General features: G+C 44.0%; 6 protein-coding genes across 13 annotated transcripts; 3 read left to right on the top strand and 3 right to left on the bottom strand.

Annotated features, from left to right (window-relative positions):
* Nucleotides 1–670: 670 nt before the first annotated feature.
* CSTPP1 (centriolar satellite-associated tubulin polyglutamylase complex regulator 1) lies at nt 671–81,823 on the top strand (the record flags this gene model as incomplete). Its single annotated transcript, XM_082485269.1, has 9 exons — nt 671–716; nt 10,306–10,408; nt 27,195–27,325; nt 67,231–67,315; nt 73,251–73,336; nt 75,866–76,061; nt 77,635–77,744; nt 80,994–81,057; nt 81,596–81,823. The coding sequence occupies 9 exons, from the start codon at nt 671–673 to the stop codon at nt 81,774–81,776; spliced, it is 1,002 nt and encodes a 333-aa protein (XP_082341395.1). The 3' UTR covers nt 81,777–81,823.
* A 2,019-nt stretch (nt 81,824–83,842) lies between these two features.
* Nucleotides 83,843–94,568, bottom strand: ARFGAP2 (ARF GTPase activating protein 2). 2 transcript variants are annotated; one of them, XM_082485423.1, is made up of 17 exons: nt 94,476–94,568; nt 94,101–94,219; nt 93,119–93,191; nt 91,431–91,562; nt 91,256–91,336; nt 90,337–90,439; nt 89,668–89,724; nt 89,049–89,093; nt 87,888–87,940; nt 87,307–87,443; nt 86,644–86,775; nt 86,026–86,154; nt 85,817–85,945; nt 85,310–85,436; nt 85,113–85,203; nt 84,906–85,024; nt 83,843–84,488 (listed from the first exon to the last, which is right to left on the bottom strand). In XM_082485423.1, exons 1-17 carry the CDS (start codon nt 94,545–94,547, stop codon nt 84,468–84,470), a joined length of 1,620 nt encoding a protein of 539 aa, XP_082341549.1. In that variant the 5' UTR covers nt 94,548–94,568; the 3' UTR covers nt 83,843–84,467. The 2 variants fall into 2 exon arrangements, with proteins under 2 accessions (XP_082341549.1, XP_082341550.1); XM_082485424.1 differs by lacking the exon at nt 89,049–89,093.
* Nucleotides 94,569–104,726: 10,158 nt separating this feature from the next.
* On the bottom strand, nt 104,727–130,405 carry PACSIN3 (protein kinase C and casein kinase substrate in neurons 3). 4 transcript variants are annotated; one of them, XM_082485265.1, is made up of 11 exons: nt 130,368–130,405; nt 114,487–114,572; nt 112,871–112,971; nt 112,279–112,435; nt 110,997–111,232; nt 110,432–110,587; nt 109,707–109,882; nt 108,778–108,898; nt 108,183–108,319; nt 106,775–106,935; nt 104,727–105,153 (listed from the first exon to the last, which is right to left on the bottom strand). In XM_082485265.1, the coding sequence occupies exons 3-11, from the start codon at nt 112,922–112,924 to the stop codon at nt 105,038–105,040; spliced, it is 1,314 nt and encodes a 437-aa protein (XP_082341391.1). In that variant the 5' UTR covers nt 112,925–112,971; nt 114,487–114,572; nt 130,368–130,405; the 3' UTR covers nt 104,727–105,037. The 4 variants fall into 4 exon arrangements, with proteins under 4 accessions (XP_082341391.1, XP_082341393.1, XP_082341392.1 ...); XM_082485267.1 differs by having other exon boundaries at nt 112,279–112,357; XM_082485266.1 differs by lacking the exon at nt 130,368–130,405 and adding an exon at nt 118,950–119,101.
* A 5,764-nt stretch (nt 130,406–136,169) lies between these two features.
* DDB2 (damage specific DNA binding protein 2) lies at nt 136,170–149,706 on the top strand. Of its 2 annotated transcripts, none has more exons than XM_082485259.1 (10): nt 136,170–136,350; nt 139,207–139,337; nt 140,435–140,626; nt 143,331–143,497; nt 144,573–144,672; nt 146,059–146,236; nt 146,915–147,060; nt 147,303–147,467; nt 147,785–147,830; nt 148,528–149,706. In XM_082485259.1, the coding sequence occupies exons 1-10, from the start codon at nt 136,179–136,181 to the stop codon at nt 148,770–148,772; spliced, it is 1,542 nt and encodes a 513-aa protein (XP_082341385.1). In that variant the 5' UTR covers nt 136,170–136,178; the 3' UTR covers nt 148,773–149,706. The 2 variants fall into 2 exon arrangements, with proteins under 2 accessions (XP_082341385.1, XP_082341386.1); XM_082485260.1 differs by lacking the exon at nt 143,331–143,497 and adding an exon at nt 141,480–141,625 and having other exon boundaries at nt 136,171–136,350.
* Nucleotides 149,707–150,114: 408 nt separating this feature from the next.
* On the bottom strand, nt 150,115–159,601 carry ACP2 (acid phosphatase 2, lysosomal; the record flags this gene model as incomplete). Its single annotated transcript, XM_082484973.1, has 11 exons — nt 150,115–152,041; nt 152,122–152,297; nt 152,526–152,632; nt 153,249–153,337; nt 153,413–153,545; nt 155,784–155,873; nt 156,039–156,137; nt 156,495–156,647; nt 159,149–159,235; nt 159,309–159,404; nt 159,491–159,601. The coding sequence occupies 11 exons, from the start codon at nt 159,599–159,601 to the stop codon at nt 151,905–151,907; spliced, it is 1,278 nt and encodes a 425-aa protein (XP_082341099.1). The 3' UTR covers nt 150,115–151,904.
* Nucleotides 159,602–159,835: 234 nt separating this feature from the next.
* Nucleotides 159,836–192,428, top strand: NR1H3 (nuclear receptor subfamily 1 group H member 3). Of its 3 annotated transcripts, none has more exons than XM_082485463.1 (10): nt 159,836–159,982; nt 164,464–164,536; nt 176,755–176,993; nt 179,805–180,071; nt 186,443–186,651; nt 186,896–187,075; nt 187,477–187,576; nt 189,101–189,214; nt 189,986–190,080; nt 190,485–192,428. In XM_082485463.1, exons 3-10 carry the CDS (start codon nt 176,876–176,878, stop codon nt 190,629–190,631), a joined length of 1,230 nt encoding a protein of 409 aa, XP_082341589.1. In that variant the 5' UTR covers nt 159,836–159,982; nt 164,464–164,536; nt 176,755–176,875; the 3' UTR covers nt 190,632–192,428. The 3 variants fall into 3 exon arrangements, with proteins under 3 accessions (XP_082341589.1, XP_082341590.1, XP_082341591.1); XM_082485465.1 differs by lacking the exon at nt 159,836–159,982 and adding an exon at nt 162,824–162,879; XM_082485464.1 differs by lacking the exon at nt 164,464–164,536 and having other exon boundaries at nt 159,837–159,982.
* The last annotated feature ends 15,726 nt before the right edge of the window (nt 192,429–208,154 follow it).

Below are 208,154 nucleotides of genomic sequence, written 5' to 3'. Positions count from 1 at the left end.
CCCTGTTGCGTCCCTGCTCCCTAGGACAAGGGCATTACACAGTGCCCTTCATTAACTTATTACCATTCGCTTTCAAATTAGGGTCTTTTCCACCACATTGGTAGTCCCAACAGCCCCTGGCGTTAGGCACCTTCTGACTTCCAACATAACTCTAACCAGAATGGCTTTACGGCATCTCCTTGTGCCATTTTGGCTCTTCAGCTTCACCAGCTCTTCTCCCTCTGAGGTGTCCCTCGGCCCCGGTGCAGGCTGCCCAGGGCATGGCCCACCGCCCTTTCCTCACAGCCAGGCCGCCATGTTGCCCACTGCCCCTTCCTCCAGGCCAGGCTGCCGTGTCACCAAGCTCCTCCAAAGACCCTTCCCACGAGGTCATTGCCGACCTCCCTGCTTCGCTCGCATCCCCGGACCTGTGCAGACGGCCGGGCTGCCCGGGGAGGCCGCCGTGAGCCCCGCTCAGGGGTGGCGGGGCGGGGCGGGGAGCTGAGGCCGGGCGAGGCGCGCCCGCCCTCCCGGCCGGTTTGGGCGCGGAACCCTGGCGGCGCGGCGGCGTGTTCCCAGCCGGGGCGAGCGGCCGAGTAGCGCCGGGCCCTGAGCGCTGGGAGCGTCGGGCGCCTTGGAAACGGACGGAAGCCGGGAGGGCACCGACGGTGGCGGTGTCGTCGGCGGGAGGATGCTGAGTCCCGAGCGGCTCTCGCTGCCGGGGCCCGAGTACCTGGGTGAGGAGCGGAGCGGGGCGGCGCGGCGCGCCGGGGCAGCGCCCCGAGGGCCCGGTCCCCTGGTTGTGCTGTGGCCCGGGGGGGAGGGGGGCTCGGCGGGGCTGGGGGTGGCTGCGGCCCGGCCCGGCCTTCCCGGAGACAGCGGTGAGCGGCCTCAGGCCCGTGGCGTGTCCCCCGGCTGGATCGGGTCGGGCCGGGCTGGGCCGAGGCGGGTCGGAGTGACTTCGTGTCCGCCTTTTGGGGTGGGGAGGGGACAGCACCGGGGGGGGTTCACAGGCTGGTGGTGTGGGGTGCTGCTTCTCCAGGTGCTCCCCTGAGGCGGGAGGGCTGCGGGGCCCTCTTGGGCGTAGGGGGCTCCCCTTCGGCGCCCTTAGGTGCGGGCTCCGTGAAGGCGGCTGCGGCCTGAGGGAGGTGGGCTGCGGCCTCCTCCCGTCTCGTTGGCACTGCCAGACACCTCCAGCTGCTCAATGGCAGACTGTAACCTCATTTAGCCCGTGACCAACCTGTTTTGCTCACAGATCTATGTGAGCAATCTTATTTTATGCTCATTTCCCAACATCGGAAGAGGTATTGTTCTTAAGTTGTGAGGTGGTTTGAATGTCAGCTTTATCTTTTGAAATAAGGTAATATTGGTAATGTTTCCTGCATAGAATCGATTTTTTTTTTTTCCACTTATAAAGCAGTCGCTCCCTCACAGACTACATCCTTTTAACCTGGCTCTAACAGTTTGTGTTACTGCTTGGTGTTCCAGGAAACTAAGGAGCAAAGTGATTCGATGTTAATGTGTCAAATAAAAATAATTAGGGTGGAATAAATTCAATATGACTTCATTTAATTGCTAAAGAGGAGATGAATTACAAGTAATAAGCATTTAGAATATGTTCAGGACAGTATTTTTAAAGTGAAAATCTTCAGCTATTACCTTCTAGGCCAAGAGGCTGTTTGGTAATAACTCTTACAAAGGTATACATAATTAACTGTGGCTTTTTTATACAAGGAAAGGTCAGAAATGACATGGATTGGTTTGTGCTATTTGTTCCACCATGATTTTGCCATCTCTGGTAAGTCAAAATGGAACAAGACTAGAGAAACATTGCTAGCTTCCAGCAAATGGAAAACCTGTCTTGGAGGGGGAGACTAAAAGTGCTTAGTTTGTTTAGCCTAGCAGTAGTGTCAATAAGGAGGGATCTGGCTGCATGTTATTTCACAGCACATCACAGCAAAAAGAGAGATTAAGTATTTAAGTAAAGGAATGATCTGATTCCTCTTAGACTAGAATCTCTTTGTGCTTTTGCTACTAGACTGCTGGCAGAATAATTTGTGCATACCTATGTAACTGCAATGCTATTCTGTGTTAAAGAAACTCAAGGCAGAAATAAGAGTTTGTTCAGTACTCTGTTCAGAGTGATTTTCAGAAGACTCACTTTGCTGAAGTTCTCATTGCTGATTTCAATTCTGGAGCTAGTTCAGGTATTTGAGAACAGTATCACAGTGTGCCATGTAGATACACCCTTTGGTTTTGTGCTACTCTATCAATCACCCTATGTCAGCATTTTCAACCTACGCTTTAATAGAGAGACTCATAACCTGTCCAGAGAGTTGCTCTAGGCTGAAGCTTGAAAAAATTATTATTTTTTTTTTTAATGAGCCAACTTGGTTTTAGGTTCACTTAATTGTTTTCAGTGAAACAGGCACTTAACTTTTACTTGTGTGAAACTTGTCAGCAAGGATTTAATCACTCAGAACAATCTAGGAAGCAGACTAAAAATTTTTAAAGTGTAAGAATAAACCATTTTTCTGTTTCACATCGGAAGTTGAGAAATGAGAATTCTAAGAGATGTGCAAGGTTGTTAGGTGTGAGCAGCTTTATTAACCTACTTAAAGTGAGCCTCCTTTTATCTCTGTTCCATATGCTGATCTACCATTCCCTTTTTCATTTTTTAAAACCTTTTAAATTATTCTGACATTGGGGTCAGAAAAAGACACACGTGAGCATGTCAGGTTGAGCAATAACTTGTATAAGAGCCTGTTCTGTTGATCACTTAGGATGTCCTTCTGTTTAGGTTGCAGTATCTGTTGTCTGTTAAGAGGGGAAAAAGTGTCTGCTACATAATGATATTGTTATAAACTGTAAAGTTACCAATAACGATGTTTTTGTCTTTGTGAGACTTTGTAACTTACCAAACTGCTCACAGATACTACTGAATGAATTGTGTGTTAGCAGTAGGAAATTGGTTAAAACAAACAAACCAAACCCCAACTCTCTCCCCCAAAATAAACACACCTCCCCACATGTTTTCATAAGATGCTTTTATGTTTTATACATTGACCTGGAATTCTGAAATCACCATGCCTTGGATTTGTTCTATTTTGTGCCTCAAATTATTGTTAATATAGTTGTCTGATGTGGGATTGTAAGCAATTGTGATAAGTTTCACTATCTGTAATTTCATTCTGAAGTTGTGTTGCCCCTGGCTGCCACGTAAGATATTCTGTGAGTCTCCCAGATCAGGTGGCACTGTCTTAGGTGACCTAGAATGGGCAAGCTTCACCTAACCTCTTTTTCTGCTTTTCCTTTTTCAGTATCAAAACCAGGCCAACAAATAAAAAAGTGACCAAAAGAACATTATGTGCTACTTGCTGCATTACCTTTTTTTTCTTCTTCTTCTATTTGAGATGATTATTCCATATCCAATTTGACTGCTAAGAGGGAAATAAAAACAGTTGTGAGTTAAAACAGAAGTGAACAGGGAGAGAATTAAGCATTCATTTAAGATGAAAAATAATTGTGAAGCTTTGGTACAGCAGAGTTCCCGGAAAATAAAAATCAGGGCAACATGTCTCATGGTACAATGATTGTGAGACAGTAGGTAGAAGAACAGATGACTGATACTCAGTGAATAGGAAAGGGGATGAAGCCTGCAGAGTTGGCAGAAAGGCTACAGTGAAGATGTTATTGTAGCAAGCGGGACATTTTAAATAGCATTTTCACTGAATAAACAACACTTAGTGTTTGGGGATAGTGATGAAAATATGTTTCTCATTTGATGGATGAGACTGGAACTACAGTAGGCAAAATGAAGCCTATTTGAGACACTTTTCCATGCCTTCCTCATTATGGTTTAATAACTGGTGATTGCTCAGTTATTTATAGCAGGCAATGGAGCATTTAGTGTATTGTTCTGCTCATGCAGCTGTCTTCTGAAGCCTCAAATTGTACTCCCTCCCCTTTCCTGTTATGGAGAAAAAGCAGTAGGTTATTGCAAATTTCTGAACTATTATTTTTCTCTGGATTCTCCTCCCCTCTACTCGCCAGCTCCAGGATGTGCTTTCTTTTCTTCCTTTGCCAATGTAAGACATGTAAGAACACAAATACTCTGTCAGGGAAGTGCCTTATCAGTAAAGCATGGGGCTATTAAGTGCCAGAAACAAGGTCATGTTTCCTCATCCCTCAGAAGTCTCAGGCTTCGTGATTAGAAAGAACGTTCATGGTATTGGTGGTTTTACAAAACCGAGTTGCTCCCAGCAGAAGACTTCAGTTGTATAGAGACTCTGCAGATGCCTAAGGTTTACTCTTCTGAACAGTCTTAAAAAATATTGAGTTGGAAAGTCCAAGTGCAGTCGTTTTCTTTAACAGCATAATCGAAGTATAGGTTATGTTGTTATCCAGACATCTCAGCTGACACTGAGTATCCTCTTAGTCTAGATATTTGATGAGCTTCTGTGAGGTACACTAGCTCAAAGAGCTTATAGTCTAAAAAGAGAAGAGAATGTTTGGTTTTGTTTTTTTAAAATTTTATTTCTTTCTCTGCTGTACAGATAGGAGAACTATAATGTGGAAGATGAATGACTCCCCCACTGATGTGTAAAGAGTTTGCTTCTAAAAATGTTAGATAAGTTTGAATCTTCTACACAGACCTTCTGCATTTCAGTAGGAATAGGTAGGGAACCCTTAGGTTACTTAACGCCATTATAACAAGCTAGAATGACAGTAGCTTCCACAATGTTAATAATACACTGCATAAATTCAGATTTAAAAAAAAAAAAGCTCAACAATTTTGCATTGGCGAGGTGGTGATTTCTAGCAGCTGTATGACATCTTGCAGGAAGTGGTCTGCTGGAGGGACTTGGACAATAAAGTCAGTCTGTGTGCAGCCTCAGGAGTGCAAACTGAAAGAGTACAATATCATGGTTTGTGATTACTATGTTGATTAATTGTTTGAAACAAATTTTCAGTTATGGTCAAGGTTAAATTATAAACTGAAACATTTCATAAATTTTTTGTTGAAAGTGGTTTTGAAACCGTGAACATACGAAATACGATATAATTGTACTGTGTGGCCACTTAGCATGTGTTCCTGAGTAACACTGCGTGTCTCACATCATAGTGGTATCCTTGGTATGACAAGGTCTACTTATACTTCATTACATGTTCTGTCCTTCAAAAAAAACCAGAACAAACCAACCTTTTTTTTGAGGGTTAATAGGAAATTACACTATGAAGCTGCACAAAGCTGGAAAGAACTACAGCTGTACCGTGCCTTAGCTTTTAGGTTGACTGCTTTGTTTACATAATTCTCTTGCTCAGGCCATTCTTAGCGATATCTGAAGAGATTAAATCCCTCATGATACCTGAAAAGCTTAAAAACAGCATCCTGAAAGACGATCAATGCTGGAAAAACTTCGAGAGTTGACATGATTTTGTTCTTGCAGTTTGGATCCTTACTAATTCCCTCTGGCATCGTTATTCTTTAGGTAATATTTGCATGAAATTGATTTTGTGTTACTATAGATGTGTCTTTCCAATGTGCGTAATACAGTAGTGTCCTTAGTTCAGCTCCAATTTAGAATAAATTCTGAAAGTGTTATAAATTCTGAAAGCTGTTACTTTATATGCTTTTAGAAATTAAAAAATGCCAGAAATATCTCAAGTACATTAAATCTTATAATGGTCTTGAACTTCTCATAACTGAAATTAATCATAATGTTAATTGCATCAAATGCAAAGTGTGTATTTTCGGCACTTCACTTGAGGAGGAGGCAGATAATAAGAGCTGGTCTTATTATCCAGGAATTCCCACTCCTGTTTTTTCAACATACTCAGTTATGCCAGGAGTGAAACAGCCATTTAAAAAAAAAAAAAAAAGCCTTCATGTGTGCATACAGTACAAATTGTTTTGGTAGGCAGCTCATGTTCCAGAAGTCATCTCTCATGAAGAGTAGAGCAATAATGTAGCTAGCTGATCTGATAATAATTTGATAAATAAAGGCTTACCTCTGCTGTAGGGCTCTGTTCTGCTGCTTCTTTAAACAAGGTATGTGATATGTGTTTTACTATCCTGTACCAAGTTTATTCCAATCATACTCTTTCTTCAGGTTGTTTGGCACACTTTATTTTTCTTTTGCAGCATCTGCTGCTATTTTTATTGCATCTTCTGGCCATCCTATGTTTGCTATTCCTTTCAAGTATGACAGGCAGCGTCACTTCTTGGTAAGTGTGCTGGTATACTGACCTTCAGTTTTTATTTCTCTGCCTTTAGAAAGGCAAACTTGTTGGAAAGAGAAGCTTCTTATCAATGTAGCATTAGGAAGATGCATCTAAGTTATGAAACTGGGAAACTAGTATGCAAAACCAGTATGGTTAACGTGATTGTGTTGCCAATATGTGCTGAAATAGGTGTCACATAACTGACACCACAGTACTGTGGCACTTCCAGGATCTTAAGCTTCTCCATTCCTGAGCACTGTTGATAATAAAAATATTACACATATACAATATCATTACTTAAAGGTGACATATATTTTGTTCCTTCCTCCTGAATTTCTGGCTTTGAGAATTTCGATGCATATATCCTGTTTCATGCAGGGATATGATTTGCATTACATTTTCCTTTTCCTTCAAGATCTTTTGAGTATCAAAGCTTGTTCTTACAATATTTGTAATCAAAGCTATGAATTAGCTGATTTTTTGTTCTCTTAAGAAGATTGAAACAAGACATTATAAAAGGCTTATAAAAGGACTATTTTTACTATTTTAAATACACATGCAAAATGTTTTGGTGCAGTTATGGCTAAATTGAATTAGTTGTGATTGTCTAATCTGTTCTAATGAATTCCACAGAGATTGTGGATTGACTGTGGATGTAATCCTCCTTTTGCCTTTTACTTGTAAGCTGGAGGAGATTTATATGACTTGGTCTGGCTGTGCTTGAATCGAACAGCCACTGTTCAGCCCTGAATTTGGTTCTGAGCCAAAAGTGCATTAATTCCAAAATTCACTTTAAAGATTAGGTGTGTGAGCGATGGTTGGGTGTGAGCATGTGAATGTGGTGGTAATACCATCAAGAGGCCATTCTCCCAAGTGCTGCAGTAGTCAGCTTTGGAGAAGCTGTATTGTACGTACTGCTACTGATCAGACAGAGGCTCTAAGTGTAACATCACCACTAGTGGTTTAGTGATGAGAATTTAGATATTCTGTGCAAAGGCATCTACTTAACATCAGGTCACGGGCTGCCTGAAGACTCATCTGTGAACTTATTCTGTCAGATTCTTCTGTGAAAATTGCCTGGTAGTTCTTAAATCTGACAGCAAAGAGTAGCACCTACCAAGTGAGTGTGGCAGGCACAGTTACTTACTGTTTGGGGTAGTTGCATGGGTTTTCAGGAAATAGTTTATTTAGCAAATATGGGTTGCGTTGGAAAGGTTTGTATGAGTAGGGAGGAGAGTCTTTGTTGTAATAAGCCATAAACAAACGCTGAGGATGGTAACCTGCTGTAATACCTCCTGAGTGGAAGCTGCAGTACACTAGAATTCTATCAGGATGAAAATGAGTAGAGACAGCAAGCTGCAATAGCTCAGTAATGTGGGTGTTTGGGCTTTACATTCTGATTGGGACTTGCTGCCTTACTATTGCAAAGTGAGCCTCAAAAATATGAGCAACATGTATGCCAATACACCATTATCTCTCTGAATTTTCACAAACTATTAAAATGTATGAATCATCTCATTTATTTTGCACAGGACCCCACGGATTTTTAACTCTGCTTGCATAAATAGTTAATGTTCCAGTATGGTTCCAGTGTTTGTTATGGAAAGTACCATTTGTATAAATTATGGAACTACTATTTTGCTATAACCAGACTCCTGGCCTGCTAGAACCTGCCTGCAAATTAAATTTTATTCTATGGCTTTTCTGTGTAGGGTAGAGTTGGTTGGGTTATAAAACATACGACTTGTGCCGTTCCATGGAACTGGGCAGCCAGCAAACAGGAAGCCAGAGCTGGAATTTAGTTTGGCAGTGTGAACTGTGCTACCTGGAAAACAGCACAGCAGCCAAAGAGCTAAGGAAAGAGACTTCTCTAGGAGATTCAAGTGCTATTTTCTTTCAGCTTCTCTGCTCACCAATTTCTTCCTTCCCTCACGCCTCTACCTACCTTTGGGGAAATAGGGTTTTTGCCAGGTTCCTTAGGCCATGCAACAAAAAGCTTAATAGAAATAACCTTTTACCGGTGACTGTATTCAACAGTGACCCGTACATATTTGTGTGCATTTTTAAGTGTGACAGAAATATCTGAAATTCTGTGTTGAAAGTTAATTTATTCTCCAGGAGCAGACTCAAAGGTATTTGTTATAGAGGTCAGCTGCATTGTGCTGTGTATCACTGTGGGACCATGCCTATCTATTCCCGTAGGCTTTTAGGGGAGACGTTAATGACACTAAAGAAGCAAAATAACAAAAATGTGTTTCATTGATAGGGGCTGTTTTATGAAAGGAGTGTATACTTCCCCACAAAGTTTTGAAAATGGATTTGTAGTGGAGCAGAAGTTTATTGCAGGCTGAGATGAGTGGAAGCCTGTCTGCTAGTACTGTTCCCTAACTTAATCTGGTACTGCTGACAGCTCAAGAGGGGCCTGGGAAGACAGTTTCTGAGTGCAGGATGGGCTGCATAATGAAGAAGGAGGAAGGATAGGATGAAATAAAGTTACCCAGTTGCTGTTATCTTGAGCCTGCGACTGAGCTGCACAACTCATTCTTCCCTCAGGGGACACAGGTGCGCAGAGCTATTTTTCTTTAATCACTCACATAAATTAAATTTATTCCTTTGCATTAAAATAATTAAATAAAGCTACGCCCTCTATCTTTTAGTGCCAGATAATATCTTTGAACTTTTGGCTCACCATTTTGCTATCAGCTGCAAGGTATTTTCCAGGGTGTGCTTAACCAATTTTACCATTGTCCTGAAAAGTGTTCTAGGCAGAGAAATCCCCTGATAGCAATCAATGTTCCTACATACTTTTAATGACTGTATCCACTGGGAATAATAATTTCCGGACCTCTCTTGAAGTCCACCTGCCCCACACTAAGATGAAAGGGACTTCCATGCTGTGTATCAAGTGGCACAGGCTTGATGCTTACCAGGGTATTAAGCACAAATTAAAATGGTTTGAAGAATATTGATGTGGGTCTGAGGTTGGCCAGTTGCTGGTGAGGGGATGATGCTGCCAAGTCTGGAGCAGATTGGCAAGGAGCAAGAACAGCCTTTTGCCTTTCCTATATCCCCTAAGGGTTTTCTGCTGCTCTTTTTAGGACACGACACTACTTGCAAAGGTGCAGTAGCATACGTGTTTAGAATGGAGGTGTGTGCTTTGGGAACAGGGTTTGTGTGCTTTCCAGGTTAGGAATGATTTTCCTGGGTTCGTTGTGACTTGTCTTCTGATTGTTGAACTTGTAGATTTGGAAATTCTACTGCTTGGTAGCTGGCGCATCACCCCAGACTCGGCGCTTTGTTGCTTCAACTTGGTTTCTAGCCAAAAACATCAAAGGGGCTCAGTGGCAAATCTGTGCTGCTTCCTCCCCGGCACATGCTTAATTTGTACAGAGTCTGCCCCCTGTAGAAGCAGCAAAATTATTTGTGTTGTACCAAACTATCTTTATGCAGGAGTCTTATAAGTGAGTGGCATTCTGTGGTTGGGTACTGGCAGATCCTTATGTTTGGTTTAGGCAGTTATTTGAGACTGACTGTTGAGCAATATAAATCTCTCTTGGCATTGAGACCTGTTCCCCACCTGCCATTCCAAGAACATTCACTGATGCTTGTATAGAAACAGATGTACTTTTATTTGCACCTTTAGGAAAAAGACTTTACAGAACAGCCTTAGAGTTACGTGGCTTTGGTAAGGAGGGAAGGGCAGGGAACCTCTAAAGCTCTGCAACAGCCCCATCGATATGGCATTGACAGTCTGTATAGGAAAGATGGCTATGACTCAGAACAGAGATCAGGATCTCCTCTTGAGTAAGCATTTTCCAGTGAGGCAGTCTCACAACTCCTCTTCCTCCTTCACTTCCAGAAGTTCAGAGGATTTCAAAAAAAGGGTCAGCACTGTTAATGACTAACTCTGTGTAGCCAGGAAAGAAAGTGGGGTTTAGCTCAGGAATTTTACTGTCCATATCTGGGAGAATGAAACCTCTACACTCTAGCTGAGGGAGCAAATGCTTGTTGTGTAAGGCACACAACTAGGCTGGTCTGGCTCTGGGGCTTAGCAGGCTCCTTGTATTCTAATTTCTGTCTCTTACTGTCTTTTATTTGCAGCTCAAAGACATGTCCTCACGTACATGGAGGATGCAGTGAGCCAGCTGCTGGAGAACAGAGAAGATATTAGTCAGTATGGCATTGCCAGGTTCTTCACTGAATAGTAAGTACATCAGGATGCTGCCAATAGGGCCAGCCTGAGGGGGGCTTTTGGAAACAGGCAGGGTACATGGAGAATGGAGCTGAACACATGCTGATTATGTTGTGAATGCTGGATTTCACTGGGTTAGCCAAGGGCTGCTTGAGCATGTTTCGGAAACGTGCATGGGTTTCGTACAGTTCAGTACCTCTTCTATTACAAACACTCATGTGAAGTAGTCACTTTGGGGAATAGAGCTTTTAAAAACATATAGAAAACCAAATTCTGCTTGTCTTAATCAGGACTGTTAGTATGAAAAGCAGAGACTGCTTCTGATTTCAGTAGCACTCATTCTTCCTTTTTCTGAGTATGAATTTGAACTGTTTTGTGTCCTTGTGTGTTTGTTGTCCTGTGGAATGCTTTAATAGAATGCCTCTTTCTCCCTCGTAACCTGCATAAGTCTTTAAATAATGAACGTAATAATTAGCACAGATAATCTCTTCCTACTAATTTGGAAAGATTTTTTTGGGGGGAAGAGCTGTGTGTTGGTCTTCAGTGTTGTTGATATTGACTCAGCCGATTGCTGTATGTTTTGCCAACTTGATGTCTTGCACAATGTCTAAAACTCTTTCAGGCAGCTTCATTAAAGATCTCTTGGTAATGTGTGTGCTTGCTGTGGTTATATATTTCTGTCTTTTGATGCCCATTTGAAAATCTTTCCTTGCTTGCTTCATTTTCTGTTATCTTTTTCTGAGGTAAATCAATGTGCAGAGTATTTCACAACAATCTCAGCACTATAGCAGTGGAAGAGGATCTCAAAGCATAGGAGTAGCTTGCTTTCTCAGTTGGCCAAAGTTTCAGACTTTTTTGAGGGGTTTCTTTTGGTTTTGTTTTTTCTGCACATTAATCTCCATCTCATCTCCAAATAAGGTCTAACTTGCTAGTTTGATTGATTGGACAACGTGCATTATATTTTCTTGTTTCATGCACATTTTCAATTTTTAAAGAACCAAGATTCTCACAGGTAAATGAGTAACTAAGATAAATACTGCAGCAAGTCTGAGAGGAAATTCTTAAAGCTTTTTTTTTTTCCCCCAATAGGGTAACAAGCAGTTAAAGATTAGTGTGGTTTCGGCCATCTTGGCAGACCTTTCTCTGTAGCTTAGTGTAACTAGAATGAATACTGACTTTAAAAGACCTCAGAAATCTATTTTAGAAGCAAATAATACTTAGTATGACATGGATTTTTATAAGGAGTTTCTTTTTGTTGTTGTTATTTTTTAGAAAGTAGCTTAAACTCTCAAAATGCATTCCCTCTTTGTAGAGTGCCGAAGTTAAAAAAATGCATAGTATCAGGAATGAAACTCTTACTATACAAACCAGTCAACAGTATACTTCGATGTTCTGAGCAAGTTGCAGTGGTCACTGTTAAGTAGGGTTGCGGAGAATTAATCACAGAGAGTAGGTATTGAGAAAAAATGGAAGTACAACCTGTGCACCTGACAGGATTGGGAATCATGATACTCCATCTGATATAGGTGAGTTTCCACAGAAAGTAATACTGAGATTAATCAGCTGAACAAATAGTCAGTAAACAAGAGCTTAAGTAAGATAAAGAGCATGACTACAATGACCTCCACCCATCAACAGTATTTCTTTACCAGAACTGAAGACAAGGTGGCTCTGAAATATTCAGTGGAAATCACCATTCAACCATCTCTCCAGATTTGGTTTGCGCCTGCTTTCAAGCTGACGCCTCAGGGCCTTTTCTAAATTTCTGATCACAAATCCTTAAAAAATTAAATGGTGAGCAAGAGGTCTTCCACGCTTTTTGAATTTGCTTGCATTGCTTCTCTGTAGTGTTCCTTCATCATGACATGATTATCATCTTCTTTTCACTTCCTGTTCCACTTCTACCTTTGAAAGAATAAAAAGTCATTCAAGATCATTATAACAAACAAAACTGTCACCATAGAGCTGGAGATCATGTTTTTCCCGTTTCCTCTCAAAGAAAGATGTGAATTTCTACAATGGCTTTTTGTTCACACTGAGCATTCTGTAGAGCTTCTGGTTTCTTGAAAGACAGGAAAAGGCTGTGCGTTCATTTTTTTTCTGTGAGTAATATGGAACTAGTCATTATCTTTTTTTTTCTTTTATAGTATGTCTGGAGTTTAGCAGATCAAACTGTGTCCCTGTACCAAAGCACAAACAGGCTTAGTAATTTTGAGAGCTGTGGAACTCTTAAGATTTGAAATGTGGGATTCTTTATTTGAAGGGGAGAATAAATGATCGGCAAAATGGGTGTAGGTAGACTTAGAATACAAAGTTTCCTATTATGAAATTCCTATTATGGCATGTGCATATTTTGAAGTGTGCTGCAATTATTTGAGATGAAGGGACTTGGTGTTAGGGTGTCTAATTTTTCACATTATGCTTTCCCTATTTATGCTTGCTTAAAATTAGAGACCAAGCCCAGGGTTTAGAAAGCTAGCAGGTAGACCGAAAGAAGTGACCTTTTTTTTTTTTTTTTTTTTTTTTCCCCAAGTGTGTATGGGACAAAATAATGACTTCTGTAACTTTTCAGAAATAATGAAGTTAGTGTGTCAAGGACGGGTGTTAGATATTCTCCAAACTCTTCTCAGAGGGCACACTTTTCAGTAGAGTGGTGTTCCACGGACTTCTCTTGCTGGGTTCACCATTGAATAGCAATCATGGCCTTTCCATCATACATTGCAATGCCCCACCTCACCATGAGTCTCTTCAAATCTTTGTGCCAGTTACAACAACTATTTCTATGGGTAGTTAAGAAAATTTTGTTAAGGTTTAGCTTACCTGAGTGAAATTTCAGAGCTGAAGACCATGTTGTCATGTAGCTCTGTATGGATCAAGCAGTAAGTGTTTTGCAGGCAATGAGTGTTTCTAGCTGTTTCTAGGAAATGAAATTGGGTATGTATTTGTATTCCACTACTATCCACAGCCTAGCACTGACACTGCTGATTGCAGAGGGCTGACCTTCATCTCTACAGTTCTCCTTCCAGAATATTTTTAGTCTTCAAGGGTGTGTTTTCTCCCATTTTATTCCATTGTTCATTTGTCCCAATCATGTGGACATCTGCTTTCAATATTGGGAGTACCTTGAGGCTACCCTCATCTGTCTCACTCCTGACTGTTACAGGAATAGGGATCAATCGCCCTTCTGCCAATTAATTCACATCTTTTATCTAAATGAGTAAAATTATGCCTCTCTTAGGACCAGTCTTTATTTAGTAGATATGCTGAAATGCTACTGGTATTTGTTCACTACAAACCCAAGAAATCTTTGCTCTGCTTTTGAATCTCCATGAAATGCACTCTTGAAAGCCCTCTGTGTAATTACGCGCTAATGCTGCTTTACTTCTTCCAGCCTAACTTCTGTGCCAACATATCTTAAAGGGACATGTTCCTCCTATACATTATTTATCATCCTGTTTTCTTGATCCTCCTGTACTGAAGAAAAACAGGGGCCCCATGCTAATGCATTTGATCACGCAGAGGGAATGTGCATAGCATCCCACTTTATATTTTCTGGGATCTTAAAGGCAGTCTGTGTGGGGTTGGTTTGGTTTTTTTTCACTTCAGTTGGAAGAAGCAGCAAAAGCCATTTTTGACCAAGAAACTTCCTACTAATAATTTTTGCTTTTCTTCTGGGCTAACTCTTTGCTTGAAACTTTCTTTTCCAGCTTGCCAGTAGATGTGCTACTCCATTCAAGACTCTTTGGAAAGCTCAGAAATATTAACCAGTGATAACTTACCTCAGACAGGAAACTCTTCTTCCTATCACTTTTATAGTTTGCTTGATAAACCAAATACAAGTGAACTGGAGGCACAGGAGAAGGCATTTTTTTGTGTATGTTCTTCTCCCAAAACACTTCTCATTTTCTTTTGTTTCTGGTGAAATGTCCCCCTGATCACCTGCCAGCTGGAGCATGATTGAGAAAGACATCTTGCTTTTAGCTTGCAGATGCATCGCTACTTCCATTGGGCTCTGCAGATTGATGTCTGACATACCCTCTTTCTGTAAAGGATGTTTCCGCTGGCTCTAACTTGAAGTGCTCCTGCTGGATCTGGTGTGACAGTTTGATAATATTTATCTAAAAGAGGTCTGTGATGTGTGTGTTTGGGGGGGGTCATGGGTCAGACTGCTTTTAGGTCTGTTGTGTGCCTAGCAATTCAAAATACCAGGTCTGCGTTGTGTAGAGCCCTGTTTTACACAAAGGAACATTTGCTTTGTTCAGAATAACAGGACTGCCAGTGCTGTATAGTTTGAGATCCTTGGATAGGAAGATGTTATCATGGTGAGAAGTATCAACTTCTAGCAATGAAAGTACCTCATTTTCTCTCGCTGTCTGGATTGGCTAGAACAATTTGTTCGAGTCATTCCTTAGGGACAAATATGATACTGCTTTTTTGGCTTTCTCTGGCAATAGCAGTGGCACAGGCTTTGGTATCGGAAAAAACTTCTGGCTTGTTCAGTCCTGTACTGCTATGCAACATTACCTAAATAAGTCTGTAGAGTAAACAATGTCCTCTTTAAAATTATCTCAGTATCCTTGAGGGGGGCAGGGGAGAAGGGCCAGGAATGGGACAGATGGGATTCCCATGAGGTATAAGACTCTCACTGAAGACAACCTTAATTGGCAACTGGAAATAAGCTGAATTATCTGCTTATAGAGAGGAGAGATTCTTAGAGCTATCTTAGATCCATCAATTATTATTATTATTTAATCTCTGTATGTAGGCCTTATCATCATCATCTTGCTGTCATCTGCTCTGCATCTTTCCCCTTTTCACAGTAACTTGTTCTGTCTTGTTCGCAAGGACAGTGTAAGCTCTTCAAGACAGAAATGACATCGTACTGCATGTACTTTACAGCATCTAGCATTGTAGAACGTTGTCTCTGTGCTTTGTACAATTGTAGTATAAACAGCAAAAATAGTCGTGAGAAGGTCCTTAGGGCTTTGCCAGGTTGTGCCAGTTTCCCTTTCTGAGAGACAGAGCTGTTCGTCAGAATTTCTCAGTAAGGCTGTTTGGGGGAGGGGCGTTGGTTGTTGGGTTTTTTAGTGTTAGTTCTGTGTGTGTTGATTTTGAGCACCTTACTTTGGGAGGTAACAATACTTTCAGGTTCTTGCAGAAAATGTTGATATTCTCTCTGATATAATCTTATAAACAATTACAAAAATTATATTTCATGTATTCCTCAAGTACTGTCAGGATTCCTACATGTCTTCTGCTCTGCAGAGAAAAAGGCAAAATTATCACGCATGGTGCAAGACTGCACTGAGCCGTGCAATTGGTATGAAGCTGCTGCTGTCAGTGACCTAGCTGTGAAGCAGCCCTTTGGGCTGAAAATCTCAGCTGGGATAATGTGCTTGATGGTTCCTGACAGGCTCTTACTTGGGATTCCTTGATCCCTAGGGCACTGCATGAGTGGTGTCTGCCTCTCCTTCGCTCTTCAGTTATCAGTGGAAAGAGAATGAATATATGTACTCAGACTCAGCACTTGTGCCAGAAGCTCTGAGGAGTAGATTTTTCAGCTAATGTGAATAAGTTGCAGTGAGAGAGACTTTTTCAGAGTATCTCTCCACAGAGTAGATGGATTTGCAGGACTGAATTTGTTGATAAATCTTTCCAGGGAACCTATAATAATTGCATATTTCTCCACTTAGAGTGTTGCTAAAGGACACAAAGCCTGTCTCTTAAAGTCCATTTGTTGCCTTCCAGTCCTACCTCTACAGAGAAGAGTTACCAGGATGTCAGTTTGTTCTTTGTAACCTAAGTTTCTCCAACCCATATTAGAAATCAGATTTCAATACCCCCTGTCTATTGTGCATGGGGTATGCTTTTTGTGTGAGACCTATGGAAGATTTGAGAGGTGTGGATAACTTGGTTTAAAGTCATGTGAGTTTTTGTCCAGAACCGGTAGATCTGCCACCTGAAGCGTGATGTTTTTATTACAGAATTGCTTGACAGCAGAACCGTCATTGGTATCTTCATCTGACAGGCAGGATCTATGAATTCCTGATTTTCCCAGAGTTGTTTCTTTGTAACAAACATTGCAACAAGTCCTAGCCTGACAAATATGCTCATTGGGATGGCTGCTGTTGAGTAAACAGCTGGAAAAAATGCATATATTAATGGAAATAACACACTGATTCCCATTGTAGTTTGAACATGTTGCCAATATGTTCGAAAATGTAGTGTTTTCTTCCCACGTACTTGAGAATCTTACAGATGAGTGGATACTCAGATGAATCCAAACCTTTGCAAAGAAATACGGGGCAGGAGGTAGTGGTGGGAAGGTAAAGAAGCTTTTTGGTAAGCAGAACAAACTTGGAGGGCTGGTAGCGAAAGGAGCAACACAGAATTGAACAAAAAAGACAATGTTTTCTATTGACACTGCGTGCGATAATGTACTCCACTTACAAAATTTATAATACTCTTTTGGTGACAGAAAAATCTAGAGAACTTGCCATAGCATATGAATGTTAGCACTTGATATCAGCACCTTGTCAGCACAGGGCAGTTGTCCATAGATAACCCTTCACTTATATATACACTGACTTGAGCTGCACTGTGCTCTTGCTATTTGAATAGTGGCAATCACAACTTTTATATGCAGCTTGGTCAGATTATAATGCTTCTAGAATGTGTTCACTGGTGTAGCAGTGCAGTCTTTGCCCACTTCTTTCCTTTTCCTTTACGTCATGGAAATTACATATTTGTTTGTGGTCTTTGTCAGAATAGTTGCAGCAGACGTGGACAGACTACCTTATGGAGACCTTATGTAGTTGGGTGTATTTGTATTCCTTCTTACAGCCTTGAATGTTGAAATGCAACACGTTTGCCATGAAATTGAACTTCCTTTAATGATGGTTAAAGCCAATTGTGTATATGCAGTGTTGATAGCTAATAAAACTGAAAAACAGACGTTTGAAATTTTCCGAAAGCCAAGATCCAGAAACCTGGCAAATGGTAGAAGCATTAGGACTTACATGTATCTGAGTTAATTGTATTTGTGCTGTCTCTGGGCTAGAGTTGAATGTACTATCCTCTGTCTAGTTTTAGTTCATACCTCTAGCATAATACTGTTTGTGCTTCCAATTTCTTTATTGCTTTTCATCATAGTTGTTAAAGTTACTAGTACAAATTTGGAGATGTATACGTGATCCCAGCTGGGAGTTAGAGTCAGGCTTTTGTGACCTGATTCAAATGTGTAAATTTATTCTTGAAACAAGTCTGGATAATTTAGGGAGAGAGAGAAAAGGGCAAAATCCTAGGGTTTGCTGAAAATTGATCTCTCTTATCTAGATTAGAAGGTAATAGAGAAGTAATTTTTCTTGGTTATGTGCATTTGTGATAGTTTTCCTACCCCCCAGTCCATCCCATGGTCTGCATTTGGCAGTACCACAAAATAGGTATGATATGGAATCCATAGCTGTTCCTAAGAAAATCTTTAAGGAGTCTCCTGTATGCGTGCTCTTTGTGGTTATTTTGCCATAACTCATTTCATCACTTGGGTATTTATTTCATAGTGCTCATCATATCATTTTTAGGATGCCACAGGATCTTTTGTTTAATTTTGTTTTCTCCAACAGTCTACTTGGGTTTTATATCTGTGGTATTGGGTAGTTACCTTCTTATCCCTGTTTTTGCATTTCTGATCACAAATCTGTTTCAGTTTGTATCCTTGTGGAACTGAAAGGGCCTTCAAGTCAGAATTGGTGAACTGTGGCAATCTTATATTGCCTGTCTTCCACTGAGGAAGGGTCTGTAGTGCAAAACAGATATTAAATTCTGAGATCACTGTTTGACAACGATCTTTCTCCATCATTCTGGAAAACTGCTCAGCTGTGCTTGCTGAGTCACTGTGTTGGAATATATAGGAAAAAATGAGAAAGATAAATAGCGACATATCCACAACAGATGTAGTGGGACTATTTACAGTCTTTTGCATGCAATCCGCAATGTGTATATAAAGCAGTAATCTCTTTTCATGCTTGGTCACATGCTGTAAGGATTGTATTTCCTGCAGCTTCTGTAAATGTTTTGAAGAAAACTGTTTTAGTAATATGAAATTGGCGCCTGGAATTCAGTAGAAATGCGCTAGAGAATAGCAACTTTGGAAAAGCATAATAACATAGGAAGTTTGGTACCCATTGGTATTTTTTCCCCTTGTATGTTTTGGTTTTTTATTATTTTTAAGAATTACAAGGCATAGTTTTATCCTTTTCTGTTAGGAATTTCTTTTGGAATATACTGTTTCCTCCAATAAAGTTTTTGATGCCTCGAGCTTTAAGAGAACCACTGTTGAATACATGATAGCTTCATCAATAACTATACTTTTCTCTGTATTACTAACTCATATGGTTTAGTTCTGGTTTTAATGAAGCATTTTGGCATGAGTCCAGACTACTCTATGCATATAGGAGATCAATTTCAGAGGAGTTCTTGGCTTCCATCTATCTAAGCTTATAAGACTTCATATTAAATTGGAGTAAAGTAGTGTAAGTTTGAGAAATGCTTTATTTTTCCCAGAAAGATCTTTAAGAAAAGGTGGATCAGAATTGAAGTTGCGGTTTTTTTTGGTCTTGTGGTGTTGGAAGGAGTTTGTATTCATTCGTACGTTGTAAAATGTTGTGGTGTCACAGAAAATCTTGAGGAGCGTTTCTAATTGCCTTGCTAAGAATATGTGTATTCCAATGTGGACAAGGCCAATGAATGTAAAATTTATCTGAAATTGGCTATGCCAAGCTGTGAAAATCACCAAATGCCTGCAGCATAAGACCCTATAATAGGATTCCTTATCCTTTAGAGGATAAAATCCTGTAACTGTTGCTGTATCCCCATGAATACCAAACTGCTAAAAGTCTTGTAGCTTGCCTGAAAAATGCATTTTTAAAACTTGGGTTATCTTCCTTTTCTTACAAAAAAAAACCAAACAAACCCAAAACCAAAAATTAAAAAGTCTGGTTTCTAGAAGTCTGAATCTTCAGAGAACCTGAGACTTTCTGTGCTGTGTAGTGTTGAAACCATACAGATTCCAGAATACATTAGCATTAGAGACTTGCAGTAACCTCATGTCCTGCAAAATTAATCCTACTACATATCTTCAAATAAATTAGACAAACTAGCTGGTCGGCACTGTAGCCAAGCAGTTGTAGTGAGGAGCACAAAGTGTTTTAGCTAGGCAATCTCTAAATGCAGAGTTAGCATTAATGTCAAATGATGAAGCTTCATCTATATTAAGGAATTTTGGCAAGGTTCAGTTGTTGCCATGATGGAAATATTGGAAGCTGCTCAGTCTCTGATGTGCTATAGTTCTTGCCAAGGCAACTGAATAGGTGAGACAGTATTAATTGTAATTTTTTTTTCTTCTTCTGAAATTCTCTAGTTTAACCAAGACTGAAAAGAGCCAATATGAGAACTGCGTGCATGGCACCAGTATTGAATCTCTTTGGAACAGTCATTAAGTTATATTTCAGTAGTTCCTGGATCATCACAGTCACAATGTGATTGTGCTGCTACCTTTTAAAATAATGAAAAGTTTAATTTATAAAACATGGAACTGTCTTACAATAAGAGATAAAGGCGACTGTGCAGAACGGAGCAAGCAGGCCCTTACTTCTGCTTATGCTTTGGCCTCAACTTTCTGAGGAGTAAAATTGCATTCACTCAGCATCACACTTTGATCTCAGCAGAACAAGAAAATTATTGAATAACTGCACCCATCAAATTCATACTCCTCCTTCAGTGGACATTGACGTTTTGGTGCCAAAATCCATCTCCAGCTGATTTCAATTCCGTAACAACTCTGGAAGTAGCTAGACACTGAACACTACCTTGTGTTGCTTGTATTTTTAATAGTTTCTCTTCCTTGTGCCATCTTCTCACCCTTGCCACAGGTTCACTACGTGGTTTCTGTAGCGTCTTGCAGCTGGTGAGTGAACTCCACAGCGTGGCAGGGAGGGCAAAAATACATCTGTTTGGTTAACAAAGGAAGCCAAAGAATGGAGATCATGGCTGCATGATAAAACTTACTGAGGACTTCAATATCCCATACTGTCTGTGTATAGAAGATTATAGAGCAGTTCATTACGGAATTTTCTGCTTCCCCCAAAATCTCTAGTTGGACCAGTTTGAACGAGTACTAAATACATGAGCTGGAGAGTTAGCAGCTTTCTTTGTGTAGATATAATTCTGATTTTTTTTTTTTAATTTTAGTATGTATTTATTATTATTTTTTTTAGGTTTGGGGGAAAAGGGCAAGGGCTTTTGAGGGAAGCTGGGTAGCAACTTGCAATGATCACCATAAAACTAGTTATAATGGTATTCATGCAGCTGTCTCTGTGGTGCATGAACACTCACTGTGTTTTCTACTGTAAAAACTAAATCTCTGTTTATACCAGTAAGACCTTTCCAGACACACTCAAACACCATGTGGTCTGAAATAGCACCTGATCAGACTGAAAGAGTTAGTCCTGGATGATTGATGCTTATCTCTGAAGGCTTCTTTGCTTTTTCTTTAAGCACCTTGGAGGGCTTCTGCAGGGCTATTTACCATCTTCCATTGTACGTTCTTTTCCATCTTCCTGAATACTAGATTTCCCAGCTCATAACTCTAAGAAGCAGCTTTATTTCAGAGTAGAAAGGGCCCCCAATATGTGGCCTATTATATCCATATCAGCTTGCTTACCCTTTTCAAACAGCTATTGTGTTTTAATAGGGCCCTGCCTGGCAGGGGGAGTCCTTAATTCCTACTATATAAGAATGGCCAGCTTGAGTTACAGCAAACTGCAGGATGCTGCTCTGATCAAAAGGCCTCTGTTTTTAGAGATTTTGCCCCCTCCTCCTGTTTGCTGGTTGTTTTTTTTTATTATTTTTTAATTTTTTTTTTTAAATCCTGGGCTAATAATTCAACATAGTAAAGTCATTTTTAGCTTTTGATTTGAAAGCTTCAAGGTGTTAAATTACTGACCTAGCATGGGAAGAATCAAGGGAGGGGGACTTTAAAAAAGATAAAGGGATTCCGGGTAATAAAGAGCAAACACAGGAACTCCTTTAATCCTTTCCTTCTCCAGAATCTGTAGACTGGTATCAGAGGGTTTGATTTGTTACAAAGCAACATTAGAAAGCTTGTTCGTTGCCCACTCTGAGCTGTCACAGGTGCTGTGGTTCATTTCCTTTCAAACAGTACTTGGGATAATCTCTGTACCACCTGTATTAACTCTGCCATGAATACAGAAATTCCTGAGCCTATACCAAGAAGCCTGAAAACAAATCGTTAAAATTTGTGTCACTCCTTTCCCTCTTTCCACACCCTTCAGCTGAAATAAACTTGAGTGGGTGAGACAGAAAGGATCTCAAAAAATCCAGTCTCTGTGTTTGCGGTGTTACATCACCCAGTCTCTCCAAAATGTTAAGAGTGTTAATGATTTCCTATCTGCCTGGTTGTTAAAAAAGGATTTTTCCTTAAAGCCAGTCATCAGGAATAACTTTCAGCATCTGTTTTGTCTTAACAGTGCTAACACATTTCAGAGGAAGTGCCTAAAAAGCAGCACTAATTTCATTAGAGGAAGACGGTGGTTTCCTTGAGGCTGACTTCATTGTCCCAGATGTTAATATCTATGGAATTTTAAAAAGCACTTGATACAACGGCTTTGAATTGAGGAATGCTAGTGCTCTTATGCTGCTTTCCAAGAGGGATAGGTAAAGAAACAGTCCAATGATTGGTCTGAATATTGCATGTAGTGTAGTACACTTAAAGCAATAGATGAAGAATAAAATGATCTTAAACTCTGCTGATGCGGCAGTAATTTATTCATCACAGCAGTGAAACTCGGAATTTTTTTTCCCAGTGGTGCCCACAATTTTAAATGTTCCCTCTCAGGGCTCCTTCCAGGCAAGGTAAACCTCACTTTGCTGTTTCAGAGCATAGCCTTGGGGTAAGTGTGATTGGTCGCTTGAGGATGCTTTGTGTGCGGATGAGTTATTTAACAACAGAAATTGCCTGGGTATTAAAGCCTTTTGAATTTCAGTATTTTCTATTGCTCGAGCTTGTTCTTTGTTACCCATTGTACCATAGTCTCTAATCCTAATACTCCTGATTATGCCTACTTACTGTGCTTTGGTTCACACCATGAAGCAGTCTTGGAGCTCGTGACCTGAGTTCCTTTCATATGAAACTAAACTGGAAGATGTGTTCCAACTGCAAATGAGCATTCAGCCCATGGGACCAGACTAGAGCTAATCCAGAGTGCGTTTTAAGAAAAAAAAACGAACCCTGAGATACCCATAATGTTGACATCAGATCCTCTGCACAGTTTCTCCCTACAGTGTTTCAGTCAGTAAAGACATAGCCACCAAGGGCAACTTTGCATTTGAGACTACCATATTTTTGGTTGAGACACTCAATTCTATTTTAACAATTTAGGCACCTGTGTAACTGGAAAGAAAAGTAGTGTGTGTGAGGAAATTGCTCATGCTGGAGAATCAGCATAAGCCTTCGAAGTGAGTTTTTCTTCCTTCATCGTGCTCTCAATGGAAAATGCAAGCAGTAATGCTGTAAGTTAGGGAGTAACAGTCCTTGTTCCTTGTTTTCCATTTAGTAGAGGAGGGGTCTTGTGAACTCATTCAGCTCTTTGCGTGGTAACCAAAGGTGGCACCTGCTAGGGGGACAGCAGGGTCCTGGCAAGCTCTTCTGTCCTTCTCGGGGAGTTGGGGCTCTTTCTGCATTGTGCATATTTGGCTTTGCCCGAGTTGAGCAGGCAGAGGCTAACTAGTGTAGTGGGTTTCAATTGGGATGTTACCATAGCATCCTGGGACTTTTGCAATCTATTTGGAAGTCCAAAGGTTTGAAAAGAGTGCTTGAAAGTTTCTGAACTCTGGCAAGTTGCCAAAATGTAATTACACAAAAGACAAAGCCTTACTGAAAGCGGCTCTGTTCAGAGTAGCAGCACCTGAGTGCTAGAGTTCCCAGCACAGCCATTTCTGAGAGCTGGGGCTGTTTTATCACAGTATCCTCCCAAAACTTTTTTTTCTTCCTCTCGCATGCACGTGCCATCCCACAAGCATAGGCTGGGTTTGCTGCAAGACGCAGCTTTCTCAGCAGTGGCGTTGGAAGAGACTCTGTTCTGTAATTTGGCTACTCTGGGACATGTAAAGTAAAGGAGTGAAAAAGTAAGCATCTTGAAGTCCCTACTGTAAAAGTTTCTTTAGATCTTCCCATCGAGTGAGAACCTTACATTATTTTTCTCTCATCTTTCTCCAGAATATTCTCACAAGTGAATGGGAAAAGCCAGTTTGTTAACGGAGCACCCAGTTGTGTAACAATTCTTGTGTGAAACATGAGTGTTTGCAGTGAACTGGTGTTAACTAATGAACATTCAGTTCAATTCTTAATCTCAGTTTCAGCAAGACAAATAAAATCACATCATTAACAAAAGCTACTAATGTTCCAATTTGCCTCTTCTATTTACTGGTAATTTAGAGGGCCGGGACAACCATTAGGTCTGCAACAGGAGGTTTGGAGACTTGCAGAGTTGGTTAAAGCTTTCTTCTTGAAGGATCTCTTGCAGGTGGCTGCATTAAACGCCTAAAAGGGGGAAAGGAAAAGTTAATCAGAGAAGTGCAAAATTATTTTCCCTACTTCTGCTTCACAAACCCATTACTAAATGATTGAGGACAAACGAATACCTTCTTGAGATACCCTAGTTTGTTTGTAAGTCTTTCTCCTGCAAATGAGCTGATAAGCTCTGTCCACCTAACTTTGCTAAGGGTATGAGTTGTTCGGTGAGAGGAGGACAGATGGAGGGAAGACTAAGCAACCCTAAGGGAAGAATCTCAGCAGCTGTTAAACTTGCTGAGAATATTTGAGCTAAGTTTGTTGCTTTGCTGTTGATATCTTGCTTACTTTAGCCATTCCTCTGAATCCGCAGGTTGTTTTATTTTTGTGTTCAAAAGAAACTGGGAAAGTGATCTGTTCACATGTATATAAAAATCATAGGTAAGGTGTTGGTGATACTCTTTACATGCTGTTGGAATACTCGCAACAGCTTTGGGTCGTCACTGTTTCTTTTTCTTCCAGAAGGTTTTACTGGCAAGCCATTACTACTTGCCACATTAACTTTACCTCTGGGCAATTGTTAAGGAAAACGTGGCCAAATTATTTTTGTACTGGCCACCTACCCATGATAAAAGAATTTCAATATATATAGTTTGTTCAAAATGTATAGTGTTCCTGTCTCTTTTAATGATCTTGACCCTGCCTGAGAAGAGATCTGTTGAGTTCTCATTGAGCTCCTTGCTGGATAGCTGCATCATGGGCTGGGTCCTTTGAGCTGAACTTTTACAATCTATAAAAAGGTATTTATAAAGTAGTGTCTCTGAAATGCAACATCTTAACTAGGCTAAAATTCTGACTGCCATGCTTGCAGACTTGAGGTTTTTGGGAAAAATCCTTCCGTTGTATAGTTAAACAAAATCTTATTGCAAGAAATGAGGAATGAAAGAAATATTGTACTTCTTTTACTCAACTAGCTGGCGGCACTTGGCTGTCAGCACACCCAGGTGTGCTGATGTTCCAACATATCCACCCACTCTTTTAACTGAATAAGCAACAACAAATTATATCATACCCTTCTGCCTGCTAGGTTTAGAGCCATCCCATGCTGAAAATGCAAGTGACTTGAGTTTTCGCTTATTAGAACTAAGGAGTAATATAGTAGGGCTATCTGCTGTGAATTAATAATATGTTAACTTCATGTCTGGTCCTTTCTTTTACAGTTGTGCCAGGATCCACTTCCAGATGTTGCACGTGCTGTAGTCATTCTTAGCAACATAATTTGGTGCATTTAGTTGTATCATTGTGCCTTCATCTTCTTTCTCTTCCTAAACTCCTCCCTTACACGTATCATCTTTCTGAAAGCTGCCTTCTCCTATTACAGCAAGTTTCTTCTTTTTCATTCACATCCCTCTTTTCTTCATCAGCTTGTCAAATCATCAGCAAAACAATTGACATAGGAAATGAAGAGAGTCTTATAGGCTGCGGTTTGGGATGAGAAGATCTGAAATCCCATTTCCAGCTTTGTCATAGACATCTTGTGGGTTTTTATGCAAGTTACTTTCCCTTACTCTGAGCTCGTTCACTCTAAAGCAGTGAGCTACAGCGCTTTATAATGAATACTCTTTAATACAACAACAGTCATGGGAGCCCTTTCCTGTAATTTTGGCATATTTTGATCAGGCATATGATTTATTTATTTACTTTAATCTCTTGGGACGGTGGCTGTGCTTTCCTCTCGTTTGTACAGCACTGGTGCATGAATAAAGTTTCCTAAATACAAAATAATATATTTATCCATATTTATATAAAGAGTATTCCTAATTCCAGGAGTCAAGAGTCATGAGTGTTTCTTAACCATCAGGTGATTGTACTTATTTTATTTCAGTTGCGTTTCTTTCTGGGTAGGAGGGCTAGCAACGGTGTTCTGCACCTAGCTTTGACAACAAAAAATCCATTTACTTGCATGTATTTGAGAACCAGGGCATTAAAAAACAGAAATTGTGATTCTTTTCTGAAAAATTGAATTGGCTTCTCTCCACACACCCCCAAGTTGTTACACGACTTTTTAATTTTGCTAAACTCTGTCTGGTATGATTCTTTCAGATGTGAGACCCTTTTCTATACTATGAAGGATAAAGTGATTTAAACTCTGTATATTTAAAGAGGTTATTTAAAATTGCAAACTGAGAGGGTTCACACTGACCACTGGATTTTGTCTGTTGTGGAGATGCTACCTATGGAGAGGTTCTGCTGTGATGAAAGTAAACTTTATCTTTTCATTAATTCTCTCCTGTGTGGGAGAGTTAAGCTGCTGTCCCAAGTGAATGTTTTTAATGATCTCTCTGGAGTGTTTGAAAGCTTTGTCCCATTTGCACGATGCAGAGCGAAATGCACAAAATCTATCTTTGAGGCAGCCCTGTCATTATACCTTTTGGTGTATAATGTTTGTATTTGCATTTCTATTGTTCTTGCTTGCATGTTGAGCTTTACCATGCCCAAAGGAGAGCTTCTTACACTTCAGAGAAATCTTTTTAAGGCAAACATTTACTATAATGTTAGCCTAAAGTGCTTACAACTCAAATATGAGAAATTTGTACTAAAATACAAGAATGCAAATACCAAATTCATGATCCATCATAACGACTGGCTACTCTTTTCAAAACACACTAGTGCACAGTGTCATGTTGCAAAGTGTCAATCTGCTTTTCATGACAACTGAAGTAGATTTTATACATCCAATACAGTCAAGTTTCAGTAACCTAGAAATGAAATCTTGAGGCTTCTGTTAAAGAGGATATGGGTTTTTTTTTTCTTTGTCTTGTGGCTTCACAGAAAACTGTAATGAGAATAGCAGTGAAGTTCAAATGGTGCTAAAAGAAAGGGCATCTTCTGGTCAGATAAACAACAGTTACTCTTGGCCAGCCATTTTCCTATGGATTGGTTTCAAATAAGTGGCTCTTGGACACCCTGTGCTGGGATTCTTTAGAATGAATTTTACTTTCACAAACCTCTAATTCCTATAATTAAGTTCCAATGTGTGGTTTTTGCAAATAGTCTTCTCTCTAGAGAACAGATGGGTATAAGCTTTGGAGATTTGGTTTCACAAAATGTAACTGCCAGTGGTTTGCTTGCTACTGTTCCAGCTGGCCCCAGAACATTCACATTGGTTCAGCTTTCTAATGTTCTCTTGTTTTGACTTTATCTCCACAGTTTTAACAGTGTGCGTCAAGGAACACACATCTTGTTCCGTGAGTTCAGCTTTGTTCAAGCTACCCCTCATAACAGGGCGTCTTTTCTTCGGACCTTCTGGAGGTGTTTCCGAACAGTGGGGAAAAATGGAGGCAAGTATTCCAGCATCTGCTGCTGTCCTGTTACCCTGACATTAAAATCACTATCTAGGCTATTAATGCAGTACGAAAACTGACACTTCATACTGTGTTCTAATGTTCTAACATTGTTAACAGGGAGACGACATCACGGTTGCCTGTGGGATAGTTTAAAATGCTCGCAGCATAAAGTAATGTAGGAGCACCTTGTTGCTACTTCTATTACCTAACAGCATGTCAAGCAACAGTAGATGAGAGGAAGGATGTTTGTTGGGCCTGTGTGTGGAGATGGATAGGAAAAAAACCAACGTGCTGGAGGTTGGTGGATGGGAGCAGGGTAGCAGACCTAGAGATGGTTAGAATATAGAGTATGGAGCATGAGGGAAGTAGGCACTGAGATTATTAAGCAATTGGGGTAACAAGTGCTTTAAGTAGGAGCCCTGCAGGAGGTAGAGAGTATATAGTGGTGTTGGGCTGCAGGGTGGTGAAATGCTGCCACCTGAGTGAGCTAGTCCTGGCACATCTCCTAGATGACTCCTGGAGGCACATCTCCTCCAGGATCCTGACGGCTGTGGAAGGAGAACCACTGACAACTGTGTGACCTCTTCCCCAGCTCTACCCACAAGGAAAAAGTTCCAATGCCAAAATAACTATTCAGCACTGTACTAGCTATTCTTATACTGCACTTGGTATATTAGGTATTACAGAACTGGCGAGAGTTCAAAATAAACTCATGTAACTACATGCAACTAAAATTATGGTTTTAGTTTTTAATGTAGTATTTTAATAAAATACACTGAATGTTGCTGTACAAATATGAATTTTGGTGGTGTTTGGGTTTGTTTTTTTTTTTTTACTATAAGCTTCTCTTGTTTCAGGCTAATCGGCCTCACTTCTTGTTACAGGGAGGACTAGAATCATTCTATTGAATATAGATAAAACCTCACCTTCTGGCTAAGCTTTGCTCATGATGAACAGAGTTTGCAAGACTAGGAATAACAACTTGACTTTCTTGACATATGCCATTTTAGATTATTGGGTAATTAGCTACTGAAGTGACTCACTATGCTGTCTGTAATACCTTCTTCCCAGTGATAGGTACTTTGTTAAGTTCTAAATCCTTTATATTGGTTCAGGGATAATATTTTTAAGATTTCAGGTAAATTGTATGGTACTAATCTAACCAGTGTGCAATGAGGACATATTTGATTTGAGGTCATATCATAGTCAGAAAAGATAAAGCGTAGACTCCTAGAACATATTTCTGTGGGAGAATTAGAGATAATAGTGAAGAAGTCATCCACCAGAACTGTAGTTGTCAGTGGTGAACCTTGTTGACAAATTGAGAAGAAGCTATCTGATGAAAAAGTACTCACTGCTGCACTTTCAATGCAAGTTTTCGTCAAGCTTCATCTATCTAGCGTCTGACTCAGCCAGATGATGGGCACCTGGATTTGCTGGAAAGAATCAAAAGTTTTAGTTATGTGATATCTCCCTTCTCTTTTACTTTTAGCAATTTTATGTGAATATGGAAAAGGTTATGGAAGAAAATGTAATCACCAAGGTACCTTGAAGGGAAAGGGGAAGCATAGGAACAAAAGCTCAGGTGGATGTTACTATGCTCCGGTTATGGCTGTAAGAGTGTTCAGCATATATTTTTCTGAATTTAAAGTCCAGTGGCTGCACTTTTCAGTCTGAGAAAATATGGCATGTTTACCTGCATATTTATGTATTTCATTTTTACATTAGCTAGAGACAGAAATGCATTGCTTTAGAGAGCTTGCTGTCAATATTTTCATCCACTGTATCCAGTTTCTCTGATTCTCTGCTATGGGTTTCTTCCTGCTATGCTTGTGCATAGGGGAATTCAGAACATTCATGGCCATCTTAAGAACTAAACTAATTTACTTAGAAGAAGGTGAACCTTTGCAACATGATGGGTGAAATATGGTCATTACCACACTCAGGCATAGACTAGACCTGGATTTCTTTCCTTGAAATACACTGCTTTTAGATGAATGCAGGAAGGAATCATGTTATACAACAAATAGCATCAACCAGAAGTGATATCATTGGTGATCTGAACTACAGAATGAGTTTTTTGACAATAGAAAAAGTCAGACTAGGTGATTCTCAAAGTGAGTAAGACTTTCAATTTAGAGCTTTCTTTAGAAGCGTGCCTGGTGGTACATCTTCTAATTGGATCAATCCAGAAATTAGTTTTAAGTTGTTTCTTTATGACCACTGCACTAGAACACGAACTGTATGTACAGATCAAATTAAAACCAGTCATACAAGTTTGTGTGGAATCGTGACTCTATCTGCAGATAGTTTGTTGTCAAAGCATCTCATTTTATGATAATAGAATTTTGACAATTTAAATGTTGTATTATGTGCAGGAATGTATGCAGTTTGTGTGGCAAGGTTTTGGTAGTGGGGGCGGATTATAGAGGTGGATTCTGTGAGAACCTGCTAGAAGTTTGTTTCCCCTATGTTTGATAGAACCAATGGCAGCTGGCTTCAAGATGGACCCGCTGCTGGCCAAGGCTGAGCCAGTCAGCGATGGTGGTAGTGCCTCTATGATAACATATTTAAGAAGTGGGGGGAAAAAACTGCTATGCAACAGCAGCTGGAAGAGAAGAGTGAGGATATGTGAGAGCAACAACTCTGCAGACACCATGGTCAATGAAGAAGGAGGGGCATGAGGTTATCCAGGCACTGGGGCAGGGATTCCCCTGCAGCCCGAGGTGAAGCAGACTATCTCCTTGCAGCCCATGGAGGTCCATGGTGGAGCAGATATCCACCTGCAGCCTGTGGAGGACCCCACGCCAGAGCAGGTGGATGCCCAAAGGAGGCTGTGACCCTGTGGGGATCCTGTGCTGGAGCAGGCTCCTGGCAGGACCTCTGGCCCCGTGCAGAGAGGGCCACACGCTAGAGCCCATTTGCTGGCAGAACTTGTGACCCTGTGGGGGACCCACATTAGAGCAGTCTGTTCCTGAAGAACCGTACCCTGTGGAAAGAACTGACACTGGAACAGTTCGTGAGGAACTGCAGCCTGTGGGAAGAACTCATGTTGGAGACATTTGTGGAGGACTATCCCCTGTTGGAGGGACTCCGTGCTGGAGCAGGGGAAGAGAGTGACATGGAAGGAGTGGCAGAGACAATGTGTGATGAAATGACCACAACCCCCATTCCCCGTCCCCCTGTGCCACTCAGGGGTAGGAGGTGGAGAGATCAGGAATGAGGTTGAGCCTGGAAAGAAGGAGGGGTGGGGGGAAGGTGCTTCAAGATTTGGTTTTGTTGCTCATTATTCCACTCTGATTTGATTGGCAATAAATTAAATTAATTTCCCCGAGTCAAATCTGTTTTGCCCATGCTGGTAATTGCCAAGTGATGTCCCTGTCCTTGTTTCAACCCATGTGCCTCCCACTATGTTTTCTTTCCCCCTGTCCAGTTGAGAGGGAATGATAGAGCAGCTTGGTGGGCACCTGGCATTCAGCCAGGGACAACCCACCACAAGGAGCTGGGTGAGTTATAGAGTCCTGGCAAAAAATTCTGTTTATGGTTATCCTATACTATGCAACAGAGCGTAGGACAAACAACCTGCTGGTTTTGCAGTTGGAAGCAATATAGGTTGCATTGATGTTGGTCTATTGCTTTTGAGAACTGAACTACTATCTTTGTGCATTTGGTGTCCTATGTCAGCTATAAGGAGAGTTAGTCATCAAATATGCATTTTATTTCAATAGAATTTCTGTGTGCAGAGAGGGGTGAAAATATGCCCTCTGCCTTCTACAGCAAGATTCTGTTCTGTCCCATTTTTCTGTCCTGGGTTTGTTTCTGGGCAGGGATTGCTCCATGCTTCAGTATTGTCATTGATTTATGTCTACGAAGAGCTATGAAGGCATCTTTTGTCTTCCTTTGTCAATAATATTACATTCACTAACATCCATGTCTCCTAGGATGTTCTTGTCTTTATTTATTCCTTTACCATAAAAGTGTTTATTTAAGTTTTCCCCTCTCATTTACTTTAAGTTTCACTCTGGATTTGAATTTCTGTTTTCGGAGTGAGTGGTGAGGTTTTTTATGTTTGTCCATCTGAGGAGGTAATCCTTGATAAACTGCATAAAAGCCAGCTCTGTGAGGATATAGTTCAACATAATAAATGAGAACTTGCATCAAAACTTGCACCCTGGCTGGAGGAAGCAAGGGAGAATAGAACTAAAGATGTAAGGCAATGCAATTTCCAAGCTTATACAAACTCAAAGAACCCCAAAGAAAAAAACCCACCACCTTTCCACTTCTGAGTGTTTAATTGGGATTTTAGAAAAATAGACAATATCTCACAAATGAGTGAACTGATTGCTTAATCTGGCTGCTAGCTGCTCCTCCTTTGTCCAGGGTAATGTACTGCTTCGTCTGTCAGTCTTGAAATAAGTCTTGGAATATGCACCTTGTTCACCCAAGCAGATGCATCTAACCATGAGTTCTCAAAGGGCCAGTAAGAGAGAAATCTATCTGAACAGAAGCAATACTTAAATGTAAGAATCCATATATGTGTAGAACCATGTTTACACTAATTGAAGTGCACTAACATTACTGTTTCTTTTGGGAAATTACTGTAGATATTACTTTTCTACTTAATTCCTTATCATTTTGAATTACTGGAAAGTAGTTCTTCATGGAAAAATGCAGCAGCTTTTATGTTACATTTTTCTGTCTTAGCCCCGCTACTTGATGGGTTCTAGTTACACTGCCCTTCATAACTCCTTTTGTTTGTAGACTAGATTTATTTTTCCTTTTGTCTCCAAATAGCAAGGAAAAATTACTAGCTTCACTAAATGTGATAGTAACATAACACACTTCAAAAAGTAAAAAAAAGTTTTGGTGGTTTCTGTTTGTTTTTTTTTTTTTCTTTTTAAAAGAGGGTTTTTGCTTGGTGATATGCTGGATCTGGTTCCTTTTACAGGATTTCCCACTCTTTTTAGAAGCTTAGCAAGATGTAAAGTTCTATTTTCAAGTATGCATAAGCATATCTGGGCTTTCATGCATCGGGGGGAAAAAAAAAAATCAGATTTAATTTAGAATGTGATCCAGTGTCAAGAAACTGGAGTAGACTTCTTCCCTCCCTCAAACACTTACCAATGATACGCAACACCCATAGAGGTGGCTAGAGGACAGCTAGCTTGTGTGTTGAGAAGCACAGAGCATAATGCTCAGTTAGCAACAGATTTCTCCCAGGGGAAGGCAAAATGACCAGAAGTCTTGTTTTCCCTCTGCTTATGCTTAAATTGACCTCTTGGAATCTAGCTGACCTGCTCTTTTGAATTGTCTGTTCCTCAGGACTCTTTAATTAAAACTGTGCTTTCTCAGTTTAAACAGCCCCTGCAGAGTTCTGCTGTGAAGCTTCATAAGGTCAACATATGCCTCTCCCAACCCCCATGGCTTTCATGTCTTGTTGGTTCTCTGTTTTTAATTAAAAAGATTTTTCCTTAAATGCTTTCCAGCCAATTAGAGAAATTTTGCACTGAGAAACTTGTTCCAGGCCTGATGTATTGAGAAGTGAACAGAAAGCTCAGTCAGGACCATTGGCACTTTTTTCTAGAGCCCCAAAGCTTTCTTTGGTGCTTTTCAACAGCTTTTATCTTTTTTCTTTTTTTTTCTTTTTTTTTTTCCCCCTCAATTTAAAATTGCTTCCAGCAGAAATAGCTGCTGTTTGATACCTTAGATATAGCTGTGGAATTGTTCAATACCAGGTACAGGATCTTTCCCTTCCACTCGGGGTGATTGTTGCTTTATTTAGTTGCAAACACCACTGAAGCATAAAACTGCCGCAGAAAGTATGTTGGACTATATTGGTTGAGGATCCTTTTTGCAGACTCTTACTGCCCCTCCAGACAAAAAGTACCATTACTGCTCATATTAAGATAAGTTTACAGGAAGACTTTATTTCGTTTCTTTCATCACGTGGTGTGGTGGCTGCTTCTTTGCTTCTGTATACTTGAATTAGGAAACTGGAAGCCAAACTGCCTTTGCAGCATGTGGAAGGAAGGCTTACCCCAACCAAGCACACAATCTCTGTCATGGAATGAGAAGAGTGGTATGTCTCTGACTAGTTCTTCTTGAGTTCACCAGGAAGGCTAAATTCCATACAAAAATTGAATAAATGCCCTGTCTATATGATTCATGTAACCTGGAGATTGAAAAGAGCTAGAAGGACCACTGTTCTCCTAGCTCTTTTTTGAATTATGCTATTTTAATGCATTTTGCTGACAAGATTACTTTCTTGATGTCTCAATACCCCTTCCTTCACTAGTGTGATTCTAATGCTTCCGCATGTAATTCCTTATATTAAATTCCTCCCTCTTTTTTTTTTTACTCCCTCCCTTGTAAGCTGTTACATTATCTCCATTTATAGCTTAGCCAATCTCTGTCTAGTGAGATGAACAGAACAATACAGTGATGATTGCAGCAAATATCAGAAACTTCTGCCCTTTCCCTTTTGTTATTAAAACCAGATCAGATCTTTATACCATGTTATTATAGGAAAGTTTTTATGAATCAGTAAGGTCTTGTAGTATGTACTAAAGATAATTAAGCTGTGGATTTTAATACAGTGTTCTCTGGAAGTTCATTTTGCAGTGAAATATCCTTGGCTGAAATGATTGATCTCCAGCCTTTATTCACTTTGCAGTTACTTTGCCATACAATTATAGCTGTTGCTATTTATCATCTATCAATGTAGCTCTGCCTGGAACCACTGATGACTCTGGAATATCAGGACAAAGGATTTCTGAAGCTGAGGAGAAATAAGTAGAGGATTGCATTTTAGAGATGGTGAGGTATATCTACAAGCATTGTAAGTTGCATGACATAGATCTAAAATGCATTGCAGTAATCGTTTGTTGAAGTAGGAACACATGGATCACCGATGGAGTCTTTACCTAGCCTGTCTGTGAATTCAGTTCATACCATTTTGTCAATGAAGTTTGTGAAATTAAATGCAGTACAGTGGAAGTCCTTATCTAATCCCATTTGGGGATTTTTCCCCCCCCAAATATTACATTTCCTTTTCAACTATATCTCTGAGCATGCACCAGCTCATCTTAATTTCCAAATGTTTTTTCAGCTTTACATTCTAGATATCTATCTCTCTAAATGCACTTTTTTTTTTTTGAAAAACAATAAGCTTTTCTGTTTGTTTTCTGACATTTTCTGGCTATTTTGTGTCTCTTGACAGTTCTCTGTCATTGGCAAATTAAATTAATGTGTTCTTTACTTTTTGTCCCGGTTGAGTGAAACATTTAAATGAGCTTATGTACAGTGATCATTGTTGCATTCTGCAAAGCAATTATCCAAAATTCAACTGGTAATTATTATTACCATTTGCTTTGCAGTCTTTTGGCAATTTTCCCATCCCTATGACAGCATTCTTATTCAAACCAACTGAAATGGATTTTTTCAATTAAGACTTTTTTAGGTTCTAGTATGAGTTAGTATTCCAAATTGTGGGGAATTCCCTGGAATAAAATTAGTTCTAAGTTGTGTGATCTGGGCTAGGATTCTGAATGCTCCATGTTTCTTATGTTAAATGAACTTGGTCTATCTCTTCTCTCACTTGTGACAAATCTTGAGAGATGATCTGCATGCTACATGTGCATAGGTGATCATTCAGTAGAAGGTCCATGAAGCATTGGCTTCATTAACTGTTATGTCTTATGATGTTTCTGGTCTACTCTTCGGCAGCAGACATGCTGAAAGAGAGGGAGGTAGAGAAAAGGAGAGAAAAGTCTTGTTTTCTCTTGATTGCTTATACCGTGACTTTCTGTGAAGCGGCTGTAAGAAAAGAAGAGCCTCTGTGAAGCCCATGTCTGCTTTCAGCCCACTGTTGGCTCTTAACCTGCCCCGAGATTTGAAAGTGCCTGAACTGAGGAAAGAATTATCTTCATTCCTTCTCAGTGAACCATAAAACATGTTTCTCTACATGCTGTTGGCATCAGGTGTATGCCTGTGCTGTGTCATGCAATGTTTATATAGGCAGTCTAAGCTTGGGGTTGGTATTTCCATATGGTACAATTCAGTACTATCTCAAGATATTATCGTGGGACCTGGAAGTTGCAGAGCTATATTTCTTTGACAGCAGCCTAGTTGATCTATCTCAAAAGGTCAGTTAAGGCAGTTGTTACGGTGGGTCTCTGTAGCTCGTTGCTGTGGAATAAACTGTCATCTCTGTGTTGAGCTACTGTGAGCATTGTAGATGCAAACTGAGGAAGAGCAGTATGAAGAGAGAATGTGTATTCCGGTTCACTGTGAACAGAAGAGCAAGGACCCTCCTCAACACACATGCAATTAATTCTTCAAAGTAGCCTTGGTGCTAGGAGATGTCATGATAAGTGAAGAGAGAGCTACTTTTTTAATATCTGTCTTCTTTTAAGTACTGCACAGAAAATCTCTAAAGAGTTGTCTTTGTATCTTTATCATCCCAGCTGCTTCTTTCGCTCTGGCCATTTTGTTATTCATAGTTTCCATCACCGCAAATTCAATTCCTAGCTTTCCAAAGTTAACCTGATTGATTCACATAATGAATGTGGCTCTAGAGTCTATGTCTCCCATTGGGTCAAGCAGGCCTGACCTATATCTAGAAGTTTTTTGCCTGTTTGTCGATTGTGAATATGGACAACTGCAATCTCTCACTCCCTGTTGTTCCACTCCATCTATTAGTTATACTCGCAAAAACTTTACATTCAGTTATTCTGGTAATGGAGTGCCATTTATTTCTTTTGAGGAACTGATTTTTTCCCTATGCCGTTAGAAGGACTGACATGAGCTGAATGTCTGTTTCTGTAACTGTGTTACCGAACTCTTCCAGCAAACCTTTTCTTGTTAGACAAGATAATTGGTGCGTAAAAACTCATAATCTCTCAGGAAGTCCCTACTCTGCACTGTTTTGAGGCCTTGGTGCCATTCAGTATGTCCATGTTTGACTAAAGGTGTGATGTTAAATTAGTTCAGCTAAACAGTACAGCTGTGCTTAGGTGTAGAACTTCTTATATCACTTTAAAGTCGCCTTACCTCAATAAACGTCTGTAAGTCTGGTTTAAATCAGTATGATCATGAATAAAGGTGTTGTATATGATTAAAGTGATTGTTGGTTTGTGCTCTGTTTTGCACTTTTCAAGAAACCTAGATGAATATCTGTAGAAGTGATCTGCATGCATGATTAGTACTTTGATATGCTACTACTGCTTTGTGAAATGGGGATAAGGTAGTACTGTGGAAAACCTGTAATCTGCAAATGAGTTATGAAATGTAGTCAGTAATATTTATAAGTTAAGCTTGATCCATTTTGAATTTGTCGCAAGGATGTGATTCTGATAATGTACAGTGATACTTCCTTCATAAGCTGATCTGAGAGTGATTTGCATTCCATGCTCTTACTGAGCATGAATCTCATCACCTCCGTTGGCACAATGGACCTTTCTTGAGCTCGGAGTAGGAAATACTTGAATATCAATGAGCTCTTCTAGACCCATTTTTCTCTCTAGAGCCATATCTCATGGGATCTTGGAAGAGACTGAATTTTGATCCCCTGAAATCCAGGGTTGCGATCCTGCATTTTGCCAGGTAGATAAATTCCTGAAAGATTCATGAAATGGTTTTTCAGGCATAAAGACAAAGACCTTAGAAATGCTTCAGGCACAGGAAAAACTTCCATAGAAGTTCACACCTTCCTAGACTTCAATGTCAGTTAGCCAAAAACCACAAAACTGTAGGATAAAAGCTTTGCTAGTTCTAGTGCTCACAGAGATACTTGTCAAATCTTGTCTTCTCTGAGGTTTTCCTGCATTAAGGTCTGGTCCCAGAAGCAGTCAAAATTTACATCAGCTGATTTAATAAACTGCTATAGATTTCCCAGTAGAACTTGTATATTATTTGTAGTGGAGAAAATAACCTGGTGTTGCCTAAGAGAAGAAGTAATAGTATCAAGGGGGCTGGAGAATACACAGAGCACATAATAAACCAAAAGCAAACCGAACATTAGAAAAAACATGGATTTTTTTTTTATTTTTTTTTTTTTTCAGTTGGAGCCTGCAAGTATGTCAGGTTCCACAGTGTTATTAGTGTTCATTTTCATGGAGGAGAGATGTCAGGAAAGGCAATATCATGCTGAATGGAATTCCAACCCTTCCCTTTTTGTTCCATTGCACTGTATGACAAACTTTCATTCTGAACTATATTCACCCCCTCCTCTAGTCAACTCTTTACCTGCCCATTTTTTTATTGTTTTGCATCATTATACTATCCTCCTCTTCAGTTTGTCTGTTTTGATTGTCTGTTTCTCAAATATTTGTTTCCTTCTAGCCCTGGTATCTGGTTATCATTACTACTTTTATCCCTACTCTTTCTGCTGGAATTAAGTTGTTGCATATTCAAAGTTCTCATCTACCTTCCAGTCAAATTTCACTTATATAATTCCCAGAATAACTTATACAATATCTGAAAGGAAGTCAAGCTCTTGGTGCTTTTGGTGTGAATCTGTCTCTGCGTCACTGTCTAATGTCAGAAGCAAAGCTTTTTCTTTATTTCCTTTTTCTCATCCCCACTCTCCATGCTGCTAATAGATATTCTTAATTTCTGCCAGCAGTAGCAGAGGGATTGCTGTGCTATGCAAAGTTACAATGCAAAGCAAATACTAATCAACATAATTAGGATACCAAACAGTTAATATTGAAGCTTCTTCCTGAAAGTTATTTTTCTGTCTGCTTTGGAAACTTCTTTTATCAACCCCTTGAGATGACTGACCAAGTGTAATTGTCCTTAAGGCACTGAAAAGTGTTTCATGGCTTTCTTCTGTGATGGACAGAACCTCAAATGTGATGTCTTAATTTCAAAATGGTAATTAATGATGCCGCTTTTCTGTACCTGCTGTCTGAGGATCTCCAGGTATTTTACAGATATTAAGGAATGAAGCTTCCCAAAAGTCTTGACAATGCTATTTTCACTTTACAGTTGCAGAAAGTGAGACAGGGAAATGAAGTGACTAGCTGAAGTTCACGTAGTTGGAGGTAAAATCAAGATGTCTGCCCTTTTGATATTATGAATTCAATTTTATATGCTAAAATGGTATTTTTTCTTACAGAGATAGGCTTCTTTTACCGTGAAACAAGTAGCAAACCAGTCACGTTAATATAAAGCAGTATCATTTAGATAAATTGTTTGTAAGAACCTGTTGTGTTTTTTTTCTTTTTAAAAGTTTTGAGAGTAATCATTGCCTTACTCAGAATAGTAGATCACTGTGTGTGACCTACATGGGGTGATGTAGGATGTATTTTTAATTCTTTTCAAGTTTGACGTTATAACCCCCTTCAATACTTGCTTTTCTAGAGAAAGTCTTTCGAGCAAGATAGAAGTCAGATTAGTTAATGTATGTCATCATGTTTATCACTTCTATTGTAGAATCACGTGCTTAGTACCACTTTCACCGCAATCCTTCCCTCTTTAGGGAGGGACGGGGGGCAGATAGTTTCATGTGTGTGCCTTAGTAATGTATACCCTCTCTGAAAGTACTTTGGCTCATAAGCATCCTGGTATTTAGCTGGTAACTGTATCACTTAAAAAGCCAATCTCCATGTATAGAATCTTCTGGCTTCTAACATAAAATTGGCAAGAGATTTTCTCTTTTGAAGGAGCTCGAAATAGAAACTACTTTATATGCTGGAGTATCTTCTTTATTCATCTTCCCTCATTGTAAATTCAGAATATTTCTCTATTATATAGAGGTTGCAGTCTTTTGTTTTTCCACAGCTTCAGAGTACTAAGTAGTAGTCTTGTTCAAGCATGTTGTTCTTCAAGGGACCACCTTATAAAATAGCATACTGTTCTTTCCCCTAGGTGAGTTGCGCGTAATGTCTAGTGAAAGATTTCCTAAACACATCTGTTCTGTGAAGGGCCATCTTCTGAGTTCTTTTATTTCAGTAATGAAATGCAGAAGCCTAGAACCTGATCTGGCTACGTTACACCTTGCTATTTATCTGGAAATACAGGCTTAAAAGCTGAGCTTTGGATCTCAAACCCAGCAAAGTGGAATCTTGGCATTTGCTCTGAAGAGACTGCTGCATGGGAAAGTTGAGTATGTGCACTAGTGTAGCTAAAGCCAAAGCTAAAGAATACCTGCTGGAGCTTGTCCCTTCTTGCAGCTTGTGTCCATCGTGTCTTGTCCTATGAGTATACAAGTTTGATGCTGAAACTAGAAATCTAGTTTTCATGGGCTTCTTTGATAGTCAACAGAGTTCCTGATCTGTAGGGCAGTTTTGAACAGTTCAGATGGGATCCTGGCCATGAATCACTATCTGGTAATCTTTCTCTATATTGATTATATTAGGAATTTAGGTACAGCAGCCTTTTCATTGGGGACCTAAACTTGGTCCCTGAAGTTAAGCAGCATAGAAATTACCCTTCCGCTCTTCATTTCAAACGTGCTGTTTTCCAGAGAACTATGTTAACCCTTTGGCAACATGTGTCTTTCTAATGATGCCGTGTTATTTCAATTTGTAATGCTCATGAATAAACCTTTTAGGAAAGTGTTTAATTCCATGATGCTTTTCTTCCCTTATAAATCTTCCACAGCTTTTTTATCCAAAGTATCCCTTAAGCAAAGCAAAGTGCATACCATATTAAATCTTACTAGACTAGAGGAGTTAGGAAACAAGTCAATAGTCACTGAAATCAAATTTGTAATCTCTTGAAGTATTTCCTTTGAATCCTAGATAAGACATCTTGCAGCACTAATATTAAAGGAAAAAAAAATCTAGTGAAATGTTATTTCTGAGAAAGTAAACACTGCCAGCATTAGCAGATGTAGCAATTAAAGATGGTTACTAAGGGAAGCAGGTTTTTAAAGAAGTAATACAGCTACTGAAAACTTTGTTACTTCTTTTGGCTTTCTTGGTTAGAAGAATGTATCTGCAACATCCCTCTACACACCCTCGCCTGCACACACAGAGCCTGAAGCTTTGTTTTATAAGGTCTTACCTGATTTCAAATAAAATAGATTAGTTTATGTGCAATCAAAATACTATTTCTGAGAACAGGCATGCTTTAGGTGTATGTATAGTGAATCTGTAGGCAAATAGCCAATACTAAATAGGGTTTTAGCACTTTTTTTCTGATGCCAAGTGAAAGATGTAAGCGTTTTCCTCCCTTCTCTGCTCTCCTTATTGTACTTAGTCTGCTGGAGCAAATGTGGGACAAGCAAAGAAATTCATACTGTCAACTTCTCAATCCTAATCCCGTTAATGTGTCTTGGGCAAATCACTTAGTCTCAATGTACCTTCCTTTCCCTATTTATAACCTGGAGTTCTACTTGTTGGATTAAATTAAGTGGTCTTTAGACATACAAGTTTTGTCTGGGTAGGTAAAACTGGGACTACTTGGATATCTGTATAGGTCAAACTCGATGGAATCAAGGCCTTAATGAACTCTCACTTTTTTGTTAGTGGTAAGCAGTTAATTTTAGACAGATGCATGTAAACTTCCTTGCAGCTTCTTTCCATCAAAATAATTTAAGTTGTCTTTAAATATGTTAAAGAGTGAGTAAAATAGTATAAGCATATGAAATTTAAAAACTTTAATATAAAAAACCTTTAATATCAGTCTTCCTTCTCTTCCTTGCCGTTCCCCAATTCAGACTCAGAAGTTTTTTCCTATGGCAATTTTTTTGCCTTTTAACTGTTCTTTGGATAATATTAAAATCAATTCTGGAGGAAGGAAGGAAAGACTTTATGATAGAACTGGATTTCAAGAACTACATCTATTCATATGAAAACTAACCAAACCTGCAGAGAGGAAATATCAAAGTGGTGGCTCTGTTGTGGTTTGGTTGCAGAAGATTGTCACACACAATGTACATACTCTCTTTGTATTTGAGCATTTGCTAAATGTTTAATAAAAAATTAGGTGTTGGTTTGATACTTAATTTATGGATGTTTGTATGATTCTATTTCTGATTGTTACAAATGCAACAAATGAAAAACATAAAAACTCAGATTATGAAAGTGACCTTGTACAAGCCAATCAATCTTCTTAATTGCCTTTTATTTTTTGAGTAATTTTTATATAACGTGGCTATAGGTAGAGAAGAATTTTACTTTTTACTCACTTATGACTACTCTGCAAGGCGCAGACCTCAGTATTCAATCACTTCCAAGGAATGGCTCCAAGGTATTTTGAGAAGAGGCTTAGGTAAGTGTTAAGTTAATCTAATATTTTAAGCAGCCTTGAAACACAGGATATTTGCTTGCTACTAAGTTAGCTCTCCTTAGAAAATTATTTTAATTATTTTAATTAATCAGGTATTGAACTGTGTCATCCAATATATTCCTTCCAATCTAGTCTGTGTGGAACATCATTATTCGAGTTATAGCAAGAAGTTATTTTAAAATGTTGTTTTCAGACTATAGCAGCTTCTTGAGGAAATATCAGCAAAAATAAATAAATTCAGGATTAAATAGCTTGTATCTCTGCAGAAGAGATGATTTAAAGAAAATATCAAGAGAGTTTTCTTCAAAGTACTGACGTTTAAGTTACTGAGGTATCCAGGAGGGACTTTTCTACTCTCCAGGAACCTTTTTCAGATAACTTTGAACTTGAAATGGTTTCAAGGTAAATTCAGATATTATTGTCCTTGAGTCTTAAAGAAAAATTAGCATTCCAGTAGCCTTCTGTGATGATTTTGAGGAGAAACAAAACCAAATAAGTACAAGCAACAACACTGAGAAATAATTGTAAGTGAAAACAACTTGCAGAAAATATCTTAGGTTTAGCCTCTGAGACTAGCTCCCATCTGCTGTAATTGGAAATGCAATGCAGAACAACTTGGGACTTTGAATGCAACTAGAGCGGCATCTAGGCTGCTGATTTTTCCACACAAGTATTTATTTTCCCTTTTCTAAGTGAGGGGTTATCCAGATATACTCAGTACAGTGTTCTCCTTCTATTCTTTCACTACTGTACTGAATTTTTTTGAAGATTATTTTTCATGTGGATCACTTTAGTAATCAGATTTATAACCCAACCCCTCAAACAATTGATTTGGCAAACTGAAAGAGCGGTGAACTATGATGGATTCAGGTGGAGGTAAGAAATTGTCAGGTTCGCTACCAAAGAAATAAATATTTGTATTCCACTTTCAGTGTACAAATTGAAATCAACCTGATGAAATATGCACACTTTTGTTCTGCTGAATGCTATGTGTGTTTCATCTCATTCTTGTTAGAACTATAAACATGATCATTTGTAATCCTTGGCTAATTTTTTTTAAAAACAACAACAAAAATGTATTTGTATGAAACTTTATACCTGTCTGTAGTCCTGATGCCTGTGTACCATAATACAAAAGCAGGCATCAAAATACAGATGTGAATCTAATGAATTATTAAAAAAAAAATTCAATTATTTTAACCAGCATACTGTACCTCTCCTTGCCATGATAATTGTAAACCAGAATTAGTTTTAATTTATAACTCCACTCCACTTACCAGACTAGGTTAAGTAGCTTTTGATGGATGTCTAAAGTATAATTAGCTTGTTCATTATAAAGACAAGTGTAGCAGAAAGTGCTGAAGCTTGGGCATAAGTGGCAGTAAATGTTATTGACTACTTCATAAAGCCGAAATGAAAATTAATAAATTAGGAGGGGGGGGGGGAATTCTTGCGTGGTGCTTCATAAGCAGGATTTTGGGTGGGCTACCAATATGAACAAGCTCCCCACCCCCCCATTCTTTCTCCTAAAACCACCAAAAGATGAACAATGCATACACGTACTTCGCTGAATCTTAAAGTGAATCAGACTGAACTGAATGAATGGGATGAGTTGGAAATCAATTGGGTGACTTTTTGCAAAATTCAGTTTGGACTTTAACTGAACTACCTCAGATTCCGCTAGAGTTAATATCTTAAATGCTCATCAGCTTTGAAATTTGTTGCAGAATTTGTTCTCCCGTTTCTGCATGTGTAACTGTACTTTTTTTTTTTTCTGCCCAGTCATGCTAATGTACAGGAGAGACACTGCGTTCTGCAGTTTTAGCCTGGTCTGCAAATTACTTCTACAAGAAATCCTTTGGTTCTCTTCTTTTACAGTTGTAGCATGTGACTTCCATGTTTGAATGCCAAAAGAAGTCCACGGACCACTAAAACATCGGAATAGTTTGATTGCATTTTAACTCAATTGTGTACACACTTTATCACATGCTTTGGATGCACTGAACAGATATTTTCTGAAAAAACTACAACATGCAATCCCTTTGCTTCCAAGTAGTGTCATGTGATTTGGAAAGGGCCAGAGGCACCATTATGGATCGATAGGAGCTTGGAAGACACCAAAAGGGAGGCAAACAGCTTCATTGTTTTTGGAAGAGTTACAAGATTCTGAAGGATTTTAAGTGTTTGCTCATTGAGAAGCAAAGTCCCAACCCCAGCAGTTTGAAGAAGCTGCCCGGTAACTACCTTACCTGTGTAGGCTTTGCCAAGCGTGGAGGTGAAGGTGTTGTAGTAGAGATGTTTTCCTTGTTTTAGGGGGTGGGAGGAAGCATGGTATATTGCATTATTTCTTAAAGCAGGTATCGTCAATTGTAAATCTGTAAGCGGGTTAGAGCACAGGGGAGCACCTGTTCCCTGGCATTTTCTGGCAGTTGAGTATCTAATTGCGTACCTTTTGTTGATGGAGCAGTTTAGTATTTGTGTATGAGTTGAAACATCTGAATAACTGGCAGCTGGGTCTTCTCCCTGCAAAATTGCAGGCATTCTTCTCATATCATACTATCCTCCCTTGCATTCCCTCTCATTGGCTTCAGTCCCTCCCTGAAATCTTCTATTTCAAGAGCAGAGTCTGCCAAGGGTGCATTGGCAAGAAAAGTAAATTCTCCCTCTGAAGAGCCGGTGTCACTCATTAGCATGTGAGAAGAATGGTTGTAAGTAAACAACAAATTATGTGGAGTTCTGTGTATTAATTCTAGTAATGTATACAAGGACAGGCAGCTGGCTGGATAAGGTAGAGATACAATTATCATTTAGAAAGAGCTGATCCCTGCACCAGGTGAAATGCTTGCCACTTTATCCCAGAAGCCTTATTGTAACTAGAACAACTGATACTATTTTTATCTTAGCATTACCTCTAATGCCCTTGAGTTTGAGTTGATCTTAACAGGTGAAAGAGAACCAAGAAAGTATATGTGTGTGTCTTATAGAGTTGTCCAATATTCAGTTAAACGCTGTCACCTGTAATGCATCTTATGATCTCACATTGTATCTTTAATGTAAATAAAGGGAATATGCCAAGGCTATGTTCCACCACACAGTGTGAATGGGTTGCCCAGGGCAAGACGGAATACTACAGGTTGAAACCTGTTGTTTTAGACACTGTACTTTCATTACTTTGAAAGCAACATAATTCATCTTTCTTCACAATCAGTTTTAAAATGGCTTTAAAACCAGACTACCGTGCTTCACCTGGCTATGAAACATTTGTAGCTGGTTTATCCTACTTTGCAGTGGAAGAAGCTTTAGCTCAGTATTTAAGAGAAGGATATCCTAGTGATACAGTTTCTTGTGCTAAGAGCTAGAAAGAAAAAAGAGAGCTATTCTGGTCATAGGCCTAAGATAAATCAGAAACCGAAGCTGTTGTATTCTCTGAATTGAATGTGTCTGAAACTTTACTAATGCCTTAATTAAAGCTGCAGTTCCATGTCAGCATAACCTGATCTAATTGCTGGCTAGTGAGATACCGCCTTCTCATATCCTTCTTATGGCAGCTCCAGCACTTGCCCCATCTCGTGCTGATCTGTCTCGGCACGCTAAACTGGCAGCAAACTATTCAGTACTTGTGCTGGTTGAGTTAGTTTTCTGCTGGCATCGCCCATTGAAAAGCGCCAGTGCGAGGTCACACGAGAGGTGGGATGCAGAGCGCGGTGCTCTGCCGCCATGGCCGAACTCAAACCGCCTGGCAATTTATAAATGCAAAAATCCCAGTGTTGACAAGTGTATCCCTAATATACAGGGATACACTTGGGCCAGTCGTACTAGATAATGTAACACAATATACTAATACTTTGGTTTAAAACCTCCTTTAGAGAGTAATACACTTGTCGAGTTTATAGCCAGAAAGTACCATGGGGCCATGTAGTCTGACCTGTATAGCACATCATTAAACTTCACTTAGTAACACCAGTATTGAGCCAAAACACTTTTGTCTGACTGAAAAAATAATTTGCATGTCTTCCAGAAGGGCATTCAGGTTTGATTAAGTCATGTGAGCCTGAAGGGGCCGAAGGGCCCCTGGGAAAAATAGCAGGAGGAAGCAGTCAGCTGTGGGTGCTGCCAGAGCAATTAGGCTGGCCCGCAGCCCGGTCCCCATGAAGTACTGAGTTTTCATGGGGAAGGAGGGCTGCTAGAAATAGCCTGCTCTCGGACACCTTCCTGGTGCGCTCGCACATGCTTTAGCAGGCAGGCAGGAAGCCTGACCCACGTGGAGCAGTTCTGCAGGCATGCAGAAGGGCGGCCCTTGTGCACGCTCCGCGCTGCTGCTGTGAAAACAGTTGCTTGTGAAGACTGCTGTGATGATGGAGAGGCCAGATGAGAAAGAAACTGTCCTGACCGGGGAGGAAGGTTGTTTATTTGATAACTTTGGTTTTGTCAGAGGGCAGAATCTACAAAGACTTACTTGATTTAGAACTGAAATTATCATTAGGGGCTGGTAAAATCAGAATCCGGAACACCTTACTACAATCTCAACTCGTGGCAGTCTTTAACAGTGTGATTATCTTCACCTTAAAAAAATATTTTTTAAAAGTTTGTGAAAATTATCTTCGTTTAAATATTTGGATCCTATGTGGAAGTCAGTTTCTTATCCTTTTTTTCGATAAGCTAGGTAAATTATCTCCTTGAGTCTCTCTCTGGGAGGCATTTTTTGTAAGCATGTGATCATTCTTGCAGTGCTTCTGACTCCTTTTAAAGTCTCGCCATCATTCCTCGGTTGTGGGTGTTTCAGATTGGTCGAATGCTGGTAACTCAGCCTCTCTACTTGACGTTGCTGTGTTTACTCATCTGAGGACCATATCATTCTCCTGATTATGTTATTCTGAGCATTTGTGGTAACCTTCCTCTCCACTTGCCTTTGTAGAAGCTGTTTACCCAGGTGGAGCTCTCCGCATTCTTTGGATCTAGATATAGTGTTTCATATATGAGGATACTCTAAGCCAGGTGTGAGTCAACGAAGTCAATGAGGTTTTTCTATGTTACTACTCGTTCCTTTTAAGTTTTTAGTATTTCCTCAATGTGGCTCACAAATATTATCATTAATTCCTGTTTTTTTTCTAGGCCATTAATTGAAAAATTGCTCCAGAATGTAGAACTAAGGGGGTATTCTTGAGGATCCCAGCAGAAATATACCTTCTAAGTAGTGATTCCTCATCCTCATTTTGAGATGTAAGAGTTACCCTGCTAATGTGTTTGGTGGTGGTTTTGAATCATTCAAATTTTTAGTCACAGCACTGTTCAGTATAAAGTGTAGTAACTCTCAAGGCCTGTTATTTGCTGATTTTTTACGTCTAGACTTGTGTTCCCATTTGAAAAGTGACTTAATTCATGAAGACATTTTTTTTCATGGTTGATACCTATTAGTAATTAACCGATGAAGTCCATTATTTCCTGTTTGAATATATTGTTTGGGTGTACTATCAAGCTGGCCGTGGTAGAGAAGCCTAGGTCATCTCAACTGATAGCAGCACTTTAGGCCCTATTTCAAGCCCATCCATCCTTGCACTCATTGGTATCCTGCGTGCTCTTGTTGGGTAGACACTTCAGACAGAGTAAGCCCCTGATCTTATAATTTTTAAGTGCTAATGTGACTTCATCTTTTTTCTAGTCCTATAAAATTTCCCAGGTGTTTCAGACTTTGAAAAGCACTTCTCAGCAGTGCTGAGAGCTTGTCAGCCAACCCTCTTCAAAATTCTGACAGAAATTATGAACATGTGCTTTTAATTTTTTAATATGTTAAGTACCACTCCACTACTGACATCTTCTCAAATTATTACTGAAATGGAAAATGGTTTGTATTATGCAGAAAAAGAAGGATGATATGTATTATATTAAATACAGCACATGGTTTTTCTGAACACTACTTTATTTTTCCCCCATGGAGCAAAATGTCAAGAGGACTATCATTACTAGTTTTCTCCAGATATGCATATTGTTATCTTCATCTTTTTGTCCCCTGATTTATTTTTTTAACCTGTTTAATTTTGTTTCTCTTTCCAGTTTTCTGCAAGTTCCTGGCTTTTAACTAGTATTCACTGCTGTCAGCAGACTTTTTTTTACATTGTATTTTTTTTTTTATATACTGCTTAGGAGTCTATGAAGGATATCTATGCTAATACTAGATGAGTGTGAAAACTAGTGAAAATGTTGTTGGTGTTTTGGCAGAGAACTTAATCCCTCCTATTATCTTGGGTAGGCTGTGCACCTTTTGGAAAGGAAAATAGGTGACATTCCATCCAAATAAAGTATAATACAAAAATCTGTCAATAAAGATGTTTGGTACCATTGTGACCATGAAATTTGTATGAAGCATGCAAGAATGATAGATGTTATGAAGAAACTAGGAAAAATGTTACAATATTATAATGCTTAAGAATAGTATTAGCATAATGGAGGAAATTATGATATAACTTATACAGACTTGAGATAGATAAAGTTTTCTGCACATTCCTAATTTTAGTATTTTCTGACATTTACAGTGCTTAGCCATACAAATGTAATGCTGTATTACGCATCTTTTTCAATGGCTTTTCCTTGTTTTGTTTGAGATAAACAAGAACTTACAAAACTGAAATAACTGATTAATGCTAACTGTGTTCCTACTCCATGTACTGAAAAAATTCTGTAGTAAGTAATTTTTCTTCATTTTATAAGCTGTACATGAAGTTAGGGAACAGCTTGGACAAAGCCTTGTTATATTCTTTGTGTGACTGCTAAACATCTGAAGATGTAAACATAGAAAATTTCAGTTTGAAATGGGAAATTGTAACATAAGATGAAAATTTCAGTGTTTAGGCAATGTTGTAAAGTTCATAAAAGTTAAAGTAAGGTTATTGTATATAGGATCCAAAAGCAGGTCTCTCAATTTACTCAAGTTAGAGTGGTTTGTCATAATGCCATTTGCTGTTCATAAAGTTGAATAGTAAATCTTCTAAATAGCAATAGAAACTGACAGCAACGGCAAAACATGCCTTATGTTGGCATGTCAGCCTGAGTGTGGGTGGATTTTCAGAATTTTGAACTCTTCAGCTATTAATAACTTGCTCTCTGCAGAGAAGTCCAATCTGGTAGTTTTAAAATTATTACACTTTCAACCACCTGATAATCATGAGTAACTCTTAAAAAAAAAAAAAAAAAAAAAAAAAAAAAACCAAACAAAAAACCAAACACCAAAACTTCAAAAGGGTAGGAACTCCCATTACTAGGAAAGAAAATTGACTTGGTTGGAAAACCTTAAGGCAGACAGGGCACTTTTGAAGGAGGCGCACCTTTCCAAGTCAAATACAAATGCATAAGAGAGACAGGGTGGAACTAGCTGCATCTAATAACTTTTTTGCCCAGAGCAAGGGATGTTCCTGTCTTGTTTAATAAAATGGTTTAAAATGCAGGCTCTGAATGCTACAAAACAGAGGCTCATATGCCACTGCTGAGTACTAAACTAACTGGTTAAAGATTCATTTGTCCTTAATTAAGATGACCCTAAATTTCTTCAGATGGTGGCTACTGGAGGATATAATTGGAGGCACCTGGCACTTGTTCACTAACTTTAGTTCAAGATTTCACTCTTTTAAGAGATTCTTTGGTAGATAAATTCAGAATGATTTATCCCTTTAATTCTCTAGCTTTAATAACCATAAGCTATTTCCTTAATGATTTAGAATTGCACGATGCAGGAGATAGTTAAACTTACTCTCCAAGAGATTAATTTCCTGCTTTTTCACTAGTGTTGACTTTTTTTTTTAACCAGGAATATTATGGATTTCATTCACCTTTTCTAGTCACAGGTACTACGATTTGTAAAATATTGCCTGTTACTCTGTCTTTTTTGCTGTGGAGGTAGGGACATTTTGTGGATTGCATTCTGAGGAAGGTGATGCATTGCTTCCAGACATTGGAGAAATAAGAAGAGATTTTTACTGGGAGTCTTGTGGCCAGCTGTTCTACAAGGTGGCTTGCAAGGAAACTGCTTCTTCCCACAGAAGGCAACTGAGCCTGTGGCTAGATAAGTACTTTTAGGGTGGCACTGGTGAGGGAAGGAGTAGTCTTTGGCCTCCTCTCTGTTCCTAATTTTCTTCTCTGTGGGGGTGCAGTTGGCTGTGTAGTGAAGACAGCACAGAGCTGATCCAAATGAAAAGTAACCTGGAAAAAAGAAGTTACTTTTCAGTTTAATCAGTTTCTTGTCTCATTCACAATGGGGCTGTGCAGGCAGCTGTGCTGGCCTAATGTAGAAGATGGCAATGAAAGGTAGGAGGAGAGTAGGACTATGATTTTCAGTAGATGACCCAGTATAAAAATCTGTGTTTGTATTACAGCTTTGCTTGGTGGTGATATAAAGGGCCTAGCAGGCCAAACTTGCCCTTAGCACCATAAACCTTCTCTTTCTCAGAAAACAATTTATATGTAACTTCATATGTCTTATTTACAACTGTAGCATAAGCTATCAACAGCTTGCTAAATTTGTCTTGTCTGGCTTTAACTGCGTGCTGAAGAGTGGAAGCCAAAGCTGAAAGATGACTAGTATATTGGCTCAAGTAGCATTTTACTGAAAATACCCTGGTTGCAGGTATTTTAAACCTCTTCCTGAACTTTCAATACAAAAAGTGTTACGGATGTTTAACCCACAGATACCAGTGAAATCTTCTATGGTATAGGTCCTATCCTTTTCTCAGTTTGTCAGAATATTTTTTTCTACTTTTTCCAAAAGCCCACTTATGTTACAGCCAGTGAAGTAGCTTTTCTTCCTTACTTTCTGATATACCTTATAATTTGCTACACATACAGAGAGGAGTTGACTGAAACTATGCATGTTTTACCCAAACCATAAATGTAGTGAAGCTGCTTTAACAAGGAATTTTAATATCTCTTTGCCCTTCTCAAGCTGTAAAAAAGGCTGTAGGGGAACCAAGAATGTTTGCCAAAACCGTTTAGCCAAATGCCTCAACGTATCCTCCAACCACACTCCTAGCGCTCAGGCACAGCAGACTCGGTCTGAGTCAGACTGACAGTGCTTCTAGAATAATTCTGTTTCAGATGTTAAAATCTGTGGATGGATAATGAGAGCACCTCTTCTGACTGTAAGTACGTTTGAATAACAGAGCAAAGCACACTACTGCAGACAGTCAGGAGACTAACATTAATGAAGGTATTCACCTGTATTTTGTATTGAAGCTTCCCAACACAAACAAAACCACTGAAAACATTAATCAAGCTACTACCACTGGTTCCTTTGTCTTGACAGTACCAGCTCAGTCGAGAGCTGGTTAGCCTGAGGATTCTTGCTCTTTACTAACTAATGCTATCTCTCGCACTCATCTTCTGAGCATATCCACTTGCATTAAAGTGCCTTCGTGTGGCAATACTTAAAAGCCTTCCTCAGAATTCATTCTGCCCTACGTTTTGACTGAGCAATTTATATTAAAAACATTTCTGCTTCCCTTGCCTATTCTCTCCCTTCCTTCTTCTCCCCCCTCCTTTTTCCCGAGTAACTGTAGGGTGAGAAAAGAAGCAGTTTTGCATTTCAGTACACTTAATGTAGCCAAGAGGTTTGTTCGTTGCCGCTTTGTACTTTCAGGCAAATGAGAAAATTTAGATTAATAGGTTGTTTATTCTTTTGCGTGTTCCTCAAATCAAAGGCACTGGATTGCATTATTAAAGAAGTTTTGTGTGGCAGGCTTGGAACTGTCCTCACTGAGCTGTACATGAAGAAAAACGATTGCTTTTCATCCCCTACTCATTATGCAGACTGGCACAGGAATGCTGTTAAATGCGGTATCATGTACTATCACTTAAAGACCTTCATTCTATACAGCTGATGTTGGGCTCCAGTTTCACGGGATGATTTGTCCTGGAACAGACAAGGAGAACCCTAGAAATAGAAACACATATGTCCTTATAGTTTAAAAATTTAAGCGTTCACAGTTTAATAAAGAGAGGTTTTGTTGAGAACACTAGTGACTGTCTGCTTCCCAGTGCTCTCAGATCTCTTCATTGGGGATTCTGTTCATTTGTTTCTCATCCGTTCAGTTAGCAATAATGCACAATTAGGCTTTCAGCAATAATCTACCCAGCCAAATTAATGAAGAAAATATTCAGCATTATTTTGAGACCAGACCCATAACTGAAGGATCTAGCTAGCTAGCTGACTCTGTGGATGTTCTGTACCAAATGGGCAATAGCATATCTCTGGCTCTCTGATTACTTTAGGTACTCTAGTTCCCTTGGCCTTCTGTGACAGAAGAGTCTCTCTCGACCTGAGGCCTTCTGCTTTGAAAGTGAAGTCTGGGGGATGTAATTTAAGAGAAGAGGACGATACTTTGCCTTATAGGTTCTACTTCAGCTCTAACTAATGTTCAGAGCAAGAAGGACAAAATTGCACATTCAGCACTGCAGTTCATCATCTTAAGAAATGGGAAGACCTCTGTTGTGTGCCATGCACCGGCATCACCAGGTACACAGTGGTAAGTAAGCAGTGTCACAGTTACCAGACTGGCCGAACTGCTGAACTTTCTTTCTGTCATAGTAGGTGTTGTTGTTTAGTCTCAGACCTCATGCAAGGTGGAAGAATTATGATTTTTTTCTCATCGCATGCTGGGTTACTGATTTTGCAGTCCCTTTGCCCGAATTAGAACCCTCTAGGTCTGACCGAAACATAATTCCTGCACTTCTGTACTCTCTGAGGTACCAGTGCTAGGTTCTCCAAGTCTCACTAGAGAAAAGTCTTTAAAGAAAAGCTTATATGTAGGGTTGTTTATAAGGTATACTATCATCTTCCACCTGAGGGTCATGCAGAGTTCCTCTAGCCACTTCCATATTTCACTTCTCTATGTTAGTTTGTCTCTGTATCACAGATCACTGGGTTTTCCCTGACAAGTAACCATCCTCTTTCTCCAAGGGATCTTAACCCCTTTTGGGGAAATGAGAGTGCCAGTGCTTTGGTTTTTAAGTTTTGTTTTGTTTGTTTTCAGTCTCTGCATAGGAAAGTCATGGTATCTTTTCTACCTGAAACATGCAAAGGTACTAGTGTCTTGTAACTGCTGTCTCAGATTTTTGGGGATAGTATCATCTTTGTTTGGTCTTTTTATAACTCTTCAATTCTCTAGATTGTTCATTCATGCCATATTTTCTTTTCCCATTAAGGCTTGCAGGCCATGATAGCCAAGTTCATAAAAGGATTAGAGATCTCTATAACATTATGTATCAACTTTTAACCTGTTATAAAATGTCTCAAACATGAATAATTAGACCACTGTATTCTTCTTCTGTATTCCCAAGCAAGGGAGGAATTGTGACTGAATCCCAGACTTCCTATGCGTAGCTAGTGCTGTTTGATTTGTGACAAATCTGTGACTCAGCTGAACATTGTCACTTTTTTTAGAAAATCATAAATATTTTTTTATCTTTCTGCTTATTAATTCTAGGTACTATTTCACTCACTTTTATTTTACCCCTTCATTCAATGATTTTTTTTCCTTATAGCTTCTGGACATTTTTGAGTCAGATATGGCCATTTGCTCATATATCATTATCACTAAATGCTAATCTTGTTTATGTTGCTGACCAACAGTATTCACACTCACAGAAATTAAAATACTGGAAAGATGAATAATAAATTATACTTGTTTTACAGAGTATAAGTTTTATCTAGTCAAAACTCTCTTTTGTCCCTATTCCTATTTAGCATCTGAAGGCATGTTATTGTAGCCACACACTCCATTCCTGCATTTCCACATATTTCTGCTATACCAGAGACTCCTAGTAGTTGTATACTTTTCTTTTTGTTTCCTAACAGGTATAATAGAAAGTATTTTCATGGCTTCCTTTTAACATCTAGAACAGTTAACATTTTTACTCAGACATTGAAATCAGAATCTAATCTGTCTAGCACTGAAAAGCTTTCAAATCTACACTGTATTCATGGAAAGACTTTAGAGTGATGCAGACAGAAAAAAACCCACACAGTTCAAAAAGAAAAGGAAATCAGAAGAAAAGTTCATTAAATGCCCAAATAATTGACTGATTTGTTATTACAAACATTGACTGCAAAGCAAGTAATGATGATCTTCCTTGTGCTGTGGCAGTGGGTGCAGAACTGCGTGTCCTTCACTCAGCAAAAGTCTGTTCTGGTCACAGCTGTGTATACAAAGCTGCAAATGAAAATGAGATGTACACATAAAGGCGCTCAGTCTATTTCCCTTTCCAGCTCTCATCTGTTTGTTCTTTACCAAACCCCAGAAAACATCCTCCTAAAAGGAAAGAGCAAAAGTAAATAGTGAGAAGATTTGTTTTTTCCCTTGATAAACATGTCATGTGAAGTGACTTTCCAAACATATCCCATTTAGTGGAGACGATTTAGAAACCTTGAACTTCAGCGTTGTTTGTTGCCCACTAGCATGGATCCTCAAGGCCCCTGTTCTTCCCATCAGATTTTCTGATTCCAGGAGCTGGTAAGTAAAGTCTTTTTTGGCACATGGACCCAGATTCTCAAGTCCGGAGAGTCACTTCTGTATTTCTCTAATAATGTAGGAGTTGTTTCTTGTAATTTGTATTTGCCTGCTGAACATCTTGGAGCTTTTTTGGTGCTTGGATATTTTCAGCTTTCCTTTAGGATCCCCTATATGTTAATAATTTTATTTAATCTTGCATCTCTTAAGAGCTAGCACTGCTAGTTTCAGAGCCTTTAGTACTGCATGTAGGTGGGGACTTGGAACACCAAAGCCTGAAGCAGATCCAGACAGGAGATAATTCATATGGAAAACAACTGGAAGGATGTATGTTACCTTTAAACGTGGCATAAAAGTGAGAGGAATATAAATTAAGACATTTATATAGTATCCCTTTTTTACCATCCACTTCACATAGAGTACTACTAAAATGCAGCTACATCTGATGTAGTGAGTTTAGATACAGTTCCTTTGCCAGAAACACAGGGAAGCAATTTTTTTTCCCAACAGGGCAACATTAAGAAACGTTTATAATTGCATGGAGCAAATAGGACCTCAGCTTTTAAGCTCCGCTTTGAAAGATCCAGCACATTTCCTTTGAGTCAAGAACATATGCTGAAATACATTACATTTAAGTACTTCTTAAAGCTATATTGCTATATGATTTGCACCATCTGATTTTCAGACTTGCTCCATAAGTCCCAACATCGAATGGGAAAAGAAGGGCAAATGTTGCAGCAAATAAAAGGAACATGTGTTTTGTAAGTCTTCAATGGCTGGAGATGCTTAAAGAGCAGCTTTCATCTTGACTCCCACTCTGAGGGTTTATCATACTTGCATTTCCATGATGGTTTTTTTGCTGAACAGTCAGGATATTGTTGCATAGGAGACAAAAAAATGTAAGTGAAACCACAAAGAATACAGTTGTGTTAGGACAATGTAGCTGAGGCCCTAGCTGCTAGTAGAGGTTAATACAGTGTTACTCACTATGGATGGCCCATCTCACTGTTGTCATTAAATGGATTAGTCAGCAGTAACTGTATTTGGGGTTTTAGGACTCCTGCCATCTTTTATTCCAAGTAAGGACAGTCCTATATCTTGTAGAGGTTGTGCTTTGTTTCTTCTTTGTATTGTCTTCTCAGTAGCCTACATCACAGCAGCAACCCATCCAGAAGTTTCCACAGCATAATGATCACGCTTCCTTTGGGAGAAATCACTTGCATATCATACCTGGTCAAAATCATTTGCTCACTATGCGAAACTGTCATCCCACCGATAATCAGTTAAGTGATATTCCTTTTTATTGTTCCTGCCATAAAGATCCTTCCAAAGATCCTGAAGAGCCTGGCCTTACTATGAGGCTGAAAAAGATTAAACAACTGAACTCTATCTGTTTTCAGTTTCTACAAGCCAGGATTACAGTATGGATTCATCTCTACATTTGTCCTCCAGTAGATGGCCTTTTTTCTCCCTCTAGAAAGCCTTGTGCAGCCACAAGAAAGTGTCCTTTTTCTTTCTGCAACAAGAGTTGCTCTTTTGTGTATTTTTTTACACTTCACTGATTACCATAATATATGCATACCATCAGTGTTAGAGCATAATGCTGGAGGATTTAGGATATTTGCCTGAACTTTCCTCCAACAAAATATTCTTAACTTGTGGTTCATGGTAGATGGTCCATGGAAGTGTATTTAGGTGTAAAATAGGTGGCATTTAAGTTAAACTTTGACAAAGATGCATGATGTCCATGAGAAACTTTAAGGATTAATGGACATCTGAAGAGTTTAGAACTTGCTGGGATGAAGCTTAAAGAACATTAAAAAAAAGTCTTTGTTTATTTCTTTAGAAATTAATATCTGTGTTAAATTCTTATTAAACATGTATTTCTCCATGTGAAATACAGATAAAACTAACTTATTTCCTTTTCTCTCCTCTCAATCTTTTTAAAAATTATTATTACTTTTAGGACACACAGCTCGCTAGAGTATTGTAAGAGTTAAAATCAAGAGACATTACAGAACCTTAGCCAAAAGCATACCCTTAAAAGGGGTAGTTGGATGCCTTGTTGTTTCAGGTTTCTCTTAGTGCATTCATTCTGTTCTGCATTCAGACCAGTTCTGTAGTGTTGGTCATTTATAATCATTAATCTAGCTCATTGATATTGTAATGGGCTCCAAACATTCTCTGTAGAGCTTACATGCTCCACTGCATTTCCTTCTAAATAAGTAATGATGACTTCTTCAGTCTTGTCATTAACCAGATTACCTTTCTCCAGCCAGTTCTCTTATTGATTTGTTTGGTTTGAGGATTGTTTTCTTCTTAAGTTTTTACACTCATAAAATAGACTCAGTATCGGTGTGTTTGAGAGCATTTTACATGACTGAACAACACTGCCCAAGCATAGGTCCAGATACTGCGATACTTATTTTTATGAATAGAAGCTTTAACTGTTGACTCAGAGGCTCCTAAAAACAATGTCTTTTCACTTCAGACTGTTTTTCTCAGCATTATAATTTGTGAAAAAAAATTGGAGAAAACTAGCCAACAGTCTGGGTACTCAGGAATATACTGCATAGCCTGTATATAAACCTATATATAAATATACTGTGCAGTAAAGTCAAAGTATGGCCAGGACTATGAATGGCTTTCAGTTCTTGGGAGATTCATGTTTAAGTCATGTAGTCAAATTGTTCCAGGTGAACATAAGTGCACAGAGAAAGATGTGCTAGACCATTCAGTGCTTTGTGGATCATAACCAGCTTCTTGAGTTTCAACCACAGTGAGTTGACTGCTTTGTGTAATTGCATACTGGTGTCACTCATGGTGGCATGTGGGATTCTCCATTCTTCACAAGCCTGAACTTGTCTCTTTCATGGTTGGGCTCATGATGGACACATTTCAGAGAAGCAGTATCAGAGTGCCTGCTGTGATGACAGCTGTTAGTGAAAGTGCAGTTAACTGTTCAAAAGTTTGTAGTAGATTATTTAAGAGTCGATCCGGAACAGGGACAGAGGGAGACATGCAAGGCTGTTCTTGATCGTGATCTATATTATTCTGAAATGTTTCATCTCTCTGCTATGAGGTGTTTGTAGTAATTGCACTGTTCCTTGAAAGCCTCTTCCAAACTAGTCATTAAAAGAAAAAAGTCCAAATCATTTCAATTTAATTTGTTGTTCTTAGAAAATTGTTGACCATTGCACTTCATGCTTTTAAATGCCACGTTGAAATCTGAAACACTTTGGAGATTCAAGGTATTTGAAAATGCCTGATCCTACTGGAACTGGTTCAGTGGAACCTTTCATTGGTGTTTCCTGGAAAGGTTGGGCTAGAAAGAAGCTGGTAGTCAAGGACATCTTTGATTTGAGATTGCTACAGCAATCTGCAGCATTCCCATAGTTCATTTTATGTCCTCCTTAACCTCTAACTCCTTTTCTTTTTAGGCCGATGTCACAGCTTTCTTCTGCTCCCTGACCCTGTGTTCATGACACAGATGAGCTGTCTGCCGGTTAACTGTATTTCTTGAGGCTCCCAAAGCAGAAAGGAAATACCAAACAGTAACTGAAGACTGTGTGCCTCTCCCTGGCCATAGTGCCATTATTGTCACTAGACCAAGTACATATCTGAGGGAGGCAGGGTTGTATGTAAGGTCCTGTATTGCATGAGATGCAGCTGCATACCACCTGCCCATTTACTCTGCCCGTCTCATGATGCGTAGCTATGAATTCTTTAGTTGTTTTGAAGATCTTAAGCTTAATGACAACTTGTTTTCTCGAATAGAGACTGATCCACATCTTGTCTAAAGATTACTGCTGCTGTTTGAGAGCTTGGGGAAATGTTCATGGTCCCCCCCCAGTGAAGTGTTGCCGGCATTCCTGTACTTCACTATTAAGCTTGCTGTGGGTCCCGTTTCAAGTGGTTGAGCAGTCTGCCCCCCAGATGGCCAGAACTCCAACGGGAATGTTTGCTCCTTATTGTTTACAAGACCAATTAGCTCTGGCATTGGATTGATTATTTTCTCAATGAGTGACTGAAAACTCCTCAAAGTGAGGAAAAATCAACTGTTGAACAAGATTGAAGCAGTTTAAATCTATTAGTTCACCTATTGCTTGGAAGATCTGCTAGTTACACCTTCAGTGACGTTACAGTGAAAGGAAAAAATAGTTTCATAGTCGACACATAAAGAATGTCAAATGTCACAGCATTTCAGTTATAAATTACTCTCATTCTGAAATTGTATCATATTTCTAGTTTTCTAGTTTACCTGTCTTAAGAGCCAGTCCTGTGTTGTGGTGTTGTGGTTTGGTTTGGTTTTGCTATGCCTATATTTGGTAGATTGAAGTGCCTCTTATTATCTGATGTCATTTCCCTTGTAGCTACCTACAAGCCAAGGATTACCAGTGGTGATCTCTGCTGCTCCACAGGCTTAGTTACCCAAGAATATACAGAATATTTCTAATCACACTTAATTTCAGATGTTAGGACATTCTTAACATTTCTTACTTGGCTTTTTAATGCCTCTGAAACATGAGGGGAAGTCTGTCATTTTCATACTGTAGTTGACCAAAATAGTGTCTTTGTTTGCTTCAGGCCTATGTCCTTTGGAGAAGGCTAAATGTCCTTTTGGATCATACTCAATGAGCTGAGCATATCTTTAGGATTATATGTGCTCCAGAATATGCACAGAATTATCTTTGCAAACCTTAAAGAAAGCCACATGGAGAAAATTGGGTGTCCATGTAGTAAACAAAGTCTAAGCCACTATTTGGTTGCTGTTGTCAATAATGTATTGGAAAACTTAAACCAGGCTCTTTTGTTTGTCATCTTCTATCTCCTTTTCCTACTTCTGGAAATACTGACAAAAGTTGTGGCTGCTTCTCCTTTCTTATTGTTTGCTGTTCTTGCACTTCAGGAACTCTGAATTCTTTAAGCTCCAACTTCATTCAAAATCCCCAGAAATTAAAGAATTAACATTGTCTTTAGTGTTACATTAGGTATAGTGTTAAGGTTCCTAAAGTAGGTGGAAAGTTCAAACTGAGTTTCAGGCTGTCTGTAGATTCAGGAATGCCACACTGCATCAGTTAAACTCTTCGACTATTGGAATGTTTTCTTTACAACCGTGAGAGCTGGGAACTTTTTCTTATGTTTCTAATGAAAGCTTAACTTTTTCAGTTCGTGGATGTGCCATGCCAGGCACATAAGCACACCAGATGATAGCCTTGGACTGTACCTTTGGCACAGCTCATCCTGCCCTGAGTAACATTCACTCAAAGCTGAAGTAATGCTGCCACATGAAGCATATGATACCGAAGGATAATTACGGGGAATTTGAAAGGGACTAGAGGATGATTAAAGTTCGTATAAACAGCAAGATTCTGGATTTTGGAGATAGAATTGGAGCAGTTCTGTATAAATTGATTTTCTGTTTTCGCTGATCTGGCAAGTGGTTTGTTGATAAAAGGGCTCAAGACCAAAGGGCAGGAAAACAATCACACCATCTAGAGGATTTTACTCTTTAAAAAACCTTTACCTCATTCAAAATATGGTGCTACTGGAGCTTTGCCCATAGTAAGGCTGTTTTTCAGTGAATTTACTGTTCATATGAACTGTCCAGATTCCCTCTAGAATGAATGAGTTCATTCTTCACATCAGCTGCAGCTGAATCTTTTCCTTCTTACTGGAGTGCCTCAAAACTAGCTTTCTGCTCAACCACGGTGCTAATCCCCTCTAACTGTTCTCCCTTGCAGTGCTCCCCCAACAAATCTTTTTAGGTTAGTCTGCTTAGCTCTCCACTATATTTGTCCTGAGTCTGACACAGGTTGTTCCAGGCAAATCTCACTAAATCTCTGTCACTCCTTGCTTTCTCACATCACAAACTGGGTCTTTCTACCTGTTGTCAACAGGAGTCACCTATCTAAGTCTGCTCTTTGCAGCCACGGTCCTTTTGTAGAGTGCAAAACATCTTGTTTGTGAAGGCTGCTTGCCTGCAGCAGCACCCTTATGTCTGGTAGGATTTTGCTAGTATTCTCATAGGTCAGAAGAGGCAATCCAAGGTGCAGTCGGTGCTGCAGGTACCCTGCTGGAAGAACCACCCTCCCCCCCCCCCCCCCCCCCCCCAGAGTCAACCTGTAGCAACTCTGGACATTCTTCAGTTACCCCATCTGCTTTTGCTGTCCTGTCAGACACAAAGTCTTTTGGGGTCCTTTCCTGACAATGCCCTGGGGACCCTTCTGGAAGGACCTAAATGGTACCAGTGATGGGGTTTGTGAATAAGCTGAACTCATCTGCCTGCTTGGATAGTAAGGATGCTAAAAGTTCTGTCTTCAGAGTGTGTCCAATAGCAGAGTATTCACAAGCCATCTTAGCAGGTATGGTGGAAGTACAGCCAGTAAAGCTGAACCTACTTTTAATCAGAAGGATCATTAATCCTATGACAATGCCTTGCATACATCCTGGACTTTAAGAATTAAAACAGCTTAAGCAGGGAATTACCTGAGCCTGTCTAACAGTTTTTCTCTGCTGAGGAGGGGAGGATCTGCTCCCTTTTTCTACCTTCTCTCTTCCCTGCACCTGGCCATGCTCTTCCCCATCTTGCTTTGCATGAACTTTCATCAGATATTTCTGAGAGTCACTTCAATTCGCTAGCCCTGGAAAAAAGTTGAATTTTCTCAGCAAGGGGCCTGCTGAGTGCCAGAGCTGGTACAAGAGGTGGTTCAGAACCACGTGGCTAGCAGCAAGTGAGGGGAAAGGAAAGTGGAGAGAGAGGATTAAGAGCTGCCCCTTTCAGCAGGAGTAAGGTTTTAGATTGGCTTAGCTGCTTGTTGAACTTCGCCATCAGGAAGGCAGAGGTAATGCATTCAGTTATTAAAAGTAAGAAAATAATATTTTTTTTGTTAGTATCTAATGAGGTTGAGCCAGACGTTGGTACAAAGCCACGCAGTCTTTTAAAGCTACTTGTGTCCAAGACTTCATGTAAAGCATAGATTCTTATGTTGATCCATGAAACGGATTTGACCATTACCTTCTTTAAAATATTCACTAGAAAACCTTCCTTTAAAAAATGAAGTTGGTTTTGAGCTAACCTGGCAGAAGTCTTTGGCTTCTAGTGCATTTTCCAGTCGCTTAAAAATAACAAGTGGGTGTCTCAGTTTTCTTCTGATTTTCCTACGCTTGTAGGAATATTTTCTAATGATTGTGGGAGCTGTCTGTACACTGCAAGATCAGAATTAATCCTGCTGTACACGTCTTACATGAACTTGCTTATACAACTTAAGGGGAAAGTGTATGAGGGCTTATTCTTTATTGTTTAGTTTATCTTTATTTAACCTTCCCTCTCAAATTATGGGGATAATTATGTGAACTGCTGTTTTGCTTTTTGTTTGTTTGAAAAATAAGGAAAGTCCATTTTTAAAATTAGACAAATGCACATTCTGGATGTGTTTTCTGTTTATTTTGTATCTCTTCTTGTCAGTGGAAAAAGCGAATTAGTCAAAGAAACGGTCCTTGAATGTTTTTATTTTGTTTCAAATTCTTATTTAAACAACCATTCTCTCAAGTAACAGGAACTGAACTTTTTCATGATACATCATAAAATGTAAAATTTTATAAAAGATTAAAAGGAAGAAAACTTTTTTCTTTTAGAGTAGAAAATGTTATGAGGAAGAATCAAGGGTTTTACACAGCTGTATATCACTGTTTAGATCCTATGCTTGGATTAATTTTCCTAGAATTCTTGGTTTTCTGTTTGTTATTAGCACTAGGTTTATGGAGGAAATTAGGCTATAGACATTTTTTGAACAAGGCATGTGCAGAGCATAGCTTATTAGCCAGATGTGAGTTGTGAATTTGCAGTATTATCAATATGCATGTTTATATTCAGGTTTTTTGTAAAATCACGGCTCCTATAGACACCACAAGAATACCTAGACTTTCATTTTTAGGGGCTTTTGTTTGTTTTTATTCTGTTCTAAAAGGTTGCAAACTTGCACGGATATAGAGTGAATCCTAAGGATGTGATACTTAGTTATGACAGAAACATTAAAAAACTAAAGGCCAGGAGAGACTCTCCTAACGTTTTAAAAAAAAATATTATTTATTAGGCTGTTCTCTGTTATATTTCCAGGAGACTGATTTACAGCTCTATGACTTTGAGTCTTGAATGATTTCATGACTGTGGTAAAAAAGCAACCTGTGGAAACTGTGTGTCCTACTATAATCCGCAGGGGAAGGCTACATTGCCCAGGGCTCCAGCCTGCTTGGATAGTGGTTGTACATAAAATATGATGGGAATAGGGAACTTTAATGTATATTCATCAAGGCAATCCTTGTGTTTCTGGGAAGTTACTAATGTGACCTTTTGGAGCAGATTTCATACACCAACTGCAGCAAATACTCTCCCACTGCTTTGGGCGTATGCATAGCAGTCACAGTGTTGTGACAGCATTGCAGATAGCTACTTCTTGTGCCAAAAGCAGCCTAGATACAACAGCAATGACTGTGATTCAGGCTAAGTCCTAAATATCTATTGGCTTCCTGGGTAGATTTTACAGCCTTCACTGAACTGCAGGCTTCTGTGGCTGGGCTGCTGTCGGTATGAAAGATAACTAGTTTAAAGATACCTCAGGTGTGTCTAGATGTCATGGTTTAGGCTGGACTGGCCAATAAATGAATGACACTTCCCTCATGACACTCACAGCAGCATAAATGCATTATCTAGCATTCCTGGAGTTTGTGTCACTTTGGGTCAGGTGCCATCTGTCAGCCACATACAATCTGGGAACGAAGCTGGTTAAAAACACACGTGTTTTAAAAGCCAGGGAAATACAAAGCATCTGCCTTCGTGTTTCTCAAAGGTAGGCCATTTTTATCCAGAAAGTGCTGTTTGTTTTCTAAGACTACCACATGGACAAACTTCCATCTCCACTACGCCTCTGAAACATGAGGAAGAGTCTGCCTGAGGCACTGAAAGACAATAAACTACTCTCAGACGGTGAGATGTGTAGGGAAGAGTCAGGATTTCACTAGTGGCAGGGTGGTAGCAGCAGCAGTACAGGCTGGGCAGGAGTTTGAAGACCAGTGTAGCAAAAATGATGGCTGAACGGTTGAAGTGCTTCCTGCGCAATGCTAGCCATCCCGCTTTACATTTCTGTGCTTACTCTGTTAAGCCTCCCATCTCCTTCTTAGTGTACCACTGTTTTAAAATCACTTTGGAATTTGTTATTAGCTGCTTTGCAGTAGGACAGTGGTATGTTCAGCTGTAAATGAACATGGTTTACATGCAGATTGCTGTCAGTCTGTCTCCATCCTCAAGCACGTGATATGACCAAGTTTGTTCCACGGCGAGAGCGTGGTAGAGTGCGTATAGCTCACTGCCCTGTGCTGCGGGGTCAGATTTAAACTCTCCGTGATTTGCTTCATTTGTTACTGGAACTTGAGATACGGTAATTTGTGGTAGCAACCAAAGTAGCAGTTGTGGATTTCAGTTTTCACTCATTCTGCCTGGTACCTTCCTTCATTTCTTTCTTTCTTCATCATGCAGCGTTGAATACTATTTACTCAGCTGTGGCCTGGAGACAGGAAGGAGCAATGTGGTCATGCACCAAAACTGCCCTTGTTTATTCCAAGCAGCTCTTGGCAGACAGTATGGTGCACGGGTAAATGTAATTTTCTGCATGGTCTTCACTGACCTTGCTGTGGGGAATAGGAAAACAGTCATCACGGCAAACTGTAGACACCTCCTAAGGTCTGCGGTGATCCCCCTTCCTGTGTAATAGGTACCCATCTGTAGTCTGAGAAATTGATATGATTTATTGGTCAGGCGCCTGGGGTGTCTAGAGGCTGAGTTGTGTTACGGCCTAAACGCGTCTGCCTGCACACTTCAGTGACTGGCTTGGTGCCGTCTCTCCAGGCATATGAAGCAAAGGGCCTCTTTCTTTAGAGAAGAAACTTCTCTGCACCACTTCAGCTTTGTATGCAGTGCTCATCTAAACAGACCATTTTGCTCAAAGACTGAAACTGTAATTAATTCCACTTTTATTGACAATGAATCTCACCCTCTGATGTACTGGGTGAAGAGGATCTCTGCCACCCTTTCCCAAAGTCTTTTTGAGCACACTTCTGCTTTTGCTCTATGTGGTTTCATTGTTTTGTGATGGAGGAGTAAGGATGATGCTGTGACTTGGTACAAAGAGGGAGGAGAAAACGGCAGCACAAATTATTTTAAATATTTAAAGTATGTTATTTCCAGCAAGTGAGAGATCTCTATTTATGCCTCAAAACTAATGCTTGCTTAGGGCCCAGTTACCCTCTCAAGCTGCTTTGGTCTAGCAACCTGACAGCGACGGCAAACAAAGTGTAACTTTCTCAGGAAACCTCATCCTTCCAAAAACCCCTTAAATTCCTTCACCTTCAGGGGGAGGAAAGAAGAGGCTAAGATTCAGAATTAATGAAAAGGGGCTTTGCTGATGAAAGCGGGCAGATTATCCTCCTAGAGCCTGTCTGTTCTGAATGCGTGAGGGATGCTTTGTACACTGCTGGACACCACACTGAAAATCTAAAGGGGATCAAAGCAGAGCAACAGATATGACAGGGCTAGGTAAGAAGGGATGTAGAGGGTAAGATAAACTTAAACAGATTTAATTTTAACTAAATATAGTTATCAGTTAAATAGATTGAATAAGATACAGTATGAAGAAAGGGTGGTTATAATGATCTGTTGACAAATGAAAGGAAAAAATAACAGAGAGCAAAAGGTATAAGGATGCATAAATATGAACTTGAACTTAAGAAACAAAAAATCTAAATTGAGTATTGCATAAAGCTTCCAAATGGTGTGACTCCTTCAAACCAACATGTAGACTTTTTAGACAAAAAACGGAAGTTTAATGCCCAGCATTATTCAAAGCTAGATTTAGAAAGCCTTGAAGAGTAGTTGTAAGAGGTCTATACTGTCCTCTTCAATTATGAGAAAGTGTCTGTCTAAAAAGAGCCTTTTTATGCCCAACTTCTCTGTTTTTCTGTAACCTGCTTCCTATGCTGAGCCTGTTGAAGATGATTTTATGAAACTTGTACCTTAACACAGTCAGAGAGTTTTCTTAAGAACTTAGGACCAAAATCTCTATTGCTATAAATGACTGTTGACCTAACAAAATGACAGAGAAGAAAATTTTCTTTCGTCTATGTAGTGTCGTGAAAGAGAAATAGCAAGCTGAAAATTCAGTTAAAAATATGCATCATCCTGCTCATGATAACTGGGACTTTTTCAACAATATCTTTTTGCAGTTGTACATAAAACTTGGGGATACTTGATGACGTTCAAGGAACTGGTTAGCTGACATTGCAGGAGAAAATCCCACCATTCCACTGGATACCATCATTAACCCAAGCTCAGATGTACACTGACTGAAGGACCAAGGTAGTATCTGCCATAGAGAGCAGCCTCCGATTTGTGTCTTAGTAAGAAATGACCTTGCAAAAAAAAAAGTTACAGTGCCCTCCATATTATCCCAGACATCAGTAATTTCAGTGCAGTCACAGAAATTTAATTCAGCTCAGCATTCAAGATTTGGAAGAGAGATTCTGATGTATTTATCCCTACAGTACAATAGGTTGCAAAAATCCCTGCAATGGTATTGTAGTTCTGCACAAGCTGACTTCCTTGTGTTATAGCAGATTTCTGACTGCAGAGCTGGCTTTTCCAGACAGAGCAAAATCACCTTTTTATAGCATGACCCTGAGCCTGAGGTGCTTCCTTGGATAGAATGTCCTCCCAAGAGCAGTGCAAAGTATAGTACTCTAGAGAGTGTCTATAATGGATGTCAAAGAGTCTGACAACAGTGTTTTTCAGCTATAGGGTTTCCTGAACTCAAGAGAAAAATAGTAGCGCTCTCCTCTCTTTCCTCCACTTCCCTTGCTAATAATGTAGGTAAAGGAAAAATCTCTAACTTGATTTTGGTGACAGTCCTCCTGCAGTATTTCTTTAGTCAGCATTGAAAATACTAATTTGGCTAGGATTCTGCATACCTGCCTCTTGAAACGTCTGACAAAGGCATAGCACTTTCCCTTTCTCTCGCTTTTGTCAAACTGCCAGGCTTTGAGAAGTTGTGGAGATATGGGGAAGTGGCTATCATCTGGGACATTATTGATTATGTGGATGGGAGCCTAAGGAAGGCTAAGATGTGTCTGTGGCAAAAGAACTCAGCTCTGTACCTCAGTCCTAATGCTTGTGCCCTTTGGATTCCCTCCCTGACTACTGCTTGGCTCTACTTCCACCTCTGGCTCTTTCTTCCATACTTTGCATTCTTCTGTATATAGAAGTACTGCAAAATTGCTGCTCTTCAGCTAGTCTTCTCCTTAACTCCAGTCCACAGCCTGTTGGACTATGAACATACAATCATGTGGGGCTTTTTGACATCAGTGTTTCCATTCCCTTGGGATTCTATAAGCTTCCCTGAGAGTCACCTCTTCTAGACTCCTTTTGCTGAACCGCAGAGGCCTTTCTTGACCAGTCTTTCACAAAGCTGCTCTCTAAAACATGAATCATTTGATTGGGTTTCTTGTGTTTTTTGGATCTTCGCTCTGTGCTTCCTATAATACAGTGACCAGATTTGTACACATTATTCCAAAAGAGACCATCCAGCTGCCTTACCAAATGCCAAAGTAATAACGTCTGTGGTTTATACTCTGTAGCCTTCCATACACAACCCAAAACCCTTGTTTGCCTTTGTTACTGTTGCCAGATGTTCTGTGGATGGTTTTCAGGCATATTGTGGTGAGTGTCACCATGCCAGTGAATTTCAGCAAATTTAAGCAACTTTGAAATGATTCCTTTTTCCACATGGTTATATTCAAGTCAAATCAAACTGTGTTCTCACTTGAAACTGCCCTGTTTTGGTTACCTCTTTTTTACACTGAATACCTGTTACCAGTTTCTCTGCAGGAGTCTTTTCAATAGGATTTCCCCTTTATCAGGCCTCTTTCTGATTGTCTTTACTGCAAACTCCATCTGAAAAGCCCAGCTCTGAGGGTCTAGGGAGCGGTTTACATTGTCATTAGTACCCAGTTGACTTGAATTGAGAGTAGAAGGGAACCTGAGGCTTTTTTCCTAGAGATGAAGCAGCGGGAGGGAACAGCCTGTAAAAGAGTTACGATGTTCTCACCTCTCTCTTCCTGCAGATCTGCTGACAGCACAGGAATACCACTGCCTGCTGCAGCTGCTCTGCCCCGACTTCCCAGTGGAACTCACTCAGAAAGCAGCAAGGTGGGTCCTCATCATCTCTTTTAAGGCAAGATCAGTCCTACGCACATGGACTTAGGAACTAGATCTGTGGTTAAAGGTATGGGCAGGGACCTTCAGCTTTTAAGATTTTGGGGAAAAGAAATACCATGTTTTGAGGTTAAGAGCAGGGTGTTTTTCTAGAAATGAGAAAGAGTGTACATTTGTGTACATACAGGGACTGAAATATCAGTGCATAATGCTGCTGCTGGCTCTACGTTCAGAACATGAGTTGCATATAAAAGAATATTAGCCAATGATTTTAAACTCTATTTCAAATACTGTTTACCATCTTTAAAATGTGTTCCCCCTCGCTCCAGCTTCCTACGGTTGATCATCTTTAAAAGGTACTAACCTCTGAAGGATTGCCAGTGTCTTAAAGTACGTTGACTAAGAACATGGTAGCTAATGTGTTTGAAATTTTATTTTAATCTAGACAAGGCCTAAAGCAGATAGATGGCTTAGGGCACTGATAATGTGATATGGATTTTTTTTCTGATAGTGCTTGCTGGTTTCAGTCCAGCTCAGGCAGTTGATTATTAACTATCTGATAGTGAAAATGTAATAAGGTGTACTCATCTGTTGGGGTGGGGGGTCAGTTCAGATCTTAGTAGGAATGCGCATGTGCACCACACATACATACACACACACACGGACCTAGATATGACATTTGGAAACGGGATCCAGACACACAATCAGGATATTAGTTGCTGCCTATGTTGTTCATGGCCTAAATAATGAAAAGGTCCTAATTTTCTATTTGTCATTTTTTTACCTTTCTTTAGCATCAGAGTCCCGTGAAAATTATATTACGGAAAGTGAAAAAGAGAAGTGTTATCTATCTGCTAGTAATTCTACTTGGTTGATTTTCTGAATTCTTCCCTGGCTCCTATGTGCTGCTGAGTTGAACTGCAGTTAAAGCTGTGTTTGTCCAGTTAAAACTAAAAGTCGAGCACCACTTTTCCCTCTTGCTCATCAGTGGTCCTTTGGGGGTCCACAGAGTACAGTTGCTTGGCCTCCAATACCAGACTGAAAAAGAATGCTAACCCTGTAGCAGGGATGTGTCTGCTGCTTCCTTTCATGGAGGTACACAAGCACCAGTCCCGTGCGCCGGTGTGTATTTCATGGGGTTCCAGCTGATCTGAGCAGGAATTTGTGATGGTGCGTGAAAGGAGACTTCAACGTATCTACACGTTATGATGTTTGTGTCAAGGAATTTAATCCATGAGGCTGTTGTATACTAGAGGCCCCATTCAGGGGGCTGCTGCACTGTTGTGCATGTGCCATAGAGACAGACAAGCTGGCTTTGGGAGCAGGTGTTGGAGAGAAATGAGATCTCTATCAGAGGCACCCAGGCTCAGGTGGAGATGACCTCACTCCTACTTTTGGCTGGCTAAAGATTCACTTACACATTGCTATTATTCTGTTACAAGCTAATCTAGTTGAACCATTTTATTAAAACTTGTCATATTTCTAAACCATCTTTCTCTTTCCTTCCAACTGTCGCTCACTCTCTTGTCCTTTTTCTGGTCTACACTTCCCATTGTCCTCCTTGGTCTCTGCCAGTTAGAAAGCTGAACTCTGCAGGCTGTCTTACGGCACCAGTTGATTGAGTCTTTGCAAAGCATGAATGTCACATGCAAACCTACTGACATTGTTCCTTCTTCAGTCTGCACATCCCCAACAGTTTTGTTGCTAATTTGCTTAGGAAAGGAATTAAATAAAGTAGCGGCGGGAGTAGCCACGGCATTCACTGATAGAGCCAGGACCTGTGTAATTATTGGCACTCTTGGAAAGAGAGCAGTTGTAGTCTCAGTACTGCATGACTGAGATGATCTCACAGCACGGTGCGCTCCACTCGTCCAGGAGCTGTTGCTATGCACTGATAACAAACACTGGGGGTAAGATCAGGAAATGTCAGAGCAGAAGAACAGAGGCTACAACAATATAGGTTTTATTCGCATGACACCAGAGAGCTCCATTTTTCTGTTACGGGTGCCACACAAATGCAGAAGTCATACCCAAAAAAAGAAACAGGCTATCTGTGTCTGTGAGATTTCTTGGGTGTTTTTTTCTTCAAAGGGTTATAGCCATTAGCAGATTGAAGATTTTAATCTACAGAGATACCTTTGATCTTCAGAGATGCTTTTTGGCTTTCTGAATCTTGAAATTGCAGAAGGCAGAAAATGAAGGGATTTTTCTGGTTTCATGCCGTGATTTCAAGATCTATACCTGAGCACTGACTTTTCTTTTGTGATAGAAACACAAGGAACTTGCCCGCATTTGGGCAGCGAGAGCTGAGTAGTTCACCACTCGTATGCTGTTTCATGTGGTATGCAAGCTCATGTTGCATTGATCAGTGCTAATGGAAGTGGGGCTTGCAAGTCTGTACCCCTGTTGTTTAAAGATTGCCTGAGAGTGCAGATCTTGCCCTTTTTGTATGTTCCACTTATTTTTGCCTCCTTTTTTCATAAACAAACCAAGTCCCTGAAGACTCATTTGAGCCAGCCTGGCCTTAAGACCAGATTGTGTCAGTTAGCCTTTAATGGTAGCAGACAACAGTAAACGTCCTTTCAACTTGCCTGGTCTAGAGTTTGTCCTGGGGACATCCTGTCTAGTTTGGGTTTCTGAGATTTTAACCGCAATCAGTAGATCATAAAGTTTCCCCATTGGCACAGTAGCAAGGCTTTCCTGCCAGCCAAACCCACTTGAACCCTGAAAGACCACTACACCCTTTACCAGAGTCCCTCAAGTGTAGGCATCTTCCTTCAGTCATTTCCAAAGTTTCTCCTTGATTTCCATTATTCATTGAGTGCTGACTACTAACTTTGTAAATAAGTCTGTGCCCCTGAGGGCTTAAAGTCTAATTTGGACAAGAAAGAACAAATAAAGAATCCCTAGAAATATCAGCTACCTGATGAACTCTTTTTGAGTTGCAGTTCAGGCTTTCAGATTTCATCCTCTATTTTGGTCCTGCTGTCTGGGTTATAGTCCATGGCTAGGATTCTCGCCTTGCCAGATATTTCAGGGAAGAGGTGCAGATATGTTGCATATGGTGGTCTCCCTGCTTCCCTGACTGCTCAGTCAGCTGGCTATGTGGGGAAATAGCCAGCTGCAGTCAATCTCCTCATAAATGATTGTATTAGATTTAAAGACTTCTCAGCATTTCTGGAGTGCAGACTCCTGGGCCAAGTGGAGTCAGTAACCCAGCACCAGAGTGCACCTGCTTCTGTTTAGATGCTCCTCTGTCACATATGTGCTGTACAGCCTTCCTTAGAGGCTCCTTGCTGTCTTTAACAGCAAGAAATGTCCAGCAAATTCTCAGACCTCTGCCTACTTCCTCATGCTCTGTCCTCTAAGAAAGAGACTGGGACTTGGTAATGCAGAGCACAGCCATCGACCATACCTTTTAGATTTACCAGGTTAAATGAGTTGATTGTCATGAAAGTGATGTAATATTGTCTCTCTGCATAGTGAATACATAAAAAACCTCTCCGCTGTTGTTCTCCTGCATCTCCAGGATGGAGAAATGCTCTGACAAAAGCTTTGGAGCTTGTGTTTTGAGGGTATCTGGGAGACAGACCATCATTTCAAAGGAGGGAGTGCAGCTCATCAGCGATCTGGCCCATCGCATTTCCAGTGCTTGAATAGTGGTTGGAAACGGCAGTGGCTGAGCAGTATTGCCTGAGAGATGAGGATGCTCTGCATGCCAGCTTCAAAGCCATTTCCTTGATGTGGCCACTGACAATCTCAGTAACATGCTTATTAGTGAGAATTAAGAACTGAAGCTACTGCTTCTTTAGACAGGAGGAGGAGGCTTCTGGAACATAATAAATAAATCAGAAGCACTTTGACATCTTCAAAGGGTTTTGTTTTAAATACTGGCTTTTCTCCTGGGGACCCTCTTCGCCCCAGTCTTTCTTCTTTGAGATAATTAATTCAAGCTGCTCTGCATGTTTGATTTTGCCACAGAGAACAGAACTGGTCTGAGTGGCAGGGAAGTCTTGCAAGATCCTATAACTCTTCTAGGTCAGCCTCCCACACAGCTCCCTGGAGTCTTTTACATGAGACAGAACAGTGTTTCCCCAGCAATGCGTTTAGATCATTGATGCTGGAGGAGCTGGTCTGTGGATTGCACTTGGCGCTGTGTTCAAAAGGGTCCGACTAGATGACCCGTACTTTGGCTATAATGAACTGGTAATCCTTCTCATATGACATAGAATCATAGAATGGTTTAGGTTGGAAGAGACCTTGAAGATCATCGAGTTCCAACCCCCCTGCCATGGGCAGGGGCACCTTCCACTAGACCAGCCCCATCCAGCCTGGCCTTAAACACCTCCAGGGATGGAGCTTCCACAACTTCTCTGGGCAACCTGTTCCAGTGCCTTACCACCCTCAGAGTGAAAAAATTCTTCCTAATATCTAATCGAAATCTCCCCTCTTCCAGTTTGAAGCCATTCCCCCTTGTTCTATCACTACATGCCCTTGTAAAATGTCCCTCCCCATCTTTCCTGTAGGCCCCCTTTAGGTACTGGAAAGCTGCTGTGAGGTCTCCCTGGAGACTTCTCTTCTCCAGGCTGAGCAACCCCAGCTCTCTCAGCCTGTCCTCATAGGAGAGGTGCTCCAGCCCTCTGATCATCTTTGTGGCCCTCCTCTGGACCTGCTCCATCAGGCCCATGTTCTTCTTATGTTGGGGCTCCAGAGCTGGACACAGTACTCCATGTGGACATGATATGCCAGATACTGACTGTACAGGGTCAGTAGATGTACGCACAGTTGAAAAGAAGTACCAACTACCTTTCTTTAGGATTGTCTGAGTACTCTGTTTTTTCTTATCAAAGTGGAGTATTTCCATCTGTTTTCCAGTCTGAGCTGTCATTTATCAGCCCAAATTTGATTTTCCCCACTTCAGAGACTGTCCTTTTCATTCTTATGTAATGGCAGTGACCGGAGCTTTGGGTTGGTTTGGGGGTTTTTGGGGGTTTGTTTTTATTTTTTGTTTTTATGAATATTTTTGCCCTAACTTACTTCTGAAATCCAGAGCTTTTTCCTGAAAGGAGGGCTTGAACTTTGCTATCACTTACACTTCATCTTTATGGTCTGTTGCTGCTACTTTTCATATTCATGAAGTATGCTTCAAAATAAGGGTGCATGTAGCTCCCTACATGCACCTGGGCCTTAGCAGAGAGAAAGAAGACATTGTCCCTCACTCAAGAAGTTTTCAGTTTCCATGGAATTTGACCTGATACTCAAATGATAGGCCTGATAGATATGAAAAGAGACTGATTCATTCATTGGGAAGGGAGAGTAGGATATTCACAGTGTGTAATTAGAAAGCTGATTGCTGGTGCAATGTTATTTCCTCTGCAGTCAAGTGGAGTTTGTTTGAGTATAGACTGGGAATTAATAACTGTTGTTATCCCAATGAATTTGAAAATATCCCAGTTTGATGAACTGGGAACAGAGCAGTAGTGTAAGCTTCGTTCTGCTTACACCAGTTAAATACTCGTGTAACTGTCTTGGCTAGACAAAGAGTAATTGTGCTACAGACATGTGAACCAGCCTTGCAGTTTTTATGCCAGTGTTCATCCCATCATGTCCACCAGGCTTTGAATGCTTGACATCCATGTCACACTGCACTATTCACACTGTAGCTGAAGTGTGTGATAGCACTGATATGCAGGATCTTTTCCTTGCTGCAGATTCTCAAACTGCCTTCATTTTATATTAGGGTGCCCACATCCATGCAGCAGTGGGTGTTCCCTTTCATCTTTCCTAACCTCTTATACTGGGCCAAGCCACTAGAAGTCCTCAGTCACCCATAGCTCTCCATAGCTGCGCTTTCTCAAGGTCTGGTTTTCCTGGTTACAGACGTCAGTTCTTTTGTAGATGCTGAACAGTTTCTGTCCTCTTATCCTAGGATTGTGCTGATGGATGATGCTATGGATTGCCTGATGTCTTTTTCTGATTTCCTCTTTGCGTTCCAGATCCAGTTCTACTATTCAGGTAAATGCTGGGAAGCTGCTGACTTCACCTACTAGCATTGCATTACAACCTTACACCTCCCAAATCCCTGCACTTTTTTGAAACTTGTAAGGATATGGTGTTTCACAGAAAATATATAGATTATGGAATCTACTAACAAAAGGCATCACTGATGCCAAGAGATTAGGAGGCTTCATAAGGAAGTTCCAAATTTTTGTGAATAACAAGGTACGTGTAACTGTTATGGCTTATGCATGTATTTGTCTTAGCCTTGAGATAAATTTCCGGCTTTACGTAGAGTATGTTACCGCCTAACAGTTAACTTTTACTAGGCACATTTTTTTCCTTTCCTTAATACAGCATTTCTGCCCCTCAAGTATTAGTCCTTGCTGGAGTCAGGATAAGAAAAACTCACCAGCTGGTGACTTGAAAGGAAAAGGGGCTGGGCAAATAGATACAATTCTTGCCCCTGATACTTGCCCAACTATGAACTGGTTTCAGCTCAAAAAGTTTCTGAACTGGGTATAGTTTCCATAGGTTTAGGACCCCCCCAGTGGACTCCTCTCACAAGAACTTCTCCGGCCTCCCCTTGAAGTCACATAAACTTGTAACCTCCGCAACACCTTTTGGCAAGGAGTTGCACAGGTCTGCCACCTGTCCCATGCAGAACCACCTCTTTTGTTTGATTTGAGAACCCCTAGTTGGAAGGGAAGATGAACAGTTAATCCCCATCTAGTTTCTTCATATTGTTGGTCATTTATCATATTCTACCCGTCTCCTCCAGTTTGAGTTTTAACTACATGGGGTACTTTTTTTTAAATTTAAAAATTCTTTTTTAATTCTTGACAGGAAAAGAACAAATCAAATAATACTAGTTTGTGGTGTGTATTTACATATGCTCACCCACACATATACATCTGTAAAAATCCCCAGGTACTTTTAAACTGAAGATCGGGAGACAAGGGGAAGAAACTTGGATGAGCATTCAGGTGCTCGTTCTGTACAGCGAGACTGCTTTAAAATACATTGGCCTGTTTGTCCTGTCGACTCTAAAATGTGGTTGAGGAAAGGGAATCTCATTCAGCGAACTGCTAAGGTGGGCAAAAAGAGGGAAGTATTTCCTTTATCGAAGTTAGACGTGCTCCCAAGCACTGGCCACTGCTGCAGTGCCACTTACTCATCTCCCAGTATAGAGCGCTTTCAAAAGGTAACGTGAGCTCATGCATTTCTGTCCACTTGCACTTAAATAGCTCCCTCTGATGGACATAGCTCACAATTGGCCTCGACCAGGCAAAAGGGGTTTGGATACTGGGAGACACTGGCTAGAAGCTGTGGTGGAGCGTAGTCTGTGGTCAGAGAGTAGACTTGGGTGGCCTGCTGATCTGATCCAACCTGTAGTTCCCATCTTTCTAGCAGTTAAGAGTCAGCTGCTATCCTTAATGCAAGGATCTCTTTTTCTCAGTACTTCTCTGTATACACTTCCTCTGTAACTTGCCTGTGCATATCTCAACATTATCCATGACAATTCGTCAAAGAAAAACAGTTCAAAACGGTGGGTTTGGGTTGGGCAGAACCAGGCTTGTAATGCCTTTAGCCAGGGACAGAAAATGTGTTTGGAAAGTTTTTCTCTGATAGAACAAATATTTCCACTGAGCTGCAGAAGCTCAGCACAGCCTCAGGGCCTGCTGACATCCTTCCTTTCCTCTTCACCCGCCTCACGCACAGCATTACGCTTCCATTCACTCGGGACTTAAATGCCACTGGAGTCCTCATGAGCTCGCCCTTGTGTACACACACTCAAACATCCCGTCCTTGTCCTGTTCACCCAGGCACAATGCACACACGCAGCCTGTCATATGCTCTCCCACCAACCCACACACATGCAAACCACTCCACATGGAATCTAGATTTGTAAACTGCTGACCACATCCATAAACAAACTTGTTTAAAATTAGGCTTTTGCAGTAAACAGTGGGTAGTATGAGGAGCCTGGGGAGAGGCTTTCTGCCAAATCTAGCCCTGACCTGCCCCGGCCATTCCTCTAGATCCTGTGGTATATTTACTTTGGAGGAGCACAGAGACAAGCTGGGATACAGCCTGGAGCCCTGACTAACTTGCTGCTTTTCCTCCTGTTGCAACTCCAGATAGTTGGTTCTCAACTTGGATGAGTTCGTAATCATTGGCAAGAGATGGAGAAGGAAAACTTTTTAGACTTTGCAAGCTAGTGTTGTGTTTGACATTGACTTCCACACTCCACTGTTTTATCTGTGTGCTAGCTTGCCTCTGTTCCCTTGAGAAGAATCTTGTTCAACAGAGTGAGTGGCCTCTCATAATCAGCCTGACAGGAAGAAGCCAGCAACTTATATGGAAATGGCTGTTTGTGCCTGCATAATATCTGATCTGAATATGCAGGATGCCATAGTGTTCCGCTTATCTCCTGTTGGTACAACACAGAGCAGGGTGTGACAGTTTAATCCCAGGTCTGGTAGGTCAAGAGGATACTTTGCTGGTTATAGCCCTGAGTTTTAAGTCGCTTTCTGTTTTTTTCAGAGTTCCTGGAAAGTGTGGCTGCCATTTATCAAGATCTACTGGCTGGCAAGAATCCAAATACTGTGATTGTGCCAACATCATCCTCTGGGCAACATCGGCAGCGCCAACCCCCAAATGACTGCAGCCCACTTGATGGGGTAGAGGCATCTCTCTTCTACCAGTGCCTGGAGCCCTTGTGTGACAGATCAAAATACAGGTATGAATTGAGTCCAAAACACAGATTTGAAGTGTGCGTCTCTGGAGAGCTTTTGTAAGGTTGGAGCTGTGAAGAAATACAGGACTTTGAACAAGCTATAACTCCGAAATAGATCTCATTGGAGAAGTATGAAGGGATAGATCATAGCCAAAACACTTTAGCCAAGAGAGAGAAACAAGTTCATGGACCTAAGAACCATGGGATTTGAGCTGATTCTTGAAGTAATAGATTGATTTGGGTGTCTGCTTTCCTTCTCACTTCTGCATTGACACTTTCATCAAGGAGAGGTCCATCTACCATCATGAGTTAATCAGAGGAGATAAACAAGCACAGTTGTGTGCTTGGGTGTTGAAGCATAGGAAAGGCCCACTGGGATGGATGGAATTTGAAGCCTTAGTACCTAGGCAAGATCACACTGCTAGTCTGTACCCAAGCCTGTGATGGGGCTGGTCTCCAGTTAGGGATCCCAGGCACAAGACCAGCCTTAGTTCAGCAGGGAATGGAGCAATGCCAGACCTTATTGTATAGCTTTGACAGACACTTACTTCATAGTTTCTTGCAGGTAGCAAGCACATGCCCTGCTAGAAGGTCATGGGCTAGATCCACAAAAAGACTCAGCACACAAGTTCTACCTGATTCCTGCTTTAGGTGCCTGTATCCAAATTTGTGATCAACAAAATTACTGCTGAACTGCTGTCCGGTACTATAGATATCTAGTCATGGAGATGCCAGGTTGTTTTGTTCTTTTAAGTAACAAAAGCTCTACAATCCCTGTATGTCCTGAGAGCTTCAGATGGGAAGGATGCTGTGAGCCCATCTGGTAGGTCAGGCCCTCCACAGCACTGTGAGGGGAGCCATTCCCAACCTTTCATCCGGTAGCCCAATATTCAGCCAGGCTTTGGTAATCACCTTTGCCTGAGGTATCACCAGCCCACACCCACATCTCCACTACACCACGAACTGATCAACATTTCCTCTTTATGAGGCAGTTTTATTTTGCATTAAATCCTTTAAGGAGTATTAGGCAAGACCGAGAATCACTCTGATGATATTGCTTAGAAGTCAAGGCCAGGGGTTAAGGTAGAAGGGGACATGTCAATTTAGTCCCCACCTAAATATTCCCTGATGTATTTAGTCTCTCATTGGAGAGGTTGTCCTGCCCCTTGGATGACTATTACTGATAAAGGGGTGATAACAACATAACAACACTCATGAAAGTTTATTGTCTTCTAAAAGAAAGGATTTCCCAGTTGATTTTTGAAAAAATATGCTAAGAGTTGGGATGTGTATGCCTGAGTGAATCTAGGCTTTCCTCCCTGTCCTTGGAATGGAGACAGGTAAGACTGCTTCTAGGGATATACCCCAGCTCAAACATTTTGCTTAGTAAATGGGGAGCAAATGCAATGCTAAATAAGCAAGCTGATGGCTATTTGTTTTAAATTGAGTAAGGGCAACTTGGCAGTATTAGAACAGGTAAAAGGGTTTATTTCTCCAGTTTGAGCTGGGTCTTGGGAAAAAAAAAAAAGATTATAATTTAAAAGACAAGATGACCTCTTTGTATCTCTTTTTCTAGCTGTCCACCTTCTGCTCTTGTGAAGGAAATGTTGAGTAGTGCACAGAGACTGACCTTCTATGGATTCCTTATGGCACTTGCAAAGGATCAGGGGATCAACAGAGCCCTAGGTAAGACTCCTGTGAGTGGTACAGCTCTAGAATTTCAGTCATTCTGCATTTCTGTGGAATTTCCTCTGTAATTATGCCCCAGATTTTACACTGTCAGGAATAGAGTACGGGAAAGTTTTTCATCTTTTTGTTGGTGGATTAAACTTTAAAAATATAACACTGCACTTTACTGTCTGCTTGAAGCCGTGGAGCTTCTTCAATGATAAAATTAGATATGAAATGCTGCCCAAAGATAGCAATGTTTTACCTCTTCGATAGCTGATCATTTTAGCAGAACTGTCATTTTAACATGTTTGGCTATAAAGGTTGGGCAGAGGTGGTCAGGAGATAAGTTAGGTGGCTGACTGCTGTTGACAGTACTGATTTGAAGTCCCATCCTATGTTTTAGCCCTTCATTCTCCCACAGATTTTAAGTGACTGGTCTCATCCACAAAAAGAGGAGGCACATCTAATGAGAAAACCTCCACTGCCTCCTTTGCTCAAAGCCAAGTCTTTCCCCATCTTGTCTCAAGGCAGTGTGATCTCGCAAGTATATTAATCTATGACCTGCTGAAAATCTGGTGGTATCATAAAACACAAACTGCTACAAAGTTCTGTACCAGACTGCTGTGGGAACCAGAGGGATTACCAAGCAGCATCTCACTGCTCGATTCCATGTTGTGCTGGTCAGTATTGTTCTAGAGCAAAGCAGCAGAGTGTTTCATTGGCAAAGGACAGTATGTAATCCATACATAATTCAGACTCCTAATTCCATATCACCCCCATATGCCTTGCTTGTGCTCTTCCTCTTGCACAGGGGAACAGATGTGGCTTTTTGTGTTTGACAAGGCTGTATCCAGGAGGTATGCTTAAATGTGTGGAGGTCCAAACACTCATCTTCACTCATCTCCACTCAGCAAATCATCTGGCCAGTAAGGGTAGGCTTTCTCTGTCTTTCAGTTGGTATCCTTTCCCTCCACTTCTAGGCTTGAGTATCTGCCAATCCCTGTACTACAAAGACAAACCTCAGTGAAAAGGTGTACCTTGCCTGAGGGCTTGTTCTTTTGCATAGGTGTGTGTCATAGTAGAGTAAAAGTGTCCCCTCCCTGGCTGAGCCCCTTCTTATGGCAAACCATTTAAGCTGCTAATGCTCCTCTGGGGCAGGGCTGCTTACCCAGCAACATGGAGATTATATATCAAAGGTGCGTTAATACAGCTCTGCAAACAGGCTTAGGAAGCAGTGTATTCACTGCGGAAGGCGATGCCTGGATTGGAGCAAGCAAAATCTTCTTTTCCTTTGCCCTACGAAATCCACTTCTAGTCGAGTGCAAAGAAAACAGATGAGTGGAGAAAAAAATAATCCTGCCCACAGCTTCCATTGTGCCATCTACAAAGTGTGTGGGTTTTAGTTTCCATTAATGTGGGCCTGTCCCCTGGCCCTCTGCCAGCCTCCTGCCAAGGCCTCTCTCAGAGGAGGGGCAGCAGCCACAAGTCTGACAGGTGCTAGCGCCTTGGCAAAGAAAGAAGGATTCTTTTCCTGGTGTCTTTTAATCTCTCCTGAAGGGTGATTTCAATAGTCTTTGGTCTGTGAGGGATCGCAAGCTCCCCAGAGCCCTTCAGCGAGGGCAGTTTCAGGCAGAGGAGCTTTCTGTCAGGATGCCTGCCGCTTTTCTGGTCTCACAAAGCCAGTAGCCCCCACCTTAAGGAACATAGGGATTAGAGTGGCTCATCCAGGCTGGGGCAACGCTGATGAGTTTGTCAGGCAGACTGGAATCCGCAGCCTAACTCTAGTGTCAATGTTGATTTGTGAATCTTTTAAGTGTTATTTACTGATTCTCCCAAGTAATTCTTGTGCCCTAGAGACCTCACTGTGCATTCTGCAAATGTAGAAACAAGTTAAGCTTTAGCTGTTCATTCTTTTAATTGAGCCCATGAAAGGGAGCAGGCTGGGGCACTTCACCGGACCTCCTGACACTGTGTTGCGGTGCCAGGCTTTCCTGTTCATTTGCAGGAGGGGAAAGACCAGAACTGAAAGATGTGGGGAAGTCTGTTCTGGCCTAAACTGGTTCTAATTTTTAGGCACTCATTGCTATGTTTTTGATGACTGCTGCCAGCTTGCCTGTGTGAGGCAGGTAGCTCTCTAGCCCCTCCTTGAACAGCAAGGTGCTAGGGCCAGGAACCAGATTTGTGTCCCCACAGGGAGTACAAAGCCCCTTCCCAAAGGTATGGAGTGTAGCACCCAGGTTTCCTAAAAAACAAGAGCATTCCTCACTGCGCTACTGGTACAGATTACCAAGCGGGTTTTTTGTCCTGGTGTGTGGCACTACCCAGGCTGTGGTAGCCAACTCCTGTCATCTCTGTGCTGGCTGATCACACCCTCTCACAACCCCTGTATAAGGTGGAGTTTGTTGCAGAATTAGGAAGGAGGGCTTTCCTAAGACCCCCATCTTTCTTTCTGGGCTCTTCCTGAGGTGCCAGTGTCCTTTCAGAGAATGGCAAGGATGATCAACCAGCTGTTCCAGTCCTGAACTATACCATGTCCTTCATCCTGAATAGGGTTTCAAATGTGAAAAGGAGCATGCTGACCTTATGCTGAGCGAGGGTGCATGATTACTGGCCCAGCCTTTCACACTCTCACCCAGGCAGCAAGCAATGCTAGAGCACAGTCCATCCACTCTTACTCCTGTAGACTTAATGTGCACCAGAGTCAGGCCTGACTTTCCTGAATTGCAAGGAAAGCAATAGTCTTATATCTGTGGGGTGTTTTGATCCCCAAGCTCAGTGCACCACAAGAAAGGCAGGTGGCACAGAAGTGTACATCTCCCTGGGTGGTATCGCACATGCTTCAGGCTGTGGCACAAACAACTTACCTATTGCTCTGATAGGATCTAGGACTGATGACTATATAGAGCAGAGGCCTGAAGTTGATGACTGACTGACTGTCACCTGACAGTCAGTACTCAGTAGTTTTGTACAGTGAATGGAAACTGCCAATCCTTAGGGATCTTCAAGTTCTCTGAGAGATGAGGCTGCTGAGGGGGGCTCCCATTTAGTCTAAGCTCAGTTATAGCCTGTGTGAAGGACACAATATGGATCATCATTCTTTATCTGTCCATGATCCTCAACATTCAGTGTCCATTTCTCTAATAGGTATAAGGAAGAGCCTTCTGTCTTGCAGGGCAGATTTTGGATGCTGCTATGGCTTGAGCACTTTTCTTTAAGAGTGAATAGCCTAACTCTGCTCTGATACTTTCCTTTGTTTTTTTCCAGGGGCTTTGCCAGATAAAGGAGACTTGTTTCTGGACCCTGCCATGGATCAGGAACTTGAGAAATTGTAAGTGGAGTTGCCTGATGTAGGAGGTAAAGCAACAGATTAAAGGTAGCAGGAAGGAAGATTAAAGGAAGACTTTACTAAAGTACTGTCCCTATTTCTTTGCTCTACTGTAAAACAGTAGAGGAACTAGAAGGCAGCCACAGCAGAGAGGGCCTCTTTCTTGGGGGTGCCTTGATACAGCTAACAAAATCCTTAGAAAAGGCTTCAGAAAGAGAGGGGAAAAGAGTGCCTCAAAGAGGGATCTAGAGGAAGCAGCAGTCTCTAATGAACAGGGAAATTTTGTTTGGATGGTGAAAACTAGGAGTGTTGGAGGACACGGGCTCAGCCCAGAAGAAAGATCTGTTTAAACAGGAAGAAAGATTCACACAGTGAGTCTAGTAGGTACTAGTGCAAGGTGTTCCCCCTCTGTGCCATGAACATCCTTCCATCCCTGTGCTAGTTGTGAATAAGCTTTCCTCCCAGTTTCACTCCAAACCTGCTGCAGTAAAGGTTGGAGATGACAAGTTAGGCTGCCTAGCGTTTGTCTTTTCTCTTTCAGGGTAGCTCAAGTTTCAGGGCTTTCCATCTCCGGTCCTACCAGCTCCAGTGGGGACACAACTAATTTGCCTATCCGTAACTCACCCAGGATTAACTCTCCCTGGAAGCCTCTACACCACCGACGAAAAATGGATGCTGAGAGCGAAGGCTCCAATGAAGAGACAGACTCCTCTGAAAACTGAAGGTTGTGAGGATGGGTACTGTTCCCATCTTGGGTTTCTCCAGAACCCACTGGAGGAACAGCATCTCCTCGCAGAGCATCTGCTCTGATGGTGGGTTCTGTCCACATCACCAGTGTGTGTGGCTGTGCCAGTCCCCATTGCCAGGTCCACCTGTCTCTTCCCAGGAAGAACCCTGCCTTTTTTCCTAGCTCCACATTCATGCAGGAATAGCTCCTTTGCAGAAGTTATTTCCAGCTGCAGAATTATACTACCCTCTGCTGGCAGGCAAGACGAACCAGCAAATGCTAGCTCTGCCTCCACTTGGAAATAGCCGGCGCTTCTCTCACCAGGGCTCTGCCTCCCAGTTCAGCAGGTGCTGGAGCAGTGGGAGCACTAGTGCAGGCTGCTTGCCAGTGTTGTGTTGTGTAACTGTGTTCAGACTTGGCCTAGACAATAGAGTGGTTAAATCGCCAGTGGCAGCTCTGCACTCGTGCTCCATTATAATTATTCCCAGTAAAGCTGCACCTGCGTATGATCAAAGGAAGAGAAATTCCTGAAGTTCCTAGAAAAGAAGGGCTTAAGTATTGCTGTGCCACCTATCTCTGCTTCCTCCTCCATGCGTCCAAGACTTACCAAAGCAACTATAGTGAATAAGCTAGATTGCAGTTAAGTAAAGTACTGCATGGTGCTGTCTGGCTCTTCTGCTGTTCTGAGTTCCCATCTGTGAGGCCTCCCACTGCCTCCCACTGGAGGAGAGAGAGAAAAAGTCTTTAAATTCCTTGGGCACAAGTGGTGTGGCTTGCAAATGTACAGAGCATCTGCTGGGGTTGGGTGGGCAGAGGCACTAGTGGAGAAGGGAAACAGTTATCAAATGAGGCCCAAGTATTTTTTTTTTAAATATTGGCATTGTTGCAGTATCACAGTGTAGCCCTTACCTCTACAAAAACAAATAGCATCTCATTGTGTTAATAGTAATTAACTCAGTAGTTTGGCCTCCACAGCCCTGAACGCTTTGTGTAGCCCAGCTCCTGTGCCTCAGCTTGCACAGACCAGTTACTTCCTGGGGCACTTTCTTTTGCTTCTTTAGGAGCCTCCTTGCTCCTGTTCATGAAATGCTGCAGTGTAGGCTGGTAACCCAAAGCTTATAGCAGCCCTAAGCTGAGTGGATTCAACACGTGCTGGAGCTATTTTAAGACTAATCCCATAACTATGGCTGAGTCTGTATCACAGCTGCACCTGTGGAGGTAGTGGGAGGGATTACTTATTTATTGTTAAGTTATTTTATTTATTAACTTGCTCGCTGACCACGCGTCCTCTCCCAACCATCAGTGAGTGACTGTAACAGCCTGGCAATAAAGCACGCTGCATAAGGCCACTGCTGCCTCTGGGCTCTTCTGGGCTGCCCTAGGCTGGGGGGGAGGGGGGTGCGGGAGAATAAGGCTCTGGGGGAGCAGTACCAGGTGGACAGCAGCAGCGCAGGGTGACAGTGGCACTCAGAGGCTGCCCCACCGGATCCCACCTCAGCCAGGGAAGGCAACAGCACCACCCCACCATGTCACCCCTCCCGCCGAGCCCCAGCTCTGCCGTGGGTACCCCCTTATGGTGCAACTACAACAGGGCACCGGGGGCAAAGCCCCAGAAAGTCCCAATAGTCACACACACAACCCTGCCTCCTGCCCCACCACAGTGGCCCAGGACAGTGGAACATCCGCATAACCCTTCCCCTCCTGCCCCCAGCCCTGCAGGTACCACTGCCCCAACTGGTGAAGCCCATGCAGAGAGAGGGGCGCTGACAGAAACTTCAGAACGGCCCCAGCTTCTCCTTTTCCTAATAATTACTGTGTAACTAGCCCTCCCCTCCCCACTTTTTCTTACTACCCTGTCCTCGACACCATAGTCCAAGGGAGAGAAAAACATGCTCTTGTTAAAACCAGAGGCAGGAGCAGAGAGCAAAGTTGAACGGGACTAAAACAGTAGTCCTCGCTCACTGGTGCAATTCAGAAGTCCACCTCATGGTGAAGTCAGAGGCTCGGGACTTGGCCCTCGGGTCCAAAGCTGGGCAACAAAATAACCAAGGATCCAGTAAATATCTTTACAGTACTTCTTTACCTGGGCCTTTTTTTCTGATGATGTAATTAGAAGCTAAAAAAATAATCTTTGTTTTGTTTGATTCTTTTCTCCTGCATCAATATATGCTGGTTTACAAGACAGTAAAAAGGATTATCCCATGGTAAAAGTCAGACCCCGCCAATACAGAGGACTCCACACTACCATGGATTGGGAGCACTGAGCAGAACGAAAAAACAGTCATGTCCATGGGACCCAGGTAACATAATGTTCAGAAAAACAGCATTCCCCTTTCCTCTGTCACTTGGTGAGCTAAGGTATGGACCAAGAAGGACAGGCGCACTGATGAGGGCAGCCAAGGAGTTCCTGTCGCATCTTTTACAGCAGTGAGGGTAACCCTGTAAGAAGGCCTATTTCCACTGGCTAGTAGATAGCAGTGGGTATGAGGGCACATCGAATTTTAATAGAGTGGAATCCAGAGATATTTGGAAAGCATTCTGGGCACAGCCATGTCCTGAACCCCTCTGCTTACCTTTCTCCCCTCCCCACCCACCCCAGACAAACTAAGACAATCCTGTGGAGTTTACTCCAGGCAAAGGTGGCATCAGTGCCTCTTGCTGTCTTCGAGTTGCAGTCCCTGCATCATCAATATGAGCCATAACGATCCTGGGGAGGAAGCACACCAAGACACCATGCTACAACACTTCATGCAAACTCCCGAGACAGATAACAAGGTTTTGAGGTGTTTGGGATTGGAATGCAGCGCGAAGTTACCTAGACAGGATACCAGGCAAAAGCATGGCCTTAACTATTTAAAGTTCTGCATGGGATTTGTGGGAAGAGGCATATCTGACATAACAAGGTGTCCTGTCCAGCAGGAGAGTAAGGTTGGCCAAGTAGAGTTCACTAGCCACCTGGAATTGCTCAGCTTTAGTATAGTCATCAGCTACAAAAGTCAGGTCTCTACCTGGGACTTCCCACATAATTTGAGAAGACAATGATAATTCCAGCAGAAGCCACGATATGGGGAAAGTCCCTGAGCATGACAATAGCCTGTCTGAAGGTGCCATAGTGTAACCTCACCTGGAGGGAGTTCATCACCCCATTGGCTAGGACAGCCATCTTGCCAGCAACAGATTTCACTCCTTGCTTGAACTGTGCAATGTCAGCTGCAGGCAGGACATTTCCAATTGACACACCACCTACAAGAACCAGGAGGAGTTAGCCTGAAGTCTCCAGGCTACAGAGAGCACCCTGCCCCCTTCCGCAACCCACCGAGTGTTAACGAACCTGAGTGCACATTCTCGGCCTCTCCAAACAGGTCTGCAGAGCTAATGGCACTGCTGCCCGAGAGCTGCTGCAGTCGGGATCTGGCCTCATACTGCAGCAGAAAACAAAACAAAAAGGTTATGAAAGAAGGGAACAAAGTAGGACCTCAGAGATGAAGCCAGAGCTGTACCAGCTTAAGCACTGCAGAATGCATCTACCTCAGCGTCTGCCTCCCGCCCAAAGAACATATCTGAAGAGATGGCTTTAGCCCCTGCAAACTTCTGCCGAGCTTCATTGGATTCCACAACAGATGTCCTGTTCTCGGTCTCCCGCCTACTGGTGGGTCTGAGGAAACAAGAGAGGAGACATCTCAGCTTAAGTTCAGTAAAGTTCAGTAAAGAAACAGACTTCTCAGACCCTATCTGATCAAAGGAAAGCAACAAATCCTCACGTGCTAACTATCATCAAGGTTCTCTCCCCACCTCAGGACAGCCAGCACATGATGACGATAAAAGCTGTATGAAACTTAGGGACACGACAGAGAAAGAAGAGCCCAAGTCTCCTTCACTCAAGGCACTTTTTCTTGGGCTTGTCCATGCCATGCAAGTTATCTTCTGCAGTACAAGGCTCCTGTCATAACACAGCTGCATCCCTCCCCACAGCTTCTAGACCTATCCTGTTGTTCCATGCACATGGAAGGTACAGTAGCATGGCAGGCAGTTTACCTCTCTGAAACTGGCCGGATACTGGAAATGGTCACCTCAGGTTCCTCCTCTTTGTCCATACCCCATGAAGAGTCCGTTTCCCATCGTGAGCCAAATGCATCTTCGAATGAGAAGGGATTATATTTGTACCTAGATACCAAAAATAGGTAATTTAGGCCAGACATGACATTCAGGAATAAGCCAAAGACTACACTGAAGCTAAGTCTTACTTTGGGGGTCCAGATGTGAAGCCTCCAGCATCTTCAAACAAGTCCAATTGGGAGCGGGGAGATTTTGCAGCCAGCGGTGTCTCCTGCTCAATTACTTGCATCTCAGACATCACCGAGTGCGAAACAGAACTAGCAACAACAAACAGGCAGTCAGGGCTGATGGGTCTGACAGCATCCAGCCCCTACAACTAGTCTGCCTCAAAACTCAATCTGGCCTTCACAGGCAGGGCAGGTGCCACAAGTCTCAAGGGAGAGTTGAGGGATGCCAGCTCCCTTCACCACTTATCTAGCTTATCCCAACTCCCTTGGAAGTCTTGAGCCACCTTCTTGAAGGACATATTCTACAGGGGGACATCTGTCAAGCAGCAGGGCTCTAGAGCTAGACACTGACAGGCCACACTCATTTTTGGAAAAGTTCAAATGAGAACTAGAACCTCTGAACAGACTGCACATTCCTTCTGGGGCCTGAAGCACTTTTAGACATAGTCCAGCATATGAGCACTTTAAATCAGCTCCTTATCTGTTACAGGAGCAGCAAGCTACTGCCTTCAGGAAACTTTTCCAGAGCAGGGTACTTCCAAGGCACCTGACTGTCCCACGCTATCCACATCCAAGTACCTTCTGGACACCAAGCCCATGCCCAGCCTCTCTGCTTGCTCACGCTTCTTCCCTTCAAGGTTCTGAAGTTTCTTCTCTTCCTTCTTCCGATCGAGCTGCAGCTCCTGATAAGCCAGTCGCATTGAGGTGACTCTAAAGGAAAGAGCTATTGTGGGTACCAGTTCATCACCCTCCCCCCAGCCCATACTATGGAGGAGCAAGGGGGAGAGTAACCCTGACAACCCACCAAAACAGCCATTTCCGCAACAGCTCTGCCAAAAATCGGTGAATAGGAGCTCCTGCTTGTCTTCCATCTCACCTCCACCAGGATTCAACTCTTTTTCGGCTAACCACAATTTTCTTAGTGTAAGCATTGCACCCCACCCTGCAGAATGCCCCATCCAGTTCAACCTTTGCCTTTTTCAGTCCTGTCCAAAGGTCAACAGAAACACAAAATACTTCAATATCTGCTCCTTTAACTCTTGCAGGGATGCTAATTTAAATAAAATATGACAGTATAACTTGTGCCCTGCTGTAAGGACCATATTGGCTTACAGCTACTGCTCATCCCATTGTGCAGCATGTTCTGTACTCAGATTAGGTGGTCCTAGGGTGAACAGCATTAACCTCATATTACTTCTGCCTTATGTAATGTAAGGTATTCAGCCCAAACAGGGCACTTACATGGACTCCTCAGCTTGTTTCCTGGACTCCACTGCCTGCTGCTCCCTCAGCTGCTCTGCCACCTGGGCTTGCCGCTCAATCTCACTGAAGCTCTGGCTGCTCACTTTCTGGGCTCCAAGACCTTTTTTTGCACCCAACTTGAAAAAAAAAAAAACCAACCAAAAAATTGTGATTTCTTCACCTTAGATTGTTCATCGTAGAAGAAAACCAGAATCCTACTCCTTACTGTACTGTTCAGGCCTTCGGTCTTCCTGTGTAGTCACAACCTACAGACCCAATAGAGCTTGGAACAGAGTATGGAAGAACACCCAAGAGTTAACCCACCAGTGGCCAGTGCTAAAAGATCAGTCACATACGCTTCAGACCATAACAAGTAATGATCCAAAACCTAATTGTTTTTGTCCATTAGTATACAAGCTATCTTTCAAAATAAGCAGCGATATAATCAAAGCTCTCCCTTCTCCAAATGGATCTCTCAGTACACAGCTTTGTTAAGGGCAGAAAGCAAGGGCCAGGGAAAGGACAGCAGTAATATGAGACATGCTCTACATCCTCTCCATAAAACAATAGCTCAGACATACCCCTTTCTTGGCAGCTCCTGGCTTCTTCTTTCCAATGAGGGAGGATTTAAGTTCTGCAAGAGGAGGGAAGCAGCAAATAAGCAGAAGTGAATTAATTAAGAAGCCCAAATTAGTCAGCAATCCACACAAACATCCACCACAGTCCAGCTGCTATAGAGTCCAGGGCACATCATGCAGCTTCACATCAGAAGCCTGGGTGACTTCACCCAGCCAAGAAAGATGCACTTAAAAGCTCCACATTTGCAGGCTGGTGGCCTAGAGAAGCATGTCCATTGCTGGAGAAACTTGTAAGTGAATTAAGACCTTTAAAAAGCTCCTCCAGCAGTCATGCGGTTGGTGACCCTATCCGCTAGGGATCAGGGTGGCTAGAGAAAGACTAGATTTATACCAAACATAAATCCAAGAAAATGCAGCTTCTGAGCCATATGAAGGTCAGTGCCTGACCAATGCCTTAGGAACAAAGAAGCAAGAACCCTAAAGTCATGTTTACATGAACAGACCAAAATGGACCTAAAGTGCAGCGAGCTGTAAAAGCAACAGGTTCCCCGACATCTTGCACCAGGAACCTGTCACTCTGAGGGCATGAAGCATGCCACGCTTGTAAAACCAGCCAAGGTCCAGCCAAGCAGCAGATGCCTGGGGAAAAGTGTAAGAACAAAGCAAACAGAGAGGGACTGCCCAGGACATCTTCCCAGCTTCCAACATTTAACTCCCCAAATCTCTTATTGCCCTTGTCGGGCTTTTCTTCCACAGAAGTGTTTCCTTACTTTCTACACCCACATGACTTTTGTGAACCCATACTTTAGATCACTCTTGACAGCCTTTCCTGTATCTTTTCTAGTCTTACCATAAGTTTTTGAAATAGGGGGGTTCAACACACACTATCCAAGACTATTTTCAGCTTGCTGTTCCTAACATTTGATTTGAGGTTGTTTGGGGTTTTTTTTAAGTACTGTTGGCAAACATTTAACAAAAATGTCATTAAGATCCCTTTCCAGATATGGAATAGCTGGTTTAGAACCCAATATCATACATGTAAGCTTTGGCTCATTCTCTCCCTCCAAGCACAAGAAGCTAAAGTTAGAGTTGAAGGCAGAATCACAGAAGGGACAGGCAGAGTTGTCACAAGCAGCCAGCGCAGGCCAGCTGTTAGCCAGTTACCTCTGGCAGGAGCAGGCCCTTGTGTTGAGAGATACATGGACATGTCTGAAGAAGAGACATAAAACATGGGGAATGAATAGACACTTGAGGACATAGGTTTTCCACCCAGGATGAACCCACTGTGAGCTAGGAGCACACTCTCAATAAGGAAAGAAGCTCCAGCTAAATGCTCTTTGTGCAGCCAGGACGGTAATCATAGGGGAGAATCAGACACAAATCCCTCTTACCCTGGAAGCTAAAAATTCATTTGCTTCTGGGCGAAAAAAAAAAAAAAAAAGACCAGAAACAAACCAAAACACAAATACCACAGTCACGTGGCCTTGATCAGCCAAGTTCTAGATATGCAAATGCCAAGTTTTGTCCAAAGCTCAAAAAATGCAAACAAGTTTTTGGGAAGGTGACAGCTTTGAACTCAATTATCCAAAGGAAGAGGAAACCTCCAGTAAACCTTGGCTTGGTTTTGGGGTTTAGGGAGATCCTCAGTACTGGCTCCACAGAAGATAAGCTCCTTTAGATGTTCTGGAAATTGGCTTATCAGTTCCAGCTCCACTGAGCTTACTACTGAGCAGTAGGTACAAGAGCAAGACTGATCTGAGAGATAGCAGAGAGTCTTACTTACCTAGAGGAGCTTTAGGTGATGTACTCAACAAGTCAATAGAGGGGCCCTGGCTGGAATCTGTGGGCATAAAAACAGAAGAGAACATTCAGCAGAGAGATTCTCAACCCCTTTCTTTTTGGTGTACTCACAGTTCTACTCCATCTCTTTTACCTCCTCTGCCCCGATCCCAAACAAGGTAAGTTACAGTTTGAAACATGCACAACAATTTTACATCTCCACAGAGCAAGTTATGCCCTCTGCAGTGTTCTTAACACATTAAAAGAAAGCAAACACTCTGCAGGAGAATACACAAAGATTCCTGGTTTTCTTGTCATTCACCCTAGAAACAGTGTTTTGCTTTATATTCATAGATCATTTCCAGACCCACCAAATTCAAGGGACAGAAAAGAGTCTTTAAACAAATAATTATGTCTGGAAGCAGGGAAACAGGGCAGCTAACCCCCAACAGTTTTGCACGCATTTCAGGAAAAGCAGAGAACTGATCCCAAACAGAGCAGTATTTTTAGATGTCTCCATTAATTTAACTAAACGTCATAGAGTGCACAGAGCTTCTACTCCTTGAAGCCTGAACCAAAGGAAAAGCTTAGCCCTTTCCAATTGTGGTACAGAAGTGTATGCTCCTGGAAATGAAGTCAGGTTCTTGGAAAAATTATTCAGCAGGAAACTCACTTGACACTTCACTGCCTTCTGATGACAGTGCTGCTTTTTCCACCTCTGGGGAAGACTGTGCAGTATTCTGGCTGGCATCCGCTACATCCCAGGTACTGGAAGACTGCAAGGAGATGCACATTCCAGTGATTTGCAGAATACTAATGAACCCAACAATCCTGAACTTACTTCAGGTTTAGTGACCTGTATTCAGCTTTAGGCCAAAAGAAACATGTTCCAAACTCCAGACTAAGCCTTCATTGAAAATAACATACAGACAAGTCCACATTCCCTTAGCAGGGACAAAAATTAAGGAAAAAAAAAAGGAAGCTAAGCTGAATGGAAGGCCAAAAGAAATGACAGCATCACTCAACAGCAGTATCAGAGCTGGTTACTGCGAGGACTTCACAGGTTGAGGAAATGAGCTTAAATCTGGGAGAAAGTGTGAATGAGTTTCCCTGGAAAAAAATAATTTCAGCTTCCACTGTCTTTATTGCTGTACAGCCAATTCTCACATTACTCCATTCACTTGAGAAAGTCTGCCTAGCATTGTGCAAACAGGTGCCCAAATTCACTTTATCAGGGTCTATGCACTTAAAAGCTGACTAAATCAGAAGTTAAAGTAATAGCCAGTTCTTGCTTTAACTGTACAAAGAGACTATGCATTAACAAAGTACACAAAGCATATTCCAGGGAGCAGCTCGTAGCTCTGAGTATTCCTCGAAGATAAAGATGGTCTTGAAAACAGAGGACATGGATATTACCAGCACCATGAGGGACTCTTTAGATCTGTGATTATGACTGAGTCTTGGTTCTTCCACGTTACTACTGAAAAAGTATACAGCTTAGAGTCCTTCCAAACTATGTGGGACTGCTCCTGGCTGCACAGCTGGCTATTTAAGATCTATTAAAGCTGTCTGGTTTAGACAGTTCTTCTCACCTGTGTGTGCTCCATGAAGAAATCAGCATCACTCTTGTCAGGGGAGTGCCCAGGGGCTCCACTCAGTCCATCTATAAGCAGCTGAAGAGAGGAGAGGGGGAAAAATAAAAAGGTATCCTACAAGACCCAGCACTTAGCACTACACATCTAACAGCACAGAGCTGCTCAGACTTACATCAGTGCCATACTTGGCCATGGCAGCACTTGCCAGCTGCCGGATCTTCTCCCTGTACATCTGGGCAGCTCGACTATTATACTTAGCATTGGCATCTGTGGTAGTACAGCCATGCTGGCGGAAGAAAGCAGTCTGAAGAGAGAAGAATATTCAGTATCCTGACCGCTAGATCATACTCAAGCAAGCATTAGACATAAACTCTACAGAAAAGGAAGCTTCCCAGAGACAGGGGATGATATACTGAGCACACAGTATGAACCAACCATTCATTGATCAGCTTTCTCCAAGAAGTCTCACCCCAGGCCCCACAGGCCTAAGGAAACCATCCCTGTCCTCCACAGGAGGATGCTTCTGAGTCACAATGCTGAGCACAAACTTCCAAACTGATCAATGTTACTAACACCTTTCCTTTACGAGGACCATGCCTCTCATTTAAATGAAATGTAAGGAAATGACAGATCTGCACATGAGAAAACAAGGCATTCAAAGGTCACAGTCTGAATTCCAAGCACACCTGACAAAAACCTTTCCTCATTACACATTTCAGATTGTGATCAGCGCACAGAGTCTAGTTGGAGGCCTGTAACCAGTGGTGTCCCCCAGGGGTCAATACTGGGTCCAATTTTGTTTAATATATTCATTAATGACCTGAATGAGGGGACAGAGTGTATCCTCAGCAAGTTTGCTGATGATACCAAACTGGGTGGGGTGGCTGACACCCCAGAGGGCCGTGCTGCCATCCAGCGTGACCTGGACAGGCTGGAGAGCTGGGCAGAGAAGAACCTAATGAGGTTCAACAAAAGCAAGTGCAAGGTCCTGCACCTGGGGAGGAAGAATGCTAGGCACCAGTATAGGTTAGGGGCAGACCTGCTGGGAAGTAGCTCGGAGGAGAAGGATCTGGGGGTTGTGGTAGACAGTAAATTATCCATGGCCCAGCAATGTGCCCTTGTTGCCAAAAAGGCCAATGGAATCCTGGGCTGCATAGGGAAGAGTGTGGCCAGTAGGTCGAGGGAGGTCATTCTCTCCCTCTACTCTGCACTGCTGAGGCCACAACTGGAATACTGTGTCCAGTTTTGGGCTCCCCAGTTCAAGAGGGACAGGGAACTGCTGGAGCGAGTCCAGCGAAGGGCAACTAAGATGATTAAAGGCTTGGAGCATCTGCCTTCTGAGGAAAGGCTGAGAGAGCTGGGACTCTTTAGCCTGGAGAAGAGAAGGCTGAGGGGAGACCTTATTATGGTGTACAAGTATCTAAAGGGTGGGCTGAAGGAGGATGGAGCCAGGCTCTTTTCAATGGTTCCCAGTGACAGGACAAAGGGCAATGGGCACAAGTTAGAACACAGGAAGTTCCGTTCAAATACACAGAAAAACTTCTTTACGGTGAGGGTGACAGAGCGCTGGAACAGGCTGCCCAGGGAGGTTGTGGAGTCCCCTTCTCTGGAGATTTTCAAGACCCGCCTGGATAGAGTCCTGAGTAATGTGCTCTAGGCAATCCTGCTTTAGCAGGGGAGTTGGACTAGATGATCTCTAGAGGTCCCTTCCAACTCTGAAAATTCTGTGATTCGGTCAGTACCCAGAAAACCACAGATAAGATTGCTACCAAAAAAATCACACAGAGGAAAGGGACAAGAAACAGAGAATGTAGATTAGCAAAAGGGAAAGCAAGCAAAATGCCTACAGAGGCTCCTCACCGCGTTGGCATTGCTGCCCACTTGCATACACCTCAGCTGGAACCAGTTCCAATTAGAATCCAACTCTGTGGACCTGTGTGAGAACCAATTATTTCTATTAATAATGTGCAGGCATGCCAAATGCAAAAGCAAGGTCTGAGCTAGAAGGGTCAGATATCCCACTACTATCCCAGATTATAGGAGGCAAAAGGGGAAAGAACATCTTGGTAACTTCTTTGCTCCTGTAAGAAATTAATTCAAACTTTTGAAGTGGGGAAAAAAAAAAACCAAAAACAACAGAGTTTCAGTTTCACACCAGTGTCCAAACTTAAAGGACCTCTCACTTGTATTGCTTAACAGGGCGGAGCTTGAACTAGGAAAGCACAGCCAACAACTTTCCTTCTACATATGATCTCACATGAGACTCATATTCAGGCCGTCCCACAGATTAGGCCATAACACATGACAAAGCAACTGAGAAAACAACCAAGTAAAACCAGGTGACGGAGCGTGTCTCATACCAGTTACTCAACTTATCTCTGAATAAGTATAGGTCACTGTTCTGTTACTTAAAATACTAACTTTTAAAAGTGCTGAAAATAAGATCAATAGGCTGAAAATCCAAGACTATCTTCCTTGCTAAGTTGAGACAGAAAAGATTAAATAATATTCCTGGTTTTGCCTTGCTAAGCGTTACAAGAAAGACTTCCATATTGCTTTACTGGCAAAATTCACAAGCCACACTCTACTCTCAGCTTCTACAACTGACAGGGTTTCTGCAAGGTTAGCAAAAGTAACACTTCGATGTCCCACTGTGCTTCAGAAACTCCACCTTGGAAGGTCTGGGCAACCTGAAACCCCCACCGAAGCAAGCCACATAAAACCCGAGGCCATCACTCTGCGACAACGCTTATCTCTAACCGAGTCCCGGCGTGTTCCCACACCACGGGGGCACAGCTGCTCCGGGCCTGCCCGGCGGTCACATCCCCGCTGCCCCAATCACCTGATGAAGCTGAGGTGGACGCCCAGGGACCTGTGGACGCCGGAGCAGTCGATGCACAGGAAAACCCCGTAGGTGATGCTGGCCCAGCTCGGGTTCTTGGCGCCGCAGTCGAAGCACGACTAAAACGAAGGCAAAGGGACGACCCGGCTGAGGCGGCGGCTCTGCCGCTCCTCCACTTCCCGCCGCAACCCGGCGGCCTCGTCCCCCACGGACCGGCCGCTCTCCCCAGGCCCTCCCCGCCACCCGGCAGGCCCCTACCCGGCCGCCCCGCCGCCGCCGCAGCGCGGCCCGGAGCCCAGCGGGGCCCAGCCCCAGCCCAGACTGCGGCCGCAGGGAAGCAGCCCGGCTCGGAAAAGCGGAAAGCCGCCCCGCTACCTTGTTCGCCGGCGCTGCCCGGAGCCGCTTGAAGAGAGTCTGGATCTCCGTCTTGCTGGGCTCCGCCGCCATGATCTCTCCTTCCCAGACACCACTGCGGCGACGGGTGCCGGCCGGGCCCAATCGGCGCCGGGGTCGGGCCGCAGTACGGGTGCCGCCTCGGCCCACGCCGGCCCGCGCACGAGTCCCCGCTGCGGCCAGCCCCCACCCGCCCCGTCGCCATGACAGCGGGGCCGCTCCGCCATTCACCGCCCCGACAGACCGCCGTACCTGGCGGGGCTGCTCGCCGGGAGGGGGACCGGGAGTCCCCTCCTTCCCCGGGCTCAGGGTGGGCGTTTCGGGTCAGGGCCCCTCCTCGGCGCCCTGCGCTAGGCTCGCCACCACCCTGTCCCCGCATGCGGCCTGCGGGGTGTCACGGCATCGTCCTCTGCAAAAGCCTTCCCGAGTCTAAACGTGAAAGGGGAAGTTTCCCCACCCGAGACCCCCGTCAGCTCTGGCTGCTCACGGTGTCCCCTCAGCCCCCTCACGACACAGGCATGCAGCAGAGGAGCTCTCGGGAGCGCTCCTGACAGACAGACTGACTGACTGACTGACACCCCCTAGCTTCCTCATGGAGGCCCATGGCAGGCCCAGACAGAGAGGGGCTTTGTAGAACAGCAGGGAGGCAATGCCTGCCTGGGGTCAGCCGCTACCTGAGAAGAAGCTCAGATGAGTGCCTACTGGCATCACCTGCTGCAGCAGCTGGACCTCGGGCCACCAGGCCTGGTATGCTGGCACAAGTGAGCAGACTTGGAAATGGTAGAGTCAGCTGGAGGCTTCTCAAGAGCAGCACCACCTAACCCCGTACAGTAATCAAGGTAGCGTGAGGCAGTAATCAAGGTAGGGAAGTTGTTACTTCAGACCAAAGATGGTGTCAGGGCCTTAAAACGCTGTATTACCTGCCTGGAAACAGGAGGGAATGGACTAGGAAGTCATTCAGTTATAATGCGAGAAAAATAGGAAAAAAATGTGGTTGTGCTTTGAAGTAAAAGTCAATAGTGTATAGCCCATTTCATGCTTTAGCCAAGAAAAAAAAAAAAAGTGACTGCAGAGCAATGAGAGATTCAGAAGGGCAACAACAACAAAAGCTAATCAGTACCATGGTATTACTGAGATGGAATAGATTGGGATTTCCTTACTTCCAAAAGGAGATTGCTCTGTAGCACCAGCTTGTCACTAAAATAAACAGTTAAATATACTAATATCTGGACAAGACAAATTTTAGTTTCAATTTAAAGGCTTTCCTTTCACTCATTTCCATGTTTTCCACAGATACGTAAGGTGGACTGTAGAATCCATTGCAATGGGAACCTAGGACCCATGGTCTTAGCAAGATCCATAAAGTCTTGGCACATACAGATGCAATCAGGAACATCTGAGTTGTTGGGAAAAAAAACCCTGCAGAAAAAACCCTGCAGGTTTAGCAGGAGTATGAAATCTTGCGTTCTGGGAATCAGCAAAACTACATGGTCAGAGCAAGACCTGATATGGGAGGCACACTGCCCTACAGTAAAATGAGAGGCTTCTGGCTGACACATCTGATTTGAGCTGCTCAGAGATGAGTTTCTGAACAGGGTAGTGAAGCCTGATCCAGCCTGCCAGGACACATTCTTGGCAGCAGTCTTGTCTTAAGTAGCCCCTGGTGTCTGTTGCTCTTATGCTGCTACCTTAATTGTGCCTATATGCCCATTTCTGGGATTACACAAACAGTACTGGGGAATCAGTTCAGGTAAAAGTAACTGATAGCTTTTTCCTCACAGCTATTTTTAAACCAGTTGAGGTCCCTGATGACATTCATGGTGCAGCTGTCCTGGCAGTCATACCAGGAGAGGTGATGTCAGGGTGCAGCAAGGGCTGGCTGTACCATAGGAGGAGGAGAGCTGTGATGGAAGTGTCCCAAGGCCAGCAGGCCTGGGCCCTCATCAGCCACGGCCTATTCTCCCAGTACCTGGGCAAGGAGAGCTGGGCAAGCCCAGGGTAGTGGCCAGGTTTGACCAAGAATTGACATAGTCAGGCAAGCTCATGGTGATGAGGTAATCTACAGTCAAGCTCAGAAGTCAATCCACAGGTCAGGATCAGGCCCAGTGATTGCCAGGCATGTTTGTGGTGACAAGGGAAGGCAAGGCTGAGGTCAGGCTGGTATACCAGCCTACAGATCAGGATCAACAAAGCACAGCCAGTGACCACGACTCCTCCAGTTTAGCTCAGACAGGGACTGGTAGCTCTGGATTGAGTTTAAATGAAAACACTCCCACCCCCATGGGCAGGGGGTGTGGGTAGAGGCCCCAAGTGAGGCTACTAAAGCTATGACAGAGGGTTGGGAAAGGGAGTGTATGGTGGCAGGGTGGAGGCTGTGTAAGCTGCATCTTGTTGTGTAGAGGAGCAAGTTCAGGGGATGAGTGTGCATTGGGAGTGGTGGTGTTCATGTTGACTTGAGCAGTCTCAAGCTGAGTTGCTTGCTCCTGCCTCATCACAATCTGTTTTGTGGTGCTGCTCCCCTCCTCTGCTGGCTTTCTTCTCACTGAGTCTGTGTTTGGCTGTGTGATGGCGATGTTGTGCAGGGGTTAGGAGGGACAGAGTCTGTTCATGCTTGCATTACCCTAACTGGGGCTTGTGAGAGAGAAACAGCCTGTGCCCAGGAGGAGCCAAGGCAGCCTCAGAGGCCAATAGGTCAGTGTCACACTTTGTCTCTGCCTGTCTGTGCTAGGAGACGTGGGGAGATACAGTGCAGGCTCCTCTCCTCCGTGGAGGGTGCACAGTTTTTGTTCACTGCGCTGTGTCTTAGGAAGGCTTGCTACAGCAGGGTTACTCAAGCTTCTCTACCTCAGCTGCGTCCCTTGCAGGCCTTCCAGCCCATGCTGGTTTCTCCAAGTCCTGGCAAGGCTGCTGATCCTGTCCATCAGTTTTACATAAAAGCAGCAGGAAGAGCATGCTGCTAGTCTGAGAAACAGTCAGCTTCTTTTTGTTGACTTTGTCAGTACAGGAAAGACCTCCTGCTGCTGACTGTTCCCTGTGAGCGCGTGCTGTCACTGTACAGTTCCTGCTATTTCCTGCATCTGTTTCTCTTGCATCTGATGTGCTTTGGTGCTGAATTTCTGAGCTCCAAGCTGGCAGCCTGCTCTTTGGCCCTCGGTGTCCCTGTCCACCTACATCACGTCTGACATCTGCTTCTTTCCTCCTGACTGCTGTGGCACCAGACCCTGAGCCAGATGTAGCCTCCTAATCAGAGATTGCCTTGCTGTTACCCGTCTCTGTCAGTAAAAGATAATCCCCAGCATCATCCAAGAGAGCAAAGGAAAGCAAAGGATGGTGATGAGGCGTGTTCTTGGAGTCTGCCATACCACTGGGGACACATTTTCATTACAGAAGTCTTGTTGTCTGAGTGCATGAGCTTACTGTGAAGGACAGCTGGTGCAGTTCAGGAGTGAAGTGCTGTGATGGAAATAAAACCTGCCCTGCGCTTGCAGCTCTGAGCCAAAGGGAAGAGAAAGTGCTTCTCTGGGAGTCTGTCCAGAAGCAGGGTGGCAAAGGGGAAGAGGAACCTTGCTCTCTTCTCACTACCCAGCAAAGAACATGTGTGAAAGGACTGTGCAGGAGAGAGATGAAGTCACTGAGTCCTGCTCTCCTACTCAGATCTGTTGGCCTCTCATGCTTTTGCTGAATAATATTTGGGAAGGGGGCCAGCAAATTCAGTAAACTACCCAAAAAATAACTGGGAGATAAAACTTCCCGTGGATCACAGTGTGAGTGGTGGGGTACAAGGAATCTACAATGACACCTTGGGGAGAGGAGCAATTCCTAACACAAATCTGTTGCCCTTTTTTTTTTTTTTTTCCTTTCTTTCTTACCAAGCAGTTTACAGGCACTAACTAATCTGCATGATTTCTCCTGGTGATAGTCAGTAACCCTAGGAGAGAGCTTTTCTCAGTATTTCAGGGCAGCCTGGCTGTTTCAGTAGAGGAAAGAGCAAGTGTAGCCACAGATGGAGAGGAGGAAAGGGGAATCAGATAGAAAGCGTTCTCCCTCTCACTAGAACAAGGGACAGGTTCTCATCAGGTATATAACTTCCTGGAGTGTGTAAGGAGATGCTTCCAATTTCCCGTGGTTTCAGGGTTCATATAGAAAACTTTTCCTTGGGTTAGGTTTCTGTCAGGTCATCAAGCTGCCCTGCATTCCTGTAAGGCCATGTATTTGCTAGGATTGATGCAAAGGAAGCAGCCAGCTGAGGGTCGTGGATGACGAGCCTGCCAGTGTGCTGAATTGAGTGTAATTAGTAGCTGCTGCCCTAGAAAAAAGTATAGCACTGAGGCACACAGTCACATCACACACTGAATCCATGCTATGCTTCCAGCAAGATTTAAGATAAGGAGCTAATACACTATGTGTAGAGTGAATATTTTGTTCAGGTTTACAACTTACGCAATTTTACTGCAGCCTTACAAATGTTGTGGTTTGGAGAAAAGCCAGCAAAGGTAGAAGAAACACACAAATTAAGGAACAGAACAGATGGGTAGTTCGAGAGATACTGAGGAGCACAGTCATGGCTGGCTTGATCCAATTTGGGGTTGTGTGGCAGCTGAAAGGCCAGTCCTGCTGCCCATGCTGCTCTTGCACCCGCTCTGGCAAGTGGCTGCTGTGGGCTGAGTTGTGTCCCTAAGCCCACTCAAATGCTGATTGTCATTGCATCGCTGATCTCCTGCTTGTGTGATTGCTGAAGCAAGTAAGGGAAGGGCTAGGAAGGTTTGAAAGGGAGAAGAGAGGACTGTCCCTTTCAGTTGTGCCAGCCGATGTTGCTGGGCTGCCAGGCGAAACTGCTGGGATTTGATGGAAAGGGTGTGTGAGACCAGGGAAGGAGCATGTGGCTCCCAATTGCTCCTGAGTAGTTGTTAAGTGTGTGTATACATGTATGTCTTCAGGCTTTTCTTTTGTCACTCCATTTCCAATATTATAATCAAATGTTTATTTTCAAACATCTGATACCATCACCTCTGACTGGCCTGGCAGGTGCTTGGGACTTGGGAGTCTTTGGGGATACCCCAAAGTAGGGGTGAGCTGGCAGATGTGCCCTGGGGTTTTCTGGATCTGAGGACAAGTTTTAAACAATGCTCAGTCTGGAGATGTTACAGGTGTCCCTGCCGGGAGCAGGCTGTTTGGCAGGTGACCATCACTCAAGTGATGTATAGCTTCAAGTCATGCTCATCACACCGTATGGAAGCAAGGTGGAGAGACTGGGTAGAGAGCAGGCACTGAGCTACGTCACCCTCCTTCAAGGGCAGTCACAGGCACTAACTTGCTTGAGGTCAGAGCTGGCAGGGCTGTCCTCCTATCAGACATGACCCTTCCAAATTTTGCAGTAGACATGCAATCTCCCCTGCAGATCGCCCCACTCTCCAGAGTTTTCTAAACTGAATACCTCTAGTACAGGGACTAGTTGCCTGTAGCCCCCACAACAAGCATAGGGAGCATGCCTAAAGCAGAAGACAGTGACTCCTGAAAGAAGGGCAGGCAGAGCTAATGAAAAGGCAAGGTAAGCAAGGCAAGATGAGAAAGCCATTGGTTTACTGTGAAGCTGTTTTGAAAACATACAGTTATCACAGAGCACAAGCACCGCTGTCAAACAGGTTATGATGAGGAATTTGGATGGAGAAGGAGTAGACAGCAGTGCTTCAGGTCTGCAGGTGGCCACAATGTGTAGAGGGAAAGCAAGTCCACTGGTGAGACACGCATCCATAGGATTGTGGATACAGCATTCCTTAGGAACTGTGTGGCACCTGTGGGGGTGAGAGAAAGGTCTATTGTGGTCACAGCTGGGGGCAGTGACTGTTTTGGTGTCAGCCTCCTGTTGAAAGCAGGAACAATAGACTCAGGAAGGAAAGAGGTAGTGAAGTCAAAGGGAGAGAGTGCAGGACCTGCAAGAAGGCTCGCAGCTGGTAGGATAGAAAGGAAACGCAGGGAGGAAGGGACCACAGGACCTGTAAATAGCTGGACCCAGTGAAAGCGCTGAAACTGGAGAGATTATGGGCCCCCACACTAAAGGGGAAGAAGTGCTGACCACCACTACACTGCTTATGGAGAAAGGAAGTCTCAAGCTGCAGCTGCCTTAATCTGAGAGACAAACCAGGAACCTCTACAAGCAGAGTTATTGAATGATGAAAAACAGGAGGACATAGCCAGTAAAATGGATGTGCTGAAAGCAGCTGAGGTGATTTGGCCTAAAATATGGTTTGGAAAAGTTCACTGGAGCCATGCTGCTTAGTCGTGATGTGCCGACAGAAAACCAGCCTATTTCTTCCAGTTAAAGAGCCTATTCTGTTCCCCCCCCCCAACTTTCAGCAAGGATTTGTTCATCTTTGCCAGAAACATCTTATTCATCCTCTTTGATCTTCTAAGAACCTAGGTAGCTTGGTAAACAGTCTCACTCCCCTGCAGCCCCTGAGTTTTCCAGGTCCTTGTAGTCTGGACCTGGGCAGTAGTGAAACACTTGGTTTCAAGTCTTTTTCTGTTTGTTTGGTTAGACACTATTCCTTGCTTGTTTTGCACAGTCTTTCCCACCAGTTTGTAGTGGGTATTTTCCAACCCCATTGCCATGGGTCAAGATGGAGTTTGTGGCACCAGTGTTGTCTCAGGTTCAGTCCCATGACCAGTCTGCAACCAGTCTTTGTGCAGTTACCCTAGAAACGATCATCCGCCAGCCTGAGTGAAGCGTTCAAGCCCATTTCAACTTCAGCACCAGCTTTCTTCACAAGCAGAGTTTTGCAGCCTGCTGCCCATAAGCGTAATGCTGTTAGCTCTAGAAATGTAACTGGGGCAGCCCCAGTTCATGCACAACCTGCACGGCAGTGAGGGGGAACCTGCCTGAAACAGCAGAGCGGAGCTCTGCACGGCTGCGGCCTTGGGCTGGATCTGCAAACAGGGCCAGCAGCAAAGGGAACGCGGGACAGTTTGTAACAGCTCTGAGGGGTCTCCCGGCAGGATTGCCACATACTTGTACCTGCCTCAGCACTTTGTGCCAAGCAAAACAGCCGCAACAAGGGCACAAGGGATGGGGAAGTGGGATGGAAAGTAAACTGAAGCACCAGTGGCCCCAAGCTTCACGCAGGGCTGTGGGAGTGCTACCAAGAGATAGAAGCTAACCGCAACTCTCAGCTGCCATCACAGAGCACAGCTGTCCTGTGGGCTCTGTGACCCAGATTTTGCCTACAGGGCATAAACATCATTAATGGGTTGAGCAAGCTCAGCTGCTGCTTTGGGGAAATGGGTGTGATCTGTCATAAAGAATCTTTAACTTCCTCTTCCTAGAAGAGAACAGGAAATCCAAGCATATTCTTTTCCAGGAAGATGCCAGAACTAAATTAATTATCTGCCAACCATTGATGTACAAACTTTCCACAAGGAGTGGATTTATTAAAAAAATAAAATATGACTAGATAATGTTTTCACTGTGTTGCCCATGAGGCACAAAGATGAATTTGTATGTTTTTACAGAAGCCATGGGGGAAGAATAGGCTTTGCTGACCTTCTGGAATTCAGGCACAGCAATTAGTTCATGTGCGCATGTCTGTTCACACACAAAACTTTTGGCATGGCATGGATGACAAGTTTTAACTAGAGCCTTTGTGGTTAACAAAACCTCATTTGCTTCTATGGAAAACTAAGTCTCCAGGCAGAGCTATTAGTTTAATATAAGATCATTAGATGTGTTTGGGTTTTCTTTTCCCCTCCAGCTGGTTCTTTACTACACAGGCTCTCTTTTACTAATCCATTTGGTTTTGAGTAGCCAGGACTAAGTGCCACACCAAAATTTATGAGGTACAGTCCAGCCAAGCAATTCTTCGTTCTTGATGTGTTGTCTCCTGTCCATTACTTCAGCTCTTGGCAGGAATTTCTGATGTGCAAACATTCCTTTAGGGGACTCGATCACATAAACTGCAGTATGCCACCATTTCTGGAAACCTTCAAGCAGCCCATTATGGATCAGGTGGTCATGTTTTCCTAGAACAAACAAGTCTGTTCAGACTTTGTCCTGTGGAATTTCAGGTTGTTTGTACTGTAATCAGAGGTCCTGTCTGCTGGACATTTCAGTCCTCATAGCAGGTTCTGGCCACACCTAACTCCATCCCTAATTATAGCCTGACTAGAACTCAGAAGAGGAATTGAAGTCAAGCCTCCAGTTGTCCTTCGTAACTCCCTTCCAGAATTTTTTAACCCTATATGAAAGGCTAGCATTAGAGTTTGAAAATATCCAGGCTAACAAGGTAAATTTTAGTATTCATTATAGCATATCTCAGGTCATCTTATCCCTCGTTTTGTCTCTGTTATCTCACAAGCCTGGCAGGCACGTGCTCTTGACGTTCATCTGTGTTAGGACAAAACAGCAACAAATCATTCAGTTGAGGGTCAGCAAGTGGAACACTTGCAATTACAGTACAACACTGATGATACTTTACTTGGGACATAGTACTGAAAGCAGAGACTGGATCTTTAAATAAATCCAAGTGCTTATACACCAAGACCTCTAATTAAATGGCATAAGCTTAGAGGTTTCTTCAAATATTGGACTTAGAATAATAGGTAAATTCATAGCTAAACTCAGGCGGTTTTAATGTTTGTTGCTTAGATCTTTAATTGCCTTTTGGGAATACTTTCCTTTTCTTGAGAAATGACATTACTGATGCAGAACAAAATGCTTTAGCGTTGTTCTTTTGGTCTGCACCCTTCTCCCCCCATTCATGAAGTACAGCGCTAGGGACACTTTGAGCAAGACCTTTCAACAGCTGATGCATTTCTGTGGTCTCACAAAAGCACTAAAAGCATTAGTCTCAGAACTCTTTGTCCATGGCAGACTACATTTCAAGGCATCTAGTGTGTTGTAAAAGGTTAATTTCTGCTCTGTCTGGCAGGCAACAAGCTGTTTGGGATACTTTAATCTCTCATAAGTTAACAGTGTTTGAATCTGTCCATCCCCACCTCCTTTTTAGTCTATGCTTGTTAAGCATCCAGTTTGGTTCACTAGCTGCTGTTAACATTCTGCAGTCATTTGATCCCAAATGCTCACCTATGACTTCAGCCTTCCTTATCTGTATCACCCCTTTTCCAAACTGCCCTCAGGCAGTTCGCCTCACTGTGGTTGGCTGAGGCTTGACTGAGTTTTGTGAGTCCCACTTAGCCAAGTTCCTCACATGTGCTAACCCAAAATAAGAATTTCACTACAGAAGGCTACTACAAACTCACAGTACAGCTCAACAACACTTTCAAGCAGATGTAGTAAGTGAACCATTTTTAAACTATTGTTTTCCCCAAAATAGTAGGTTTTCCTTTTTTTGTCCCCTCGAGGGCTTAGGCTTATCCTATACAGAACATGTCCATCAGTCCTCATGTTTGAATATGCTGAGCAGCCTCAGAGGCTTTCAAGGGCAGAAATACACCTGCAGCAACTCAGGACCAGAAGAGTTATCCCTCTATAGCTAACATTCTGCTGGCCAGCAGGTAGCTTCCACACTCTGGTAGACTTCATCACTGTGTAGGGGTCTTTGAAAAAGCAGGGACCATAATTCTAGCACGCATAAGTCAAGAATATGTAGGATAAGGAAAAAGGGTCTCTGCTGTGTTCATGAAGAGAGGTATAGCCAAAATTATCTAGAAGCATTAGAAACCCCAACACATACTAGTGCACCTAGGGATTCTAAGCAGAACAGTACTGGAACGTGGCTACCTTTTTGTTAAGACCAGCCTTCAGTGTATGTTGAGGCCCTTTCTAGCTCAGGGCACGTTCAGTGAACTCTAACTGGCTGCCAGACAGTTCTGTTCACAACTGGTTAGCCTGAACAGCCATATGTGAGATAGAAGCCTCTTTCTCCCATCCCTAAACTACAATATAATTCATTCTTGGCATTACCCCAATAAATCTGAGGGCAGAGGGAGGGGACATCCAGGTTTGTTGAAGCTGTATCACTTATACCACCTGCCTTACTAGGGCAGCCAGCAAGCCTGCAGGTGAAGGATACTGAAGAGTTCTGAAAGTTGTGGGAGAAAAAAAAAAAAAAAAAAAATTTCTGCCAGTCAGCTTGATTGAGCCAAAAAGGGGAAGCAATACTAGAAGTTCCCTATTACCCTGCACATCCAAAAGTTCCGTGAGCAGGAAGCTCGGGGGCAGGGCAGACCCCACCACCCTATGGATGCATGTGCACTGAAGCCAAGGAGGTCTGCTTTCTCTGTTTTGAGGAGTTGCATGTGTCACTTGTCTCCTTTCACAGAGCGCAAGTCAAGAGGATTTGTTCCCTTCTGCGCTCCTACACTCCTATAGTGCTCACAGTCAGAGAAGTCTTTACTCATCTTTGTTTATTTATTAGAAAATCCCTACAGGTCTAGGCATTTAAAATGAAGCATTAGTTACATGGAATACGTGCCCACAAAGTCCAGAAGTTGCTGGATACACTGCAAAGGTGGATTGGGGCCAGTAGTGACCCAGTGACCTCTGCAGGAGATGCTGGTATGGCTGTAAGACACTAGCAGGGCAGTAGCAATCATGATCCAACCTTCTCAACATAGTTAGCAGGATAGAGTCCAACTTGGCCAGTGAGAAGTCGGCCCTTGCACCAGCCCTGCTCATCTTCCTCACTAATCTTCATTAGTTCTTCACCTAAAAGCAAAAACAGTCATTAGAAAGCAGCCTTGGGAAAGGTGGCATGGCATTTTTTCCTGCCTCAGAAGAGTTAGTAAAAAGCAAGATGTATTGGTCTGAATCACCACACTCTTATCTCCTTGTCACACTGTATCTTATTGCACAGTTTAATCAAAGCCACAGTTACTGACCACTTCAGTATCTATGCCCAATTCCATCCCCTTGGCCAAGGAACTTCGAGACAGACCTTCACTTCTGCTGTTCCAACACTGGAAATATTTTTGTGCCCCATGTTTCTGCCTGCTTTCCTGCCCCCTGAAGAACATGCTTACAAAGCCAGAGAGATCAGAACGATCTCAGAGGTTTCTTTTGTAGTGGCTCCTGTGTAGCGGGTGGGAAGGAAATGTAAGAGGCTGCTAAGCTCTGGATGTTAGGACCCAAAATGACTATTCCATGATGGAGTGTCTGTTTTGGCAAGCAAGGCATGGACTCATTTCTCAGACTATGACCAGGAAAGGCTTTTACTTTTCCCTGAAAGGAAAAAGGGCAGAAAGGTCCCCTTCTCCACCAGTAGGAGATACTTCTGCCAGAGGGAGGTCTGACTGCATCAATAGGCACATCCCACACTGGCAGAGGCTCAGAAAGTCATCTGCTGTTAAGCTTAAGCCCTACTGGTGCATGCTGCTCAGAGCAGATTCAAAAAGAGGATGACTACAGCCAACCAGTCATGCCTCATTACATCTGCTGGGTGGAAAGAGAGAGCAAAGAGTCAAGTTCTAGAGCACCCATATCGTGAGATATTTTAAGGCAACAAATTAGTGTTTGGAAATTTACTAGTATGGTAACACTGCAGCATAGATATTGGCCTCAGGCACAAGCCCTTGCTACTGAAGGACTTCAGTACCTTTTTAGAACAGGTGTATTTTGGAGAGGTATAGCACAGAGATACAGATACGGAGACGTAAGACTCAGAACAAGCAAGATTAGAGACACTCTCAAGATCCAGATGTCCTCTTGGCATTGGAGAATATCGCACATGCAAACTAAATTTAACTGAAGGAAGAAAAGGGGAAGGGTCTGTTTGCTCCAGCATTCTCACTCAATCCTCTGCTGTGAGCCAGGATCTCCACTCTCAAGATACCCATTTCGAGCAAGTTTGCATAGCTGTTTTTTTCCAGTTGAACTCTGCCTTTAGTAGCGCACATCAGTCAGCTGAGCTTTCTCCCTGAACATCTATCTTCTGCTTACTTCAAAGGACAATCCAGACTGCATATATAATTTTTATATCAATGGCAGAAGGGAGAAGCATTTAATGAAGTCTCAAGATACAGTGCAGAATAAATGCCTCAAGAGGAGGCAGGAAGGATTTGTCTTACCACTTGGGGTCTGCTCTCCCTACACTGTGACCAAGGCCTAGGCAGTCTCTTTTTATGTGGCGTCCCTGTCTTAGTCTAAAACAGGTTGGACTTCCCAGTGTATGTATCATCCCCCTCAGAGGAGCCGGGAATGGGTCAGGCCAGGGAAAGAAGAATAAATATCAGTTTTCAAAGGGACATCCAGTTCTTAAAGAGTGTTTCAATCATTCAGTCAGCCCGAGTGGGGACAGCAAAAGGTTAGTAAGAGATTAGTGCTTCTGTACCTGCTTTAAAGCTCAGCTCATCAGCCTCCTGTCCTGTGTAATCATACAGTGCTCGTACCCGTACACCCGGTACCTTTATGTCCTCCTCATGCCCATTGGCATCCAGGCACTTCTTGGGAGTGTCCTCATCTGACCACTCCGAAATGTCTTCCTTCCCTCCGCTTTGTATGTGCAAGGAGAAAGGGAACAAGATGGTTGTTAGTAGACTCATCTCTCACCCAACTGCTCCTGAACCAGGCACCACCCTGACTCCCCACAAGACTGCTATGCTATAGAACAAGATGCAAGAACAAGGATGAATAGGGAAGAGAGATCCCAGGAGATACTAGATTTGGTTGAAAGCATCCCAGCAGTAGAGCCCTGAGGGCCATGAGGGTAACTCATTCTCAAAGTATTTTCCCACATGCACTCTTCATGACCTCATTCTACTCTAGCAGACCCTCTCACACAAAGAAGGCTGGTCCTAACTGGAGAGCCCAGCTGTGTCCAGAATTATGCCAGCCAAGAATAAGACAGTTAAAGCCATGTGTCCCATCCCAAAGAGATGTCTGCAATGCTGTTTTCCAAGTCAGAAACTTGGAAAGAGGGGAAGAGCAGCAGAGGACAGGCACCTGGAACCCAAAAACCCCTGAAGAGGCTACGTTCCATACTAACTTCATATGGGCAGGTGCCTTCAGGCTGTCATAGAAAAGGCTGTTCTGCTCCTCTTCATAGGAAAACCTGTAGATTGGCAAATAGGGCCCCTGAATCCAGTAGACTGCAAAATACAGTAGTGGCCTTGAGATATCTCTATATCCCCTTTCTTTTCTGCCCAGTTCACTTAGGCCAGAGTTCACCTTTTAAAGCAGGATGGCTACTTGAACTGTAGGGCATAAGCCTCTTCAGCCTCTCTCTATTCTCCAGCATGCTTCCTGGCAAGGGAAGCAACTATACCCAGACTTGTCAGGTACTCAGCACCATGCCAAGGGAAAAAAAAAAATCCGATGCCTGCATTAACAAGATAGTAGAGATAACTGGCAGAGCTGCAAGTTCCTAAATCTCCTCACCCTGTTTGGGAGGAAGAACTGGGGAAACGCATGCCAGAACCTCACACAGCATTAGTCTGATCGGGCCAAATCTCATCACTAGAAGGGTCTTTATAAGGAAGGCACCTTGTGAGGCAGTAAGTACTAGACAAAAAAAAAAAAAAGCCCAAACATCACAAAAAAGACAAACCAAACAAACCACACCACACAGCTACCCTAAACCCCCTTTTCTACCCTGCCTTTCCCAGAGTGGCACAGGCAAGGCCATGGGCAAGAGACAGGAATTTCAGGAAGAAATCACTCCTATCAATCCAACTTATTCATGACCCTAAGCAGGACTGTACTTTTCCTAACCTGATGTATCCCAGACTTCAGCTCTTTACCTTCTCCTTGTCTGCAGAGGGGTCTGTGAGACAACACCATCCCGTGTAGGCAAAATGCTGGTCAGTGTGACATCATCAGCCATCTTGCCACTCTTCTCCTTCTTGGTGATTGCCCGCTGTGTTTCAAGGGACCATTCCTGTTCAGGGAAAAAACAAAAACACTATCAAGCCACTCCGATACAAAAGCTTTGTGCATCTTTTCTGACCAATATAGAAGGACAGAACACCCGGTCATACTTCAGTTGTGGCTGGGCTGGTCAGCCAAACGGCCTTGCTGGTATAGTAGGCTCACTCTTGTTGAGTCCCAAGGTGCAACAAGAGGGGCTGTGAGAAAATTGTAACAGGAATTTGTCCCAAGGCCCTAAGCACCAACTCCTGTTCTTTGACCTTGCAGCTGGATGGCTGGAGTATTTGCAGTTTGGCAAGTCCCTTTGGGCACCAGAGAGCTTGCAACTCAACAAAAATTTTAGAAGAGCCTAACACCTTGAGCCTGCTGAGCAAAGTCTTTCTAATACAAGACTAGCAATCCACCAACTTCAGTAAAGCAGCTAAATGTTTGGAAGTAGTAACAATACAGTCTAGAATGCTACATCACCTCAAACTGAGGCCAATTCATCGCCATGCCTGGTCCATGAGTGTTGCGCCACCACTTCAAGTCCTCTTGGTTGTCTGCAGCCATGATGACTTGGTAGAGATCTCGATACAACGCATGAAAGCTATGACCAGGAACAGGCAGAACCATCAGTTACCAAGTTCCTCAGCGGTTTCCCAAAAGCCAAGTAGGAAAGAAAAGCATAGCATCACGCACAATTACAGAGCATCCAAAGTCCCATGCGATTACGCTCCAGGAAAACAGAGCCACACTTACAGAAGAGTCAGCCTAGCAAACAGGACAGGCTTCTTCGGTGTGGCAGTGGCTAACATCTGCCAGCTCTCCACACAGCTCAACAAGTGAGCATTGAAAGAGCCTGGCACATTCTTGCACACAGACAGGGAGGTGGCTCAGATTTTTTGCCTCCACCTTAAAAGTGTAGGAGCACAGAAGATTTTGGGCTGCCCCTGTTTCCCCTGTGTAACCCCTACTTAAGGGAAACTTGTAGGCTTACAGTTAATCATTATCTCACAGAAGGTGTCTTTACTCAGGGCCGAATGGGTGTAATAGTTATAGATACTAGAAAGCATCAGAGCTGCATTCCTCAGACTGGGATTACATATAGCAACACAGAGGCATTTCATAGAATAAACACCCACAGGACAGTACTGGACAGTAGTGGAAGAGGAAGGGTTCAGAGGCAGAAAGAATCCTCTCTGGGGAGTCTGGCACTGTCCAAGATCAGAGACAGCAGCACTGATCAGTCTAAAGGGACCAAATGCCAGTTCTAAGACATACTTGGAAGGAGAAGGAGTGAGACCCAGCAGATGCAAGCAGGCAGCTCCCTTTCACTAACACTAGAACTGGCACCCTTCACCACAGCCCAAAGCACCCCAGGCTGGCAGAATTCCCTCCTGTGTCAGGGCTGGTACCTTTCACTGGTGGAAAGGTTGAGATGCTGGTGCAGATTCAGGAACATCTCCTTAAAGAAGCACAATCGCTTGCGCTCTGCTTCCTGACAGCCTTCAAACACTTGCTCCATGTCCTCCATGTAGCGGGGATTGTAGCGGTTCAGCTCTTCCAGCATCTTCTCGTATTGATCCTTGCACTGCATCAGCCCAGGAGGACAGCAATGGTGAGATATATTGCCTTGATGTCAAACCAGTGACCCTCCCCCTGCTCTGGCTTGGGACTGACAAGTTTTTTTCCCCCCTGCACTGCTGAACAAATATACCACAGAAAGAAGAAATCCCACAGCTGCTATCCCAGTCCACTGCTCTCCCAATATTATTGCAAGTTCCTTATTCTTCCTTGCCACCCTCTTCCATAGAGGGCCTTCTGCACTTTCATTTTTGTGGGCAGACAAACCAGCCACTTTTGGTAGCCAAGTCTTCAACTTTGCAGCTTCCACCCCCTACGCCATATCTCCCCTCCTTTTTTGTTTTTAATTTACTCATAAATTAGATCTTACCCAACATCAAAAGATAGACCGAGACTTCAGTAACTAAGAGTCTAACTTGCTAAAACCTCAAACGATGGTATCTCGTACCTCCTTACAGGCTTCAGCAGGAGCTATTTCACTGAGTGACATTACAACCAGTGCTTTTTTCTTAAGAGGAGTATCCTTGTGACCTACATCCATACAACACACTCTCACCTTCTCAGCCTCCTGAGTGCACTTCTCGACACGCTCCTGCAACTTGCGCAGCTGTTCCTGTGAGACAGATGAGTCTGCCTTGGCATGGTTCTCCCTTGTATGGGCTGTTTTCTCCTCTTTCCGGGCAGCATGATAGTTTTTCTTAGAAGTCTCCACCTGTAGGAGGAAGATGCAGAGAAAGCCATGATCCTGAACACATTGATCCTCCATTACTCAAGAGAGGGCATGTTAACATTTGTTAGTCAGCAGCAATTGTTTCAGGACAACCTAACAGGAATGCCAATTTAACATTTAGCAAACCATGCTCCAAAGAGAAAAGGTACCTCCAAATTATCTCTTTTTCAGTGCTCACCTGCCATGCCAGAATATAGAGCCTTTTACCTGTCTTCCCACACAGGAAGTAAGTTACAAAGTCACCAAGAACAAGAGAACATCAAGACATCCCTCCCTCTCTGGCATTCTCTGCTACTCTGGCTAAATCCAGTTAGTTTGCCCAGTGGCTCTCACAATCAGGCAGCCAGCTTGACTGCCCTTATCCCTCCTTCCCCATTCACACTTTGCTCACATCTTTCATCTTCTTCACCCAGGGTTTCTGGGCCTTGCGGAACCCATCCTCTGCCTCCTTTGTCTCCTTGAAGCCTCCAATCATCTGCTTGTGGTAGGCCTCCTTCTGCCAGGCCTTGATCTTATCCGAGTCTTCACCAGCCAGGTGGTTCCGGACAGCTAAGTGAATTTCACTCAGTTTGTCTGCAGCTGTCAGGAAGGCATGCCAGGCCTTCTCCAGAGTACCATACTGTGGACCTGCAGGAACAAACACCAAAGGGACTCTTATAGCTCCTGCCCACAGAAGGAAATGCAGATTCTTTTCCTCCTACACACACCTATCAGTATGGAGTCATAGAATCATAGCCTGGTTTAGGTTGGAAGGGACCTTAAAGATCACCTAGTTCCATCCCCCCTGCCACAGGCAGGGACACCTCCCACTAGACCAGGTTGCTCAAAGCCCCATCCAGCCTGGTCTTAAACGCTTCCAGGGATGGGGCATCCACAACTTCTCTGGGCAACCTGTTCCAGTCCCTCACCGCCCTTAGAGTGAAAAATTTCTTCCCAATATCTAATCTAGATCTCCTCTTTTCCCATTTGAAGCCATTACCCCTCATCCTTAACTACCCCATTGCACAAGTGGTCTTGTCCACACACTGGTCTCCACGCAGTCCCCACAGGCAGCATCTAGACTGGTTGTTACAGCTGGCCAAGACAGCTGGCATTTCTTTTGGGCAGCCTTAGCTGTCCCAGATGGTCAGTGCTAGGAGAAGGTTTCTGTAGAAAATTCTCTTCACAAATCTGGTATAAGCTTCAGGACAGATAGCAATACTCATTCATGGCTGAGGCTAAGCCATGTCCTTTGGGGCATCTATCCCACTGTTCCCCATTACTTTGAGATACTATCAGTTTGAGCCCACTGCCATTAAATTGCAATATTAGTAGTTATTCTCTGACTGGAAGAGAAGGAGGAGATACAACCAAGCCATCCTTAACAGGGGAGATCTGCAGCTTGATTTAAGACTTGGACTGCCCAAGGACTTGCCAAACTAAACAAATAATTATTTTAATTTTTTTTTTAACCAAACACTGGACAATGCAGAGAACACCTCTACAAATGAATCGGAGGACTGGCTACAAAAACACACAGGAAAAAAAAAAAAAGGATACCCAAGAAAGTCACCCCTTTCCTGGAGAAGGGAAGCCTGTCCCCCAAGGAAACAGTGTCACCCTCAGTAAGAGATAGCACTCAAGGAAGAATGCAATGATTGCATCCTGCTCCAAATCCAACCTGCCAAATTTACCTTTCTCCACATTGGTCCGCCACTTACGAGACCATTCTGTTAGCTGCTGGGCATAGTTCTTCTCTATCTTGGCTCGCTCCTGGAAGCAGGAGATTAAGTCATTGCAGAGCCGGTACCCATCATCCACACGCTTCACTGTCCGCCTGTAATTTCCAGCCTGAAATTTCACACAACATCATCATTTATACTGTATTGACTTTCATGTTCCTTCAGAACAGACAGCAGCAGGTCAATCATTGCATGGGGAGGGAGCACAGGCCCTTCTGAAGCCAGCAGCTGGGCTCAGTCCCTCCTCCGGTACTCCCTCAGGGAGGCACAGCAGTGGAGGGAAGAAGTTGAGATGCTTTGCTTGCCCCTCTCACAGCTCAGATCAGCATCAGCTGAACAAGGAACTCTCATTCCACAGCATCTATGCAGGAAAGGGTCACCTTCTCCCTGCAGTAACACACTGTGTGTTACTGAACGTCCCCACAGTTCCTCCCTTCCCAAGAGCAACATGTTACCCAGGAACCTGAAACTCAACCCTTAATTCCACAAGTGGGAGGTAAGACGACATTCCTACCTCCCTCACACACTGATTATCCTTCCTTACCTCCCAGAAACTGCCCCCAGGAGCCTCCCCGCCAGCATCATCTTCAGATGACATCACCCCCGTTCTCTTGCAGCAGGGAATTTTTGCAGATTTCAGTTAAGCTGAGAAGAGAGAAGAGTGATTTCTAACATAGCACTGGCTGCACCTTTGCAGAGAGCACAGTTCTGCATGACTCTTGGAGCTGGAGGAGCCCAACTTACTGCCCTGAAGGCAAGTACTTGCACCAGTGCACCTCCAGCAGTGGATGGCTAGATTCAGTAGAGTTGCCCCAGACTGAACCTGCCTTTTCCCTCCCTGCAGACACATGGTCTCCTTGGCAGGCCTGTAGCCCATTGGGAAAGGGTGTTGTAGAAGACAACCTTGCCAAACCTCAGCTGTACAGATACTGGAGATGCTAGTGAAACCAAACATCCTTCAGGAGCACCAGACATCTCTGCAGAGATTCTGTTCTTAACCAAGGCCCTCAAGAGGGTAGCAAAAACTAGAGAAACTGAGGTAGCTCAAGCTATTTGAAATCAGCCTTCAAAGACTTTAAATAAGTCTTCTGTCAGTGAAGATGACTCCAGCTTCCCAGTATGACTCAGGATTATGGGATTACAACTGACTAGAGAAAACAAGGCTGAGCAGTCAGCAGGCAGGCATGTCTTGAATGGGGAGGAGCCCTATAAGCTGCCCACCAGCTGAGCTGGGCTTGAGCAGAACTATGGAAACACGCTGGGGCACGACCAGCCAAATGGCACTGCAGCACACATGCCAGTTACCCAGCAGCGCTGCTTCCCTAGAAATATCCCTCTAGAGCTGGTGTTTTTGTTACACTCAACTCTCTCACTACATTAGCCTCAAAATCTAGGCTAGAAGGTGAAAGGTTCATCTCATCCTCTGTTGTCTCAGAACTTTCACCTATTCCCCTGTGCCAGCCTGCGCTGCCAGTTTGTTCCTGACATGGTGTGACACTGTGAATTCCTTGGGGAGAGGTTCAGGGTTGATCTTGTGCAGGAATGAGAGAGGGAGTAATGGAAAGAGGCCCAAGCCCAGTCCCTCACATGTAAACCCACTCCATTCTAGACAACCCTGGGTTAACACAGCATAGATGTCCTTTGCTGCCACTTCTCCTCTTGCACATTCCTAGTTATAAAAAGCTTCCCTCACACCCCAGAGAGGTATCTGCTCATTCTGCCAGCCCACAGAGCACACAGCAGACATGAAGATTAGGCCAAGAGTCCACATCCCCCACCTCCTGCAAATCCTGGTCAGTGGCATGAGCCACACTATGAAACACCCCAACACAGACTGCAGGAATTTCCTACATTTCTTCTGAAAACAGTTTGGCTCTATTTGCCCAGTCTCATCCCATGCAGAGTGTCAGGAGTACATTAATGCTGTTCCTCTGGGTTTCTCCAGAAGGCTGAAACTGCTGAATTCCAATCACAGAAGCAAGTTGTTGAATGGGACGTGACACTCAGGTGGATGAACCTTGAAACATGAACAATACCTCCACCCATGCCACCAGCTGTCCCTGTCCTTCCTCCCGCCCCACCATTTGTCAGTGGGCTGCAAAGCTATCTTATGTGCCTCGAGGGCACGCAACTCCACTCTTGTCCCCAATAACTACATACCTGAAAGCTTAAAGCGAGATACCGCAGGGGAGCAGCGGGCAGCTGGCAAGTATGTCTTGAGCTCTTCAAACTCCTTGGAAAAAAAACTAGAGGAGACAAGAGATGGACACAGTTAGACACTGCTGCTCCTTTGTGGGGATGCTGCCTGTTCTGATGCATTGCCATCCTAGGGGTGTCCCCCTTCTGCCAGCTACTAGGAGGGGCACCCTCTGATATAGCAGCTGCAGCCACTGTGCCTCCTGAGATGCCACATTCCAGCACGTAGGAGAGATGCCAAATCCTTGTGTCACAAGATCTAGCCCCAGAGAGAGTTAAAATAGGAACATTGGGGCAGCACGACAGCACTGTGCAGGAAAGGTAGCATCACAACAGCTGAGCAAAGGGAACAGCTCATGGCCAGAAAGACCCAAAATAAGCACACTCCCTAGGCACCGTATGTGGGGCCTGGTCCCCCCCTCACCATACAGTGTCCAGTTTAGCAAACCCCATTGCCTCCATACACTGCTGCCCACACTTTTACACATAGCTGGCTTTGAGAGAAGGGTAATACACACACACACACGCTTTCTCCAGTCCCTTTTTACTGAAAATTAAGAGGATTTATATAAGAGACAAATGACTTGATAACTCTATATTTAAAAAAAAAAAAAAAAACACCAAACAAAAACAAGACTTACAAGAATGCATATTCTGGTTTAGAGGCCTGGACTCCTTTTAGTAACAGAGCACCTAGCACTGCCCTGGTAGGACGTGGCTCTCTACCAGCAGAGCTTTTTTTGTTCTGTAAGCTGTCCCCATCATATGCTCCGAAATATTTTATTTTGTGTTATGGTACAGGTTACTGTCAGCAACTTTCCACAGAGGAAAGGGAAGTAAAAGGCCTGCAGAGATTAAGGGAAGCAAGGGCAGAAAGAGGCATTTTTGTTTACCTCATATTCACTTCCCTGAACATTTACTTCAATGTCAAAAGTCTATTTATTTAAAAAACAGGGAAGCAAAAAAACCTTCTGCTCTATCATTGATATCCACTCAGCTGAGGCTGGAAGGTTAGGGCACCTGAGAGCAGAAACTGCAAAACCTGGGAGAAAGTGGGATTTTTAGCCAGACATTAAGACGATTTTAGAGGAGGAGTGAAAGAAGGCAGGAAAAGAAGGAAAGAAATGCAGACTGAGTTATTGCAAACAGACTAGAGCCCTTTGGTGAGGAAGGGCTGGCGGGGGAAGAGTTGAGATGATCCAGGTCATTGGTTAAAAAGTTATAGCTCATCATAAACCTTATAAGACTTCACAGTGGTCCCCAGTAAATCCAGACTACACATTTCTGAAATTGCCAAGATTAAAAAAACTTCACAAGTAGTTATGTAAAAGTATACTTAAATCTGCTCCAGACCCTTCCTTTCTTTCTCCCAATGAAGACACAGATCAGTTAGATATGACTCAAAGATTGTATCACTTTCTCCATCCCACACCCCCATCCCCACTTTATCAGGAAGCAATGAATCACAAACATGCCTTCCATCTCTGGTTTCCAATTCAGGCTGACTACACAGTGCTAGAATTTGGGGATAAATCTGGAAAGCTGTTGTGTACCAGAGCGTGCTTGTTTGAGGGACAGTCAAGCAGGAAAAAAGAACAGGAAACCCAAAACCCCCAAATCCATTCTTTCTGCAGTTTCCACATTAGAATTCGAGCCATATTTATTTTCTCAGGAGTTACAAACCCATATAACTTGATTTACTATCACCAAGATCAACAGGCTCTGAAACATAACAGTAGCTGTGCTGGATCACAGCAAGGGTCCTCATAGCGTCTGCAGACAGCAACCAAAAGTAGATACCATCCCTCACTTTAAGGACAGAGCAAGCATACATGATGCCTCTCTGCACACTCTCCAAGCCTCTAACCATTTGTTGACAGGAACTTCCTGAGCTGGATGTGGCACCTATGAATTTAGTAACACTCAATGTATTCCTCTTCCATTCATTTCTCCAATCTGTTTTTGAACCCACATGAGTTTTCAGCATCCACAATGTCATGTGGCAAAGTATCCCACAGTTAAGGCTATACTGTAGTCATCAGCACAGTAGCTAGGTTGGAGAATACAATAAAGTAGCATATATTTCTACAGGCTAGTCTCCATGACCTGAGTAGCAGCCAGTTGAGTACATATTTCCATAGCAGTTGTATAGACTTTATAGAAGTCCAGAAAAATCTAGCCTGGTAGATGCAAAAAGGTCAAAGAACAAGGAGGAGCCTTTTCTGCCAGGCTTTTTCTGGACTTTCCATACTCCATGAGCCCATGTCAGTCAGCAGATCAAACTGGATCTACATGCAGACATAGGGAAGGTACTTAGTACTGCACACAGGGGCTGAAGAACAGCTGCTGCTGTCACCCTGAGCCCTGGAAAAGCAAATAGATTGCCACTCCGCCCCCTCATGCCTATTCCCAAAACACCACGTGTTGTGAGCTTGAGACCAGGAAGACCCGAGTTTGTGAGGAAAAGCAAATATACAAGTTATACATGCCAAAACCTGGAGGTTGTTTTACAGCGAAGTAGAGACAACAGGGCTACCGTATGGACAGTCTGATACAGCAAAAGCCACCACATAATTCAGGAGGGCTGGCAGAGCCTGTACAGTATAAGCAATATAGCTGGAGTTATAGAGTCAACTAGAGTTATACGTAGGTCAGCACCACGTACAAGACTTTCTGATGCCACTGCCACCTTTGCTAAGAGGAGGCTATATAACGAACCATATTTGCACAGCAAAGGAATGTTTATCCCTACCTTCCTGCCTTCCTCTTTCAGCTATCACAGCTAAGAGCTACTTGAAACCTCACTGCAGTTCCTGCAAGATTAGCTCTTTGAAGAGGGAGAGAGTGACTACATCTCTACTCACTTCACATCTCTGCAGGATTACAGATGAGGGCATCACAGACACTGCTACAACCAGCAACATCAGGTAGACAAACTGAACCATGCAAATGAGATTTCTGCAGAACAACTACCCTTTCTGCTAGTTGTGTTAAAAAAGTACTCCCCTCCTTCCCCCAAATGCCTGCACTCACTTATGACCAACATAGTTACTAGGCCACACTTGCTATCAACTCCCTATTGAGTTATCAGAAAATGGCTCTTGGTCTTTAGCTGCAGAAAGGTAGAATAGTTCATGACTGCCTCACTGGTACTGAGCGCCACTCAGGGAAATGCCAGAGGGCTTGTCATAGCAGAGCTGTTTCCACCTTTATCCACGTTGTTAATCTCACCCCTACTCCAGTCAAGTCACACATCTCAGCCCCACAGATCCCTGCCCTCAGCCCGCAGCGTCAGGCTAAAACCTTTCCTTTTAAAACCTTTGTGAATCTGGCAATGCACTACAAGGTATGTCTTTTTGTTTCATGTTTGCACAACATGAGTACAAGGTCCTCATCCACAAATAAGACTTCTAGACCCAATAGTAATAATCACTCTTCTCCACTTCAGAAGCCTTTCCCTAAGGCAGGTAAACCACAGAGATCCTCTTCCCTCTACACCACTCTCCAATACTCCCAGCCTCCAAATGCCCAAGGCATCACTTCTGTGCATTGCTCGACTGCCTCCTCAGACTCCTTGTGAGGAATTGTTTTCCTAAGCTTGCCAAGAACAAGCCTCTGAACTCTACAAATGCTCAAAGGGCTGCTGCATGCAGCCCTGCAGGAATTCATCCACAGAACAGAGCTTGTACACTGTGCCAGACAAGGCCTTCTACCCAACTCCTCTCCCCTTTCCCAAGTGTGACAGCAAGTGCTGGATGCAGACACACATAGGAACAAGTTGAGTTATATTTATCTAGTAATAGTAACTGGGCCTTTGGTGGAGGCACTTTTTTTATTATGGAACAATTCCTATATAGGTGCTAAAGTCAAACTAAGCAAGCGTTTTAATCAGGATTGGGCTGCTACTAATTGATTTCCACCTCAAGACAACAACTAACAGCACAAGGCAACAATGGGAGATTTCCATGACCAATTTGTTTGACTCCAAAAGAGTCACTTTTCTGCATAGCAGCAGTGAAGGTATTGTTTTCACCCCAGGGCACTTCTGGTGTAGGCTGCAGATAAACATTTCAATCTGAACACTCCAAATACACAAAAGGATGACAGGACACCCACACACTCCCCTTACAAAAGGACAGATATGAAAACCCTTTATTTTTTTGTTGTTGACTTGTTGTCAGAATGGAACTAGAAAGCTGGAGCCAGGAGGTTCCACATGACTCCAGTAGTGTAATGAACTGGATTGGTCCTGGTACAGCACTGCTAGGAAGGTCCCTGATGGAGAGAATGAAATGGGGCATGGAACTTTCCAGCCTCAACATCTCTGGAGATGAACATCCAATAGGTCTGAACCAGTGGTTGTAATGATGCCCAGTAACACGCTCCACTGCCATTATATAGGGACTGATACTTACAGGTATACTCACCTTTCTGAGGAGGGGCCACTTCTTCTCTACAGCTAGAGAGGATGCCAAGTAGCATGAAGATCCTCCAAAACTTCCCTTAGAGATATTTATCTTATTGCTGTGGTCACACCCTTGGTAGAGTCACCTGACTGGGAAAGGGACTAAGAACCAGTGTTTCCCAGCCGCTCCCTAAGGACTGAAGCCTGCCAGGGCTGCCTAATGCAGTTTCGAGAAAGATTTCAGCTCATCTCTCCAGCCAGGGAGAGGTCACAGAGACATCAGGCAGAACAGCAACTACACACAAAGGTCACTTCAGCTACATGCAAGCCTGTAACAGAAGCCTGTCTCCCAGACAATGATTCTCTAGAGATCGTGTAGCTATCCACTAGCAAAGTTCTCCATGATTATACCAAAGTACTGCAATACAGATGACATCCTGTTCCACTTAAGGGGCTGACCTCCTGAGCCTATGTGCTGCTTTATTATTCTTATTTCAAACCACAGCTTCTTTGTATTGGTCTTCTCCACATTCAGACCAAGCTAATGTACTGAAGACAGACATCGCCCTACACGTTACCCCAAGTTTTCAAAATGTTCATTCAGAATTAAATACTTTCTACGTTTATTAGCTATTCCCTATCAGGTTCTTAGAGGGCAAGGCTACAGGACAGGCTTCTACCAACACACTGCTGCAGATCTAAGGGTTAGGATACCTGACTGATATAGCTTTACCAGGCAGAAATTGTTTCACCAAGAAAAGGGAAGATTCTGCCTTTTTTTTTTTTTCCCCCAATATGATGTAGGAGGTCTTTAATATTACAGGAACACAGATCTATCCTGGTTAACACGACAATACAAGACAATGTTAATGAAGGAATGTATTGGGCTGTCAAGGTCTGTGTCAGTTTTTCCCCAGTTGTTCTTCCTATAAAAAAGTTTGATTATAATCTCAAATATCCACAGAGTTAAAGGAGGGAGGAAGTCAGTGCTGGACCATGGGTTACCATACTCTAACAGGGCAACAGGCCATGTTCGTTTGGTATGTTCAAGATGGTTGCTGGAATAATCTTGACATGTATGCTATGTCTATGTATTTAACAGACAGCTACAAATAGGAGCAACAGATAGATTAATAAAAAGACATACATGCAAGCTACCGGGAACAGCACCACACTAGCTGGCTTTCTTAGCCTTGTGAATAGCATAGCTCCTGTTCCACCCATTAGTCAGCATGCCCACTTCAGAGTTCTCATACTCCCTGGCTTAGCCCTCTTTCAGGGAAAGGTTTTAACTCATGCACATGTTGAGAACCTGTAAACTCTACTGTCCCACTCCCCGAGCCTCTTTACTTACTTGCTTCCATGCTGGGTACTTCCTACCCTGATGCATCAGTCTCTGCAAATAAACACCAACCTTGCCAGCAAACACATGCAATCAGCACTTCCCTTTTAATCAGAAGGGACCCCAAACAACTGGAAGCTATTCTTCCTAAACCACTGATAAATAGAATCACAGAATCACAGAATCACAGAATCACAGAATCACAGAATCACAGAATCACAGAATCACAGAATCACAGAATCACAGAATCACAGAATCACAGAATCACAGAATCACAGAATCACAGAATCACAGAATCACAGAATCACAGAATCACAGAATCACAGAATCACAGAATCACAGAATCACAGAATCACAGAATCACAGAATCACAGAATCACAGAATCACAGAATCACAGAATCACAGAATCACAGAATCACAGAATCACAGAATCACAGAATCACAGAATCACAGAATCACAGAATCACAGAATCACAGAATCACAGAATCACAGAATCACAGAATCACAGAATCACAGAATCACAGAATCACAGAATCACAGAATCACAGAATCACAGAATCACAGAATCACAGAATCACAGAATCACAGAATCACAGAATCACAGAATCACAGAATCACAGAATCACAGAATCACAGAATCACAGAATCACAGAATCACAGAATCACAGAATCACAGAATCACAGAATCACAGAATCACAGAATCACAGAATCACAGAATCACAGAATCACAGAATCACAGAATCACAGAATCACAGAATCACAGAATTATCAGAGTTGGAAGGGACCTCTAGAGATCATCTAGTCCAACTCTCCTGCTAAAGCAGGATTGCCTAGAGCACATTTCTCAGGACTGCATCCAGGCGGGTCTTGAAAATCTCCAGGGAAGGGGACTCCACAACCTCCCTGGGCAGCCTGTTCCAGTGCTCTGTCACCCGAACCGTAAAGAACTGTTTCCGTGTATTTGAACGGAACTTCCTGTGTTCTAACTTGTGCCCATTGCCCCTCGTCCTGTCACTTGGAACCAATGAAAAGAGCCTGGCTCCATCCTTCTTCAACCCACCCTTTAGATACTTGTATGCCATAATCAGGTCTCCCCTCAGCCTTCTCTTCTCCAGGCTAAAGAGTCCCAGCTCTCTCAGCCTTTCCTCATAAGGGAGGTGCTCCAAGCCCTTAATCATCTTAGTTGCCCTTCGCTGGACTCGCTCCAGCAGTTCCCTGTCCCTCTTGAACTGGGGAGCCCAAAACTGGACACAGTATTCCAGTTGTGGCCTCACCAGTGCCGAGTAGAGGGGGAGAATGACCTCCCTCGACCTACTGGCCACACTCTTCCCTATGCAGGCCAGGATTCCATTGGCCTTTTTGGCGACAAGGGCACATTGCTGGGCCATGGATAATTTACTGTCTACCACAACCCCCAGATCCTTCTCCTCCAAGCTATCTCCCAGCAGGTAAGCCCCTAACCTGTACTGGTGCCTAGCATTCTTCCTCCCCAGGTGCAGGACCTTGCACTTGGTTTTGTTGAACCTCATTAGGTTCTTCTCTGCCCAGCTCTCCAGCCTGTCCAGGTCACGCTGGATGGCAGCACAGCCCTCTGGGGTGTCAGCCACCCCACCCAGTTTGGTATCATCAGCAAACTTGCTGAGGATACACTCTGTCCCCTCATCCAGGTCATTAATGAATATATTAAACAAAATTGGACCGAGTATTGACCCCTGGGGGACACCACTGGTTACAGGCCTCCAACTAGACTCTGTGCCGCTGATCACAACCCTCTGAGTCCTGTCCCGCAGCCAACTCTCAATCCACCTCACTGTCACCTCATCTAGCCCATACTTCCTCAGCTTCCTAATAAGGATGTCATGGGAGACAGTGTCAAAAGCCTTGCTAAAGTCAAGGTAGATGACATCCACGACTTTCCCCTCATCCAGCCAACCAGTTATAACATCATAGAAAGCTATCAGATTGGTCAAGCACGATTTACCCTTGGTAAATCCATGTTGACCACTTCCAATAACTTCCTGTTCCTCAACGTGATTGGAGATGACATCCAGAATGAGTCGCTCCAATACCTTCCCAGGGACAGAGGTGAGACTAACCGGTCTGTAGTTCCCTGGGTCCTCCTTCTTGCCTTTTTTGAAGATTGGAGTGATGTCGGCCTTCCTCCAGTCCTCAGGCACCTCTCCTGTTCTCCATGACCGTTCAAAGACGATGGAGAGTGGTCTAGCAATAACATCCGCCAGCTCTCTCAGCACTCGCGGATGCATGCCATCAGGGCCCATGGACTTATGAATGTCCAGCTTGGCCAAGTGGTCTCTGACCCGGTCCTCCTCAACTGAGGGAAAATCTTCCACTCTCCAGACCTCCCCTTTTGCCTTCAGAGGGTGGGATTCATGAGGGACAGCTTTAGCAGTGAAGACCGAAGAAAAGAAGGCATTCAGTAACTCTGCCTTCTCTGAGTCCTCCACCACTAGGGCACCTGTCTCGTTCACCAGCGGGCCTACATTTTCCCTAGTCTTCCTTTTTCTATTGATATATTCAAAGAACCTTTTCTTATTGTCTTTGACTGCAGTGGCCAAGCTGAGTTCTGATTGAGCTTTGGCCCTTCTCATTTTCCCCCTACATAGCTTTGTTATATCTTGATAATCCTCATAAGTTGCCAACCCCCTTTTCCAGAGAATGTAAACTTTTCTTTTTTTCCTGAGGTCCAGCCAAAGTTCTCTGTTTAGCCAGGCTGGTCGTCTTCCCCGTCTGCTCGTTTTTCGAGACAAGGGGATGGCCTTCTCCTGAGCTTTTAAGAGCACCTGCTTGAAGTATGCCCAGCCTTCCTGGGCACCTTTGCTCTTCAAAACTGCCTCCCAAGGGACACTCTCGACCATGCTCCTAAACAGGCTAAAGTCTGCCCTTCGGAAATCCAAGGTGGCAGTTCTGCTGGCTCCCCGCCTTACGTGATCAAGAATTGAAAACTCTATCATTTCGTGATCACTGTGCCCAAGGCGACCTCCAACCTTTACATCCTCCACAAGACCTTCTCTGTTAACAAACAGTAGGTCCAGTAGGGCACTTCCCCTAGTTGGTTCCTTCACCAGCTGTGTTAGGAAGTTGTCTTCCACACACTCCAGGAACCTCCATGACTGTTCCCTCTCTGCTGCATTGTATTTCCAGCAGACGTCTGGGAAGTTGAAGTCCCCCACAAGAACAAGGGCAGATGATTGTGAGACCTCTGCCAGCTGCTTGTAGAATACTTCATCGGCTTCTACATCCTGATTAGGAGGTCTATAACAAACTCCCATCACGATGTCTGCCTTATTAGCCTTCCCCTTAATTTTTATCCATACACACTCAGTGTTGTCATCCACACTGTTAAGTTCCTGGCATTCAAAACTGCCCCTAACATAGAGGGCCACCCCACCACCTCTTCTTCCTTGCCTATCCTTTTTGAAGAGTTGGTAGCCATCCATTACAGCACTCCACTTGTGTGTGTCCTCCCACCACGTTTCTGTGATGGCGACTATATCATAGTTTCCTTGCTGTACAATGGCCTCCAGCTCCTCCTGTTTATTTCCCATGCTGCGTGCATTAGTATAGATGCACTTCAGCTGGGCTGATTGCCCTGCCACTTTCTTGGGGGGACAAGCCCTAATTCGCACCTGATCATACTTAGGCACTACTGTAGCTACCAAATTATCACTACCCCTCGTGCCTTGGCTGTCACACAATTCACCATCCCCCACCACCACTGGGACAGGCTGCAAGACCTTGCTAACACTTTTACCCAGAAGCACTGGTACGCTTCTCCCAGGCACCACTTTTGTAATCCTGGTCTCATCCCCGTCCCCCTTCAAACCTAGTTTAAAGCCCTGTAGATGAGCCCTGCTAGCTCTTGTCCCAGGATCTTTCTTCCCCTTCGGGTTAGGCTTCCCCCACCTGTTGCCAGCATGCCTGGTTTCCTGTAGATGAGCCCATGATCAAAAAAGCCAAAGTTCTGCCGGAAAATAGGTATTTAAAGCTCCAGCCAAAGCCATTATCCCCCTCCTCAGCAGTCTCAACCTGCACGGAATGCAGACAGTTTTTCCAGGATTTGATCTACATTTCACCTGGTCACATTTTTCTTCACTCAGTGACTGGCAAGACAAGATCAACAGTCCGTCCTGTAACACAGTTGCCTATAACTTAGTAAAGGTAACTCATCACAATAGCAGGCTGAGCCAGTCCACTCACTTCCAATCAGGCTTTGAGTAAAGAAGTTTGTTTTGTTCAGATCTTCACGTGAACAGCACTGATCCAAACAGAACAAAATGCCCCAGCCTCATCAAACCCTGAGCAAAGAAGAAAGAAATCATAAGGGTGGTGGGTGATGGGGGGGTGTTTCCACGAGGGGAGGGGAAGAGCAAACTCGTAAGTCCCCATCAATGGAATATTCTCCTTCTGTGATTGAATCACCTTGCAAGCCCCAGAGCAAGGATCAAGTTTACTTGAATGCATTAAGGAAGCAGACTGCAATCAAACAGCCTTTAGAGGAGCTATAAGCCAGTTAGCTCCATCCTAACACTGAGCTTCTGGTGGTTTCTTGCCTCACTAGACTACACAGTAGTCAGATGTCTCCCCAGTCAGCCTCCTCTGCCCCTTCCTCCCATTTGGAAGTCCCAGTGGTTTTTTAGCCCAGCTACAGTTCTGCAACTTCTGGCTCCACTTTACCAATAGTTGTCTTTTCCAGTAGCTGTCTTTTGAGTAAGGGGGAATGGGAGACAAAGCTGGCAAACATTTTGTCATTCAGAACAAGTGTGTGACAATAATACAGCCAATGAATTCAAAGTGCTGCATTTCTTTATCTCTGGTTGCATCAAACAGGTTTCTGGTTTTACTTGATAAAAGCTGATCTACTAAAACTGATTATTATGGGAATACTTTCATTCCAAATATTCATATAATGCAGACAAGAACGTGGAAGAAGATCAAAGTGTTTCTGAAGTTCATCCAGTTCTCTGCACAGTTCTGAGTCCCAAACAGGCTGTAGAAGGGAGTACAACCAACTTTTTGAGATGAGAGCTGAATAAGGTAAGATTGAATGCCAGGACATCTCTTATGGTAAAAGAGAAGGCGGTAAAGCATCACACCCATTGCTTATGTTCCACATTGTGGTCAGTTCCTCTATGTTGATGGCAAGGCTCTTTGTTCACCTTTTGTCACCAGAGCTTGGTTTACTCAATTGCTTCCTTGCAGGAAAAATCAAAACATAAAAGAACAACTGCAACTGTTAGGCAGACTTCAGACATATGAACTGGTAGAACTGTAGAACAGCTTTTACAGAGTCATTTTGCAGTCTTTTATGGGACCAGACATGTAACAAACAACATTGATTGTTCTGTGGACCAGAGAGAACATTCAGTAACTTAGATTCCCTTCGTAGCATTTCCTAGTTCAAGAAGTTTGGCGCATTCAATCACTCTGTAGGTACTCCATTCCTAAAGCTACCCACATGCCTTTCTGACATATTTCCCAGATACACACACAGATAACAAAGTTGAAGTAGTACAGCCATTAGAAACTGGCCCACACTGTAGATGTTCATACTTCATGCATTCTTCTTGAAGTTCATTATCCTGTATGCCATGGAGCAAATTTTATCTACTTTCATACTATTTGCACAGAATCTGCTCTTTGGTGTCAGTAGTGCCTCTTCAAATAAATTTTTGGATCTCAAGCTGAAGAACAGGACTATAAATATAAATTACTTCATAACCCAGGTGTTATTCACAAGATTCTAGGAGAACACAAGCAAATGGGACAGTCAGCCCAAAGGGCACACATTACAGAATAGATTTTAACTGTTCAGCATCACTGGAATGTCATTTGCTTTCTCAGCCCATTGCCCAAAGCAATGATCTCAGTTTCCAATCCTCAGGATTCAACCCTAACATGTGAGGAAAGAAGACTGGGAGGCTTTTTAAAAGCAGAAAGCACAAATGGAGCAATCCAGTGGGCTTTATTTCCCCCCTAATGGCCTCCCGAAGCAGCTCCTATCCCACAGCTCAAAACCCTTGTTTTTTGCTTGCGTTGGAGTAGATGCCTGCTGGAGTCAACGGCAGGCTTTCACACGGGTTTCCACAGGACGACAGTGCTAGTACAAGAGCTAACTGAAAACACCAAGAAGCAAAAGTAAACATCTAGAATCATTCAAGAAGTGAAATATGCTTCATCTTCTCCTAATCCTCCATGAAAGCTTCTTGCCCTTGACAGAGACGGGCAGCAAGCCTACTTCAGAGCTCTACAAAGCAGTGCTGCAGCTGATACAGCTCAGCAGTCTCAGAAGCAGAAGAGGTTTGGCTTAGTGGCAGGGATACTATGGGAGAGGAGGAAAATACTGACAACAGATAATCACCTATAGTTGACTGAAAAGATTGACCACGTCCCCAACAGCCCAGTACCATATCTTCCTGCAAACAGAAGAGACAGCTTGCTCAAGCTCATAGCATGGACGGGACCAAGGAAGCTGAAGACTTGATAACAGTTAGTTGTAAGTTGCTTGCAACAAGTCTAACTCCTCTACCTAGAAAAACTTAGTGACAGTTTGCAATAAACGGAGTCCTACCATAATTACCTACTAAGAGAGCATAAAATCTCCCACAAGCCTAATGCCTCTGGATCCAGGCCCCTGGTACCATGGAGATCTCTCACATGCCTCTTCAACAAACTACAATGCCCAGCGACAATCACTGGATCTAACACACAAATTCTGATTATCACAAGTCTGAAAGGCTCCTTCCCATCATTTCTTCACAGCGAGGAGAAACCACTGAAGGCTGAAATATGATTAGGATGCCAGTCACACATATTGCCTCATTGCAGTACCTGGCTTCAGCCCACATTTCAGCTTGAAGGAACATAAAACTATTGTACCAGTCACTGAAACAAAGCAGGATGATTACAGCAGAGGACACACCAGACTCTTTGCCTTGACATTACAATTTCTGCTGGAAAAGTTTGTGCCCAGACAGTCAGAGTGCACTTGGATGTTAAACTACAGTGGTCACTATAAGACAAGGTAGCAGCAAAAAGCTACCTCTTGAATAGCTTCTTAACTGCTCCAAGGATGCAAAGCTCTTTTGTTATTCTTCAAATAGCAAAATCCCAAATTCTTCATGAAAATTTCCAGATACAGTAGGCACTGTTTTCTGTCCCACCCACTAAGGCCTTAGCCTAAGATATTGAGGCTTTTTTTTGATCTATCTTACACAGTTCCCTGTCATATAGTACCCTCTACACCCATCACACTGAGTAACTAGCGATAAAATAGCTTGCCTGATCAGAAAGTCTGCTTTAAAAAGATAAGAGTCCCTCAAAGGGCTTAAACAGCTCTCCTATTGTTTACGCATTTCCCCATGAACTCTCAAGAGCAGCCCAAATTCACACATCACTGATCAGCTGATGGCAGAAATAGAGGCAGTTTATTAATGCTCTCTGATCAAGAGCATAGCTTTTTCCACTCAGTCTACAGGCAGATACTTTTAGCTTTTGAGGTCCCCAGTTCAATCCTTGGATGCCAGCCATGACACAGACCAAATAGTTCAAACAACAACTGAATAATCTCCAGCCCTCAAGATCACCAGAATAAAGAATATACAGTATTTGCCAGGCTCAGTGATATCATATGAGCTCCTAACAGAAGCTCATGTGGCCCCGGTGCAGTGACTAATGTGTTCTCAGAGTTTTGCATCTCCTAAGAAAAGTGGTCACATTACAAATATACCTGACTGTATTGTTGAATTTTGAAAAAAGATATATATCTGTGTGTATTATACACAGATGCATTTATTTATATATTTTTGGAAACTCATGTTCATCCAGGGAAAGCCCAGAAGATTCAGGCTAGCTCTTGTATAAGCCACAGTAATTTAAAGTGACTAAAAGTACCAGTCATTGTCCTGTGAAGAAATGAGTTTGGGTCCATAAGGTTTTTAGGCTTTTATGACTGGGTTATGCATACAGTCTGCCAAGGACCTACGGCATTTTGGCACAGTCCAGTCACACACAATCCTTATTCATGTACTGACGTTTGATAGTGGAGTTCCAGGTGGGCAGTTATTCTCAGGCCTATACACAGCTGACACACTGAAGTTACTGCTTTTTTTTTTTTTTTTTTTTTTTTTACAGCCTGAGAAGACGAGTCTTCACTTGAACAAGTGCAGGCAAGCCAGAGAAGCTCAAACTCATGGGTTCAAAAGAAAAAAAAAAAAAGAAAGGCAAGAAAGCCAATAAAGCAATACAATACAGCAGGCACAGAATAGGGAAGGCAGCAAGCAGCTGATCTCACTCACACATTCATTCTGTTCCAAGCGGCGACTCAAAGGACAATCCTGTAAATATTTTAGGGAACTTCTAGTGAAATACCATTAATAGCAACACACTGCCAAAGCAGAACAGACAGTCTCACGCAGTGCACATTGTGCGCTTCACAGAAAGGTGAATCCTTGGCCGAAAGAATGCACCCAGTTATGCAACGCACGGGGAGAAGCTCCACTTTAACTCCACACCCAGAGACCAGCTCACACCTGGAGGGAGCAGGATCTCGACCCTGCCATTTTAGCCCACACACTGCAGTTGTGCATTCTGCTCCCATTACGCACAGAGAATGACTTGAGTCGTTGTAAGGCTTAGTGACTTCTTAGTGACATCTGAATTCCAGGGTGGAGTGGGAGGCTCTGCTAGGGTTCTGTACTGCAATCAATTACCGTCGTATCAGAAATTCCTTTGCGTGAATTAGACCGGCAGTAGATTTCAAGGGGAGAGAGGCTCGTCTCCCATGTCAGGAGGATAGGGAACACCAGTTGGGTAAGGAGGGTTACAGAGTGAATGAGAAGGCCAGACTTCCCCTGAGGGCCAGAGACAAGTGTCCGGAGGTGGTCAGCTAACCTCCCCCTCGCTACCAAGCTCTGAGCCTTCTGCAAGCCTGAAGAACTGAAGCAAGCAAAGAACACATAGTTGGCACGGAAAGCAGTGAAACCGGTTAACGTGTTTGGGCCATGCTAGCTTCACTTATCGATAGCTTTGCGGAGACCACAGATCCCTCCTTTCGCACGCAGTGACAAATCATAGACTGTCTTCTCAAAGCGCTGGATGTTCAGGCCCACTAATACCCTCCACGTTTATCAGCTTTTTCCTGCCCTGGGCCAGAGAGGACACGGTAACCCCAGCAGCCTGCCCGGGGCCAGGCGACACGGCCGCAGGCCAGCGCCCTACCCCACGCCCCGCTCTCCCCTCCCGGACACCCTCGCTGCTGTCGGCGGCCTGAAGGGAGGAGGACGAGCAAGGCCAGCACCGTCCCGTTTGCCGTACTCCGGCCGCCAACAGCCCGGCTCGCAGCCTGACAGCATGGACACACCCCCCCTCCGAGACATGAGGGGGTGCAGCCCCCCGAGCCTGGGCCCCAGCGAGGCCCCTTCCCCCAGGGGGTCCTGGGAAGCCGCTTTACGCCCCTCCGCCACAGCACCGCCAGCGCCCGCGGCTCTGGTTTCAGAGTGGGAAGCGGCTCAATGCGGATCCGGCACAAAGGGGCCCCTGTCCCCGCCGCCGAACGGAGCGGAGGCGCTGTGCCCGGAGGGAGGGGGCAGCCTCCAGCGACGGGGCGGCGGCGGCAGGCCGGCTCCGGGGAGGCCGGCAACGAGCCACCCGGTGAAGGTCAGGCTGGCGGCCGGGCTGCAAGGGACGCGGAGGGACCCGGAGCTCTCCCGGGAGCTTTGCCCAGCTTGCTGCCAGCCAACCTGCCGGGGACCGCGAACGCGCCGCCGATCCCCCGCGCTTACCGGGCGTCTCCGCTCCGCACCATGCCAAGCCGAGCCGCCTCCCGATCCCCTTCTGCCCACAAGCAGAGCCCGGTCGGGCACCGCCTCCCCCACCCGCCCCCTTTCCATGAGGAAACTTTTCCCTCGCAGCCGCCAGCGCTGCCCGAGCCGCGCTGCCCGCCGCAGGGAGGCGGCGGCGGGACGGGGCCGTGCTCTGCCGCTGGGACCCCCGGCACCCCACGGGGAACAGGTCCGGCAGCGCCCGGCCCGGGAAAGCGGAGCCCGCAGCCCCGGCAGAGGTGACCCCGCCGCTTACCTCGCAGGCGGCTCGGCGGGGCGCTCGGCGGGCAGCGGCCACCTGGGCTGGGAGGAGACCGGGCCCTCCCCCTATTTCAGCCGCCGGGACACGGGGGCTCCCGCCCCGCCTCCAGCAGCTCCCGGCGGGGCGGGCCCGGGCACTCCGGTGGCAGCGGGGCAGCTCCGACAAGGCTCCCCCCTTCCCCGCCCCCCTCCGCCGGGCTCTAGATCCAATTAACGGGCGGCCGTCGCCGCTGAGCGGGCTCTGCCCAGGCAGGTGGGGCCGATGGGGAAGGGGGACTGGAGGAGGGGGGGCAGTACCGGCTCCCGTCGCCGGTCCCCCTCCACGGGGAGGGCCTGGGGTCGGCCGTGAGGCGCGGGGCGCTGCCTCCGAACAGTGGGGAGGGGACTGGGGGCTGCCCTTTCCCTGGGGGAGACCTGGCCGGCCGGGTCGCCCCCGTCATGGCGGGTGCTGGGAGGGAGGCAGCCCTGTGGGGAGATACCAGCCCGCCCGGGTGATGGCGGAGCCAGCCCCAAGGAGTTGGGCTTTTCTCTGTGTTGCCCACTGGATTTGGGGCTTCAGTTAGTTTTTTAGGTGGTTATTTTGTGTGCTGTACCGGCCAGCTGACCCGCGGGGCCCGGAGCCAGCCTGGTGTGCTGGAGCAGGAGGCCCAGCAGGATCCCCAGGCCCCACTCCCACCCACGTGGAGAGCTGCCCCCTCGCTTTTTAGCATGGGGTAGGTCACTCTCCCAGGGCTTGGAGAGCAGCTTCACCTCAGCGTCCTTCTTTCTCTTCCGGCCTGATCCCCCTGACTCTGTTCGGTCACTCTCCCTTTCCTCTGAAAACCTTTATCTGAGTAATCCGGACCTCATCTTTAAGAACCTGAGACTCTCTTGGTTGCAACCAGCTTTTTCTAAATGCCAGAGAGTTTTCCTGCCAGAGTTTCCATTTCTAACGCCAGGCTGCGGGTGCGATTCCCCATGACGCTGGGGCAGGGCTTGCAGGAGGAGCTCTGGGAGGCCTTGCTGGCCCACCTCCTCTTGACTGCTTCCAAGTGACTTGGGAGACAACTCCAAGGACCAGCTGTGGTTTTGCCGTGATGTTTATTCAGTCGGTAGAGAAAGGAAAGACTGAGAGCCTTGCAGGAGGAAGAAAGGAAAGAGAGTGCCATAAATCTGTGCTCCCGTTTCTCTGGAGCAGTACTGGGATGTTTTCTCTCTACAACTGCCCCAGGTTTCATAGGAGCCAAAAAAATAATTGTACTGAGGCTCTTCAGATACAATAAATTGCTGTGTTGGAAAGTGGACGTTAGAAACCATTCCACTTAATTTGTTCTGGGGCAAATCCTCTGTTCACTTTTACCTGCGTGGGGTCCCTGGAAGGTGGGCATCCATGACAGGTCACTGGGTGTGGTGTGACCGTGAGCTTCCTTTCAAAAAGTGATACAAGATGCTTGTCTTATCCTCAAAGTTAATCATAGTTGAGAGTATAAGCAACAACTTATTACTAAAACAAAAACAAACCCAACTCTTTGTCATACTCTATAATTCAATTAAATTCTGAGATTTTAATTCCATTATCTTATTTATGTATGCTAATGAAGTACAGAAACGGCAAACATTTGTCATACATTAATATTCTATATCCAGCATTTGCCCTATGTTATGTTTCCATGCTGATTTTGATACTGATATCCCACGCACTGAGCATCTAAGATAGGTGCTTTCCATCTGGGACCTGGCCACTCCCAAAACTGATAGCAAGGCGAGGGCACTACGTAGCATGGCTGCTGCAATCCTTTCCTCCAAGGCTGGAATGGCTTAGGGAATAATGGGGTACTCGGGTAAACGAGGTCATTCCAATAGTGATATTTTTGTTCATTTTCCTGGTGCAGGGCAGTTTAGTAATGGTCATGGGATAGAAAGAGGTCAGATAGCATGGTATTTACTCTTTCTCTTTTATCTCTTTAGGAGTATATATTTTTTTCTTCTTTTTAGTGGAATATAGTCTTGTTTTCATATGCATGCCAAATTCTAGTTGCTGTAATGGCACTCTTTACATCAGTAGTCAGACTAAAGTAGCCAAAAATATTCATGCTTTGGAAAAAGATCCTGGCGACAAGGAGGCAGAATACCTAATGGTATTACAAATACTGTGAAGTTGATGGTCTTAGTCACAATATAGCTTTACCAGACCTGGTGACAAGACAGCTTTATTCTGTGGTAGAGAACCACATCCCATAACAAAGGCAGAGCCTCAACATAATTGTATATCAGACAAAAGGCATCATAAAAATAAACCTAATATCCTGCCCACACATAATTATACTCCTCTGACTTTGCTGCATACTGTGGTTCAAAGAGTGTGAGATAGTAAATACATATAAGAATATTTTTTCAAATTACTCTTTCTCTGTCTTGGTCAGTGTACCATACAGACAGACACTGAGCTGTGGCACCCCAGGCCAGCGGCATTTCTTCTGTGCATGATTTGTGTACTGTCTGCTATTCTTGTCCTTAGTGAATAATAATTACAAAAATGTGATTCTTTAGAGAGAAAGCAAACTTGGTGTCAGTAATTGATAAAATTACTCTATTTGGCATACTGTATTTAGCATTGGTGTGGCTTCACCTTGAGTACTGTGTGCAGTTCTGGGCTCTACAATTTAAGAAGGATGTGTAAAGGTCCTCAAACGCATCCAGAGGAGAGCAACAAAGCTAGTGGAAGGGCTGGAAGGAATGTCCTATGAGGAGCGGCTATGGACTTTGGGCTTGTCTGGTTTGGAGAAAAGGAGGCTGAGGGGTGACCTCATTGCTCTCTACAGCTTCCTGAGGAGAGGAAGTGGAGATGGAAGAGCTCATCTCTTCTCCCTGGTATCCAGTGATAGGACGCGTGGGAATGGTTCAAAGCTGTGCATGGGGTGGTTTAGACTGGACATTAGGAAGCATTTCTTTACTGAGAGGGTGGTCAAACCCTGGAACAGGCTTCCTAGAGAGGTGGTTGATGCCCCAAGCCTGTCATTTTAAGAGGCATTCGGACAATGCCCTTAACAAAATGCTTTAACTTTTGGTCAGGCAGGTGGACTAGATGATCGTTGTAGGTCCCTTCCAACTGAAATGTTCCATTCCGTTCCATTCCATTCCAAAAAATGCTAACCATCATAGCTCCAAGAGGGAAATGCATAGGTTACTGTGTGCGTGCTCTGCACGGGGATGCTACTGCTGGGAGATGAATGGAGCGGGGACAGAAGGCGCACATCTTTGCTGTAGATAACTTGGATACCAGTGTCAGAGTTTTCTTTGAGATTAATACATAGAACATAGAAAGCCATACAAGTCTGTCAGTCTACTTTAAGAAGGCTGGTATCCGGGCCCCTTTTTTCATTTACAAATTTTGAAACTTACCTCTTTTAAAGCATATGGAAACCAAAAGGTATTAAGTTTTATGTATGTTGGTGTTTTGTTGGTGATTCCTGATGAACTCCATAGATTCTGTCTCCAATGATGACTATGTGAGACCTATAGATGAAACTGTTGATCACTGTCAAGAAGAATCTTTTTTTATAGTAGTTTCCCATCCTGGAAATCAAGCCTTCGAGGTTTCAGAGGGAAGAAGGGAAGTGCTACATTAAATTACTCCTCTTGCTATTTTTTGCTAATGTGTACAATTCTAACAAGAATGTTGTATATTACAGAAGTGCCTGATAAGACTTTAAGATTTGCTAATTGGGTTGACATGTATGTTCAAAACCAAACTGTGTTGTCTGTCAGTGGTTATGATTTTTTTTGTATGTTTTTCTGATGCTTATTCTTAGGATGGCAGCAACTAATACAGTGTTGTTACAGTTCAGGAGAAAAGCATAGAGTCTAGCTCTTTGTTCTTTTTCTTAGTAGTTTTTCTATGCATTTCCTAATATGTGAGAAAATGCATAGGTAATATAGTAATAGTGCAAAAAAAACCCAACAAACCAACACACAAACCCTAAAGCCCCACAATTCAAGGAGTGGCTATGCACAGATATTTTAGGACTTGTCTCTCATAGTTGGCTGTGTGGATGACCAGACCTTAACTACTCAGCATAGTTAGTGGTAGGCCTGAAGCATGGGACTCTACTGCTCTGGAGAGAAGGTTGCCCACGCGAGATGGCAGCAGACAGCAGCCTCCTCTGCAGGTGACGGGGACGCACTGGTACTGCCAGCTGTGTTTGTAGGGCTCTTCCTTCCCCTTTCGTGTCTGCTTCGGCACGTAAGGCCTGGCAGGCTCTGAGCTCATCTTGCCGTTGAGTTTTTTATCTGCCTTTAAAGCGCATTTTTTTCTGTTGAGTTCCAACACCAGGTGCATCTTCCTGTGGCAAGTTGTGTTTTGAAATAGCGCCTTTTTTTTGTTGTTGCTTGATGTATTTTGGGGCCCTTATTGTGCAGCTTAAGTCCTGCACCATAAAAAAGCAGCAACAATAAACTTCCAAAGGACACCTCACAGACTCTGACTGCGTGTTTTTGCGCCAGGCCATGAGTGCGGCGTGAGCCCCAAAACCGCCTCCCGCATTGGCAGGGCCGATGGGGGCTACTCATGCTGAGGGCCGGCGGGGCGTCGTAAGGACGGCGGGGGGAGGCTGCAGCGGCCACCCCGGGCCCTCCGCGGCCTCTCCCCTGCCCCTCAGCAGCGAACGGTCGGCAGGGAGCCGGGCGCGCCGTCATGGCCTGCGCCGGCGGAGCCCGCGGGCTCGGTGCCGCTCCCCAGGGGCGGGCGGCGGGGGAGCCCTTCCCGCCGGGCCGCGGCGAGAGCCGCTGCCCCCCCGCTTCCCGCCCCGGTTATGAAACCGCGGGGGAGGGGCCGGCTGCCGCCCGCCGTCCTCGGCCGCGCCGGGGGAGCGGAGGCCGCCGGAGCGCAGGTGAGAGCGGGGCGGCCCTTCCCGCCCAGGCCGCGGGGGAGCCGGGCCGGGGCCGGGCCTGGGGCCTGGCGGGCCGCGGCCCTGAGGGGCGGCCCCGCGGGGCCGGGTGAGGCCCGGAGTCGCGGGGTGGGCGCTATTTGGGGAAGCTTGCGCCGTGCCTGCCGAGCTATATTTAACACATCCGTGACAGCCATTCACGAATTATAAATAAGTTTAGCGCTAGCGCGGGATCAGCCTGTACCAGGCTCTTGTGGGGGGATCTGCGGCGGCGGACGGCGTGCGAGGCACGACCCGCGAGGCACGGCCCGCCAGCAGGGAGGAAGGCTTTGGCAGGCCCGTGCCTGTCCTCGGGGTCCGGGTGGCGTTTTGGGGGTCGTAACACGAGGCACGGGTCAGAAGAACAGTTCAGGCGTGGTTGCCAGTCAGTGTAGGAGCCCAATCTAAATACCAGGTGGTGGTTGTGAGGAAAAGTGGCTGTTGAATAGGAAGTGCCTTCTGAGCATATTTGGTGAAAGACCAGTCGGCCCTGGCCATCGTCGTAAAAGCTCTGACCTTTTCCTTAGCTGAATCTAAAGAGCTCAGTGTGAGCTGCTAGAGAAACAGTTAGGGCATTATGTGGTTTCACAAATGTACTTTATGCAGATCTGTGGGTTTTAAGCTTAAAAGTTTGGTAGAAGCACATCTGTCAAAACATATTCTAGTGCTTTAGGATACGTTGATTTTCATATGTGAACAAAGAATAGTTTATTGAACCTATTCCCCTCTTCAGCCGAGCACAACAAAAAGCTACTGTCATGCTGATGAAAGAGGGTACAGGTATAATCACTATTTTCAAGACCACTGGGATATGTTTCATTCCAGTTTTCCTCTCTGTCTTCTAGTTAAGTGTACGACAGTCTTACCTTCCATGCTTTGTTTGCTTTTAGTGGTCAGACAGAATGGCTCCAGTGAACCAGCCAAAGGACAAGAAGCATGAAAGGGCACATGAGCACTGGCCGGAAGAGGCAAAATCAGCTGTGAAGAGGAAACCGGACTACGAGGAACTAGGGAATGAGCCACAAGCAAAGAGGTTGTTTGTGAGAAAAACATCCAAACCCCCAGAGAAAATCGGTAACATTTCCTCAGATTCTTACCATTTCTCCCAACCAGATTTACCGTAAATGGCAGGCATCGACTAGTTGAAGAGGGAGAATGCCAAGAATCGTGTTCAGACATGAGTGTTCAGATGGGGTTATGTATTGAAGTGATACATGGACATGTATTGGGGTAGTACATCCTGCAGTTATCTGTCTAGTGTGTGTGTGCATGCATGTGTGTTTCATTTTTGAGACTCTGTACCCCTTGGTGGAAGCCTGCTCACTGAAGATGCTGTCACAGGTCATTTGAGGGTGGTTAAGGTTTGTGGAATTCCTGAATTACCAGATGTCTGCTTTATTGTAGGACAGCCCAATCTTGGTAATGCCTTGTTTTTTCTGTCATGGTATTCTTAATGCAGTTTCGTAGTCATAAGGTGGGTATCCTCCAGCATGCAATCTAAACTGGCATTTCCAGTTGATTCTTTGCATATTCTAACTTTTGCTATAGTAAGTAGGAATACTTTTTACCTCTATGTTCAGATTAGATGGGACAGAATTTCCACTAGTAACTTTTCATGTGCTTTTTTCTTTCCTTTAGTATGTAACTTAAAAAAACCCAAACTCTTAAAGATTTTTGATACAATGAGGAGAGGTGATTAAGTTCTAAGATACTGGAAATGTTAATGCTTTGCATTATCAAGAAGTTTATGTAGGTTTCAGCTACAGTAAGGACTATTTTCATAGGATCATGGAATCATTTAGGTTGGAAAAGACCCTGAAGATCATCGAATCCAACTGTTAACCTAACACTACCAAGTCCACCACCAAACCATGTTGCTGAGCACCACATCTGCATGTCTTAAATACCTCCAGGAATGGTGACTCAACCACTTCCCTGGGCAGCTTGCTCCAATGCTTGAGAACAATGCTTCACCTTTTGGTGAAGAAATTTTTCTTAATATCCAATCTCAACTTCCCCTGGCACAACTTGAGGCCATTTCCTCTCATCCTATCTGCTTGCTACTTGGGAGAAGAGACCAACACCCACCTTGTTACAACCTCCTTTCAGGTCATTGTAGAGAGTGATAAGGTCTCCCTTCAGCCTCCTTTTCTCAGATAAAACCTTTAATTCCATCTTTTTTTTTAGGAGATCATTAGAGTTACTGCTTTGTGTGGAAATACTACATTTTTTTCTGTACAATTTTGGCTTTAAGGATCCAGAAATTACTGAAGTGTGTTTAAATAGTCAGAGATACAGGAGTTCTACTATTTTGGACATTTCCATTGTCTGGTGTATAACTCCAAACTTAGAAGATTGGCAGTGTGAACAGTGGCTGTGGAGGCAAAATACTCTGTTTGAAAGGAGTTTTGTGTATAACTGTGGATAGTTAAAGTATCTTCTGTAGTTAATTTAGTTACATGATTTTCATTGTAACTTCGTGGCCTGATTTTCAGATTTGGTAAGCATCTGCAGTTCTGGTAAGATTCAGAGGGAATTGGATGTAGCTAGTACTTTGGAAAAATGAGGCAAATAATATTTTTCCCTTAAAACTTTTTTAAAAAGATTAAGACTTTTGTATTTGAGCTTTCCCATTCTGTGTTCCAGTTTTGATTTTTATGTGTTTTGGAAAAAAAAAATTCTCCTGAGCCATATGGGACAGGTTCAATTTCTTGCAATTGAAACAACTTTTTAAAGGGTTTCTTCCAGCAGATTCTAAAGAGGCTGTTTCTAAAAAGTTTGTTTCTTAATAAATTATCCTTCATAATAAAGCAGAATTTGGAAAAAAATACCTCCATTTCCATCACCTCTGAAGAAGGAACTGTGGATGCTAATTCTTCTGTGAAAAAAAGGAATTAGAGTATAAATACTTTATATTTCAACAGGTGTGACAAGTGTTGGCACTATGTTGGCATGTGAACAACGAAGTTCAGTTTCACACCTGTGCATTTCTCAGCTCCAGTGTTGCATTAAAGAAAGATTTCGTTTGGGTTCAGATCATATGGAATGATCCCTATGTTTTCAGTCTTCTGTTGTTTGGGTTTTTTTAATAAATATCCTTAAGGGAAAATAGCATTTTTGTTTCTTAAGAAATGCATTTGATGTCTGGATTCCCTGTGGTGTTGCAGACCATCGCCATGGGGATGATTAGATCACAGACATGGGACTGTTTTTTATGTAAAGGTCCCTGAAGATAAAAACTTGGAACATGAACAAAATGTAGAAGCATGCCGTACTCTCAGCAAAAATCACTCCAAACAGAAAGGTTTTCAGGCGATGAGGCGTCAGCAAGTCTATTATCAAAACCAAAACTCACACTGCTGTAGGCAGACCGTACGGGCTACAGCACAAGCAGATCGAAAATTCTGATTCACAAGCAGGCATTTCAGGAACTGTGTGGGAACTCATGTTGCTAAGCTTGGGGAATTTTCAGGTGTTAACATTTCTGCTGGTCACACGTCTGACTTTCCCTTTGCTGTGCCCAGGGGCTTACCACCTCCCGTGGCGTATTTCCAAGTTGCTGGGGCTTTGTATAGCTTTGTTCTATTTTGGGTATGAACCATTCAAATTGTATACTGTCCAAGAGATGCACCACCTGTGGCATTGCTGTAGGCCTCTCCTGTTTTCTTTTTGATAAATCTTTGGCAAGGAGAAGGAAGGTTTAACAGGAGGAAGCAAACACAAAGCTCTGTCAGGCTGTGGGAAGCCATGAACTCCATAATTGCAGAGGCTGCTGGACCTCAGATATGTAAGAATCATTTAGAGACTTTTATCTTGTGGCTGAAGCTTTTCATGGTTGTAGCAGCAAATACAGACGTCTTCCTGTGTTGTTTAGTGAGTTAACATGACATGTGTTGGCTCTCAGTAAGTTACTCTTTTCCTCTCTGGCAGGTTGGAATGGAGGTGGGTCCATGGTGAGAAACAACAGAGTCCTTTTCCATCAGCTGGAGCGACAGTGCAGCATTGTTCATTATGTCTACCAGAACATGCTGGGAGGCTCCATTCGGGCACAGCTCAGGCGGGTGAGGAGTTTCTCCTTCATGACCTGTTGGACATCTCAGCTCCATACATAAAAACATCTTCAACACAAGCAGGGAAACTTTAAAGGCGTCTGAAGTTTCTCACGTACACAGTTTGGGGCTCAAAGTCTGGCGCACCCTTATGTTTCTTAATCCTGTAAAATGCAAGAGCTGAGATGGCTTTCCCTTTCAGTTGACCCAGCCCTGTCACTTTACATTTTATCCTCTGTTAATTCTGTGCTTCCTTGAATCATATTTAAACTTAGCCACTCTACCAGTGGAGTTACTGCACAGTGCTACTTTTGCATGCTGATCTGACTGTCTTGTCATACTATTTTGGTATCCACTCTACTTTGCTAATTATGTCAGGTTTAGTGTTGATTTTTGCTCTTCACAGACATACTCCATCAAGTCGATAATGTTTTACTGTTTTTCAGAGCCATACTCCTCTTTACATTTGAAAATTAACTTTTTCTATAACATCCATAGGTGGGAAGCACCTGGGCTAGCTTTATCTTCCAGGTGATTTATCTATTTTAAATATCCAAATGATAAAGAAATCACCAAGCTCATTCAAGCAATACCTATTCCTCAGCTGAATAAACAATACAAACATGTCGCGGTTTCTCATTCCCTTTTTCAAGTGTTCTGTTCGCTCCTATACTGTGTAGTTGAGCTGCAGGCAGTCTGGATGGAAGACCATAATATTGTATCTCTGGATGATGTCTAACATTTTGGGATGCTCAGTAAAGACATAGATAGTCATAAGTGCCTTGTACTGGTGTGAAGGCATGTTCTTCTGCCTTGTTTATATTCCTACTGTTTTAGCTCAGCCCATGAGGCTTAGCTCCCTGGACCTCATTTAAAGTGTAATATCTCTCAGTTCTCTGTTGCTTTCCAAGTGCTGTGCCTGGTGTGGATTTTTGTGTGGTCACAGACTTTCCCTTTGGGGACAGCATGTTCTCTTCATTCTACAGAGAGGCTTAGAATTTTGCTTGAATGTACTAACACTGATGGCAATTAAAAATTGTTAGCGCTCCTCATTCAGAGAATCTTGGGGATCCCTGCAAGAGTCATAATTCTCTTTATCTTTTTAACAGTGTCTGCAGCTGCCCTTTCTGCGTTCCCTTGCCTCATACCGCCTCTTTCGAACAGCAAGTCCCTTTGACAGGAGAGTGACGTGCCTGGAATGGCATCCAACACACCCCAGTACCGTAGCTGTTGGTTCTAAAGGTGGAGACATCATCCTTTGGGACTATGAAGTACTTACTAAAACGTGCTTCATAAAAGGGGTAAGGCTTTGGGTGCATGGAATGGGTGGGAGGGAAAACTGGAGTGCCACCAAATACTCCAGATCAAAACTGAGGTCTGTTGTGAGAAGGGTCTTGGGTTGCAGAGTAGCCAGCTGTGGGGCAGGACTGAGATGCAACAGCATGTCTGTTCCCAAGTCCCAGACTGTTCTAGTGCTGGGGAGAACTGAGATATGTTGATGAAGTTCATAGCGCAGCAGTACTTGGTGTGTGCTCAGTGGAAAAATAATGAAGCAACTGGCAAAACAGTTATCTTAAAAGGGTCCCAGAAACAAGTAGGGAGAGAGGGTCTGTCTGTTTTATGTCTTGATCTTTCTCTGTTCACCTTTTATTCTGTCAGATGACAAAACAAAGATCTTTGAGTGGGGAGAAGCAAAGTCCCTTTATCTAAAGTGAGAAACTAAGGTAGAATGAACGGTTTATATAGCTGGCATGCCCCCTCGTTGCTGTATTCAGCCATTCCCATTCTGACAGGGGCTCAAAGACACCGCAACTTTTATCCCCTTTCTAAATTAACACAGGTATACTCTGGGAGGGGGTCTATCCTCCAGAAATTTCAGAGTCATTTTTCTTTTTTTGTAAATAGTGTGGTGCCAGCCAGCCAGGGAATACATTGCCTGGGGACCGAAGGATTTTCCATTTTGTCCTCCAGGAGAGCAGCTGTCTAGACAGCCATGATGTGGGAAGATAGGGTCGTCTTTGCCTCCTTGGAGCACTGTGGTGTGTTTCACTGTTGCTGTTAAGGACATAGCAGTGAATGCAGACTTACAGAACATACTTTTCTCCTTCCCCATCACTCAGTGGATTTTTCTTTTGTTCATCCCCTTCCTTGTAGATGGGAGCTGGAGGGGCCATCACAGGAATGAAGTTTAACCCTTTTAACCCTAGTCAGCTGTACACTTCGTCAGTTGCCGGCACTACCACCCTGCAGGATTTTAATGGCAATACTGTCCGGGTCTTCACCAGCACCGAGGACTGGGAGTAAGAAATATATAGCAATGCTTTGGGCCTCTGTGTCCTGCTGGCAGGAGTGCTAGAGAGCGAGAGCGAGAGCGAGCGAGCGAGATGTTTGTCTCTAATATGTGGTAGCCTCTTCTCCACATACATGTCCTTTATCCTCTGGATTTCAGGGATCTTCTCTCTTCCAGGGAGGCTCACTCTCCTTTTTTATTTTTCCCTGAAATGGGGTGGTGGGTAGGAGAGAGCTTTTCTTCGTGAAGGGGAGGGACTCTTTGATGCTGCTTAATTCCTGTTATGCACTGGGAGAGCGTGGGGGTGCCAGTGGGTTTCTTCAGCTGTTTGTTCTTAAACCTCCTATAGCTCTGTGCCCTGGGGACCTTCGAACCTCTTCACCTGTTAGCAGTGCTGCTCATTGACAGATGGTTTATACAGGACAATTTATAGTCCCCTCAGTGCTTCTACACAAACACCACTGAATTCAAGTGGTGCATGTCATAAGGATCACTCCAATTCATCCCACCTAACTTTTGGTGCTTATCTAAAATACTGGAAAGTGGAAAGAGGAGATGAACCGCTAGAGGCAACTTTTTCTGCCTATGCTTAGAATGATCTCTCAGACTGTTGCTTTTCTGTGGACTCATGAGGAAGCCTGAGCTCTTCAATTAGTTCCTTCAATTTAGTGCTTAAAGGTAAGTGAGGGAATCTGGGTTAGCCTCCTCCTTACTTTTCCCCACCTGATTCCTTCCAGTGGCAGCTTTCATGGTTGGTTTCCAAATTGGCTGTTCCAGCTGCAACCTTGTAATAGGGCAGAAGGTGAACCCAAGTAGAGCTGGGATCACTGTCCAGGTGAGCAAGGAGGGTTAGTCTGGGTCCTGGGACACATGGATCTCGTATCCCAGTGGGATGCCTTTCAGCAGTGATGCCGGATTTGAAAGGGCATGCCATCCTCCTTCTACTGGCAGGCTCTATGGGTGGGCCTTTTTTGATCTTCATTGGCTTCTTGAAGTCTAGTATTTACAGTGAGACTTTATTAAGTAGTTTCTTTGTGAGCAGCAGATGTAGTGCACTTGAGTATCAAAGAATTTGGGGACTCCTGGCTAGCATCCTTCTTTTCTGTCTTTGTGTAGGGTTTCCACATTTCCTCAGTAGACAGTTTGAGGTAGAATAACATAATGTAACATAACATAACATAACATAACAACAATATAACAACACAACATAAGATTCCTGTGGCATGGGGTTAACAGTAGGATTTCTCCTTGCACCGTTCTCATCCTGCCTGCTAGTACCTTGAGAAAGACCAGATACAGCAGCAAAAGCAGCCTTAGGGAAATGGTGAATGAAGTCTCTGTAAGAAAAGCTTGGTGCAGGGCTGTCATGAGATTTTATGTCATTTCTGCATGGAATGGTGCTGGTTTTGCTTGTGATATCCTAAGCCTGGTTTGAGCCAGGGGGTAAACTGCACATTAGTCCTACCCCCATAGCAGAAGAGGCAATGCTGCTAATGAGGTTTGCAGCCAAAAGTGGTGGGGTTGAACTTAAAGGCTCAGAATGTATATGCTTAAATTGGAAACAGATTAGAAAAAAAGAGTTCTTGTGTACATGCCCTGTCAGAAGGCAGTGTGTTGTACTAGGGAAACTGGCAATGTGTTCCAGAAGATGTGTTGTATTAAGATTTTGTCTTCTGCTCTAACCTTGGTGCCTCTTGGCTTTGTGTGTATTCCAGAAAGGGCCAGGAGATTCTCTTGGAGACATCAAGTTCAGTCCTTATGAGGCAGTGAAGCTTTATGTGGCATCAGGGGATGGCACCCTAAGTCTGCAGGACCTTGAGGGCAGAGCGGTGCAGGTGATCTCCCGTGCCCCGGACTGTGGCCATGAACACCATAATGTTTGGTGAGAAGGGAGCGCTGCAAGGTTGATTCTCTATTCCTTGGGGTTAATGCTGTGCTGCTTCTTGTGCTAACATCTTCGTCTTTGCCAGTGTTAGGAGACTCTTGGTATGAATTGGTCCTGTGAGGAAGCTTGGAGACAGGGCTCCTGGTCCTGACCTTAGCACTGCAGGGTGGGTGACAAGCTAGGCAGCAATAGGGGACTTACGCTTTTACAGTAGCTGAGTGTGGTGCCTGCATCTTCTGGTGTTGCTTTTTGGTGACACCATTTCCTATCTGGCAGATAGTGACAGCTTTTCACTTCATAAAGTGAGAGGTGGGAAGAGCAGGATAACTTCCCCCTCTCCGTTGTCATCAGTTTGTCTGTAGCAGCTCAGCATTCCTGCAAAATCTGAGTTTTAGGTTATTGAGTTTACCCTGCTGCCCTTCTGGAGGCTTCAGGCTCAGCATGCTAATTTCCATCACCTTGAATTCTAGAATAATTTATCTTTGCGTGTGAAGCTTTCCCAACAAGTTCCCAAAGGACCCCAGCTTTATTCTCACTGCCTTTCCCCTCCCAGCAGAGCTGACATTAAGACGTATGTCTTTATCAGATATATCTGTATTGAGTTTTGTTTCCTGGGGTATGAAGTTGAGACAGTTTGATGCGTAACTTTTCAGTCCAAAGCTTTTGTCTTTTCTTTACTGCTGCTTCAGTGTTTTGTGGAAAACGTAATTTTAAAGCTGTTTCTGTACATTTGTCAATGTCACAAGGATGTTCTGATCTTTCCCAAGGTGTGTCCATGTGCAGGCACCAAGTGGCTTTTCAGCCTCTGTTATGTTCCACTGTCCCAATGTGTCACACTCCATCTAATGAGCACTTCACAAATGACTAGAAAGTTATTTCATATTCAGTCACCAACAGAAAGCATTGCTGATAACCCATCCCCCTTCCTGATACTCAGGCCCACGCCATCAGGCAGGAGATTGCAGTTACAATCTGTTGCAGTCTTCCTTGTCAGGGGCAAGATGTGAACCAGAGCACTGCTGCCGTCACTTGCCTGTGAGAGGCAGCACTGATTTTCTGTCTTTCCCTCTAGTTGCTGGTACTGCAGTGTTGATGTTTCTGCAAGCTGCCGTGCAGTGGTGACAGGTGATAATGTGGGCAACGTGGTCCTGCTCAGCACTTCTGGTGAAGAGGTTTGTATGGCTCCATGCAGCGTCTCCTCTACGGGAATCTTCATGGCTCATGTGCTTTCTTACACTACAGGGACCCTGAAAAGAGGAACAAGTACCTTGCAGCTCAGGAGATGAGTCCACCCCTTGTCTAGGTGGTGAGAAGTCTTCCACTTCTGCCATTCATTAGACATTTTCACATTGTTGAGTGTAATGGTAAGAATTCCCAAACAGGGACTGTGTTGTGTGCTAACCCTTCCTTAACAGTATTTGCTACTGGCCAGAGTAATTATAGGGTAACATGAAGATGTGAGCACCCAACAGCCTTCACACTTCCAGAAACTTAGTGCACTGATGGGAGTCATTTAGGAGATAATGCTTTAATGTGTACCCTTCCATGACCTTGGAGTTAGGTACACAGCAGAATTCAGCGAATGCTGGGATAGAAATTGCACTACTGCCATTAGACACGAGAGGGCACGCAGAGGCAGGCTGTGCCTTCGAGTCTGAAGCGGTACAGAAATGTATTAAGAGAATAATTGGAGCAGGCCCTGCTTTCAAGAGCCTGCTGTACCATTACACCGGAATTACCATTTCTCCTGCCTGTAAGGGGAACATCTGTAAGAGTTTGCCACCCAGTGAGCTGTGGCAGCTGTGCCAGAGGCAGCTGTGTAAATTAGTGGGCAGAGTCAGGAGGGCTCCAGGTGATTTGTGCTTATTCAAGGTTAGTTGCTTCCTTTCTTTTTTTTTTTCTCCTGAAAGAATGTGACAGTCTTTTCTGCACTTGGGAGATACCCATTATTGTAGGGAGGATGGCCCCGTTTCACCCTTTCGATTAGAAATAATCTTCCAGCTTCAGATACAAATTTATTCATGGACAGTTTATATCCATTTGTTCTTGTTAATTGAAATATTTCTCCTAGCCTCATGCTTCTTTGCTGATGTATTTCTAGAAACCTCCTCTCACCTTTTTTACTACGATAAACCAAGCAAGCTCTTTTGGTCTTCTCCCACAAAGCAGGCCCTTCCTTCTTACTGTTATCTTGGCAGCACATTTTCTGTACCTGTTCCAGTTTGGTTTAATCTTTCTGCAGGTGGAAGACTGGTATTGCATAAAGTATTTCAGATGTGATCTTGCACTAATACTTCCCTCCATGAACCAGGGATTGTGTTTTCCTTTTTCATAGCTGTAATAAATTGGTGGATCAGAGTTCTAGAATTAAATAATTAGTTCCCAAGGTCATTCTTCTCCTTGTTTCCAGTGGATAAACTCTTGGTGTATTTTAGAAGTTTTGCTACTCTGTAAATGTGTGACCTCTTTACTCTGCACTAGTAGATTATTATTCCATTTCTTTACTCCAGGCCTTGATTATTTTTTTTCTGTGTGATTTTCTGTTTCCTCTGCTGCAGATTTGGAAGATGAAATTGCACAAAAAGAAAGTGACTCATGTGGAGTTTAACTCCCGATGTGAGTGGCTGTTGGCTACAGCATCTGTAGATCAGACAGTCAAAATCTGGGACCTCAGAAACATCAAAAACAAAATGAATTTTCTTCATGTGCTTCCTCATGACAAACCTGTCAATGCAGGTGAGTTGGATAAGGATTTAATTGCATGAATGTCTGCAGAGAGTCCACTCAGCTCAGCTTTTATTGTGGCAATGTTAGCTTTTGATAAGATTTGAAGTTGCGCAGTAGTTTGTTAAAGCAAGGAAGGCAGTGGGAATGTGTGGCCAGAGACAGGTAGGTTGATAAGGCAGCTGCAGGACAGTCTTAGACGTGCCATACAAACTGGCACTGTGCCTTTAGAGGTGAGTGTGGAAGCATCAGCAGTGGCTGAGATTAGAAACCTGAATTTATTGGCGCAGTTCCTTTGACAAAAGCAGAGAATGGGACTCAGACCTCTGTTTCTTGGGTGCAGTTTTACCAGTTCATGGAAGTCCAAACTGCTGGTGTCTGCCTCCAGCTTTCCCACTAATTTTCCATTTGAAGGAGCAAGTTCCTTTCTTTGCAATGTCTCTTTGATTCTAAAATCAGAATAATGATTCTTGCTATGTAACCCAGCATTGTAGATTTCAGCTTACTGCTTGTAAGAGCTTTGATTTTGTTTGAGACAGCTAAAGTCTTGTCTGTTGGGATACATGGCTGTATTCCACTCCCTATTACAGTAATAGCAATGTGTTTCCAGTCAGAGAAATGTGACTTTTATGTTTCTTGTCAGTTACAGCATTGTCATCTTTTATTTGCCTTATTGTCCCCCTCTCCTAGCTTACTTCAGCCCAACAGATGGCGCCAAGCTCCTGAGCACAGACCAGCGCAGTGAAATCCGTGTTTACTCATCTTCAGACTGGACCAAGCCACAGCATCTGATCCCACATCCACATCGGCAGTTTCAGCACCTCACACCTATTAAGGTGAGTTAAGCCAGTGCAGTCTGAGAGGAGTACCCCGCTTGGTGCTAGCAGCCGGCTCTAAATCAGAAATGGTCTCATTTCTGGTCAGGGTGCTACATTGGTGGGTGTTTTGAGGATACCCATATTCCTCAGGCTGTGAGTGGGATGTACAAACTGTTGCTCACACTTCCGGTTGCCTGGTGTGTGTCAGTATGAGCTCTGTCCCTTTCTCTTAACTCCCCATCACTCTGCTCTACGACTAGGCAACATGGCATCCTCGCTATGACCTCATTGTAGCAGGTCGCTACCCAGACCCTAAGTTCCCAGGGTACACAGTGAATGAGCTACGAACTGTTGATGTATTCGATGGAAACACCGGAGAGATGGTTTGTCAACTCCATGATCCAAATGCTTCTGGTATTATCTCGGTGAGTTGAGCACTGCAGCTAAAAGGACCGCTGTGTATTGAACCACAGCCAAGAGATATGGGTTAGGGACTAGAACAATAGGGGTATCCTCTTTACTTGTGACAGACTTATGCTCTCGTGGGGGTATGGCTGCTTGCTAAAGCTGCTGACTCGAGCAGGGTTAGTCCATGGTCACCTGTGGGTTTTCTGTGACACTCTTGAGGGGACATTGGGTTTTCCAGATGGTTTGATGCTGTTATGTAAGCCGTGGTGCTCTTATGACTCTGTTACATAAGCAGTGATGCTCTTACAGACTCTCATTGTGTTTCCATTTTCAGCTCAATAAATTTAACCCTATGGGAGACACGCTGGCTTCTGGTATGGGTAAGTAAAGAGAACCTGGGGCATTAAGCATGGGTGGGTTCCAGTCCCAGAAAAGGGCAGGCTTGTTTCTTGAGACTAAAGCAAGTTGTGAGTGAGGGTTTTTTCAAATCCGACTTGCTAGTAGTCCTCTATAATTTCCTACATCTGTAAAAGAGATCAAGATTTTCTTTTCAGTCTTCCACCTCTACAGTTAGAAAACAGGTTGCTAGTCGTCATCTGTGAAACATTCCTGAGAGCATGAAGTCCGGAGGAGTGAGAAGCCTCCATGCAGCAGGGAGCCGCTGCCATCTGCCGGCCATGGAACAGCAGCAGAAAACAATGGGAGGGGAGAAGCCTTTTCCTGCTAGGCTGTGCCCTCTTTCTTCATTTAATTTATCCAATTTCCTAGGCTGCAGAGGCAAGATTACTAATTTATTTTTGCAGACTGTATGGGATTAAGGCAGCTGCCTATAGATTTAAGTCTTAGACCTGTGACAGATGAGATTAGGAATTACTTGATTATGTTTCTTAATTAGATCAAATTTCTATGGCTGTGTGGAGATAGCATCTGCAAATAAATATCTTTGCATCCTCTGTACCTTGGAAATGTCTTAGAACAGACAAAGCATTTTGAATTTCTGGCATTTTAGTGACATAGCTTAAGGTATTATATTTGGTGTAGAGTTTCTGATGCACAGTGTTTAATTTTCCCTCTCAGGCTTTAATATTCTGATCTGGAGCCGGGAGGAGATGGTGGCCAAGAAGCAAGAACATCTTTTGAAAGCCATGACAGAACAGGGGATTGGAAGCTGGAGTTTGTCCAGACGTGGAGGGCAGAGGCAGGCAAACCCCGGGACAAGCAAACTCAAAGCTAACTTACTGCCTTGGGAGCTGGAGGAGATGAGGACAAAAAGCAATGATTCTAAATCACAGGGAAGGAAGCGAAAAGGGAAGGATCTATAGAACTGATTTAGTATTTTGATCCTTTCTGGATCACAGGGTACAAATTCAGTGTTGGCAATGGGCAGTATAAACTGTGCAGGGCATTAGGCTTCTACTTTGTCCTTCCTCCTGGATCTGATCTTGCTTCCCTGATTCCCTTTGCTTCCCCTTCTAGAAAGTTGTGTCAGTACCCAGTTCCTCCTCCAAGTGGAGTTGCCACCCATTTTTGGAGGCACTAGGAAAACTTCAAAGACGTTCTCGGATCCTGCTGAATTTACTGCTTCCAGCCTGCCATATCTGCTTGCTTGTCATCACTTGTCAGAGGTTACCATCTCCTGTAGTCTGCTGTGGAGCAGCTGATGGCAGGGTCTCCAGCCTCTTGTCAAACTGAGCTGAGAAACCCTTTGCTAACAAAGCTAATGTCCTGAAAAGGTAGACGCTGTTCACAGGGGTGAGGCGATGGGTAGCTTGGGTAGCCTAGGGAACACCAACCTCTCCCGTATGTGAGCTTCTTGGAAAATGTGCATCTGTCAAGACCTCAGGCTTAGCCTCTTCTGTGCTTGCAGCTACTTAACTAGATCACAAAGAACACGATACTGCCAGAGCTCTTTACCTGCCTCAGGAGATGCAAGGGCAGTATGCAACTGGGAATTACTGATGCTGTAGTTACTGTTTTCAGAGGTTCAGTGGCTTTTTCATGCCACTGACTAAGTAATTTTTTTCACCCATGCCTATGTGCTTCAGGATGTTGGATAGAAGTGTTGTAAAGCAGAAATGAGGAATTTCTTCCAAATACCCATGCTCAGAGCCAAATCTCAAGACTGCTGTTAAACTGAAAAGTTTTGCTTTTTCTAGTTTGTTTACAAGGCTGTCTGGGGCCTCGCTGCTGTCCCAGAGGTTGATGGATGGGACAGGCTCCAGGCCCACTCAGATTCTCTATGTTCACTTTTATAGTTTCGCAGTATTGATATTAATAAAGTTTTGTACTAAACTGAAATTCTTCTTTGATACAGAGTGGCTGCTGTGAGCATTCTGCTGAACGACTTTTGTATGGGGAAGAAGTTACTGACCCTTCTGCAGGAGGGCTAAGAGACCTAAAACAGTGGTGGCAATATCAGTCATAGTAGTGTGTCTACAATGGACCCTTCCACATTGGATGGGTTGCATTATAAGCTGTATCTATATGTGGTTGCTGCAGTCAAAAATAGTTTGTCTTCATTCTTGCTCTGCTATAAGTGGGATTGTACATCAGGGATTTACATTGGGAGGGGGTATACTGCAGAAGTTCTGCCTGTTTTCCAACACTGAGCACATTGGTGCTAGCTCTGTGAACTCTTACAGAAAAAGAGGAGTAAAGTTCAGTGTGAATTTGATTTTAATAATGAAATGTATTGGAACAATTACAGAAAGTCATTCACAGTCAAAATGTCTAAATCATCATAGAAACATTTGCTCTGCATGTGCAAAATTTGCTCCCTTTAAAAATAACAGGTCTGGTCATCCTAAATGCACTTTCTATTACCTCTTTCTTGTGCCTGTTCTCATAGGCAGTAGCTTTTCCTTTATGACTGTCTTACTAGACCTAGATTATATCTTCAGAGGACAAAAAGGTGAGGAAGATGCTGAGAACAGCAAGCTGCGTCTGCTGATTCAGAGTTCCCATGCTGGCAGATGCCGATTATGATGTAGGAAAAAGTCCCCATGGTACTCCATAGGGGAAGAAAAGGAAATGTTTGTAACCTAAGAACTGGCTTCTGCCGCCATGAGGGGAAGGGAACTGCAGCAGAAAGGAAGTAAAAGTGGGAAGTGAATGTGCAGCATCACCATGTGAAGAGCCTGTGCTTCTGGTGTCTGCTGCAGTCTCTCATTTTCTGCCAAAACCTACAAGGCAGGTGGTGTCCACTTGGCCTGAAGTTCCCTGGAGCAGCTGCAGTGCGCAGAGAGGCCAGCCTGGAGAAAGAATCACACTTTGGACAAAATGCCAAAGCACGGCAAATAAGGGGATCCACCGTCACCTGCAAACTCTGATCCTTAATAGGACTTGTTTGTTTGTTGTCCATTCAGTAGGGAAGATGGGAAGAAAAACTACAGAACTTGGCATTTAAGCTAGTCTTAGGTAAACAGCTCTGCTACATCTCTTTAATTACAGCATAAAAACATTCTGCTAGTAAAGCAGAATAGGCTCATAGCTGAAATCTGGACTGCTTGCAGTACAGGATACTCCCTGTAACAAGTACTTGAAGTTCAGAGGTGGGGAAGTCAAATTGAAAGGCTGAATCTTTTAGACAGGGCCCAGGTTTCTTATCTAAGGGGACTCTCCTTTCTAAAGCCAAGATTGCACAAGAAATTGGGTTTGGGTTTCCTGTGGTCGCAGGAATTAATCTTTCTGATGATGCACTTAGAGCTTCTTTGGATCATTTGTAACCTACTCTGAGCTGAATTGTGGAAACTGCTGCCAGGTTTTCAATCTTGTCCTGATTCCAGGCCAGTTCTTGCTTGAACCACAATGCGAGGAGGTGAAAAAAAAAAAAACAGACCAGTTGCCAGCAGCAACTACTTAGGAGCAACCTCAAGAAACACTTTTCAATGTCTGCCATCATCTGATCATCCGCAGCAGTTCCCTCTGCGTGGACAGTAGATGAGTCTCTGTGCATTGTTGGTGAACTGGGCCCTCTGCTCCAAGCCCAGCCTTCCCACCACCATCAGCCCAATGGCTTGAGAGAAAAGAACGGAAAGCAGGCTGACCCTGAAGAGAGGTGCAACTCCTGACTGCACTGGATGTGGCAGCTGCTGGAGGCCCAAGCCCCTCTGCCACAGTCATGGTGAGTGGTAACATTTACAATCACTGAAAGGAGGAAAACTCTGGACCAGCTCCAACTGGCCATGTTGGGAATCCCAGACTAGGTAAGATGTAGGAGGACTGGGGGCACCACACAGTATACTGGCTTCAGAACTAAGGTGTCATTTCCATTAGAGCAGCTCAGTCCTCTCTCTCTGGGACATCACCTTTAGAAAGCATCCAAAAATCAAGTCCAGCTTCATTCTGGGAAGCAATGGCCAAAGCAGAAGAATGCTCAGTAACTGAAGGTGCCCAATCATCCTTAGGGGCAACGCTGCTCCCCCCTACTGCCTGGGAAGGAGTTGAAGCAACTGTCAGGCCTGCTCTTCTCCCTCATTGGAAACATGCCGGTAGCCGGGGGGCTGAGACTGTATGCGAAAGAGTACAGTCAACAGGAGGATTATAAGGAGAAGGAGAATGGATCCACACACAGCCAGACCCACAAACAGTTCTGCAAGGGAGAAAACAAGTGGTCAACATGGTATCAGCCAAGCTTTCCCCTCCTGCCACGCTCATCCAGCCAGAGCTCACCTGTGTCATGTATGCTGCTTGCTACCTGGCATTCTTGCTCCCAATCCTGGGGAACAACAGCATCTGTGAGTTCCAAGAATCTTTGCAGTGGGCATTTATGCTGACAGCCAGGGATTGTCAGTGGGAAAGGTTCCTTCCCACTCTCGTTCCGGAAAAACATCTCCACAGAGAAGTTACTGAAAACAAACACAGCTAGATGATGTTTTTTTTTTTTTTTTCTCTCCAGCTAAAGTCATCCCTTCCCAAACACTCAGTAAGCACACCCTTTCCTTTTTTCTGGTGGTGGTATTCTTCCTAAGAATCTGCCACTAGGAGCAAGATTGCATCCCCCTAGGGTGGAGCCTAGCCTGGGTATCTAACCCTTGATGTGAAATCACAGCAGATGTCTTTACTGCAGCCCTCACCCATCATCCTCTTGGTACAGCTCAAATAAATGACATGAGGCGTATGGTGCTTGAATCTTGTTGTAGACATCTAGAGCCATCTGCAGTGCCCCAAGTGTGGTGTCATGCTGAGAAAGAGGGAAAAAAACCAAATCAGTCACCCTTATGGATGTGGCAGGGCAGCTCAGACCATACCAGTAACAGACAGGGCAGTGCTGAGGGGATGTCACCTTTGTAACTTCCATCTGGAAGAAGGCAGACGAATTGTGCTGCTAGAACGGTGATCTGTGACGGTGCCAGAGAAGGGGCGGAAGTGAAACAGCCATACATATCCTGCATTGGTCTTTAAGAATTAATCTCTAGGGAGCAATTTGGGAGAGACACTTGACTTTCCAGTGAGTAGGCTGCTGTAAAGGGGGTATGACTATCTACACTGCTGAAACAACACATCTGAGTAGCATCAACCCATCTACCAAGTAAATACAGCAGTGTCTCCCCAAAGTCTGCCAGTTTCATCCACGGGCCTGAGCTAACAGGAACAAAGCGCAGATTGGGAATTTTCCTCCGGGGCCCCAGAGGAATGATGCCAGATCCTGCACATCCCACCCAGCCAGAGGCAAAGATGCATGTCCTGGTCACTGATGGGCTGTAGAGAAGCCAGAAAGGGTTAAAACTATCACCAAACCCCAATCCCCTGTGAGGAGGAGGAGATGGATAAAAGCTAGCCCCCAAGTTCTGACTTACGGCTGAATAGACAAGTACTTTCAGGTTCTGGCGGGCAGAAACGTTTGCTGCTTTGGTTAGGTTTTTCCTTATGTGATCCAGCAGAACCCCTGAGGAAAGGGAACAGCTGGTAAGAGGCAAAAGCTAGACAGAGCAGCACGAAGCTCCCACCCTGGTGCACTTACCGCCTTGCAGACGAGCTTTTTCTACCCGATTGTGGATCCCAAACAGAAATTCAAAACCAAAGTCTTTTAGTTGCTTCAACTGAGTCATGACATCTGGCGTCACCCATACAGGCAAATCCATTTTGTGTGCTTGCTACAAAGAGAAACAGAAAACTCATCTGCAGGTAGCACGGATCGCAGATTAATCACAGAATGGGAGTGAGGGTGTCTCGAGTCTGGCCCCTACTGCTACCGATTTCCTCTATTATTTTAAATACGCCCCTTTTCTGTTTATGCTTCTGTCCTCATGCTGCTGTGCCGCGTACAAAGAATATATGTGAGTTTTAATGTTGTTTCAGAAACTAATAATGAGAAGCATAAAGATTAAAATCTAGGAGGTACATTTCTATGAAAGCACAACTAGAGTGCAGGGTTATGTCATTAACACTGATAAAATAATCTTAGGGCATTTACTTTACGTGGGGCTGATTCTGCCCTGCAGATGGCATGCACTCAAAAAAAAAAAAAAAAAGATAACAGCACAAACTCAAAGTTTCTGGTGTACCTGCAGCAGAATTTCCCCAGAGGCCCTGAGGGCCACTGAATAATATTGGAGAAAGTTAGCAAGTGCTCTGCAGACGTAATACTGGGATGTACTGCTGACAAAGCCCAGTACTCAAACCCAGAACACACCAAACTGGGAACCAAGAGAAGAATTTGCTTTGCAGCCAACCCATTACAAGAAAGAATTAGTTATACTGGCAGAAAAACATGAGTTGTGGTTCCCTGGCATTACTCGGAGCAATTTGCTATGCTATATCCCATTAAACTGCCAGAAGATGAGGCTGAATATCCTTAAGGGCCCATTCTGTCTGAGTGGTTTGGAGAAATTCCCATCAGCAACTTAGATATTTAGTTAGATTTTCATTAATTTACAAAGAGAAGAGATGGTAAGTTCAGCTATTTCTTGGACTTTTTTATTTTCTCCAGCCAGATGGCAGAAAGAATCTACTGGCTCAGGTGAGAAAAACAATCCTTCTCTTCAGGGCGCTGTTAGTAAGACTGAGAAAATAGCAGGAAGACCAAAGCAGCTGGAGACTGATCAGCCTGAGGGTATAGTTTTGGGGGTAAAACTCCCTCAGAACGCTCTGGTTTCATTTTGGGACACTGAGCTATTCTCCAAGTTCTTGGGGATTATAGTCAGCTGGCCTTCCAATTTGCAAGCTCATTAATTGAGTCTTGAAAATGAAGCAGATTTGAAATCCTCGGTCTCTTTGACCAAAGGATTTTTTTGTTACCGACAGAAGTTGCTTCACTGTGATCGTTACAAGACAGGAGATCAGGTTTGTGATACAAAGGGCAAATTTAAATAGTGCAATGCAGCTCTGGACTGAAATATTCTCAGCTTGCAGCAATTCAAGCTGCCACTTTACACAGGAAAGTGCAATTCCATGCAGATTTGTCTTGTACATCCCCACACGAGTACATACCACTGTATACCACTGCCAGCAAGCTTAGTAGCTTTGCACCTCCGTAGAACTAGCACAAGTGTGTCAAAATGCTTGGGTTTACTGCTTCTTCCACAATTAGCTAGTTTGACATGAAAGATCTCTATATTACTTCATTGTGCTGTATAGTGATACACAAACAAACTCATGTGCAACAACTGTAAGTCTCCTGGACACGTGACCAGCACAGCACAGCTAACCCAGTTTTTGATTTTGTTTAAGCCTTCCTGAGATATGCTTTCAAAAAAAACTCCACGTGAATATAGAGTTTGGTGCCCCACCCCAGACAGTAAAAGGGTAACATCTGGCTCCAGAGTCTTTCTCTGGCAAACCTCAGAATAGGTCAAAAACCAGATGTGGGTGAACCCCACTTAACCTAGAAGAGCATTATTTTCTTTTAGAGGTGGCATTAACAGAAAAGCAAAAAGAAAAGTGATTGATCTAAAGTAACAGAGAAGTAGAACCAGGAAGAGTCCTAATTTAAGCTACCAACTTTATGATTTAAGTTAACTTTCCTTCAGTTTTCCAGAGATCTCATTTCTACCTTACTTAACTCAGACTTGTCCACAGAGATCTAAAGATCTCAGATTGCAGTGACTTACAAAAGAGATACTTATTACGCAGGTGTAACTTTTTCTGGCTCTGGCATGATATATATCTAAGCTACAAAGTGGGATGTTATAGGGTGTAAAAGTAGGTAATTCCTAGTACGTGCCTCTGGTGAGTACGAACTCTTATTATTCTGAGAATAGAACATTACTTCTAACTGTAGGGTGGGAATGCTGAAAAGTTGTCTTCCAGGATTTTGCAAAATAATCTTCTACCAAATCCAGTGAGCCCTAAAAAACAAATTCCCGTGGCTGTCAGATGATGGCCAAACTTACTTCACAGAACAGTGTGTCATACACACTCCAAACAGACTCGAGAGAGACATCCCGGATCCCAGTCTCATTTGCCACCATCTGCAGGAATTGCTGTAGATATGAGAAAAAGAGAAAGGCCTTCAGTTCTCTAATCTCATACTGTATTACATGCATAGGTATTCCTACTCTTTTCTCAGAGCTCTGGTTATATAGACGGGTGATAATACTTTAACTATGAGCCTAAGACTACCTTATCTCATGCAAACAATCCCTTACCCAATTCTCTTTGGTCTTATTTATGTATTCTGCCGAGTGCCGTGTTTCGTTCTGTAGCTGTTCATACCGTGGACAGGAGGTCAAAGGAAACTTCAGTAGCTGGGCAGAGACAACAAGAGCAGCTAGGTCACCGAGAACACTGAAGTACAGAATTTGCAGCCAACACGCGCAACTGTAATGAAACCCTGACTCGTTGGATGCAGCTATAAACAGCCTCAAGTACTGCCTTCTAACATATTCTGGATCGCGTGTGGTCTGCTGAGGTGTCACAGCTAACATGCTGAGTGAACACAGCCCCTGCATTCTCATCTTGTTCTGAGAACAGAAGAATCTTTGCTAAGCAGGTCCCAGCATAAGTTCAAGACAATCTGAATCGAGACTGAAGCAAAGACTTTTGGAGAAGTCAGCATAACACACTACTTGAGTAGTCAGTACATATCCTCGAGACTAACTTACCCTTTCCTCGGACTCGGGCACTGTGTGCACAGGGATAGGCTGCCAGGAGATGTTAGGGTTGAATATCTGGTGTCCCTCGGGGGGATATAGGCCTGCCAGATTGGCCTCCGCACTCATCAGCGTCCGATCACAGTCTGTGCTGCGGATGAAGATCTGCCAGGACAGGGACAGACTACATTACCATTAGTAACGTGGCGGTGCTCGCATGGAGGATGATGCACTTGCTGAAGGAACATTGCCAAGTGCCCTGCAGCTGCTCACGGACAACAAGCTAACAGGAGTTGAAGTGACCGAGCCTGCTGATGTCAACCTGGACAAAACCGTAAGGATGGACACAAGGACAATTTGGTGTGTAATAGTGGAGCAGTCTGTTTGGGATCAGTGGGACAGCCAGATGCACTGTGCAGAGATTACTGACGGAAAGGAGTCCGAATACGAGGCAGAGTCAGAGAAGGGCAAGACAGAGATACAGATAATGATGGGCGCAGATAGGAAATGCACTATATTTACAGATCATTGTGGGCTCTTGGGATTAATGGGCCAAGACTTCTCATTCCAGAGAGCAGAGAAAGAGGTCTGAGCCAGAAAAAAAAGAGAAATGAGAAAAATACAGAAAAGTTCAGAAGGTCAAAATGGCAAAACTTTGGCATTCTGTGTACTGAAAACACTTAAGGGGAAACTGGAGAGAAACCAGTGATAAAGCAAGAGGAACACATAGAAAATCCTGAAAGAATGTTCTAGAAATCAGCATGCTGAATCTGAAACAAATATAAAAAGCCAGGAAAATGAAATACAATATCAAGACAGGCTGAGAGAGTTTGGGTTGTTCAGCCTGGAGAAGAGAGACTCCAGAGAGACCTTAGAGCTGCCTTCCAGTACCTAAAGGGGGCCTACAGGAAAGATGGGGAGGGACTTTTTACAAGGGCATGTAGCGATAGAACAAGGGGGAATGGCTTCAAACTGGAAGAGGGGAGATTTTTATTAGATATTAGGAAGAATTTTTTCATTCTGAGGGTGGTGAGGCACTGGAACAGGTTGCCCAGGGAAGTTGTGGATGCCCCATCCCTGGAGGTGTTTAAGGCCAGGCTGGATGGGGCTTTGAGCAACCTGGTCTAGTGGGAGGTGTCCCTGCCCGTGGCAGGGGGGTTGGAACTTGATGATCTTTGAGGTCCCTTCCAATCTAAACCATTTTATGATTCTATGATAAGATTTGGATTTTTTAAAAAAATGTTAAATGAGGAGAGAGAAACATAAGGAAAAATATCTATGCTCACTCTGTAGTGTCTCCTGCGTGAAGGGTATCTCAAAACTTAACAGTCGCGAGGGGAGCAAAAAGAAAAAAAAAAGAGTTGTCTTTGACAATTTCTACCCACTTTTACCTCTTAACTGTGGCTTGAAAACAACTGACCCTGCGCTCATTAGACAGGATTGCTTTCATCAGAGGTAAGCTCTGAAGAAAGGAAATATCTTAAAAGGAAAGGATCTAATTCTAGAAGTGTCATAAAAAACAATTAAGCCCGCAGCATACATGCTTTCTTCAGCACCTTTTGCCAGGGCTCCAGCTTGTCGCTGAGTCAGGTGACAAATGGTCATATGTCACCCAGAGGCAACACTTCTTATGAGAGGAAGGTTGCTCAATTCGAGCAGGGATTCGGGCTCGGTTAGCAGAACAGCTTTTGTTTGCATATGCCTTGCTTTGTTTTCCCTTCTCAAGCAAGAGAAGGAAAACAGTTTCAGCTGGCAAAAAACTTTACAAGAGCGAAGCATGTTGGGAAAGGCGCCACTGAGGAAGGTTAGAGGATCTGTGTTTGAGCTGATGCTGGAAGTTTTGTTGATGAGGCAAATGTCAAAGACGGAATATAATCCGAACTATGGCAAGCTGGGTATTTCCTGGGGAGCCCAAAAAGGGGCAAAGATAGATGGAGAATTGTATGGGGATTCTCCATTTGCCCCATCCGGTCAATCACCCAAAGTGAGCTCAGGTGAAATAACGGAACTGATGCAGAGCCACTGGTGGGACAAGGGGGTCTTGACTACCCGCCGTCCATCCCAACTACGTGACAGCATGCCTCTCACCGTGACACTTGCTCACGGCCCAGTTGACTCACACCTCTTTGATTAACCAGCAGGGGTATTGGGGGGGGATTTTCTATTTTCCTTTTTTTTTTTTTTTTGATCTTTCAAATCTCCTCCTGTGCTTAACACACGGTTCTACAAGGGCTTCACGCCCTTTTATAACAGAAACCTACCAGTTTCTCAAGAACTGTTATAAGGTGTGGCAACATCCTGGAGAGAGAGAGAGAGGAAAATTAATAGCTTTGGGGGACTTGAAGCCGTTGATACTTTACAGGTGGAAACAAAGGAGAGGGTCATTTCTGGGTACTGCTTCTGTGTCCAGACTGCCGTGAGCCTGTACCTGAAGTGCTCTGGGGAGGGGAGAGCAAACACGGGCTGCATTCCTGGCAGCTGGCGTGACAAAAAATAACAAAAATCTCCCAATCTCGAGTGAGGAATAAGTACCAGCGACGACACAGCACCGTGATTCCCGTTTTGTTCCCCCGACCTTGCAAACGGGCTGCGAAACAAACATACTGAGACGAGGCCCGGTGCTGCCGTCCCCCTCCTCCCCCCCCGCCCCGAGCGCCGGCACTGACCTCCTGCCGCCGGTACGTGTCGCTGAGGAAGCCGCGGTAGCGCCGCCGCAGGGCCTGGCCCAGCTCCCACTGCTGCTGCATCCCCACCTGCAACGGCACCGGGTGTTACCGACGGCACCGGCCGCGACCGACCCCCGCTCGCCGCGGCTTCGCCACTCACCTGCGTGAGCTGCCCGAAGCCCTGAGGCCAGGCGCTCTCCTGGTAGGGGTCCCGCGGGTAGGTCTTGATAGGCGAGCGGTCTCCGTGCCGGTACACCTGCGGGGCGGCACCGCGTTACACCGGCCCGGCCCCGTACCCCGGCCCGCTCCCGCCACCGCCCCCCTTTTCTCCCCCCCCCTCACCAGCGTTACGAAGCGGAGGCTGCGGGGCCAGGCGGGAGGCGGCTGCAGGCAGAGCGCCAGAAGGAGCAGGACGGCGCCTCCCCAGACGCGCCCCGCCGGACCGCCCGCCATGGCGCTTCCAACCCTGCCGCCACAGCCGCGGCACGGAACCGAAGCGCCGGCGGCCGCGGGCCCGCACGGACACAGTTTCCCTGAACACAACGGAAGCGCTGTGGCGGCCGCCGCTCCTGGGCTCGACGAGAGGCGGGGACGGGGGCGGGGACGGCCGCGCCGGCCGGCGCGGCCGTCCCCGCCCCCGTTCCCGCCTCCCCGTCGCCGGGGCGGGCGGCGCCTGCACGTGACCCGAGGCCGCGCCGCGCGTGACATCACCTCAGCTCCGCCGCGGCGCCCCTCCGGGACCAGCGCTGGGCCGGGCCGCCCCTCCCGCCGGCGGCTCGGGCACCTGTGCCACGGGGCGCGGCGGCGGCCGTACAGCGCTGAGGAACCGCGCCGGTAACTTTTCTTCCTCGGCTCTGGCTGTGGGGAGGATGGGGGGCGACCCGGCCGCTCCGTGTGTCCGTGACTGGCGGCGGGGGACAAGGAGGCGGTTTCCGGCCCCGCGGCCTTCGCCGGCCTGAGCCTTGACAGTGCTTGCTGGGACCCGGTGCCGGTGCTGTGCTGCCGGCCGGGCCGGGAGGCGCTGGAAGGTGCTGGAAGGAAGGGAAGCGGCGGCGGCCCGTCCCGCCGAGCCTCCCGGGGCCTGGCGGGGGTGCGGGCCGGGTTGACGGCGGCCGGCGGCTCCGCCGTACCCGCCGGGCGGGCTACCACCGGGGGTTCCGGTTCTTTAACGTGAGTGAGGAGCCGAGTGCGGGCGGCCCCGCGTTGTCTGTGCTGCGGGCGGCGGCGGGGCCTGCCGGCTGGGGTTGGCAGCGGCTGCGCAGCTGCGCCGGTGGAGAGGGTCCTTCTGCTAAAGAGGTCGGAAGATGGGCGGCAACAGCAGGTGGATGGACCTGGCGAGGTAGAGCGGGCGTTTAGGGAGAGGATATCAGTTACTCGTGCATCCAAAGAGCTTGGGCCTCTGCTGTCCGTAAGGTGCTGTCAGCTGCAGCGTGGAGATGTTTACTTGCTTCGTGGTTACTTGTTAGCTTTCCTCTTCCCTTGTCTGCTTCACTCAGCTCTGCCTTTCTGTGTCTCCTTCACCTGTTGTATCCTGTCAACCCAGATCATGAGCTTTCTAGGTCACAAACTTGTCTGCACAGCCGTCCGTTTGCACGGTGCTGTTGAAAGGTAACTTTGCTGGCATTGGTGATGACTTTTAATTGTGCCATTTCACTGCCACTCGTTGTGCTAAGGTCCACAGATCTGTCACAACAGGTATTTCATTATGGGCCAGAAGCAAACCTTGGATCACTGGTGAAAGAGAAATACTTTATGCCCTGAAATTTCCTCCCTCCCCTTTTTGTTTTTCCTAAAGGCACAGCTGGGCCCTTCACTGCAAGGCGCTTTTGAGGGAGTCTCCAACACTGAGTCATGTTTCTCACTAACCATTTGGATCACTGTGTGTCAGCCGGTTTCTGGCTATGACTGCAGGTTATGTTTGTCTGTAGGGAAGAGTCCTCTCGGCTCTGCTGCTTATTCCAAGGTATGGGGAGTATCTGCTGTTATACAGGTATTAGGGAGAAGGCTGTACTTCAGGACAGACAGAAGGAAAAGGAAAAGCTGTTTTTTACTTCCCTTACTGAGTGAAGGGCTTGGTTTGTGGAGCAACTGAGTCTTAAGACATAATCCCCCTGGTGAGGTAGACACAGAAAAAAATATGTTTTAGTTAGGGAAGCCAATGCAGTTTGTAAGCTTTAGACAAGTGTTGCTGAGCTCAGCCCTTCTTTCCTTTGGACTGTGGAAAGGGCATTGGACGCAGTACACATTGTGCCAGGACCAGATGGGGTTTGGCCTTGATGGGCTTCTCTGCTATCACACCTGTGGCACGTTTGCCAGAAGATTACTGCTGCCACACAACTTGTGAGGGCAGACTGTGGCTTCCTGGTGTAACCCCTTTTTTGAAATCTAGCACTGAGTTCAGTGATATTTCTTTCTCGTATGGGCATGCGCCTTCATCAGGAAGGCTAGCTTTTGCAAGAAAAAAGCAGGGGTGATAATTAAACAACCTCCGTCCTCTGAAATAAAAGGTGAGGAGAATAAACCCAAACCGGCCTCAGGTAGGACAGAACATGGTTTGTTGCGAAGCTGCTTGGGAGTTCTGTAGCTGCCAGAGGAAACCTGCAGCTAGTTGTATTGTGAAGGGATACAAGGCAAAGCACCATGGCAGAGACTATATATATAAATTACTTAATCTAAAAAATAAAAAAGAAATGGGAAACTTTATCGCCGAATTAGTGTGTCCTGGCTGTGTACCTTGGGTTACCATCGTCAGTTATTTCCAGTTACTGCTGCCGCAGCTCTCTGCACCTTGTCAGCCTGTTTCCTTTACCAGCTGGCTGTGCAGCAAGGAGGCAGGCAGAGTGTGTGCAGAAGAACAGGCATGCAGCCATGCAAGTACAGAGCGCGAGTTTGCTGCCTTCTCCTGATCTCGCACCTGCAGGAAGAGTCGTGTTCCCAGTGTGTTAAAGTGCATTTGATGGCTGTGACTTTCTTCCAAGAAAGACTCTTTCTCTAGGATTAGTCCTCACAACTAGGCACATTTGTTCTGTGGTAAACAGAAGGATGATTTTTTTTTTTTTTCTGTTGTTAAATGTTTGATCCAGTGGTGATGGTCTTGGACCTCTAAAGCCATGTCTCTTGTAATTAGATCTGGTCTGTGATTGTATAGCTATCAAGATTGACAGTTTTCAAAATTCTACGTTTTGATTTTAAGGTTGCTGTTTTTCAGAAGATGAGTTCCCATCTGCCCAAGGAAGAGTATAGAATATAATGTGCTTTGTCTTGAATGCATGATCCTGCTTTCTGCTTTGGAAGCAGCTGCTGTGAAAGTCTCATTGTTGCAGAAGTGTGGGTCTTTGCATGTTGAATAGGAAAGCTTATTGGATTGTATGTCACTCTCCTTCCCTTCCCTCCCACCCCCAAGTAAAAAGATGCACAGACCTGACGATCTTGGAGAAAAATCAGTGTTTCAGAACTGAGGTGAAACCTGTTGTAGCATGGCAGGGGGGGTTGGAACTAGATGATCTTTAAGGTCCGTTCCAACCTAAACCGTTCTATGATTCTGTGCAAAGATATCTTGTTTCGTTGGGGGAAAATGTTCTGCTGGTCTGCAGTAGGATATATTACCTTGTTTTCGTCATAGCCCAGTAATTTAGGAAGGCAGATTCATATTCTGTTGGCTGTGGAAACTGTCTCACTGGGAAGAAACTTCATCTTGGGAGGGAACGCAGGGGAATGCTTCCTGCTGACAGGTACAGGTCTGCGTTTAGCCTGCAAACAGGTTGAACTTGGTCATGCTTCTGCTAATATACGAGTACAACATTTGACTTACCTTTTTTGTTGGAGTTACTGCAGCTAGAAGCTGCATTGTAGTCGGTTTGGGTTTGAGAGATGTGTATAATATTGTTAAATTAGATAAAGCTGTCCATATTTTGGCAGATCTTAAAATTTTCTTTATTAGAAATGGTATGATGGGTTACTTTAGCACTCCTGTGTGGTTTTTGTTCTGTGACTTCCTGCTCAGGACAAAATACCTTTTTTCCATTTTTGGAGCACAGACAAATTCTTTTCTTGTGTCCTCACTAAAGAAGAGACACCCCTGGAGCCAGCGTAGCTTGCACTTTTAGATCTGGGGATCTCAAAAACAGATTTTGTGTAAAGCAAAATTACTTGCTTTACTGAATGTCAAAAAGAAAATGTTAAGGTGATATAGTCAATTACAGTACAGCTTCATAAATCACTTAAAAGCTTGACAGTGTATACTTCAAAGCATCTTATTGGGGAGGGCAAAAGCTAATTACACAGAGGAGAACAGAGCACTGCAGACCTTCCAGTATGTTTAAAGGATGGGAAAATCTAAATGTTTATTTAGTGGGAAGTTGATGAAGAAATTAAGAGAACAGTGATAGAGAATGAGAAATCTAATTCTTGTTTTGAGCAGACCAAAACTAGCGACTGTAGGATTAAGTAGGAGAACTGTCTCGTGGGATGTGAGGATTGAAGCAATTTAAAAGCCACGCTGCAGAGTCAGTTTGTATTGTGTACGCAGAGAAACTTCTCTGAGATGTAAATAAAAGATGTTAGGTAAGTATCAGACTGATTGCTAAAGCAGATGACTGACAAGTGAGTAGGTGTCTCCTGGCATGTAAGGCTTTCTGGTTTGTTTTAAGGTTTTAAAAAAATATTGGCAAATATACTTGTAAAATTTCTTGAAATGAACTGGGCATGGAAGTTGTATCCTCTCTCCCTCCAGAGAGAGCAGCAGTCTTGGCCCGCTGGTCCTACCACAACTATGAAACAAACAAGGTTAATTGGTTTAAGTCAAGGCTTCTCACTTACTGATATAAATCATAATTAAACCTGGTGACTTAAATAAATTCATTTAAGCTTTACTTTGCATTTAATATAAAAGGAAGGTTTATTCTAATTGGTTAGGCTCATCTATTGCTACTTCTTGCTAAACAGGATGATACAGTGTATCTACATACACCCATTTAAGCTATTATGTCACAGTAAATGTTTACATTAGAAAATGGTCGTTTGTATTTACTGGGTGAATAATTTCTCTCCTTGTGACTTGTATAAAACTGCATTTGAATAAAAAGGACAAATTAAATATGCAATTTTAAAAATAATTAGACTATAATCACACAAATCATGTACTGGATACAGATGAGAAAACATGCTTGGTGGAGTGCGTTCTATTAAAATTGACTTATTTTAACAGGGTAGTGTTATCTGTACTTAGCAAAATGAACTCGTTGTTTTTGGTCATTGTGTCCTTCCAGATCTTAGAATGAGCATAACTCATCCTCCCTTGTCTTGTTTTTATTCAGAGATTGGAAGAGAGAAACACCTCCCTCCGTTTTATGCTGCCTCTCCCAACTTTGAGTGAACTAAACTAATTTAGTAAGTGAATTGAAGAAACTAATCTTTCTGACTTTTAAAGAAAGATTTTTTTTTTTGGTACTTCAGTGAATTCTGATTCTGTGCACTTAGTGACTTCCTTGAGTTTGCAAATTACTTTCTTTAAACCTTCTCCAGCAACCATGTGCTGCTTGGATAGGGTGTGTATTTGTTTGTTTAAATGATTGTTTTAGGCTTTATCAGAAATTGTCATTAACTTAGAAAATAAATTGAATTAGTGTAATCTTGAAAAATGTGTGTGAAATACATTTAGAGGAAAATGTTAGGAATTTAAACAGTCTACCTAAGGGCCCTTATACAATGCGGGCAAAGAGGATAGGCTTCTGTGGCAGTTCTGTAGTGTATCTTAGTTGCCAGGGACATACATGCAGAAATGTGTCAGCCCCCAAAGGATTCCACATGCCATGCACATGAATTTTCCTGGAGTATTTTACACAGTCAGGCTGTCAGATATGCACGTGTAGTGGCTTCTTGCACACCTGCCAGCAGGAGCCCACACACGAATGTTTGTGGACACATGAAGTTGCACTGGAACAGCCTTTGAGACTTGCTCTGACGGTGCTTGCCTTGACATGCATGCACACATGCATACACAGGGAGTCCTGTGGCCGGCCCTCCTCACCAGCATGCTTTGGCTTGCAGGAGTACTGCTGCTGAGGCAGGGCAGCTCACCTAGCTGCGCCCTCTGAGAGCAGAAAGAGAAGCCATCGCTTTGCCTTCAGATACCAACTTTGTGATTCCGGTCTTCCAATTGACTGTTACCCACCCTTGGCTGTTGTCTGTAGGAGAGGAATAATATTCTGGCTTCCGGGAAAGGGCCAGGAAGAAGTTCAAAAGATGGTTTCTGTCTTTACAACTGCTGAGGGGGACAGATTCGCGGGCATCTGCAGGTCTGGGCAGGTAGCCCTAGGGGTATGATTTAAGGTCTGTATAGCATGTGGACAGGCAAGGTTGCACTGGTAGACCTTTAAGGAAGGTGTCAGACTCCCTTCCTTGGCAAAGGAAGAGGGAACTTCTGTTGTGAGGAGTGTTTTAAAATGTAAAATACTGGTAAGCATAGATCATACAATGTAGCTTCTCTTATCTAGGTGTATCTGAGAAGAGGGGATGTAGCTTTCTGAGCTGCATGGGATTGAAGAAAAGTTTTCCCTTGGTCTGCAGAAAGCTCGCAAGTTGCTGTTTGTTTTCTAGAAATAGAACAGGAATGGAGAAAGCAGAAACCTTTGCCTGAAGAAAACATGAATTTTCTCCCTATCACCTGTACTTTGAAGGCATTTTCTATTTCTTTTAAGCAGCGGGCTGGGGTTGAAGGCTGAAGAAAAAACAAGAGAAGATACTGCAGACTTTGTCCTCCTTTGTTTCAGTATCATCTCCAACTGCTACTCCCTGATACTTGCTCTGGGTGGTGCCTTTAACAGTGTCCCAGAATCGGTGGGCTGTCCCCACCCTTCTCCCTTGATACAAGGATCAAAATAAGAAATCCAGCCACCTGTTGACTGGATTGCCTGTTGACCCCGTTGCCTGCCCACACACACTTGTACATGTGTTTGCATTTTCCAGCGCTGATCTTGGCTTCGCAATTATTTCTAAGAAGTCAGGTGATATGAGCTCTCTGACAGTATAATGTTTGCTTGCTTACTTCATGCCGACCCTGCCAGAACGTCAGTCTTTGCAGAACCACTGGCTCCTGGTTTGTCTGTGAGTCGTGTGTGATGGCTTACTTCTTCTCGTGGCAAGGTTGCACTGGATTTGGGAACAGAGTAGGCTCCTTGCAGCATGTTGCTTGTGAGAAACCCTGACAATCTGATGGTTACATTCATTTGCTTTTTTCTGTTAGAGCCTTTGTGCAGACTTTCGATCTGTTCTGGCCTACGCTACTTGGGGAATAGAAAACTATTTGTCTGTTAGCACCTCCGATTTCTTCATGCCTTGTTAGGGCTCTTTCGGGATGGATGAGGGTGAGACCTTCTGGGTGCTTGGAGATAACCCGCCAGGAGAGTCGGTGGCTCTGGTTTCCCATCTGGTGGGTGTGCCGTGAGTGCAGCCATTTCACTGGCTGGTGTTTGAGCAATGGACTCTATCCGGCTCTGGACTGTTTTCCAGCTGAGTATTTGTGGTGATGTCAGGCAGTGTGAGAAGGGAACATGACTTGGCAGGACAAAGTCTGCAGAAAGTTCAGCTCCACATTTGGCCAAGAGCCTCGGAGGGAATGAGATCTACACACACATTCTGCTACACAGCCTGTCACACGCCCTCTCACATGCTCCCTTCCTGTCATACAGATCCTCTTTCTCTCATTTTCAGACCTTTAACCCTTCCCTCCTGTCTTCCACCCTGTGGATTTATAAAAAAACAAAAAAGATCCCTCCTTATTTTGCTGTTATTTTACCTTGTGTTTAGTTGCAATGACCTCCAATGCAGAAATAGACCATATAGGCCAGGATCCAGAATAGTAAAGTCAAAAGTCGGGCAAGTTTACTTTGCAACAGAGCTCTTAATAGTCCTTTATTCTGACCTGCACCCCTATGCCAGTCTACAGTATGTTTCTTGGCATGTCTTCTGATCTCTCTTCTTGCTCTACTGCAATCTTCTGGCTGATCTAGGTTTGGATATGTACATTTGCTGCAGGGTGGGAACCCGTGCCTCTCTCTTCCCGCTCTTCTAAGAGCAGTGTTAGCAAAACCTGCCAAAATATGTCCCTGGTAATGGATAAGTGGGGAACAGACTAACAGTCAAGCTTACTTTGAAGCAATTTAAAATTCCATTCCAATATCCCTCTGATGTGTTCTTTATATGGGTATTTCAGTAGTACTGTCCTTTCTTCCTAATCTCTGTGCTACATCTAGGGATGATATTTCTATGAATGGGAATTGGTACTTTTCCCCTACTGCCCTTAAGGGAATCTTAATGAGTTTCCTGCCTGTTTTGCAATCCAGTACTGTATTTCTGTTTTGCCTGTGAGCGGTAGTATTTGTTTTGATTGATGCTTTTAGGTGGGATGGTGCTTGGATACTAAATGCTATATAGATACATTATAAAAAGGCTGTTTCCCAGAAACAATCTTGTTTCAGTTGTGGTGATAAGCAGCATGCTGATGAAAGTACTCTTGGGGTGGGAAGAAAGGAGGAAATCAGAAAAATTAACAAAGAGTTGTACCGTAAACAGAGACACACACACACACACTCTTTATTCTGTTCTTTCATCTTTTGCCTCTATACTTCATGTTCTTATATTTCAGAGCTGCTAGAGGATGGAGATGACCGGTTTGAAAGAGAAGATGGTCTGGACAAGGGCTTTTAAGTTCTCTTTCAGGCTTTGCTGCAATACATCCTACAGCTTTACGTGTCCTTTGTCATCTTGTCTTCCTGGTAAAATATTGCAGCTGCTTCTTACTGCTTTTATCTGATTTAGTAGTAATTCAGTGCTGACAGTAGATTGGGCTGTGTTCCTGCTCGGAGGAGTCAACAGCAGTTTGGGACACTGATGTTGAAGAGAAGGGCTGAGCAGATTTCCCTTTTGTGATGCCAGCTGATAAAGGCACTTGGCTAGAATAGGCATAGGTCATGAAATGTTATTTCCTTACTGCATAGTTTAGTGGAGATGAAATTATTTTTAAGGTAACAATCAGGTAAACAATATGTTGTGTGATTATTTATCACTATAATTTTCCACATGTAGAAAAAAGGCCTGCAGTGCTTTTCTCTAGGCATAATCTAGTTGGTTCTCTTATTGCTTAAGGACTAGGTTTAACCCTTTTCTCCGTCCTCTCTACTATCAAGATGTTATTTTAGGCATTCATTCTTCCTTTTTTATCTTTTTTTTTTTTTAAGTTCTGATCTCTCAGTTCAGTTTGGAGATGGCATTGGGATGACATCTCAAATATGCCATGAGTCAGACTTGTGTTCTCTGAAGCAGGGCTGTAACATCTGTGGGACTGAGGGTCATAAAGCAGGAATGTAGGATCCAAGGTGGAGTTTTCTTTTGTTCTGTGATGTGGCATCCCCGTGGAAGTCCACAATGGTTGAAGAGAGAGGCTTCTCGAACTTTTTTTTTTTTTTGCCTTCTTTCCCCACCTCTGTGCAAGCCCCATTTTAAAAAAATACAACAGCTTTTTGAATCTAGCTGGTTATTGCCATTGCCTCTGATCTGGATGACACTGTGTATTTCCTGTCTCTCTTAAATCCCGTTCTCTGGGAAGACAAAGGAAGCTCTGGGTCTTAAAACTCTTGCTTCAAAGAGTGGCTGGCTGTTATGTTTTGGATAGCTATGTATAATTGTGTAGAACAAGGTATTGATGGCTGAGTAAAGCTAGAGAAGGAATCCAGAAAGAAATGGAGTCTGTTTTCCATGCTCATGCAGTGCCATTTATAAGGAAATTAAGGTGGTGGGATCAGGTCTCATTTTCAGCCTTCAAGTAGGATGTGATGAGCTGTTACAGCATGTAGGATGTGTAAGAGCTGGTCAACAGCAGAAATAATAAGCAGCAAACATCTCAACTTTAATTTTTCTAAAGCAGGGTCTTGCTAGTTAGCAGATTATTTTGTAGTAGGAATTTTTCTAGGTTGCTTGAACACTTTTCACATTTGATTTTGTTCTTTTTGTTTTGTGTCTGTGTGTCTGGTGGTGGGGTTAGAAGCGCCAAAGAATTACACCATTAGCCAGTACAGGGGCCCTAGAAGTAAAACAAACACGCAAACCTAAAGCCACCTTTGCATAGATACATGTAGATGTGCAAGGGAAAAACAGACTTACTGGTAGGATAGCTTAATTTGGTTGGGGAAATTGTGAGTGGTACTGTCAAAAAAAAAAAATGCTGTCGCCATTTTAAAGTGAGTTTTCATAGCGTGTGTTTGCTATTATAGCTGATGCTGACAAACATATTCTGTAGACAAGGCTCCAGGCTGGATCTCCTCCCTTCCCCTTCTTCCCATGGAGTGGCAGAGAGCTGCCCTTTGCTCCTCTGTTAGCAGGAGGGGGCAGCTGCTCTGCTTTGTGTGTTTCATCCTCCTGGGAGGAGCACAGATGGGATTTTTTCCTGTTGGAAGCTCCTGTCAAAGCCTCAGTTGTGCTTCCTGCCATCTGAAGGTCAGTGCTGATAGTGGTATCGAGCTGTCGATGAGCTGGATTTGCAGCCAGGCATGGGGGATTATTGCAGTTCAGCTACAAACAGCAGGTTCTTCTTGTGCTTGTCCCCGCAGTGGCACAGAAGTTGGTGTCGCTCCAAAGTGGCTGTGCTCCTTTTGCTCCCCATGTCGGGATGCTGGCTTCACAGCTCATCTGGCCAGACAGAGCTGAGAAAAGATGATTCATCACTTTACAAGACAGCTTCGAGGGGAGGGGAAGGGAAGGTGGGGGATGCTGCTACTGTACCCCCTTCCTTTAGGTAACCCATGCATGCCCTAGTTTTTGCCATTCCTGAGGTGGTTATACTATAGGTTAGCCAGAAGCTTGAAAGCTGAGGTGAGAGTAGAAAGCCTAGAAGGGACTGCAACTTTGTTACCCAGACCTGGCTTGTGCGGTTTTCCAGAGTTCAAGGGAACTTGTGTCAATGGCCTTTAAAGGAATTTTGTGGCAGCAAGGTGGCCACATCACTCCTGATATCACTTGTTACTCATTTCCAGTTCATTAACCAGGGAAAAGTCTATTCTCTCTTACCATCATCTCCTCTCTCTCCCTCTCTGCCTCTTTCTCTCTCCCTTTGTTGGAGGGACTGGTACTTCCATGCAAACAGGAAGAGAGGCGAGAGCAGCCCTGAGCGCAGTGTGAATGAACTCCAGTAACCTCGTCTCCTTTCTCCTCCTTTCAGTTGCAGGACCAAGGGCATCTGGCAGTCGGGAGAGAGGAAACAGAAAGGCACAGCCCACTTCAGGATCTCACCCACCCTGAAAGCAGTCACACGTATACTCTCTTTTCCTCTTGCTCCTTGTGTTGATATGGCACTCTTTGATCAGGCAGAAACCAAGAGGTGAAGACAAGGGCCTTTGACAGAGAAGGAGTAATGAGAGGGGAGGGAGCATCTCCTGCTGGATGAGGCTGACTTCTTGCAAAACAGTTGCTGGTGGAGTGAGGAGTTCCTTTGCAGAGCTCGTAGGTTCTTGAGTGGGACTGGAGTCAGCACATTCCATCTTCATCTGATGTACAATTTGGGAAGCTCCGATCCATAGGCTGTGTAGGAAAGAAACAAATTCTGTGCTCTGAAGATCATAGAAAAGGAGTGAGTTTGTTTTTTTTTTTTTTGTTTTATGTAGAAAAAAGCCAAAGTACTTTGGGCTGATTCTGCCCTGAGTTATTGTGTTCTGTTTGGTAGTACGGTTGTGCCTTATGATCCTAATTCACTTTGTGAATCAATTTGTTCAATGGAGAGAGACTTCTTTTTTGTTTCAGTCCTATATTCCTTCTTACCTGAGGTAGGGTGGAACTGGCATGGAATTTCTGTTGCTTGTTTGTTTATAATAGCATACTTTGTGGGTCGAGAGCATCTAAGTCCTATTAGGTTCAGATTCAGAAATGTCTGCAGTACTCTTTGCATTTGTGTTGTAATATAAGGTCTAATTTTGGAAGGAAAGTTATGGAGACTGTCCCAGTCTCCCAGAACTCACCTTTAGGGTGTTTTTCTGTAATAGCTTGACTTTCCCTTCTTCAATTTCCTTCTATTCCTTTTAGGCGTACCATCTTTGAGAGTAACACCTTTCGTCCTGCTGTACACCATTGTTACACCTTCTGCTTCTCTTCCCAGTACTCTTTCAACCCAGTGACACACGTTTGTTTAATCTGTTCAGTTGTTAGTCACTTTTGCTATTGTTCTCTGAACTCTGCCATGGCATCCATGCATGACTTGGGTAGGAGACAGCATGGTGTGTGTTGAGACCAGACTGAAGCTAAGGGTGGAGACACAGCCCAAAGGAAGTCTTCGTAATGAGAACTGAGTGCTGTGGTGAGAACCCAAGCAAGCTTAGGGATGCACTGGTTCAAAGGAAGAGACAAACTCATGGGCAAAGGCTGTGCCAGAAGTCAGCAAAGTCATGGGTAATAAAGGAATTGGTCAGCAGCAGGAGTAAAAGACAAAGTAAGAGGGGGAGGAGGGGTCTAAAACTCAGAGCTAAAGAGGCAGAGGTGGGAACGAGACCCTTAACTTGGGGGCAAGAGACCAGAATGCAGCTGCCCATCCCTGAGGAGCCGGCTGTGCAGTCAGGAGTGACTGGTAAGTCTCTCTTGCATAGTTGGCAACGACTTGCAAGGCTCATAGGCCAATGCTGCACGCTTGGGCAGCTGCTTGTGGTCAGCTGAAGCTTAGCTCCACAGCAAATGAAAGCAATCAGGAGGCTGTAGCTTTTTTTTTTTTTTTATCCGCTTGGGACTGATACTGGCTTGCAAACTCCTTCCAGTGGTTGTCTTTATGCTTCTGAGAGCTCAAAATGGATAATGCAATTTCAAATTGTGTCCCTGCAGTTCTCTGTAGAGAGGGATTTACAGTGGGCCCACAGAGATAGTTTCTGTTCCCTGACTATTGCAGAACAGTTCTTTCCATTCTTTGTAAACATACTGTTCAAACTCATTCTTCATGCTATCCTGTTGTACTGCTTTGCGCACCTTGCGTTTTCATGGTTTGTCTCTCCCACTGACAATCTGAAGTTGATTGTTATTCCTCATGAATTTTAACATTTTTCACATGTAAATATTACTTGATTTTCAAAGTGGCAGATTTGCATAGGATTCTTTTTCCGCCCTGAAAGGTGCAAGTGTCTCAACTTTTTCCTAATTGAAACCTGTTACATGTGTACTTTTGCTCCGCTTACAAACCTACTAGCTGCTTCAGCATTTCATGAGAAATGTGATGATGCAGAGGGAAGGAAGAGGAGTGAGCCAACATGAGTTGGGAATAACCATTGTTTCGCTGAAACAGCTACAAGGTGCAAGTTCCTTGGGGAGGTTTGTGAAAATATTCTGGCTGCTACACCAGAGACAATGTAGGAGGAGCATTAGGTCACAAAATACTGGTTACTCGTTATGAAAGGATTGGAACAGTGGTGTCTCCTAAGGGGCTTAGTTCTGTGCTGGTGCTGTAGGGTCCTGTGAAATCTCGGTCCAGCATGTTTTTTTCCTTGGCCATTTAGATCTGCAGACAACTTTTGATATCTGAGGTAGCATCACCACTGTGTGAGTTGTGCATTTATATTTCAGCGGAGACGCTTATCTATTGTTGTGAGCCCAGCTTTCAGAGGTAGATTCAGATTGGGTGCTGGCACAGAACATGTTTAAATGTGTCAGAAAACATGTAGAAGCCAAAATGCCAAATTATATCCCTGCTTTGATACATCTGAAAGATAGCCCTTCCTATCAGATGCATTTGTTCGCCAACAGCCTATTAGGTCCATGCGCAAAGGTGCAGTCCTGTGGACACACAGCTGTGTGACACGTGGGCACAGTCATGTTAACAGCTATACAAATGTAAGGTCTCTTCTGCTGATGCTGACGTGCTGCAGAGCGCATGCTTGTGATTCACTGCAGAGCTGAAACATAACCATGTATTTTCTCTTGGCAGAAGGTTGTAGGATTTTGTAATTTACAGGACCAGGACTCTGACCAGTAAATCCGGTTTTGAAAGATCCCAGAGACTTTGCGCAAACTTCCTAAAAAGCTACCGTTTCCTCTGAACATCCAGTATTTGGAGGTAAAGGGCTTGTTGTGCTATTTCTCGGATTATTCCTGCACTCCACAGTACAGTTTCTCCAGGGATGTACTTGCATCTGGTCTGGTTCCTGATCCTTAAACTTCTCACAGAAAGCACCAAACAAGGAATACCAGGGAGAGAACAGACCTGTTTAGCAGAAGTGTCACTGTAACTGTATCTAGCTCATTTGGTTTCTTTATGCGCTGTGTTGCCCAACGCTATCTCCTTTACTTGTCCTCAATAAATGTGGGTCGGAAATTAGGTATATTCTGTAACTTCATGTCTGTTGATGACAGATCAGATCAAAGACTTCCAGAAGAGTGTGTAAGTGCTTCAGCTGGGCATGGAAGAGGACTCAGCTGAGGGAATGGGATGAGATGAGATTGTTACTGGAGGAAGTGATGAATGTTTCCAGCATTTAGCATGAAGTGCAAGACCCAGGGCTGCCGCCTGTAGTCTCTGTTAACAGTACTTATTGTTGGAAGAGCGCTGATGTTGAGACCATTGGTATCCAAGTTGTTCTGTTGTCTCGGAAAAGAAAGGGAGAGGGAAGAAATGGAGTAGGGTGAAGCTGGTGGCAACACATCTCAGAAGTGTTTAGTGTCTTGTTTGGGACATGGGTGGTAAGGGCTGGCAGAAAATTGTTTCCCTTAGTCTTTCATCCATATGTGCTTCCTCACTGGACTATGTCTGCTCATCAGGTTCCTCTGTTCTAGACACTGCGTTAGAGAGAAGTGATTGCTTCATCTTTTGTCACTTGGCCAGTCCTGGTTTCTAAAACTGACAGAGTTAAGACAGACAGTGGGAGGCAGCACAGCAGATTATGTCAAGAAGACAGTGTTCCCTCTTGCAGTTACAGCTTGCATCACACTTCTACATTTCTAGTTGAAGTGGTGGTGCAAATTGGAAGATGTGAACCTCTAATAACATGATTATTAGTACAAAACTCGATAAGATTTTTAGTCATTTGAAAACAGTCCTCATGTATTTCTGTGAAAACTAACTCCCTGACCTAGTCATATAGTCTCTTACTTGTGTGCCTGTGGGGAAAATGCTAGTTTAGGTTTCTTTACCTGGCACCAGAGTGCTGCTGTTTGCAGTGAGGTCAGTTTTTCACAGCCTGCAACTGTTACTGAATCTACAAAACTGAAAAATTGTGAGTCTTAGCAGAGAAGACAAGAAACCTTTCCTATGTGGCCCATTCTGCTTTGGGAAGGCTGAAGGCTGGTGCATGAAGTAGGAACGTGTGCATCACGAAGATAGTGGCTGATAGGCCTTTTTCCTTGCTGTGTCCTGGGCGGGCACGTGGATTTATACTTCCCTCCCTGTTGGTAGCTGCAGACTTCTCGGACATTGCCAGGAAGTCTGCAGTCTTAGAAACTCCCCTTTAGGCTCCAGATGTCCTGCTGACAGTAAGTTTCGCTCTTGCAATGTCAGTCATGGTTGTGTGGATGACACAGTTTTGAAATCCTATCATGTTGTCCTCTTGCTTTCCAGAACACAGCAGTTGTGGCTGGGATGCAGCAAGACTGGGTCACTGAACTGAAGGCAGTTAGGCCTGACCACTGTCACTCAGTCCCTCAGCTGGGGGATCAAACTCTTCCTTTGAAAAATTACTGTGGTACTACTGCTGGTGACTCATTCTATGCAATAATTAATGTTTGAGTGAGTCTTTTGCGTGGCTTAAAGGAATGTGGAGATGCACTGAGGCAGTACACTTAACTTTCTTGTTTCATGCCCAAACATGTCCAGAGACATCTGATATCAGCATCAGTGAGGAGCTTGCATGGGACTAGGAATGCAAGTTGGGTTTGGGTTTGTTTCAGTGATGTTCCTATCTCCAGTTGATGCTCTGTGCCTCTCCAACAAGATTTTCAGTTGCTGCAGGATTTACTATGGAGACTTTTTAAAAGAGGTGGATTGTGATAGCCACGTTGTTCCCTTGAGGACTGTCAGTCTTTTTGAATTGGTTGCAAATCACATCAGTTCGGTTGTAGTCTCCCACAATAGGGCTTCCTCCTTTCTGTGGCTCAGAGTTTCATGTTTGCTGCCACTGCTTTTATCCTAGATAGTCTGTTTCTCCAGCGATTCAGTGGCTGTTGCACCAAAGGGCAGGGAGCTCTGAATTCCTTATACAGTCTGAGGCTGGGTTTACAAAGGTCACGTGAATTAATATGCCCAGTGGTTTTTAACACCTGCATCTATTATCTGCCACAGTGTAATGGGAGATGGCAAGAGCTCAGCAGGCTTGACAGTATGACTGCATTTATTCTTGCTGACTGTTTCGGAGTGCTGGGAGGGGGGTGGTTTGTGGAAGTACTCTTCACCTTTGCTTTTGGCATTCTAAGAAAAGATGCACAGTCTGGTCCAAAAACTAATGGGGGAAGAAGAGACTTGGCACTGTGGTCCTCTACCTCTCCCAGTCAGCACTGCAGCGTGTGAGGCATGCTCCTGCTTACCTGCTGCTTTTGTATCTGGTGTGCTGCACAGCTTTCTGTCACCTCCTATCTTTGAGTGGCAGGCTTCCAGTCCTGAACTCAATCACTCGAGTTAAACTGGTACAGGCCTTTAACGTAGTTGCTTTTTAAATCGGTTAATCCCTTTAGCTTGCATTGGTGAATCACTAAGTTAAGATCAACTGATCAAATGCACGTTCAATCAGATTAGGGGTATTTACATTAGCAGTTTGCATCGGTTTCACTAGGTCTGTGCAATCAAACCAGTAAGGCCTTTTTCTTGCACAGGTGGGGCTTTTCAGAAAAAGTGATTTGATTTGCTTTCTGGGTTCAGGTTCTGTAGTGGAGTTAGTGCTGTATAATAAAGATGCTTTTCAGCATGGTTTCCAGGTTCCAGGAGAGGGTATCCTCAGAAGGTTGGTGGTGAATCTATTTGCTGAGGGTGGTGTAATGGTCATTTCCTGTAGGTGTGATGCTGGCTTTCAATTTCTTGCGGTAGGTGAGGGGACGATTTGTCATCCTCATCCTTGATGCATCGTTGATCTTTGGCCCAGCCTTTGGCTACTGATATTAATAGGGAAATTTGGTGTTTTGTAGTCTTTGCTAAGTCACTGTATCAAAATTGTCTTTCACAGTTTTCTGCGTGCTCTGCAGTACGTGCCACAAATCCAGGGCAGCTGGCAGCAATGAGCTATTTATTACTGGAAGCTTTAACAAAGGCCACCAGCTGTAAAGCCTGGAATTTCCCTCTAACACACTTGGGAGAGGTCAGGGCTGAAGTCCCATGGTAGTGTTAGCAGTAATGAAGACTTGTCCTGCTTTGATAAATATTTTGACAATAAGAAGATAGTTTTGTGCCTGGGTGTGCTAATCTTGTACCTGTTACTGCAGTTCGTTAAAATATTGTGTGTCAAGAGGATAAACATTGATAAAACAAAGTTAGTTGTCCATTTTAATACATAAGAAAACAAAATCTTGAAGCGTGCTTGTGATGCAGCTTGTAATAGATTTTGTGAGTTAATAGCCTCAGCATTTGAACGCTTGCCTCTTTTGCATCTGTTTTCTTTCCACAGGTCCTTCAGTTTCTCTCTGCTACTGAAAGTCAGAAAGGAAGACAGACGCCTGCAGCCCCTTGCTCGGCAGTAACAATGCTGCAGCGATGAGATTATAGCAAGCCCTTCCTGTGTGGCCTCCATGGGTCCCACTCAACTCAGCACACAGGATCATGGGAAGAGGGTGGCAAGTGTATTTGAGATGGAGGAGCAAGGGCTTTCACTCTTCCCTGGCTCAGAGAACCCCCCTGAGCATGCAGGTATGGAAAAATGCTTACTAAATCCATGCAAGCTAAAGGCTATCCATTCTTTCAGCTGCAAGGAGAATTGGTACTTGGCAGAATTTGAGGGTGAGTTTTGCTGTGCTTGAGGCACTCAGAGAGAATGTCTAAGAATAGAATCAGTTATTGATAGTTGGAGATGGGTGGGTTTATCCAAGTGATAAATGTGTTGAATATTTTGCTTATTTGACCTTCTAGAGGCTAGGTCCGTGGTAGTAAAATGGATTTCTTTTTGTTAGCCTTATCAAAAGTTGCTGAACAATAAAGCTTTGCTACAGGTGACAATCCAGCAAGGGCCAGTGATGCAAAGAAATAACAGATTCTTGCAGATAGTGGAAAGACAGCAGAAGTTTCCGTGACACATTTCTGAGGTAAACTAAGGTTAAAAAAGTATCAGGAAATAGAATTGAGGTTTTGCAGTTATAATTGCTGCCAACATGCACAATCCTACACTTTCAAACTGTAAGAAGATGTAGTATAACATCTCTGGACAGGTAACAGGAAAAAAAGGAAAGCACAAGTGAGGTGTCCAGCATAGTATCAGCAACTTAACGAAAATATGACAAATAAATATATTTGTTGAACAATAAGGCAATGGGCAATCCCTGATATGAAAAGAAGAGGTGATCTGAACATTGTTTCTACTCTACTGATGAGTCCTAGTTCAAAGAGAGTAGTTGAAAGTGTTTGAAACAGCTTTGAGGACAGGAAAAGAAAACAATTGATAAATGCCTTACAAAAATGCAAGAAAAAAGCCACAAAATATGGAAAAAAAAATATTAAATGGGGGATCCTACTAAAAAAGGAGGACCCTAATGAGAGCTAAAGGTGCAGAGATGGCATGATACAGCCCAAATTATTTCTGTGTTATCTTTGACTACAGAAAATGACAATAATAAGCTATATAACTAAAATGGTTAGTGTTCAGAGATGGAAAATAATTTGCATAGATCAAAGAATAAGCCTGTCTGTCTCAGTAAAACAGTCATAGTATTGGTAATCAGACATTTATGTAACTTCTTAAAGACAGCTAAGAAATCCAGAAGACGGGCAGATCCATCTTGTGGAACTCATTGGATTACTCTGCTGTCCCTCAGAAACATATGAACAACATCTGAGGCTTCTGCAAAATTATTGTGCCATTTAATATACATGCAATGGCAGACTAAGTAATTTGAAATAACTGTAGGCATTGCATAACTTTTTCTTGGCAAAAGATTGTGTGAAGAGAAATACAGTAGAAGGAGAGGGGAATATCAGAGACTTAACCTTTCTGATGACATTTTCCTGCTGTCCGATCTGCAATGAGAAGGGCAGGCCAAAATGAGTGACCTCCAGACCTCTGTAAAGTCAATGGGATTGAAAATCAACACCAAGATACTTAAGACTGTGAAAATCAATATGTAGTGAAGAACACTGATAATAATTTCTGAGACTGACCTGAAACTATTTACCATTTCAGGAACTCGAGCAGAATAGTAAGCATAACTGAGAGTAGAGATAGAAATATTAGAACCATACATACAAAAATGAGACATGCCATTGTAACCCTGATGCTGATCAGGAAATGCAGCAGCCTTGTCCTGCAAACGAATTCCTATCAATTAACTCCACTGTAAAGGCTTTCCAGGCATATCTAAACATAATCTGGAGACTTATCAAGACATGCTGTTCATAATTTTTATGAACAGCTGCCTTAGAAGAACCTATAGATTTTGACATACAGGAAAACACTTGCACTGTGAGCTGTGCAGAAGGACATGTCAGATGCCAACATGGCTAGAATTAAATGAAATTAAAAGAGAGACGGAAAATAGGGAGGGAATATACAAATAACATCAGCAAGCATTTGGCTGGAATGCTTAAGGTGAGATGTGCTGGAGTAGACCAAAGATGTTTTCAGAACGCACTGCCAGTGACGAGATTAAGGTCCATCAGAATGACATGGGAAGAACTGGGAGCTGCTGCACAAGACCATTGGAAATGTGAGGCAGTAGTGAAGGCCTGTGTTTCAGATGGAATAACAAGGTTTAGTAAATGAACTGTCAGTACGAGTGCTGCAGTTTTAAGAGTGGGGAGCACTCTTCTTGAAGAAGAAAGGATGGCTTCAGGGTTCCAAAGGTTCACAGAGCTTGTGCAGTGTGCTGCTTGCCTGCTTATTGCCCATAATTCCATGAAGTTCCTGTCTTGACAGTTTCCCCAAGTGTTCCAGTTACAGGGATTGCCTATTCAGTCTGCTTTTTGTACAGTCACAGTTTCAGCACTATTTTTCTGTGACTATTTGACTGCTGAACCATTTTTCCTTATCCTTGTGTGGCAGAGAATAGAAGTAAGAGAACTGGAGGTGAATTTGGAAGAAAATTATTTTCTGCAGTCTTGGATTTCAGCTCAACTTTTTTGCAGCTCTTTCTCACACTGGTAACTTAACTGTCAATCCTGCTGATGGAAACTGCAGAAGAACATCTTGTTGAGCCTTCTAGCTCTTTCACCCTATTTTGGAGGGGAACAAGCATGAAGCTGTATCATCTTATGTAGTTGAGGTGAAACTGTTTGGATTACATCAATAGTTGGTTTGTTGCAGAAGATATGCTTGCCCAGAAGGGGAGTCTGTGAGATGGCAGACTTGACCTTTTCATCTATGTGTTTGGGAGATAGTGGGTTTGAGCAAGGATATTGGTTATGGTAAGGAAAGGGGCAGTCAGCTGCAAAACGCCATGCTTCCCTCATGTGTGGGGGTTTTCTTTTCTTTTTCTTTTTTTTCCTTTTCCATGGTACTGTTTGTTTTGGTAGAAAATCCCCCCCTGAAGCGGAAGAAGGGCCCAGCCCCTAAGATGCTGGGAAATGAAGTGTGCAGCGTGTGTGGGGACAAGGCCTCTGGCTTCCACTACAACGTGCTGAGCTGCGAAGGCTGCAAGGGCTTCTTCCGGCGCAGCGTCATCAAGGGTGCACAGTACGTCTGCAAGAATGGCGGCAAGTGTGAGATGGACATGTACATGCGTCGCAAGTGTCAGGAGTGCCGGCTGCGCAAGTGCCAGGAGGCGGGCATGCGGGAGCAGTGTGAGTGCAGGAAACAGTGCTGGGACAGGAGGCATGATGGGGCAGGCTGGGGGCTGATGGGTGTAGGGAAAGGGGCAGTGTGAGTGCTTGGGGGTCACATGTGAGCCATGCAGGCTGCGTGTGGAATGTGTGGGAAGTCACTGAGGGCTTAGCAGGGATCACCTGGAGAGGTGAGGCTGTTAGTAGAGTAACACGGGTGTGCTGAGAGCCCCAGCCCAATTGTATTCCTTGAACACTCTATTTTGTAGGAATCACGGAGTTTTCAGAGTTGGAAGGGACCTCTAGAGATCATCTACTCCAACTCCCCTGCCAAAGCAGGATTGCCTAGAGCACATCACTCAGGACTGCATCCAGGCGGGTCTTGAAAATCTCCAGAGAAGGGGACTCCACAACCTCCCTGGGCAGCCTGTGCCAGTGCTCTGTCATCCTCACCGTATAGAAGTGTTTCCGTGTATTTGAACGGAACTTCCTATGTTCTAGCTTGTGCCCATTGCCCCTCGTCCTGTCACTGAGATTGTACGCCATAATAAGGTCTCCCCTCAGCCTTCTCTTCTCCAGGCTAAAGAGTCCCAGCTCTCTCAGCCTTTCCTCATAAGGGAGATGCTCCAAGCCCTTAATCATCTTAGTTGCCCTTCGCTGGACTCGCTCCAGCAGTTCCCTGTCCCTCTTGAACTGGGGAGCCCAAAACTGGACACAGTATTCCAGTTGTGGCCTCACCAGTGCCGAGTAGAGGGGGAGAATGACCTCCCTCGACCTACTGGCCACACTCTTCCCTATGCAGCCCAGGATTCCATTGGCCTTTTTGGCGACAAGGGCACATTGCTGGGTCATGGATAATTTACTGTCTACTAGGACCCCCAGATCCTTCTCCTCAGAGCTACTTCCCAGCAGGTCTGCCCCTAACCTACACTGGCACTGGTGCCTAGCATTCTTCCTCCCCAGGTGCAGGACCTTGCACTTGCTTTTGTTGAACCTCATTAGGTTCTTCTCTGCCCAGCTCTCCAGCCTGTCCAGGTCACGCTGGATGGGGCAGCACGGCCCTCTGGGGTGTCAGTCACCCCACCCAGTTTGGTATCATCAGCAAACTTGCTGAGGGTACACTCTGTCCCCTCATCCAGGTCATTAATGAATATATTAAACAAAATTGGACCAAGTATTGACCCCTGGGGGACACCACTGGTTACAGGCCTCCAACTAGACTCTGTGCCGCTGGTCACAACCCTCTGAGTTCTGTCCCGCAGCCAACTCTCAATCCACCTCACTGTCACCTCATCTAGCCCATACTTCCTCAGCTTCCTAATGAGGATGTCATGGGAGACAGTGTCAAAAGCCTTGCTAAATCAAGGTAGATGACATCCACGACTCTCCCCTCATCCAGCCAACCAGTTATAACATCATAGAAAGCTATCAGATTGGTCAAGCACGATCTACCCTTGGTAAATCCATGTTGACCACTTCCAATAACTTCCTGTTCCTCAACGTGTTTGGAACATCCAGAATGAGTCGCTCCATTACCTTCACAGTATCACAGTATGCTAGGGATTGGAAGGGACCTCAAAAGATCATCTAGTCCAATCCCCCTGTCGGAGCAGGAACGCCTAGATGAGGTTGCACAGGAAGGCGTCCAGGCGAGTTTTGAATGTCTCCAGAGAAGGAGACTCCACAACCTCCCTGGGCAGCCTGTTCCAGTGCTCTGTCACCCTCACTGAGAAGAAGTTTCTTCTCAAATTTAAGTGGAACCTCTTGTGTTCCAGCTTGAATCCATTACCCCTTGTCCTATCATTGGTTGCTACTGAGAAGAGCCTGGCTCCATCCTCATGACATTCTCCCTTTATATATTTATAAACGCTAATAAGATCACCCCTCAGTCTCCTCTTCTCCAAACTAAAGAGACCCAGCTCCCTCAGTCTTTCCTCATAAGGGAGATGCTCCACTCCCTTAATCATCTTAGTTGCCCTATGCTGGACTCTCTCCAACAGCTCTCTGTCCTTCTTGAACTGAGGGGCCCAGAACTGGACACAATATTCCAGATGCGGTCTCACCAGGGCAGAGTAGAGGGGAAGGAGGACCTCTCTCGATCTGCTAACCACCCCCCTTCTAATACAGCCCAGGATGCCATTGGCCTTCTTGGCCATTGACCTTCCCAGGGACAGAGGTGAGACTAACTGGTCTGTAGTTCCCTGGGTCCTCCTTCTTGCCTTTTTTGAAGATCGGAGTGATGTCAGCCTTCCTCCAGTCCTCAGGCACCTCTCCTGTTCTCCATGACCTTTCAAAGACAATGGAGAGTGGTCTAGCAATAACATCCGCCAGCTCTCTCGGCACTCGCGGGTGCATGCCATCAGGGCCCATGGACTTATGAATGTCCAGCTTGGCCAAGTGGTCTCTGACACGGTCCTCCTCAACTGAGGGAAAATCTTCCTCTCTCCAGACCTTCCCCTTTGCCTTCAGAGTATGGGATTTGTGAGAGACAGCTTTAGCAGTGAAGACCGAAGAAAAGAAGGCATTCAGTAACTCTGCCTTCTCTGTGTCTTCCACCACTAGGGCACCTGTCTCATTCACCAGTGGGCCTGCATTTTCCCTAGTCTTCCTTTTTCTATTGATATACTGAAAGAATCTCTTCTTATTGTCTTTAACTGCAGTGGCCAAGCTGAGTTCTGATTGAGCTTTGGCCCTTCTCATTTTCCCCCTACATAGCTTTGTTATATCTTGATAGTCCTCATAAGTTGCCAACCCCCTTTTGCAGAGAATGTAAACTTTCCTTTTTTTCCTGAGGTCCAGCCAAAGCTCTCTATTTAGCCAGGCTGGTCTTCTTCCCTGTCTGCTCATTTTTTGAGACTTGGGGATGGCCTTCTTCTCCTGCTTGAAGTATGCCCAGCCTTCCTGGGCACCTTTGCTCTTCAAAACTGCCTCCCAAGGGACACTTTTGACCATGCTCCTCAACAGGCTAAAGTCTGCCCTTCGGAAATCCAAGGTGGCGGTTCTGCTGGCTCCCTGCCTTACTTGATCAAGAATTGAAAACTCTATCATTTTGTGATCACTCTGTCCAAGGCGACCTCCAACCTTTACATCCCCACAAGACCTTCTCTGTTAACAAACAGTAGGTCCAGTAGGGCACTTACCCTAGTTGGTTCCTTCACCAGCTGTGTTAGGAAGTTGTCTTCCACACACTCCAGGAACCTCCATGACTGTTCCCTCTCTGCTGCGTAGTATTTCTAGCAGATGTCTGGGAAGTTGAAGTCCCCCATAAGAACAAGGGCAGATGATCGTGAGACTTCTGCCAGCTGCTTATAGAATACTTCATTGGTTTCTACATCCTGATTGGGAGGTCTATAACAAACTCCCATCATGATGTCTGCCTTGTTGGCCTTCCCCTTAATTCTTATCCATACACGCTCAACACTGTCATCCACACTGTTAAGTTCCAGACATTCAAAACTGCCCCTAACATAGAGGGCCACCCCACCAACTCTCCTTCCTTGCCTATCCCTTCTGAAAAGTTGGTAGCCATCGATTACAGCACTCCACTTGTGTGTGTCCTCCCACCACGTCTCTGTGATGGCAACTATATCATAGTTTCCTTGCTGTACAGTGGCCTCCAGCTCCTCCTGTTCATTTCCCATGCTGTGTGCATTAGTATAGATGCACTTCAGCTGGGCTAATTGTTCTGCCACTTTCTTGGGGGGACAAGCCCTAATTCGCACCTGATCATGCTCACCTGATCAAGAACTTGTGTGAGTCTTTCCTCTGATGTCATATTCCAACTAACACGCGTTCTTCAGTATGCTGTCAACTGTATCGGTAAACTCAGGCTTCTCTCTGTCTTGTGATCAGGACTGCAAGGTTGGTCACCGTGCTCCTTGAACAACAGGCACTTTGCCTTGTACTTGGAGCTTGTGACACAGGTCAAGGGCAGCGCCACAGTACTGCAGCTGTGTTTGTGCAGACTTGATCTCGTTGCTCCCTTTAGTGAACTCTGCTATTTTTCCCACACAGCTGTAAGTCTGCTGTTTCTGAATATTCAACAATGTTCCTGCTCACATATCAGGAACAGCCCTCCTCTGTCAAGGCATCTGGGTTTCATCCCTTTGCTGGCCAAGACTGACCAAATGGATGCTCAGTTAATGTTAAATCTGTGTGAAGTCGCCTTTTCTGACATCCAGCACCCAGAACAGTGAGGAACAGAGGGTATTTTGGAAAAATCTTATTAAAAATACTTCTGCAAAAATTAAGTCCCACTGAGCTGCACCAAGGAAACATGCTGTTGAGGTTTTTTTTTTTTTCAACATGAAACACAGCACACCTAACATGTAATCAGTATCTTTTTCATGCTTATCAGCATTACATATGCTTTCTTTGTCCCGTTTCCCTGCTCCTGAGAGCTACAAAACATGTGTATTTGAAAAGCTATGTAGCAAGGCTACCTGTCCACCTTGCTACTCTTCTGTTGCAGGTAGATACTAGACAGCCTCAGTGTGTTTCTGCATTTACTCATTGTCTTATGTTGAAGACAACTCAGGAAAATTAGGCCAAAATGAATCTTTGTGTTATTATCAAGTGTTTGGCAATTCTTGTCTACACTGTAATCCCTACTGCAAATTTGCCTTGTTAATCTTGACAGAAACTGAGGGCTTTTTCCTCCAGCTGTTTCACTTGGAAGTTCATTCCAGAACCTCCCTCTACTAATTGTTGGAAACATTCTTCTAATTCCCAGACTGAAGTTAGTCATGGTCAGTTTATTGTTCTTAAGCCAGTTTGAACCATGAGGTTAAGTAGTTCCTTCACGGCAAACCAAGTAACTTAGATCGCTTTGAATTTAGCATGGTGTAGAAGCTTGCACATATGAGTTTTCAAGATTTGGTAATATCCGGTAAGTTGTTACTCGCTATAAATTCTTTTTGCATATGAGTCCTAAGAGGAGGTACTGTAATTCCTTGGATCAATTATTTCCCTTCTTAAACTAACACTGTGACTAGCATTTTCTAATCTTATAGGTCCCCCTTAATTTGGATTGTACTGAGTATCTCTGCTGTTAGACTTGTGATTTTTCTTTGTGTGTGTACCTGTGTGTGCATGCTCCCTGTTGGAAGTCAGGCATAAAGATTACTCTTAGCTTAAACGTGCTGTGTTCTTCATCTTTCCCTCCAATCCCATGGACTGTCCATTTCAGAATGCTCTCTCACAGTAGTTCTCCATTTCTTGTCTTGTTTAATGTGATTCTTTTGAGAAGTCCAAGTATATACTTGTTCAGTTTTGGGGCCTGCCTTCATGTGTAGCAGCCACGTTTCTTTTTACCTGTGCATAAAAAATGGCCAAAGAATCTTTCAGCACTTTTTAAATCTTGTTTGCTAAGTCAAGCTTCATTTTTTTTTTTATCTTTGCTCCTGAAGATGCAGTTTCTTTTCCAGTCAGTCCAATTTCTGCTTTTTGTTCATTAATTGGTAACTCACAGGATGATTCTCTTGAACATAATCCTTGAATCCAGGTATGTCTGGTAGTTTCTTTTTTTTTTTTTTTTTTTTGATGCAGCTTGCAGATAGCTTTTATAGCTTTGACTTAAAGATTTAACACCAAACCGTCTCTACATACAAATCAGTGAATTCTTCAGTTAACTTACTTAAAGGCCATTAACAGGGTTTTGTATTTAAATTAGCTAATGAGCAGTTGGTCCAATAAGATTTTTCACAACATATGTCTCGAGTTGTTTCATTCCTTACAATATTATATCTAAATGGCACATCTAAATGGCACATCCTTTGACTTCATGACTAAAGACGACTTCTAGCCCTACTCCTGAATTACTCACGGTCCTCAGTATGTTTTATGCAAAGCTATTCTTTCACTATTCATCTTGTGGTTTGTTACTACTCTACAGTCTGCTGCAGATGGGCTGTGTAGAAAATTGTCCTTTCACTCTCAACCTCCATCCAATACTGACTCTGACCTCTCAAGAGGAAGATGAAATGGCACAATCTGTTAATTTAGCAACATTATATAATTGAAATATAATATTTCAATTATATTTTCAAATAATTGAAATCTATTATAACATGACATTTTGGGCAATTTCTTAATGGGGAAAGTTGCTGTTGTCTTTGAGATCTTCAGGGCATCATGAAGGAAGCTTCTATCCTTTGTAAACACTTTACATGACAGTATGACTAAAAGAAAGGCAAAGGAACAACTTAAGTGGGGAAAAGAGGGAGAAACAAATAAGTATCACTGTCTCCTTTCTGTGTTGTGTATGCTCTGATTATACCAGATACAAGCAGCTGTGATCTCTGCCTCTTCATCCACAGCATGTTACCCTCTGTTTACTGTGGTTTCCCGTGTGCTGCTGTGTCACGATTGATCTCTGGTTATTCCTGCTTTAGATGTTCTGTCTGAAGAACAGATCCAGCTGAAGAAACTAAAGAAGCAGGAAGATGATCAGGCTCGGACAGTTGTGGTGCGTCCAAACCCTCCGAATCCACCCAGCCCTTCCCACAAACTGACACCTGAACAGTTGAGCATGATAAAAAAGCTCGTGGCCGCACAGCAGCAGTGCAACCAGCGCTCATTCACAGACAGGCTCAAAGTGACGGTAAAAACTCTACCAGTGTACCTAAAATAAGAAAATGTGAAGTTTAGGGAGTCGGGGTTGTGGGTAAATTATTTAGGAGAACAGAGATACTTTAGGCATTTCATCTGTGGGCTAAAGTTCTGTAAAGAATAGCAAAGGATGATGTTCCAATGTGTCTCATTTTCTTTCTCTGTTTACTTCATCTTGTCTTTCTGCCCTGGCTCCATCTTTCACTTATATACGCTGTCTCTTCCCATTCCCACAGCCGTGGCCCCAAGTTCCTGACCCAAATAACCGTGAAGCAAGGCAGCAGCGTTTTGCTCACTTTACAGAACTTGCAATTATCTCTGTGCAAGAGATTGTGGACTTTGCCAAGCAACTACCTGGCTTCCTGGAGCTCACCAGGGAAGATCAGATTGCTTTATTGAAGACATCTACCATAGAGGTGAGAGTTTGGCTCCATCACAGTACATAGTAGCAGAGATGAAAGAATTTGAAGTACTTGCCTGGAGAACTGATTCCATCCCTTTTTTTGGGATGGCTGAAGGACCTCAGCTATGGGACCATTGGTGCATTGCCAGGCTATACTGGCAAAGGGCCGTGGAGGAGCATGAGGCAAGAGCCTTGGTAGTGGTAAGCAGGTATTCCCCCTTCCCAGAAACAGACAGTGCAAAGGATGCAGCAGAATTTACCTTGGAATTTTTAAGCACTCTGAGAGAAACTTCTTGGAGGGTTCTTGTTTGGTTTTGTTTTTTTTTTTCAGAGATTCTCTAACACTCAGCAAATTATTGATGTTGTAACATTCTTTCCTGTTTTCAAATCAAGTATATCTATTTCTGGTTTCAGGTGATGTTGTTGGAGACATCTCGGCGCTACAATCCAGAGATTGAGAGCATCACCTTTCTTAAGGACCTGAGCTATAATCGGGATGACTTCGCCAAAGCAGGTGGTGCATTAGACAGGTGTTTCTTCTTTCACTGTGTCTTGTGTTCTTTCATCTTTTCCTTTTTAATGTGGGCTGCTGGAAATAGTACATGAGGCCTTAAAGCTGAAGTCAGGTGAGAAGTTTAGAACAGGACCAGACTAATAGCCTCACAAACCTTTTTTTGCTTTTAACATGTGATACTAGCTCAGTTCATGTTTGGAGGTTTTGTTTTTTTTTTTTAGGTGTGAACTTGCTTTGGAAAATTTAGACTCTTACAGCATGAAAATCTTGCTATAATAGTACACCTAGGGCTAGCAGCTGGTGTGAACTTCCGTGCTGGTAGAGATCTGATGTGGACATGTGGTCTTAGAGCCATATCAGATCAGAATAAATCAAACTCCAGTCTTCTCTCCCTTGCAAGTGTATCACTTACTAATCTAAATGAATGCTTTGAGTGATGACGTTAGTGTGATTACATTTCAGTTGATATGAAGTCTATACTGCGCACTGAAGATGCCCGCAGAGTGCTTTAGATGTGTTATCAGCTCAGTATACGATGGTCTGTGGTGATGTGATTTCTGAAGTCTATTTTTCCAGGAGCAATGAGTATCGGTAATATCAGATGAAGTAACAGGAAGTGTGTGTCTTCAGTATTTCTGAAAACGAGAATTTGGCTGTCCTTCATGTGATTTCTTGAGTAGCTATGTAACCATTTATACTTGAGATGGCTTTTGTATACAACTTTCCTCTTTGCTCTTCCTGGTAGCCTTTTCTTCAGATTATTAGGAAGGCAGCCAGAAAGATTCCCTCCATCTTGTTCATCCTTCTCTGATGCAGTTGTACTGCAGGAAATTAGAAACGTGAATGCTGTTTTGGGGGAAACGCCTAAAGTTTTCAGCATGATAGCACAAAGACCTGATTTGACAGTCACCTCTGTATGTTATGACAGTAAATAGCAATGCATTTCTGCCTGACTGCCTTTATGAAAGGAGGCGATTGGAAGCCTAAGTCAGGCACTGCCTCAGCTCTCCCAGCTTTCTGAGCTGACAGAAATTGCATAGTTCAGACTCTTGGAACTATGTATTTTCAGCTCAGACAGACTTTAGATGAATCTGGAGCATGGGATTAAAGCTTTCTTTGAAAGCAAGAGGGCTGCTCGATTTGAAGGAGGTGATGGTGTGACAGTGGAAAGTGTAGATGTTATACTTGTGGGCTTCTGACTTTTTGACAGCCTTACCTAATAGTTGATGTCATGTTCCTTTAGCTGTTGCCTTGTAATGTCCTGTGGGGCATTTAAGGAAACCCAGAAATAGCATCATTTACAGTTAGAGCGTGATTCCTCAGCCATTGTTTCTGGTGCTCACCAGTAGTGATAGGATGTAAACGGAGGTTTCAGCCACACTTGGAACATAACGTAAAGGTTTTTCCCTGCCTGCCTGTCCTCCTTGTTCCCTGGCATACTGCAGTGGGTTTATGGCAGCTTATTCTGTGAGAGAGAGGAGACAGTTGTTGTTGCCTCACCTTGTTCTCTTCTGTTTGTTGCAGGTCTGCAGTTTGAGTTCATTAACCCTATCTTTGAGTTCTCAAAGGGAATGAATGAGCTACAGCTCAACGATGCTGAATATGCACTTTTAATCGCCATCAACATTTTCTCTGCAGGTAAAAAGCCAGCAGTGAGTCAGAGGGCAAATAAAGTAGAGTTAAGGGAAGGTCACCAGATGAAGAGGAGTGATAGAGAGTGTGTAAGGTCTAGTGATAAAGGGAGTGTGTTATTACTTCTGTTTAGGGTATTCATTATGTTCTGAATTTTCTAGTGCCACCTCCAGAGGAAATCAGATTCCCCACTGCTGGAAAAATCTTCCTCATTTAGAAATTGGTATTTTACTGTCCCATTAATGTACTTGGCACGTTTCTGGTGTGATGCAGGTCATGTGGCATGAGTGACATCTAGTGGTGAAATAAAGGTGCTCTGGGCCAGGACAGGCAAAGCCACCTCTGCTCTTTACTTCTGTTTTCTGTCTTGTGACCTGAAAGATGAGGTGGTTTTTTTCCCTTTCTTCTTGTTTTTATAAATGGCTCAGCTGCTGGAGGGACTCTCCCATTCCCTCCTGAATGGGCAGCTTCTCATCCCCACCAGAACAGGAATGTGACACCAGGTACACTTATCTAGTGCTGTTTTGTCTCTCTAACCCTCCACCTCTATAGGAGTCAGATCGGATTCCCCTGTGCAGTAGACATGACTGAGAAAGAACAGTTACAGAAAACTGACATAGCTGCTGCAGTCATGGATGACTCTGCCAGCTGTGCTGCATGAATGCTAGATGATGTTTTGGGGAGAGACTATACTGAGGTACTGGGGATAGGCAGGGATATTAAATCCAGTGAAGCTGCCTGTGACAACCTACTTAATTCTAACCTGCTTTTTGGCAGACCGACCGAATGTGCAGGACCAGTCCCTGGTGGAGAGGCTGCAGCACACCTATGTGGAAGCCCTTCATTCATATATTTGCATCAACAGACCAAACGTAAGTGCCTGATCAGAACATCCCCAATGATGATGCAAACTGACTTTGTGTTTATGCAGGCGTAGTTCCTGCAGTACTGTCTGTAATGGGTCTCTTGCTGCCTGTACTGTCAGGCTCTTCCCTTCTGCGGCTGTTTGGTAGCAGCTGTAAATGCAGGATTTGTGAGTTGTCACAGCCTGCTGTCCTGTATCCTGTTCTGTAGTTTAGCCAGCATGGAAAGTCTGGAGTTTTGGGACATGGTGTAGTATTTGTTCCCTCCACACTGCCACCTCCTGGAGAAGGCTGGGCTTAGAGGAAGTCGGGATTGTGGTTATAATGCATCATCTGGTCTGGTAACTTTTTTTTTTTTAAACAAAGTTTTAGTGTGAATTTATTAACGTCTGTCTATTTGTCTGACTCTGCAGGACCGCCTGATGTTTCCACGGATGTTAATGAAGCTGGTCAGTCTTCGGACACTAAGTAGTGTCCACTCTGAACAGGTGTTTGCCCTTCGGCTGCAGGACAAGAAACTCCCTCCCCTGCTCTCAGAAATCTGGGATGTGCATGAGTGACTGCATGCTCCCAGGGCACTGATGTACCGACATAATGCCATCTCCCAGCCTTTGCTAACGAGAAGCCAGCCTCCCCTCTCCCAAGCACTGAACTCTGGGCTAGGCAGTGCAGGGAGTGATGAGCCTGGGGTCTCGATGTTGTCATGAGATTATGCAGGAGGCAGCTGGGGTAGATCAGATGGGGTGGGTTGGTTTCAATGTAGTGCCCATACCCCATAGGAATAACATGAAACATCTGAAAACGGTAGAAATGAAGACCTTCCCCACACACCCATCGCCTTCTTCAGAGTCTTTCTCTTCTCTAAGCGTGTCCTGAGGGTTTGCCCATTGGTCCTCTCCTCTCTTCTTGATTATGAAAATGAATTTGCAGGAACTTGCCAAACCCTCTCTATTGAGAGTAACCCAGCTCAAAAGGCTTCTGCAGGGTCCCCAGTGTACCTGGATCTGAGGAGCTCAGGGAAGTCAATGTGGATGTTCTAGGGGTTTCACTGGGTTTTCTAAATAAAATCTCTTGTATGTGCTGCCCTTTACAATGATTCCAAGAGAAGTAGCTGTTATTTCTTTATTATGAGACTTCATCTCTAGAGCTGCCCTTTCATTCTGGCCCTCCTTTGGAAAAAGGACTCCTGTAATGTGTAGTGCCCTTTGTCTAATGGGGAGGCCCTCTGGGTAGGGAACATTTGAACATCAGAAAGATGTCAGGCATAAAGTAGTAGATTTTTTTTTTTTAATGTAATATAATTGCAGTTTTATCTCATGGTGGTTCTCAGCCACTTTACCTTTGATTTGCTAACAGCTGGAAAACTTTAGTTCAAAACAAATCAGGGCATAGATTTTTATCTTTAGGGGTGGAATAGAAGAAGGACAGGTGGGAAGGACTGGTACCTAGGCAAGGTAGGTGTGGTGGAAGGATCACAAAAACTTCCAAGAATTTGGAGCATGTGGCATGTGTTCCAAGGTGGGTGTGAAGATGTATCAGCCAAGGAGAGAGGACACACTGCATTTAGTGAAATATGTGGGCATTGCGTAAGCTGTGGGCCGCACAACTCCCAGATCATGGGCTGCAGGAATACTGGGTGTAACCAGATCCACTTGCATCTTCTTCTTTTTGCCAAAGTCTTTCCAAGGTATTTGCTCAAGGTTTTAGTGATGGTCATGGGATATGGAGCTCCCTCCTGTATGAGGAGTGCCAACTGCTTTAGAAGGACACTTGGGTCTTGTATCCTTTTTTCACTTTGGGCACTGTGAGATCCACACTGGATTTACGCCCCGAGTTCTTAAGTATCCACATCCGTAAGTATTCTAGGATTTACAGCAATATTTTGTCTGACAGAAGAGAAATATACTGTTGTAAAACATGTTCCTTATTTTCCAAGAAACAACATCTTATGGCTGATCTCAGAGATGTAACCTGAAGTATCCTGGTAGCTTGGTCTCATGAGTCTTCTCTGTCATAGGGGTCTATGTTTGCTTGCCCGGTGAGCATCCCAAAAGCCTAGGTTCACATGGCTCTTTGGTTTTTTTTGGGGTTTTTTTTTTTTTTGGCTGTGTATCTGAGCGCTCTGCCCGTGGTGAGGGTATCGTGTCCATTTTGCACTTGAGGTTGGTCCCCTGCCACTGGCCTTCACTCTGCACCTTTGTAAAGCACTTGTAACAATCTGTAAAATAATCTGTTGTTTTTTATAACTCATTGCAATTGCAAAAATTCTTGTTTAAATCTGTATTTTTAACTAATCTGTTTGAGAAATGTTAATGTTTATATAAAAGAATAAAGCCTAATACAGGATTTTGACATTCTCTGATGTGCTGTCATTAGACTGGAGGAGGGTGGAATAAGTTCTTGAATGTTACAAGCTCAAAGCTGAGAAGAAAGTGAGTATATAGGTTGGGGAAAAGCAAGCAGTGCTGAAAAAGAAATAGTGCAACCCCCAGCAATTTCTTTTGGTCTCTAGTATGAGATTTTAGCTTGCTATGCACCTTGCTGTGTGCCAGAGCTGGCAAAGAGGTGAAGTGGATTAAGTGCACGTCACGAAGACCATGACTTATACATACACACCTCATCTTGATTTGTACCGCTACCTTCAGAATTTAACCCTTTTATTCCATGTGCTCCACTCCATTTTCTGTATATTGTGGCTTGCCAAATTCGAAATAGGAGTTCAGTATGCCCCTGGCTGTCCAATGGGTTTCAGCAGGACCCTAGCTGATATATTATGAATATATCAGAAATGATCAGCATAGGAGAAGCGAGAGGGATTAGCTGTCCATACGCGTTACCTTGAAGGGGAGGGTGGAACAGGGAAGCGGATAGCTGTCCGGCACGAGCTGCTTCCAAAGGACTTGACGATCCCCTGGCACAATGGGAAAGGAAAGCAAGTGTCAATTCAGCAAGGCTCCGTGCCACAGGCTATTCTGCTGAAGCCTCTGCATTACCTTAGAGGATAAAACTTAAATTGGAAACTACTTAACCAGAGGAAGAGGGAATAGGAATAGGCTTATAGGAGACTGCAGCGGGGTATGAGGTGGGGAGTAATGAGCAGAGCTTGAGAGCTCAAGCCAGCCCTGGGTGGATTAGAAGGTGGCTGGGCCCTACTCCAAGGATTTGCTAAAGAATGAGGCTGTCAACAATCAGAAGAGGCAGTGGCAATGAAGCTGCAGCTTCATTAATTTCTTTTTTTAGCTTCACTTTCAGATGCATCTTAGTAATTTGAAGAGAAAAGCTGCATGTAAATTTGAGGGAGTTTCAAGGTACAACCCATAATGTTGCTGTTGATGGCAGTGGTGAAAATCGTGATTTTCCTTGGCTTTGGCTTCTCCATCGCTTTTCATTACCTTGTAATCAAATATAAGCTCCTTGTTTATGTATTTATGTTCTTTTTTTTTTTAAGTGCAAATCAGTACAGAATTACTTTTTTTATTTTATAGCAGCTCTCCAGGTTAGCCCAGGGAGCTCCAGTAAGCAGGTGTGGGGAAGAACCTTCCTTAAGATCAGTGGCCCTTTGTACTTTTATTTACAAAATGCTACCTAGGCTTGAGACTCAGTCTCTGTACCCTCTCTCTTTCAAATTAATTTTGCTAACTTGGCTGCTGGAGAAATTGTGGAGTGCTTGAACTATAATCTCGGGAGGTGTTCCCTGTTGGCTCTACCCTCATGCAACAGATGCGTTTGCTCATGATCTATGTGGATGAATAGGGGGAAGAAGAAAAGATGGGTGTATTTCTAAAATCCCAATTCCCCTACAAGGGGTAGAGTACGGATGTGGAATATCAAATCAAGTATTTCAGCATTTTGCACCTTTCCTTTTATTTTTTTTTTTTTAAATCCATTGGGATATTTGTGCTAATTTTGGTTGCATCTTGGATTTATTTGAGCAATTTTGTTTTTGTTAATAAATGAATTTGGTTGCATAGTGTGCTAGTTTATAGGAGCTTGAAAGGAATTAAAAAAGCTGTGTCTCAAGCTTTTAATAACCAAATTCTTTGCAGTCTTATGAAGCCAGTAGCCAATTGGCAAGTAAGTAGCTCAATACAATTTCATACAGGGTGAAAGTATGCACTGCTGTATCTCCTTGTTGTAAGGTAGCATTTCCTTATCCTTGTGGTTCTTGCTGGCCTTGCTTGCCTGGAGCCGGACTTTGCTGTGAGGCTTCACCTTCTGCTTGCCAAGATAGGGTCTGAAAGCAGTAATTTGATGCTTCATGGAAGCATCTAGGTTGGAAAGGACCTTTAAAATTGAGTCCAATCATCAACCCAACCCTGCCAAAACCACCACTAAAACACGTTATAGAATGGTTTAGGTTGGAAGAGACCTTGAAGATCACCTAGTTCCAACCCCCCTGCCATGGGCAGGGACACCTTCCACTAGACCAGGTTGCTCAAAGCCCCATCCAGCCTGGCCTTAAATACCTCCAGGGATGGGGCATCCACACCTTCCCCGGGCAACCTGTTCCAGTGCCTCACCACCCTCAGAATGAAAAATTTCTTCCTAATATCTATTCTAAATCCACCCTCTCCAGTTTGAAGTCATTACCCCTCGTCCTATCACTACATGCCCCTGTAAAATATTCCTCTCCAGCCTTCTTGTAGGTGCCCTTCAGATACTGGAAGGCTGCTATAAGGTCTCCTGGAGTCTTCTCCAGCCTGAACAGCCCCAACTCTCTCAGCCTGTCCTCATAGGAGAGGTGCTCCAGCCCTCTGATCATCTTCGTGGCTCTCCTCTGGACCTGCTCCAACAGGTCCATGTCCATATGTTGGGGACTCCAGAGCTGGACACAGTACTCCAGGTGGGGTCTCACCAGAGTGGAGTAGAAGGGCAGAATCCCCTCCCTTGCCCTGCTGGCCACACTTCTTTTGATGCAGCCCAGGATGCAGTTGGCTTTCTGGGCTGTGAGTGCACATTGCCGGCTCTTGTTGAGCTTCTCATCCACCCCCACCCCCAGGTCCTTCTCCTCAGGGCTGCTCTTGATCCATTCTCTGCCCAGCCTGTATTTGTGCTTGGGATTGCCCTGGCCCAGGTGCAGGACCTGCACTTGGCCTTGTTGAACCTCAGCGCCACATAACCTTGTTGAATGTTGCTTATCCCTCATCGCCACGTCTACCCGCCTTTTAAATCCCTCCAGGGATGGCGATTCCCCCACAGCAATGCTGCACTCCTAGAACCCCGCTTATCTTCACCCAGCCCGGGCTGGACAGCCGGGCCCGCGCGGGTTTTTGCCCCCTTCTGCCATGTTGCCCTCAGCCTGCCGGCTGCCCCTCATCATCCCCGGGTAACAGCTGCGTGTGATGGCGCCGGGGGAGGCCGGGGCTCCGCGCCGCGCCCTGCCGTTCCCCGCCAGGCCCGGCCAAGCCGCTTCCGCGCTTCCTCCCCCTCCCCCGGCTGCAGCGCCCTCCTTGCGGGAGGCGGGTGAGGTGGCTCCCCCCGCCGTGGACTGCGAGTGGTTCGCTCCGCTCCTCCCTCCCTGCGGGTGGCGGTGGCGCGTTCCGCTCCTGGCGCTCGATGCGGAACTAGCCGGGCTGCGCAGAGTGGCCGGGGGGCGGTGGCGGCGGTAGCGGCGGAGCAGGTGAGCGGGGGCGGCCCGGTCGGGCGCGGGTGCCGGTGCCGGTGTCGGCCGGTACGCAAGGCGGCGGGGTGCGTGCGTGCGTGCGTGCACATGTCAAAACCGGGGAGCTTTGCCCCAGCGCCGCTACGCGTGGGTCGGGCAGGGGAGCGCGGAGCCCGGCTGGCCGCCGCTGCCTGAGGTGATCCGCAGCCGGACAGCTGCCGGGAGACACCCCCCCCCCCACCCCCCCCATCCCCAGGGCTTTGCCGCAGCCGCATGTGGTTGATGCTCGGGTACGGCGAGCCCTTCCGCAAGGTCAGTGCAGGAGGGGGCAGAGGTGGTGGCCCGCCGCTCCGGGGAGCGGGACCAGCCGAGCACTACTCCATCCTCCTGAGGCACCGGCTCCGGGGGGGGGGGGGGGCGCGGGGCCGCTCGCCTCTGTGGCCCGCTCTGCGGCGCGGCCGCTGCGGGGCTGTCGCCGCGGGGCTGTGCCGGCAGCCGGCCGGTGGCGGAGCGGTCCGCGGGCAGGAACGGGCAGCGGCGCCGGGGGAGGAGATGGAGGGTCGTCGCTTGGGGGTTTCCATCGGAGCGGGGGACCGCGGGGCTGGAAATGGCGGCGGGGCCGGCCGGGGAGGGGGCTCGGCCGGCGGCGGGTGCGAGGCCCGGCCGCCCCCCCCCCACCCCACCCCGCGGGGCTCCCGGCGGGCAGGGCCGGGCCCGGCCCGGGCCTCCCGGCGGGGTGTTCCTCGGCCCCCGGCGGGAGGAGGCGGGCGGGACAGTTGGGGCAGGTAAAGGGAGCCGGGGGACGGACTGGTCCTCGTTGAGGAGGTTGGGGGTGCGGAGGGGCTGCTGCAGTAATGTGACTGGAAAGGGGCTGCTACTCTTTGGTTTGTAAACAGCAGATCCTGCAACTCGGCGAGATGATAGAATGGGAAATCCAGTTTAGACCAGGCAGTTTCTTATGGAGTAAGCTATACATCAAGGGCATTTTTCCCCTTAGAAATGGGTGTCACCACCTTGCTGTGTCGCTCGCTTTTATTTTCAGGCGGAGGAGGGGAAGAAAGCTCAGTCTGCGTTGCTGTTTGTGTGGAGTCACGATAAAGAAGTGCTTGGAGAAATGATAAGCCTTGGAGGGGACTGATTTGTTGCCTGGCTTTCTTCTCTTCCCTTTCCCCCCGAACTTGCCCATACACCGCACTGTTTTCGGACACGCGTGAAATAATAAATTCGCAGCCCCACCGTGGTGGGGGTAGGACTGTGAATCTGGCAATATGTTGTGCTTTCCCTGGGCAAGCCAGCCATTTTCTCTACATTCAGTGCAACTCTGGGTCAGCATTTCTGTTGGTATGCTCTCAAGTGTCCTTGCTGCACTCTTTGCAGCATCACTTGTACGCAAAAAGGATGTTACTGGTAGACGAGGGGAGGGAAGATGCATTGTGGTGTCCTGAGGGTCACATAACCAAACCAAAGTCATCCAAATATAGGTTATTTGGGAAGTGTCTCCATTTTTGGACTTTATGCTGCTTGAATCTTGGGAACTGTTGTGGATGGGCACAAGAAGTACTAGCTGTTTTCAGCACTAATGAAAATCTGCAATCCTGACACATCAGAGAGAGCAGCTCAGACATGTAACATAGCTAAAATTGTTTTTTTTTGCAGGATCTAATCTGGCCATACTCTCGTAGAAGGTTATATAATACAGAGCTGATCAATCGTTCCAGCTATAAAAATGTTCTTTTGCTTTACTGTTTATTGTTAGAATAATTGTTATTCTTGCACCCAATTTAATATACCCCAGAATGAATTGCACACTCATTAAGCATCTTACTGTGTGTTTAATAAAATGCAAAATCATCAGCTAGTGTCTAGAACATATTTGTTTGGAAAATAATATAGCCTTGTCTGCACTAAAAGCTCTTGTACATAGCTATCCTGTGGTGCTGCAGTTGTATCGCAAGTCTGGACGTTTGTGTTTTTGCCAAATTAACAGCTTTCAAGCTGTTAAGAGTTCAGAGTCCTCCTGCATTAGTTTCCACACCAATACTACTTTTAAAGCAGTTCTAATTTTACTGCATGGGCAAAGAGAAAAATAATGTCCACACTGAAAGAATGTTTTCCATACACAATGCATAACATGGCCAGGATATATTTTGATGATGTATGTGTTATGTGCCAAAGCCATGAATGGTGGTGAACCAAAGGCTGCGTGGCAAAAAATAGGTCTTCTAGTTCAAAGTTTTCACGGAAAACCATAAAATAAATATTCTAGAGGGCAAACCTCTTCTTCGGTCTTGATACCATTCTGTAGTTCTTTTGAAAGCAGACAGGGTACCCAACGTCAGTCTGTTTCAGAAGGATTTTGGAGAAAGAGAAATAAAAGTTTCAAGGATTTTTAACAGTAAGTCTTGCCCACCTGGCCAAAGTAGCTTTTTAGTTTTTAGAGTATCAAGATTGATGGTTCAGTAGAAATGGTGGAGGTATCAGTGCATCTCAAGTCTTACTAAAACATTTGTTCATATTATCTTCCTAAATTAAATTAATATTGGCTTTGATTTTATCTGGCTTGGGATGAGGGTCATAGAGGCTCATTATTTATAGTTTTTTTTCCCCTCTCATCTCAAGCTATATCAAATATTTAAGTTATGTATAGACAGGATATACTAGACATACCTCTGGAAGGATGTTCGGTCTGGTCTATTTAGTGTCTTTTGCAATGAGTCAGTTAAAACCCGAAACATTTATGAAAATTTCTGGTATTAAATTAGCAAATCACAAGTAGTGCTGAATTCTAAGAGAATAAATCTCTTCACGGTTTTTAATTTACAGCGCTTGGGCTAGTGGATTTTCTCTTGATACTTCTTCCCAGGTAATGTTTGTTAGAGAAATTACTTTCATTTTTTGGGAAAAAATACTGTTAGAGATTTAGTGCATGCGACTAGATAACAATATAAAATTTAGTGACTTGGCTGTCATTTCACACTAGTTTTTTTAACTAGGTAGGTAGTACCATCATGCTCACAAGATGGAAATTGATCCTTTTTTGTTAAAACCAAGTACAGAGTTGAACGTTTCACGTAACTTTCCATTAAGAAGGAATTGGAGACGGGCAATACATACGTTACAAGCCAGATTAATTCCTGCAAATGTCCTTTGGCCCTGTTGTGCCTGTGTTTGAAGATAAACTGCATTAAATTTCTGGGCAGCCCCTTAGCAGAAAGGCTTTGACGTAGTTATTCAATGCACTAATAGAAAATACAGAATGCAACTACTGATTGGGGATTTACAGCAATGAGGAAAGGATTTAGAAACAAGAATGAAAGAGCTTGATGTACAAGATTAATAACGCTTCCCCAGTTTAAAAGATTTCCACCTATCTCAAGGTATAACTTTTCATGAAGGAAAAGCATTGTCAGTGGCCTAACGAGACACAAAGTGAAATAAAAATTAGCAGCATGAGGCATCAGTTAGAAGGGAATGGTTTTAGTGGGATAATCTGAGGAATAATTGTGGTAGTTCTTTTGATTACAGAAAGGTTTGCTGCTCTTCCTTCTCTGCCTCAAGAGCTATGAAGAACTGTTATGAGGACCTACTGTTCGCTCTCTGTAACCGAGCCTGTATAATTCAGCTGGTCTTTGCTCTGTTGGCTAAACTAGAAAATAATTTTGGAGCGATTAGATTCTCTGTCACTGGAGGCCTTTAAACCTGTCACGACCACATGGAAATTACTGTTGATGGTTGAGAAACACGCTCCTGATTTGTCTCTTGGAACTAGAATAACCAACCGAAGCCCCAAACCCAGCAAAACCCTGAAGAAATTACCCACATGCTGCCAGGGGCTCTAAAATCTCTTCGTACCTGAGAATTCCCAAATGGGGGGGCTGTGCCTTTTGGTGCCCAGAAACCACTGAATTGCGAGAGGTTGTGTTTACTTTTAATTGCTGCTATAGCAGGACCCTTGCAATGATTTAAAAGTAAGAGGCTTGCATGGGCCATCGTTACTTATGCTGAGGTGGTTGTCGTGCTGTGTTCGTAGGCATTGCGGTTAAATGAGAGACCGTGGTGTTTCCAGGTCAATGTGGGAAATAATGCATCAGTGTAGCAGCAAGGAACAACCTTTCATGGTTTTCTGTTTCTTCCACAACATTCAATATTGCACAGCAGTAGCAGCCCTCAGGAAAGGGCTGGTCATCGTGGTGCCTTTGATGTGTCCTGTGATGTTTGTCAGATCTCTCCTTTTGGTTTTCTTTGTAACTAATTTCCGAACAGTTGTTCTAAGTGGTATTTGTGAGAATCAGGACATTAACCTTGGTGTTTTGTTGGGTTTTTTTTTTTTACGCGGTAGACAAAGATACCCAGGTTGACGGTAATATATCTGATAACCTCCAGGAACTGTGTGTTATCTTATGAGGGGAGCAGGCTTTTTTCTTAGTCTGTTCCTTTGCTTTGTCATGTCTGCGAGTTCAGTGCCACGGTTGTGTCCTCCTTCCCCTTACATTCTAACTGAATTTCCCACTGTCAATATCAGATGTTTAGTCGTCGTCTCGCCTGTAGCTTTGACACCAGCTTCCCTGGCTCTCTGCTTGCCTGGAAAGGCCCTTGTGGCAGGAGATGGGGAGTTCTGCCCCTGCATCAGATAGCAGGAGGAGAGGAGTGCTTTTTGTGATAAAGAAGATTAAGAATTGAAACCGGTATTCACCAAAATTGCTTCACCCAAGAGCATTGAGCCACTCTGTGTCTGTTTCCGCTTGATAGCGCTTAAACTGTGCTCTGCTGGAGCTACGAGCTGGGCATGCTGCTGCTTTCCTCTAGCCCACCTCTCTTCTCCCTGCTTTCTCTCGTTAGTCTTCAGACATACCCAGCAGGTGTTGTGTTTTCCCTCCCTCCTTTGCCATGGTGACTGCCAATGTCTAGAAGGTCCTCTTGGGACCCCTTGTTCTGGCATTCGCTGGCCCTAACAGTCGCTTGAAGCAGTTCCTATCCCTTCTTCGCCCTGAGCTCGCTTCCTCCAATGTTTACGTGTGGGTGAATCTGCCAAACACGCGCTTCCCACGTCCCAGAGCTGTAGCAGAGCGAAAACGGGCTTTTCGCTTTGCTTTCCCTTCAGTTTTGACCAGCTGGTACTATGATTTATCACCAAAATTAATAGTAGGATCGGTTTGAGAGTAGGAATTTCTGATCTTCCATGGTGTTGATGAAGAGAAGGGGAAGGAATATAGAGGGAAGGAATAACAAGGCAGGTGGCACATGTGGGGGGACAGGATGAGTGTAAGACAAGGTTTGCCTGTCTGTTTTGACAGATGTGGGGCTCTGGGTACCAGATCTGTGGTGCTAACAGCAGCCAAATAACTGGATTATTTCAAATACTTCTCTTTGTTTTCCAGTTCTCGTTATCCTGAGCAGTGTTTCCACGCTGGTTGTGAGTGTCGTCCCTTTTTCTGCCTTTTAAGTGGCTGGAATTTATTGTCAGGATCCCGGTGAGCCTGTCATTTGTCCCTGTGTGGCCCACCTCCAGGGAAGAGAGTCAAACGTGCCTGTTTTTGGTGGTGGTGCCCCCACGAGTGATGTGACCTGTTAAATGAGTAGGTGAATAGCTTGAAACCTATGTGAGAGGAGAAGCCACCAGTTGTTGGTGCGCTCCTTGCTGTTTGCCTGTGGTGTGTCTTTTCTACCTGCCGTCCTCTTGGACGAGTCTCTTCTCTGAGCTCCTGGCTCGGAGCTGCGTACCGTGGCGGGGGGAGGCACCGTGGCAAGGGGGAGCGCTGAATAATTTAGCAGTTGCAGCTGCATCCAGCAGTTCTCTCAATTTAAATGTCACGTGCTTTGTTGTTTTCTCGTTAATTTTTTATGGCTGTACGTTTACAGCGTTTGGCTTTTTTGGAAAAAACCCCGCTGGTGCCCACGTTATGGGAACTGTGGCCTACTTCTCGAACGGGAACTGGGCAGCGGGCTGGGAATGGAAGCATCTCATGGTCCAGGTTGGGCTCAAAAGCAGCAAGAAAGTTTCTTGGCTCAAAACTTGAGCCGAAAGCAGTAATGGTTTGTAAAATAGTGTGCTGCTACAGGGGTTGCAGAAGGTGAGGCTAATTCAGTTCGGGGTCGTTATGTAGGTTTTGAGGTTTTGGGTTGCCTTCCTTCCCTCTTCCCTCTCGCAATGTGTATGAGTGGCTGCTACTGGAGTTTTGAGGGTCAATGAAAAGCTGATGAGGTAGAAATAGATTAGAAGGCTCTTGTATTTTGTGATGGTGGTGTTGCACAAGGGGGGGGGGGAGGGGAAGGACAGACTTGAAAAGAGTGAAGGGCAGGGAGCCAAAGCTCCTGTGTTACTGTTCTCTCATGCAAATATCTGGAGATTATTTTTAAATAAAAGTTGAATTTAAATTCGACCAGCATAGAGCAGGAGAAGCGTCTGGGTTGACAGAGGGTTTTTATGCTGGAATTTATGTTCTGTGAGAAGATGGTGCTCTGCATGTCCTGCGCCATGAGGAGCAGCAGGGAGGATCACGAGAGAGGTGTTTCAGGCAGTAAAGGAGGGGAGGAGAATAATGTCCTTAACCTAAATTGGAGTGTGTGAAATGAACTGGGGCTGAGGCAGAAATCTGTCACCTCCTTCCTATTAATGAATAGACTACTGCAAAAGTGTGTGCTTCTCCTGCATTAGTTTATTGTTGATGGTTTTCCCCAAGAGTGTAGTACAATAAAATGGATAACAGTATTTGCATACCGTTCTTTCTCACATGCTTATCTCTCATGGCTCATTCAAGGCCTCAGTCTTGATTTGTTTTGGGTTGTTTTTTTTTTTTTTTTTTTTTTTTTTTTAAACCATTAGTAGGTGAATGTCCCAGCCGTGTGGTTTTTGAATACCTGCTGGTGGGTACAGCCATGCTGCTGTGGGGCAGGTACTGCCGGGACCGCTTCTCCGCGTTTGCCGCTGCCTGCGAGCTCCCGGTAGGATTGCACATTTGCGTTGGCACACTTTGCACGTCCTTTTTGCGCGAGGCTAAAGGAGCAGATGCAGTGGATGTCTGTGGGAGCATCCTGCGTGTACCTGGATAAGCAGATTTTGTCAGCTGCCGTTGGTACTCAGCTCTCCGCGAGCAGTAACGACTTGTGATGTTTGCGATATTCATGGATATGGAAAACCTCACCGACTGAGAGGTGTTTAACGTGTTGCAGATACTACGCCGTCACGTCACTCCGGGGCCCACAGGTGCCAGGAGGGGTATGTTTCAGCCTTGGCTCCAGGCAGTCCTTGTGCCTGGGTGAAGCTTGTTTGTAGTGTGGGCAGTGCTGGGAGCACTGGTGGTGGAGCAGAGGGGGTGGAGCGCTGCGGCTGCTCTATAAATAGACCTGACAGGCTAAGATCTAGGGACTACAGATTGGGTTGCTATGGTGATTGATCTGAATCAGATTACCTGTGGGTCTGTTTTCACAGCATGAGTGCATGTGTGGCGACTGCGTGGTCATGCATGTATGGCAAGCTGCTGTAGCCAAGCGTTTGGCTGAAGCAGGGGGGAGAGAGGAGGCAGGGCTGAAGGGCCAGCGTATGACAAGGATGGGGAAATCTGTTCCTATAGCAACCGAGAACCTGAATCAGGCCAGCCAGCTTCACTCTGTGATGCTGCAAAAAGGTTCCTGTCTGTGTGGCATGATACTTCTGTTTGTGAACTCATTCTGGTCATGTTCCGTCTATTTGTTTGCATCCCTGTCCATGCGACCTCCATTTCGCTCTGGAAAATGGATGTGGAAGCTAAAGATGTTTGTGCCAGTACAGTTTTTGGAAGGTGAACATGTAATAACATTCTGTAGTAGGAAAGGAAGAAATCTTTAAATTGTTATTATTCTTCAGAAGGGCTTCCAAGGCTGTCTTTTTGTATTACCAAAAAACTATTTTCACAATTAATTCTCTAATTTTCTTTAATCTAATTTAGTCTGTCCTTTCCCTCAAGCTTTAGGGATAGATCGCAAGTGGAAACAGTTGAGATGCATCTGCTATTTTATCCGTAAGGAACTCTTACCGACTCAGGTGATATGTGTGCTTCAGGGAGGATGCTTTTAGAATCTGCCTGCAGCCCTGTTCTGCTGGGTGAATTCTGATGCTTGGAACTATCCCTAGGCATTTCACAGAACCACGCCTATGTTATAGACTAACCATACTAGATAAATATGCTGTCGTCTGTTTTAAGCATGCTTGCAATGCTTTGAAACTGCCTCCTTTTTTTTTTTTTTCCTTTTTTTTTTTTTTTTTTTTGCCAAAGAGCTAGTATCTTTTTAGGAGTCACAGCATTGGCATGCACTGCTGCCTTGCCAAGGTGGATGGTAACACACAAAGCAGCTGCACCAGTATAGCAAGTCCATCCAGGTCTGATTTTAGAAATTGTTCCATGTTCTGTCAAGCTCTGGAGAAGGGGGGTTGTTCTCAACTCATCTGCGCTATCATCTGTGTTTCTTGTGTTAGTAGAACCAATGTAGTATCTGGATAATAGGGATAATGGGCTTCCTAGAATGTTACATATTTTTAAGAATAAAACTACTAGCAGTGTTTAATGTTAATATAGCTGTTAAGCAGACAAAGTGTAAAATGGCTCACGTGAAATGGGGACTACTTGTCTGCCTTTTCAAAAGCTTAGTACAAGGAAAAATAGTATGTGCTTATACCCAAGGTAATGGATGGAATCACGTGAAACAGATTCAGAAGAAGAAGTAACCAAAATTTCAGTGGTAAAGGTTCCATGAAGATTATTAAAATGCCTAAAGAGAGATCAAGGCTACCATGAATAGTTCATATTGCACTTCGAACTGTGTAGATTCCAGTTCTACAGTGAGTTAAGTGGGGTTCCTGGCCACACAGGTGAGGTTGGCTGGTCCTGAGGTACTTGCACCTATTTCACATGGCTTAGCAGATAGCTGTCTTAGTATACTCAAGGTGTGTAATGTGAGAAAAGGAAATGTAAATCAACCAAAAATTGGGCATTGAAATTCCTGGCCCTATTTGTGTTTGTTTCAGCTTTCAGTTTAGTGTGATTGGTATGGATCTTGAGTTCACAGCAAACAATGCACTAAGGTCAGGCATAGTGGCCGTAGATCTGAACTGAGTACAGACTGTCTTGGCTGAGAATAAACAGAAATTCAAGATGTTCCAAGGACATTTTACAACTGAAAATGTAGTTCCTTTTGAACATGGCTGGAAATCCAGCCTTTTGCAAGGCAAGATTTCAGCGAATGAGAATTCATGTGGCTTCTGTCCTGTAATTCTTGCTGTCTCCTTCACGTCTTCCTCTTTTTTCTCTTAGAAATTAATGTCCCACTGTACGCTCTTCGTTCATTCGGTCAGTTAGTAAATTGAATTGTATGACCCAGATTTATATTCTAAAGGTATCCATACACTGGTGAATTGTGCAGTATGATCCTTGTAACATATAAAAGCTGAAGATAATGGAGGGAGAGGCCTCATTCTGGTACCATCCTGAATTTCAGAAGAGTTGCAATAAATCCGGACTTAATGTCTGCCTGTTGGAAAATAACTTCCTGCTGTCTTCATATCATTTTTTTTCAAGCAATGATTTAAATACCTGCTTACTATCATACAGTTGAGTGTAAGGCTGGCCTGCCAAAGCTGGAAGCTTCTATGTGAGGAAGGTGACTTTAAGTGAGTTGGGTTAACGTTTTGTTGTGTTCAAGTTATACTTTGACTAGAGGAACTCTGTTCCTCTAGCTTTGTGTCTAGAAAGAAAAGACACTTTTAAAATGACTGAAGACTCCAAGGGGTAGACGAGACGGAGTGCTGCACAATTCATGTCTCTCGGGACTAATGCTGGGTATCGGTCTGACACAGATGGCTCTAAACTGATAAAAAGTCTGCTGCAGCTCTTTCACGCTACCGTATCTGTGCTGTGGCGTGGTGCTTTTCATGACTCTGCGTGTGTTTACAGAGACTTTTATTTCTGGGAGGGCTTTAAATTGCAGAATACCATGCAGATTGTCCTCTGAGAAATTGTGCTACAACCTAAAACGTGGGTGTTTGGGGAATTTTGAAGTGTAGAGTAGTGCCAGTAATAGATGTGTTGTTTTGAACACTTTTTTTGCCTTGAGTTACTGGTAGGCTGTGGGTTAGTGCTGGCTCTGGCCTTTGTCTTTGCGTCTAGGCTACTGTGCCAATTTCTACTACTTCGTGAGTATTGCTGAGAGCTGCTACAGTACGTGGGTAGTGTTAGTTCTCACCAACCTGTTCACCATCCATATGAGTGCTTATTAGATTGTGGTATTCTCTGATATGTGATTCGTTTGTGCAGTATGTTTCTGTGGTGGCCTTCACGTCTTGATTTTTTTCCTTTTCTTGTGTTGAAGTTATAGGAAGTTTCTTCTCAGGTGCTGCTTGAGGATTCAGCCTTCAAAGGGCTGGTTCCAAGATGTTTGCAAAGAGAAGGCACGCTGTGCAAGACCTTTTCAGAAAAAGCAACTTAGATTTAAAGCAGCTTGAGAGAGATAAGGGGCCATCGATGTCAAAACCTGTACCATCAAGTCAAGATAATATCACAGTTCGGGTCCGAATACCAACATGTAAGAGGAGAAACGGAAGAATCTCTTGTTGTTTGATCTCTTTCTGTTCTAATGTACTTAGACTGTAAAATGTAGGAGCTAGAGGAAGGATTATGGAAATCTCTGAGAAAGAAGCTACTTTACCTCTTTATTGCCTGTAGAGAAGCTGTCATCTGTAGTTCAGATTCCCTTAGCTGCTCGCTCCTGCCTTTGTGCCCGCACAAGTGGCCACTTGGTGAACCAAACCATAGAAATAACCTAGTAAAAACAAAAGTGGCAAGGGAGGAGAAGGGAGGGTGTTAGTTTTAGTCCATATCAGTTCCACAATCTGGTTCACCATGTAACTGTACAAGCACTTCTACCAGCCCAGAGAAGGGAATGACACTGGCCTGAAAGCAAGCTTTTGGCAGATAGGGAGAGCAAGGCAGGACTGTAGTGCCTGTTTGTGTTGGTTTATACAGATCAACTGTGGTGTCTGATTCCAACCAGGAGTAGGAAGGTGAGTTCCAGCAAATATTGATCTAATGCTTTATAATTGCTGTCATCAGCCATTACTAGATCTCTGAAGAAGAAAGCGGTTGAATAGGGGACAGCAAAAAAACCTAAACTTGGTTCTAACTCTTCTACCTTGTGCTGCAGTCCAACAAAACTTCATCTTCCAAAAGAAAGCCTTTGTCCTCTTATGTCTCACTGTAACGATGGCCTTGTTAAGAATAAATAACCAAGTAAAGGAGACTCTAGAAGCCCCTGCAGAATTGTCTGCTTCAGTCTGGTCTCCCTGTGTTGCAGTAGAAATCAGGGCCGTTTCTCAAAAAGTTCTCACATCTTTTTTTTTAAATACTGACAGAAACTTTGATGTATGGCATCGCTAGGATGCAGCTTCATCCATTCCAGGGATGTTGGAAACCCTGCGTATATTCCTTGTACTGGTCTGCTCGGATACTCTTTTGAAAATTTTATGGTTTTGATGGAGGTCTTCGTATTGGATGCCTTGCTAGCTCCTTTGCAGAACTGTGGGAAAGATGAATTGCAGTTATAAGAGGTGTTCTCCAGGCTAGAGAATAGAAGAAAAATCACAGGGTATAGATAATTTAACTGAAAGGTAAGCTAAGATTGTGGTCTTGTAGCCTCCCAGTAGCAATTGCATATGTTTTTACTCCATTGTATATGCAGTTTACTTTCTCCACCTTCATTGAGGGGTAGGATAGTTTCTGTTATAGAGGAAGAACATATGTTTGGTTACCACTGAATAGCAGAAGTTCCTCGAAATCATACTTCTCGGTTACCTCATGGTAACTTATTCCTATGCCCATATCTCTGTTCCTTAAGTGTTCTGAGTAAAGCTATTTGGAAAGAATACAGATAAAGTAGTTCTTCAAACTGAAGGCAAAAAGATGCACTTGATCATCCCAACTTCATCTTGTTCCTCTCAAGTTTATCTACACTGAGATATTTGCAGAATATGTTGTATCAAGAGCTGTTGCAGGACAGATTCTATGATGTTTTCGATGATACTGTTAAAATGAAGAAACAGGAGCTTTGCTTCCTGTGTCTGTATTTTCTTTGTTGTTCAGAGAAGATAGTTTATAAAAGTATTGCTATTGAGAGAAGGTAATTCATAGTGCTGTCACTTAGGAACCTACAGTGACTGTAATTGAGGATTTACTAAAACCATGCCATGAAGTCTTACAAAATGTGAGTTTTGTGCGTGTGTGAGAGTTAATTATGGAATAATAAACTGAAAGAAACCTTAATAGTTACTGACTGGTATGATTTTCCCTTTTATTAAGTCATACACATACTTTGTGTGTGTGTGTGTGTTCTTGCTGGTATTTGGAGGGCTAATAAAGAAAATTCCCTGACTCTGTACCTGGAATGTGAAGGGCTGGGGAAAAAAAGCAGATACATTGCTAGACTTTGAACCTGGCTGTGAGATGGTGACAGTTAC

The sequence above is a fragment of the Vanellus vanellus genome, assembly GCF_965231255.1.
Source record: "Vanellus vanellus genome assembly, chromosome: 6".
Classification (NCBI taxonomy): domain Eukaryota; kingdom Metazoa; phylum Chordata; class Aves; order Charadriiformes; family Charadriidae; genus Vanellus; species Vanellus vanellus.
Note: the sequence above shows the minus strand (reverse complement) of the source record. Positions and strands in the feature narration are given on the sequence as shown.

Excerpts from the sequence above, each read along its gene's own strand:
- ARFGAP2 (XM_082485423.1), bottom strand. The coding sequence starts at position 94,547 with ATGGCGGCGGAGCCCAGCAAGACGGAGATCCAGACTCTCTTCAAGCGG. Across the intron at positions 91,563-93,118 it reads TGGGCAGCAATGCCAACGCG|ACTGCTTTCTTCCGCCAGCA; the intron begins GTGAGGAGCCTC and ends TTCTCTCTTCAG. Across the intron at positions 91,337-91,430 it reads TGGCCAAGTATGGCACTGAT|CTGCTTATAGATGGACTGAG; the intron begins GTAAGTCTGAGC and ends TCCTCTCTTCAG.
- PACSIN3 (XM_082485265.1), bottom strand. The coding sequence starts at position 112,924 with ATGTCATCTGAAGATGATGCTGGCGGGGAGGCTCCTGGGGGCAGTTTC. Across the intron at positions 108,320-108,777 it reads TGAATTGGCCTCAGTTTGAG|GAATGGTCCCTTGAAACACA; the intron begins GTGATGTAGCAT and ends TTCCCTGAACAG. Across the intron at positions 106,936-108,182 it reads CCTCTGCAGACAAGGAGAAG|CGGAGGGAAGGAAGACATTT; the intron begins GTAAAGAGCTGA and ends GCACATACAAAG.
- DDB2 (XM_082485259.1), top strand. The coding sequence starts at position 136,179 with ATGGCTCCAGTGAACCAGCCAAAGGACAAGAAGCATGAAAGGGCACAT. Across the intron at positions 143,498-144,572 it reads CATGAACACCATAATGTTTG|TTGCTGGTACTGCAGTGTTG; the intron begins GTGAGAAGGGAG and ends CTTTCCCTCTAG. Across the intron at positions 147,831-148,527 it reads CACGCTGGCTTCTGGTATGG|GCTTTAATATTCTGATCTGG; the intron begins GTAAGTAAAGAG and ends TTTCCCTCTCAG.
- NR1H3 (XM_082485463.1), top strand. The coding sequence starts at position 176,876 with ATGGGTCCCACTCAACTCAGCACACAGGATCATGGGAAGAGGGTGGCA. Across the intron at positions 189,215-189,985 it reads CATCAACATTTTCTCTGCAG|ACCGACCGAATGTGCAGGAC; the intron begins GTAAAAAGCCAG and ends GCTTTTTGGCAG. Across the intron at positions 190,081-190,484 it reads TTTGCATCAACAGACCAAAC|GACCGCCTGATGTTTCCACG; the intron begins GTAAGTGCCTGA and ends CTGACTCTGCAG.